Here is a 288,358-nt window from a genome sequence, read left to right as displayed (position 1 = left end):
TGTTAGCCTTCCCTAACCTCCTCCTCTTCCCTGCGGTTCCCCGTGCTCTCCTTCGGTCTAGCTTCATATCCTCTTCTAAAGAGGAACGCCCTCGGAGCGCAACTCCATTCCTGTCTGTGGCTTAAGGTTAAACGCGTGGCCCAGGGCTTTTAAGGGGGGGTCTAACATACACCCCCTCCCCAAGCAGATATTTTAGCCAATTAAAAAAAAAAGAATGGTCTTCTAGGAAAGTTTAATGTGCATTGTGGAAAGTTGGAGCAAATTTCACAGAAGGAGAAGGTCTTGAAAGCTCACATGCATCGCATCTCTGGATAATCCTTATGTTGGTCCAATTAAAGTTATCACAGCCTGCACTAGGAATCGATCAGCATCCATATTCTAGTTCAGAAGGCTCATAGGGGGATAATTTTGTGTCTGGATCACTGAGGCTGCTACAGAAAAAGTTCAAATCAACATCCAGGCATCTCTAACCAACTCAGATTTTCCAGGCTTGGATTACTTGGAATTTATTAAGAAAGAGAGCTTAGCATTCATTTAAAGCGAGCTCACATTTCCCCTGCAGCTCAAAATTGGTCCCTTTGCCAGGAACTGAGTGGGTAGGAAGATCTGTCATGATCTCAGTGAGTCTCCTAGCTATCTGATAAATTGTTCTGGATGATCATCTGGGATCCAGTGATCACCTGTTAGTGTGGATGACTTAGTTTTTGGGTACTTGCCAGGTTCCTATGACCTGGATTGGCCACTGTTGGAAACAGGATGCTGGGCTTGACGGACCCTTGGTCTGACCCAGTATGGCATTTTCTTATGTTCTTATGTTCTTATGTGGTTCAGTATCAGAGTGCAGGAGAGTGGCATCATGCAAACATTCAAGTCACAGCCATTCCTGTTCCAACTCAATGTGTAATCAGAAGTTAAAATATAAAAATAAGGGGGTAAAGATTTTTTTTTTTTTTTTTTACTGACCTAGGATCTAAGAAAACCTTGCTGGCATGTGGCATGGGTTTTTTTTCCCAGTTCTCACTGTGTATGTTGCTCCATGGGAAAGATGTGCATGCAGCTGTAAGGGCTATTTCCCTCCCTGTGCCGCTGACAATCAGATGACTGCAATGCTTGTGCAAAAAGGTTGCAGGAGAATTGACATGTGAGTCATCAAGCGGAAGTGACCAGGAGGAGGTGCACCTTGGTTTTACAGAGCTAGCCAAGTTCCTGTTAGTTTCCATGAATAAACACTGAAGAAACACTTCTAGCACAATCCGGAAGATGAACGTGGTTAGTGCGGTGGAGGAACCCGCTGTTTTGTTATTTAAAGAGTATAGATAGGTTTCTGACTGCTCCAGAGACAACGCACCCAATACAGCACGGGGAGCGACATCCAGGACCCTCTGGCACTCAGGCCACGCCCACGAGCAGCATTGCAGCAGGCCACGCCCCCCTATCAGCGGCAGAGGCTACGAAGAATCATCCTAAAGAAAGTCAGCTAAGTGTATACTTGCCACAAAGTCTAGCTAGACTGAAAGCTTTTTTTTTTTTCCACACCACAGAGAAAGAGAGTACAGAATCACTGCAGCAGCTGTCACAAGTAATTGTGCCAGAGTCATACGTGAAGAACACGCAGTACAAGAGCCTCAAAAGTCACAGGGACTGGAGAGTTCGCTGTAAAGAGACAGAGAAAGAATAAAGGGTTAAACAGACATACAGAGTCAAAAGACACAGAAAGGAAACGGCACAAAGCACTTGTTATCTGCTCACCTGCAGTTAGAGAGTTGATTTTGTCCTGCCTCACCTGCAAGATAGAATTGGGACAGAAAGATTCACTTTCTTCCCAGTAGCATTAATTACTAAATTCTTGATCTAGAAAGCAAAGCAGTTAATACTCAGCCCAGACTTATCTGATTGTTTTATGGTTCTTTTCATTTAAAACACTTGTCAACTAGGAATTGAAGGAAAACCAAGTTGTAACTGGGGAAAACTTACAGTACATTTATAATATTTTAAGTACTTGCTTCCCACTGCTTAAACTGGTGATAATAAATCTGGGTCATAGCTAAGAATTTGGAAACATTTTATCTGTGGAGATTCAAGTTTTATTCTACTTGGGTTCTGCCTTCTCTCTCTTCCCCTGGGAGACATGCTGGGTGGGTTTCCGGACCCCCTACTCCTAATATTGGGGGACCCGGTAAGAGGGTCACTACGAATTCACCCCGGAGAGGTGGGAGGGGTAGAAATAGAATGCATCAAAATGAAACGTTGAGTGAGTCGTAGTGACCTTGAACTGTAGCGTGACCTTTGGTCGTGCGGGCTTGGATCCCTGTATTTTAGCACTATACATCCACAGGGAGGCATGTCAAAGCAGCCAACACTTGGGACATGAGAAACGTATGTACTCTAGTTATCCAGAACTTAGATGCATCTGTAATGAAAACAAGTACAGTACTCACTGCAATTAAAATTGTACAGAAAAGTTTGATTTTGTTTTGTCACTCTTCTCAAATCACTCTCACTCAGATGTGGATTGATTCAGGTCCTGGAACAGGAAATGTTCTCTGAATGCAAAGAGTGGGGTTGATTCATTCAATGGGAACTATTCATTCAATGGAAAGTCCATGGTGAAGCAAGCAAACTGTCCGGTCCATTTCCAGGATATGTCGCCAAGACATGCAAATGGGATGGCTGAGCTCTTTCACGCACGGATCTGAAGAAAGAAAAAGAAGTCAACGTGGTGGAAGAAGTGACATGGCTGATGATGAGGTTTTGAGTGCAGATCATGGGCAGGGAAATCTTAATCTTATGGAGAACGTGAGCTGGGGATGGGAGTGGGGAATTGGCTAGCGTTGGATTGAGAATGGGAACTTGTAGGCTCATCTACTCGGAATGGTAGATAACCAAAGAGGAAGACAATAAAAATGGGCTTAGAGAAGGAGCAATATCCTGCAAGCACTCAAGCTTCTCCGGCCAGCAGCTGGGATATATCCTTAACACTACAGTGTGGACGGCAGACTGTTATTATGATATGACTGCTATTACTAGCAACGGTAACATGGAATAGACTTAGTTTTTGGGTACTTGCCAGGTACTTATGGCCTGGATTGGCCACTGTTGGAAACAGGATGCTGGGCTTGATGGACCCTTGGTCTGACCCAGTATGGCATGTTCTTATGAAACTGAAAATGAGTGCAAGAGATCTCATTTCTGACAGCTCCACTGCAGTCTAATGCCAGTTCCATATTTGCTCGCCTCCTCTTCAAGAAGTGGAAAGAAGACAAATACAAGTGATAGTATTATAGCTTTGGATTGAATTTATCTATTTATTTATTTATGTACGTCTGCTAATCTGCCTTTACCAAACTGGTCTCACAGAAGATCACAATCAAATTAGCATTAAATTCCAGTTCCAAGAGAATCGCAGTTTACAAATCACATGAAAACACAGGAGGTAAGGGAAACAGGCAAAATGGAGGGAGGGTGGGGTGGGGACAGTAGGAATAAGAGTGCGGGGGTCTTGAGTCCAAGCAGAGAGGAAATAACAGTGTTCGGGCTCAGTAGCCAGTGATAGAGGAAGCCTCTGTTGCGGGTCTTTGTCCAAGACCCTAAGGCGGAATCCAGGTGAAGGTTCGGCTTTTGCTCTCTCTCCCTCAAGGGAAGGTAACGCTTCTCAAGACTTAGGGGTAGCAATTTATTGTTCCATAGTTTGGGGTGCATGGCAGCCAAATATGCAGCATCTCCTAAGCCAGGGGAAGGGAAGCTGGACAGGCCATGGGGGAGGACCACAGCTCTCTTGTTGGAGTGTAGCTGAATGGGATTTGAGAAAGATAACTCTGGGGCCTGGTTTTTCATGCATTTAAAAAAAAAACAAAGCCATTAGCGTTTTGAATTGCGCAATGTTTTTGACTGGGAGCCAGCATAGTTGACATAGGATTGGTTTTTATACGGTCAGTTGCGTTGGCTCCTTCCAAGATTCTGGCCGCCGTACTTTGTAGGCGAGGGCTGCAAGGGAGATATCACTAACACAAGATTGTTTTTCAGAAAGTAGCACAGTGCTTAGGGAGCAGCTTTGAAAAAGGAGTCTAATGCACTCATTTTATTAGCTTTCGTCTATTAATAGATTATTCTTAGGCAGAGGGTCATCAGTAACTGTCAAATGACAAGAGCAATAATTACTAACATTGCCTTTTCTGAAGAGCTAGTGATTGCGGTTACATTTAGGTGACATCTCTGTAGGCTCTTACCCTCACTCTCTTGCTTTTTTACTTTCTTTGTCTCTGCTTTAGCTCCCTTTCTCTTCTTCCCGTAACCCCTTTTTTTTGGGGATGGTGATTCCCATAAGGCACACATCTAATTTATAATCTTCGGGGCTGCTCCATCCCTAGCTCGACTCCTGATCCCTGGGGGGGGGGATTCTTTTTCTGGGGGGAGACTCTCGTCTGTGGCCCAGACAGTGGTGCATGATCCTGTGTGTGGGCTTGTAGCTGTAGCATCCCCTGGAGGGAGATGCTGTGAAAGAACAGGCAAGACCAGGAACTGGCTGCTAAATAATAATTTACTGATTAGTTACGGCAAACTTAAAGTCCATCTTTGAATACGTGTCGTGTGCAGTTATAATTGATCCTTTGTTCAGTTAGGGTGTTTCACTCTGGGTAGGTGTCCTTTTCTTTCAGCAAACTGATCGAGCTTCCACTGGTGGTATAAAATGTGCACTAAAGCTCTTCCAGCAGCGTAACCAGGAATCCTAGATCACGGGTCCCCTTCTAGCATATTCAAAAATCCTACCTTAGGCTCCAGCGTCTTCCCGAGCACCCAGCCCAGTTTCCTGGTCCCATGTTGTTGGAGATCCCGATGGGGTCTCCAGGTTCTTAACTGATTCCTTGAGTTCTTCTGAAAGGTGACTCCTCGGTTTGAAAAGTCTGAGTGTGGGAACCTGCTGATCCAGCCAAGCTCCCAGGGAAGAGGGGTGGCCAAAAAACCTCCTCACAACAAAAGAGAAATGCTTTCTTCTATAAAACCTTCCTAGGTGCTTGCCACATTCATGGGGAGAATGGGCACCCCGGTCTTCAGCCCCTGCACTATGGGCATACCTGGGAACATTTGACTTCCAGTCACCCTAAGATTACCATGGATTAGCGGGAGGTTCAACTGCAAAGTGGGACTGAATGCTCACAAATTTGCTCTCATAAACACTCTTACATGATCACACTTACTTTCACTGCTCATTCTCTCACATTCTCACATGTCCATTTACACCTTTACTTCTGCCATTATCCCACCAACACACTCACTCCCTCACACACTCACGTCTCTCCCTCTTCCATCCACACATGCCCACTCACTTTCACACCCATGCTCACTTGCACTCAGCTCTCTCCTACTCACCTACATACACTCTCAGATCTCTTCTTCCTATACAAATACACACTCACTCACTCACTCTCACAGACATGCTCATTCATTCTCTCTCCCCCCCCCCCCCCCCTTTCAAAACACACTAGCAACAGCAGACTCTGACTTGGGCTCCTGGAGCAGCAGCAGCCTCTTCCTTCTCCTCCTGTGCTGCAGAAGTGGACACTGCCTGTTTCTTACTCCTCGGTTGATGCACGGGCAGGAAATCGCAATGTCGATTGAAGAGGCAAACAGGATGGGGCGGGCAAGTGGTTGGATACAGGAAACAGGCTGTGCAGGAGCAGGTGGTGTCACGAGGAAGCAAAGTTAAGAGTTAAAAAGGTCCGGAGATGGTGGAAATCAATGTCCAGTTCCTCCTTTTTCAGCTGTGCAAGACCAACGACATTCCTTTCTTCTTTCCGGGTCCAAGCAGATTGGTTTTGCTGCAGCACCCGGAGATTTCCGGTATTGGCCCAGAGACCCGGTAATTCTTTTAGAATTCCAGAGTCTCCGGGCCAAATCCGGAGAGTTCCCAGGTATGACTATGGGTTCAGCCTGCGAGGATGACCTTCCCTAAAGGAGCAGGGTGACGTGCAGTCCCTTCTGTGCTAGAGTTATCCCAGCCTTCACGCACCTCACACAGCCAAGCCCCTCACCGGTGCATGCCTCATCCAGGGGGCAAATGGGCTCACCGGTCTTCAGTCATGGACTGCACGTTCCAAAAGGATCCAGGCCGAAAAGATATCCTTCCTGCAACTAAATACCTAGACTCCACTGGAAGATCGTGCCCAGTGAATCCCCCTACAAAGGGGAAAACTGGTGAGGCAGGGAGGCCGCACTGGGGAGGGAAAATAAATCTACATCTTGCCTCTCTGGTGTCTGCTCTGCACTGACCCTAGCCACACCTTAAAGCCACAAAATGGCTGGTTATAAAGGGCATGAGCAAGCAATCCCGGCTCTCCTGAGTGGAAGGAGGAGGGCAAGAGGGGAGCAAGCTGCTTTTAGAAAAGGGAAATGGAGCTAAGGCATACAGTGACGGACTGGGGGGGGGGGGGGTCCGGTCACATTCTTATCTCTTTATCTCTCGGTCGCTTCGTGTATTTCTGTCTCCCTATGTAGATTCACACACACATGGATAGAGACGGATATTATGATGTTCACATATTTACTATTTTCAATAGCATAGAGTGGTTGGCTGCATTTTAGAAAGCTGAATAGTGACAACTCTTTTGAAAATAAAACTCTTATTCTCAAGTAAGATGGCAGCAGCAAAATGCCTCTTCCTCCTCTCTCACCCCTACCCAGAACAAAGGGAAAGGATCTGCTCAGGTTTCCGAGGAGAATTCATGTCCTAGCCAACCGTGGTCCCCCCCGGAGAGCTGGAGGGAGCCAAGTCACTTAGGAGAACATGGATTTCAGTCTGAGCCAGCTTACAGCTGGCTCTGAACCCCAAACCCAACTCCAAGCCCAGGAGCCAGGAACATGATTAAGTGCCTCCTTCTGCAGCAGAATCACCAGGGTCCAGATGCTGCTTATTAACAACAAGTTTAGCAAAGCGGAATGCATTATGGCAAAAACAGGAGAGGGTGCACTTTCAAGGGGGCGCCCAGCTGGAAAAGGCACACGCCCGCTCGCACCAAACAAGACGCCGCGTCTGACTAATGGATTATGTCACGCAGCTGCAAGCGTGCGCGCAACCTTGCGTGCTTTTCAAAAGACAGCGTAAGTTAGCCGCATTAGTGGCGGGTCTACAGTGCGTGGGCTTTCTTAAAAATTCAATCTGCGTGCATTGTTTCCAAACATGCCTCTAAAACACCCCACGGAGGTCTCTTTTCTATGCGGCCAAAAGTATAAGTGCCGTGAAAGCTTGTGCTTAAAATTGCTAAAACTCCACTTATCCTGATATGGTTGATCTGGGCAGGTTAACTCTAGTTTTTCCCACATCGGTGGCCCCTTCGTCTATGAAAATGTACCCTTAGATTTCTTTTCACCAAGGATTTTTTCTGATAGGCACAGAATGGGTGGGAAAAGCTCTTTAAAGAAGGGAAATCATATTTCAATTAATATGAAACTTTTATTCCACCTTTTTTGGTAAGGCCAGGACAAAGCAGATTACAAATAAAAGCAAAAATCGTACAAAAATTCCATAACACAGCTACAGCTGATGCAGGTAACAATAAAACATATTTCATGGCAAACCTACACATATAATCACTAAAATACCGCGCAGAACATAAGGTCCTCCAATGTCCCCTTATAGGAAAAATGAATGCCACAGATTAATCTCAGCACAAACCTATTTCCGGTTCTAAAAGTCCATGTATGTAAAAAAAACTGTTACAAAGCAAATTTCAGAATATTTGGAGTCAGCTGATCTTCTGGACCCTGCTCAGGCTGGTTTCAGACCAGGCTGCAGCACGGAAGCTGTCAGTTTCCTTAACAGATGATGCTTTTCTGCTGGTTGATAAAGGTGAAGGTGCATTGTTAGTCATGTTGGACCTTTCTTGTGCTTTTGATTTGGTAAATCATCAACTTCTTTAGGGACGTTGTGAAGCTTTGGGTATCTGTGGTTGGTAATTGAAAAGGTTACAACATGTTGTATCTGGGAGAAAGCAGTTGGTACATTTTCAGGGTAACTGCTCAGCCGCCGTTGAGGTGGGACGTGGAGTACCACAAGGATTGTCTATCTCCCCGATTTTGTTCAATATGTTTTTGAGCAAAATCGGTGAGATTATTAGAGATGCTGGTTTTCAACTGTACATATAAGCAGACAATATTCGGATCCTAGTTCCTCTGGGACCAAATGAGGAGGATTGTTTTAGGAAGTTGGAAATTTGTTTGGAGTTAGTAAAGAACTGGTTTACTGAAAGCAAGTTGGTAATTAATGTTAAGACGACAGAGATCTTGTTTTGGAGGTACAACAAATTAGATCTCCCTTTGAAGTTGATGGGAGAGAGATTTCTCCTAAGGAGGATGTTAGATCCCTTGGGGGTACAACTGGATTCTACTTTGAGTTTTGAAAAACATGCCTCACTTTTGGTAAGAAATAGCTATTTGAGAATCAAATTGCTTAGACAAATTAGACAGTTCCTGGATATTATGGTTTTGAGGTCAGTGGTTTTTGCTTTGGTGATGTCCTATATTGATTACCGTAATGCTCTTTTTTGGGGATTGCCTGCTAAAACTATTCGAAAATTGCAGATCATTCAGAATACGGCCGCTCGTATTTTGACAGGAAGTTCTAGAAGAACTCCTTCTGGGTCATTCTTATTGGATCTGCATTGGCTCCTATAAGTTTAAGAATTTGGCTCTGGCCTTTAAAACTCTAAAAGGATTAGGTTCACGGCAATTGAAAAATCGTCTCGGATGGTATGAGCCTAGCAGAAGCTTGAGGTCCTTCAAAGGGCATAACTAGAGAGTTCAAGAGGTTAAAATGTTTTGACATAAAATCTTTTTCAGGAATGATTCCCCAACTTTGGAATAATTTGCCTCCCAGTTTGAGTGAAGAGGGTGATCTGTTAAAATTTAGGAAAACTTTAAAAACTTGCTTGAGGAAAGAATTTGTCCAGCAGGGCTGAGGAAAAGAATTGTTTACTAGGGTTGACTGAGCCGACTTGTTTTTTCTCTTTATTTTGGAAAATGTATTTTTAAATTGTTTGAGCTTATGTTGTAAATCACTTAGGAAGATATAATCTGTTAGGCAATTAATAAAAGCTTCTAAATAAATAAATTAAAGGGGAGTAACCCTGCTCTGAAACTCAAATCAGAAGATGCGGAGCAAACCCAGACCAAGGCCGGGTTTTGAGATTCTTCCAACAGCTTAGACAATTAAGCTCTGTCCTCAGCATTTGTCTTCACAGCTGAGGTGACCTGCCAGTAAATGTTTTCTTGCTAGAACAAACCAATGTCTTCACTGCAAGGACCACCAGAGCTACCTTGACTTGCTCATAATTGATATCTAGAGCTGAGCGCCTAATGTCTCTGAAGGTTATACTCATGATCTTGGAAAATACTCGTACTCTTACCTGCAGCCAGTGCAACCAGGTCGCCGCCATACTTTGTAGGAAAGGACTTCAAGGGGAACATCACTAACAGAAGGCTGTTTTTCAGAAGTGGGCCCTGTCCTGCTAGGGATGTGCATTTGTTTCATACATTTCATATGTTTCCTATACAAGCATGTAATATGAAACATATTTATTTATTTATTATTTTTATATACCGACATTCGATCTCAATTGAGATATCACACTGGTTTACATTCAGGTACCATAGGTATTTCTCTATCCCCAGAGGGCTTACAATCTAAGTTTTTGTACCTGAGGCAATGGAGGGTAAAGTGACTTGCCCAAGGTCACAAGGAGCGACAGCAGGACTTGAACCCTGGTCTCCTGGTTCATAGCCCACTGCTCTAACCACTAGGCTATTTCTCCTCCCTTTAATATGAAATGAATGCACATCTGATTGGCATGTAATGGGAAAACGTATGAAACGAATTAAACGAATGAAACGAATGCACATCCCTACCGCCCTCTGTGACCCCTAGGACAACCTTAGGAGCTGCATTCTATCATATGATCCAAAGCTGCAAGCAGCTTTGTTTGATCACTGCAGATAAAATGTCATCAATCTGGGGCAGGTCTACTGATCTCCCTAATCATCCTCAGCTTTATATTAAAAATAAACAAGCTAGCTACACAACGTGTGCTGCATGCATATTGTTAAAAGCAATTAATAGAATTACAACTATTTTATTTTTCTTTTCTAAGAGCTAATAGAGCTCTCAGCAATTTCCTCTTTCTGCATTGGACTGCCCCCTGTATTGGGTTATGGTACCATGAGCCTGGATGAGAAAGGGTGGCTTGCCATTATTTTATTTCCCCTCTCACGACATTGACTGTCCTTGGCTGGGGGCCACGTACCACAGCTCCCTCTGGAAGTGTAATCATAGGTCCTGAAACCTGCCTGTAGATGTCACTGAAGAGCGATGGCTAAGACTTTCATGAAGTCTGATTCTGCAGCAATCGATGCCGCAGTTGGCCCACAAAACAGAGTCCCGATCTCGGGATTCCATCCCAGATCCTCCGCCAGTGAGCCACTGGGTCAGTCCTAAAAATATTTTAATCTCGGGGTGGATGGACAGTTAGGCCATTAGCAAAAGGACATTCTGCCATGGCTCAGCCTCACCCTCCACTGCTGCCAGGACAGAGGTCTGATTGGCACACTAACTTGTGCTTTTACTGGTCTGATTAATGAAGGTGATAAGGCAACACTACATCCCCCTGAGTGTAGGTACTGATGCTGGTGCTAGTGCTGGCGATGAAGTAATCAGAGCAGGGTGCGAGGTTATTAACGGTGTACCTCCGTATCACAGAAGAGAAAATAAATTGAGTCATGGATTGCGAAGTGGGCGGGACAGGAAGTAAGGGTAAAAGGGTGGTGGAGTACATGTGAGATATACTGAATCAGGGAATAATGTGGGGTAGTATTGTGTGTGTATGATAAAGTGATAGCGTCAAAGAACGAGAGCGGGTGAGGGGACAGGATTGTAGGGTGCAGTGTAAATAGGCACAGCGTGATGTACATAGTACAATGTGGCACAAGTTATACAGGACAGGATGACACTATGTAGTAGGCTGGTAGTGGCCTGAGCACGCAGTAAGGTAAGATGCAGGACTGGTGCCAGTGGAGATTGGGAGGTGACTGCCTACACGTGTGCATAACATACGTTTTGCACACCTACCTTCCGTTTGTGAGATCTGCGTGCACTGCCGAAATGAATTAAATGAATGGCACATCCCTACCAAAAACCTGCCCCTATTACAAGGAACTGCTTTACATGGTATTTGCATGCATGAATTTTGCAAATCCATGCAAAGCAGCTCATGGATACCTAATCCTATGTATTAAAATAATGCATCTGACATATTAATTTGTCAAGGCAATACAAAAACCACACAGTTGAATGAAAAGGTTAGAATATAGATAATCACTCAAACAGCATATGTAGCTTCTCAACTATCTAACAGGCCGAAACTGTACAGTGCGCTCCAGTGGACCTCCAGTGGAGCGTTCTGATAGCCCGCATTTGGCCGCGCGTTTTTTTTTTTACCCCTTATACAGTAAAGGGTAATAGTGCGTCAAAAACGCGTGGCCAACCCCCCCCCCAAAACTAATAGCGCCCGCGACATGCAAATGCATGTTGATGGCCCTATTAGTTATTCCCGTGCGATACAGAAAGTAAAATGTGCAGCCAAGCAGCACATTTTACTTTCAGAAATTAACGCCTGCCCAAAGGCTGGCATTAATTTCTGCCGGCACCAGGAAAGTGCACAGAAAAGCAGAAAAAACTGCTTTTCTGTACACCCTCCAACTTAATATCATAGCGATATTAAGTTGGAGGCCCCAAAAATTAAAAAAAATTAAAAATTAAAAAAAAAAAGTTAAATGTGCCCGCGGGTCGGAAGACGGATGCTCAATTTTGCCGGCGTCCGTTTTCCGAACCCGTGGCTGTCAGTGGGCTCGAGAACCGATGTTGGAAAAATTGAGCATCGGCTGTCAAACTCGCTTACAGCTGCCGCTCCTGTCAAAAAGGAGGCGCTAGGGACGCGCTAGTGTCCCTAGCACCTCTTTTTACCGCGGGCCCTCATTTAAATACTTGATCGCGCGCCCAGGAGTGTGGCCTGGGCGCACGTTGGGAGAGCGGGCGCTCGCCTCGGAGCACCGGCTCTCCCGCAGGATTTACTGTATTGGCCCGTAAGAGAGATAATTTATGTGAATCTGCTCAGTATAGTATATGGTTCTATGCCACAGTAGACCTACTAAAGTCACTGAAGCAATCACAGTGTTTCACCACCAAAAATACAAGCAGAATTTCTTAGAGATTTTTATGAATGCAAATAAAAACTTAGCTTAAAAGAGCCCATCATGGCTTCATCCAAGGCACTGCAGAAATATTCAGTTTAAATGTCCCGACGCTAGACACGTTTCAAAGAGACATTTTCATCAGTGGACAGAGTTATAATCTTCTTGCCACACTCTGCATGCCATCTGACAAACCGACAAGCACCATTTTGAAATTTCTCAGCCGTGGTATTTTACCTACACTTTTTTTTTTTTTTTTTTTAAATGTTAATCTACCGCATTAGCATTGGGATTTAAAGGGCAATGCAGCCCAACACGGCAGCCCCTTAAAAGATGTAAAACAGTTACTGGGGTCTTATTAGACCCTCGCCCATTCTGGGGTTCACCAATTGAAGTGCCCCCCCCAAGAAAAGGAAAATAATTTAAGCCAGTGGCGTGTGATGACAAACCCCCCCCCCCCCCCACCACCCACTTCCAGAAGTAATGACACCCCTCAAATAGTCACCCCATCTCCCCTTTCCATAAAAACAATAGGCCGATAAGGCTTCCTTTTAAAGCCCCCCCCCCCCCACCACCACCGCCAACTATTGATAAAAATAAATGGTGCCCCCTCCCCCAGGACCCTCCTCTCCCTCACCCAAGCCGGGTCAATGGTATTTTCCACAGGTCCCCAGACCCTGTAACTGTCATATGGCAGGGGCCAAGATCTGGTCGGCACCATTTTGGAAAATGATACTGACCGGGCCCGGGGCTACGGGGTGCCCCGGGACCTCAACTTATGCAGAATGGCAAATTTTAAGCTTTAGGAATAGGGGGGGGAGGGGGTCCTAAGGGCCCAGGGCAAGGGGGCCACTAGGCTACCAATGAATTTTATCAATAGTTGGGGTTGGGGGCCACTAGGCCACCAATGATTTTTAACAATAGTTGAGGTTGAGGGAGGGGCCTTAAACAGGGGCCCTACTGGCCTAGTGCTTTTATGGAAATGGGGGTAGGGGTCACTATTTGAGGGTGGTGTCATTAATTCTGGAGGGGGTGGTGGGTCATCATCGTGCACCAGTGGCCTAAATATTTTTTACTTTTTTTGGTGGGAGCTGCCTCTATTGGCGGCCCTGGGGTGGGTGGGGGAGATCTAATAATACCTCCTGTGACTGTTTTACTTCTTTTAGGGGGCTGCCATTTGGGGCCGCTTAGCCCTTCAAGGCGTTGGCGGCCCTGTGCGTTTGGGGCCACCATTGCGCTTGGCCATGGCACTGTCACGTTGTTTTGATTTGCGGACTTTTCCCATGAGACAAAACAACAAAGTGATATTCACTCGATATTTTGTCAAGGAGGAGCGAAATAACACCGCCCCACCACCCGATATCAGGCCCCTCCCACGATAAAATATAGCGGCTTAATGAATCCAGGCCTTAATTGGCTAAGAAGCATTTTAAGGCTTATCCAGATCAGTTGCGACTTTGCTGCTATATTTAGCCGGATAAATCTGAACTTGTCTGGACAAGTGCCACTACTTTTCCGAATAACTCGGAACTTCTCTAAATAAATGCTGATTTCAAGGTTTAGCTAGATAAATTGGAATTTATCTGGATAAATAACACGCAACTGCTACATTTGTGTATTTTTACATCTATATTTGCCAATATACTTGTAGAGATTTGCCTGCATTTATGCCTCGTAAGTCGGGTTTTATGCGTGTAAATTGGGAGCTTTTCTAAACTGCGCGCAGCAATGAAAATTGCCAGCTTTACCAATTAGTCTGTCAGTTTACCCAGTCCTTTTGCAGATCGTCAAGACCTTCCTGGATCGTCACCCAGTCCTTTTTCATTTTTAAGATGTTTACGACCACTTGCTCCAGATCCAGAGCAGGCGTAAATTTACCCACGTAAGCCGCCAAACTTACACACGCAAATTGCTGCTAAAATAGCAGTTTACACAGGTAAATGCTGGCCCCTCCCTGGAGTACTCCTAGCCCTCCACTCTCTTTGCATGCACAAATTTACTCACCGTACCCTTTCTTATGCGTGCATTTTGAGATTTTTAAAACAGCATTTATGCTTATTTACACACGTACACGCTGATTTTTGCACGCGCAGCTTCTGACAATTCATCTTACAATATATTGCAGTAAATCCACTTGTGAAAGGGCGAATGCATAGGTCAAGGTGGCCAGGTGGTCCTTCTCCAGTTATCGTATTTTACTGTTTGAGTAGCCTGAGGCGGGAAAGAAAGCTCTATCAGAAGGTCTGGATCGGATACTCTACTGAGACCATCATTCTTCTAATGTATTCTCTGGTGGATTTTCCTCCTCGGCTATTCTGCTATCGGTTGGGGTATCTCAAGGCTGGGTCCTGGGCCCTCTTCTCTTTCCTCACTATAGTTTTTCCCTCGGTGCTCCGATGACTCCCAGATCTTCCTCACTACTCCAGAAATTTCACCAAGCATGCAATCCCAAACCTCAGCCTGCCTGTCTGGCATCACTACCTGGATGTCTCACTGTAACACCCCTGTGTTTCTAAAAACACATCATTTTCCTTTTGCAGAAAAAAAAAATGAATCTAGGGGGTATGGTTTAAAAATAAATTACTGTATCTCTAAATCTTGTCCTCCTGCTGCATGACCTGTGTGGAGGAACTGAGATCTCTAGTGAGCAGAGATAAAGTCTAAAAGGGGAATCTGAAAAAAAAAGCCCTGCTGAGAGCCCTGCTGGTTCAGGAAGCTGCCTGGCCGGGAGTGCAGGAGTCTCCCCTGACTCAGCCTGTACACATTACAAGTGCCAGGCACACGTCTGAGAGCTCAGGTCTTTGCACGTCTTTTTCTGTTCTGTACTGCTGATTCCTGCTCTGTGTGAGCACGGGGACGGGACGTTCCCTCACCTCGGAGTTGTGATCTGCCTTCTGCAAATGAAGGAAAAGTCTTTGGTCACGCCGAGCGGCGTGGGAGCTATGTTTCCGGCAAGAGAGCAGGCTGCCGTGCCAAGTGACGCTCCCCAAGTTTTGAGGAAAATCCGAAGCTAAAAAAAAAAAAGTGTGCACCTGTGAGTGAAACCTGGTAATTGGAAGACACAGGTGTTACAGAAATTTGGCGCCCGACCGGACAGGGACCTGACAGGACCTTTGCAGGTTTTTGTGTGATTTGGACATTTTTGCTAAAATTCAGCGATCCTGTGTAGGAATCTGAGGAAGAAGGCCGGCATGCGCGTGCTCTGGACGCCGCAGAGTTTGCAGTGACATCAGGCGATGTGGCGTTCTGTATGGGGCAGTGACAGGGAGGACAGAGAGAGACCACAGATCTCCCATGTTCCAGGACACTTGCCCCGCAGGTGTGACAGCATTATCAGAGGCAGAGTCCGCAGCCCCTGGGGTTTTTCCCAATTCATCAGCAGGAGATGAGAAAAAGAAAGCGTGGCATCCGAGTAAGCTGGTGCTTACTCGGATGCCACGCTGGTGCTAAAGGCTTCTGGAGGATGGGTTAGCTATTTGGCTACGGTGCTCACTCGGCAGTATGGGAGGCCCCTCTCGGACTGGAACTTTGCGAGTGAAGATGGCCACCACCGCACATTGAGGAGCAAGAGCAGAGCGGGAGGGGAGAGAGGGAGCCGCCGAGGTTCGCCAGCCTGCAGCGGCAGGCGATGCGCCGGAGGTGGAGCGCCACAGGAGAGACCCCACCACCACCACCATTCGGGGAGGCATGCGGAGCGCCTGGGCGGAGCCTGCAGCAAGTTAGACCCCTGGTATCAGAGACTGTGAAGTCTGTACAGGGCCTGCTGGAAAGCCAGGGTGGGAGAGGAAGCAGAATGGGAACCAAAGGACTGCCCTCCTGCCTCCCTATAAGGAAGCTTGTGCAGCTGTGGAGAAGCCAACGGGCAATGCCGGCGGTCCCGCAGCTCATGATGTGCCAAGCCAATTTGTACAGGGAAGCGCTCCTGTCCATTCCCAAAGGCCAGAAGAAACACTAGCAGATCTATGCACCATGCCAGATAAAAGTGCTGTAGCCAAGCCACATCCAGGGCACTATAAGTGAATCAAAGCTTGTGATCTATTTAATGTTTGGGTAATTGCCAGGTTCTTGTGGCCTGGTTTGGCCTCTGTTGGAAACAGGATGCTGGGCTTGATGGACCCTTCGTCTGACCCAGCATGGCAATTTCTTATGTTCATCTGTTCTTATGAAGCTGGAGTCAACAGGAAGAAGTTTCTTCTCTCCTCCATGTCTGTTTGTTTGTGTTCTTATGCAGATAAAAAGCCAGAAGATAAGATTGAAGAAGCTGATAAGAAAAATGTGTTGCAAAGAAGGTATGGAGGCAAAGATAATAAGAGAACAGTAAGAGCTGTTCTTTAATGGAATGTAATTTATTTTAAAAATGTTCTATTTTATGATTAAACTTTTGAAAAAATGCCATTCCAGTGAAGAGTTATATATTTGCTATATGTTAAATGAGACGCCTTAATTCGCGATTTGGGTTTTATTGGATATATTTATGCTGATGGTTTCAGTTTGTTTATTCGTTAAGGAAAGATCCAGCATCATCATTGCGTAGCTTCCAAGAAGGGTTAAAAACGCTAATGAATTGGTTGGCAGATAACAAATTACTTTTAAATGAAGGTAAGACAGAATGGATGATTTTTACTAATATTGAGCTGGATAAACCCCTATGGTTGGAGGTAGGCAAGACTGTTGCGCCAAATCTTCAGTGATTCGTATTTAGGGGTTCAATTAGATGATAAATTATCCTTTGAAGTTCGTATTTCTTTGTTGGCACGGAAGGTGTTTTTGAAACTGAAGCAACTGAAGGGAATTAAGGGATGGGTGAGTTTTGGGGCATTTCAGATCATCATTCAGGCACTGGTGTCCCCAATATTTGATTCTTGTAATGGGATCCTGATTTGTGAACAGTGAAAAATATGCAGTGACGTCAAACAACGCAAAATATGGCAGCTAGACTGGTGTTTGGATACCCAAGAAGGGTTTGGGCCAGACCACTCATAAAGGAACTGCACTGGCTTCCTATCAATGAAAGGATAAAGCAAAATTGCTTACCTTGTAATAGGTGTTATCCCAGGACAGCAGGATGTAGTCCTCACATATGGGTGATGTCACTGGACGGAGCCCTATCACAGAAGACTTTCTGTCAAAGTTTCTAGAAACTTTTGACTGGCACTGTGAGGCCACTGAGCATGCCCAGCATGCTATGATATTCTCTGCCACAGGGGTCTCCCTTCAGTCTCGTTTTGTAGCAATAAGCGTTAGCAAAAATAAAATAATAAAACGTATCGGATCCAACTCCGCGGGGTGGCGGGTGGGTTCTGTGAGGACTACATCCTGCTGTCCTGGGATAACACCTATTACAAGGTAAGCAATTTTGCTTTATCCCAGGACAAGCAGGATGGTAGTCCTCACATATGGGTGATTAGCAAGCTTTAGGCTGAGGCATTTTGTAATGAACCAACACTGAAGTACTGTTGGAAAAATTTGAGTCAGCCTAAAATTACAGCAGGTTGGATGTAGAAGGAGTTGAGAATATACTAGAAACAAGTTCTTTAAGACAGATTGTCCGTAGGCTGAATCTTGTCGTCCTTCTTTGTCCAAACAGTAATGAGTTGCAAAGGTGTGAAGAGAACTCCATGTTGCAGCTTTACATATGTCAAGGATTGGCACTGAACAATAGTGTGCTACTGAGGTTGACATTGCTCTTACTGAATGTGCCTTTACTCGCCTTTGGAGAGGAAGGCCTGCTTTTTCATAGCAGAATGCTATACAATCTGCAAGCCAGTTGGAGATAGTTTGCTTGCCCACCGCTTTACCCGGTTTGTTTGTATCAAAAGAAACAAAGAGTTGAGTGGATTTTCTATGGACTGCAGTGCGATCTAGGTAATATGCAAGTGCACGATTACAGTCCAGAGTGTGCAAAGCTTACTCACCCTGGTGAGAATGAGGTCTTGGGAAAAATGTGGGCAAGACTATGGAATGATTCAAGTGGAATTCCATAACTACCTTGGGAAGGAAATTTGGGTGTGTACACAGTACCACTCGGTCATGTAGGAATTTTGTGTAGGGTGCGTACGTGACAAGTGCTTGTAACTCACTAATCCTTCTAGCAGATGTAATGGCTACTAGGAAGAGAGATTTCCATGTAAGAAATTTAATATTGCATGAGTCCATGGGTTCAAAAGGAGAACGCATGAGTCTTGTTAGGACTACATTAAGGACTTGTTAGAACTACTTGTTAGGACAGCATTAAGGTCCCATTCTGTGCCTGGTGACCAATACGGGGGATTAAGGTGAATTAAACCTCTCATAAATCTACTGACAAGGGGTTGCACTGATATCGGTGCATCCCTTATTGTATGATGGTAAGCTGAGATAAGAACATAAGAAAATGCCATACTGGGTCAGATCAAGGGTCCATCAAGCCCAGCATCCTGTTTCCAACAGTGGCCAATCCAGGCCATAAGAACCTGGCAAGTACCCAAACACTAAGTCTATTCCAAGTAACCATTGCTAATGGCAGTGGCTATTCTCTAAGTGAACTTAATAGCAGGTAATGGACTTCTCCTCCTAGAACTTATCCAATCATTTTTTAAACACAGCTATACTAACTGCACTAACCACATCCTCTGGCAACAAATTCCAGAGTTTAATTGTGCGTTGAGTAAAAAAGAACTTTCTCCGATTAGTTTTAAATGTGCCCCATGCTAACTTCATGGAGTGCCCCCTAGTCTTTCTACTATCCGAAAGAGTAAATAACCAATTCACATCTACCCGTTCTAGACCTCTCATGATTTTAAACACCTCTATCATATCCCCCCTCAGTCGTCTCTTCTCCAAGCTGAAAAGTCCTAACCTCTTTAGTCTTTCCTCATAGGGGAGCTGTTCCATTCCCCTTATCATTTTGGTAGCCCTTCTCTGTACCTTCTCCATCGCAATTAAATCTTTTTTGAGATGCGGCGACCAGAATTGTACACAGTATTCAAGGTGCGGTCTCACCATGGAGCGATACAGAGGCATTATGACATTTTCCGTTTTATTCACCATTCCCTTTCTAATAATTCCCAACATTCTGTTTGCTTTTTTGACTGCCGCAGCACACTGTACCGACGATTTCAATGTGTTATCCACTATGACACCTAGATCTCTTTCTTGGGTTGTAGCACCTAATATGGAACCCAACATTTATTTATTTATTTATTATTTATTTTTAGATTTTTATATACCGGTGTTCCTATATGAAATAAAGATCACATCGGTTTACATTGAAACAGAACATGAAAATTGCCAAAAGGCATTACATAGAACAAGGTTATGAAACTTGGAACAGTGTACAACATTGTGCAACTATAGCATGGGTTATTTTTCCCTATATGCATCACCTTGCACTTAGCCACATTAAATTTCATCTGCCATTTGGATGCCCAATTTTCCAGTCTCACAGGTCTTCCTGCAATTTATCACAATCTGCTTGTGATTTAACTACTCTGAACAATTTAGTGTCATCTGCAAATTTGATTATCTCACTCGTCGTATTTCTTTCCAGATCATTTATAAATATATTGAAAAGTAAGGGTCCCAATACAGATCCCTGAGGCACTCCACTGTCCACTCCCTTCCACTGAGAAAATTGCCCATTTAATCCTACTCTCTGTTTCCTGTCTTTCAGCCAGTTTGCAATCCATGAAAGGACATTGCCACCTATCCCATGACTTTTTACTTTTCCTAGAAGCCTCTCATGAGGAACTTTGTCAAACGCCTTTTGAAAATCCAAGTATACTATATCAACCGGTTCACCTTTATCCACATGTTTATTAACTCCTTCAAAAAAGTGAAGCAGATTTGTGAGGCAAGTCTTGCCCTGGGTAAAGCCATGCTGACTTTGTTCCATTAAACCATGTCTTTCTATATGTTCTGTGATTTTGATGTTTAGAACACTTTCCACTATTTTTCCTGGCACTGAAGTCAGGCTAACCGGTCTGTAGTTTCCCGGATCGCCCCTGGAGCCCTTTTTAAATATTGGGGTTACATTTGCTATCCTCCAGTCTTCAGGTACAATGGATGACTTTAATGATAAGTTACAAATTTTTACTAATAGGTCTGAAATTTCATTTTTTAGTTCCTTCAGAACTCTGGGGTGTATACCATCCGGTCCAGGTGATTTACTACTCTTCAGTTTGTCAATCAGGCCTACCACATCTTCTAGGTTCACCGTGATTTGATTCAGTCCATCTGAATCATTGCCCATGAAAACCTTCTCCATTATGGGTACTTCCCCAACATCCTCTTCAGTAAACACCGAAGCAAAGAAATCATTTAATCTTTCCGCAATGGCCTTATCTTCTCTAAGTGCCCCTTTAACCCCTCGATCATCTAACGGTCCAACTGACTCCCTCACAGGCTTTCTGCTTCGGATATATTTAAAAAAGTTTTTACTGTGAGTTTTTGCCTCTACAGCCAACTTCTTTTCAAATTCTCTCTTAGCCTGTCTTATCAATGTCTTACATTTAATTTGCCAATGTTTATGCTTTACCCTATTTTCTTCTGTTGGAACCTTCTTCTAATTTTTGAATGAAGATCTTTTGGCTAAAATAGCTTCTTTCACCTCCCCTTTTAACCATGCTGGTAATTGTTTTGCCTTCTTTCCACCTTTCTTAATGTGTGGAATACATCTGATGCAGAGTTTCAGAGTGTTCCTTAAGTTGAGCTACTTCATCTTGAACTCTTGTTCCAAAGAGGTTATCGACCACAAAAGGTAAATCTACCAGTTTCTCTTGGACATCAGGCCTGAGGTCTGAAGCCTTAAGCCAGGCCCAACGATGTGTACTGATAACAGATGCCGCTACTCGTGAAGAGGTTTCAAAACTGTCATAGGCAACATGGACCTCATGTTTGCCTGCTTCCAAACCTTTGTGGATAATATCATTAGCTGAGTCCTGATACAGTTGAGGCAGAGTCTTAGCTAATTGTTGCATCTGCTTCCAGAGGTTGCATTGATACTAGAGATGTGAATCGTGTCCTCGATCGTCTTAACGATCGATTTCGGCTGGGAGGGGGAGGGAATCGTATTGTTGCCGTTTGGGTGTGTAAACTATCGTGAAAAATCGTTAAAATCGTGAGCCGGCACACTAAACCCCCCTAAAACCCACCCCGACCCTTTAAATTAAATCCCCCACCCTCCCGAACCCCCCCCCCAATGCTTTAAATTACCTGGGGATCCGGCGGTGGTCCAGAACGGCGGTGGTCCGGAACGGTCCCCTCAATAGAATCGTGTTGTCTTCAGCCGGTGCCATTTTTCAAAATGGCCGCCGCAAAATGGCGGCGGCCATAGACAAAAACGATTCGACGGAGGAGGTCGTTCCGGACCCCCGCTGGACTTTTGGCAAGTCTTGTGGGGGTCAGGAGGCCCCCCCAAGCTGGCCAAAAGTTTCCTGGGAGTCCAGCGGGGTTCCGGGAGCGATTTCTTGCCGCGAATCGTTTTCGTACGGAAAATGGCGCCGGCAGGAGATCGACTGCAGGAGGTCGTTCAGCGGGGGTTCCGGACCGCCGCTGAACGACCTCCTGCACTCGATCTCCTGCCGGCGCCATTTTCCGTACGAAAACGATTTGCGGCAAGAAATCGCTCCCGGAATCCCGCTGGACTCCCAGGAAACTTTTGGCCAGCTTGGGGGGGCCTCCTGACCCCCACAAGACTTGCCAAAAGTCCAGCGGGGGTCCGGAACGACCTCCTCCGTCGAATCGTTTTTGTCTATGGCCGCCGCCATTTTGCGGCGGCCATTTTGAAAAATGGCGCCGGCTGAAGACAACACGATTCTATTGAGGGGGCCGTTCCGGACCGCCGCCGTTCTGGACCACCGCCGGATCCCCAGGTAATTTAAAGCATTGGGGGGGGGGGTTCGGGAGGGGGGGGGATTTAATTTAAAGGGTCGGGGGTGGGTTTTAGGGGGTTTTAGTGTGCCGGTTTTCCTGCCCTCCCCCTTCCCCCGATTTACGATTTTTTAACGATAAATCGGGGGAATTGGTATTGTATCGTGGCCCTAACGATTTTTTGACGATTTAAAATATATCGGACGATATTTTAAATCGTCAAAAAACGATTCACATCCCTAATTGATACTGCGTCATATAAAGCTCATATGACGCTATTCTGGAAGTAAGCATCAAGCCTTGAAAGACTTTCCTGCCCAAAGTGACTTGCCCAAGGTCACAAGTAGCGACTGCAGGACTCAAACTCTGGTCTCCTGGTTCGTAGCTCACTGCTCTAACCACTAGGCTATTCCTCCTCCCTAGGCTATTCCTCTTGGGAAGATAGAGACACCGACACATCTTCAGAGGACTTCATGTCTGAACCTTCCCCTCCTGAAGATAGAAAAAAGTCACCCCCAGAGGATTTGTCTTTTACTACTTTTGTAAAAGAAATGGCTGACACTATTCCATTTAAACTAGTGTCTGAAGAAGATACCAGACAACAGAACTTAGAGGTTCTTCAGTTTGTAGACGCTCCTCAGGAAGTTTTAGCTATTCCAATACATGAGGTTCTAGTGGAACTACAGCACAGATTATGGGAACACCCATGCTCAGTTCCACCAGTAAATAGAAGGATGAATACCACCCATCTGGTGCAACACACCCCCGGCTATCAGAGAGCCCAGCTTCCACATCAGTCTGTGGTGGTGGAATCTGCTCAGAAAAAATCAAAGAGAGTATGGCCTCATTCATCGACTCCACCAAATAAATCTGTCCAGTTCCTCCCTTATCGCTGGTGAAGTCAGAGCAGCTATAGGTGGTGGCAGAGAAGGTGTCATCGGTTCTTCCACAGGGCCCTGTGGTGGCTTGATGCCCGGCACCTTTGGATGTGGGGAACGCCTTGGAGTAGTAGGCCTCGATAGTCCCTGTAGACGAGACCTTTTTGGTGATGGTTCTCTTGGCAATAGCAAGGCCTCTGGCGTCGAAGCCCGTTGATGGCAATGACGATGTTTTTGTCGATGCTTAGTGGTTTTTTCAAGCACGGATGTTGATTTTACTGATGCCACAGATGGAGTCGGGGATAGTCGATCTCCAGAGCCTTCCATCACCGTTTACAAATAACTAATCATTTTGACGCTCAAGCCGGAGAGATTGGGTCGACGTCAATGTCGAAGGCATACGTTGAATATGGAAAAGATGTTCCATTTTTTCCTGTCGGGCCTTTCTGCCCTTGGTGGTCATCTCTGCACATTGAGGGCAGGAAGAAACATCATGCAATTGCCCAAGGCACAAAACACACTCAGCGTGCGGGTCAGTGATCGACATTGTGCGAGTGCAGTTCGGACATTTTTTGAAGCCCGTGGCCATAATTAAGGCCCAACAGCCGTCAATGGCCTTCTGACCCTATGTAGGGGATGAAATTTGAGAAAGATTTTCACTTTTTTTATACACAAGTTTGTGTGAAGAGATTCACACAGGGCTCCTATCCTGCGATGCTAACTGCAGCGTGGAAAAACAAAGACTGAAGGGAGACCCCTGTGGCTCGAGGGATCATGGCATGCTGGGCATGTTCAGTGGGCTCAGTCTGCCAGCCAAAATTTTCTAGAAACTTTGACAGAAAGTTTTCCGTGATAGGGCTCCGTCAGTGACGTCACCCTTATGTGAGGACTGGCATCCTGCTTGTCCTGGGATAAAATTTAAGATCACGACCCTAATGGATAAAGGTAAATTGTAAGGAGGGTGCAGACCATTTAAGCAGACAAGTGCAGAGATACACCCCAGGGCGTAATTTACGATTGGCACGGGGTACATTATTTAAGGTCCCTGGGGTTAAATTGATTAAGACAGGGACCTTCCGGAAGAGGATGTTCTCGGTGCATGGGCCAATGCTCGGGAATTCATTGCCTTTGGATATTGGGTTGGCGTGGAACTGCTTGTCATTTAGAAAGAAAGTGAAGGCACGGCTTTATCCAAATTTGTGATAGGAATAACTGGGTTGTTTAAAAAAATAGCTGCAATGAAGTAGTTTGAAATTGGGACGTTTTGTTATTTTTAATGTGATTTATTGTATATTATTTCTTTTTGCTGTACCCCGCTCCGACCAGATTTCTGTTTGTGTAGTATAGAAAGTCTGAGAAATAAATAAATAAATAAATAAATTGCTAACCCTAAGCATCATTAATTCATAGTTATTGGACACAAAAAAAATCTCCTTTTAAATGTGATTGAGAACCTCACATACACTGCGAATGCCAACTTTGGTAACTTTTTCAGATTGCCAAGTTCTCTTGAATAAGGAACTCTCCAGGTATTTAGGAGGGAAAGTAAATCATCTCATTTATATGTCCTTGTGGGAGACCCAAGTGACAATTCCCAGGCTGCAGGCACAAAAACACTCTGATTCCCAGCCTTTTCAAATGTAGATAAAATTTTATTCACATTCCCAGCACTTCAGGAATGGAATGACTGCCTACCTTGCAGTACATTCCCCATTCCCCGGGACTTGGGTCAGCATGGAGTAACAGGAGCTGCTTCTCCTGGAGACACGGGGCCTCCTGAACCCAGCTGGGCTTTACTCTCTTATACTGCCTCAATTGGTCCCGCCCTCAGGTCTCTTCCCTGCCCCAGCAGGCTCCCATCTACAGAGCTCTCTCTCTCTCTCTCTGTGGGGTTAAAGGTGGAACAGGCGTCTAGCCTGGGCCTACACATACATAAAGGGGGGAACCGGACGCACTCCATTACAGTCCTGCTTGTGATAAATGTTGTGAACAGCTTTCCCTTTCTGCCGGCCTTCTAGAGCCAGCTATGAGGTCTGGGCCATAGCTTGCCATGAGTGACCATGGCGTCCGATATTGAGTTCTGGACCATGCCACTGAGTCCAGTACAGAATTTAAGCTCTTTTGTTCACTGTGGAATTGTAAAATTGTCACAGTTTTACAAGTTTCATTTTTCTGTTGGATTTGCAATAACCATGCCTGGGTCATGGATTGCTGTGAGTGCCCATGGGGGTCAGCTAGATGTATCTAGGCCATGTCACTGAATCCTACACCGAAATGTTAAATCATTGATTGTTAATCATATTTCCTTTTCACATCATGCTGGTACTGGAGTTAATAGTATGTTTGAATGATGCCACTTAATTTCAAAATTTGATGTTTTCAGCATTGGAGCAATAATTGCTGAATGTGAAATTAGCTGCTAAGGGCAGATTAATCCTGCACTGGAAGCAATGCCATATTTCCTTTCTTGTGTGCTGCCTGCTCAAGAAATGGGAATTTCTTGCTGCAAAGTTGTGTCCTGTATTATTCATATGTGACACATGTCATGGGGTTAATGACTCGCCTTACGTGGTAGGAAGCAGTTTCTCAGGGGACAGTGTAACATCCATGTGGGGCCAATATACTAAAACCCCTGCTAAAATTGGAGTTAAAATGAAGCGCCGGTTTTACTGAATGCTTGCATTTAATTCAGGGGTCCCTGCGGGATGTAGCAAGCTAAAGGGATGCAAATCGAACAAGAGTGAAAAAAAAAGTGTATTTTACAAGAAGAGTAAAGGGGTAAATGCTTGAAGTTGGAAGGAGTGGGACCAAAATATTTTTTTCAAACCTGGCCTCTAAAGCTTTAATCACCGCCTGGAGCATTTGAGCCACAGCCGTACTCACAGCGGGAGCCTCCAGGTTCACAGCCCCGGTAGCCATCTTGCAAGGACGACTTTTCTTTTCCTCTGACCTTCTTGGGAGCTCTTGTACACATAGCTCAACAGACCATTGATTTGTACTGAGGAGAAGATCTTCTTGCTAATCACACCTTTTTAGGTTATTGTCAGTATAGGTATAATCCAGATGGATGTTGATAGCCCCCAGAGCAAAGCTTCCCTACATCTTGCCTCGCCCACAACGTCACGTGATCTCCTGGAATGGAATTTAAACACTGGAAGCTGCTCGGCTATTGTTCGTTCTGGTTAAGTATTTTATTTCTGTTTTATCATCATTCAATAAGCGACTGCTGTGATTCCTGGATCACACTCCTTCCAACTTCAAGTGCTTACCTCCATACTCTTGGTTTAATGCACTTTAAGTGGATTTTCAGGTTAACTCCTTGGCCCAAGGTGGAGTAAAAGTTAACTCACGTTTCTGATGGCCATGATATTCCATTGCTGTGCCCGTATGGACGTTTCTACTCTAGCTGTTTCTACCACACTGGGCACAGCAATAGAATATCTTTGGCCACCAGAAATGTGAGTTCACTCCACCTCAGATCAAAGAAGGAGTTACATTTCCAGCATAAGCTCTCTGGGGCTAGCACCTACAGCTGAACAAAACATAAGCTCTCTGGGACAGGCACCTTCAGCTGAATAGTATGAACTCTGGTGCTGTGCATCCCAACTCTGGCGTACTGTTCGGCTGTAGATGCCTTCCCCAGAGAGCTCACGCATTGTTAAGCTGTAGGTTCCAGCCCCAGAGAACTTACATTGGAAATGTAAGTCCTTCCTGGGTCTGAGATGGAGGACCACACTGGGCATATCAATAGCTAACACTGGCTACCAGAAATGTGAGTTTACCCCACCTCAGACCCAGGAGTTAAATTTCCAGCGCAAGGTTTTCTTTGTTTTCCTGAACAGCTGGACAGCACGCACACATGTAGTTTGCATTTTTGTTCTATGGTTGAGAGTGACTAATGACTTTTGGGTGGAAGGACCGAAGACTTTTGTACAACATCTATCTGTTCAGCTGTTGGTGCCCACCCAGAGATCCTATGCTTTCTTCATCTAGCTATAGGTGCCTTCCCCAGAGAGCTTATTATTTTATTTTACTTGTCATTCCTTGGCAAAATGGCCACGAATGAGAGAATGAGCCCACAAGTTGGGATGCGCAGCACCAATCTCACATACAATGTCATTTTGGCAAGGAATGGCAAGAAACATCAAAGCATGAGCTCTCTGGGGCAGGCACCTTCAGCTGAACAGAATGCACTCTGGCTCTGTGCAACCAACTTTGGCATCCTGTTCAGCTTTAGGTGCCCCATCTCCCAAGCGCTTATCTTTTGTTAAGCTAGCTGTAGGTGCCCGCCCCAGAGAGCTTATGCTTTGATGTTACTTGCCATTCTCTTGCAAAAGGGCCTTTGGAGTGGGCACTTACAGCCAGCTGAACCAATGTAAAGCTCCCTGGAATGGGTGTCTACAGTTAAAACAGTACGACAAAATGGTATGCACACTGCTGGTTCAGCAGTAGGTGCCTGTCCTGAGAGCTTAGGCTGGAAATTAAATTCCTGGGTCTGAGGTGGAGAAAACTCACATTTCCGGCGTCCAAAACTATTCGATTGTTGTGCCCGGTGTAAAAAAAAACAAACCTGCGCTAATGTTAGCACGGTTAGCACCCCTCATTACATCAGCCTCTGTGTTACTAAAAACGCATCATTTTCCTTTAGCAGAAAAAAAAATAATTTGGGGGATATGATTTAATTAAAAGTATGCTGCTGGGGGGGGCAAGATGGCCGCCGAGCCGTGAGTCTGCGAGAGACGCCAGAGGGGGAAAGCTGTCGGATATTTTCTTTAATTACTAATATCAATCTCCGCCTAGATGAGACCAAAAAGTATTTAATCTAGTGTCCACAAAAAACAATAAATCTCACCCTATATTTTTTTATTTATTGTAAACTAGCAACGCATTTTAAGAATAATCAAAAATAATTGAATGCGGGATAAGGTTAGTTTCATATATTTAGACGCATGCCTCCACGGCCTTGCCTCATAATTTACAATATAATCATTAACTTACCTCCCACCCACACTCTTTGTTTTGTAACATTTTTTATAATTTTTATTCAGTACTTTATTCAAATTAAATTTTTTGTAAAATGTGATGTACTCTTCGCCATTTCCCTAAGCTCGCCAAGTTTTATGTCCTTCAAGGTCTATAAAGTATCTTATTTCAAAAATAGGACTATTTCCTTATTCTTTGAAGCTTTCTAAATTTAAAGACTTTTAACCGCTTTAAAATCTTTACTTAAAGTAGAAACCTTAGTCTTGCGGCTTAGCGGATAGGGTCAAATACCTCTTCAAATCCAACAGAAAGATGTTTGTGAAAACGCCAAAATCGTACTTATCAATAAAGCTGGTTTCTTATTATATTCACAAGTGTCATTTCATAGTTATAAATCACAAAAACTTATCTCCCAACACCGCCGTGTTGCGAAAAGATGTCCTTTTCTTCATCAGGGGAGTGTGTTTCCGTTCTTTGATTCGCACTCCCAGGTACTAAGACTCTGGTCAATGGCGTACTTCTGTCAGTCAGTTCGCTTCTTTCTCGCCTCAGGTTAATCAGCGCTGATCAATGGCATTCTTCTTCTTTCCTCTCTCTCAGGCTGAATGGCTCTGAATAACGGCGTTTTTTCACCGGCTCTGTAAGAGCTTGCTTTTAAATTGCTCAGCAGATCGTATATCCGCCAATGGAAAGAGGAACGTCTTACATATTACGTCATACATAAATTTCTCTTTCACTATTGGTTTAAAGTTTATCTCTGTTCCCAGCGTGTTTCTATTCACTGAATGTTAGAGAAAAAAACCATTCTCCAGATGGTTAAAGTAAAGTCACCCACTCTATTTCCTCCTTTAGTCCACCCGGAACTACAGTGTTCAATTTAAATATCCAATGTTGTTCAATATAGTTTAGACTTCCTTTTGGATCTCCTCCTCATGGGTTACTGTCCACCATAGGGTAGTCCATGCAGATATATTAAGGAACACTGAAGATGGACCCTATGGGGGACAACATAGAGCATGCCAACATTGTGACATGTGTGCCACTACTATTGAGGGCAAGGAATGGGAAGATCCGATATCAGGACATTGCATAAAGAGGCGGAGGGACTCAGATTGCACTTCTAAAAATGTGGTTTATTTAATCCAATGTGCTTGTCCGAAAAACTATGTTGGTAGGACTTCAAGAACCATTAGGATGAGGTTGATTGAACACAGATCGAAATTGAACACCAAAACCTTGGAAGCTCCGATAGTAGACCATTGTGTCAGATATGAACATCGGTTTGATCAATTGAGATGGACTATTATTGATATGGTGGACAGTAACCCACGAAGAGGAGATCCAAAAGGAAGTCTAAACTATATTGAACAACATTGGATATTTAAATTGAACACTGTAGTTCCGGGTGGACTTAATGAGGAAATAGAGTGGGTGACTTTACTTTAACCATCTGGAGAATGGTTTTTTTCTCTAACATTCAGTGAACAGAAACGCGCTGGGAACAGAGATAAACTTTAAACCAATAGTGAAAGAGAAATTTATGTATGACGTAATATGTAAGACGTTCCTCTTTCCATTGGCGGATATACGATCTGCTGACCAATTTAAAAGCAAGCTCTTACAGAGCCGGTGAAAAAACGCCGTTATTCAGAGCCATTCAGCCTGAGAGAGAGGAAAGAAGAAGAATGCCATTGATCAGCGTTGATTAACCTGAGGCGAGAAAGAAGCGAACTGACTGACAGAAGTACGCCATTGACCAGAGTCTTAGTACCTGGGAGCGCGAATCAAAGAACGGAAACACACTCCCCTGATGAAGAAAAGGACATCTTTTCGCAGCACGGCGGTGTTGGGAGATAAGTTTTTGTAATTTATAACTATGAAATGACACTTGTGAATATAATAAGAAACCAGCTTTATTGATAAGTACGATTTTGGCATTTTCACAAACATCTTTCTGTCGGATTTGAAGAGGTATTTGACCCTATCCGCTAAGCCGCAAGACTAAGGTTTCTACTTTAAGTAAAGATTTTAAAGCGGTTAAAAGTCTTTAAAGGTAGAAAGCTTCAAAGAATAAGGAAATAGTCCTATTTTTGAAATAAGATACTTTATAGATATTGAAGGACATAAAACTTGGCGAGCTTAGGGAAATGGCGAAGAGTATTTATTTATTTATTTATTTATTTAAAGGCTTTTATATACCGGAGTTCATGTACTAGTACATACCACTTCGGTTTACACAGAACCAAGATTAGAAAATTACATCAAACAATTAAACAATTAAACAATTACATCATACAATTCGGTATAAATAACAAGGCTAACTTTGTAGGAACTTAGAACTTGAGGTAAAGGAGAGAATAGGACCAAGTGGTAACAGAGCAATGTAAATAGCTAAATAATAAATACAAATTCTTATAATAAATACAAATGCTTACAGATTACAGTCTTCATGATAAGAGTACATCACATTTTACAAAAAATTTAATTTGAATAAAGTACTGAATAAAAATTATAAAAAGTTTTACAGAACAAAGAGTGTGGGTGGGAGTAAGTTAATGATTATATTGTAAATTATGAGGCAAGGCTGTGGAGGCATGCGTCTAAATATATGAAACTTACCTTATCCCGCATTCAATTATTTTTGATTATTCTTAAAATGCGTTGCTAGTTTACAATAAATAAAAAAATATAGGGTGAGATTTATTGTTTTTTGTGGACACTAGATTGGATATTTTCTTTATTCATGTTGCTTACCTGAATATGCCACACACGAAAAGAAAGGGCCGACTGAGGGGCGATACTATTCGTTCGCCTTCAGAAGACCCGCAACAGCCGCAGATCTCTGGCTTCTTCGCGGGGGATACCACCTACAAACCCGGGAAGCTTGGTCGCTGGGGGGGAGCAGCTTCTGAGCATGAGCCGTTCCCCCCTGATCCTTGAGACTACTCTAAGCCCCGGATCACCGAGGAAACCAGATCACCCTGGAGGCATCGAGATACCTGGCCCTGCTTCGGTGGAAGCAGGAGCGGCCATGGTAGTGGCCTGGGAGAAAAATCTTGGTGTTCAGCGATTAGGAGCCATGAGTGCCAGCGTTCAACAGCAGCTGGGGTTGGTGAGCCCAGGAGAGGAAGGTGATTTGGCTTCTTCGCCGCTGGCTCCAGAGATTGTTCCCCTACCATCGTTTCCAGGTACGAGGGAGAGTTTGGGAACTGTGGAAGAAGAGGGGATGGAACGTCTGAGAATGCTCTCTCTTTCCCCGTTAACAGTTAAACCTGATGTAGTGACTCTTGAGGGGATTTGGACAATGTTAAGCCCACTGAGAGCTCTATAAAAATGCTTTCAGCAACAACTGTGGAGATAAAAAAATCAAGCGACTGCAAATAATAATTTGATATCTACTTATACAAAAAAAGACGATGAAGTGGAAAAAAGACTGTCATTAATTGAGAATAAGCAAGCTAAATTAATTGTATCTGAAGCTAACACTGCTACTAGGTTAGAGACAATAGAAAATGCTTTACGGGCACATAATCTCCGGATTTTGAATTTTCCTTTTACTAAGATTAATTTCTCCAATGGAGTTGTTTAAAAATTATATGTACCAGATTCTTAAAATACCAAAAAACGCTTTACCAGTAGTAGCAAAAGCATATTATTTGCAACAAAGATCACAAATTTCAGAACAAGAACAATCCTTGGATGTAACTAATCTGTTAGAAATGTCATCAGATGTACAGATAAATGTACGGAGATCAATGCTAGCTTCTTTTGCTTTCCTTTCTGAAAGAAATCACGTGATGCGCCTGTTTTTCAGCAATCGACAATCAAATTTTTATGGGAGTCCTATATGGATATTCCCTGACGTGGTTAAATCCACTCAGCTGCGCAGAGAAGAATTTCTCAGGCTTCGTCCTGAGGCATTAAAACTGGGAGGGTGTTTTGCTTTGAAATATCCCTGCTAGGCCTGCATCAGATACTTAAATGAAAATGATGTTTTTCTTGATCCTAAATAATTGAGATCATTCTTAGTAGCTCGGACCCCTGTTATAGCTCCCACAGTCCCGGTGTGAAATAATGTAATAGATGGTATAACTCGGCGAGTTTATCGGTGTGTTTGATTTGAATTTACTTGGTACGTTTTGCTCTAATCTGCCCCTAATTACTGAATAACCATATTTTCTTATAATTTAAATGTCATATAATATGATTATAATATATGTACTTTAAGCAATGATTACTGGGAATATATTGACATTGATTTTTCTGTATAAGAATGTTTTTTGTTCTTTGAAAATTTTCAAAATTGAAAATAAAGATTTGAAAAAAAAAAAAAAAGCATGCTGCTGTATCTCTTAAATCTTGTCCTCCTGCTGCATGTCCTGTGTGGAGGAACTGAGATCTCTAGGGAGCAGAGAAAAAGTCTAAAAGGGGAATCTGTGGGGGAAATAAGCCCTGCTGAGAGCCCTGCTGGTTCAGGCTATTCTGCTATCGGTTGGGGTATCTCAAGGCTGGGTCCTGGGCCCTCTTCTCTTTCCTCATTATAGTTTTTCCCTCGGTGCTCCGATGACTCCCAGATCTTCCTCACTACTCCAGAAATGCAATCCCAAACCTCAGCCTGCCTGTCTGGCATCACTACCTGGATGTCTCACTGTAACACCCCTGTGTTTCTAAAAACACATCATTTTCCTTTTGCAGAAAAAAAAAATGAATCTAGGGGGTATGGTTTAAAAATAAATTACTGTATCTCTAAATCTTGTCCTCCTGCTGCATGTCCTGTGTGGAGGAACTGAGATCTCTAGGGAGCAGAGAAAAAGTCTAAAAGGGGAATCTGTGGGGAAAAACCCTGCTGAGAGCCCTGCTGGTTCAGGCTATTCTGCTATCGGTTGGGGTATCTCAAGGCTGGGTCCTGGGCCCTCTTCTCTTTCCTCATTATAGTTTTTCCCTCGGTGCTCCGATGACTCCCAGATCTTCCTCACTACTCCAGAAATTTCACCAAGCATGCAATCCCAAACCTCAGCCTGCCTGTCTGGCATCACTACCTGGATGTCTCACTGTAACACCCCTGTGTTTCTAAAAACACATCATTTTCCTTTTGCAGAAAAAAAAAATGAATCTAGGGGGTATGGTTTAAAAATAAATTACTGTATCTCTAAATCTTGTCCTCCTGCTGCATGTCCTGTGTGGAGGAACTGAGATCTCTAGTGAGCAGAGATAAAATCTAAAAGGGGAATCTGAAAAAAAAGCCCTGCTGAGAGCCCTGCTGGTTCAGGAAGCTGCCTGGCCGGGAGTGCAGGAGTCTCCCCTGACTCAGCCTGTACACATTACAGGTGCCAGGCACACGTCTGCGAGCTCAGGAGGTCGTTGCACGGCTTTTTGTGTTCTGTACTGCTGATTCCTGATCTGTGTGTGCACGGGGACGGGACATTCCCTCACCTCGGAGTTGTGATCTGCCTTCTGCAAATGAAGGAAAAGTCTTGGGGGCAAGCCAATCGGCGGGGCGGGGGAGGGGGGGTTCTGTTTCTGAGCCGAAGGTAAATTTCAACTGCGCACCTGCGAGTGATTCAACATTAGGGGGTAGATATTCCAAAGCCATATAGACAGATATCTGAAAAGTTATCCGTCTAAATTTTTTAGCTGTGTTATTCAGCGACTCAGGGAAAAATATAGCCAGATAGCTCTTTACTCAGCTAGAATTTAGCGAGATATGTTGAGGGCATTCTTAGGGCGGGGGAGGAGAAGTTACCTGGCTAACTCTGCCCGGGCTCTAGGCAGGTCTAAAGTTAGCCGGACACTCCTATCCAGCTAACTTTTTAAAAATAGTCAGGTATAACTTAACCAGCCACTCAGCAGCTAAATATGGACCCCCCTGAAAGCTTTCCGAGACCCCGATGTTGCATCTCCACCACTTCTTGTCTTTTTCTCCCCAAATCTGCTTCCCCTCGTCCCTCTTTTCTGTCTCTGTGGATGGCACGCTTATCCTCCCGGTTCTCGTGGCCCCTAACCTTGGGTTCATCTTTGATGCCTCTCTTGTCTTCTCTGGGCACATCCAAAACACTGCCAAAGTCTGTGGTTTCTTCTGCTATAACACTGATAAAATCTGCCCCTTCCTTTCTGGGTTTATCTCCTCTCACATCACCTCCCACTTAGATTACTGCAACTTGCGCTTTGCAGGCCTCCTACTGAGTCATCTTTCCTCCCTGCACTCTATTCAAAACTTGCCTACATGACTTATCTTCCTTCGATATCACTGTTTAATTATTTAATTAATCATATATTCTGCATATTCCAGTACAAGACTGTTCATGGCAGATCACAGAATGTGCATTCATAATATAACTATCACAACAACAATATAAATCAGTAAAACTGTACACATTCAAGAGCATGAATGCCTAAAATGCTATTAGCCACAGGCTTGTCTAAAAAACTTTGGGCTGCTTCACATATTTGCGAGGCATCCTTGTGCAGGACCCGTGCTAATCCTCTCTGTCTCGTTTTCAGTCTCACTGCATGTTCTGCCAGAGCAAGCTATGCCCATGTAACCCCTCTTCCCAAGGCACCGCATTGCCTCCCCGTCCACTTTCCCCGTACAGTTCGAGTTTCTTTTCCTCGCCTACAAATACGGTCCCCTCTGCAGCTCCTCCTTCTCTAATGGTCCCTTTCCTCATGAACTCCATTCACAGAAGCAAGGTGCCAGCTCCCGACTCTGCGCATTCCACCTCGTTGTGTCCTCTGCCTGGAAGAGACTTCCTGCTTCAGGTACATCCCTCCCTGGCCCTGTTCCAGCCCAGTCTAAAAACTCAGCTTATGAGCCTGCTTTTAAATCCTTAACGCTTCTCGACAATAAATTCGCTTTCGGGCCGATACAGTAAAGGGCGCTCCAAGGAGTGCACTGTTAGCCCGCGTTTGGCCGTGCGTTTTCGACGCGCTATTTTTACCCCTTATACAGTAAGAGGTGATAGCACGTGGAAAACGCAAGGCCAACCCCCCCCCCCCCCCCCCCCGACCCCCGAAACTAATAGCGCCCTCAACATGCAAATGCATGTTCATAGGCCTATTAGTTATTCACGCGCGATACAGAAAGTAAAATGTGCAGCCAAGGCGCACATTTTACTTTCAGAAATTAACCCCTGCCAAAGGCAGAAGTTAATTTCGGCCGGCACAGGGAACGTTTACAGAAAAGCAGAAAAAACTGCTTTTCAGTACACCCTCCGACTTAATATCATAGCGATATTAAGTCTGAGGCCCCAAAATAAAAAAAAAAAAAAATCAAAAATCTGCCCGCGGCCCGCGGGTTGGAACACGGATGCTCAGTTTTGCCAGCATCCGTTTTCCGAACCCGTGGCTGTCAGCGGGTTCGAGAACCGACGCCGGTAAAATTGAGCGTCGGCTGTCAAACCCGCTGACAGCTGCCGCTTCTGTCAAAAAGGAGGCGCTAGGGACGCGCTAGTGTCCCTAGCGCCTCCTTTTACCGCAGGTCCTCATTTCCTTGCAGGCAGATACTGAATCGCGCGCCCATGAGAGTGGCCTGTGCGCGCATCGGGAGAGCGGGCGCTCGCCAGCTCTCCCGCACTTCTTTCTGTATCGGCCCGTTTGTCATGTAAGCTAGATTGTGAGCTCCATGGGGCAGGGACTGTCTTTTATCTGTGCCTGTATAGAGCCACGTACGTATGTCTAGTTGCGCTTTAAAAATGAGGAGGAGGAGGAAGAGGAGTAACATGCTTGACTGCCTCCTAGTAGCTGAAGCCAACATGTGAATGCTAGGCTGCCTACAGGGGGTTGGGAGGAGTTGGGTAATTGTCAGCAAGCTGCATCGTTGGAAAGTGTGCAGGTACCACTGAACACATTTCAAAGAGAAACTGCCTGAGGGTTTCCAAGGCTGGGGCTTTTCGGGAGAAACTGTGCACATATAATTGCAAATTCAGTTCCACGCATACAGTTCCCCACGTGCCCCCGAGAGCACCAACTTAAAAAGGGCTAAAGCTAACCACGCAGGCAACCGCTGTGATTATATTTCACTGTTCTGCGCAAGGAAACGTTGAGCCCTGGTAATGCTTGGTTAGCAGGGCTGTGTGACGTGTCTTTTCTTCTGTGGTTGGAGGTGGCTAATGACTTTTGGGTGGGGGAACCAAAGACTTTTGTGCAAAACCAATCTGTGAACTGTTTTCCAAATCCTACTTGATTAATGTTTTTATCTTTAAGTATCACTCATGACCACTTACCTCATGGGGCATTCCTGGGGTCCAGGACTGACCTGGCGGGAGTCCCCCCCTAGGACAGACTCCATTGGTCCTCAGGTCCTTGGCACCTGGTGCCTCTACCTGGGGAAGAAGTCAGTGAGATTTCCCTCCCTTCACCCCAGGAAACAAATGGGACTGTGAGCGAGTCTGGCAGTATGTACAAACATATACAGGTTTATTAGTCTATACAAGCCTATACATTTCTACATGACTATATACATTGCTAATAGGCTGTCAAGCAGCACACTTATCTACTCGTGGTTAGTAGTCTCAGGCCACGCAACTATATACATTTCTACAAGGTAGCAAGAACATTTAATAGTTGGCAATTTGGGGTTGTTAGCACCCACAGTATACCACCATTTAGAATAGAAGGGATCTCTTGAGTTCCCGTTTAACCAAGTGTTATTATTATCCTCACCCTTTTTTTTCCAAGTCTCACCCATGTGAAAAGATGCAACTGGGCTGGTGGGCAGTGTTGTCCTGGGGGGTCCAATATATCTAAACTACTGCCATCTCCTCAGTGCTGCTTCTGCTCCGCTGACAATTCCATGCCAATGCTGGGGTCCATGCCCTCCTGGGGACCTGACTGCCTCCCGGTCTGTCACTATGGTCCACATTGTCCTGGGAGATGACGCCACCTCCTTGAATGATACTAGGGTCCATGTCCTCCTGGGGAATCCAACTGCACCACTGGACATGCTGCTGGGGTCCCCTTCTTCCTGGGGGACCACTTGATCTGCCAATGGGGGTCCATGCCCTCCTGAGGACCTGACACCACCTCCCAATATGCTGCTGGGTCCACACCTTCCTGTAGGATTGCTAAAACTGCTACTGGGGTCCACACCCTCCTTGGGGACCAATTGATCTGCTGCTGGGGTCCCCTTGCTCAAGGGGGATCCAGGGTCACCTCCCAATATGCCACTGAGGTCCACACCCTCCTTGGGGACCGCTGTACCTCCAGATATGCCACTGTCTTTTGGTTCTTTTCCCTTGGTAGGAGGGCTTTTCCTGGCTTAGGTTTACAGCTCCACTAGGCACATGGCTTGTCTAGCGTTCAGTGATTCAGGCTCTCCACAGTCTCATCTTTTAGTGATGTTATCTCTGATAAACTCATGGCCAGTCATTCGCTGTTACCTAGCCTGGACGGGTCACTTTCTATCAGCCAAAAGGCCAAGGTCCAAGCAGGACTATGGAAAGAGAATATGTTCACACCCTTCCATCCTGCCTGGCTTTTTCTTCTGTTGTCTGAGAACTGGGTATCCAGTTAGTCAGGGTGAGAATCTGTTTGCTTCCAGTATATTTCTCTCATAAATTCTTCTCTCTTTCAGAATATTCTAAAGTCTGACTTTTCCAGTCATACTTCTGTAATTTAGGATTTTGTTATCCTTTGATTTAAAGTGTTATTTCACTGCAAGTTACCAGCATTAGTCCAGGGGGCTGTGAAATGCAAATTCCCCTACCTGGGTCTCTGACTCATCTATTTAATGGTCATTTAAGCACCTTCATAGTAAGGGGTCTGGCAACCTTTTCAATCTCATTCTGGGTTTCCTGGGCTGGTAGCTCATGTCGCATAGCTGCATTGTCCTCTTTGTTTTTTCTGCTGCAGTTCTCGTAAATGGTGTCATGCTCTTTAACCCCTCCCCCTCCCTTGTGAGAGGGGGGGGTTCACTCAGATTGTTTGTGTTTGGATACAAACCTGAAAGCACATTCCTTGCCTCCTGTTTCATTAAGTTCTTGGTGTGTCTTCACTCTCCCTCTTTTGTTAAGCCTAATGATGCCTGGTAACATTTCTATGAATGAATGGAGGGATTCCATGCCTGCCAGTTAGATTTGTGTCAGGTAAGTTCATGGCTTTTTGTGAATGAAGAGAGTAAACAAATCTCATTGGCTGGCAGTAATCAGCTGACTCAAGGTCCTTTGCCTAGAAGGAAGGTCCTTGTGCAGCTCTTTCAGGCTAGAGGTCCTGTGTTAGAGCTGCTCAAAGAAGTAAGAATTTTATGAGGGAAAGGATGGAGCTTTTAATTGGCTATCAAAAACCATGACGTGACTGTTGAAAATGATTTTTACAAACTGCAATCAGCGCTCCTTAATGAAAAATCCTTAGTTGTTCTTAATTAGCAAGAAAGCCAAGGTTGAAGGAAGCTTTACGCTTAATCCCAATGCTTTATATAATAAGCACTGGGATTAACAAATAACAGGAAATCAAGTGTTACCTAAACATACTGCAGAATCCTTTCTTGTTTGTAATTAAAACATTCATATGCTAAACAGAGCTGATAAAAAGTTCTTCCTTCTGCACTTATTGAATGCTGGATGGACTTGATCTCAATTGTTTTAACTTTGTCCAGGATTTGCTGGCAAGCTCGCTGGAGGATAAGTACCACACCTCTGTGCCACTCTGACATGTTCTCCCTTTTACATGTGAGTTGAGCAGTCTGACAACAGAGAAAGAGGACTCGGTTCAGCACAAGAAGATGCAGGGTAAAGATAAGCATTTGGCTGACCTTGAGACAGAAAGTCAGGGCCAAAACTGCATGGCTCAGACAATTTGAAATTGTTTTCCTATATATTTGTAAGGGATCCCTGGGTAACAACTGTGGAAGGACCTCCAAGTTTTGCTGCTGGGGGAAACCCACCACCTCAAATTGGGAGCAAAGTTTGGAGAAGTATACAAGACAAGTTATCAGTCGCTGCACCTCAAAGAGGAAGTATATGGTACAGGCAACGGCAAGGTCAGGCATGCAGAGGTCAGGAACCAGGGACACAACCACTCACAGAAGCTAGGAGCAGGAAACAAGGATGCAGCCCAGGAAGACAGAACCACGATAACAGCAGCAATAAGGAGCACAGCTAGAGGCAGGGAAGAAATATTCCAGCCAGTCTGGACTGGCTGCCATTGTCCAATCGGAGCCCAGCACAAGGGCCAGCTTCAGGGCAAATGGAGCTCTGGGTGAAAATTGTTGATGATGCCCCCTTCCTGTCCTCCAGATAGTCTATCCCTCTCCCCACTTCTCTCCTCCCTCCCCCCCCCCCCCCCCCAATTCAGGCATTTCCCCCTCTTTCTATCACTCCAGATATTATCTCGCTCTTCTCCCACTCTATTGAGGCATTCTCTCTCCTCCTCCCTCCCTCCAGACATTTAACTCCTTCTCCTTCCCTCCATCCATTCTCTCCCTTTACTCCCCTTTCTTCAGGCATTCTCTTTCCCCTCCCTCCAGGCATTCTCCCACCTTATCCCTCTCTCTCTCTCTCTCTCCATCTACTCTCCCTTCCTCCAAATATTCTTTCCTTCTCCCTCCTCCTTCCAGGCATTCTCTCTCCTCTTTCTCCTCCCTCCATCCATTCAACCCCTCCCTCCATCCCTTCAGGCAGTCTATTGCCACGTTCCTCTATCCCAGCTTTCTCCTCCATTCTCCCTCCCTCCCTCCAGGCTTTCTTTCCCCTCTCTCCTTCTGTCCTTCCATTCTTTTCCTCTTCCCCTCATATCTCCAGGCATTTTCTTCTTCCCCCTCTCTCCAGGCATTCTCCTCCCTCTCTCTCTAGGCATTCTATTTCCCTTCACTTTTCCTCCATACATTTTCTCGCTTTCTGTCTCTACTTCTATATAGGCATTGAAATAAAGGGCTTCTTCTGATCGTCCGATTCTCATTGTCTTTACTGTATCTACTTCTATATAGGCATTTTCTCTGTCCCTCTTGGTACTCTCTTGGTGATGATTTTACAAATCAGGTCTCCTCTAGCCTCTTCCTCCTCCTGAACATCGTCAGCATTGGTGACTTCTAGGTCTTCCTGGGCCCCTTCCTTCTCCTCAACATTGGCAGCAGCAGCTTCTTGAGACTCCCTGGACCCCTCCCTCCACCCTAATATTGATGGTGGTGGCTTCATGGGCTTTTCTTGGAACCTCTCCAATATTGGTGGTGCAAGCCTCTCCAGGTCCTTCCCACCTATCTCTCTGCCCATTTTCCCAATAATTCCTCCTTCTCCTCCTCCTGCTTGCACAGATAAATGTAACATGACTCCTCTCCTCCTGCTCCTCCTTGCTACTGGCCACTACTTTTGTCCCGCTGCTTACTCGTCCACGTCAGCCACTACTTTTCCTGCCCCGTTCCTGCTTCTCATCAGTTAGGGATTTAGGTTTTTGTGCCCCTAGGCATTAAGAACATAAGAACATAAGAAAATGCCATACTGGGTCAGACCAAGGGTCCATCAAGCCCAGCATCCTGTTTCCAACAGTGGCCAATCCAGGCCATAAGAACCTGGCAATTACCCAAAAACTAAGTCTATTCGTTTTTGGGTAATTGCCCAAAGGTGACAGCACCATTGTTGGTGCTGTCACCTTCTCCCACCCACCCCCCACCCCCCTTGCCAGAAGGTCAGACAAAAGGGAGAAAAAGCTCTAAGGTGCAGCCTTACAACTTTTTGCAGGATAATGAATGAGACAGTGCTAAACCAAGGTACAAATGATTATCAAACTGATAGGATGGATCAACTTGATGGAGGTGGTGCTCTATGTAGAGATAGCATAGCATCCAACAAGATAAAGATCCTGCAGGTGATAAAATGCATAATAGAATCTTTATGCGTGGAAATTCCATGTGTGATAGGCAAGAGTATAGCAGTGGGGATATACTATCGTCCACCTGGCCAAAATGAACAGACTATGAAATGCTAACAAAAAATTAGGATCACTTTCAAATTTAGCAGCATAGAAATAATGGAAAATTTCAACTATTCCAATATTGACTGGGTAAATGTCACATCAGGATGTGCTAAGGAGGTAAAGTTTCTAGATTAAATAAATGACTGCTTCGTGAAGCAGCTGGTCTGAAAACCGACAAGAAGGGGAGCCATTTTAGACCTAATTCTCAGTGGAATGCAGGATTTGGTATGAGAAGTAACTGTAGTGAGGCCGCTTATCAACAGTGATCATAATGTTATCAAATTTGACTTAATGACTGGAGGGAAGACATTATGTAAATTTACTGCTCTAGCATTTAACTTTCAAAGGAAAACTTTGATAAAATGATGAAAATAGAAAAAATGAATAAAAGGTGCAGCTACAAAGATTAAGGTCCAGATTTTAAATCTTACGCTACCCGGCGCGCACAAATGTACACCTGATTTTATAACGTGCGTGCGCTGCTGCGTGCATGTTATAAAATCCAGGGTCGGCGTGCACCTTGCACACGCCAAGCCCGAGGGGAGCCCCGATGGCTTTCCCCGTTCCCTCCAAGGCCACTCCGAAATTGGAGCGGCCTTGAAGGAACTTTTCTTTCGGTCCCCCCCACCTTCCCCTCCCTTCCCCTATCTAACCCACCCCCCAGCCCTACCTAAATCCCCCCTACCTTATTTTAGTTTTTATGCCTGCCTGTTGCAGGCGTATCTTGTGCGAGCCGGCTGCCTGCTGGTGCACAAACCTCCGGCACGGCCACTGTACCGGAGCACTCGGGACCGCCCCTGGACCGCCACCCCGCCCCTTTTTCGAAGCCCCAGGACATACGCGCGTCCCGGGGCTTGCGCGCGCCGCCAATCCTATGCAAAATAGGCTCGGCGCGTGCAGGGGTAGGTTTTCGGGGGGTTACGCGCATATATTACACGTGTAACCCTTTGAAAATCTACCCCTACGAGTTTACATCAGGCATGGACAATTTTTAAAAATACCATTTTGAATTCCCAGACCAAATGTATTCCATGCATTTGAAAATTGGAAAAAAGGCCAAATGACTGCCAGCGTAGTTAGAAAGTGAGGTGAAATAGGCTATTTTAGCCATACAAATTTCTTTCGGAAATTGGAACAAGGACCCAACTGAAGAAAATAGGGAAAAGCATTGATAAGAACATAAGAACATGCCATACTGAGTCAGACCAAGGGTCCATCAAGCCCAACATCCTGTTTCCAACAGAGGCCAATCCAGGCCATAAGAACCTGGCAAGTACCCAAAAACTATCCCATGTTACTGTTGCTAGTAATAGCAGTGGCTATTTTCTAAGTCAACTTAATTAATAGCAGGTAATAGACTTCTCCTCCAAGAACTTATCCAATCCTTTTTTAAACACAGTTACTCTAACTCCACTAACGACATCCCCTGGCAATATATTCCAGAGTTTAATTGTGCATTTCTCTGATTAGTTTTAAATGTGCCACATGCTAGCTTCATGGAGTGTCCCCTAGTCCTTCTATTATCCGAAAGAGTAACCAATTCACATTTACCCGTTCTAGTTTTCTCATGATTTTAAACACATCTATCATATCCCCCCTCAGCCGTCTCTTCTCCAAGCTGAAAAGTCCTAACCTCTTTAGTCTTTCCTCATAGGGGAGCTGTTCCATCCCCTTTATCATTTTGGTTGCCCTTCTCTGTACCTTCTCCATCGCAAGCATATCTTTTTTGAGATGCGGCGACCAGAATTGTACACAGTATTCAAGGTGCGGTCTCACCATGGAGCGATACAGAGGCATTATGACATTTTCCGTTTTATTCACCATTCCCTTTCTAATAATTCCCAACATTCTGTTTGCTTTTTTGACTGCCACAGCACACTGTACCGACGATTTCAATGCGTTATCCACTATGACATCTAGATTGCTCAAGGCAGGCGAAAAGAGAATTTGAAAAGAAGCTGGTCATAGAGGCAAAAACTCATAATAAAAACGTTTTTAAACCTAACCAAAGCAGGAAGCCTTTGAGAGAATCAGCAGGACTGTTAGATGATTGAGGGGTTAAAGGGGCACTTGAGAAAGATAAGGCCATAGTGAAAAGATTAAATTAAATTATTTGCTTCAGTGTTTACTGTAGAGGATTTGGGGAAAATACTCATGCAGAAAAGATATTTAATGGTGATGGTTTGGAAGACCTGAAACAAATCATAGTGAACCTGGATGATTAAAATTGTCTATGGTACTTGAAGATTAAAGGCTGGCCAATATGTCACCAATCTTTAAATGGGCTCTAGTGGTGATCTGGGAAACTATAGACCAGTGAGTCTGACTTCAGTGCTAAGAAAAATCCTAGAATCAATTCTAAAGAGCGAAGTCACAGAACATATAAATAGGCATGGTTTAGTGGAACACAGCCAGCATGATTTACACAAGGGAAGTCTTGCCTCACCAATCTGCTACATGTTTTGAAGGAGTTCAAGAATATATTGATATTGGTAAGCCAATGGATACAGTGTATTTGGAGAGACTCCTGAGAAAAATAGAAATTCATGGAAAAGGAGGCAAAGTCCTATTATAGATTGCAAATTGGTTAAATGATAGGAAAAAGAGAATAGAACTAAATGGTCAGTTTTATCAGTGAAGAAAGGTAAACAATGGAGTGCCTCAGGGATTTCTGTAAAAGAGTGAAGTGATCAAATTTGCAGATGACACAAAATTATTCGGAGTTACTTGTTAGATCACAAAATGATTATGAGAAATTACAGCAGGATCTTTTGAGACTGGGAGACTGGGCATCCAAATGGCAGATTAAATGTAATGTAGACTTGTGCAAAGTGATGCACACATAAGGAAAAGTAACCCACACTGTAGTTATACAATGTTAGGTTCTATGTTAGAAGTTATCACCCAAGAAAAGGATCCGAGCATCATTGTGGACAATACATTGAAATTCTCAGCTCAATGTGCACCGGTGGTCAAAAATACAAACAGAATGTTGGGATTTATTAAGAAAGGAATGGAGAATAAAATGGAAAATGTCATAATATCTCTATATTGCTCCATGGTGAGACCACCTCTCAAAAACCATGTAGTTGCACTGAGGAAGATACAGAGAAGGGAGATCAAATTGATAAAGAGGGATGGAATGGCTACCCTATGAAGAAAGGCTAAAGAGGTTAGGACTGTTCAGCATGGAGAACAGATGACTGAGGAGAGGTGGATTATAGAAGTCTATAAAATTATGAGTGGAATAGAATGGGTAAATGTGAATTTGTTATTTACTCTTTCAAAAAATACAAAGAGTAAGGGACATTTCATGAAGTTAGTAAGTAGCACTTTTAAAATAAATTGGAAGGAAAAAATGTTCACTCAAAGAACAATTAAGCTTTGGAATTCATTGCCAGAAGACGTGGTAAAGGCAGTTAGCATAGCTGGATTCAAAAAAAGATTTGGATAAATTCCTGGAGGAGAAATCCATAAAGCAGATAGACTCAGGGAAAGCTACTACTTATCCTTGGGCATTAGCAGCATGGGGTCTGTGACCCTTCCAGGTTCTTGCGACTTGGATTGGCCACTGCTGGAAACAGGATACTGTGCTTGATGGACTCTCAGCCTGATACAGAATGGCAATTCTTAATATCCTTCAGTTCTAATTCAAGCCTGACCAGCGCCTAGCAAAGCAGCGTGGTGGGGGTCTTCTTCAGCTGGGGTTTGCTTAGACTTTAATTACAAAAGTGTTTCACTCTGGTAAAAATTATTACGCAATGTCCAATTATTAAACAAAACAATCAGTTTTGCTATGACAGTAAAGCTTAAATCTTTTGCGAACATCCATAGCTTTTGTTTTCAATTTTGTATTATCAGTGGTACTGTTTTATTAGTTTTTCTCCATTATACGTTTTGTGTGCATTTCAAAATTATCTCCAGCCTCTTGTGTAACTTCAGCAGAAATTATAATTCCTGATTGGTCTTTCTTTTATTTAATTAATTGTAGATATATTCTCATTTTACTTAGTTTTACTTACTGACTGAAGCTATTTTTACTATAGAGTTCTTCTGTTTTTATTTCATATTGAATTTTTATTGTATATTATATCTACACATTTATTTTCTATGCTTTGTTAAATGTAATGATGTGATGGTCCTGGTTCCAAACACCGGTATAGAAAATCTTATAAATAAATAAATAAATAAATAAAAATAAATGTCATTATTTTATCATCATGAAATAAGGATTTTGAAGTACAGGGTTTATTTTTTTAATTTTCTTTCTTTTCCCCATTGATTCCTATGGCATTACTGTGTATACATGGTTCATACATGTTACAATAAAGGTGTGTTTGGGGACGGCAGTATAGGCAAGCACTTGCATGCATGGAGATGTAGTTCCTCAGAAAATCAGGAACTAGATCTCCATGCATGCCACGTGGCCATGGAGCTATATGGTCACCTTACCTATGTGGCCTCAAAAGTTTGCAAACAATATCTCTGTATGCTTTTCATATTTGTCCAATAAAAGGTTGTCACAGCCTATAAAGAAATCAGTTTTCTCTGAGACCAATATGGCTACTAGAAGCTAACGCTACCTTAAGAAAAAGAAAACACCATTACTCCAATTCTAACAATCGTGGCCAGCACACACTACCCACATACAGGAAGAAAAGACCAAATTTGGTTACATAGAAACATAGAAATGACGGCAGAAGAAGACCAAACGGCCCATCCAGTCTACCCAGAAAGCTTTCACACTTATTTTTCCTCATACTTATCTGTTGCGCTTGGCCCTTAGTAACCTTTTGGTTCCAATTTCCTTCCACCCCCGCCATTAATGTAGAGAGCAGTGCTGGAACTGCATCTAAGTGAAGTATCTAGCTTGATTGTTTAGGGGTAGTAACTGCCTCAACAAGCAAGCTACTCCCACGCTTATTTATTTACCCAGCCTATGCAATTCAGTCATTGATGGTTGTTGTCTGAATATACATCCACTTTTCTTCATTCCTCCCTGCCATTGAATCAGAGAGCTACACTGGATATGCATTGAAAGTGAAGTATCAGGCTTAATTGATTCGGGGTAGTAACCGCCGTAACAAGCAAGCTACACCCATGCTTATTTGTTTACCCATACTATGTAATTCAGTCCTTGTTGGTTGTTGTCTGAATATAAATCATCTTTTCTTCATTCCTCCCTGCCGTTGAAGCAGAGAGCTACGCTGGATATGCATTGAAAGTGAAGCATCAGGCGTATTTGGTTTGGGGTAGTAACCACCGTAACAAGCAAGCTACACCCATGCTTTTTTGTGAATGCAAATCCTTTTTTCCACATTTCCTCTTGTCATTGAAGCATAGAGCAATGTTGGTGTCACATTAACTGTGTGTATGTTTATTGAATAAGGGTATTATCTCCAGGTAGTAGCCGTCATTCCCGCAAGCCACCCTCTCTTCATTCACATCCTCTAGACTTTATGGATCCACAGTGTTTATCCCATGCCCCTTTGAAGTCCTTCACAGTTTTGGTCTTGACCATTTCCTCCAGAAATACTTCCTGACATTGGTTCTGAGTCTTCCTCCCTGGAGCTTCAAATTGTGACCCCTGGTTCTGCTGATTTTTTTCCAACGGAAAAGGTTTGTCGTTGTGTTTGGATCATTAAAACCCTTCAAGTATCTGAAAGTCTGTATCATATCACCTCTGCTTCTCCATTTCTCCAGGCTGTACATATTTAGATTCTTAAATCTCTCCTCATAAGTCATTTGATGAAGATCATCTTCTCTCATACGTAAATCTCCTCTTTATGAGACATAAACACCTACCAGAACATGGCAATTTGAAAGGAAGTGGGAAAAGTCTCATTTACCCTTAGACAAGGTCGCCTGTCAACATTTTAAATAACTATGGGTTTCGTTTTTTCTGCTATGCAGGCAATGTTCAATTAATTAATAATTATTCCTCAGGTGCAGACAGGCAAAATTACTTTTATCAATCAAGGCTTAGAAGGCATCAATCTTGGCTGTCAGAAAATGAGCTATCCATGAGCCCGAATAAGATTGAAGTGTTGTGGAGGAGGAATGTATGACACCATCGCTTAGATTGGATTATTGCAATAACTTGCTAAGAGGCCTCCCACCAAAATCAGTTTTGTAAGATTCAGCTTACCACAGAAGGAGAAACAGATGGCAGAAGAATGTGATATTCAATCGGGTATCAAAATGAGGTTAATTAAAGATTTGCTGGCAAAGAATAGAGGCTCTCTTGAGGGAGGAGACTACCAGGGAGGCAGAGGACTGCTAGAGAAGAAGAGGCTGGCCAGGAGAGATTGTGTTAGGCTGAAAGCTGCCACCACAGGTGGGGAATACCCCAGTAAGAGGATTGGAGAATCTGTTGCTAGGTTAGCTGGGGGAAAAGGGATAGCAGAGAAGGGTGTTTTGGGTTGCTGCATAGAGTTTATGCCAGCCTGTGTTTAAATGCCTGTTGTACATATCTAGCATGTCTCTGGTGCCTTATGGGCATGGAACTGTGTTGTCATTTGTGAAGGAATACATGTTAGAGGGACAATAAAGATGCTATTTGCTGTATGTGCTTGACCAGGCTGTTGTTTTCAGGTGATTCAGTAGGTGAGTGGAAGAGGTCATGGACGGGGGGCCCATACAGGTGGTATATGAATTTAATTTAAATTCTCTATCACAAAGCTAATTGAGAATTTGTAGCAATCAAACTTGCCGAATTCAGATGTAATACAAAGATATTTTAACATAATATTCTCACTTACTTAAGAAGCACAGTAATTAATTTATTCCTGTTTCCACTTATAGCAGATGTTCTACAACCTGCACATCTTTTCTGTACTTACAGCTAATAAAAAAAATAGATTTTGGCATGATAAAATAGTCGTGTCCACTATTAAAATAGATAATTATAGTCATTAGACAACTAGCATTTATCAGCGGGTAATTGCTGGAGAAAGTTAAGGGACTGTACAATAACTAATGAACAAGGTAAAATGTATCCACGTATGAGCAGTATTTATAGATCAGTGGTTCACAGTCACCAGAGCAAGGAAGAGCTTCTTACCCAGGGCTCGTTCTTTTGCTTATTTGGGGGGCAAATTTCAAATCCTACCAGGAGCTTGCAGGCCCACAGGAAAATCTGGGGCTGGTGGGGACCACAGATTAAAGGGGAAAACGTCTCCTTGGAGTTGGCATCTGCTTTAGAGCATGTGGGGGATTTTAGAATGAAACAATGCATGCACTTGCCCTCTGCAAAAGGAAGGGGACGTTTAGCTGGGCAACCGCTGAGTTACCCAGGCAGGTTCCTTTGAAAATTGTCCTCGTTTTGATCATACAGTCCTTCTGAAATAAAACCTCATGTTTTCAGTAATGTCCTATTTATTTGGGGTAAATATACTCTGTCCAAAAATGTGGAAAATGAAAGAAACTCAAATGCAAGAAACTCAAATGTGTATCATTTATACCAGTGTCTCAAATATATGAATAACAACTTCAAGCACTCAAACTAAATCTCATGAGCATTATTAATGCACCATCATTTTCGGGGCTAAAACATCACGTAGCTCATAAAGCAATTGCGGCGTGGCCATGCCCACACTGTTATGTTTTAACTTGGTTTGTGGGCCCTTGGGTCGTGGAGAAAGCTGACTCCACCCACAGGGAGGAGTCCTGTGGGGACTCTCCATGACAGGCAGGGTCTCAGCAGTGATGGACACCGGAGCTAGAGAATCTTTATTATACAGCAAAGAGAAACCCGAGGAGCGGGTTTGTAAACTCAGTCCTGGAATTAGAAGACCTGAGTTGGATTCTCCGGTAGTGGTCTGCAGAGCGGGGTGACCCGGGGAATCCTTACTTCTTGTTAGGCCTTGTACGTGGTAGCTCCAGTAGTGGTCCACAGCGCGGGGTAGGCCGGAGGCAGATGTAGGTAACTGGTACAAGACAGCGTGAATCTGGAAGTGGTCCGCAGAGCGGGGTAACCTGGAAAGTACTTGCTTCTGACATACCTTGTGTGTTGTAGCTCCGGTAGTGGTCCGCAGCACGGGGTTGGCCAGAGGTAGGTGTTGGTAACTGGCACAAGACAGCATGGATCCGGTAGTGGTCCGCAGAATGGGGTAACCCGAGGTTCCACACAGCAAGACAGACGAGGTAATGTAGAGTAGGTCTTATACTCACAATGCAATAGAGAATTCGTAGTAGCAGCAGCGGAGATCCGATGCAGGAGAACTCACTTAGCTGGTGAAGGTGAGACAGGCAGAAGAGGCTCTCCGAGGAGCGGATAGCCCTGAGTGCAGCAAGGCCCCCGAGGAGCGAGTACCTGAGTCACTCAGCCTGGAACGCAGGAACAGCGATGCGTGGCGCCTCAGCATAAAGGAATTAAGCAAGATGGAATCCTTGCTAACTCGTAGGTAGGAAAATCCGGTAGGTTTAAATACACGTAGGCAGTGACATCATGCGGAGGGGACGCCCCCGAGGTTCCTGCCATGACGTGCATAAGAAGGAGGCAGGCACGTCTCCTAGGTCACACCAGATTCAAGATGGCGACCGGGATCGCCCTCGCTGTCCTGGGAAAGCCAGGAGGGTCGGCGTGCAGAGGCAGAGGAGGCCATCTTAGCCAGAATCGAAGCTACTGGGCAAAATGAGGTGAGCAGCAAAGGTTGCAGCCGTCTGCGACAGACGGGCGTAACACACGCTTACATAATCATTGGTCCAATCTCCTTATTTCTTATAAATGTTTTTTGAATCTGCATATAAAAGTTTAGAAAAAGCTTTACTTATCGTTGTAATGTTCCTATGTTGCCAACACTGTCACTCGCTGACCCTGATACGCTTTGTGTTGAAACCGCGTTGTGGCTGTTTACTCTTTGGCCTCCATACAATGCCCGTAATTGTTATATTTCCTGATCATCTGCTTGCACATTGTTTGCTGGCCATCACATAAGAACATAAGAAATTGCCATGCTGGGTCAGACCAAGGGTCCATCAAGCCCAGCATCCTGTTTCCAACAGAAGCCAAACCAGGCCACAAGAACCTGGCAATTATCCAAACACCAAGAAGATCCCATGCTACCAATGCAATTAATAGCAGTGACTATTCCCTAAGTAAACTTGATTAATAGCAGTTAATGGACTTCTCCTCCAAGAACTTATCCAAAACTTTTGTGAACCCAGCTATATGCAAATGTATGTGAACCCAGCTATATGCAAATGTATGTAAATGTGAAAATGTGAGAAACGTTGCAGCAGGATTTTGCTACTCTTGCTACAGAATCTGTCCTTGGTCTGCTGCAGGAAACCGGGTGCTGTGACCAGAGATGTGCTGGATAATTTCACAGGCATCCCCTGTTAAAAAGGGAAACGGTAAACTTACACCCACACAGAATATTAGATAGAGAGCACACGCACGCATATGCACTCACCGACATTGTAGACAGCTCTGGGGATTGATGCTCTTCAGGCGGACAGGGGAGAGATCAGCTTGTGATCTGCTGGGTTTGGGGAGGGGGGAGGAGAGAAAATCCCTTATACCCACTGGACCCTAATTAAAGGACAAGTTTGCACAAGGGATGTGGACATGGCTAAGCACCTTTGGGTCTTGGGTTCTACAATAAAAAATGTGACACCTGCTCCAGGGCAGATCTTACATTTCAGATCTCAATGAGCGTTCACTCAGTAGCTTGCGGAGAAGAGCACAGCCAGCTGCTTACTGTGTACCTGCTAAAGCCTCGTTTGTAAAGCTGTGACGCTGTGAAGGATAAATGCAGAACCACCATTTACTCCAGCTCTATTGACGAGCCAGGAAAGGCAATGAGTTGACTACGTCCACGAGCCACAGTTATTTGCACAATGTCACAGCAGAATTTTGTCTTTCATTCCGGCTGACATGGTAAGGGTCATTTGGTTGACCTGCAGTGTCATCCAGCACTCTCCTTTGTATCTACGATCAGCAGAAGCCTATTGAAATCTCAAATGTTTTCTGTTTGTCACTGATTCCAGTATCTATTTCTGGACTCCTCCCTCTGGAACTCTTATCTAAAATAATTGTTTACTGTAAATACAGATGTCTATGCAGGCTTTTGACAGACTGCAGTAGGTTTGAAGTGCAATTAAGGTGTAATGTGAGTATTTTATTCTTAAGTGCTCTGTGGTATTACAGAGAAAATGAAAACATTAATAATTGACCACCAACAATCTTTCTTCCCACAGCAAATTGCCCAGAGTTGAGAAACTCTAAGGTGGCGCAACCTTTAGTAAGTCATTTATTTAATTATTAATGTATATACCTCCCATCGACATTTCTGGGTGGTTAAATTAAAATGAATATAAAAAAAAAAATGCATGCATCATTCTTGCCACTAAAGGCTAATGCAATGGTTGCTGAAACCCAGTGCCCAACGTACCGCCAGCTGGGAGTTTCTTGTTTCAGGGACATTGCTAGACCCGGGCACCCAAGGCCTATACCCTGCTTCTACTTGGCCAGTGTCTCTCATTAGCAAGCCTCGGGGGTCAGGCACAGAGTTCCAAAACTGCAGTCCAAAAACTGGAGCCGGTGACAGCGGGAGACGGCCAACAGAGACCCCCTGCGCCTCAATAATAAAGAGGTCATGGACGGGCAAAGAGCACAGGCTGGTACTGGTGGATGGGCAGGGGGAGGGGGGTGGGCTTGACCTGGTAAAAGGATATTTATTGTGTGAGAGGGATCAGATGTGCAGGAGGAGGATGGGAGGAAATAGGAGAAGGGGGGGGGATGGGCTCGGGTTCATGTGGCAGAGCTTCGAAGGCCTGGGCTCAGCCCAGGACCCTCCTTGACTGTCCCCCAGCTCTGCCCTTGGTGCACTGAGGCATGGCGTATTTTTTGGCGCCGTGGCGGGACATTACTTTCATCGAGCTGTTCCCTGCTGTTGTGGCCGTAAACATCTGGGGGTCGAGGACCCGAGCAAACAGGAGGGTGGTTTTTCAGGTCAGATGACAGAGAAGTAGTGGAGCGTCTGAATGGTTTGACAGCTGCAACTGAGGGAAAGATTGCAATATTCAGGGGACTGCGCATGGGCCGAGCCTGGAGAACAGCATGGCTGACTCTTTATCACGCTTTAATGGGTCACCCTTCGGCCCCCTTCTGAGGGGTGGCAACTTCGCCCTGTCCCCCAGAGATTTAGGGAATGATGTTAGACTCGTTATCTGACAGCACCAGGAAGCCCTACATCAGCGCATTGGCAGATTTCCAGGATTTTATGCACGAGTGTAACCCTTTCCCTTGGGGGCCATAAAAGAATTTATTCTCTGGAGCTGTCCTCTCGGGGCATATTCCCCCTCACTGCAGGCCCCAGGGGGTGGATTCTTTCTATGGGGTTGAAGGCAGTCCTTCCTGGTCCAAGCGATGGTGTGCTTCTCCTTGAGTGGGTGCAGCTCTGTGCAGACCTATTAGCTGCTGGGACAAACAGGCTGGACACGGACTAGGTGTTCGAATAAAATTTACTGATTACTTCCAAAAACTTCCAGGAATGTCCAAAAAAGATCTCAGATGATGGGCTCCTGTCCTCTTCTCAAATTCCTGGGGGAACATAAGAACATAAGAAACATAAGAAAATGCCATACTGGGTCAGACCAAGGGTCCATCAAGCCCAGCATCCTGTTTCCAACAGTGGCCAATCCAGGCCATAAGAACCTGGCAAGTACCCAAAAACTAAGTCTATTCCATGTAACCATTGCTAATGGCAGTGGCTATTCTCTAAGGGAACTTAATAGCAGGTAATGGACTTCTCCTCCAAGAACTTATCCAATCCTTTTTTAAACACAGCTATACTAACTGCACGAACCACATTCTCTGGCAACAAATTCCAGAGTTTAATTGTGCGTTGAGTAAAAAAGAACTTTCTCCGATTAGTTTTAAATGTGCCCCATGCTAACTTCATGGAGTGCCCCCTAGTCTTTCTACTATCCGAAAGAGTAAATAACCAATTCACATCTTGTCACTTTTCTCCTGGGTGTGCAAACTGCCCCAGTGTGTGAGGGGAGTCCTACTGGGGAAACCACAAGGCCCAGGCAAAGATCCCTACCCGAGTCCAACGCTCTGACATTTGCCCACAGCCTGGGTCCTGGGCCCTTTGGGGTGCAGATCATGTTGAGGGTCTCCAGGTTTGTTTGTTTTTTTTCTCCCCACATGTCCCAGCAGATTTGACTTCTCAGAGGGAAAAGCCTGACGCACACAGGAGCCATCTAAACAAGCCTAGCTCCCTGTGAGGAAGGGAGGATCAAAGTCCTCCTCACAACAAAAAGGGGAACAAAAATCCTTTCCTCTGGCTGGATGCTGCTGTCACTGATATTGCTCCTTCTCCAGCAATATATCCAGCCCTTGTCCTCAGGATCCAGGGAATAACCTTCACCATAAGGGTTCAAGGCGCCAATCCAGTCACCAAGTATTTAAAAATATTAATAAAGTCTATCTTCCAAAAAAAGGAGGCAGATCCTCTCAGGCCGTGAGTACACTAAGAAGGAATCTTCTCTAAATAGAAAGACACTAAAGTTAGGTGAGTAGGCAAAAACCAGCAGGGGTTATACAAACTCAGCTCCTTATGCCTCAAAATCTAAACCAAAATAACCACCACACTACTCCTACTCCCAGCCCTCCCCAAGTAGAACTGGGACCTCCAATCACAGCCAAGCCTCAAAGGAGGGGCTGAAATGGACCGAGGTCTCTCACTAAGCTGGAAAATCACTAGAGAGAGATCTAGGGCCATCTAGTGGACAACCAGGGGGTCATCACACAAAGAAGGCAGTGGCTGGGAACCCAAGAATGATGGCATCGCTGGGTCCTCTGTGTCCCCCCATTTGGTTGGGATATCCTTCTTCACAAAGGCATGGGCCATGAGAATCTTGCTTCTAGCTTTGTGGTACAGAGGATCATGAAGGGTTGGGCAAAAAAGCTGCGTGAGGATGCGAGACCACAGACTGCCAATCACCCATGAGTGTCTGATGGCAATGCTGCACAATTTACATAGTGTGAGCTTTGACCAATTCGAAGTTCAGCTGTTTAAATGTTCCTTCTCATTAGCATTTTTTTTGCGGTTACGCAAATAAGTAAACTGGTGTGACGCTCTTCCATAAATCCACCCGCATCAGTTTTACAGTTCGAGGATGTCGTGTTGGTGCATGGTCGCATTACCATTAATACACGCAGGTCAAAACCGGATCAAATAGCAAAGGGTTAAAGTCTTATTTTAAATGGATTGAGGAGGTACATCACCAGCCCGGTGTTACTTATCCCTAAGGCCCGACATCCCAGGCCCCCTGCTTGTGCATGCAAATACACAACCGCTGTCTTGCTTCCAAATTATCCAAGTGCTACAGATGAGCGTAAGAACCTCTGGTGTAGATGGCAAAGATAACTCCTCGCATTCTTCCACGATTGGGGCAGCCACCACTGCTGGAGCCTTGGGGCTACCATGTCAGGCAGGTGGGCATTACCAGATGTATGTGAGGCCAGAATCCTACTACCATGAGCTCCATAACTAACAGCTTATGCTTCTTTCAGGTACTAATCGTCCACTGCACTTTGTCTGGATCGTAGGACATTCCTACGTAGATTGGGCACATAAGAGAGCTCTAGTGAGACCACTAGGAGAACATTTGGAAATGGCAGCAGTATGGGAACGAAGCAGGACCAGTTGATGCCCCTTATGTGGCACTTACACAAGGAGCAACCTTCCCTGTGGGCCATAATTATCCACCTGGGAGGAAATTATATCACTTGCAGGCATGGTGATGCAGCAGAAGAACCGCATTCGATAACTGCATTCCCATCCCCTTTATCGCTTTGGGCAATTTTTAATTAAGAAATGATGTTAAATAAATCATTTTGGTCACCGTTCTCTATACCTTTTGTAATTCTGCTTCTGTAAGGGGGGTGCCAGAATCTGCCCCGTTCTAGCAGTGGTGCCCCTTACCTTTCTGGAAGCAATCTGCTTGCCAGGAGTCAGTGTCTGAGGTCTCCCTAGATCTCATCTCTTGGTGTGAAGTCAGTGTAGTGAACTATGTTAGTGAACCATACCCCTTCCCATCGGGAGGGGGTCTTTTGCGTTATCAAAAATTCCTTTGCACATGTGACACAGGGGAGTCAGCCTTAGCACAGGGGTCCCCTGAAGAAAGGATCAGCTCAGGAGCAGAGGAATGTGAGGATTGGGAGCATCAGAGAGACGTCGTCTGCTTGAGGAAGATCTATAAGAGTTTTTTGGCTGACAAAGAGTTCCCCGAGTGGTGATTGAGAACGGAAGAGGAGCTCACCATGTGCACTCTTCCACATGGGAGAGCTACCCAACCTCATGTTTACTCTTCACACAAAAGGTACATTCTGTATCGTCTCTGGTAGGGATCCAACAGGATCTCTAGTACATAAACAAACTGAGCACGCTTGGTATGGGCCTCACTGGATTAGAAACTGGTTAAGTGAGAGGTGACAAAAAGCAGTAGTTAATGGAGTTCACTCTGAAGAGGGGGGGGGGTGTTCTTAGTGGTGTGCCTAAACCCCTGGTCCAGGAGCACGCTGCACAGCGCCACAGGCTAGCACTATCCCCAAGAATTGCAAGTTAACGTTACTCCACCTCTGACCCAAGAGTCCAAGCCTAAAAGAAAAATGTGAGCTATGCAATGGGATACCCGAGTCAGAAAGAGACTGCCCCCCCCCCCCCCATCCGCCACCTAACTACCCACTGCCCCCAACCTGAAAGCACTTTACGACTGTCTGGTGCGTCTTTTCCTTTTTATGTACACAAATCCTGTTTGTTGTACACAGGTCATGTATTATGTGCAGAAATCATGTTTTATGCTGATGTAACATAATAATAATAATAAGGGCAGAAAAAGGCCAACTGGTCCATCCAGTCTGCCCAGCAAGCTTGTTGTGGTAGTCACTGTCGTTCCATGCAAGCCTTATGTTAAGGGTAGTAACATTTACAATCAAAACCAAGCAACTGTCAAAGCCATACCAGAATTACTGCTAGCAGCATTTTCACAGGGTGAGCGGCCTTCTTGATAATACACACAGTGCTGCTGCTTGAATGGGCTTTGCTTTTGAATTTGGCTGTAGGAGCAGTCCTGTGCTTTTTCCCTAATGTCTGTGTATCAGTATCCCAGGCCGTAAAAGTCAGGGCCCAGTGTTGGCCGTCGTCTGAATCCAATTCCCCTTCCCTCCCCCCGCCATCAAAGCAGAGAGGGATGTCGCAGTTGTCTCAAAATGATGAAAGCTTAATTGGTTAATAATGCGGCGTTCACATTTCTGCTCATCTGAGTGCCCGATTGCGTTAGCTTGCTTTTATTAATCCCGATGCATTTGAATGTCATTAGCTTACTGCATCAGGAGTTAACTTGTTTTTCAGCAGGGGTAAACAAGAGGCGCACTAAAACCGAAAGCACCTGTTTTACTTGTGTTTTACTACATCGGCCCCATAGACAGCACCTCCTCTCCTAGCTCAGAAAAAAAAAAAAAAATCCCAAATATTCTCCAAAGGGCTTCCTTTATAGCTGTGCTTCTGACACAACCAACCATTCTAGTTTTCAGGGTGAGTATGCATGAGATAGATTTGCACATTTAACCCTCCTCCTTTGTGGCGTGATGACCCTTCCCGCTATGGGTAGCTGAGGTGTAGTAATAATAAATAGGTTTTTAGTTGTTTCTAATGAGACGTCACTAGATGCTGTCACAAAGGGGAGGAATACTCTCCTTTCTGTCAGGGCACCTCACCAGGACTAAAGGGATTTACCCACCCGAAGAGTCCCTCAGCGCTAAAGGCAGAGTTTTTAGGAGACAAAAATCAAAAGGAATCACTGTTAAATTTTATATATTTTTTTCTTTTACTGTTATAAATTCAATTAAGTAATATTCCTCTCCCAACCATATTTCTTTTTCAGGGAATCGGAATTACAGAGCCAGCTCTATTAATTACACAAATTTTCATCAGATAAGTGCATATATTAATTTTGAAGCAGTCATAACATTTCATCTATGTTTCTTAACATGTGTTACTCTAAGAATTGAAACTCTGTGCAAATATTTATGGTTTTTTTTCGGGCAGCTGAGGTATAAAACCCTACTGCACTGATTCCAGAACAAGTGCATAGTGTATTGTTTTTTTTCTTTTTCTTTCTCTGTGTTCTCTTTTGTCTGCACTGTATTCTTCTTCTCTCGATCTGTGTTTTTTTTCTCTCTCTCTTTTTAATATCACTAAAGATGGTGTTGGTGTGTGCGCACCCTTAGATACACTGCTTCTTCTTTCTTTAATCTTCTTCTTACTACCTATCCCTTTACCAAATTAAAAAAAAAAGAATCTATCCCTTCACCGCCCAATCTTCCGCAGACTATTGTTTGACATGTTCCCTTGATGTTTTTCCTCGTCTGTTTGTTGGAAGCTGTTTCTCTAACTAGTTTTTTTTTTTTAAATAAAACAATAATTGATGTAACCCTTTCTATGGAGAAAGGACAATGGGGTGTTACAGCTGACTCTGTCCTCATTTACTCCCAAATTAGCACTGTTTGCATGAGTTAGCTGCCTTTTGTAGCAAAAAGGTCTGGGCAAGGTTGTTATTACGCATCTTATCTCGGCAACCTTTTACAGGTATTGCTGATACAAGCAGATACTTCACTCTTCTCTCGATAGTGACAAAGGTTCAGTCAGTGTTAATGTGCAGCTGGATGTTCTTGGGACTTTTTATCAATTATTATCACTCCAGCTCGTTATCACAGTCACACTCTCCCCATCTTGATGAAGCTGTCTCTAGTCTCTGCACCACAGCTCCAATAGTACTTTTAACTAAACTAGCTTTTACCTTCCCTTGCCAGGATCCAGTGCTCAAATGTACTCACACACACTCTATTCATGCACGCTCATCTTTATCTTTTACTGTTCTTTCCCTTTAAATTGCAATTTTCTTAGTTTCGGGGGGCCTATTGGAGGGGAGAGAGCACCGAGACAGCACCTCCAACCTGTTTTAACTATAACCCCTGCTCTGACCAAATTCTAAGCTGCCTATAGCTTTTCTATGTTCTTCAGATTCCTGTGCTGTGTGCATCACTTAAGCAGGCATTGGTCTGCATTTCCATTACTCTGGCTCTATCGTGCAAGGTGCTAGGAATTTTTCTATGTTTTAGTTTTTCTTAGTGAGGCTTAAATTTGAAATCATGTTTGTGCTTTAACTTATTTTAGTGGTATTATGCTGACCAGCTCACCAGCCGCCAGGGAAGCTGTTACTGTGTGCTCCCTGAACAAGGCTTTGGAATTTCCCTAGCAGCCTCTGCTTATGTTGGGAGTTCACTAAAGAAGACCCTGGAGAAGGACCATCGCTAGTTGACAAGACTGTGCATGGGGTAGGGTAGATGAAACTCCGTTTACAGAAGAGAATGTATGGGAAGAGCTAGGAAAATTGAAAGTGGACAAGAGCACAGGGTCAGAGGAGGTACATCCCAGGATACTGAGGAGGCTCAGAGATGTGCTGGCGGGTTCAATAGATCCCTGGAAATGGGAGAGGAGCTGTGAGATTGGAGAAGAGCGGTGGTGGTCCTGTTTCACAAGAGTGGGAGCAGAGAGGAGGCTGGAAACTACAGGCCGGTCGGTCAGCCTCACCTCGGTGGTGGGAAAATTAATGGAGACTCTGCTGAAGGAAAGGAGAGTGAACTATCTACAATCCAGTGGGTTGCTGGACCCGAGGCAGCACGGATTCACCAGGGATAGGTCCTGTCAGACAAATCTGATTGATTTTTTTGATTGGGTGACTACAGAATTGAATCAGGGAAGAACGCTCAATGTGATTTACTTGGATTTTAGTAAAACTTTGATACGGTCCCACATAGGAGACTTGTGAACAAGCTTGGGAGTGGGTGCCAAGGTAGTAGCATGGATTACAAACTGGTTGTCTGACAGGAGACAGCGTGTAATGGTAAATGGAACCTGCTCTGAAGAATGAATGGTGTTAAGTGGAGTGCCACAAGGATGGGTTTTGGGACTGGTTCTGTTCAATACTTTTGTGCGCGACCTGGCGGAAGGGATAGAAGATGATAATTGTTTATTTGCAGAGTGGGCACCCCTGAAGGAGTAGAGAGAATGAAAAGTGATATAAGAAAACTTGAAGAGTGGTCGAAGATTTGGCTGGGATTCAATGCCAAGAAGTGCAGAGTCATGCACCTGGGGTGCAGTAATCCAAAAGAGCTGTGTGTGATGGGCGGTGAAAGCCTAATGCGCACGGACTGGGAGAAGGACCTTGGTGTGATAGTGTCTGATAATCTGAAGGCAGCAAACAAAGTGACAAGGCGATAGCTAAAGCCAGAAGAATGCTGGGCTGCATAGAGAGAGGAATAACCAGTAAGAAAAAGGAGGTGGTGATGCCCTTGTACAGGTCCTTGGTGAGGCCTCACCTGGAGTACTGCGTTCAGTACTGGTGCCCATATCTCAAAAAGGATAAAGACAGGATGGAGGCAGTCCAAAGAAGAGCGACCAAAATGGTGAGAGGTCAGTATCAAAAGACTTATGAGGAGAGGCTGAAGGATCTGAATATTTATTCCCTGGAAGAGAGGAGGCGCAGGGGAGATATGATACAGACCTTCAGATACCTGAAAGGTTTTAATGATGCACAATTGTCAAACCTTTTCCATTGGAAAGAAGTCAATAGAACTAGAGGTTATGAAATAAAACTCCAGGGAGGAAGACTCAGAACCAATCTCAGGAAATATTTCTTCACAAAGAGGATGGTGAATACCCGGAAAGCCTTTCCAGAGGAGGTGGTGAAGACGAACACAGTGAAAGAATTCAAAGGGGCATGAGATAAACACTGGGGATCCCTAAGGCTGAAGGATAGAAATGGTTTGGGAGGTTTACTGCATTGCAATTGTAATTCACTTTACTTGTGGCTTTCCCACCCCCGACACACATTACAGTAGGCCCTAATGCCATATGGGTTCCAAGTGTCTTTTTTTTGCAGGGTTTTCTGTTAAGCACCATAACAGTAATGTAAATATAATATACATGTTGTATGTTGTATTTTTACCTCCATGTAAAAATCTGTTTTAACTGCATCATGTTTAGCTGTGCGTGAGGGAGGGGCGGGGGGGGGGGGGGGTCGCCCCGGGCTTCAGGTTTCACTTAGGGCAGTGGTTCTCAGTAGGGGTGTCAGGAAGCCATAGTGTGCTGCCAGGTCCTGGGTAATGTCGCGGGGCCAACAAGAGGCTGCCGTCTCCTCGCCAGCCTGGGTGGGAGTCGGCGGACCTCTCCTTCCTCGGGCCTGGCGGGAGGCTGCTCTCTCCTCCTGGCCCAGTGGGAGCCAGACGTCACCAACTGCTGCTCTTCTGAGCCCGGGGGGGGGGGGGGGGACGACCCCCTACTTTATCTTGCCCTGCTGGGCCTGGCAGTGATGCTGCTGGTGCTCTCCTCACCCTGTGGAGGAGCGGAGGGAGGGAGGGAGGGGGAGGAGATTGGGATGAGAGAGGGAGGTGTGGTGTGGTGGCTGCTGGGAACGAGAGGAGTCAGGGGTATCTGAGTAGGGAGAGGAGAGGGGGAGGAAAGGGGCAGGGAGAGTCGAGGAGGGGAACGAGGGCGCACAGGGAAGAGGAGGCGGGGAGGAGATGTCGGGAATGCTGGACAGGGATGATTAAAAGGGAATAATTGGGAGAGGTGAGGGATGATGGGACATAAGCCTGTTGTAAATTATTGTAGCCCCCTCACAATATAATCAGCTGCTCCATTAAGGTTTGGGGACTCGTTTTTTGGGGGGGGGTTTTTGTAATATCCGTGTGCCTTTAAGCCCTAGCTTGCTAGCTTAAGAGACCCCCTAGAAGTTCAAAATCATAGATCTACAGAAGTCAGTCTGCAGGAGGGGCGCTGGCAAGTGAACATCTCGCCAGGCGAGCTCGGGAAGCAGCGTGGAAACTTCCAGCAGCTCCCCCCCACTCCTAGGGCTGGGCCTCCTTAACGCTCCTGGGAGAGAAATGCACCGTCGGCATCTCTTCTCCTTCTTGGGCGTCCTTTCGCCTGCCACCCTCTAAAGGCTGAGGGTAGAAACGGTTTCCATGTGGGGGGGCAGAGCAAGGCGGAGCCCCCTTAGCTGTAACACCTATGGCCTCCGTATTTCTAGGGGGCCCTAATTACCTGACCGAGCTCAGTCAGCTCATGGAGGTAGGAAATCAGCCACTGCTGTCGCGGGCAAGCCTGAATATTCCTATGGCCCAGTGTAGATTGAGAACTGGATTTTGTTTTTTTTGTTGTTGTTGTTGTTTCTGGAACCGTTCTGACCGTGCACAAACTCCAACGCGCCCTTACCGCGCAGTTTCCCCCTGGACTGGGCTGGCGAATAGATAAAAGCACGTTTGGGACCGCAGAGTAGCCCGGACCTCCACCATTGCTCCCCTTCTTTCTACCCCAGGGGAGAGTTAACTCCCCAAACCGTCCGCAGAGAGGGCTGCTCGGCCGCTACCGGTTAGGGATTCGGCCCCAAGTCCAGGCCGAAACGTCTGATCGAGCGCTCAAGAACCCCCAAAAGTCCCTGTCCTGGGCTTCACCCCGGACGAGGGTCACGTTGCTTGCGCCTCCTGGAAGCCCCTCGTCCTGTGGATCCTTTGGATATACGACAAATGTTTAAGAAACGAGGAAAAGCCAACAAGTAAAAGTTTCACTTTGGAAAACTGTCTTTTTTTTTTTTTTTTTGGTTTGTTTGCTTTCCCATGGGGGATAATGAGAAACTGTGCACTGCCACACATTATTCACATTTTATAAAAGTTCTCAGAACTAAAAATATCTAAACAGATCCAGAAGTTCTCTCATTCTCCCGCAGAGCTCTGAGAATGCGCAGAACTAAAGTCACGAGAAAAGATAAAGTCTTTTCAGACGAGCTCTGTCGGATTCTCAGAAAAATAAGGGGAACCTACGTCGTGGTTTGCAAGGCAAAATAGTCCCTGGAAAGGTGACTGAGAAGACTGATGATGCCCTCCCCTCTGAACCCCCCCCCCTCCCCCATGCTGCTACTTGCCCGCATGGCTGTGCCCGAGACTCCCACCACCTATGCACTGCCAACATATCTCTGCCATGGCCTGCGCCATTACTGTCCAGTTTGTTTGAGTGCGCCTGCCACCAGAGTGGCTGTCGTGTCACGGCATCCGAGCTTCCTTATTCTATCACCGTTTGCTCCTCTCTTCTTTCCTTTCTCTTGGCATGTGGCATTCCCTCCTGCCACTCTCGGGCCTCCTGCTCACGCCGCACTGCGCCCATGGCGCTCCTGGCCATGCAGCCTCCTCCTGCCAACGCTCCCTCCAAAGCTGGCCCCCCCCCCCTCGCAATAATATTGGTGCGGTCCTGAGCACCGGAGACGATGCAGTCCGAACCGCGAGCCCCTGCAGCCTCTCGTTCTCCCTCGGTGTGGAGCCATCCACAAATACACACACTTCCGGGCAGCTGATGCGGCAGGAGCAGCCAGCAATACCCCCACCTCAATGCGCCACCACAGCTGGCCCAATGGCTCTCCTCCTGAGTCTTTCAGGGGCCTCTCGCTACCATGACACTGCCGTGCAGCCAATGCAACTTCACCTCTGGGCCTCTCTCCAGACTCAGCCTGCTCAGATGCAGCTACAGCTGAAAGGAATTTAAAAAGTTCTGGCTGCTACTGCTACAACCCTCCAGGCTGCCCAGGGAACCAGGCCTCTTAAAGGAGCAGTGCCTTCCCCACTGACCATCAGTGTAAGCACAAGAAAATGTTAACCTCTGCAATACTAGTCTTGACAAAACAGGAATCTGAGCAAAACGTCTAGTGGAGCACAAGGAGAGGAAAGGACACCTCAAAGATTACGTAGTTCTGATGCCGGTTCTGTCCAATGTCTTTGTGAGTGATATTGCAGAAACATGAGTAGGAAATGTTTGTCTTTTTGCTGATGACACTAAGACCTACAAACACGAGAACACCCCTGAGAAAGGAGACAGATTGAGACGTGATCTAAGAAAGCTCAAGAAGTGCTTGAGTACTTGTTAACTATGGTCCGGTGCCAAAAAAGTACAGAATCATGTAATTGGGAGGCAGAAATGCAATGGGAAAATGCATGATGAGGACTGAAGTACTGATGTGTGCCAAGCAGGGGCAAGAACTTGAGTGGTCATGTCTGATCATTTCAAGGCGGTGAGAGAATGCAGCATGGCGATGGCCAGAGCCGGTGGATGTGAGAATGCGTAGGAAGAGGGATAACTAGCAGAAGAAAAGGAGATGATAAGGCCATTGGTGAGACCTTGTCTGGAGTGCCGCGTCCAGTTCTGGAGTCCCGACTTCCGCAAGGTTACAGACAGAATGAAATGCAGTACGGAGAAGGGCTTCTGCACCAGAAACTACTTCGTGAGGCTTAAGGATGTAAATATAATGTAACCCCTGGTTTGGGGTTCTCACTGAGGAGTCGAAGGGCTCACACGTAGTCCAGGGGCCTATATGTCCTTCCTTTCCCCTTTCAATTCAGTTGTCCCCAGGTTTATTCCTCGGAGGGAGAGAAAACACTCTCCTAGGCCTTTGGTTATCAGAAACTTGGTTTAAATAAATATGCTAGACTCCAGAAATAGGTCTTAACATAATGGGAACTGATAGAGGATAGTTGAAATGGGATATTTTACTGTTTACAATTCCTTTTATCCTTTAATCCATTATGCAAACTTAAGCCTGGCAAATCTGTGACTCTGTAGTTCTGTTTCAAAGATTTCCTTAACTAGAGTCCCTCCCTGCCCAGGGGCAGTAGTGAGGCTTCCACCAAAAGGGCTGATGAAACTGGTAGACAGATGACCGAATTCAGTTCCCAATTTACCATCCTTTGGCTCAGGCGTCTTGAAATGATGACTGTACACTTTTCTGGTATCTCTCAGACCTTGGTACAGCGGGTACCAGCCACCCCTTTCTCCTCGACTATTTAGTGGATTATGTATTGTAGATCTTCCCCAATGGTGTGCCACTGCTCCCAATTACTCCTACTCCTTGTCTCCTCCCAAGCCCTGAATGCTAATCCAGTCCTCCTCCTTAACCTTTGGTGGGTGAATAAACGTCTTCGGGGGAGAGGTTCGAATGGAACCACCAAAATAAGACTGGTCAACTAGCACCCAACGTCCTTCATTGGATCCAAAAATAAGAACGAAAGCGCTCCTCCCCTAGTAGGAAAGCTAACTCAAAATGTCTACTCTTCCAGACAACTGAACCCTGAAAGGTAGAGCTAGACGTGATTCCTCTTTCCAGCAGGAATGAAAAATAAAATAGGAAAACGAAAGGGAACTGAAAGAAATGTTGCTTCTCCTTCTAGCCCCCCTTACTGTATACCTCTGAATTTTCTGGAAGCAGGAAGCAACCAATGCACAGCCCACATGGGGGATATGGAAAGTAATTGCTCGGCTTCCCTCTGCCTCCTGTGATGGAACGGTCTTCTAAGTAAAACTCAGAGGGGGGTCTACATCTATATATACCCTAGCGGAGAGGGGGAAACAATGGAGACATTCAAAGACCTGAAAGGTTTGAAATACACAAGAAGCAAAAGAGTTTTCAGGGGAGATGCTCTAAAGCAAGAGTTCACAGAATGGAGCTCCAAGACGGTACTTTCAGAAGTAACATCGGAACATATTTCTTCAGTAGAGGCATGGAATGGCCTTCCAGAGGAGGTGGTGAAGGCCTAAAAGCAACAGAATTCAAGGGAGCCTGAGATAAACACAGAGAGTTCCTTGTTGCAAAGAAGTGTCGAAAACAAAGGATCATCTGGGATCAACGGCATTACACCAGGAAGTACATTTGGCAGGCTGGATGGATCTTACGGGCCTTATCAGCCATCAAACATTTGATGTTTTCTGAGCACAAGAAATACAAAGAGATTGTAAGCAAAAGGTTCAAACCATGCGAGCAGAAAAAGAGAAGCAATAATCAAAAAGGACAATAAATAAGAAATCCCATTACTTATCAGGGCAAAAGAGCTGCAAGAATGTATAAAACTTCCAGCAGCTGAATTCGCTGGAATATTACCCACAAAAAGCTCCACGTGAACTCGTTGTGTAAAAAGAGTTACCAAGTACTGCCTGTCACCAACGAGGCTCTCTCTCCCACCCTGTTTGACGGATACCTTTTTCAGCATTCACTGAATAAATCTGCTGGCAGAAAGCATGCAGCCAAGGAGAGAGTATAAGCCTGGATCAGATACAGATTTTAACTCATCTCTTACAACACATCTGTCAATGAACGAGAGACACGGAAAAGGCAGGCTGGATAAAAGATTGCAGCCCTGGCCACAGGACAAAACTCATCACTCATCCTTGCCTGCCGCAGCTTTCGAGTGGTCTGGCAATCACGGGAAAGCTACTGTGAATGCTGCGGGAGTGTGGGTTCCATCCCGAAGATGCAGCTGGAATGACTACGGTAAGCTTTGCAGTCTGGCTTGATTCGTTCTGACCCTTGTACAGTGAGGCCACGCCCCCTGGCTGGGCTCCATCTCACTCTTTTCCTGCCTTGTTCGCATCCAGTGCAGATGAAAGAGAGGGAACCCTTGCTTAGACAGTGCTACGTGTCCTGCGCTACCGCCAGTTGCGAGCAACCCATCCTTCACAAAGTGCCATTTTATAACTTTTTGCAACAGGTAATTGTGCTCACTGACAGATCAGCCATCTGTTATTAAACCAGCTCTGCTTTCAGTCCCATGTTCTCCTGGCCTCACTCCAGGTCACTCATTGTTTCAATAATTGAATTTCTGGCCTTCCTCTTTTTTTTTTTTTTTTTTTTTTTTTAACAGTTGCTTTGGCAAGACCCAGACCAGATGAAACAGGAGGTGAGAAAGAGCCACCCAGGTCTGCTGACGATCTCACACTACCGCATTCCTAGTTTCGAATTTGAATCCGGGTGGAAGGAAGCAGAGGGTTACGGGGTGAATACGAATTAAGGGCGAAGGCAGGGCAGAGAACACACCAGATTGCATATAATAGGCATGGAAAATAGTGAGCAGCAGGGCAAACCCAGAGGCAAATGAATCCTCTCGGGTCTTGATTTAACCTGCTTGAGGACAGCAGTGTGTTATATGAACAAGGGTTAATCGAGGAAATGCATATGTCACCTTGAAGCTTTTATAGCTTTTATTACAACAGCTCTTTTTATTTTTATTTCCTTTCCAAAATTTGGACAATGTGCCATCTTCAAAACAAAACAGTAGAAGGGTAAATCACATTGTGATAAGGTTTGTGTTCTTCACATTGCAACGTTCCAGGTTAGCCCTCTGGCCTAACAGTCACCTTCACTCCTCTGGCCTTTCCTTTCAAACACAATCGGACCCTCATGCAAGTAGCAAGCAGCAATACAAACATGAAAATAAATAAGACGGTGCTTTCCTTTCAAATGAAACGGAAAATATCATCGACACGGTAAAACAATTTTTCTTTAATTTACAATAGCCCCCCCCTCGCCCCATACCGACTAAATCAGGCACCAAAGTTTGAGAAAAGCCCCTCCCTCTCTCTCCCTCTATTCACACACAAGCACCCGCAATGCAGTGGGAACAGCCAGCAAGAGGCCCGCCTCAACTTGCCACCACAACCGGTCCAATGGCTCTCCTCCTGCTGCTTTCCGGAGTCCTCTCCCTACCAGGACAATGCCACGTCACTCCTAAGCCTTCCTCCAGACTCGGCCTCCTCTGGCATTTTTCTACGTGATGCCAGCTGCCCCCTATCAGGTGGGTGCTATCGGCTTGGAAAAAATGGCAACTGCCAGATCCAGAGTCTAGGAGATGCTCCAGGCAGAGCGAGCTTGGCAAGGCCGGGAGGGGTGGAGGGGGGGGATAGAGTGGGGGGGCTAGGCTGGGGTGTCTGGCCTCCAGGGAGAGAATTTTGAAAAAGGGAAAGGGATTGCAGAGACTTGGCCTGCCTCCAGGGGTGGGGGAGTGGGACAAAGGGTGTTGAGAGACCCCCGTAGTATGTGCCTCGCTTGGGGGGCGGGGGGATGTTTATTTGGGGCATATCAGCTCCTTTCATTCATGGCACTGGGAGCATTTGGACGTGCTTTAGCATCCTAATGCTCCCGGAGTTAGTTAACTACAACTCATGTGCTACAGCTAACTTTGAATCAAATTACGTGGCTTGCGATTTCCGAGGCCAGCCACATTATTTGCTGTACATACATTAGGCTAGAATTCAGCTGGGGTCATTAGCATACTCCTGATGCCGAGGACAGAATATTTCAAATGCCATGTGTTGTAGAAACATAGAAATGAGGGCAGAAAAAGACCAATCGGCCCATCCAGTCTGCCCAGCAAGCTCCCACACTTATTTTCCCATACTTATCTGTTTCACCGGCCACCAAGTTCAGGGCCCTTGTTGGTAACTGTTTGATTCAAATTTCCTGTCACCCCCTGCCATTGATGCAGAGAGTAATGTTGGAGTTGCATCAAAGGTGAAGCATAAGGCTTAATGGTTAAGGGTAGTAACCGCTGGATCAAGCAAGTTACCCCGATGGTTGGTTACCCAGACTGCCTTGTTGGATGTTGTCTGAATGTAAAGCCTCTTTTCCACATTTCCCCCTGCCATTGAAGCAGAGAGCAGCACTGTCTATGCATTCAAAGTGATGTATCAGGCTTAATTGGTTTAGGGTAGTAACCGCCATAATAAGCAAGCTACCCCCATGCTTATTTGTTTACCCAGACTGTGTAGTTCAGTCCTTGTTGGTTGTTGTCTGAATGCAAATCCTCTTTTCCACATTTCCCCTTGCTGTTGAAGCAGAGAGCAATGTTGGAGTTGCATTAACCTTGTGAAGGCTTATTGAGTAAGGGTAGTAATCACCAGGTAGTAGCCTCCGTTCCAGCAAGCCACCCCCATGGCTCTTCTCTTCATTCCCATCCTCTAGCCTTTATGGATCCACAGTGCCCGTTTGAAATCCTTCACAGTTTTACTCTTTACCACTTCCTCCGGAAGGGAATTCCAGGCATCCACCACCCTCTCAGTGAAGAAATACTTCCTGACATTGGTTCTGAGTCTTCCTCCCTGGAGTTTCGAATCATGACCCCTTGTTCTATTTATTTATTTAGCTAATTTTTATATACCGACATTCATATTGATTTCATGTCGGTTTACAATACAATGCATTAAACATAAAATACAGCATTTGATAACATAATTCTTAAAACCAATTTAAAACAAAATAAGTAGACCATTAATCGATTAAAAAATAAAATAAAATGTTACCATGGAATCCAATAAAACAAATTGATGATACCAGACTAAGGGCCTCATTTTCTAAAGTATCGCAGGCCTGCGATACTTTAGAAAATCACGCTAATGGGGGGTGGGAAGTCGAAATGGGGCAGTCCTGCGCCAGCCGGCAGCGATCGCACAGCCGTGGTGCGATCGCTGCCGGTTTCACACTCAATAGCGCCACTGTGAAAGGTGGTGCTATTGGGCGCGAAATAGGATGCGAAAAGGCTCCTTACCTTTTCACTATCTGCGCCTTCTTTGCAGAGTCGGCCCCGGTGACACCCCGACTCCTCCTCTTCCGGGGCCGACTCCGCCCCCATATCGCTAGCGCACGCTTGTGCTGATAATGCAAGACGGCGCTGCTAGAGCAAGCGTGTGCTAGCGTTGGAAAATGAGGCCCTAATAATTAAAAATGAGATCCCTTTGAAGATACGGTTAGTAAAGGAAGAGAATCTGGACCTAGGGGTTAACGTGATTGGATAAAAGCCTGTTCAAATAACCAAGTCTTTAAAAGTTTCTTAAATCTGTGTATGTTTGACTCTGTCCGAATATCAAGGGGAAGCGAATTCCAAATTTTAGGTCCGGCCAGAGATAATGACCTTTCCCTGACTGAAATGGGCTATTTTTGGGCTTGGTATTGTTAACAGTGCTTTGCCTAGGGATCTTAGATTACGTGATGGAGTGTGGATGCAAAGAGATGCATTCAACCTTTCAGCGTTATTGCCATATACTGCTTTATGGATTAATGACAAACATTTGTATTGAATTCGCGACTGGACTGGTAACCAATGTAATTCTATCAAAACGGGGATAACATGATCATATTTTTTTGTATTAGACAGAAGCCATGCTGCTGCGTTTTGCAGTAATTGTAAAGGATGGACAGTTGAAATTGGTAGGCCTAAAAATAAGGCATTGCAGTAATCAAGTTTTGGTAGAATAAGTGCCTGTAAGACAGTGCGAAAATCATTGCCGTGAAGGAGTGGTTTCAAATTTTTTAGAATTTGTTCTACTGAATTTTTTCCCAACGGAAAAGGTTTGTCGCTGTCTTTGAATCATTAAAACATTTCAAGTATCTGAAAGTCTGTATCATATCACCCCTGCTCCTCCTCTCCTCTAGGGTGTAAATATTTAGGTTCTTCAATCTCTCCTCATAAGTAATTTGATGAAGACCTTCCACCTTTTTGGTCACCCTTCTCTGGACCGCCTCCATCTTGTCTCTGTCTCTTCGGAGATACGGTCTCCAGAACTGAGCACAGTACTCCAGGTGGGGCCTCACCAAGGACCTGTACAAGGGGATCATCACTTCCTTTCTCTTACTAGATATTCTTCTCTCTATGCAGCCCAGCATTCTTCTGGCTTTAGCTATCGCCTTGTCACATTGTTTCCCCGACTTTAGATCGTTAGACATTATCACCCTAAGGTCTCTCTCCTGCTCTGTGTACATCAGCCCTTCACCCCCCATCAAATACAGTTCTTTCGGATTTCCACACCCCATATGCATGACTCTGCATTTCATCTCAGCTGCCATATCTTCGACCATTCATCCAGCTTCTTTAAATCCTGTCTCATTCTCTCCACTCCTTCCGGCGTGTCCGTTATGTTGCAGATTTACTATAAGAACATAAGAACATGCCATACTGGGTCAGACCAAGGGTCCATCAAGCCCAGCATCCTGTTTCCAACAGTGGCCAATCCAGGTCATAAGAACCTGGCAAGTACCCAAAAACTAAGTCTATTCCATGTTACCGTTGCTAGTAATAGCGGTGGTTATTATCTAAGTCAACTTAATTAATAGCAGGTAATGGACTTCTCCTCCAAGAACTTATCCAATCCTTTTTTAAACACAGCTATACTAACTGCACTAACCACATCCTCTGGCAACAAATTCCAGAGTTTAATTGTGCGTGGAGTAAAAAAGAACTTTCTCCGATTAGTTTTAAATGTGCCACATGCTAACTTCATGGAGTGCCCCCTAGTCTTTCTATTATCCGAATGAGTAAGTAACCAATTCACATCTACCCATTCTAGACCTCTCATGATTTTAAAGACCTCTATCATATCCCCCCTCAGCCGTCTCTTCTCCAAGCTGAAAACTCCTAACCTCTTTAGTCTTTCCTCATAGGGGAGCTGTTCCATTCCCCTTATCATTTTGGTAGCCCTTCTCTGTACCTTCTCCATCGCAATTATATCTTTTTTGAGATGCGGCGACCAGAATTGGACACAGTATTCAAGGTGCGGTCTCACCATGGAGCGATACAGAGGCATTATGACATTTTCCGTTTTATTCACCATTCCCTTTCTAATAATTCCCAACATTCTGTTTGCTTTTTTGACTGCCACAGCACACTGAACCGACGATTTCAATGTGTTATCCACTATGACGCCTAGATGGCCTAATGCAGCGATAGAAGAGAGAGCGGTGTTAAGCTGAGTGCCACAAGTATCATCCACAAAAAGACAAACCTTACTTCTATCCCATCCCCAATGTCGCTCACAAAGATATTGAACAGGACCAGTCCCAACACCAATCCTTGTGGCACTCAGCTTAACACCGCTCTCTCTTCTATCGCTGCATTAGGCCATTTACCGTATGGTAAACACCTAAAGCAGCTTAGTAAATAGACCTCTTAAGGTTGCCACCAATTTCACTCACAATTGCTGATGTCACAAGCCCTTCAACTTAGGAGGCAAAATATTTTGAGGTCACGGTAGATGCAGCCCATGCAGAGATCTCCCCAAAATCAGGTGTCAGACGCATGCTGCCATCTAAGCAACGTGCCCTGTTCTCTAGAGAATAGAGAACAGGAAACGTCCTGTATTCTCCCACCCTGGAGCACAAACCATCCTCTACTCACATGGTCCTCAGACTCATGTCCCCAGCAGTTCCTCCAGCGCCCAATGGACATCTCAGAGACTAGAGAAGATGCCCTGTGAATGCCTACTTTCCTATCCGGCCTATAATAACTTGCTCCTAAAATGCATCTCTAAGGCCTTCCAAATCAGTGCAGAATTTAGCTGATATTACAGAAATCTTCCCACAGAGAAGCAAATCTCCTCCTCTTTGCTTGGGTATCTCTAGCAATAGTGTGAAAAAAAAAAAAAAAAAAGGAATATGCACATTTTCAAACTTTAACACTTTTTCCTTTTTTACAATATTTAAAAGCATCTCTTTGTCCTCTCTGCATGAAAAGAAACAATAAGCGTAGGGGGAGAAGGCAAAAACCTCACAGACTGAGACGTTTTATCAGGCAACACAGGAGAGACATTAACCACTTTAGATGGCATTTCAAAAATCCATTGCAAAAACCTTTACCAAAAATCCTACAAACCGCATCCCATCCTGATCAAGGATGGACTATCAGCTGCGTATTTCTCTCCGAGCCAGTGAATGGCTCCTCCAGGGCCTCAGGCAGCCTCTCAGAACCCAAAGGTCCTTCTCCCATAATTTACTGCTTCAGTCTGACGTCGCAAATTAACGTTATCTTTAATCACAGTGGCAGTCGTAGCTGCAGGTGATCTGCTTTCTCTGTAGCTGCTTTTTCCATCCTGCTTTGCACAAATGTACTCTCTTTTTCCCCCTTCTTCTCTCTTTGCTGTTAACATCCCTCCCCCCCACCCCCAGTTGGCCTACCTAGGAGGGCCCTAGGGTAACACTCTCCAGCCTGAGGGTCAAAGAGCTGCCTCCTCAGCATCCATTCTCTAGCTGGCAGGGACTGCCGCCATCTCTGCAGCCTCGTTCCTGCTCCATCCCCAGGGGCCTGAACACAAAACACCTCAGCAGCGCAGCTGGGCCCATCTGGCCCTGATAGATGGGGGGGGCATCTGAACCGGGATCCCCCACGCTGCAGAACACGGCACCGCATCCCGAGTCAAGGGGGTCGGCCACGCTCGCTTGTGATTGCAGTTATTTTAATACACTTTCCGTGTTTGCCGAGGCCACTCTGCTGCTGGTGGCTAGAAATGCAAAGCGATAGGCGTCACAAGATAATACGATCTCGGCTCTAAGAAACTGCAAAGAATCTGATTTCCCTCTCTCTTGGGTAAGTTTTGGAAACACAACAACAAGCTTTGAACTGTTTTCTATGTAAGAACAAGGGAAGCATTGTAAAAGACAAGTAAAGCATAACCTAGCGTATCCTAATGATAAGATAAGAGGGATCATTTCTATTAATGTGCCTGGTTTTATTTCATTTCGCAGTTGTGTGATGTCACAGCAGTGTTTTGCCTGACCTTACCTCACGGTTGTGTCATCACCAAGCGGCATTACCGGCCAGTTGCATTCAAGGGGACGCCATACGCCTGGGAGCCCACCATATACCACACTGCAATATCCTCCTGCATTACCATAGACAGGAAAGATAAGATAGAACACAAACGGGTAGATTTTATAAAATTACGCGAGTGCGTACTTTTGTTCGCGCACCAGGCGCAAAAGTACAAAAAAAAAAAATGTACAAAAGTACGCTGGATTTTATAAGATACGCGCGTATCTTATAAAATCCGGGGTTGGCGTGCGCAAGGGGGTGCACATTTGTGCAACTTGCGCGTGCCGCTGCCTGTTCCCTCCGAGGCCGCTCTGAAATCAGAGCGGCCTCGGAGGGAACTTTCTTTCCACCTCCCCGCACCTTCCCCTCCCTTCCCCTACCCAACCCACCCCCCCCCCCCCCCCTCCCCGGCCCTATCTAAAACCCCCCCTACCTTTGTTGGCAGATTTACGCTTGCTGAAAGCAGGCGTAAATCTGCGCATGCCAGCGGGCTGCTGGCGCCCCATCACCTGACCCGGGGGCTTGTACACCACTTTTTGAATCGTCATTCTGAAGTACTTGATGACATCATTCATATCCAGTACTCTCCACGCACAACAAGATCAGCTAGTAAAATACAGCTAGTGATTCCATCACTCCCTTTTGCTAAACTCTCGTCCACCAGAAACAGAGCCATTTCTATCATCGGCCCAAAACTATGGAACTCTTTACCTCAGTTCCTCGCCTCTCAAGAAAACCCAAAATCTTTTAAGAAAGAACTAAAAGCCTGGCTACTCTGCCAATCTCATACTGACAGCCTGCTCAACAATCTCAAAACTTAATCCCACAGCTTCCCATATTTTGTCATTTATTCCCCCTCTGTCTAATCATCCTGTTTCCTACAGATATCTAAGACTATCTTATCATTATACTTGATCTCTGTCTACTCAATGTACCTATCCTTTGGTACATCTTATCTGGTTTATACTCAATGTGCTTATCCTTTGGGATAGCTTGCCTTGTCCATATGTTTTACATGACTGTTCTCAGATTGTTAAATGCTGTTGTTTTTTTCAATGTCTTCAATAGTTTTATGTATCAGGTTGTTATGATTGTAAACCGGAGTGAAGGCTACTCTGCTCTACCTCGGTATATAAAAAATGCTAAATAAAAAAAAAATACTTAAAACAAAGTCTTTTGACTAAATAATCACACCGCAAATGACGAGTAGACCGGACGGCAAGTTGTTCTACTGCCGTTGTCAGGCTTGCTGATGCGGTTTCACTTTCATCAATATATGAATGTTTGTTATTAGTCACAGTACTGAAAAAATATTACACAGTGTCCTTTTCTTGTTTTTTGGTTTATTTAGACAGGATTGTGATTTTGGGGTTCTTTTTTTTTTTTTTTTTTTTTTGTGAGCTATATCGGAGACAGTGCATGCAAACATTTCTCCTGCACAGTCACTGTGGATAACCTGAAAACCAGACCATGTCTGTGGCTCTTGAGGAGCAGAGCTGGCCACCCCTGGTCTAAGCAGGAGGCTGATCTGAATAGCTTGGTTACGCCGCTTGCAGCTCTTGAGGGTCAGAGTTGAGAACCCCGGATGTAAACAGAATGTGTTCCTCATTCACTGACTGCCGCTATTGTCCTCCGATGCCCAAATAAAGCGAGCAGGAGGGGAGCACCCATGGAAAGGTACGACAGACATGGGAAAGCCTAGCAGGAGAACCTCTTGGACCTTCCCACGTTCATCCCCAGGCACGGCAACTGGAAGATCATTTCACTGGCGAGGAGCTTGAGAAGGCGTTTGTGTTCACCCTAGCTCCAAGTGTAAGGGCCAGCAAACACTGGCTCTGAGAAAGGGAGCGAGGGAGTACAGAGGCAGGAGGGGACCCGGGAAGGCCTGGGATACAAAACAGCCATGGCCCCTGCCTGACCCTTAACCCAGACCAGACACTGCTGAGCGATTGCTGGTTCCGTAATGCAAACCGCCGCCCCCTGTGGGGTGAAGACTGCTGTCCCGGCCCAGGTTGGTGCTAAAGACTGAGCGTAGTTGTGTAATGACCAGGGCGGCAAGCTCTAAGGGGTGCCGTGTAGTGCTTTCCTTCCAGCTAGGGGTCCACAACCCACCCAGCAATTTCTTGCAAGCTAGGAAGTGTTATGTTTTGGTATAGATGTGAACCCTGGGCCGGAGTGAGAGGTGTCACCGCCCACAGGGAGGAGCCCCGTGGGCCTCACCGCCGGTAGGCCTGGTCTCAGCAGCTAGGACACAGCTGTAGTATAGACTTTACTACGGGAGAAAGAGAGAGCATATCCCGTGGAGCGGGTACTGCAATCAAAGTACAGTTCGTAGCTGAGGGGTAACCCAGGAAGGTACCTCAGATGAGACAATCCGGTAGTGGCCCGCAGCGCGGGATACGCCGAGGATGACTGTACGAGGCAGATGGGGTAGAGGAGGTCTGAGGTCCTGGAGCCCAGAAGAACTTGAAGAAGAAATAGCAACCTTCCTGCAGCGCAGGGTAAGGTGTAGCGAATCCTGCTGGTGAGAATGCGGTAGTGGCCCGAGGCTCGGGGAGCACAGCAGAGAGGATCCCAGCGAGGCTTGGCAGAGATGAAGCAAGATGAACTCACAAGGCTTGGTTCCAGAAGGGCTAGGCAGGAAGGCCCCCCCCCCCCCCCCCCGAGGAGCGGATAGGCTACGAACGCGGAAGGGCCCTCCGAGGAGCGGGTACTCAGAGCGTTCCCCACCGAGTCAGGAACAGGAAGTCCAAGGAGAAGCGGATTCAGCAACGAGGAGAACTCCTTGCTAACTCGCCTGAGTGCAGGGCCAGTCAGCTTAAATACAGCGAGGCGGTGACGTCATGCGGAGGGGACGCCCCCGAGGTTCCCGCCATGACGTGTATGTACTGAAGATGGCCCGTGCATGCACACGCGCGCGCTAGGTGACTCCAGGAACAAGGTGGAGGCCGGCATCGCCCACGCCGTCCCCTGGACGCCAGAGAGGTTCGCTGGCGGAAGCCGCCACTCTTCCGAGAACTTACCAAGTAGCAAGAAAAGAGGTGAGCATGAGAGGTCGCAGCCGTCCGCGACCTGGCGCAACAGGAAGGGGGCGAGCAAAGGTAACTTAAGCAGAAGAAATGCAATGTACTCTGCTGTGTTAAACAACTGAACAATTCCTTTTATTAAAATTAAACATGACTTCTTTCTCAGTGTAAATAATCTTTTTCCTGTTTTACGTTTACTATTTCTTCTTTCTTTACACAGGCACCGGTATTTTTAATTCTAAGCAGAACTCTCAGATTAACACGGGCTGTCGGAGAAGTATTTTCCTCTATTTCCTTTAACCGTTAGGATAACTTTGAGACCCGGATTTTATCTTTGGAAACTGCTGTGTCCACCCTAGCCCCTCGGGTGTCCTCCTTTTAAGCTGTTGGGACTTTCTGTGTTAAAGAGAGCCGGGTGTTGCAAAGCCAGCTTGAGCGCTTGGAAAATTCTTTAAGATCAAAGTATTTAAGATTCTTGCATATTCTGATTACTTTACGATTGTTCAATAAATATATTTAGGAGGCTTTAGGCTGCCCGCGGGATAAGGAGACGGCCGTTTCAAAACTTTACTGTCTGCCTAGAGTTGAGGTGGGTGCCTACAGATGTTTCCAGATGTGGCTTCCAGTACACAGACTAGGAGGAAGCAGTTTCTCCAGTTGAAACAAAGTCTTACACCTGGGAGCTACATTTTATTTGAAGTTTCCTTGTAAATGTCTGATAGTTTACGGTAAGAAATATACATTTATTTTTTGTGGATCCTTTGCACTTGGAAACTTTTCTTGCTGGTAAGCAAGTGCAGTGGTTACCAGCAGAATATTATAAGGGCGGTGGTGTTGTTTGGAATCAAGAGTATATTTCTCTCTTATTTACTGTCTCTTTATTTACTTATTGAAGTATATCTTATAAATACTCCCCACTTCCATTTCTTTTTTAGAACTAATGTGGACTGTGCTGAGAAGTTGTTTTGTAATACTATCTATTTGATGTCTGTTATTATGTGATAAACTTGCTTTGCTCTATTTTTTAGTTTTGTTAATTAACAAAATTCAATAAAGAAAAAAAATAGCTGACTTTTTAAAATAACGCTTTACTTTAAGAGTTGAGCCTTTGTGTTCTTTTTATGTCTTTCAGGGTCGTGAAAGAAACTCCCTTTCAAGGCTCTTGTCTCCAATAAGTTTGTAATTAGTGGTGTGTTTTTTTTTTGGGGGGGGGGTTATTATTGTGTATCTTTTCTTTGGCTGTTTTTTTTCTTACTGTGTTCTCTCTCTTTCTCTGTGTTTGTGTCTCATTTCATTTTTATGTGCGCATTAAGCTTGAGGCTTCCTGACTCTGGAACTGCTGGAGGGTCAAACTGGATCTGTCGGACTCGGACGTCTTCTTTCTTGGGCCTTCTCCTTACTAGCCTGTACTGCAAGAAATCAAAAAAGTAAAAGACTGCCTCCCTATACCGAGATTCCTCCGCAGCGTTAGTGTGGCGAGTTTCCTCAGTGCCTTCCTCGGCGGCTTATTGAAACTGTTAGACTAACTATCTTAAAGATAATAATAATATCAATGCAACCTCAGTCTGTAAGGAAGGGCAGTGCAAGCACTCTAGCACCGCTCACCCAGCACTGGCTACCCTTGTAGCAAGTAGAGTTGTCCTTCTTCTGCTCCGGTGCCTCCATCCTGACTCTACAAACAGGCGATTCTTTGCTGCCCTTAGATAACGGTGCTGTATGAAAGCGAGGTTATTAAAATACCACGACTGACGTGGTATTTTAATGACTAGCTCTCATTGCATTAAGAAATATACACTATATGAGAGAGAGAGATACAATTTAATCACCACGTTACTAAAATGGGGCAAACAAACTCCAAAATGTTCATTCATATTCACTACATTTTGTAATAGTTATTTGGTATGTCTGATATGCATGCATGGATGAATGATAGATTCTTAATTGTGTTTTTATGAGTGTAGAGTGGCCCACATACCGGTGGGTATTGTATTAAGGGTTGATAATATTGCACTGTGTGACAATTTTTTGTACTTTGTATATTGTATTGCGAATATTGTAATTTGTTTACATATGTATTGCATTGAGGCACCTTGATATATTTTGTAATAAACATTTTGGAGTTTGTTTGCCCCATTTTAGTAATGTGGTGATTAAATTGTATCTCTCTCTCTCATATAGTGTACATTCATTGGTCCATTCATTTCGTGGGTATGCATGTATCTCACAAATGGATAGAAGTTACTGTATGTAACTACAGTTAAATTGATGCCAGCCCCACATGTTCATGCTATCTGAGCAGGGTTGGCTAAGGGTTTCATTAATCCATTTGTCCTTTCAGTCATTTCTGCTTCACTTACTATGTGTGAGATTTCCCTCAGGCAATCAGTTTTTTTCCCATCTTTCTTTTGCTAAATTATGCTGTTCTATCACTAAACTGCCCTAGCCTTACGCTTACCTTGACTGGGACCTGGTCTTCTAACACACACACACTATCACTTCCCATTCATTCTTTGTTTTGCGTTCATGGTTCCTTTCTTAAATTTAAAGTGTTTCATCACTTATTTAAGGCCTCAGGGTCAAGCGCCAAGGCAGTGCGTCTGCCCTCTTAGTGTTCAGCCGTCACTCTCCGCAGATTGTAAAACTGTCAGTAGCTTTACTAGTATCCCATGATCCTTGCTTATGATGACCACGTAGGGTCGGGCACTCTGTGGCTGCCTGAGGCTACTCCACTTACTGCAGCCCCTCCCGTCAGGCCTTCACCAGCCTGCCAGACCCGGGAAACCTTTGGGCACCCTATTTACATTAGCAACCCTGAGTTGCCCATAAAAGCTGATGTTTCTCGTAAAAAAAAGGTTAACCAGGCGATATGATCCCAAAGCTGTTCTTCTGTTGTTTTTTATTTTCCCGGGCAGCCCCTCTCAGATTCCAGACCTCTCTGATGGCATTGCTTACTTCCTTCTCGATACTGAAATTGGAAGCTTTCAGTCTCTGATAAGAAAAAAAGTTTGTATCCTGCAGGGCTTCCGTAGGCGTGAAGCCACCTCAGGCTTCACACACAAGTCTTTCATTCTGTCCTGGGTTACGCAAAGAAGATTTATTGATGTTGCATACTCTCAGAAAACTATTGATCTGAGGTTATTGTTAAACCAGCTCCCAGTGCTGTAACCCTGTTTACGTTATTGAATGCTAGGTCTCAGATTCCATTCCTTACCACGAGTGCTGATGGCTCTTCTGATATAGCTTTCTGCGGCGGTGACAGGATGACAGGATATCAGGCCCCTTGTTTACAGCTGAATACTTTTATTAATTAGATCTTTACTTAATCTGTAGCATTTTCTGGAGGAAAGTGTAATGAGAGAAACCACACTGTTGCTAAGTTATTGTAACTCTTCCAAGCATAGGTGTAACTTGGTGATGTGGCCATTACTACTCTTAACCAATAAGCCTGAAACCTTTGATTCAACTCCAACGTTGCTCTCTGCTTCAACAGCAAGAGGTAACAGGGAATTGGATTCAAAGAGCAACCAACAAGGGCCCTGACTTTGACGGTCTGGGAAACTGATAAGTATGGGGGTGACTTTTATGGTGCGGCAGAAACTACCATAAGTTTGCTGGGCAGACTGGATGGACCGTTGGTCCTTTTCTGCCATCATTTCTATGTTTCTACGAAAAAGAATCAGTGAACATTTGCTTTGGAACCTGTTCATGTAGTGAGAAGATAATATATGCAATAATTATTCCCCCTGAAGATGCCTGTTTCGTGTGAAACTAGGGTTCCTTGTTGGGGTGTTCATGAAGATGGGATATAAGTGAAGAAGATAGGCCATGTTTCAAAAAGATGGATTCTTTTTGAAGAATGGATATTTATGAAGATGAGATAAGAATGAAACAATAGGTTGTATTCTAAATATTTGGGCCTCTTTCATAGAGAAATAAGCATCTCCCTATTTGGATTAGGATAGATATTTTTTAATATTGTTGTCTTATATGTTAGGTTGAGGTTATACTTATGAATGTGTATGAATGGGGGTGTGCATGGTGGGTTCTTATGTATGGTGCTTTAAAATTGACGAAGAATGCACACTATGTTATTATGAGATGATTATATTTGTGATTTTCAGAAGACATTGGACAAGGTTCCTCATGAGAGGCTTCTAGGAAAAGTAAAAAGTCAAGGAATAGGTGGCGATATCCTTTCATGGATTACAATCTGGCTAAAAAACAGGAAACAGAGAGTAGGATTAAATGGACAATTTTCTCAGTGGAAGGGAGTGGGCAGTAGAGTGTCTCAGGGATCTGTAAAGGGACCCTTACTTTTCAATATATTTATAAATGATCTGGAAAGAAATACGATGAGTGAGGTAATCAAATTTACAGATGATACAAAATTGTTCAGAGTAGTTAAATCACAAGCAGATTGTGATAAATTGCAGGAAGACCTCGTGAGACTGGAAAATTGAGCATCGAAATGGCAGAAGAAATTTAATGTGGATAAGTGGAAGGTGATGCATATAGGGAAAAATAACCCATGCTATAGTTACACAATGTTAGGTTCCATATTAGGTGCTACCACCCAAGAAAGAGATCTAGGCGTCATAGTGGATAATACATTGAAATCATCGGTTCAGTGTGCTGCGGCAGTCAAAAAAGCAATCAGAATGTTGGGAATTATTAGAGAGGGAATGGTGAATAAAACGGAAAATGTTATACTGCCTTTGTATCACTCCATGGTGAGTCCACACCTTGAATACTGTGTACAATTCTGGTCGCCGCATCTCAAAAAAGATATAGTTGCGATGGAGAAGGTACAGAGAAGAGCAACCAAAATGATAAGGGGAATGGAACAGCTTCCCTATGAGGAAAGACTAAAGAGGTTAGGACTTTTCAGCTTGGAGAAGAGACAGCTGAGGCGGGATATGATAGAGGTGTTTAAAATCATGAGAGGTCTGGATTCCCTGCTCTTGGCAGTGGGATGTGTGGCTGTGGAACCCAGCTGGGCACCAGCCCCAACACAGCTTGCTTTTTTTTTTTTTTTTAGACTTAGCATGGATCAGAGCCAGAACCAACCTTTTAGACTGAAAGGAAAGAACTCCTCTTTGGTGTATGTTGACCAACCTGACTTCCTCCTGGGGAGCTTGGCAGTCTCGCTGCAGTAAGCTTGCCATTCATTGCACTAGCGCGCTCTCATGATGATTTCCTAGCCCAACGACTCTTATCTCATTATTTAACCCTTTCGGTTCTGTGCCTGCCTCCCAGGTAGTGAGTTTGACTCCTGCCACAGAGTGGTTAAGACACTACATACAAGCTTTTTCTGCTTACTTGCTCTGCTCTACAGTTAGAATTACTTAACCTATCTTCTTTTCTCTAACAGCCCAGTTTCACATTCCCTGTTATAATGTAATTTCTTGCTTTCACTGTTAACTGGTTTTCCCCTAGTTCTCTGTAAACCGGTACGATAAGACCTGGTCTTGAGTATCGGTATATTAAAAGAATTTAAATAAATAAATAAATAAATAAATAAATAAATAAATAATCTGCTATGCTGATGGGAGGAGCAATCAGATAGGAGTTAGAAATCTGTTCAGAACTGAGTTCTTGGAGTTAGCAATCTGTTATTGTTTGGGATAGTTGTGGGTGGATCCTAGGGCCGATGGCAGATGACCACGCCCCTGGGGGAAGATCCCGAGGGGGACCACCGGTCAGGCTCAGAGTTTGGAGACAGACACACACTAGTTCTTTTATTAAACAGTATATTGAACCACCAGAGATGGCAGTAGTGAGCTGGAAAGCCCGGCTGGACTGTAGTCCCTCAGATACTGGAACAGCGATCCCTGGAGGCTGAGCTGTAGAGAAACTGAGATATAGTGAGTAGGCAGGGTATGCAGATGGTAACACTCACAAAATGTCTCAATAAAGCCCAGGAGCTGCAATGTATAGGCCCTCGAGGAGCAAGTACCTGGTTCCAGGGAAAGCTCAGAGAGAACGATGGTAACTCACTGATATAGCTGATATAGTTGGTAGTGATGACTTCCAGGCAGAAGAGTATATGAAGCAAGTCTGGGAACAAGGGCCCTCAAGGAGCGAGTACCGGTTCCAGACTGTCACCTGAAAAACAAAGGAGAGAGCGAGGCCCCCGAGGAGCGGGTACCTCTGGTAAGTCCGAGGAGGCAGAGTTGCTTAGAAAGACAAAGCAAGTCCGTAGTCAATCTGATGTCAATCCTTGCTAACTCGATGTGTTAGCAAATTCTGAGACCTTAAATATCCGTGGCGGGTGACGTCATCTTCGGGGGACACCCCCGAGGTTCGCGCCACTGCCAGTACTTCAGTCAGGGCCACGCCGTGCATGCGCCCCTAGGCCTCCAGGAACCTGGCGGATAGCAGCATCAAGCTGGTTCGGGAATGCCCGAACACTTGCGGCAGAAGAACGCCGCGGCAGCCAATTTTCCTGCGGATGAAGAGGGAGGCTCCAAGGAGGTAAGGAGGGCAGAGAGAGGGCTTCGGACACCGACGGACACAACAGTACCCCCCTTCAAAGGGCAATTTCCTCTTCGGGTACCAGGCTTAGGTTTTGAATGATGCGTGAGGTGGAACTGACGACTCATCTCTTTGTCCAGGATATTGGTCTGAGACTCCCAAGAGTTTTCTTCGGGGCCGAAACTTTCCCATTTTAGAAGGTATTCAAAAGTCTTGCCTTTCTTACGAACATCCAGGACTTCTTCGACTTTGTATTCCTAGTCGTCTTCTGCATTGATGACAAGTAGATCTTGAATCTTGGAAGAAAATTCACTGAGTATAAGTTGTTATCAGCAGCGATGGATGAGCTGCTGGAGACGTCACTGAGATCTTCAGTGAAAGTAGTGAAATTGGGGAACGTCCAAAGCACACTTCAAAGGATGACACTGTAGTGGATCTTTCAACTTGATGAGGGGAATTTTCACGTCTTCCACTAGATGTCTGAGAATGAAGTTGCCTCCTGCCCCAGAGTCCACTAAGGCAGGAGTCTGAACCATGATCGGTCCGTAAGTCAAAGATACTGGGAGAGAGAGTGGAGGAGATGTCACGGTATGGCCTAAGAACGGTCCTCCTGCAGGACTTAGGCCCGTCCGTTTTCCGGATGAATGGAGCATGTGAAGACATTGTGGCCGGGCTGACCACAGTACATGCAAAGCCCACGCTTCTTCCGAAAACTTCTCTCTTTGGAGGTCAAGCGACCGTGACCCAGTTGCATAGGTTCATCTGTATCAGCAGCAGGGGTTACTGGAACCATCCGAGGTGTAGAGACAGCACTGGCCTGTTTCAACCTGGGTACCAACCTAGGCCGGAGTTCCTTCACCTTGTCCTGGAGTCGTAGATTAATCCGAGTAGCTAAGGCTATTAATTTGTCCAGCGAGTCTGGTGAGCGACCAGCTCGTCATAAGAACATAAGAACATAAGAAATTGCCATGCTGGGTCAGACCAAGGGTCCATCAAGTCCAGCATCCTGTTTCCAACAGAGGTCAAACCAGGCCAAAAGAACCTGGCAATTATCCAAACACTAAGAAGATCCCATGCTACTGATTCAATTAATAGCAGTGGCTATTCCCTAAGTAAACTTGATTAATAGCCGTTAATGGACTTCTCCTCCAATAACTTATCCAAACCTTTTTTGAACCCAGCTACATTAACTGCACTAACCACATCCTCCAGAGCTTTATTGTGCATTGAATGAAAAAGAATTTTCTCCGATTAGTCTTATATGTGCTACTTGCTAACTTCATGGAATGCCCCCTAGTCCTTCTATTATTCAAAAGTGTAAATAACCGAGTCACATCTACTTGTTCAAGACCTCTCATGATCTTAAAGACCTCTATCATATCCCCCCTCAGCCATCTCTTCTCTTTCAAACGGTTATCCAGGCCTCTGCAGAAGAGAGTCTTGAGACATTTGGGGTCCCAGCAAAGTTGCTGCAAATTCAGCCAATGATCTGCTGCCTTGCTTCAAATCCACTAAAGCAGGACCGGCTACAGACATTCGAGCAGGGTCATCAAAAACGGATTTAAACAAGTCCATAAATCTTTCTACGACCTGCAAAATCGAGTCCTTGCATTTCCACAAAGTGGATTCCCAAGACAGAGCCCTACCATCCAGGTATGAAAGGATGTAGGTAGTCTTGGAGAGCGCTGTAGAAAATAGAGACGGCTATAAGGCAAAGTGCATGCAACAGTGGTTCAAAAAGCCCCGGGTTTTCTGGATTTCTCCAGAAAAGCGGATTGGAGCCGCCAGTGGTACAGCAGTCTTCACAGTTACCTCCGGTGACTGACCTCCTTGGTTGGAGGTTGTGCCTTGAAACTTTGGTGTGTGTAGTTGATGAAACGCTGAAGTAATTTTCTCCAAAGCATCTTGCTGCTCCACAATACGTTGGGCCAGGCCCGGTATGGCCTGCAGAGCACTGAGTTGTGCCGGATCCATGGAGTTAGGCCAGGTCAATGCAGTCAAGCCAGTTCCATAGAGTTAGCTGGGTCCTGAAGTCAAGCCGGATCCATGGAGTTAGCAATCTGTTATAATCCGCTATGCTGATGGGAGGAGCAATCAGATAGGAGTTAGCAATCTGTTCAGAACTGAGTTGCTGGAGTTTCAATCTGTTATTGTTTGGGATAGTTGTGGGTGGATCCTAGGGCCGATGGCAGATGACCACGCCCCTGGGGAAAGATCCCGAGAGGGACCACCGGTCAGGCTCAGAGTTGGAGACAAACACACACCAGTTCTTTTATTAGACAGTATACTGAACCACCAGAGAGGGCAGTAGTGAGCAGGTAAGCCCGGCTGGGCTGTAGTCCCTCAGATACTGGAACAGCGATCCCTTGAGGCTGAGCTGAAGAGAGACTGAGATATAGTGAGTAGGCAGGGTATGCAGATGGTAACACTCACAAAATGTCTCAATAAAGCCCAGGAGCTGCAATGTATAGGCCCTCGAGGAGCGAGTACCTGGTTTCAGGGAAAGCTCAGAGAGAACGATGGTAACTCACTGATGTAGCTGATATAGTTGGCAGTGATGACTTCCAGGCAGAAGAGTATATGAAGCAAGTCTGGGAACAAGGGCCCTCAAGGAGCGAGTACCGGTTCCAGACTGTCACCTGAAAAACAAAGGAGAGAGCGAGGCCCCCGAGGAGCGGGTACCTCTGGTAAGTCCGAGGAGGCAGAGTTGCTTAGAAAGACAAAGCAAGTCCGTAGTCAATCTGATGTCAATCCTTGCTAACTCGATGTGTTAGCAAATACTGAGACCTTAAATATCCGTGGCGGGTGACGTCATCTTCGGGGGACGCCCCCGAGGTTCGTGCCACTGCCAGTACTTCAGTCAGGGCCACGCCGTGCATGCGCCCCTAGGCCTCCAGGAACATGGCGGATAGCAGCGTCAAGCCGTCCGGGAACGCCCGAAGACTTGCGGCAGAAGAACACCGCTGCAGCCAATCTTCCCGCGGACGAAGAGGGAGGCGGTAAGGAGGGCGGAGGGAGGGCGTCAGACACCGACAGACACAACAGGTCTAGAACGGGTAGATGTGAATCGGTTATTTACTCTTTCGGATAATAGACTAGGGGGCACTCCATGAAGTTAGCATGGGGCACATTTAAAACTAATCGGAGAAAGTTCTTTTTCACTCAACGCACAATTAAACTCTGGAATTTGTTGCCAGAGGATGTGGTTAGTGCAGTTAGTGTAGCTGGGTTTAAAAAAGGATTGGATAAGTTCTTGGAGGAGAAGTCCATTACCTGCTATTAATTAAGTTGACTTAGAAAATAGCCACTGCTATTACTAGCAACGGTAACATGGAATAGACTTAGGGGCGGATTTTAAGAGCCCTGCTCGCCTAAATCCGCCCAAATCCGGGCGGATTTAGGCGAGCAGGGTCCTGCGCGCCGGTGAGCCTATTTTACATAGGCCTACCGGCGCGCGCAGAGCCCCGGGACTCGCGTAAGTCCCGGGGTTTTCTGAGGGGGGCGTGTCGGGGGCGGGCCCAAACCGCGCAGCGTTTTCCGGGCGTGTCGGGAGCGATCCGGGGCGGCCCCGGGGGCGTGGCTACAGCCCGGGGCGGTCCGGGGCGTGGCCGCGGCCTCCGGACCCGCCCCCAGGTCGCGTCCCGGCGCGCTAGCGGCCCGCTGGCGCGCGGGGATTTACGTCTCCCTCCGGGAGGCGTAAATCCCCCGACAAAGGTAAGGGGGGGGTTAAGACAGGGCCGGGCGAGTGGGTTAGGTAGGGGAAGGTGAGGGGAGGGCAAAAGATAGTTCCCTCCGAGGCCGCTCCGATTTCGGAGCGGCCTCGGAGGGAATGGGGGTAGGCTGCGCGGCTCGGCGCGCGCCGGCTATACAGAATTGATAGCCTTGCGCGCGCCGATCCAGGATTTTAGCGGCTACGCGCGTATCTACTAAAATCCCGTGTACTTTTGCTTGCGCCTGATGCGCCAGCAAAAGTACGCCAAATCGCGCGGTTTGAAAATCTACCCCTTAGTTTTTGGGTACTTGCTAGGTTCTTATGGCCTGGATTGGCCACTGTTGGAAACAGGATGCTGATCTTGATGGACCCCTGGTCTGACCCAGTATGGCATGTTCTTATGTTCTTATGTATAGAGGTTTTAAATGTAAGAAATGTTTAGTCCTTTAGCTGTTTATAACGATTGAATTTATAACTAGTCAATGATTTGAAATATAGCAATAAGTGTGACGATATGAGAAGGATTTAGTTAAAAAGTAATGATGTTTTATTTGAGTCTCTCTTTGGTTTTATTATAGATTAATCTGAGAGACTGAATTTTTACCTTTAGTTCTATTTTGCCTTTTTAGTTCCTTGAGTCACAGCCTGTTGCTGTAACCAGAAGGCTACTCCTCCACTCTTAAATGTTTTCTATATTTGTTTGCATAGTTATCAGAATAGGGTGGGACACTGGAACTATATTGGATATTATTTTATCCATCAGCTGTTTTTAAACTTTTATTCTTTGCATTGCTATGCTTTTACTATTATAATTAATATTTTATATTTCTTGATTTTACTGTTTGTTTTATGAGGAATGGTGATGTTTCTGTTATACTCCAAAAAAAACAAAAACCAATTGTGGAAGTGATGTAATCAAATATAAATCAGTAACCACCACATATAAATATAAATATAAATCAGTAACCACCACACTAAAATGATAGACTGTGAGACCTTTACATCAAAGAGCTCAATAACAAGCTTATTGGTTATCATCACTGGCAAGACTCATTGGTTATAATCATGAAGGGCTTTTAAAATCTGCCCCTTTGGAGCAAAGTGCACAGAGCAGCAGTTACAACCCAAACAGCAAACTGCATGAAGGCGTCAAGAAGGCATGGGGTAACCTTCGTGAGCAGTGGTTTCAACCTAGTGCAGTGTACAATTGCATCAGGACAGCAAGGGGAAGCAGCAGTGGGATGGACTTTGCCGATGCTTGGGACAGATACGATAGGAAGGTTCAGAGTCTGGGCGGAAGGAAAAAGGCAGAAGTCGGTATTGGGTTGCATTTGGGAATTTTGTATGCACATCCATCAAAAGAGGAAGAATCTCAACAGGGCAGACTGGATGGGCTATTTTGGTCTTTATCTGCCATAACGTATGCTTTGTAGCCTGCCGAATAAGCGTATTATTATTTAATATATGGGAAGTGTCAGTGCGTACATGTGAATGGATGGGGATTTGCAGGAGGTTGGGTGATGCATGAAGTAAATGCGATCTATAAAATGACAAGCAATGAACGAACACAGAAGGTTGTAGGCCCTCTACCGACTTACATTCTAAGTGAGGATGATAGGACAGGACACAAAGAAAAAGAAACAGCAAATGGTGGTCAAATGTTGGAGGGACTGAGGGAAGCCAAGGTCGAGAGGATTAGCAAAAGGCATTTGGAGAATGTTAGGGTGGGGTTTGAAGATGGGGAGTTGGTAAGGACTTAGCAAATAGAGGGGGAGACAAAACTAGATATACGAGGGAAAATGTATTTGCAAAGTTTCAAATGATTGTCTCTCTGAGGGCTACAAATCCTTGTTTAGCTTATTAGCCCATAATATGAAACAGACAGCAGTATTAGCAGATAACTGTCAGGTTGGCTATTCATTGTATTTGATATTAAAATGAATTCTCTTCTAAACTTAAACAGTCTTATTTCATACCAGTGCAATCCCGTTCTAAGCAATAAAGCAAGCAAGAAACAAGGCAGTGCATAATACAATAAATAAGCACCAAGAATCTCCGTCACTTAGCACTTCACAACTTCAAGGACACAAGAAATCATGAACTATAAAAAAAAAAAAAAAAGTAATAAAAATAAGTGGAAAACACTGCAAGGCTGTTCAGTGCTAATATTTTCAAAATCACCCGGAAAAGCAAAATGTTGTCCTCACTGGTTTGACAAACTTCCTTGCTGTATGCAATCAGCGTGCAATTTGGTGACTATGTTGATATTTTTGCGTATTATTTTCTCTTATCGGCGATAACATGGATGAACCTAATGAGAGGCTTGTGCTGATCCTGTAATCCAAGTTGCACCAAGTCTTCACAGTAAAGAGGAGTTCAGCAGGGAGAGAGACTTATCTCAAGCTTGTACTCTTGTCTTCTTTCAGTAATAGCCTCAAACATACATTCAATCTTCTTTCATGGAAAAAAGCACCTGCTCGGATAAGCAGGTAGCAGCATTTTGCCCATGGCTGTGTCAGCGCTCACAAGGCTGTGCTCATTCCGTATAATTTAACAGAGCTCATATGCTTTCATGTCTTTTACTAAAGCTTTACCTGGGGGCACTGTCTCCAGATGGGTTTGTTTTCCATATACCTTGACAGGAATTAACCTCACTCACAAGCTGGGGGGGGGGGGGGGAGATATTGGGCATGTTCTCAGTCTCTCAAACTGACGGCTAGTGCTCTTCTTAAAACTTACACAATGCCAAAGAACTCAAAGGGTGTAGTACATATCGACAGCGTATCCAGGCCCGCCCGGAGGTCCTTCCTAATCAGGCCGGTGGCACCCAAATACAGCTGGGACAACCTCTGTACCTTTCTGCCACATTTTCTCCATCTGTCTTCAATGCCGCCCCTGTGCTTTTCTCTTTTACCACGGCGTCTGCTTTTCTTGCATTGAGCTTTTTATTGATTGGAGCAGAAATGTCCCAGGGGATCATTCATTCTCTGGAGTTCTGTCGGGGTCGTTACCCCCGGTCATTTTCTGTGCGGCAGGGTTAGTGCCTTGCACGCGCAGTGAGTCTGGGGCACTGTCCCAGCTTCCTAGGTGAAGACAGAAGCATTGCTGCTCAGAAGGATTATGGCCTCTTGATTCAGTGGTTCCCAACCCTGTCCTGGAGGCGCACTTGCTTTTCAGTCTATGCAAATCTATCTCGTGCATATTCATTACAGACAGCCTGGAAACCAGACTTGTTAGATGTGACCCCAGGCCAGGACTGAGAACCAGTGCCGTGAAGATTGTTTGGCTGTCTTTTTTTTTTTTTGCTTTAGCTTTTCTTTGTACATTTTTTTCAGATATTTTTCTTCTGTGCAAAAGAAATGAAATATCTGTGTATGAGCTGGAAACTAGAGGACGTGCTGGTTTTTTTTTCCAATATGTTTATTGAGCTTTCTGTATAAATCATCCAGACTTAAACAACTCCCCATGTCCCTATTTCCTGCCCCTTCCCCCTCCCTAGGTATTAAGGCGTGGCACGAGTCATCATTACCCCTTTGAAACACTGATAACCCCGACTCCTTTAGTAATAACAGAAAGCAATACTAAAATATAATAAACTGCTGCAACAGTAATGTAGACAGAGGATTAAACCGCATTTCATGTGATCAATAGTAGCATCAATGCAGATTCATTTTCACTTCATTAGATACGGTGACCAGAAAGTCTCCCCATATATGTTGTAGAAGATCTTGCACGTTTGTAGAAAGTTCGCAGATTTTCTCTCCAAAAGCTAAAGATCCCACATAGCAGTCTTCCAACACATGAACTCCGGGCCTTGATCACTTAGCTGCATTTTTCAAAATACATTTCAGCACTTGCAAACAGCCTTTAAATACTAACATTTTTGTACCTCTTCTAACGGAGCTCACATTCTCATTGGGACCTAGAATGCAGAAGGCTGCCAACCAAGGAAAAACACTGGAGATAATTCTTGTAAAAAATAGCAAAAGGATTGAACCTTTTTACAATCCCATAAACAATGTGTAAGAGATGCACCATCCTGTAAATGTTTTGGACACTTGTCAGATGCCACTATTTTTGCTTTAAATGCCTTTGATGGGCAAAATATTATTCTATTAAGTATTTTAAAATAGAGTTCCCTCAGTGCTACACATGGAGTGGACGTCTTCATTCGAATAAGACAGGCATATATATTGTCCTCTGTAATTTGACTCTGTAAATCCCTTGACCATATATCAGCTAAACTCTGAAGCACTGTGTATTGAGAGTTGTCATGCAAAAACTAATACATTACAGATACTGAAGCATGAGTTTTGGTTATTAATCCTAAAAAATGTTGAAAAGGGCCATTAGTAAATGGACCACATCAGAAACAATATACGGTAACTTTTTAATTGCGTGCAGGCAAAATTGTCCTTCTCTGTAAAATACAGATGCTCAATACAAAGAGACAATGGAAAAATGTTCTCCGTTCCCTGATTAATAAATTATTGTGTAGTACCTATTCCTTGTGTCTGCAAGTTGTTAAACACGTTATATATGTTCCCTGGCTCACATTTAGGAAAGCAATTTGATCTATTCCATGGTAGATTCAATATACCACTAACCAATCTCCAAAAGGTCAAACGACTTTAAACACTGTGCTGGAAGATCATCGCAATTAGCATGCAAAATATATCGCAGATGCACCGCGGCTGCAAACTTCTCCTCTGCTCCATGTGCGAAATTCTTGGGAGCTGCCACCAACCACTCTTTCAAAATCCCCAGAACCCAGGCTGTATTACAGAACTTAATATTCGAAAAGTCCAAGCCACCTTCTGATTTGGGAATCATTAGCCTAGCATTTGGTAACCTTGCTTGGCATTTCCTCCAAAAGAAATTAGAACATAACTTATTTATAATTTTAATATATATATATTTTTTTTTTAATAGTAGGAGAGGGACCATTTGCAAAATATATAATAGTTTTGGAATAAGTAGAGCTATTCAACTCGATAGGGACAAAGGAATCTACATCCAACTATTTAATTCTTTCCTAAACTCCATTATTAAAGGAGGAATATTATACTTACAGCAGTCTTGTGGGTTGCTATGAATTTTTATTCCTAAATACTTGGGAGTCCTATCTGCCCATTGTAATGGGAAGTCAAGCACTTCTGACTTGCTAAGACTTCGCTTTAAACCTAGAAAAACTACCACATGCTTTAATATTAGCTGTTACCACCGGCAAAGTTTGTCTGGCCTGTGCAGTCGCCATCATAATATCTTCAGCAAGCAGCATTAGCTTGCGTTCCCGATTGCCAGTTTTAACTCCTTTAGTTTCTTGTTCCTGCTTTAATTTAACATTTAAAGGTTCCATGGTTAAAATAAAGAGTAACAGAAGGACTTGCTGTTTTAGGCCTCTTTTTAATTTGCCTGTCTGGCTTTCATTGTTCTAACCTGGTGCGGCAGCGACAAGAAGCGCGACCTACCCTGATGTGGCACGATGCAGCTGCATGTCCCTCGGCTTCTGTTTGCATATCTTTGCTGCTGCACCACAGCTGAAAACAATGCGGGCCACAATCCTTTAATCTGCGTTGGGTACCATTTTAATCCATTCTTGTATATTTCTGAGCAATGGAGGAGTTAGAAAAATGACAGTACCTTATTTTTCATGCATGGTTCTTATGAATTTATAGCTTAGGACTTACTTTTTTTTTTTTTTTTTTTTTTTAAGGGTCAGCTTGCTGGAAAATACAGTAACAGCAGAACCGGGGCTATTTTGTGTTTAGCCTTTGGTTAGCAGATGGCTTCCAAGCCCCTTCCTCTTTACTGGGGTTCTTCAAATAGTGGTCAAGCAGGTGTAATGACCGGTCAGACCCCCGGGGAGTTTTACACCAGACAAGGTGGATCTCCCCTCTGTGCCTAGAAATGTCATCTTCTGAATTGGCTGCAGGGGCGGTGGCACTGGGGTTCATTTACTGCAGTCCAGCAACACTAGGTGATGGTGGCAAGGTGCCAATGTGCGTCCAAAAGCAACAAAAGAAAATGTTAATTAATAAAAGCCCATAGCCTCAGGTTCCACCGTGAAACTAACACAGCATTTGCCACACACGACAGCAGCAGTCCTTCCTTCTAAGGTTGCTCCCTGGGATCCCACTAATTCTCTCCCTTCAGAACAAACATGGACTCTTACTCATCCCCCTCTCAGTTGTATCAGATGGTGAGACCTCCAGTAGGATCAGAGTTTCTTACCTGCTGTCCTCCTAGCCATGGACTGGGCAGTATTTCTCCATGAAGTGAATTTCCCCAAGAGACTGCTTCTTCATGGTCGCTCACTGCAGGTCTCTCTCAGAGAAACTCCAGGCAGACTCTCTCTCTCTCTCTGCCCACTACAGGTGACCTGATGACCTTGAAGACAGAGAGGACACCAGGTACTTCAGTCAAAGGTCACTCCTAATTTGTGACTGGGCTATACCTGGCTACGGGAACAGTGCTTATTTATTTCTCGTTAGTTTACAGAGTTGCAATTGCCGAGCTCTGGTTGAAGCAAGAGCTGATTTGATGTAAAGACAGAATAACGATGTTTCTTCCCCATTGATGTACCGTGCTCCTGCCAATTAAAAAAAATGTGTTCTCTTGTTCTGTTTGGTAGCTGTTGGCAGCCCTTGGGACAGCCTTACTGAAGACTCAGACAGCTATGCTGGCGTGCAAAGCACAAATCAGGAGGATTGTAATGGTTACAGTCCATCGTGAACCAATCAAACTCAACCAGACCCAATGGCAGCCTCGGTCTGGGAGGTGGGGGTGGCACTGATGACTTGACCTTTGCCCACACATATAAGATGGACCCATTTACAATATTAATGCAAGTAATGGATGTAGGAGCAATCAAGGGCTTCTACATATACGTTTCGATTCAAAACCAGTTAAAAGCAAATAAGGCATCATGAAGCTCGGAGGTCCTGGAGAGCTGGAAGATGATAAACTGTTGCAAGTCCTGGTATGGATGACGATCTCAGCGAGCTGTCAGTTCACTAATGCTCATTATTAGAGTTTTCCCGTGGACATAGAAGCAAATGAAATTACATGGGAAATTCAAATGAAATCATCCATGCTGTCTGCTTTTGGAAGGACTAGAGCGAGCTCTGATCTACAGACATCGTTTTCTGATACATGCTGTTGTAAGTGATAGTTTTACCTGGAAGACGTTACTTCAAAACTCCTTTTTCATGTAAAATCTGTTATTAAAGATGCATAATTTTTAATTTGGGAAACGTGAGGGGAGGCACGAGGCTGTATGGCTTCTCATATCCTTGCACTGACCCTGCCACGAGGACTGGAGTTTATCTTCCACTGTTTATCCAAGGACATAAGTTCAAGGCTGTTATGGGAATCATTTGAAAACAATGGTTTTCACTTAAACTGGCCTTTCTGATTAACAATTTGTCTTAAAGCAATGGTCTCCGACTTTGGATTCAATTTGGATTTAAACTGAGTCTTTCCACCCCAATCTAGTTTTAAACACTAGATAAGAAATATTGACGTGCACTACCGTGGTGCCGACCAGAAAATCTTGCGAAAGAGACACTTGGAGCCCATATGATGTTTGGCCTATTGTAACGTGTGTCGGGTGTGGGCTTGGCACTCGGAAACCTATGAGTAAACTGAAATATAGTTATGATATAATGCATTTCCCATACCAGAACATTTTTCAAACAGCTGCAACTCTACTTAAAAGACAATGCTGCAAGTATTACACCAGGCCCTAAAACACCAATACACTTCCTATTCGGAAACCAGAACAAGCCAAGTTGCTATAGATTTCTGCACAGAAACTGCACGCCAGCAGAATCCCTCACCTAGGACACACAGACAGAGCCCAGACAGACCCTCACCAAGTACAGAATAAAGTGACCATAAAGTAGAAATAGAAATGTGCAGACAAAAAACTGAACTGGAAACGGCAAGAAGCCAGACCAAGCTGTGCAGCAATGAATAACAGAAACATCAGTTATGATCACAGGTCTCACATTATGCTGTCCAAAACCTTTTGAAACCTTTTTTTTTTTTTTTGTTCCTATAACAATCCAATACTTTTCTCTATAGTTTGGGGGTAAAACCAGGTCACCCTCTCTTTGTGGCACCTGTACATGCTCAACGAGGGACCATCGTAAATTATCAAAATCATGCCTCATAAATAAAGTTTCAGAGCTTTCATCCTAGTATCTCAAAAAAGAATAGAGACAGGATGGAGGCAATCCAGAGAAGGGCGACCAGAATGGTGTGAGGTCAGTATTGAAAGAGTTTTGAGGAGAGGCTGAAGGATCTAAATATGTAGACCCTGGAAGAGAGAAGGTGCAGGGGAGATACGATACAGGCCTTCAAATACCTGAAAGGTTTTAATGATGCATGAACTTCAAACCTTTTCCATTGGAAAGGAAACAGTAGAACTAGGGGCCACGAAATGAAACTCCGGGGGGGGGGATGATTCAGAGCCAACATCAGGAAATATTTCTTTACGGAGAGGGTGGTGGATGCCGGGAATGCCCTTCTGGAAGAGGTGGTGAGGACAAAAACAGTAAACAAATTCAAAAGGGCATGGGATAAACCCTGTGGATCCCTAAAGGCTAGAAGAAGGAAAAGAAGAAAAGGATGCATGGGGACAATTTGCAGATGCAGTGGTTGTTACCACCCTTAACAGAAGTCATGGGGAATCACTACCCTTAACCAATTAGCCGATGCTTTTGACGCAACTGCAACATCGCTCTCCGCTTCGGCGGAAGGAAATAGGGGAATTGGATTCAGACGACGGCCAACACTGGGTCCTGACCTTTACAGTCCAGGGTACTGATACACAGACATTAGGGAAAAGCACAGGACCACGTCTATGGCCAAGACCAAAAGCAAAGCCCATTCAAGCAGCAGCACTGTCTGAATGATCAGGAAGGTTGCTCATCCCATAAAATGGTTGCTAGCAGTAATTTTGTTATGGGTTTGACAGTTGCTCGGTTTTGATTGTTATTAATACCCTTAACATAAGGCTTGGGGGGTAACCTGCACAGAGGGGCAATTACTACCATGAGAAACATGCTGGGCAGGCTGGATGCACCATTAGTCTTTTTCCGCCCTCGTTGCTATGTTACCATGACTCTTAAAACTGGACTTCCCGTTAGTTTTTCAGGCTACACCGCTGTGTTTGCCTTTACAAGAGTTCAAGAAACGAGCACGTATATTAACGTAGCGTTTCCAAACCGGCACGCTAGTATGCCATAGCTGCACCTCTGGTGTGCTGCGGCAATCTGCAGTTTCTCTTTCCCCCTACAACAGCTGGCCTGCAGGATATCTTGCCGCCAGCAGGGGGAGTCAGAGAGTGGTGCTTATCTGCTGCTGCTGCTGCTGCTGCTTCTTGCTTTCTCCCCTGCCAGCTCTCCTCTCTTCTACAGTTGAAATTGCACTGGGCCCTGTGGGCTCACAAGCCCTGCTGGCCCCATGCAGGTCCCATTCTAGAGGGAAACAGGCAGAGGAGAAAGAAGCAGCACCAGGTACGTGCCTGCTGAATGGGGCAGCCAAATTTGCTAGAAAGCTGGAGGTGTTGTTGGGGGGGGGGGGGGGGGGGAGAGGGAAGAGAAGGTGATGGGATGGGGGACGGAGATAAGGAAGGAAAGAGAAAGTGCTGATGCCAAGGAGGGGAGAGGGTAGGAAAGGGAAGGTGATAGAAGAGGGGCTGGGGTAGAATGAGCGGGTAGGAGAGAGAAAGTGATGGAAATGATTTCAAGGGTTGGAGGGAAGAGAGTAGGAAGTTGATGATGCCAGGAGAGTGGAGGGAGAGAGCAGGGAGGGGAAGTTGATGGTGATGATGTGGGGGGGGGGGGGGGGAGGGAGTAGGGAGAGATAAGGGAATGGGAAGGTGATGATGAAAGAGGGAGGGGGAAGGGGATTATACCTGGGGGTGAGAAGAGAAAGGGGAAGAGAAGATGATGATGCAGGGGGAGAGGGACTGGAAGAGAGGGTGAGGATACCAGGGGTGGTGGGAGAAGGTGATGATGCAGGGGGAGAGGGGGAGAGGGACTGGAAGAGAGGGTGAGGACACCAGGGGTGGTGGGAGAAGGGAAGAGAAGGTGATGATGCAGGGGGAGAGGGACTGGAAGAGAGGGTGAGGACACCAGGGGTGGTGGGAGAAGGGAAGAGAAGGTGATGATGCAGGGGGAGAGGGACTGGAAGAGAGGGTGAGGACACCAGGGGTGGTGGGAGAAGGGAAGAGAAGGTGATGATGCAGGGGGAGAAGGGGAGAGGGACTGGAAGAGAGAGTGAGGACATCAGGGGTGGTGGGAGAAGGGGAGAGAAGGTGATGATGCTGGGGGAGAGGGGGAGAGGGACTGGAAGAGAGGGTGAGGACACCAGGGGTGGTGGGAGAAGGTGATGATGCCAAGGGTGGTGGAGAGAAGATGAGGATTGCAGTGGAGTGAAGGGAGAGGGGGGATAAGATGGAGATGATGGGAGGGTGAAGGGAAGGTGATGATGCCATGGATTGGGGGAGGAGAAGAAAGAAAAGAGAGAGAATGATGATACCAGGGAAATGGGATGTAGGGAAGGTGCCGATGTGTCATGATGAAGTGAACCCAATGCCAGGTGTGCCGTGACCCCAAAAAAGTTTGGGAACCACTGCATTTAGAGCACAGGTTCCCCCAGCATTGGTGGTTAAAGCAGCACATCACAGGGCTTTGAAATCTGAGAGAGAAGACTTGTTACAAGAAATTTGGAATTTGTTGCCAGAGGATGTGGTTAGTGCAGTTAGTGTAGCTGGGTTCAAAAAAGGTTTGGATAAGTTCTTGGAGAAGTCCATTAATGGCTATTAATCAAGTTTACTTAGGGAATAGCCACTGCTATTAATTGCATCAGTAGCATGGGATCTTCTTAGTGTTTGGGTATTTGCCAGGTTCTTGTGGCCTGGATTGGCCTCTGTTGGAAACAGGATGCTGGGCTTGATGGACCCTTGGTCTGACCCAGCATGGCAATTTCTTATGTTCTTATGTTCTTAAAGCAGTCAGGTGACGTGCGTATGCTTAGATACTCTTAACAAGTCATCTGCCAAAGCCCCTGGCGTATGTCAGCATTGGCATGTATTGGCTATAAAGCCAGCATTTAAAGAATTTCCTTTAATCGCTTACTCACACCCTAGTAACATCAAGGATTGCGTTATTAGCGCCTATATATTTAATAAATAGCGTTCACAATGCGTGCCAGAGTTGTGATATTTGTAGATTTACATTGGAGGGACACGTGAGCGAACATTCTGCTACTCCAAAACATTTTCATAATACATATTAAAGACTGCAATGCGTGCAATGTTATTTAAATTGCGAATTCACAATGAAAACCAGCGTTAAAAAAAAATCATTAACGATGGTTATTTTAAATTGAATGTCCTTAAAAGATTAAAACCTCTCCTATTCCCAAAAGATTTTAGAACAGTTCTGCAGGCACTTGTTTTTGACAGATTAGACTACTATAATTCATTATTTTTAGGCCTACCAGCAAATGTTACAAGACCATTGCAACTTCTGCAAAACTCAGCGGCTAGACTTTTGACAGGAACTAGAAGATCGGATCATATCTCGTCAATATTAAAAGACCTTCACTGGTTGCCTGTTAAATACAGAGCTCAGCATAAAATCCTATCCCTAATTCATAAAACACTCTACAGTGAAAAGATTGAATGGTTAACTTCATCATTACATTTTCATATCCCTTCAAGAATTACTAGATCAGCAGGTACAGAGATGCTACCAATTCCTTCCCCTAAGATTGCATATCTAAATAATGCGAGAGAAAGGACTATTTCTATTGCTGGACCCCAACTGTGGAACTCTCTACCACAAGAATTAAGATTGGAAGCAGATATTAAAATATTTTAAAAGAGCATTAAAACATGGCTTTTCACACAAGCCTTCCAAGAGTTGTTAACCTAATGATTTGAACCTACTAATTATATACCAAGGTACAGTATATTTATTTTATTATCTCTGCTCTTACTATACTGCTTCTCTAACCGTCTAAATTTAGGATTATTTAGTTTACTATTTTATTTTATTTATATTATGAAACTATGTATTTACTTCCTTTTCTCTTTGGAAATGCAAATATTTTTAAATGAATATTTGTTAGAGAATGTAAACCGATTTGATATGTTCTCATGAAACATCGGTATATAAAAATGATTAAATAAATTAATATTATGTTAGCCAATATCCCTGAGTGCAGTTATATATATATATATATCGGATGCACTACAAGATCTGTATCTGTGGCATGTATACGTGCCACAGAGAGGGGGTGATTTGGTTTCACCCCCAAATTATCGAGAACATTTGTTTGCGAGAACCTCGCAGCTGTGTAAGAATTGGCAAGGAAAAGGCACCCATCTTTAAATATTATTTATTTTTGAAGAATGCTTCTGATGATTTGCGATGGCCCATCACTGAGCATATACAGGTGCTGCCAAGAGGGGGTGATTTGGTTTCACTCCAGAACTATCGAGAACAGCCCTAGGGGATGAGGGATGCAGTAGAGGGGCTTGGTGTTCTTTAAATTTTTAACTAGATAGGATGGTTTATTCTGTTGCTGCATTTTGATTAGCGTCTTCATAGGTCATGCTGGGTTTGTAAATGGCAGCTTTCTCTGTTCAGGAAACCATCCCGCACATGCATAAGAACATAAGAAGTTGCCATGCTGGGTCAGAGCAAGGGTCCATCAAGCCCAGCATCCTGCTTCCAACAGTGGCCAATCCAGGCCATAAGAACCTGGCAACATCCCAAATATTAAATAGATCCCATGCCTCTAATGCCAATAATAGCAGTGGCTATTCCTTAAGTCAACTTGATTAATAGCAGTTTATAGACTTCTCCTCCAGGAACTTATCCAAACCTTTTTAAAACTCAGCTACACTAACTGCCTTAACCATATCCTTTGGCAAAGAATTCCAGAGCTTAACTGAGTGAAAAATAATTTTCTCTGATTTGTTTTAAATGTGCTACTTGATAACTTCATGGAGTGCCCCCAGACCTTATATTATTTGAAAGAGTAAATAACCGATTCACATTTACCTGTTCAAGTCCTTTCATGTTTTTATAGACTTCTATCATATTCCCCCTCAGCTGTCTCTTTAAGCTGAACAGCCTTTGCTCATAGGGGTGCCATTCCATCCCCTTTATCATTTTGATCGCCATTCTCTGTATCTTCTCCACTGCCCACAGCGCGCTGCTCCTCTTCGCCTGCCTGCCCGTGGGCAGGAGGCCTCAGCCCGCGGCAGGAACGCCGCCGCCGTGTTGGACTCCGCCCCATGGCTCTCCATAGGTGCACGCACGCGCCATCGGGAGAGCATTTAAAAGGCCCAGGGCAGGAACCCTGGGCCGGCCCTCTTGATGACATCATACTTGTAGGGCTCTTTAGCTCCTTCCCTGAGCCTCATTCAGTGAGTTAGCAAGGAGTTCCCTCTTGCTGAATTCCACTCCTTGGACTTCTGGTTCCAGCTTCTACGTTGGCATGAGATACTCTGGGTACCCGCTCCTCGGGGGCCCTATCTCGTCTCTGGTTATCCGCTCCTCAGAGGACCCTCTGCCTTGAACTGCTATCGGTTCTGCTCCCCGGAACCTCTCCTGGAACTACCTCCTGTGAGTACCTAATTCCACGAACTTCTACTGTCTAAGCCTCGTTCTGGGATTCGCTGCAGTGTACCCCGTGCTTCGGGCCACTTCCACTTCTTCTGGTATACCCTGCCTACAGGTTATTGCTGCACCTCGGATAGCTCTCTCATTTCCATCTCTGAGACTCATCCCTGGCGTACCCCGCTCTGCGGGCCACTACCGGATCTGAACATCTGAGACATCATTGTTGGGTATCTGATCCTTACTTTCTGCTATCTATAAAGACTCTATTCCACAGCTGTGTCTGACGTTGCTGAGACCACGCCTACCGGCGGTGAGGCTCACAGGGCTCCTCCCTGTGGGTGGAGACACCTCTCATCTCGGCCCAGGGGTTCACACTAGTACCAGACATAACACATGGGTTATTTTCCCCTATGTGCATCACCTTGTACTTATCCACATTAAATTTCATCTACCATTTGGTTGCCCAATCTTCCAGTCTCACAAGGTCCTCCTGTAATGTATCACAATCCGCTTGTGATTTAACTACTCTGAATAATTTTGTATCATCCGCAAATTTGATAACCTCTCTCGTCGTATTCCTTTCCAGATCATTTATAAATATATTGAAAAGCACCGGTCCAAGTACAGATCCCTGAGGCAATCCACTGATTACCCTTTTCCACCGAGAAACTTGACCATTTAATCCTATTCTCTGTTTTCTGTCTTTTAACCAGTTTGTAATCCACGAAAGGACATCGCCTCCTATCCCATGACTTTTTAGTTTTCCTAGAAGCCTCTCATGAGGAACTTTGTCAAATGCCTTTTGAAAATCCAAATCCTCTACATCTACCGGTTCACTGTGAAGGATTTCAAAGGGGCATGGGATAAACACTGTGGATCCCTAAAGGCTAGAGGATGGGAATAAATAAAAAAAAAACATGGGGGTAACCTGCATGGAGCGGCAGTTACTGCCTTGGGAAGCTTGCTGGGCAGACTAGATGGACCATTTTGGTCTTTTTCTGCCGTCATTACTATATTACCATGTGTTACCTTTATCCACGTGTTTATTAATCCCTTCACAAAAATGTAGCAGATTTGTGAGGCAAGACTTGCCTTGGGAAAATCCATGCTGACTGTGTTCCCTTAAAAATTGATTTAATATTAACGATTTAGGGCTAAAGTTAAAATTAGGCATAGGAGTAGGGTATCAGTTAAGTTTAATGCTATGGCTAGGAATAAGATTAGGATTAGGACTATGGTTAAAATTAAATGTAATGTTAGGGTTGGAGACAGGGTTAGGGTTAGGCCTGAGGACTAGCATGAGAGTTAAGGTTAGTGTTAGCCCAGGCAGCGTGTCCAGGACATATCTAAACCCCCTCTAAAGCTGTTTGGGAGCGTAAATAATGCTAGGAAACATTCCTGGAGATGTAGCCGTGCTGTACTGAGCAATTCTAAGAATCATGTCCGGTGCAATAACTTGAGAGTGGAAATTGGATGCGATGTTTCAGCTGCCTGGCTTGTTTAAGGGGGTTTTCAATAATGCATCAAGGATCTGAGCATAAAATAACCAGGCTGCAAAAACCACACAGTTTGCGAATGAATATGTTATTGCCTTGGGCAGGAATTGTTTCATCTCAGCTGCTTCACAGATGGGGGAGCCTCTCTGGAAGGCAAAGAAATGTGTACGCACGCAGACTCACACACACACACACACAGAATGTAACCCTCTAAAGCGTCAAGGGAGCTGTTCTTTTGCATTCCAGATCTCTGTGAAAGGTACATACTTTATCTCTAAGTACACAGCTGATGGAGGAAGCAGTTTAAAAGTTCCTCTAAGCTTCACAATAATGTTAGAGTCATTGCACTTGGGAATGGCAGCAGCCTCTGTCCAGGGAGGGGGTTTAGCAGCCTCTCGCGCTCGCTGTTCTGCCTATCCCTCGCCTTCAGCTAGCAGCAGCCTTCTACCTCCACCCTTCTAATGAGGACAATCCTCCACCCTTCTAATGAGGCCTTCTCTTTTCCAGCCTCTGCCAAAGTTTGCTTTTTCTTTTTTTTTTTGTACTGAGGACATCGATGGGATCAGGTGTTTCCTCCTGGACGGGGTCGTGCAGCGCTGGCGGCCAGGGCTAATCTCCCGTACGAGAAATGAGAGCCGAGATCAGAAGGGTTCCACCCCTCTCCATTTCCCAATGGCCGTATTTTTGGATTTATATAAAGCACTTAAAACGTCCGATGGGATGTGCATTTGCCAGAGCGGCGCGATGATCCGGGCGGACTTCCCAGGAGCCTGAAGCGATGCAGGCGGCCGGACTGCAGCGCACACAGTGGGTGCTGTAGACTGGACGCGGCACCGATTCGCACCCACCTGGGCTGGGCCATGGATGTGCAAGGCCTCTGAAGCTGCCGGCTTTCCAAAGAGCTGAATCTGTGCAAGGCCCAAGCCCATCTGCAGGGATGAACTGATGGCAAGGAAAAGCGCAAGCCACCCACGTTCCCTGCCAGCAACCAAGCGGCTCCAGGTGGCCGCTGAAAGCCCGAATAAAGAAGAGATGCAGGAGGGAAGCCATTGCCGGGGCAGGCGCACGCTGCTGAAACGGAGGAGCGTAAAGGGCAACCTGAACCTTCAGAAAAACGCGGCAAAACTGCCTGCAATCAGAAAGGGGGTTCTGAGGCAGGCTGTGCAGGGTTGGGAGTCAATTCACTCAGAAGGCAAATATCTGCTTTTATCCGAATATCTACAGCTACAATAGGGCATATTCGTCCGCCATCCGCTGTTCATAAAAACACTTCGAAACTTAACCGGCGGGGCCCACATAAAGATATATGGAGTATGCAGGAGGTGAAGCTTTACCTGCGGTCGCCATGATTTGTCTTAGCCCCGCCCCCATGCCCCGCCCAGAGAAGGTTTTTTATCCATCCATTCCCTGGGGAGGGGGGGCTGTATCCCAAATCTACCGACTCCAGCTCCCATGACCTCCCTGTCCTTCCGTGGAAAACCCCAGGAGTCTGCCCATGCTGCCTCAGGCCACCTTCACTCTTTTGACTTCATTTGACTCCACTGGAATAGGATTGGGGGGAGGGGGTGGGAAGTCTCAGTTAAGAGCTGGGGAGCTCTCCTGTTTGGAGGTGTTTGCTGGCTGCTTTTCAAGAGACGGTCCCACGAGGTCGGCGTGGGAGGGTCCACGTGTGGTGAGTGGGCGCGCTGAGATGCTGGCACGCTACGTGGGGATTGTCAAAGTATCGGTAATGCCCCCTTGACCACTTACCTCTTGGGGCATTCCTGGGTCCGGGGCTGACCTAGCGGGAGCCCCCCCTAGGGCAGACTCTATTGGTCCTCGCGTTCTTTGTGCCTGGTGCTTCTAACTGGGAGGAAGGTGTTAATGGGTGAGATTTCCCTTCCTTCACACCAGGAAAACAAATGGGACTGAGAACAAGGCTGGCATTCTGTACAAATATATGCAGGTTTATTAGTCTATACAAGCCTATACATTTCTACATGACTATGTACATTGCTAATAGGCTGTCAAGCAGCAGACTTATCTACTCGTGCTTAGCAGGCTCGGTCTACACAACTATATACCTTTCTACAAGGTAGCAAGAACATGTCATATTTGGCAATTTGGGGTTGTTGGTCCCCACTGTATACCACCATCTAGAATAGGAGGGATCTCTTGCTTTCCCGCTTAATCAAGTATTATTATTATCCTCCCCCTTATATCCCAAGTCTCATCGAGATGAAAAGATGCAACTGGGCTGATGAACACTGCTGGGCAGGGGCAGGAAGGGTCTGTTGTGTCTAAACTGCTACTACTTCCTCGGCTCCACTTCCACTCTGCTGACAGGTCTGTGCCCTCCTGAGGGACCCAACTCCACCTTTTGGTCCACGTCCTCCTAGGGGACCGAACTCTGCCTCTGCCACTGGGGTCTCTGTCCTCCTGGGAGACCCTAAATCACCTTCTGATCTGCTGCTGAGGTCTCTGTCCTCCTGGGGGATGTCTCCTCCTGATCCATCTCCACAGCCAAAAGGCTAAGACCCAGGCAGGACTATGGAACGAAAAAATGTACAAGCCCTTCCATCCTGCCTGGCCCTTTTTAATTTTGCTCTGAGAAATAAGTACCCAAGGGTTATGTCCCCCCTTGTTAGTCAGGATGAGAGTCAATTTGTCTGAGAGGAGTGTTTCTCAGTACATCTTTCTCAGGAATCCCTCTCTCAGACAGAATTCTGCAATGTAAGACTTTTTCAGTCAAACTCCTTTAACTTAGGATTGTGCCATCCTTTCAGGCCGATGCAATATCATGCGCGTCAAAACGTGCGTCCAAAGAGGACGCACGTTTTTTTTGAATGGGTGCACATCTACTTCTCCTGGGCACTCGATGCAATACGCAAATGAGCTGCCGCGTTAAAAGGGACGCTCAGTGGATAATTTCTGCATCCCTAGTGTTCTGCACCAGGCGCCCAGGAAACGCGGCTGTGCGCCCACAGCAGCTTGGCCAGAGCTCCCTCCCCACTCCCGGCAGGGCTGTTCCTGATTGGTCCTTTTCACTGACAAGTGTCAGTGAAAAGGGCCAATCCCCTTTCAGAAGGCTGTCCTGAAAGGGACCGGTCCTTTCACTGACGTGAGTTGCGCTATTTATCGCACATGTTAGAGGTATTTAATGCGCTCTCGGGCCCTAACGCATTCTGATGAACGACCTGGCAAGTGTGCAGGATGCACTTGGAGCGTACGTTTCTAACAGATGGGGTCCCAGAAATTCACAGGCTGTTGGGCACCCGAGTTACACTGCTTTGTAAAGCGGTGAGTTCACTTTGAAAATGACCTCCCGGCAAAACCGCGTGCGCGCACAATGATAGCTGCGTGCGGTTCCTCCCAGGGAATTTCTGGTTTGAAATAAAAGGCACATGCGAGGGTGCGCCAGCTCCTGCTCAGTCTTCACATCTGGAGCACCGCTCGCCGTGTGCGTAAACGTGGGTGCAGACAGTGAGCAGGCAGGGCGTTTTTAGGTCTGCTTCACTCGCACACGTTTCTAAAGAGTCATTACGGCCAGTAAAGCAGTAGTTTCTCCGCAAAAGCCCCTTTGAAAGTTACCCTCCCGGAGCGTCATTTTTAAAGCCTTCTCCTTGGGTCAAGCAGCTCTTTACCAGCAGACATGAGCATTTTTGGAAATCGCCCACCCTCTGTGTTTCATTGTAGCCCCCAATAAATCCTGCAGAAGTGCACTGTGGACAGAATCTAGTGTGCAGTAAATGCAGAAGGATGCAGCGTGCAGTGTGACACAAGCTAGTGTGCAGTGCCCAGAGAACGCAATTTCATGTGTGCTAAACGCTGTAACAGAGTGCGCTGTGCCTACCAAGGGCTTTTGTTTTTTCACAGAGGAAGGCAGCTTCCAATCGGGGGCTGGATTTGAAAAGAAGCTCAATTCAGATCAACGTGTGTGAGGGATTTTCTGGAATTTTTAAGTCCCTTGCGGTGGTGGAAGTTCAAATTTTGACCTTTTTACCCCCCCGAGTCATCATTTAAAGTTTACAAACCTTCCTGCGGTTTCACAGACTTTTATGATGCTTCTGAAGTGAAAGTTCAACACGTGACCTTTGCCCTAGGTGCCCTGCTTACCTCCTGAGTCACTAGCAAGTGAGGTTTGTTGACTTTCGGTCATTGTGATACGGAAGAGGACAAAACCACCCAAATCTCATCTCAGGCCCCACAAACAGCTGATCTGTTTACTGCTCCAGGCGGGAAGAAACAGAAGGCAAGGTGCTGGTGGAGAAGGGAGCGGAGCGGCTGTTTTCTCCTCTGCAGCGTCTGCTTCAGCCTCACCCCTCCTGGGACCTGGTTTCGACAGGCAGCACTGGGGGAGAACAGGAGAGGAGGGGCTGGAGCAGGCCCTGCCTGCCACCCCATGACTAAGGACCCAGCTGGGATCAGTATGCGAGAGGAGGGAGGGAGAGGAGGTAAATGCTGAAAGGGAGTTGAGATGAAGAGGTGGGATGTGCCGGTGTTGAGAGAGGGGTGGTGGTGTAAGAGGGGGAGAATGTTGGGAGGAGGTGAGGAAGGGCTGAATGTTTGAGGGGCGTTGGGAGAAGGAGTCAATGTTGGCGGAGATGAGGAGGGGGTGGCACAAAAGGGGTGAATGTCGGGAAGAAGAAGAGAGGGTTAAATGCTGCGGGGAAAATATGAGGAGGGGTAACTAATGCCGTGAACATGAAAGGAGGCGAGGGCGGTGGTTTGCTCCCCCACCTCCCTGAAATCAGCAATGGATACTTGAGCTTTCTGAACTGAAAGAGCGCCAGAGTTAGAGGGTTTATGTGTGAGGAGCACAAGGACAAAAGACCTGAGGAGATGGCTTCAAAGAGCAGGTGGAAATGGGGTGGGGAAAGAGCTGTGAGATAAAAAGCCAGAGGTGGTAATGGGGAGTGAAGAGAGACACAGATGGTGTTGGGGTAGGGGTGGAGCAGAGATGCTCATGGAGGTTTGAGGTCGAGAGAGAGCCAGCGGTAGTGAAGGAGGTGATGGGGAAGGTGTATGACAGAGAGCCAGAGATAATATTTGGGGGAAAGGGGATAGTAAGAAAGGGGATGATGGGGGGTGAGGGTGAATCAGAGAGAGGGGATGTGAGAAGCGTGAGAGGAAATAATTGAGGGTGAGGGAGTCAAACTGGAAGGGATGGGAGAACATGACTGGAGCTGAGTGAAATGAAATGTTTGAGAGGGGTGAGAAAGCCACCGTGGACCTCCTGAGGAGTGGTAAGAGAGAAGGGTGGCTGTTGGCAGAGAATGGGACCAGCCAACAGGAGACTGATGAGGGAGATGAAGCCCAGTGAGGGGAAGATCTGGAGGACTTCGAGGAGCAATAGAGGGAGAGATGGGGAAGTGAAGGGCTGGGATAAGGAGAAATGGAGGGTGAGAGGTGGCGAAGGGTAAATGAGGGAAGAGGGAGGAGATCCAGGCATGAGTGAATAGAGAGAGTGAAGTGATGATGATGTATGTAAGTGAGAGATGTAGAGGCAGAGAAGAGAGAAATGAAGGAAAATGAGATGAAAGGGATAGATGTTAGAGAAGGGATTGGAAGTGATGAAAAGTAAAATGGAAAGGGCTAAGGAGAGCCTGGAAAAGAAGTTAGGGGAAGACAGACAAGAGGAAATCAGCAAACGAGACCATGACCAACGCAAGCTTTCTCCCACCATCCCTCCCCACATAACAAAGGTTAAAGAAAGCATTTTATTCTCAGTTTAGTAACGGACTATGTGATGCGGTCATAGAGGAGTTGCGGGGCTCCTGGAGTAAACTGAATTCTCTGCATGGTGCGATCGCTTTCATCTGATCAATGTAAGAATTAACCAGAAATGCCAAAGGCTCCTGTTTTCAGATGTAAATAAGGTCTCTGATGTCTCATCTGATGCTGGGACCTCCATGGTTTCAAAAACTCGTGTACGATATTGGATCAGTGTACAGATTATCCGAAAATAAGTTTCAAAATCTGTCAGAAATCCCATGAATGCACTGTAAATTTCAGTGTTAAGTTATTGTGGGCCCGATATTGAGCACTGGCCGGTTAAGTAACAGCCAGATATGACTTATCCAGCTAAGTTATAAGGTATATATTCAGTGAAATGGCTACGAGGCTTAATATCTGCAGTCAAGGCATGACTTGGCTGGATAAGTTAAATCCGGCTAAGTTAGGCCAGCACCATCCAGATCCGCCCACCCACCAATTGATCAGCTAAAAGGTAGCTGGATAAGTGACTTAGCAGCCACTGATTTCCAGCGGGCTGCTAGATAGCTGGATTAGTCCTACTTGTCCAGCTGTTGGGCGCTGAATGCACTTTCAAAATCGGGCCCGGCATGCTCTACGTAAAATGTATTTTTTATTTTATGGAGAGTGGTGGTGGAGGGCTTAATAATTTTGTGAAAATAGGAGAGCCTCACTAAGAGGGAGAGCTGGTGAGAGCCCCTTGATAATTTATGTAATTTATGTAAAGTCTTTTATATACCGAAGAATAGCAGTCTGCCTTCTCTCCGGTTTACAGTATAACAACTTGATACAGGTAAATAAGAAACTAGCAGCACATCTCTGAGCGTGTAAAAACCAACCAGAATGGTCCATCCCCTTGACTTTCCCCAGTGCAGTTAGTCCTGAATTTTTTTAATTCTCCCTATAAAAGCAGAAGGATCTCAGTAACGGTAGTGTCCTGTGTCCAGTTCAGATCACGTTCAGCAGAAGCAGCTCAGCTGGATCCCAGGTCACACCTGCCTCTGGGTGCCACACTGCAGTCAGGGAGCCAAGAGGCAAAAAGCTTCCAGTTCCCGAGAAACAAGACTGTGGTATCATATAGTGCAATTTTGCAAAGGAAAAAGTAACTTCCAGGAAATATTTATAGGGCAAAAGAACTTTTCATTCGGGCCTTTGCAGCTACATCAAGAAAATGTCTTGCGTTTTATACAAATGTTTCTCGAGCTGGCCTTGGAGCACTCACTAGGCCAGGAATTCCCAAACCTGTCCTGGGGACTTCACAGCCAGTCGGATATCCACAATTTTATTTTTATTTAATTTTTATGTATTTAATTTTTATATTCCACTTTTCCACACATCAAAGTGGACTACATTCAGGTAATATGCATGAGATAAATTTGCATATACTGAGTCTCCATGGTATGCAGATTTCTCTCCTGCATATTCATGGTGGATATCCTGAAAACCCAGCTGGCTGTAGGGTTCCCAGGACATGTTTGGGAAGGGTTGCACTAGGCAGTCTGGTTCTCAGGATATCCACTTGATTAATCTTGCATAGGACGACCAAATCTTAATGCAGGAGCACTGAAAAGATTGAACTTCCAACTGTAAATACCAACGACATCCCCAACAATCTTGGCTCATCAACTAAATGCAATAATGATTCAATTCTAACATGTTGACCTTCATAATAGGCATCATCGTATAGTACTTATGACTTCAGTACTCTGCCTTATATATAATCATTGGTCAAAGGAAACTTTTTTTTCAAGCTTTTTTATGTTGCTATAACTGAAAGTCCAACACCATTTAAAATGTATATGTTGATATTATATCTATGCATTTGTGTAATTACACTTGTATTCTTGCACTTATTGTAAAGTCGTAGAAATCAATTCATGCCTGAATTGGCATTGGTAACCTTACCAACGCCCGACACGGGGCCGTGTTTCAGACTGCAGAAGTCCTTTGTCAAGGGCTAATACACGGCGTCAAAAAAAGACAACAATACTTTTTAGATATCATTTGAAAAGGATTTACACCTAAATGCAATACATGTTTTTCAGAGCAACAGCGGTTCTACTTACAATCAGGGCAGCATCATGGCGTTTTTTAGCGTTCTACTTCCGGTATTCCCCGGATCTTTGTTATATAGAAAAAAAGTTACCTACATCATTAGACACATGACCCAAAGAGTCACCTCCTTAAAATAAGGAATTCCAATCTATTGCGCAATTTAAACCAAGCTGGGCTACTGTATTCATACCAAAGATCCACTGTTGCTCTCCCAGTTTTAAAAGACTGTTGGGGTCACCTCCTCGTGGATTCATTGGAACTTGTTCCATTATACGCCAATGTAAATCTTGGAAAGCATGTTGTTTCTCCAAGCAGTGTGTGACCATCGGTGCTAATACTTTGCCTATAGTAATACAACTACAGGCAAAGTAACTAACTCGAATAGAGTGTTTAGTGCGACCAATGTAGTACAGTGTGCATGGGCAAACAATTAAATAAATCACTCTTTTTGAGGAACAGTCAGTATATTGGCGAGCAGTATGAGATGCCCCAAGAATCAGCCCATTGGGATCCAACAATGGCTTGCAAAAAGACCAATGATTATATATAAGGCAGAGTACTGAAGTCATAAGTACTATACGATGATGCCTATTATGAAGGTCAACATGTTAGAATGTAATCATTATTGTGTCTAGTTGATGAGCCAAGATTGTTGGGGATATTTGTTGGTATTTACAGTTGGGCGTTCTCACGATATCCACCATGAATATGCATGAGATAGATTTGCATACAGCAGAAGCAGTGCATCGAAATCTATCTCCATATTCATGGTGGATATCCAGAAAGCCAGGGGTGGGGGAGGGGGAGTTACGCCAGGACTGGCTTGAAGAACACTGTCTTGTACAGTCACGTGACGTGGGGTGAGGTTTCAGTTCATGTTTCAAAATATTACATGTTATTTGCTTATGTAGGGAGATGAAGGCTTCCTATATTTGCATTTATTTTACTTGCAGATGTAGCCCCCTCTTTGGGGACCTCCTGGAATACAGGGGCACACTGTTGTCCCTGGGGCCACTCTTCACCCACGCTCCCTTTCTCACCCACTCTCAATTCGCAGAATCCACAGCAGGCCCCAGGGGGCTGGGGTTCTTTCCGATGGGGGGGGGGGGGAGAATTCAACCTCCCTGGCCCTGAGCTCACAGGGGTGGTCTCTCTGCGCTTTCTCTCATGGCCGAACTCACCATTAGGACGTGCTTGCCTTAGGGCACCTCTGACTCTTAAAGTAAATTCTGAACCCTCTCCTGGGGCACTCCAAAAAGAAATTTGCTGTAACTAAAAATTACTTCAAGTCCAATTACCACAAAAATCAGCTCCAAAAAGTTCTTCTGTCAGCTGAGCCAGGGTCCCTGTTGGTGGCAAGCACTAGGAAAATGGTGGAAAGTGGGCTTCTAGTGTGGCCTGGGATCTCCGTCTCTCTTTCTCTGATGGTACAGAGGACCTCTGAGGTTAGAGAAGCCGCCCCCCCCCCCAATTTTATAATATGCGCCGAGCCCTAGGGGAGGCCCGATGGCTTTCCCCGTTCCCTCCGAAATTGGAGCGGCCTTGGAGGGAACTATTTTTTTGGTCCGTCCCCCCCCCCACCTTTCCCTCCCTTCCCCTATCTAACCCACCCCCCAGCCCTACCTAAATCCCCCCTACCTTATTACGTCGAGTTACGCCTGCCTCTGGCAAACGTGCTAGGCCCCGACACAGGCCACGCCCCCGGAACGCCGCCATGGCCCGGACATGCCCCCGGACCGCGGCCCCGCCCCTTTTTCGAAGCCCCGGGACATAGGCGCGCTGCCGAGCCTATGCAAAATAGGCTCGGCGCGTGCAGGGGTAGGTTTTCGGGGGTTACGCGCGAATCTTACGCACGGAACCCTTTAAAAATCTACCCCAAATGTTCTTCTCCATCTCAGGGGCAGGAACTGGTGGCCAAAATTCCTCCCAAAACAAAAAGAACCAAACTCTCCCCTTAAAGAAAACTCTCCTCTCTCTTTTTGTCTGACAGGACACTGCTGTCCCTCCTCTTATTGCAGGCAGGGAGTCACAGCCCCTTCTCCCGATCTCCTCTAGGCAGGAGGGACATCATCCTGAGGCAGGACCAGGGCTCCAAACCAAAAACAAAAACCTCTTCCCAAAATAACCTCCCATGGCAATCTTCTGCTGCCGCCAGAAGGTGGGATGCGTGGCCAGGAATCTGCCTCTCTCCCCGGGTACCAGGAAGTCACGTCCAGCAGCTCTCCTTCCTCTCGTGCTCCGCCTCCTTTTATGCACAGGACGCTCTGCCAACTCCTTCCTCCTGGCTAAAGGATAGGAAGAAGGGCCTGGGCCCAATAATGCTCCAGGCCATGTTGGTTCTGCTAATTATTGCCCCCGTCTCTGTGTTACCCTCCTCTATGGGTAAGATTGATGAGAAGAAGATGGTGCTAAACCAACTCATTACCTTCTTAGATGATTAACAATGTCTTTCACGCCCTTACTAGAGTGGTTTTCATGGTAGCCATGGCACTCGGACGCTTCTAATCACTCTCTCAGATTTTATCCTTTTATCAGATCATTGCGGTCTTCTTAGACGTCCTGGCTGCGTTTGACTCTGTTTCACGCTCTGTACTACTAACCAGGCGCATTGACTTTGGGACTGGAGGGAGAGCGGGCGACTGGTTTGCATCTTTTTTGAGGGGTCGCTCAAAGCAAGTGAGGGTTGACCCGGATTCATCAGACCGGTTATCATTGCAAGGGGCAAGGGGGGGTCCCTAAGGATCTTGTTTATCTGCCACTCTTTTTAATATCCCTCCTCTCTTTATGCACTGTGCTTCAGAACATGAATGGTGTTTTTCATTTATATGCTGATGATTTAGTTATGTTTTACCAAATCGGATGAGTTAGAAGATGATACACAAAGTACCACCAGTTCTATAAATGTGGTTATTTCATGGATGAATTAGAATGGTTTATTAGTGAATATTAAAAAGAATACAACTAAATTGATCTCATTTGCACGTGTGGCTAAAACCATCCAACTGGATGGAGGTGATACCATCAAGGCGGTGGAATCTGTCCCTGACTTAGGGGTATTCTTAGAGTCAGAATTCATAATGCCTTCCTATTTGCAATTAGTTGTGAGAAAAGGTGTTTTGTTTTGTTTTTTTTTAATTGAGGAAACCGTCAACTGAAATAGGTACTTACTAAGAATGGTTTTAGAACAGTCGTGCAAGCTTTTGTTTTATCGTGCGTGGACTATTGTAATGCCCTGTATGTAGGCCTTCCAAAGTGCTGCTTGAGGGCATTGCAAATATGAATGCATGCTGAGGCTCGGGTGATTGTGGCCTGTCCGTGGTCTGCCCACATAACCTCAGTGCTGAAGGAGCCACGTTGGCTCCCTACTGAATCTTCGAATTCAATTTAAAATCCTGACATTTGTGCATAAGGATTCTATATGGCCAATGTCCTTTGTGTTTAAGATATCTTGTTCATGAATATTGTCCCTGACGCAGTCTTCCTTCAGTGAATCGACAGCTGTGGACTATTCCTGGCGCAGAAGAGACGCCCTGAAAAGCCACGTCTTGCCGTGCTTGCTCTCGGTTCGCTCCTGCTCTGTGGAATTCTGTTCCATTCAGGATAGGCACAATTAGTGGCCACCAAGGTTTTAGGGAGAAATTGAAAATCTTTTTAAGTGATGTAATTTTATGATATTATTTTATTAACTGTAATGGCAATGATTTATGATTGTTGTAAACCACTTGGAACATGGTTTTGGAAGGAATGCGGTACATAAAAAATCTGTAAATAAATACATAAAATAGATCCTAACTTGGGGCTTAAGCTAGGGACAACGCAGGATAAGGACCGAGGGTGGGTCTCTACATCGGTAAGCAGGCTCTGCAAAGCCAAGAAGTTCTTTCTCTTTGTGGAATAGAGCAGAAACATAAAACACAGCAGGTACATAACAACAGTATCATAATGATGGGCATATAGATCCAAAGGCTGGGAAAGTATTATGCCCCGTAAACAGCCCTAAACCCAGACTGGTGCGCATACCAACAGTGGGAGGAGGCAGGGAGATCCTTGCAGTGGGGTCAGCAAGCCTGAGCTTGAGTTGCTGGGAGCGGGCAGCCTGGTGCGCTGGTGTGAACCCAAATTTCTCAGTGGATCCAGATCAGAAGAGGAACCAATTAGCTGGCGAGATTACCTCTCTGCTATGGGCAAGGCTCCCAAATTGTAGCAATATTTCTTAAAGAGTAATTAATACCTGAGGACTCTGGAGGCCGAGACAGACGGGAACATCGTTTGCTAAAAACCTTTGCGGCCGACGCCAGATGGGCTCAGGAGGAAGAGCCACTTATGGGATGGAACTGAATCCGCTGTAACTATTCTGAGTTGAAGGTCCTATTCCTTGCATTTTATGGGGGTTGACCTAGCTGTGACCAGGTTTATAGAGTTACCTGCTTGGATTGTACACCAGCGGCAAGCACTTGTTCAACAGTGGCTCAAATCTGTTTAGAATCTCAGCCAATTGTAATATCTGAGAATTAAGACTTTTTACATTGGACTTCACCTGCATCCTAGTTGTTTAAAGCTAAGCTTTCAGTGGCTACTTTGAATCTGCAGCTGAAACTTTTCAGCATCGTGGTGACAATTGATTGATGCAGAGACTGAACTGCTTTGTTGACTAAGGTGAAAATAATGAGCGCTTCTGGGAAACGAGCAGCCTGGTGTGGAAGTCAAGGTAGCTGCTAGTTTGCATGGCACTGCTCCCTTCCAGCAGTCATTATTATCAGAGTCTCCTGGATAGAGCATCAGTTTGTCAGCGTGTCATTCCTTGAACCAGCTTAGGGGAAAACACTACAGAGCTGCACTTACCCGTGTAGGGAACCCCTGTCTTTACAGCCACCTCAGACTAGGTATTCAGTTTTGGGCATGTGTGCTGCCTGCCAAAATCCCCTGAGTTAACGAGCCCTACCTGAAAGTGTCTCCCATCGATTTGAAAACCCTCACCTCCCCCTCCTCTGCAAGAGCCATTAACCCATCAATGGCTTCCCCAATGACCCGTCTGCAGCATCAGTAATCCTCCCCCCCCTCCCGTGAGCCCTCCCCCCCTTCCCTTGTAGCCTCAGTAACATCTCCCTGCCGCATCCATAATAACCACTGCCATCCCCAACGGCATTAGTAGCTCCCACCCCCTATGGGACTACCTATCACCCCCCTCACAGTGTCACCAGCCTAACCCCTATCCTCCAGGCATAGCCCCCCCCCCCCCCTCCAATTGTAGCATCATCTGGCAAACAGATTTCCTGTCAAGGCACCCCCCCCAGTAGCGGGAACATGCCCCCCCTACTCTCTGTCCCCTGCCTCGGTCCTCTGATGGGGCTGAAATGCCCAGAGCAGCATCACTCAGCAGCTGCAGCCGTCTCAGCAGAAGGACTCTGCCATCTTTCTCCTGACAGGGGACGCCCTCGTTCTGGAGGGCCAGGAGGGAGGCTGAGGTGTTGGGGGGGGGAGGGGAGGCTGGTTCCAGGTGGGGGTCCAGCTGCCTGAGGATGCCACAGGAGGAGCTATTGATTGATGCTATTGGGAGAAACACTGAGGGTGCCACGGAGTTACTGTAGTTGCAGGGGGGGCCGCTTACCCTTGTGGTGCGGAGGAGGGGGGAGCCCAGTCTCGAGGAAGGGATGAAATCCCCCTGTTAATCAGCCCTCTGACTTTGGTGGGTTTGCACAGGGGACTTCGTGGAAGCGAGCCTGGACGTTACACTTTTTTTGTGTTGACGTCCACGTCAGTACTGAGGCCACACTATTGAGTTGTAGGCAATGCTATAATCCTGCGCTTCCAGCATCGCCATCACGGCAGCGCTGGGAGTGCCGGGAGCGGGGAAGTGAGCACCTCTCTCAGCGGGGGTTGCAGAGATCTGGGGGGTGGGGGTGGGGATCGGGGTATGGGATGGAGATTGCAGGCGGGTGGTGAGGGAGAGGGAGTGGATCATCTGTTATTTGCAATAAACAGGAAAGTGTTGGGGGAGGGGGCTGTCCGGCCTCAAAGTGTTAGCCCTCACGTCTTTAATTTTTTTTTTTAACTTGGAAGGTTATTTGAAAGTGTTTTCTGGGGGGGGGGGTGGAGGGATGGAGGGATTAGGCCTAAAACTCTCAAGATTTTATTTTTGTGCTTTCATTTTGCTGCCACTTAACTGGACCGGTTAAGTAGCAAGGTCCAGCCACATGTGGCCAGATAACTCTAGGACTGCTCTGAGGCAAGCCCAACGTTATGTGGCTAGAAGTGAGCCAGATGTGGCTGAAAATCTGCTAAGTGAGCCAGAAAATGTAATCCTGCCCCGGTATCACCCTCAGAGCATCTCTCTTCCATCAGGCTAGATTTTAACCCAACAATGCCCCAGTATTGTGAGTTATCCGGCTAAATGCCTTTGAATAGTGACCCCCCCTTTGTGCCTCTGCAGCCTGTCAAGGTGGACAACCATCCGGTCCAGGCTCACCCCATTCACCTTCTTGAAGCAGGGTGGCTTTTGCTCACCACCGGACTACCTAAGGCCTGCCAAATCCAACTGCTGTCTGCTCATTAAAGATGCGCTTTTGTTGAAAGCTTAACGCAGTTTCCCCTTCTGTTTCACCTTGGTTTTTAATTCATTGCATAGCACTGGAAGTTCCTTTGTTTCTTTTTTTTTTAATTTGTCTGGTTCCTGCCCCATTAAAAAAAAAAACCCTTCACTTCCCTTTCCCTTCCCTGATGGCCCCCAGCCTCCCCTGGACCCTCTTACCCCGTGAGGCCAAAGCCCCTTTAAATATTCCCAGGCGAGGAGGAACCCCCCCCCCCCCCCCCCCCAGTCACTCGTGCCCCGCCGCTGCTGGCAGACCAAGGACGGTGCCATTTTGTAAAGAAGAAAGTTATAAAGGTGCTGGGCTGGGTCTGGCCGGCACCCTTCTGCACGGAAGGACACAATAATGGCATCAACCTTTGAAACAGCTGCAGCGGCCGGACAGGAGCGGCCGGGGACTGCTCTGCCCTGTGAAGATGTAAATGGAGCTCAAGGACTTCATGGAGTAAGAGGATACGTGAGAAGCTGGAGACCTAGGGGACGAGCCAGGGAGGCGGGGGATTTCTTTTGTTATGGCAGGCGGCCAGACAATTTTTTTTTATTTCAGTTGTTTTGTTTCTTTTTTATTTCATTTTTTGTTTGCTTTTTTGTTTCAAATAAATGAAAGAAACAAAATAAATACATAAATAAAAATTGAAAATCAGAACAAAACATAAAAAAAATGCCAGTGCACACCTCTAGTGCTCATGAAATCTCTAGCCATAGGCAAAAAGGCGGATTTCAGCTTTCTCCAGTACCAGTTCTACACTACTGGATCACAAAAGCCAGCCTCCGCCACCTGACCTGAACCTCAGATCTGCAGCAGCATTTCGTACCCTGAAGAAGCATTTGTGTCAGAAACACTGGGGAGCTAACGCTGAGGTCAGCTTGAGTTTCAGTGCTGCAATAAAACTATCAGGGTTTTATATTAATCTTGCACTGTTTAAAGGGCCTCAAATTCTGGATTCCTGGGAGAGAGAGAGAGTGTGTGTGTGAGTGTGTGAGAGAGTATGTGTGTGATAGAGTGTGTGTGAGTGTGTGTGTGTGTGTGAGAGAGAGTGTGTGTGTGAGAGAGAGAGTGTGTGTGTCTGTGAGAGAGTGTGTGTGTGCATGCGCACGCATGGATGTGCACACACACACACACGAATGCACACACAAACATACGTACATGCATTAACAGAGAAATTCCTAAATTACTGTGACACCCTTCTTAACCATCAAGCCAAATCCTCTATCTATGCAAAAATGAACCACATTACAGCCATTTACTAAACTCATATGATCATTAAATAAGTAGATTTTATTGTTTGTTCCAGTGCTCTGAAATCTCTGCCAGCTGTTCATCACAGGTGTGCAATACCTGGAAACAGCAAGGAGCGTCTCCGAGAGTGACATTACTCACTTACGCAGAATTAATAGGATCAGCCTGGGGCCGACAGAGAACTGACAGCTGTCTCGTGTGTTTCATCCCATGAGACTTTTTTTTTTGAGAGTTTTATGGCATCCATCGAAGAGCAAACGAGGAGTTAGGTTTACTTCCCAGTCTGCGGCCGCCCTGCTGGAACCTGGCCAGATCCACAGACACAGCGAGAATGGAGAATCGACCTTCCTTCCAGATCCTGAACCCTTCCTCGCCTTGTGCGCGAGGCCCTCTCAATCCAGTGAGCGGCTCCTGGTGTGGTCACCGTGGAAATTTTGCTTCGGCATTTTTGGTTTTCAGATACAAACAGTGTTGTCATGCTTCTGAAAATGCTTTCTCTCTTTCGCTCTGCGCACCATTGAATCCTGAGTCTATTACACCTTCTTATCTAGAATAGTTGCTTACCGTGTGAGAGGTAGCTTTCCTGCCCTTATTCTTCCCTGCCCAGCAGCTTTCTCCAGTTCCTGTGGGCCTCTGGCAAAAAATCAGATTCAGGTCTATCTGGGCTCTAGCACCATGAACCTTCATGGACAGGTACCTGGTGTCTTCCTTCCTTGCCTGGCTCCTCTCTCGCCACTCCTGCCTAGCCCAGCCCTTGCAACAACAGCCCCCCCCCCCCCCCCCCCCCCCTCACTGAGAGGCAGACCACAGTACCCCTGAGCCAGCCACTAAGCTTCGCTCCTGCCTGCAGGCTCCCCCCCCCCCCCCCCCCCTCCTGGAGACTGTGGACGTTGCCTCTTCAGCATCTCCAGGCCTGGCTAGCCCGAAGAGCAGGCACGGAGTCCGGGATTCAAAGCAACGCGCCACTCCGGGCCACCCTGATGACCCCCACCCCCTTATTAAGAGCACATTGTGTACTTCTGAATATAGCTACTCCTGTCCCCCTACTCGGCGAGTGGAGAAGTCCGTTTTCACCAGCGCACCTAAGTGCGGAGTTACGCATGTAGGGGGCCCATACTGAGTGAGCCAGGGAGTTATCTGGGTAAATGCACTTGGATATTGCAAAACGCATCCAGTTACGTATTTTGCTGAATATTCCCAGCTAAAGTCAAAGTTAATCCAGATCGAGTTATCCGGATCACAGCCCTGCAGTGTAACCAGACTTGTCCTCATAAATTTATCTGAATGGCGGTGCTCACCAGCTAAGGTTAAGCCCCGTTCCCAGAACGCCTCCACCCGAACAAAACTGAAACAAAGAGCAGGGGGAAATTTGTGAAACTAAACATTTGTGTGGGTAATTCTCCAAGATACCCAGACAAATCTTTGGGATATGAATCTTGTAATTTCAAGCACACTCGAAACCCCCTCAGTTATCCAACAGAAGACGCACACATAGGTTGACTTTGAAAATCAGGTTGTCATGCGGTTAAAATATACGCACAGCAGTTTTACCCGTCCCAAGTTGGGGCTGCTAAGCGCTGTACGTAAAATGCGTGAGTGCAAATCTTTTGAATGCGCATGATATGTATTCCTGAAACGCCCCTTTCTTATGTGTGCAAATATTGAAACTGCACTCATATTTTTAGATAGCCGAAAATTCACCTTGTGCTCATATGGCCAACTTGTATTCTTCAAGGGTCATTTTGTAACATCACCGGGTAACTTATGCAGCAGCTGTGCCCATAAGTTACACCAATTATCAAATCAAACTTATAAGCCTAAGTTCAGTTTGAAAATCATGCAAAAGGGCCTACACCAAGCTCTGCCTGCTGTTTGCAAGGCGTATCTTGTGCGCGTGTGATTTTGCATGCGTGTGTTTGAAAATCCAGAGTAGGCAGATAATTCCCACTTGTACCAACTCTGTCCCCTCCCTAGATCGCTTCTTTAAATTGCACATAAACGTATGCATAAAATGACACACGTAAACCCCAGGAAGTTTTAAATTAAAACATTTACTCGCATAAACTTGGGGTTTATGCCCGCAAATGGCTTTGAAATGTACCCCTTTAAATCCCAAGGAGTTAATTTTCCAAAGAGTTTCGCGTGTAAATATAAGCATACTACCATAGCAATTTTCAAAAGCAATTTCCTTACGTGAGCAAATCCTAGGGGCAATTCAATGGCACATTCTGTAGCAATTTTCAAAAGTAAAGTGCATTCACTCAGGTAAAACTCAGTTTCCCTCGAGGAAATGTTTTTTTCTAAATCAGGCCCTTAGTTTGTATGCCTAAATCCTGAGTAGACTTTCGAAACTGTAAACCCCTTTTTATGTTTCCCCAAGTTTAATAGTGGAAAATGGAGACCAAGATTTGGATTAACTTTGATTTGGAAGTAGCTCCCAAACGTTGAGGACATTTTTTCTTTAAAAAAACAAATGTGACCGTGCTATTATTTGTATGGCCTACAAATACATGAGAATGCCTCCCGGCTCACATTTACGCTTTCTCTGAACAACCAAAACTCTTGATGGCGTGCTTTATTCCCAGAGATTTTCGAGTCTCAGACCCACTTAGAGGGACAGGGTTGGGAATCACCAACACGACGAAACATCCTGAGATGGGAGAACTGTCTCTCTTAGTTCTTAAGGGGGATATAAATGAATATTGAAAGGGAGCAGGCTATGATTGCTTCCTTTCCCAGAAGACTGCATTCGCACCCCTGAACCGAATCGTGTTTTGCTCCCAGGCTGTCTCGGTCGAATTTGTATCGCTTGCTAGTGTATGTTTTTAACTTGGCTGTAATCCGCCCCGAGGCTGAATATCAAAAACTAACAAAAAAAAAGAACTTAATCCCTTGCTCTACTACCTGTCTTGTTAGAAACTTGTTACCGCCGGTAACATCAGGTCCAAGGATAGATGAAAGAAGAAGGGATTTATAATTATGCCATGGCAGCATTAGAAAACTTTTTGATTGCCCTCTGCTGGAGTTGCAAATCATTGGTTATGTAACTGCTGAGAACCTGCCCATAGGTAACTCCCCCCTCCAAGATACCTGTTTGAACTGCAGAAAATCGCTTCCTTTTCCCCACTACAGCTGGAGTGGAAGGTGGTGGCCTTCACCAGCCCAGTCCTGGCCCCCTTTTTTTTTTTTTTTAACCCTTCTGCCCAATAAACGCAGCTATGCAAGGGCAGTAGGGGATGAAAGTGCCCACCATGGGCTGATGGCGCTGTACAATTATCGCTCTACATAAAACTGTGCCGAACGGCAGAATGCGAACAGGCACGGCACCTCCCCGTCAGTTCCGAGCCCTCAGCGTAGAGAAAAGAGCCGAAGGTTTACAGCAAACATTTACTGTTTAGGTGCCAATGCCGGGCCGCATGACAGTTTGCCAGAAATCGAAAATGAACATGGTTGCAAATATTACCACTGCTCCTCTGAATGCCAACGGCCAGTTTAGAAACAAGAAAGCAAAACAAGGACCCGTGAACATTTGTTTCTTTGTTTTTTTAACCACAGGTACTAGTAATCAATGGCAGGGCATTGGAGGCAAGGAAAGGGATTCTACGTCTTGCAGGTATCGAGAGCACATGAAAAGTGTGAAGCAAGGGTCACAGGATAATTTACTACATGGGCAAAAACGTGAATGAAAGTGGATGAGTAGCTCAAATACTTATTAGGGAGGACACACTTACCGAGTAGGGGTACCAACTGGCTCCAGATTTTCAGGACAGGTGGATCCACTCCTGGTTTTACTCCCCCCCTCCCCCGCATGCTTTTCTTAGGGAATGCAATAGGGAAATCAGAATAAATCCCAGCATGCAATGGGGTAAATCCAGGACTGGATTAAGCTGTCCTGAAAATCTGGAGCCAGTTGGCAACCCTATTACCGAGGTGGGAGGGACAAACAGACACCCAGAGGTGATGAGTTTATAAGACCAGTTTCCCCTGCAGGAAACTAATCTTTTTAAAAAAAAAAAGAAAATGTCTAACATCATCCATTGCAAAGTTTGCACTGTACCTCACTTTGCTGTCAGCGGTGGGATAATTTGATCTCCTAACCCTTATTGCTCAGTTTAGCAGACGCACTTGCCCCATGCTCTCATGTCCCACACACTACTTTTGACTGCTTGAATGAGTCGGAGGGCTGGGCAAACGGTTCAGGCAATCCAAGCATGGATTGGATGGCCATCAGCAAATAAGTAACTTTCATGCAATGTCATTAATATCTGCAAGAAGGCACTTACTTCTAAAACTATGGCCATATCTGCCATGTATTTCTTCATTGTGGACACCCGTGACATTCTCCAGTGACACGCAAGTGCAATTGCCAACTGGCTCCAGCTTTTCAGGACAGGTTGATGCAGTCCTGGTTTTATCCTGTTGTATGCAGGGACTTATTCTGATTTCCCTTTTGCATTCCCTGAGAAAAAGCAAGACCAAAAGTACCTGCAAGCATGCAGGGGAGTAAAGCCAGGGCTGGATCAACCTCTCCTGAAAATCCAGTCGGCAACCCTACATGCGAGACCTTACTGGAGAAGTGAGATGCTCTCATGTGTGAGCTGAGGACATTAGATCACAATACACGATATCTTCAGCGCCTCCTGCAACCACCTAACGCAGGAAAGTCCACGTCTTTCTGAGAACTGCTGTCTGAGACCCCAGTCCTAGAGTATTAAAAAGTGGTCACCATTACTAGACATAGAAAGGTCTCCTCTGGGGAAAGCTGCTGACGGAACTGCAAAAATCTCAAAATATTTTTTCTCTTGTGTAGATAAGATCACCGGTCGTAGATAAGATCACCGGTCTCCCAACAGCCCGTGGCTCAGTCTTTATAAAGGGTAAGCAATGGCAGCGGCATGTCAAAAGGTAACACGCAGACCTATGTATCCAGAGGCCCTTGTTCTCTCCCTGTATTAACCTGGGGGGAAATCCATTTAACGTCTTCTGCCCAAGACCAGCCAATGAGCTTTGTAAGAAGGGATATTGGAACCATGTTGATTTTCTGGCAAAGTGCTCTGAATGCCAAGATTGGCACCTAAATAGTAAATAATATTGGTTGGAAATCTTTGGCTGTTCTTTGCTATAGCATAATCCACGTTTTGTGCAACATAAGAATACTTTCTTATGGTTTTAAAGGGGAAGGTATCATCCCTCTCAAAGCCAGCAAAGGGGGAACTGCCCCAGATGGAAGAAGAGTCTGCTACAAGGATTTCAGCACCTCCCAACCCTAGGGTGGCAACAGGAGGGAAACAAGTAGGAACAGCATGCTGCTGACTGACCCAACTGCCCCGAGTCACCCATCTCACTCAAACATATGCCCCAAGTTGTGACAGAGCCTATCGGACCTGGATCAACCTCATCACACAGCTTTGGACCGAGAGGTGGGACAATCATGGAAGGCAATCATCTTTAGCTGCGAGGAACTGCCGGTGATGGGACCTTGCAAATCTTTCCCCAGCCCAGTTAGATCTAGGTTCACCAATTAATTTGTGAGCCACAAAAGTCAATTTTTAAATGCTTCTAGAAATGTAGTGTAGCAATGTTGGTTACCTGGGCGCATCTATGTAGGCTCTCGGAATGTGATACTGACCATGGCAGTAACTGTGCACAGCTGCATGTACTCCTTCACGGACGGACAAGCAGATGAAAAACTGTTCATGCAACTGATAATTCTGTGTGCCAAGACAAACTCAAAGCCATGAGAAGGTTTCTAACTTAATTATTTTTTTCAGGACCATAAAAAAAGCATTGCACTATCCTGCTATCATATTGCTAAAATGTGAGGAAAATGTGGTGTAATCCTGTCTTCTGTGTTAAATATGCCTCTTTTTTTTGTTGTTTAGATTGAGTGGATTTTACTTTTATAAAGGCCACGAATTAAGAACTCAGCTTTCCCACAAAGCTCTGACAGCATACCAGGGTACTTATATACCAGCTTCTCACATTAAGAGTTGCTATCAAACCCGCATACCGTTTTTATAAATATATATGCATGCCTGTATATACACCTTAAATTGGTAACTCTTTCCCATGGTGCAGGCTAGACCAGATCCCAGGGCCAAATCTGAGCTGAACTAATAACCCGTCATTAGTATGCAACACCCCACTGCCCACTCAGTAGCTCCTGTAACAGGAAATTGCTTTTGCAATGATGTCTGACGTCCTACTGTGCACTTTTTGTCTTGAACATTACCATAAATAAAAGAGAGAGATGATTGCATTCCCTCAGCCGAGGTAAAATACTGAAGCCCCACCCCCCCAACCTCAGGCTTCTTACCCTTCTAAGGGTCGCTCTTTCTGCCCTCCAGGTCATAGAGACCCATGTGGGCCGTCCTGTCTGCCCAGCAAGGTGTTCAGGGTCGTAGCTTACCCCAGGTTATGTGCCTGCTGTGTGGTGCTACAAGCCCCTGGAGCAGAGGTCAAGGTCCATGGTCCTGAACCCCCTGCGTCCAAAGAGCAGCCTCGCCTCTCCTATCCCTGAGCTGACTGCCGCCCTGTGCTTTTATCAGACTGAGCTTCCCCCCCCCCACCCTGCCCCTTTCATCCCACTCCTGGATGGCAGCGCCGAGGTCTGGGAAGGACGCATGGGACGGAAAAGTAAAAGTGCTCTGTAGCTGCTGAGGAAAAAAACAGAAGAACTTGCAAAGAGTCAAAACCAGTCGGTAAGGAGGCAAGGAGCATCAATTTAAAAAAAAAAAGTTATGCCTTCTGGGTACAGAGCAACATGGACATTACAACTACTTTTTTTTTTTTTTTTTTTTAACTATTCTTTTTACCTAGAGGTTTCCTCCCATTGTTTAACCCTCATCCTCACCCCGCTAGTACAGTGGGGTATGGCCACAGACCCTGCCTCCCTTTGGGACCCGGTGCGAGAGACCCGTGGGTGCCAAACGAGAAGTGGGGGAGGGGCGACATGCAGTCCTTTGGGGTCAGCGGGTGAGTCTAAGGCCGGGATGACGACCGCCAGTCCTGGGGTGCCACAAAGAGGCCAGGTTTTCAGGATCTCTCTACAAGCAGCATGCATGAGAGAGATTTGCATGCACTGCACCTCTACCATGTGCAAATCTAATCTCATGCATATTTTTTTTTTTGTGGATACCCTGAAAACCCGGTCCGTTTGGGACTCTCCGGGATTGAAGTTCGCCATCCCTGGCCTAGGGGCATAGGAGCCCAAAAGGAGAGAGGCCACTGAAAGCAACCCTTGCCCAGGCCACTGTTTTGTCCAGGGATTGCCCTGGTTGCCATGGGAAGGGATCCATAGCCCCTGCTGGGTACGAAGAAAGCTCTGAAAACATCCCACTAAAAAACAGCAATAATGCCCCTCTCAATTAACCATTTTACTGTGGCCCTCTTTTCAAAATTCTTTCTGCCTCTGCCCCTGACTGCATGTTTGGCTGTGAATAAAAGCCGTCTGGCTGGTGCAGTTTACCTCTGACATGGGGGGACATCACGGGCACTGTGAACCACTCAGATCTGGAGATAGGGGAGGTCATCTTGCTATCATGGATCCTCCTAGGTGTTCACGGACATTGAGGTAAGGGGACACAATGAATTCCAAAAAGGGCTTAGAGATTGTTGGCTGGAACAGGGGTGGGGACTGCTGCTTCCCGTGTGTCCCGCACTTCTGAATGACTGCACAGCGCACGGAGGGCGAAGCTTTTATTTAAGCAGCACTGAATGGACTTACTCAGGCATGAAAGAAGAAAGCACAAGACCGGAGAATCCTCGGAGCGGGTAATTTCCTCGCCATAGAGCTGCTCCTTAAAAGAAAACTGGACTTACCTTGTAGCAGTCAGCAAGCAACACGGGGTGGGTGGGGTGTTAGGCATCGGCTCCAGGCTGCAGGTTACGCTTTACATTAGTTACCCTAAAGGTTTTCGAGCAGGGCCCATCTATTGGTGCCGGGCAGGGCCGTGCACTGGCCTGTGGAAGACCCGGCTAGCCAGGGCCGGGGATGCTCACAACAGCCGCACTTAGTGGCCGGACTCAGTGTTGCACACAACTGGCTCCTGAGGGAAAGCTCCAGGCTGTGGCCCATGCTCAAAGAACCCCTACCCCCACCCCCTCCTGTCAATGAATGCTCGTGGCACAGGAGCCCAACCCAGGCTGGTTCTGATAAGAGCCGGAGGAAGCTGCCAGGCTAAATAGAATTTTTTTTTTTTTTTTTTAAAGTGTCCCTAGTTTTTCCTCACCCCATCTTAGGAAGTTCAGCACAGAGGCCTTCACACACGAGTCACGAACCAACACAAACGCTAGAGCACCCGATGCCATTAGCAGTGCCCCTGCCATGGTCAACCAACTGGAGTCAAAAGGGCGTGGCATCATCCTTGGCACTCTTTGTCGTAACAGCTGTGTGTGCCACCCCCATCGCCCACCCCGATGGCAATACCAAAGCAATAGCTGAAAAGTAACTTTCAGTCACAGACCAACAGATTTATGCCGGCATTAGCTACGAAGGGCAAGAGTGGACTGACAGGGTGGACGTGTGCTCTGGAAAGCTTAGGCCCCGGTCAATCTGTTTGTCTAGAAAAGGTGCCTCTGTGTCTCCTTTGCTACTGCAGACTAGCAAGGTTACTCCTCTGGAAGAACGGGCAGTTATAGATTCCTCAAGTAACAAGACCCAGCAAAGGCTTAGATTGGAAATGTTTGACCTATCAAGTGACCCCTCATCCACGCATAATATAGTTTTGTCTTCCCTCGGCCTGTCAGATGAGTCAATTTAGGCCCTCCCCCTGCGGTTGTTGTGTTCCAGCTCCAGGAGTCCAAACTGAACCCTTCAGAAACTTCAAAAGCCTGCCCGCTGTGTACCTCTTATGAATCCGCTTCCCATACATCCCATTTGTAAGGCACTCTTATGGAGCTCAATGGGGGGCTGAGGATGGAACCATACTCAGCGCCTGTGTAAAACCTGATCTTTAATCTTCTTCTAATTTTATCTGCTCAGATAAATGACGACTATTTAGCTTGATTCCAAGCAATTCAATATGGTGGAACACAGCACGATAATCCCCTTAGGAATTCTACGAATGACCCATTTCACTGAACTGATCCAGATGTGCTGCTTAATGGCTTCTTTAAAAAAAAAAAACAAATCCATCATGAAAACAAAAAAAAAAAAAAAATCTAGAACATACACATTTTGGCACATAACAGCATCAATCCTGCAAGCCAGGACATTTCATTACCTTTCCTGAGATGGTCACGAACTCCCAGTAAATGCACCCCTTACGGAAAGTTTGATTAATACCGAAAACAGGACCCCCCCTTAGTGTGGGACTTGGAACTGGAAACTGATAATTCACAACTTCATTCGCACTGAAAATGAACTGGGCTACTTATTCTCACACACACACACTCACACGCACGCACGCGCACACGCTCGTACCTTTGTGTCATGCACAGAGCAAACCAGGTCCCCCAAGAGCTGACACCCTTAAAAACAGGACAACCGTTTGTGTGCGAAAAAGCCCTCCCTGCCTCTGAAAACTGAAATCACTCAGCCTGCCACTGCAATCCTTTAACACCCAGGAGAATTTACTCATGAAAGTCCCCTCTGAAAGCAGGGCAGGAGTCATCGCCCGTCTGCAGAAGTTCCTCTTTGCCAGGGAGGGAAAGGGAGAAAGCAGAGATCGCCCAGGACCCGTGCCAGTGCAACAGGAATGCGACCGAGCGGGGGCCTTAAAATTCCTCATCTCTCATTAGCTTCCCTCTTTCCTTCCTTGACGCGGTGGTAGAGAGGCTTTTGCTGGCTCCTCACAATGCTCTTTTTTTTTCAGCTTGGCGCAAATTTGTTTTTTTGTGACCCTGTTGTGAACAACGTTACATAGAAAAATACCGTGGCAACTCTTACACCTCTACGCTCCAGGGTGTCCACACGCACGAGGATTTCTGCATAAAAAAAGTAGCACATGGTGAACCTGATTAGGTGCAAGGTACCTGACTGTTTAAAAAAAAAAAAAAACAAACATTTATAAAGGGGAACACGGCACCGGGGAGAGGAGGGGAGTGAGGGGCAGCAGAGATCTGCAAATGTAGCCAGAGGGTTAGATGATATTTGCTGGTTTTCCATCCCAAAGGATTTGCCCCCTAAATTCCACGTGTGTGCAAAATGGTCTCCAGCGTGTTTTGTACTTCCTACCAAGAGTCTTTTCCCCTGCTTTCTACCTCCCCCTCACATAGACACAGACACTTCCTCACAGTCGCATAAGGACAAATCCCCTTCCCATCAAGAGCGGTCTGAGGCCGCAGGAGCGGAGTTGTCTAATTATCAGGATTGGTAAAACCGGTGCCGCGCTTCCGCGGGATTTGCTGAGACCCGGCCCACATCGGGAGCAGCTCTGGGATCTACTCAGGCCCGCCCGGTGCAGACTCGGGCCTCCTGCATGGCTTGCCTCCAAAAGTTTAGGCCAAGGAGGCCTCCACCAGTGACCGCGCCACCTCCTTCAGAGCGTTTCCGCCGTCCATCCCCCGAACTTTCAGCAAACATTGGTTTAGAGTTCATGTTTAAGCAGAGAGCTGGCTGAGGTATAGAAGTTGGAAGTCTTTTTTAGTGGATCCTACCCTAATAAAAGTGGGGTTTATTTATATATTGCATCAAAATCCATTAAATAGACAAAAGGAAGCATTTCGCTTTGCGGTGGTGTCTCGACAGCTTTAGTACTGGGGTTTGTGGGGTGGGGGAGAAGTAACTGATTGGTACTGGGAGCCCCCCACCTTGGTCATCCTAATAAAAATAAATAGCCTGCAGTGATGTGCGGTTATTGCACAGCAGCAGATTTATAATGGCGGAAATAATTAACTCCATACAAAGGCTAGAGGATGCCCTCCCCCCCCCCAAATCCTTTGCATTTGAGCTCCCTTCCAGCCTAAGGCCTACCCATCACCCAGGGTGTCACCGCCTCCCACGGAGGGAAAGGGACAATCCTGGTGGGTAAAACAGCCTACAGTGGCACCCACGATCCAAGGGGAGCGTAGCAAGCACCTTCCAAAGCCCACTTCTGCTGGGGAGAGGGGACCCTCGCAACAAAGCTTCCATTTCTATGTTTTAAATTTTACAATAGCTCGGAGGTAGTTTTGTTATTTATTGTTATTTATTTATTTTAAATACTCTGGAATGTTTCCGGCGTCTGAGGTGCTGCAGGAAGCCCCTCTCGTGTGCAGGAGCCCGTTCGCACTCCACCTGGACAGATCACCTTCAGGACCATTTGTCCGTATGCAAACCGTGGTCGCCCTGTTAGGAGGAGAACTTCCCTTTAAAAAGGAGGACATGGGGGCAGGCCCTGCAGCAACAGATCAGGCTGCTGTGCCGTGGGGACCGACAAGAAGAGCCCTCCTGCCTGACGGACAACCTCGGGGGGGGGGGGGGGGGGGGGGGACTGCGAGCAGCTTCAAATGCTTTCATGTGCTCACTTACGGTTCCCAGCTTTCCGGCCTGGGGTTTAGTTCTTCCTGATGTTTAAGGCTAAGGTTTCTCCAGGAAAGGCAGGCTACAGTCCCTCTCTCTTCCTGCTTAGGGTAATGCAGTTTCGGGTGCTTTAAATCTGTCGCAAGAGGAGCAGCCCCCACTAGGAGCTGTGCAGCTGCCCTCGCATTCCCTGGGGCCTGCGGGCTCTGGAGCACACAGGCCGAGAGGGGGGGCACACTCAGACTATTCACGATTAGTGAATAGTCTGAGTGTTAATGGTTTTCCACCCTCCCAATCCTAAATAAGCATTTGTCAGTGTAGAGATACGGATTTTAAAAAACGTACATTCTCCCAGACACATGCAACATGTCCACTTGCTCTCCAGCCTAGCACCGACCTTTTGCACTTTTGAAACTGTCCAGGAAAGGTATGAAGGAAACATCTTATAGACAAGCAGATTTATTGAGGCATGAGCTTTGCAGGGGGGGGGGGGGGGGGGGGGGGGGGGAGAGCCCGTTTTCTCAGATGCATCCTGCTCTCCAAAGCTTTTTGCCTCAATACGTGGGTTTTGTCCATAAGGTGCCACCGGCCTCTGGTTCCCATCTGAACATAATAAACTTGCATCCTTATACAGCCCAAGGCTGAGCTACAAGCGTAAGAGAACAAAAAAAACAAAAACAAACCCTCCCCCCCCAAAAAAAAAAACCCACACACACACACTCACACATACACAGGATGGCAGAAAAAAAATTTGCAGTTCCAGATTGCTTTAAAAAAAAACAAAAAAAAACCTGCAAACACCCCCCCCCCCCCCCCAACACACACACACCCGTTTGCATTATGCTGGAAACCCAGCAATAATTCAAATGTCAAAATCAATACAAAAGGAATCATCTTATAGGTAACCTTGTTGTATGCTTTTAAAAGGACCTTATTCAATAAAGATTAGTTGCCATAGGCACAGAAAAAGACGTTTTTGACTGGCGCCCTTCAGGTTTCTCTCTCTCTCTCTCTCTCTCTCTGCGCTCAGTTAGCGCCCAGCACCTTATAGCGATTTGGATGCCTGCTGGAGGGGAGCGCCGGGTTACTCCTCCTGAGCCATGTTCTCAATTGCCACAGTGCTAAAGTGAAAAATGCTCCCCCTCCCCCCTCCCCATGGGGAATCCCTTTGTAGTCACTGGGGGGGGAGAGAGGAGAAAAAGATTTACCCCTTTTTTTTGGGGGGGGGAGGGCAACACAAAACTGGGAGGAAGGCCAGACGGGCTGCAATGAGGAAACCAAAGCCCGGGATTCTTTAGTAGCAAAATATATATTTTTGTGGTTCTCTGGTCCGTCCGTCCCCCGGGGGGGGGGCAGGGGGCGCTCACACGGCGCGCTTGCGGTCCCCCCGGCAGAGGATCTTCTGGAAGGAGCGCCGGAAGTCGTGGTTGAAGATGGTGTAGATGACCGGGTTCAGGGAGCTGTTGCAGTAGCCGAACCAGAAGAAGAACTTGAAGAGGGCGTCGGGCACGGCGCAGCAGACGGCCATCAGGGTGTAGGTGAAGAAGAAGGGGAACCAGCAGACCACGAAGACGCCGATCACCACGGCCAGCACGAAGGTGAAGCGCTTCTCGCGGTTCTGCCGGCCCCGCCAGCGCGAGCCCTTGCCGCAGGCCGCCGGCGGCTCCTCCCCGCGCCGGCGCGGCAGGCCGTCGCCCGGCTTGATCTGGCTCAGCTTGGTCTTGGCCTTGGCCCGCGCGGGCCGCCCGCCCGCCCTGGCGGCCCCCGCCTTCTCCTCGGCGCGCTCCGACGACGAGGACTCCTCCAGGTCCACGCCGTTGGCCTCGGGCGGGCGGCCCGGCGCCGGCGGCCCCGCCGGCGCGGGCTGGCCGTTGGGGCGCGGCTCGGGCTCGCCCTGGCTCCGCTGGCTGGGGGGCACGCGGGTGCGCCGCTTGGCGATCTGGTAGATGCGCACGTAGACCAGGATCATGATGAGGCAGGGGGCGAAGAAGGAGCCGATGCAGGAGGAGACGACGTACCACTTCTCCTCGTTGATCTTGCACTGCGGCTCCCGCGGCCCGCCGCCCTCCTTCTCGATGGAGATGAGGGGCGGGAAGGAGATGACGGCCGAGATGACCCAGACGATGAAGATGATGCACTTGATGCGGCGCGGGGTGCGCTTGAGGTTGTACTCGATGGCCTGCGTGATGGACCAGTAGCGGTCCAGGCTGATGGCGCAGAGGTGGACGATGGAGGAGGTGCAGAAGAGCACGTCCAGGGCCAGGTAGATCTCGCACCAGACCTTGCCGAAGTACCAGTAGCCCATGAGCTCGTTGGCCAGGGAGAAGGGGATGACCAGCGTGGCCACCAGGATGTCGGCGGAGGCCAGGGAGACCAGGAAGAGGTTCTGGGGGGCCTTGAGGGCCCGGCTGGTCAGCACGGCGATGATGACCAGCACGTTGCCGAAGACGGTGAAGAGCATGAGGAGCCCCACCAGGGTGATGAGGGCCAGGGTGGTCTGCAGGGAGTAGGGGAGCCCCCCCCGCGCCCCGGTGCCATTGAGGGTCCCGTTGTGGCAGTCCTGCGGGCACTCCATGGACGAGAAGCCCCCCCTGTCCGCTAACGGGTTCTCCAGGTTGAACATGAAATGAGGAGGTCCAGCGCCCTGGGGTGGCCTTGGCAAGCTCGGCTCCGGATTAACATCTAAACCCCAACCGCCCCCCCTCCGCGTTGGATGGCCGAGGCGGATCGGGCTCACTCCGGTCGGCAGTGTCCGGTGCCCTATGCCCTTCAGTCCTGGGCGGCCCCCCTCCTACTTGCTTGCCATGGGCTACCCGGGTTCAGCTCCGGCGGGCTCCGTTAGGTGTGGCCGAGGCGAGCATGGTAAGGGGGGGGGGGGGCTCCTCCCGATCCTGCCCCGGGTGGGCGGCGGGGGGGGGGGTCTTCAGGGGGGGACTTCTCGTGCCGCTAAAGTCTGGCGATAAAGCTGCTCCTCTTACCTTGCCAGACGATCCAGCAGTCCCGGAGCCGTCATGGTGGGGGTGGGGGGGGGGGTGGCCCCCTCGCCGCCGCCGCCCACCCCTGGGGTTGCGAAGCTCGTCCGGCGGGGGGCAGCGGAAAATCCCAGAGCCGGGGCTGGAAGGCGAGGGAGCGGCAGAGCCCTTGGTGGTGTCACTTGGAGGAGGAGGAGGAGGAAGGGTCAGGGGGGGGGGCTCCTTCCCCCCACCTTCTCTGGGACAAACTTGGGCGATCTCCCGCCGCGGTTCGGAAGCCTTGACTGCTGGTGGTGGTGGTGGTGGGTGGGGAGCGGTGGTGCCTGTGGTGGTGGGGGGCGCTTGGTTTCTCGTGCACTGTGGAAGGCGGAGCGCGGGCTCCTGCCCTGCCTCGCCCGCCGCCGCGATCGCCCGTGCAGGAGGAGGAGGAGGAGCCGCCGATCGGCGCCGGAGAGCCGCAGCCACTGGCCGGGGCTCCTTCTCTGTGGCCTCGTTTTATAGCCCCGGGATCCAGCCCGACGTTGCCGAGCAGCCGGCGTCAGCCCCCACGTGGGAAAGAGCCTCCCCCCCCCCGCCCCAGCCCCTCCCCACCCACCGGGAGCTCTTCCCCAGCCCTTCCTGTTACCTCTCCAGCAGGAGCGGGGGGGGGGGGGGGGTGATCGGGGCACGGAGAAGCCCTCCCCCCCCTCCCCTATGCCCATGGGCTGGGGCGGGGGAGACCGGAGCCGGGCGCTGAGCCGTGGGGGAGGAGCGGAGCCGTCCCGCCTCGGTGCCGCGGACAGGTGAGGGACTTTTGCTTTATTTTGCCAAGGTGTGATGGGGGTGGGGGAGGTCCGCCGGTCCCCTACCCCCGCCTCTCCCCACGGGAGGGGGGCACCGAGCTGGGCATCGGGGGCAGCCCTGGCATGGAGCGGAGCAGGGAGTCTTGGCGGCGATTGCCCGTGGCTTTAAGCTTTTTCCGCTGGCCGCGGTAAAAGCATAGCCCCGGCAGGGGGGTCGGGGGCCACAGCCGGGCCGGAGACTGAGCAGCCGTGCAAAGGGGAAAAGTGCCGGATGCGGAATAGTTCGCTTCCTAGCCGGGAGGGGGGGTACCATCCCCGGTCACTCCTGGCCCTGTGCAGGAACGGGAGCACCGCCGGTCAGGAGCCGGGGCGGAAGGGGCTGCAGGCGGAGGCGCGTCCTGATCTCCAACCGGCAAAGCGAGGGGGGGGAGCGAGAACAGCGAGCCGGGACCCAACTTCAGACCGGGACCTGGCATGGGAGAGTCGCGGCTCGGACCCGACCCGCTCCGGTTCCCTGCTATTCGGGCGGATAAGTCGGTTCCGGTTTTACTGCCTCGCGGCAGGTGAGCGCTCAGCGGCGGTGGCGAGGGCGCAGCGACACCTGCTGGTCACGGGGGACGACGACACTGCAGGGCCGCCCAGCTCGCTCCGATCCGCCCGGTGCCTTCCTCGCTCTCGGCTGGCGACGCTTTGCACAAGCTGCAATATAATCTATCCGGGCGCCGTTAGACTTATTACCTTCCACTTTCATAAATAAAGACGATGTTTATGAAGCACGCGTTTCAAAGCCTTGGAATGAAAAGATGCTTTAAGCATTCAAAAACACATATTTCTCATCGGTTGGATGGAAGGCTGTGAGCTTTGTGGCTCTTACTGTGCTACATGCAACACATATAGCCCTGCCCATAGGGAAATAGTGATGGCTTATTGAAGTAATCGGGAGAGAGTCCATTCACATCAGGTAACACGATCTAAATACTAATAATATGCCCGGGTGCTTTCCGGAGAGAGCTGGCAAAAAATCCCAAAATCCTCAATATGAATCAATAATAACAATAAATTAAAAAAAAAAAAAAAAAAAACCTCCAGACAGGCTTTCCATGCCCTAGTATCTATCAACCACCCAGGAGGATGCTTCCACTGTCGCCAGGGGGGGTCATGTTGGTCCCTTTCCCTAAATGGATGGTAACTGTTCAGGTCCTCCCTAGTAGGCGTTAGGTCCTTCAGGGTTAGTTTCCAGCATGAAAACCTCTCTTCTCTGTTGGGTTGGAAACCTACCCATTCCCCATCCTAGAGGTAGAGAGGAGGAGAGGTACAGAAGTAATAACAGGAGCCATGGATGGGTGCTTAGATATTTTATGTAATACACCCTGAGTCAAGATAGAATAATGACCGGGATTTTACTTCTCTCCAACTAGATATTGAGCCAGCTGAGGAGTAAGATGGTAATCACACCACAAATAAGTTGTGGCAGGTAAGTTGGTTTATTATGATATTAAAATGTTAAAAACCACATTAAAATCACTTTTAAATCTTTAAAACCATAGTTTTTCTATTAAAATCCATTAAATACTTTTGAAAGCTAATAAATAGCATTACAAATCCCTTTAAGAACTTCAAAAACACAAACATTTCTGTTTCCTTTCTTTAGGTTACTCCAGAGCCCTTTGTAATAAATGAAAGCTTTAATGTGGCTCTTTGGCCCGTTTATCCGTTCTCCCCCTAAGAGTGTCCATTGTTTCCATACCCTTTGGGGGTCATTTTCAAAGGAGTTACGCATGTAAATGTGACATACTATCGTAGCAATTTTCAAAAGCTATTTACTCGAGTAAAGTGCACTTACTTGAGTAAATCCTATGGACAATTCAATGGCATATATTGTAGCAATTTTGAAAAGCCCACTTACTTGAGTAAAGTGTATTTACTCGAGCAAAAACCAGTTTTGCTCGAGTAAATGCTTTTGAAAATCTGGCCCTTTGGTTTTTCAGGTTTCGGATATTCAGGTCTTCATCTTTTAGGGTGACTTACACCAGAACTCTTCCAGGAAAAACTGATTTATTAGCGTTGTTCATTTTAGTTCCCAGTCTCAGGATGCTTACGGAGCCGCTCGGCCCCTCTCAGCAATCCGTCCCTGCCAACTGGAATTTCTTTGCTCTCAAATGGGTGAAGGTATCACCTTTTTATATTAATCTTAGGGTCTCACGAAGCCTCAGCTTCATCAATCAACAATCCACACACTCTTGAACCGTTTCCGCCTGGTGCAGCCCTAATATTAATTCTCCTGTGACGCAGCTCTTTCCTCATTTTAAAATCTTCCTCTTGCCTTGAGTGGATTGGATTAGTGGGAGGGAATAATTACTCACGATTTCTCTGTCTCTCACACACACAAACTTTCATATAACTGGCTCAGATCCCTTGGCAGTGACGCTCAGCTCCATCTCTCCTGTAGCCCTATCACAAACTGTCAAGCTCAATGTGCAGCGCAATCTTTTTTTTTTTTTTTTGTCTTTTTCAGCCACAGAGGCAGAAACAAACATTCAGTCCCCTGTGTTTGTTTATTTATGTATTCATTTAATTTTATTTTCCACTTTTTTTGACACTTCAAAGCACCAGTGAGAATAATTATATCATGTTTTTTTGCACCGCTATTCACACTCGCTTCAGGCAGTCTTTTAGCCTGACCCAGGAATGGATTTGCTGAATCTAAATATGCTAGATATACCAGGACTTTTATACTTAATATAATAATCATAAAAAAAGAATCAAAACTGGAGCCTGTCTTAAATCATAAACATGCCAGTTCAAAACATATTTCATAAATCAAAAAATACCTTCTAAATTGGTAAATTGGTATTTAATAAAACCTTTATTTAATAAACGTATATACCAGATAAATAGTAGAACACAATAAAAGTGGTTCACAACACAGTCTTCATAATCCAAAATAAAACCAATAATAGTACATTAGACAATGTACACAATAATCTATAAAATCAAATGAAAGAAGTAAAATTAAATACAGTGAATAAAGTAGTCTGAAACGTGTGTGACTGAATTAAACCCAAAAAAGAAAAATCACATCACTTTCAGAAACGAGAATGTTTTAATTTGCTTATGAAATTTCAAAAGGTTTAACCTTGCTCTGATAAACACTGGCATTGCATTCCAGATCTAAGGAGTTTCCTATGAGAAAGCACAGCTCTTCAAAACACACCTAAAAACCTGGCTTTTCCGGCTAGCCTTCCCCCAATGATCATACCCCCACCACCCTACCACTCTTCCTTGTTAGCCCTGCCCCTGTTATCGTTTTATCCGACCCCCTGTCCCTTGGTAGCATGCTGCTCAATTTCACCACGTGTCATTTTAAGGCTAACCGATCCCTTTAAGTTGCGTTAGAAGAGTTTGCATATCAACGTTCATTCTTTTTATATTCCCATATTGGATCTTGTTGCTAAACTTCAAGTTTATTTCGTTGCATTGTTAAAGATATGTTTCACTGTAAGAAATAAGTACCCCTCCCGCGTATTTCCTTTTCGTTATCTGTAAATTGATGTGATATCATTGATCTAATGTCGGTATATAAAAATGTCTAAATAAATATGAGAAGGTCCAAGCTGCATACCACTTCAGCCACAATTTCAGAACTCATACTGCGGAGAAAAGACAGACCTGTAATGACCTTTGCTCCCTTCCTGGCCTATACCACAGAAGTTTATGTATATATATATATATATATATATTTGTATATTTAAACATCTCACATTCCATGAATGCAAAATGTTCAGCTCAGATTACAATTTATACATTCATAAAATAGACATGTCATAAACAATAAAACAATACATAAAACATAAATAAAATTAAATATAATAAATGCATGCTATACTATTATAAGAGCTCCTCTTAACAGACATCATTCTCTACCAGAAAATGCCTCCATAAATAGATATGCATTTACCAATTTCTGAAAATTTAGATAAGCCTGTTCCTGTCAAAGGCACAATGGTAATAAATTCCAAAGTAATGGTGACATCTCTGAAAATTCTCTTAACCCAGTTCTGTGAGGTCGATAATTCTGCAACGAGGGAGCTTGTGATGAAGACTGAGAGGTTGAACGAAGGGAGCAAGCAGGTGCATATAATATCTTTTCTGACAAACAACATGAATCCATATATAAAGTCTTATGAATAATGGCATAACCATTTACATGTAATCCTTTGAGCTACTGCTAAGCAATGAAGCCTTTTTCATAAAATCCTGAAGGCTTACCCGCCCACAGTCACCCAAAAATGGTTCTCACCGTAGCATTCTGCACTAATTGTAGTACCTCATCTAAAGTGGCTGGTAAACCTAAAAATACAGAACTACAATAGTCAAAATGACTAAGAATCACACCTGTACTACAAGTCTACAATCTCTGCTGATAACACTCACCCCAATGGCCTAAGCAGTTTAAGCTTATAAAAAAGCTAGCCTGGCCATGTTATTAAGATGAACCTTCGATGACAGTGAGTTATCTAGTATTACTCTTAGGTTCCGTGCCTCAAATGTCAATTGCCACACATGACCAGCTTAGCAAATATTGGATGGGAGTTCATTGTGGGCCCTACCAATCCAAAGAATGGATGGCTTTTCGCAATTTAAAATCAATGCATTTTGCTTCATCCATTGCTGGACTGTCGCCATGCAATTCTTAAAACGTTCTGAAGGAGCTCCTCCAGGAACTGTACATAGATTGTGTTACTTTTACGTTATAATTAGCTATCTGTGAACCACATAACAGCATAACAATAGACAATTCCTGGATGTGCGTTACTGAATGGAACAACAAAATTGGTTCTTGGTCCACCTTCCTCTGTGCCCACAAAAGCAAAGACACTTTTTTGCAGACATCCAGAAAGAAATGTTGCGCATATTTTGATAGCGAAGGAGGAGAATATCCAGTGGAATATCTTGTTCTCCAGCTATTGTTCTAAAATTAGCCAAATGAGGTCATTTGGGGAAAGATGACCAGAGAGCGAAGGATCCGCCTTCTTAGCGGGTGGACTCGAGACGTTTTTTTTTTCTCTGGGCCACGTGTGCCCGATTTCATGCGCAGCTCCGGTGGACCTTCAGCTATTTTAGTAGCCTGGTCTGTAAGAGGGAATAAATAGATGCTGGCCCTGATGAAAGTGTCAGAGAGACGGCAGCCGCGGGCACACCCATCCATAATGAGCAGCAGTGGAGCAATCGGCGATAGCAGCCTCTTTCCAGAAGGGAGGAACGCGAGCCAACATAAACTTAGTGCTCCCACTCATAGCAAGATCCTCCCCTTCAGGTAAACCAGACAACATACAGGGCCCAAAGCTTATTGTGCTGTTTTGGTCATTTCACTTGCCGATCAACCTGATTTTATAATGCCATATGGCCCAAAAAACCCCAACAAAAAAAATCTCATTTATGGGATGCCATGCCTACTTTTCAAAGGGAGGGAGGCTGATGAGATAATCTTGTGTCTCTCTGTTCCCCCACTTTCTCTTATCCTCCTCAAATTGTCGGAGTGTGCCAGGGAGTCCATGTGGATTCTGGAAGGTAGGCTCTGTTAGCTCCGGCTGGAACTTCTTGCTTTATATCCTAGGGCAGAACTTGGAGTTAAAAAATAGATTTAATCAAATATAGAGGTTGGTTCTTGCACCTTTCTTTCTAGAAACACCCCCTCCCCCCTATGCTACAAAACTCAAAAGGCAACAGGATGCATTCACTTGCAAATGCGGGTTTGTAGCATGTTCTCTTCAACCCACACAAAATAAAAAGTTTAAAAAGGAATGTCTGGACAAAATTATCCAGCAGCCTGGGTTTGGTGTGACAGAGTGCTACTGAACGCTTGCGGTAAAATTTTCGGACGGTCATGTTCAAAGGCATTTCCGTCGGCAGAACAGTGTTCTACTTGCAGACAAGGCCTTTTGCAAAGATGCTCATCTGCTGTGCCAGTAGACATATATATGCTTCTTGCCTGGTCGCACGTATGTTCATCCGGACTAAGTCAAGGTCTTCCATTTTCAAACCTGTGTATTTTCCCCACAGGTTGTCTGCACATCTAATAGGGGGTGTACTTGTATGCGGGTAGATTTGATAAGTTTTATGTGCTTTTAAGTCGACTTCCAACGCTGGTGCAACTGCCATGTTTTTGCTGCATGATTTAGCTGGGCTTCTATAAAATTACATGCTTCACATGCAAATCAAAGATAAATACTGTACTGGATCCTTGCTGCACGAACACTCTCCAGCAGCCTTCCTTTGAACATAAGAAATTGCCGTGCTAGGTCAGACCAAGGGTCCATCAAGCCCAGCATCCTGTTTCCAACAGAGGCCAAACCAGGCCATAAGAACCTGGCAATTACCCAAACACCAAGAAGATCCCATGCTACTGATGCAATTAATAGCAGAGGCTGTTCCCTAAGTAAACTTGATTAATAGCAGTTAATGGACTTCTCCTCCAAGAACTTCTCCAAACCTTTTTTGAACCCAGCTACACTAACTGCACTAACCACATCCTCTTGCAACAAATTCCAGAGCTTTATTCTGCGTTGAATGAAAAAGAATTTTCTCCAATTAGTCTTAAATGTGCTACTTGCTAACTTCATGGAATGCCCCTTAGTCCTTCTATTATTCGAAAGTGTAAATAACTGATTCACATCTACTCGTTCAAGACCTCTCATGATCTTAAACACCTCTATTCTCGCCTCAGCCATCTCTTCTCCAAGCTGAACAGCCCTAACCTCTTCAGCTTTTTCTCATAGGGGAGCTCTTCCATTCCCTTTATCATTTTGGTTGCCCTTCTCTGTACCTTCTCCATCACAACTATATCTTTTTTTTAGATGTGGTGACCAGAATTCAAGGTCCGGTTCACCATGGAGCGATACAGAGGCATTATGACATTTTCCGTTTTATTAACCATTCCCTTCCTAATAATTCCTAACATTGTTTGCTTTTTTGACTGCTGCAGCACACTGAACCGACGATTTAAATGTATTATCTACTATGATGCCTAGATCTTTTTCCTTAGTGGTAGCTCCTAATATAGATCATGACATGGTGTAACTACATGTGTTATTTTTCCCTATATGCAACACCTTGCACTTGTCCACATTCAATTTAATCTGCCATTTGGATGCCCAATCTTCCAGTCTTGCAAGATCCTCCTGTAATGTATCAAAATCCGCTTGTGATTTAACTACTCTGAATAATTTTGTATCATCCGCAAATTTGATAACCTCACTCGTCGTATTCCTTTCCAGATCATTTATATATATACGAGGATAAGTCAGTAAGTAAGTCACAAATCTCTCTACTAAGGTAATAAAACATATATCTGTAATGTTGTCATATTCCATAGATGGCAGCATCTTAGAAGTGCTTATGTACATAAATAGTTATTTAAACTGTGCATGCGCAGGGGCTGTGTACACAAGGAAAATGGCTGCCGTGTTGACAGATTGTACAGTCGAAGAACAACGTGCTATTGTCTGATTTTTATGAGCTAGGGGCTTAGTGGCAAAAGACATTCATAAAGAAATGTATCCAGTATATGGAGAGAAATGTCTCTCGCGTAAAGCAATTTATAACTGGACCGATAAATTTGCACAAGGACGTGCCAACGTGAATGATGAAACCAGACCTGGTCGACCTGTAGAGATTGCGACGGAGGCAACTGTGAAGCAGGTTGAAGAGATGGTTCACGCTAACCGGAGGATAACAATTGACGAAGTTGCCAAAGAAATTGGGTGTTCTCACGGATTAGCATATTCCTTAGTGCACGATGCACTGAACTTTCGCAAAGTCTGTGCAAGATGGGTTCCCAAACAGCTGACCGAAGACAATAAGAACAACCGGATGGGTGTCTGTTTGGAAAATCTCTGCCGTTATGCAAACGAAGGTGAATCAATGATGGCACGTATTGTTATTGGTGACGAGTCATGGGTGCACCACTATCAACCAGAAGCGAAACGCGATTCCATGCAGTGGAAGCATCCACTACCACCGACACAGAGAAAGTTCAAGCTTGTGCCTTCTGCAGGAAAGGTGATGTTGACTGTGTTTTGGGACCGAGATGGGATACTCTTAACCAGTTTTCAGAAGCGTGGTGAATCTGTTAATTCGGCTTCCTACTGTGCTACTCTATTAAAGCTTAAAGGAGCTATTCATAGAAAACGCCCAGATCTGGAAAAAAAGAGGAGTGCTGATTCTTCACGATAATGCCAGACCACACACTTCGAATGAGACTCGTCAGACAATTGTGAACCTGCACTGGGAAATTCTTGAACATCCACCATACAGTCCGGATTTGGCACCCAGTGATTTTCACTTGTTTGGCAAACTGAAAAGCCATCTCTGTGGTAAACATTTCACCAGCGATGAAGAAGTGGAACAAGAGGTGAAGCGCTGGTTACGATGCCAGCCAAAAGACTTTTACGCAGAAGGTTTTGACGGACTTTTCAAACGCTGGGACAAATGTATAAATGTTCGTGGCGATTACATTGAAAAGTAGTTGTTTTTTCCAGAAAAACAGACTATATTCTGTATATTTCACAGTAAATAATTCATCTTTTGCATTTAAATAAATTTAATGAATATTAATCCCATGTATGTTTGTGACTTACTTACTGACTTACCCTCGTATATTGAAAAGCACCGGTCCAAGTACAGATCCCCGAGGCACTCCACTGTTTACCCTTTTCCACTGAGAAAACTGACCATTTAATCCTACTCTCTTAACCAGTCTTTTAATCAGTTTGTAATCCACGAAAGGACATCGACTCCTATCCCGTGACTTTTTAGTTTTGTTAGAAGCCTCTCATGAGGGACTTTGTCAAACGCCTTCTGAAAATCCAAATACACTACATCTACCGGTTCATCTTTATCCACATGTTTATTAACCCCTTCAAAAAAATGAAGCAGATTTGTTAGGCAAGACTTCCCTTGGTAAATCCATGTTGACTGTGTCCCATTAAATCATGCCTTTCTATATGGTCTACGATTTTGATCTTGAGAATAGTTTCCACTATTTTTCCCGGCACTGAAGTTAGGCTCACTGGTCTATAGTTACCCGGATCGCCCCTGGAGCCTTTTTTAAATATTGAGGTTACATTGGCCACCCTCCAGTCTTCAGGTTTTAATGATAGGTTACAAATTTTAACTAATAGATCAGAAATTTCATTTTTTAGTTCCTTCAGAACCCTAGGATGCATACCATCCAGTCCAGGTGATTTGCTACTCTTTTTAGTTTGTCAATCTGGCCTACTACATCTTCCAGGTTCACAGTGATTTGGTTTAGTTCGTCTGACTCTTCACCCCTGAAAAACATCTCCAGAACTGGTATCTCCCCAACATCCTCATTAGTAAACAAGGAAGCAAAGAATTCATTTAGTCTTTCTGCAGTGGCCTTATCTTCCCTAAGAGCCCCTTTAACCCCCTCGGTAATCTAATGGTCCAACCGACTCTCTCACAGGTTTCTTGCTTCGGATATATTTTAAAAAGTTTTTATTATGAGTTTTTGCCTCTATGGCCAACTTCATTTCAAATTCTCTCTTCGCCTGTCTTTTCAATGTTTTACACTTAACTTGACAATGCTTATGTTTTATCCTATTTTCTTCAGATGGATCCTTCTTCCAATTTTTGAAGGATTTTTTTTGGCTAAAATAGCCTTTCACCTCACCTTTTAACCATGCCGGTAATCGTTTTGCCTTCCTTCCACCTTTAATGTGTGGAATACATATGGACTGTGCCTCTAGGATTGTATTTTTAAACAATGTCCATGCCTGTTCAGGAACCAGGAATGCAGGAGAATCACCAGGAGGCAACGAAGTTCACGACCAGCGTGGAGACCTGATACAAAGGCGACTATGAGGAGCCGAGCCCGGCCTCAAGTACCGGAGCTTTGGCGACGTCATCATCCGGGGCCGCGGCCAAGTTCCCGCCGCGGGCCCTTCATAAGTGACAGTGATGCGCGCGCCTATGGAGGGGCACGGCGCTGAATGGCGGCGTCTCTCCGCGGGCCACACGGAGAGGCCCGACACGGAGCACAGAAGCCTGGAGCAGAAGCTGGAGCCCCGGGGGTGGCCCAAGGGCGGAGCCGGCGGCCCAGAGACGTGGAACTAGACGCCGGATTTGGCAAAGAGAGGTGAGGGGGCCAGGCCATGGGTCTGCCGCTGCCGGCACACGCAACACTCTCCTGCTATATCTGTAGACCGTTTATCCTGCTTTTCTTAGAAAATTTAGAACTACCAAGCCCATAAAGGCAAACAGGTAAGCACTGCCTCACCTTGCTCAGGTAACACAGGGACGGCTGGTAGCCCTCTTCTAGTTGTGTTAAATTCTCTGCACAGCATTGACGGCAGGTCCAGAGCAGATGAAGCTTGCGTCTAGCCATGGGCAACAGGAGGTCGAGCCTCGCCAGGTTCTTGATCCGGCCGGCCGTATCTTTCTTGCTCTGCTGCATGTACTCTTCGTGCTGACGCGGAGCGTTAGCTGTGATCGCGGCCAGCGGCGGTGTTCCTGTCTGGACCTCTTCCGATTGGCGCGTGTTCTGCCCCTCCCTGAACTGTAAAACCCCCCCCAGGCTCTGATAAAACAAGCGTCTTACTGAAGATTACCTCTTGTCTTTTTGAAATACAAATTTAAAAAAATGTTTATTGCAATGCTGCTGTTTATTTTGATTCACATATTTGAATGGAAGAAGGATAAGACGTAAAAATGTATGATCCAGACTTGAGATAGGTGTTTGCCAATGTATAACCACATATCTGTTTGCCATATGTTTTTTTTCTTCAATACAAATAAAGAGTAATCTCAGTAAGACAAAAGTGCGCTCAGCTGATGGTGTAGTTACTGCCTATCAAGACACATGTCAGCTTATTGTCATCTCACAGTTTTGCCACACCTTCGCCCTCTGGGTCTTAACTCAACACATAACAGCAGGTTTTATATTGTAGCTACAGTACCTGAATGTAATCTGCTTTGAAGCGCCTGAAAGGCTGAATATAAAACAAATAATAAAAAAAAAAAAAAAAATACACAAAGATGATCTAATTCTAGACTTGAAACAGCTCATGAGGTAAAAAGCTTTTGTTCACCTCGAGTTTCTTCTGTCTTTTGAAATGCTCCAGAGGAGCTTTCCCTTCTGGTTTATAATTTTTACATTGGTCTAGTAAAAAAAAAAAAGCAAGCATTCTGTTTCATCTTTGATGCTTTGCAGCCTCTAATATCGTTCATTGGATGCACATGAAAACAGAAAATATGACAGCAGTTAAAGAATGCAGGAGCGTTCCCGCCTGCCTTTCCCGATACAGTGCCAGATGGCCTAACCAGACCCGTCCCTGATCCAAGCTTCCTTTGTGTTTATCCCATGCTTTCTTGAATTCTGTTATTGTTTTGGCCTCATCGCCTCCAAAAGACATTGCTTCATGCGTCCTCCCACCCTATCTGTGAAGAAATCTTTTCTAATGTTACTCCCCTAGTCCACCGCCTTCCAACCTGATATCCTGACCACCTGTTACAGGACTTTCTTTCCACAGGAAAAACGCTTCCTGCCTGTGATTTACACCTTTGTGGTATCTAATGAAATAAGCTCTGTCAGATTTCCCTCGCCCTGGCCTCCTCTGGGATCCACATGCTTAGGTCCGCGGGTCTGCTTTCATAGAGGTAGATCTTTAAAAAGTACGCCGGATTTTATAAGATACGCACGTATCTTATAAAATCCGGGGTCGGCGCACGCAAGGCTGCGCAAAATCAGCAGCCTGCGCGCGCCGAGCCATGCAGCCTGCCTCCGTTCCCTCCGCGTCCCCCTCCCTTCCCCTCCCTTCCCCCTCCCCACCTTTGTTGGGCAAGTTACGCCTGCTTGAAGCAGGCGTAACTTGCGCGCGCCGCCTCGCATCCCCCAGCACAGGCCGCAGTGCCGGGGGACTCAGGACCGCCCTCCCGGCCCGGCCCCGAACCGTCACCACGCCCCCCGGACCACCCCCTGACCCCGGACCGCCCCCTCCTGCCCCTTTTACGAAGCCCCGGGACTTACACGCGTCCCGGGGCTTTGCGCGTGCCGGCGGCCTATGCAAAAATAGGCGCGCCGGCGCGCAGGGCTTTTAAAATCTAGCCCTTAGGGTTTATGGGCCAGAATCGGCCCTGCTTTTGTACCCCTTTCTCTGATCCTTCTTCACACACAACATCCAGAGCTGCCTAAGATGCTCCAGATGGGATCTCACCAATGGCCTTTAAGCTTTTGAGACCACCTAGGTCCTCTCTCCTCTGATGGCCATCACGGACCTTTGATTAATTAGCACTGCAAGCGGTTTGGAAGCGCGTGCTTACAGTGGACGGGCAAGGATAACGGAGCAGTCACAACAGGGAGACGCAATGGCGCACGTGGCAGGTGCTGGACGGAGCCGTGGCTCCGGGCTCGGGCCAAGGGCTGGCGCTGGGATGTCCAGGTTAGGTAAGCGGGAGTTTTTGATAATATGGGGGGAGGGAACCCCCAGCCGACGTTGTGGGACAGTTACTGATAAAGCAGAGTGGCTGGAAACTGCTAAAAAAAGAAAACAGAGCTTCAGGTTAGGGGCGATGGGGGAAACTGAGGCAAGCCCAACTATTGAGGTGAAGTTCTTGGCAAACTTTCCCTGCAATTTCAGATCTTAGGGCTTGCTTTGCTTTTCACCTGCCAGTTCCCGTTAACTTTTCGCGATGCACAATGCACGCCCCCGTCCTCCGAAGCAGCAGGAGAGAAAGACGATGGAATAAGGGGGGGGGGGGGGGGGAGCTCCAAGCTTGCAGCCCTGCAGGGAAGTCTTCTGGCTCCACAGTTGACCTTGAGGCGCTTGGTTTTCTTGGGGATTGAGAAGGAAGAACTCGATACCCAAAGTCATAAAATCAGAAGGAGGATTTTATTTATTTAATTTTATTTTATTTTTTTTTTATCAAGGGGGGGGCCCCAGCAGTTTCCTCCTGCTCCTTCGGGCTTCCGGCTCAATCAGAACCGGTGCCGGGATCCAGCACCGTGCAATACCCGGGGAAATTCTTCTCGTGTTATACCCCCCCCCGCACTGCAGTGACAGACCGCGGCTCCCTCCAGGACATGGTAGCCTGGACTCAGAGCCCGGCGCGGCCGCCATCACGGCGAGAGAGATCGCGTGACGACATCACCGCCTAGGGAGCCCGGACACCCTTCCACCGGCACCGCCTGGAGGTTGAGGCCCTTCGAGGAGCCAACGGAGAAGCCTGAAGCCTTCAGCAGAGAGGGGAAAAAATTATGGGGAAAGTAATGATGAGAATAACCAGTGGTGCCAGGGATGGGGGCTTTGCATGGTCCAGGTCTGAACAGCAAATGCTCAAGCATCTCTGCCATCAGTCCTCTGTTCTCCGTCTCCAAAGAAGGACAACGAGGAGAGGATTTAAATTAGATTTAAAGAACTTCCTGCCAGTGAGGACAGTCGAGCTCCGATTCAAACTAGCTAGGAGGTGGCCTAATTGCTATCACCGAAGGTACAGTGGATCCTACCTGTAGGCAGGGCTGTCATACGGAGAGCTCCCCCCTTGCCGGCTCCCGAGGTTAAATACGTTTGTATTGCACCATCATTTGCATCTTGTGATTCCAGATGTGAAACAGCAGCCTTCAGACTCGGGGGAAACTGAACCGCGGCCGATCTCCGTGTAAAATAAGCGCATCTTCCGCGTTCTCCGTCTCACGTTTCCGTGTCTTGAAAAGCGGGACTATATGGGATCAGAGTGAAAGATGCCTCCCCCCCCCACCACCACCCCCATCTCTTTGTGGGTTAAGAGATCCCGGGGGGGAGGGGGGGAGGGGTTACCCTTTGCAGGTCAGGGTACAGCAGACACCGCTGGGAAAACTGGCCAGCTGTGGTGCCAGCACAATTTACTCACCAAGGACGTGTTCCCAAAGCAAGAATCCTATCTCTACTGTAACTGCCTGTTGAGTAATGCTTATTAAACAGAACAATTACAGAGCAGAGTGGCAGCGCTATTGATTAGAGCGAGCCTGCAAACACTGGGAGAGGGAGGCAGGCCTTGGGTTGTATTAGTACAACACCTCAGAGTTCAATAATCCCCCGCTCTGAATGCATTTCCACTGGAATTGCACAAGTAATCATGCATGGATGATAGACGCAATCTCCAGATCTTTCTTGCAGCAGTCTGAGGACAATGAAGAGAGGAAGAACAAACAGGCAAAAAAAAAAAAAAGATTTCTAAAGCCTGAGAAGCCACGGGGCACTGAGTAATAAATCAAACAGCAGGTAAGGTAAATGCTCAGTCATCAGGCGTAGTTTTTAATCAGACGTCCCAGTCCAGTTCTGGGGCCAGCCGGCATCGTCCGGGTCTGTGCAGAGCAGGGCCAGAGCCCAGCTCCGGGCAGCGGCACACGGCGCTGCCCTCCCCCGTGCACGTGATAGCAAACCACGGGCTGCGCCGAGGCTTCGTCATTGGGTGCTACACCGGGGAGACCGGCTGGCTGCGCGGTAGGAACTCCCCTCTGAGCGCCCCTGCCCCCATCACGCATGGCAGCCACTACTGTACGCGTCCTGGTAAATGGCGTCCTTTTGTGCGTTCAGATTCTGCCCCGAGGAAGAGAGCATTGGCTCTGGCCACTTAAGTCAGGACACGCAGTTTTAGCCAATAAAAAGGGATCACCTATAAATATTGGTTAATCTTTGTTTCTGTGCATTCCAGGGCAGCCAAGCTACTTTATCCAAGATGGGGTTAATTTGACATTTCAGACATGGACTTTTTTTTTTTGTTTGTTTTTTTGTGCACTTGGTTCTTTGCAACACATTTTTTCTTTTGCATGCAAAATGTGTTTAAAACTACAGGCAGTTGATAAAGCACGTGGCTATCTTAGCAGGTGATTTAAAGTCGAGGGCTCCTTCTGAAGCTCTGGGACTCTCTTTTTATTGCTTGGGGGGGGGGGAGGGGTGTCCTTCTGGAGCCATACGAACGAATAAAGCGAGGGGAAGGCCGTCAGTTGTTCTTAACCCAGCAGCTTTCTCTGACAAGAACACAACCGGGACTAGCTCTAGAGGGTTTTCCCGTTAAACCCCCAGTGGCAGCCAGTTGGTAAAGAAGGGGGTAAGGGCGTCAATGTAGGGCAAGGATCAGAGCACAGAGCTTTGAACCTAACGACCACCACCCCTCTTCGCTGTAGCACCCATTGCAGTTAATTATCCTGTAAACCATCCGGGGCAGAGGCCTTGTAACCGCGGGGCTTAGCTCTCGCCAGGTACATCAATGGTACGATGCACCTACAGTTGCCAAATCATTGCATGCGACTTAAGTTAATTCGCCCAGGGCAAACGGGAGGTCGGGGGGCAAATACTTTGGCCACAGAGCCTACTGCCAAGAAGGCTCCAGCTGCTGGAAAACAGAAATTCTAAAAGGAAATGCACAAATTGCAGCTTTTATTAGTCTTTCTCTGATCTGACCCTTGAAAGGCAGAAAATGCCAGCTCCCTTTGGAGCTCACGCTTTACTGGCCAGGATAAATGTTTCATTTTCCATCCATAATTGTCAAATCGCGTGATGAAAGTCAATGGGGTTTTTTTTTGTTGTTGTTGTTTATAAATTGCTCAACTGGGTGTTGCTGTCACCAGTCCATTTAATTGTACATTGAGCAAATAGTGGCAGATAGATCCATGGGGTAATTTGCTAAGATTTTTTTTTTTTCCCACAATTGAAAGGACTTAGAAAAATCCTCCGTGGTTACAGTCTTGTATGAAAGGATTCCAAGATGGCTTCTACGCGCTACTTCCCCCCAAAAATGAACGACTCTCGACTGTCTTCTCTGTCCTAGCTATTTCTTTCACTGGTCACGTTGTGTCCTTTTAAGAGAATATTTTTTTAGAGAGACTTGCAGAGACCCCCAAAAAATAAAATTGTCTATATAGGCAGAACATTTTAGAACAGGAATTATTCCCCTAGTAGAGAGAAATATACCAGGAATTTGAAAGCAGAATCTGAGATGTGGTCTTCTCTTTCAACCATCATTTATCAAGTGGCCTACGTTTGGTTTAAAAGAGCAAAGCTTAAGAGAATCTCCTTGCCGCCGATCCTGATTGCTAGGAGAAGCTGGAGCTGAAAGGGCAGAGTTGGAATGGGGCTCCAGCGGTGAATTACAGATGTGGGAGAGGAGCAGATGCCTGCATTCACCCACCAGTGACATCTGCATGTCCTTTACTCAAACACCAGAAACCCTGCAATACCAGGGAACAGCAGCCTGGGACCTAGGGGAAAACAAAACTCGAAAGTGACTTGCTAGTGTGCTTCCTTTTTATGGCAGGAGCCAAGGGAATGCTAGCAAGAGATTACTAACCTCTGGCACCAACCTAGCAAAAGGCATGAAATACCAGCTACAAACAGGCAATGCGCATCCATAACCCCTTGTGTAATAAGGGGATCAGCACATCCAAAATGCGTGTCCAAACCAGCACGTAGCTGATGGCGCTCATCACATGTCAACGCACGTTGATGAGGCCATTAGCCAATACCCCTTATGTAAAAAAATAAATGTGTGCCTGATGCGCACATTTTAACCCTCAAAAATTAACACCAGCCCCGCAGCTGGCATTAAGTCTTGAGAAGTCCCAAAAGTTTAACAGAAAATACTGCTTTCTGTGGCTCCTCCGACTTAATATTGTGGCGTTATTAAATTTACGAGCGTCCATTTTCCTAACCCACACAGGGCCCCTCTTCTCCTGGGCACCTGATGCTGAGGAGGTGCCAGGGACGCGTAATTTCCCCTAGCGCCTCCTTTTTAACGCAGCGGCTCATTCGCCTACTGCATCGCGCACCAGGGAGAGGTGGATGGGCGCGTGGTAGGAAAGCGGGCGCTCAATCGGGAGCGCCCATTTTCAAGGGGAAACCTTTTTTTGGAGGGGGCGGGGGTGATTCTGGAACTGAGACAAAGGAGGTGATGAATTTCCTCTCCCTCTTGTGGACTTCATAAAACACAGAATCCTAGTGTTACGTTGTCATTATGGATATTATGAGAGGGAGGTGAAGTCCTAGAGTAACCTGGACTGGCCATTGTCAGAGACAGGATACTGGGCTTGATGGACCTTTTGGTTGACCCAGCATGGAACTTTTTAAGTCTGTATTTCACTTGTTAACACATTATAGAGGGTAAAATTATAGCTTTCTACTACACCCAATTTCCACTTGTCCAGTCAACTTCTTGTGTCTCCAGTTTTTCCTTTTCTGGTGACCTTATCCTTCAGCTCCCTCCCTTTTCCATTTTTTTTAAATCTAGGGCCACACTTTCTGAGGGAGCCATGAAAAATACATGCTGAGGAGGTAAGGAACACAGGGAAGAATACCTGGTGAAGCTGAGGGACCCGAAGAAAGAAATCAGGAAAGCTAAAGGTCAAGCAGAAGAAAGGATTGCCAAAGAGGTAAAGAGAAGTGACAAAACACTTTTCAGATACATCAAAGAAAGCAAGCCCAAGGTGGTATAGTAAAACTGGAAGGTGACAAGGAGCAAAGTGTAGAGACAGACGAAGAAATGGCAGAAATATTAAATATTTCAGTTTGGTGTTCACTAAAGAAGAGCCTGGAGAAGGACTGTTGCTGGTTGAGAAGACTGTAGAGGGGGATGGGCTAGACACAACTCCTTTTACTGAAGAGAATGTATGGGAAGAGCTAGGAAAATTGAAAGTGGACAGGGCTATGGGGCCTGATGAGGTTCATCCCAGAATACTGAGGGAGCTCAGAGATGTTCTGGTGGGTCCAATGAAAGACCTATTCAATAGATCCCTGGAAACGGGAGAGGTGCCGAGTGATTGGAGAAGAGCGGTGGTGGTCCCGCTTCACAAGAATGGTAGCAGAGAGGAGGTTGGAAACTGCAAGTCGGTTAGCCTCACCTTGGTGGTAGGAAAATTAATGGAGAATCTGCTGAAAGAAAGAATAGTGAACTATCTACAATCCAGTAAATTGCTGGATCCAAAGCAACATGGATTCAGCAGGGGAAGGTCCTGTCAGATAAATCTGATCGATTTACTTGGATTGGTGACTAGAGAAACTCGATCAAGGAAAAGCTCTCAAAGTGATTTACTTGGATTTCAGCAAAGCTTTTGATACGGTACAGTATAGACTTGAGAATGCAGTGGGAGAGTGGATTACAAACTGTTGACTGACAGGAGATAGTGGGTAATGGTAAATGGAACTTATTCTGAAGAGAAAATGGTGTTATATATAGTACCACAAGGATTGGGACCGGCTCTTTTCAGTATCTTTGTGAGCAACATTGCAGAAGGAATAGAAGATAAAGTTTGCCTGTTTCCGGATGATACTAAGATCTGCAACAGAGTGGACATGTCTGAAAGTGTATAGAGAATGAAAAGTGATTTAAGAAAACTTGAAGAATGGTTAAAGATTTGGCAGCTGGGACTCAATGCCAAGAAGTACAGAGTCATGCATCGGGGATGCGGGAATCCAAAAGAGCTCTATGTGATGGGGAGTGAAAGATTGATATGCATGTACCAAGAGAGGGTTCTTGGGATGATAGTGGCTGGCAATCTGAAGGCGGCAAAGCAATGTGACAAGGCAATAGCTAAAGCCAGAAGAATGCTGGGCTGCATAGAGAGAGTAAGAAAAAGGAGGTGATAATTCCCTTGTACAGGTCCTTAGTGAGGCTTCACCTGGAGTATTGTGTTCATTTCTGGTGCCTGTATCTCAAAAGGGATAGAGACATGATGGAGGCGGTCCAGAGAAGGGCGACCAAAATGGCGTGGGGTCAGTATCAGAAGACCTATGAGGAGAAGCTGAAGGATCTAAATATGTATATCCTGGAAGAGTGGAGGTGCAGGGGAGATATGATACAGACCTTCAGGTACCTGAAATGTTTTAAATGACGCACAAACTTCAAACCTTTTCCATTGGAAAGAAATCAGTAGGATTAAGGGCCACAAAATGAAACTCAGGGGGATGACTCAGAACCAATGTAAGGAAATATTTCTTCACGGAAAGGGTGTTGGAGTCTGGAATGCCCTTCCAGAGGAGGTGGCATGGGATAAAGACTGTGGATCCTTCAAGGCTACAGGATGGAAACGAAGAATAAAGTGAATGGGGACAATTTGCTGGTGCGGCAGTTACTACTCTTAACCGATAAGCCTTGATGCTTTTGACGTCACCTTCCACTTTGACAGCAGGGGGGGGGGGGGGAATTGGATTCAGATAATAACTGAGAACCCCCAACTTTTATGGTCTGGGGTACAAATACGCAGATATAAGTGAAAAAGCACAGGACTGCTTCTGAGGTCAAGTCCATAAGCAAAACACGATAGTACTCTAAATTTTCAAGAAGGCTCATCGAATAACTGCACGGTGTGGTATTTGGTACCCTTAAGAAACACATGGGTAACTTGCATGGGGCGGTAGATACTACCATAAGAAAATTGCTGGGCAGACTGGATGGACCAGTTGGTTCTTTTCTGCCGTCATTGCTATGTTACAGCGAGGCCAGGAAGGGAACTAGGATTTGTTATGGGGGATGGGAGAGAATGGATTGAGAGCAAAACGAGAGTGCAGGTGCTCTCTCCCTCCTGGCATCATCTTTCATTCTTCCTTCTCCTTCCCTCCATCCCACGACCCTCTCCTTCATTTTATAATAGGAGAATGTGAATGCCAGACAGGTACCAAGGTATAATGCAGACTTTGTGCTGATATTATGAACACCTCCTCCATTCTGCTGGCTTACTGACCAAAGGGCGGTTACCATTTTTACACCCCACCCTTTAAGTAATAGTTTAATGAGGAGAGAAACCATCGAGCCTCACCGAGATGCGAGTGCAAGCTTTAGTGAACTAGCAAACTTCCAATTTAAATCAAAGTGAAATATTACAAATTGAAATAAATATCATAAATTGAATTGTCTTTTAGTCAAAATGGTTGGGACCAGGTTTGGGCAAGTGACTTGAGATGTTCCCACCAGGCTACTGCATTTCTCCCAGATGGGGGTTTTTTTTTTGTGTGCACCTAGGCTTGGAGAGGGCTAGATCTAGAGCGGGCTTCCCAAAGTGCGCGTTGGGACCCCAGATGGCATCACAAAACATTCAGCTGGAGTCAATAATGCAATCGAATGGCATCAGTCTTTCGGCAGCCACATTTTAGTAGTGGAAATCGTTAAGGGGGTCTGTGAGCCAGCAGGCACTCACAGGCCCTGCCGTGGTCTTGCCCTCGCACGAGTTTCCGTGGTAACAGGAGGCCCTGCACCAGGAGGGACTGGAGCTGCTGCGGGGCCTGTGTGCCTGCCAGTAGCAGCAGCGCGCAGAAGAAAAGTCACCGAGAAGCCTTGTGAGCCAGAGCAAGCTCCCAGGCCTCACAGTGAGCCTGCTCTGGCTCACAGGCTTCTCGGCGACTTTTCTTACCAGTGCTGCTGCTGCTTGCAGATCCCCATCAGGCTTAGGACCAGTCCAGAGGGGACAGGGAGGGCCGAGTGCTAAGCCAGAAACCCAGAGCTTGCATCCTCAGGCATTTTAACCAGAGGGCAGGCGTGGCAGGAGGTGGCCGATGCATTTGGCAGGTCACCCCCACCAAGCAACACAGGAAGCGGCAGCAGCTTCAGAAGTGGCCGTGCCCATAGCCCTCAATTTTGTGTTCAAGGGCAAACGCTTTCCCAGGAAATTGTCCTACGTCAACCTTACTCGATGCCTTTGGAAAATTTAATCCAAGAAGCGTTTCTTGGCCCTGCTCTGCTTAATCTTGGAGCCTTGTGTAGCACATGATTTGGGGGGGGGGGGGGGGAGGGGAGGGGCACCTGTTCCTTTCCTTGGAATAAGAAACTGATTAATGCAAGTTTAGAAGTTTTACCACCTCTCAGGCACCGCCCTCACAAAACAAGAAGGGGAAGGCTGCAGCCGTGGGATTTGGGGAAAAACAGCTGCGGTTAGTGGGGAGGGGGTGTAGCTAGGGGCAGGTACGGGGGGGTTGTGCTAGGAGGCTGAATTAGTGGAGAACTTGTGCATAGAAGGTGTTTTTGAGGGCTGTGGTTGCCAGGGAATGTTTGGTAAGTGCAGGATTGTGTGACTATGGGATGGGTGTAGTGTGGCTGGTGGATAACTGGCGCGTACAGGACTGCGTGTGCATAGATGGGGAATATGTGAGGGGATGTGCTTGGACAGGGGGTGGATCGTGTATGGCAGGGTTGTTAGTTTAAGGGCGTTGAGGAGAGTGTTTTTTGTGAGTAGGGCTCTGTGCTCGGAAGGGGAGGGTGGTGGCAGTGGTGTGACAATGAAGTTGGGGTAGGTGTATGAGTGCATGTGGGGGGGGGGGGGGAAGTGCAATTTGAGAAGCTGAATCTGCTGAGGGGGTGTTGGGGGGGGGGGGTACGTGGAAGGATGGGGATGGCTTTGAAGATGCCTTTTGCTGCCACCCTTCGTCAGCTGTTTTACTCCCTTGGTGTCTGCCTCTGGGGCTTTGTGCCCCAGCACTGCAAGTGCGAAAGGGGCAGGGAGGCTTTTGGGATGCAGCAATGATCAACATTCAACAACTCCAGCACCTCCCCAAAGAAAGAAACGGGCTTTTTTTTGTTTGTTTTCTGAAAATACCAACCCACCGTTTCTGGGTCTCACACACGTCCGAGGTATTCACATTCTCTTTCGGCATGCCAAATTTGGTGACTTTCTGTCCCTTTTCTGGAAAGTTATTGGGCCTACAGGAAGCTAAATGGACATCGATCCCTTCTATATAACTCTGTCCAACATTCTGTGTATTGGAAAGCATAAAAAGCAATAAAGGGAAGGCCTTATGGTCCAGTGGCAGCACCGTGGGAGACTCGAGTCCTGACGTAACGCCAGGCGGGAAGCGCTCAAGAAGCGGCATTTGTTTCCTCTGGAGGGCGAGCGAGTAATGCACAGCGACACCTGCTGGTCGGCAACCAGATAGCGGAGCTCTGCCCTGCGTCCGAGCAGACATCTGCGGTACCTGGCCAAGCTGGGAGCAAAGATGGCTCTGTAGCTCCTGGTCCGTGTCCCCCCCTACCCCCCCAGCACAAGAAGCAGTCCATGTGACAGGCAGCAGGGTGGCTGCAGGCACAACCAGGGCTAAGTCCAGTTGGGACGTGAAAAAGGTCCGGCAGGAAATAGCACAAGGGGCCACAGACAGCACAGACTTTCCAATCCTCTGAATGTTGGGTTTTTTTTTTTCTCAGTGCACATCTGTGTCCCAAAATATGTAAATTAATCAACAGCCATAAAATGACTTGGCATTGGTCTCTGACCACATCCCCATATAACTATTATTTAATCCCCAAATGCAGAGTGAAGTCAGACCGAAGAAACCCCGTACCTATTCTAGCTTTTGCTGTGACTCTTTCAGGTCCTGATACATAGCAGATCTTTTATTTATGCTTGCTCCAAGTTTGCTCTTTTCCCCCCCTCTCTCAAATCTCTCTCTCTTGTTCCTTAGTTGCACTTTGCCTGCTCCTGGTCTTTCCTTTATTTCCCCTTTTCTTTTCTATTCATAAGCAAAAGCTGCTTAAAAACGGAGCTCACTGGAGTAGGAGCCACCGTTCCAATTCTTGCAGGGGCACTAGGATTGCTGCTCCTGGTGGGGTTGGGTACAATGAATCCACACCCCCCCCCCCCCCCCCCGATAGCATCAACCCGCTCTGGTGCTTTGACGAAAATAACGTGCATGAAGCAGAAGTTCGCAGGGGTGGGTAGGTGTGTTCTTAGCGCCAGGGCCAAGCCTCAGAAGATGTTTATTTTTTATCATTCTGGTCCAGTGGAATAAAACAGAAGGTTTCAGAGTAAACAAGGTGAAAACCTGTACTGCAGGTTCAGACCAGGGCCTTCCCTCGCAACCAGTTTATTAAGCAACGGCAGCTGATCTATTAAGAGCTGGGGCCTGCAGCGACTGGGGCCCAGGTCGGTGTAGCTATAGCAATGTCCAGATACACACGCGTGTGCTGGTCCCCAGTGTTTCACATGTGCATGCATCTCCGTCAGCTCCCACGTGTGGTCCCATCAGTGAAAGTAAGAGCCCTCTCCAGGTACACACACACACCCCTAGTAGGGCTCCTCGGCTCGGGCAGCCTGTTGGCGCTCGCTCGTGCATCTTAAAAGAGGGTGCGGGGAGGAAATCTGCTGTAGCTCTACGGGAAGAAACAGAATAGTAAGAATGGCACAAGCTGAGATTTACGATGTTGATACAAGGCTTTTGGATAATTTATCATTGCAATAAACACACACTCCATCCAGTGGTTTGAGGGTTTGTTACACAGCAATTATCCTACAGATAATATTGCTAAACAGCTGGAGGAAAGCCATGAGAAAACACAGGCCTCTTTATAAGGGATGTTCTAGCCACAGTAAATGTTAGAGAGATTGACTGCATTAATATTTCTTATTTCTCCATCTAGTGGCAGAAGCCAAATGGGCCAAGGCTGGAGTTGTATTAAGGAAAGAGGGGTTGGATTTGTGCTTAAAAACCGAAGCCAGCCACCAAAGCTGCTGCTTTTCCAGATCCCGTTCTTCCTCCAGCAAGGAGCACACATCACAATGTCATTTACATTCCAATTCTTTTTATTTCTATAATGTTTAATTAAAACGTTTGCCTACTGCAGTGTCGACGCAGAAAAGCCTGCACGGCTAAGAAAGTAGCTGCTGAGGTGGGCAGCAGAAGGCCGAGTTTGCCAGGGCGTTTTGCACACCCCCTCCCCAAGCACCACGAGAGATCTTAAATCCAGTTTAGGAGGATAAATGGCACCGCCGCCTCCTGCCTACTTGGCTTGTGTGACCGCAGAAGCGATGCTGGGTCAGGCTTGTTGGGCAGCAGGAGCGCCAGCCAACCAGGGAGTGCGGGATGCAGAAAGCCAGGAGAGAAACGGTGCAGCGTTCAGCCAAGAAAATGGCACAGAATCCAAGGTGGTGTTGGGATGGCCCAGCTCTTGGCACTCGATAACGGGTAGAGAGAGAAGAGGGAAAGCAAAGAGGGAAGGACAGAAAAACATGGCCATGCACAGCTTTCTGGTGCTTTTCAATGTGTTCCCTAATGAAAACAAGAACCGGAGGGGGAGGGGGGGGGGAATTATGTGCAATGCCATGCCAGACCTCTCGCTCCACCGTTGGACTCAAGATTATCATAGATTCAGGCGCAGGGCAGCCACCTCAGGTAAAAATGAGCAGGGGTGATCCTCAGTCCTTTGTCCTTGTTGTGGATTGGTGGGAAGGAAGCAGGAGGGCCCGAGCAGGGTCCCTCTGGTGTCTCCTTCTCCTTTCCCCATCTTTCAGCATCTGCTTCCTGACTCAAATTTGCTTCCAGCCAGAACGAAAAGCAGCTTACTCTACAGTCCATGCATGGGTTTGACAAGTTGTTTGGTTTTAATTGCGAATATTGCTGCCCTTAGGATAAGGCCTGGGGGTAAAGGTACAGAGCAGCAGTTACTACCTTTAACAGAAACATGGGGGTAACCTGCAAGGAGCGGCAGTTACTACCCTATGAAACTTGCTGGAGAGATTGGATGGACCATTTGGTCTTTTTCTGCCCTCAACCAAAATCCACATCTGTCATGAGTGCTCATGGCCTGAAAACATGGTGTGCATAGCACATCAACCACAAAAGGTTAGGAGGGGGCTGGATACTCATACAGCCATTTCTTAAGTCTTCTCCTTCAGAATGGAGGGTGGAAAACAGTTAAAGGTGCCTGAGATCAGAGTTGCGGTTGAGTGCATGCCCTGAATTAAAACTCAAGGTGTACTTTTGAGACATTCCCAGCAGCCTTTGCTTTTATCCCTTTCAGGTAACAGACATGTCTCTGAATCATTTAGGCACACGTGCTGTCCCAGGGAACAGCAGAAAAGAGGTTTATGATAAAAGCAGTACTGCTTGCACACCTGCAAAGATCACGCAGCAGGCCTGAAGGAAATGCTTAGGGCAATAGGAATCGGTGGAAGAGAGCCGCTGCCCGAGCCCAGCAAGCAGGAAACCCCTCGGGGGATTGTACATATGCACAAAAGTAAACAATCTAGTCCCACATTTTTTATTTTTTTTTACTCCACACAGCTGTTGCTTTGTTCAGCTGAACCCCAAGCTGTGTTCATTGTTATCATGAATCAGGCAGTCAGCAAGTAAAATGGCACAGCTGAAGTTTAATAAGCCGTTTTTACTTTCAGTAAAAGAGAGTATGTAAGAAATCATTTGATGGGTAAAAATCCACATTAGTCTAGAGGCTGCCCTTGCAGTGGTAATGCACAGTGTTGCTCTTACTTTATAGATAATGATAGTTTTCACTTCAAATCTTCTCCTTGCTTAGTAAAGTAATAGAAAAATAAAAGTGGCCTTCACTGTTTCTCTTTCCGCTGATGATACGCTTGCTGGCTTTCAATCTGCCTTCTACAACAGACACAATCAATATAGCACATGCAAGGATAGGGCAGAGCAGCTGCTGCTTTCCGTTGTGGTTCTTCTTTACCCTTCTGAACTTGAGGCAGGGCCTTCACCAGTTAGCAGCTGAAGAAGTCTACCAGCCACCCTTAAAGGATCTGCAGCGGTGTAATTATTGTGTCATCCTTTTTCTGGTGGGAGTAGATCTGCCTTCCAGCATCCTCCCACTATAGCGTTGAAGGACACAGTTGCAGCCAAAATTCTTAGGCCTATGTTAATTTTCTCACATTTTGATTACTAAACCTTTCTGGCAAGGCCTTCCTGCCTCTCAAAAGTCATTTTACCCATACATACAAAATGGCACAGCTTCTATTCTCATCCATGATACAAGATAGGGGACAGTCTCATTAATGAAGGCTTTTGGTTGCTCCTGTTAGAAACTTGTTCAAAATTACTTTACAACTATTGCTACTTAACATTGCTATAGTGCTACCCCGCATACACACCAGTGTAGTGTTAGACAAAATAGAGGCAGGTTCCCACTCGTTGAAGCTTAGAATCTACTCATTTGGTTTGAGATTGCTTTAAAGACGACAACCATGGTAATCTTATTACTATTAGACACGCGAGAACAAAAGTTGACATTGTAAATCAGACCAAAAGGTCCATCAAGCCCAGGATGCTGTCGCCGCTGGTGGCCAATTCAAGGCCTGAGGACAGGGCCCCATCCCTATCTCTAAATCCTTCCTGGTCATTGTGGGGTGGATTGTATGCTTTTGGGTTTATTAAACCATAGTGTAGTGCCAGACTATGATTATGGTACAGGACTAGAATAACTATGTAAGAAAACAAAACCTCAAGTGTCCGTCCACAACAACCATCATTCATTTTTTCCAACACTAAAACTACAACTGGGAAATTGTGCCATGCAAAGGTTTTCCTATAGAGATGCTTCATTCTCTTGGTGTGCCCCCCCCAACTCTCTTGCCAGATTTTAAAACAATTTATTGCCCGCACTTTACACACTTCAAGGCAGCGTATAAGGTAAATCAAATCATAAGCTATCCAACACAACCAAACAAAGCTACCACGGTGCAACAAGAAGCAATTTGCAAGTTCATTGTCACGGCCTCCAAGGCTTGCTTTAGAATAGCCTCAATCCTCCTATCCTAAGCATCATTCAGTGCCGCACCTCCCTCGACCGGGCTGGTGGTACATTTCATGACACAACACACCAAGGCATCCACCCTAGGGAAATGCAACTGTTCTCAGGCCTGTGGATCCAAGAGGTATAAACCCACCAAGACACGCCCCCCCTTTCAAAGACACCTCTGGCACACTCCATTCCAGCTCAATCATCTTCGGGATTTCATCCAGGATGGGAAAGAAAAAAAAAAAAAAGCCTTGCACAGGGCAACCAAAATAGGGACGCAGAAGAAGGATCCTAAGGAGTCCGGCCCAGTCATTGCGAGGGTCTTTCAAGGTCTGAGAGATCAAACCCAGCAACTCATTTCTCTGAAAGAAACAGAGAAGAGTTCCAGGTAGCACTAAATCTGGGGGAATGTCCCCTTCCTCACCAGGACAGCCACCTTCATCATCATGATCCACCTGCATTAGAGCTGTGCCACAGCGCTTGAAGGTGGAGACAGGCAGAGGAGCAAGTGGAGCTACCGTAGTAGGTACTACAGATTCAGAAGACTGGCCCTGTAGACACATATGCAATCCCTGGAAGAATTTTACCTAGGAAAAAAGGATAATGGGTCCATTCCAGGATCCATAGGCTCGAACCTGAGGTCCTGAGAGCTAACAGTCCCTGATGTCATGCTGTAAGTGCGTAGATAAAAGCTCACGCCTAGATTACCCATGTGCGCCCACGCACACGAGCCTAGGCCGCTCGTCCAACTGGACGCCCAAATTGGACACCCAGTACCGATGCCTAAGCTGGCACTCAAGAAGCACGTCCAGAAGGAAGAACGCCCAAACTGGATGCATAGATGAGAACAGATGCACAGGTGGGTGCCGATGACCTGCAGTAAAAACCACACCAAACTACCCCACAGCCTACCACATGCCAAAATGGGAGAAACAAGGGAGCAGGGCCTAGCCAAACAGCTGCTCAACCCGCTGAGCCTGCATTATCTCCTCACAGAACTCGCCAGAGATGTGAGCAGGAGAGCCGAACGCCAAGGAAACAGACCCTTCTCCTGCTTTTTTTCTTTTCAGTTTTTTTTGTTTTAAAGTAAAAATGTCTGATGTCAGCCCTTCCTGGCTGAGAGCAGAAACTGGTCCGAGCTACAGGGGGAGAGGGATAAAGCTTTCACCGCTGAGCTTCTCTCGATCTGCAACCACTGATTTGAATTTAGGACCACACCAGTCAAGGCTACTGGACTGAAAGCACGCTGAGGGAGGGACTGCCTGGTATCTTAAGAGGCAAGCAGTGCTACATAGAAATTTCGTCTTTCCGATATCTTCTTTTTTTTTTTTCCTCACAGGCAATCCACTATCTGCTGGAGATGGAGAATACTGGCAAGCTGATGTTGGGGTAGCACTATGTGGTTGACACATCAGCTTTTGCTCTGTCTTCATTTGCTGACAAATGTACATAGCCCACTCATTGGGACTGACCTGCCTGACTGCTGAGGAACACATTTTGCTGGGTGTTGTATCTGAAATTTTTCTTGGTCTGGCTTGGTATTAACTGAACCCATAATTTTTCTACTTCTTGAGCAGAATTTGAACAGTACTGATTGCATTTACAAATCTTTGGCTATCTTTTTATATCCTTTTCCTGATTTATAAAGTTGAACTACTTTTACTCACAGAAGCTTTGACAGTTCTTTTGCTTTCCCCAGTCTTCAAGTAATCATCAAAGTCAATGCAGCCTTGGATGATATGCATAAGGATTGCTCAAGAGTTAAGAAATTCATTGACTATTTATACACAGACACTAGTTACCATCAAACAAGGCCTAGGTGTGGATACCTACCCTTCATTGCTATCTCAACCGGTGTGTGTCAACTTGAATGTATATTATCAGCCTAAACATTCAAAGGTATGTAAACTTTTGAAATGGACCATTTAATTATTTCCTTTATTGCCATGGTTTGTTGATTGTGCTATTCTGAGATACATAAAATAGTTTGAAACATTAAAAACAACAGTCATGTATTTTGTTTGATCACTCATGTTTTCTTACCCCGATCAGACAGTATAACGAAGTCAGACACTTTGACCTGTGTGATCCCCTTCTCTTCAATGTCTTCCACAAAACCATAATTTTGGAAAATTGGCATATTTTACGTTGTCATGAAGTATTTACACAGATGCCTTTATGCACCTACACTCGCGGAGCCAATTTAAAGGATCAATTGGTCTATACAGACTCTTCCCCACGGTTGTCAATTACTGAGGAGGGTTCGCATCGCGCTTGTGGACAATGCTCGGTATGCCATATTATGATGAATGTCACTGTTCTACACCTTGCTTCAATTCATTTTACGTTGACTCTTAGATCCATTACTACCTGTAATTCTTCGGGAGTCATATATATGGTCCAATGCCCTTGTGAAAAGGTCTACGTGGGCAAGACAAAACGACCTTTAAAAACACGTCTGATAGAGCATCGCTCCTGTTTAACACATGCTCGAATAACTGCACCAATGGTGAGTCATTGTCTTGATTCTACACATACGTTTGATCAACTACGGGTTTGTGTTTTGGAATCAATAAGCCCGTCTTGGCGAGGAGGTGATTATGATCGCCGTCTCCTCCAGTCAGAACAACGCTGGATACACCGTTTGGACACTTTACAGCCCAAAGGGTTAAATGCAAGTTCAGACTTACAGGTGTTTCTTTAAATTCAGTCCACAATGACGTCAGACTCTCTGTGAATTTCGATTCAGCACGTAATGACATCATTGAGCTTTCATTGGTTACGTAAGGGCTAAGTGGCCCTATAACAGTGGTGAAGAAATCAGGGATAGCGTTCTGTCCATTTTGAAATCAAGGGTGAGACCAGTGCGTCCAGAGTAAGGATACGATTACCTGCTCCGTGTTAAGATAAGTATAAGAGAAACTCTTTAGTCTTATATTCTTTTGTCTTTTCATTCAGTGATAATATTGAAGCTATGGATACAGAAGTGCAGTAAAGAGACCTTGCGGTCCTTATATTTAAACACTTTTTCATGAAGACGCAACATTAGCTGTTCTTTCAGAGACAGAACCTGTGAAAAATTGTGTTTAAACCTGGCTCCTGATGAAGCTGTTCTTACAGCGAAACTTCAGCCGCAGTTGAGCCGTTCTCAAAGACATTCATTGATATTCACCGTCGTCTTTTAGAAGTGTTTGCATCAGTTTGAAACTTTATTTGCTTAAACACAATGATGAAATGTAGCTATACAAGTGACTGCAAATGATTGAGAAGACCGGGCGCTCACCATAAAAATTCTTGGTCCGACGCCGACTGGCTTGCTGATGCAGTTCACTTTCACAATAATAATTAAGCAGTTTTATTGTCTTCAGATTACAAAAACAGTAAAAATTCATAATATAAGTTAAAAATTAAAAATTAAAAAATAAAAAATAGACAATGAAACAACAAATGCTATAAAATTATTTCATTGGAGCATTTTTTCAAATTACAATAATATTTCCATCTTTTTCTACGACTAGCGTATTTCTTAAAATGCTGCACATCTTACAAATTCTGCCAAGGGTATGTAAACTTATTAGCACAATTGTGCAAGTCAGTGGTAGCCATACTTTTTTTTTTACATGCTCTCCTTCACCTGTACATGGAGCTTCTCTGGCCTAGCCTTGGAAGATAACTGGAGCTCTTCTGCATTATGTACAATATGGCAAACACAACCTATCATGGCCAGAATCATCTTGCAAATCTTTCTGAAAAGGTCCTCTGGCTCCTTCAGAATATATTAATTTGCAAGGGTCCATCTTCTCTACCTTTTATCTTGTGTCTATGGCGAAAATGCTTAGTACATCTGTCCCAGAATGGATTAGCTCAGGAGTAAGCAAAATACAGTCTGGAATAAATAAATATGACCTACCTCCATGTGTAACTACTAGCAGACAGCAGCTGGCAGGCAGTCAGTCAGTGTGCGTGGTGCTGTGCACCTACATGTGCCCACTTACTGGCTGCTTCTACTACCAGGCTCTGCCAGCACCAATGCCTAGGAGCACCTCTGGCAGTTTCCTCCCTGCTTCAGGAGAGATGAGTGGGAAAAAGGACAGGATGGAGTAGAGACGAGGAAGACGTGGAATACCGCAGAAAGGCTGGTACAGGGGAAAGGTGTGAGAAGGCAATCAAGACCTGTGTAAAGGAAAGCAGGAGATGAATATTGGTGTGTAGTTTGACTTTTTCTATAAGCGTGGTTAGGCAGCAGCTTTGAACCAGGGAGACCAGGGTTCAAATCCCACTGCCACTCCTTGTGGCCTTGGGCAAGTCACTTGACCCCTCTGTTGCCTCAGCCCTTTGGAAACAGAGAAATAACTACAGCTCCTGAATAAATACATTTTTTCCTCACGGCTTATTCTGAGATGAGGCGCTTTATAATTTGAAGTAATAATTAGTGTCAGTCAGCCAGCCAGCCGCCATTGCTCACCAAAGCTTTTAAAGTGGCCCTTCAGCCCTGGTTTAGATGTACACGTTCCAGTGTACTCAGAACATAAGGGGGGGCGACGATGGATGCCCCCTATTGCTTTCTCAAAGCCTTTGAGCAGACTACACTGCATCTGCTGCCACGTCCTATTCCAGTGACCTGTCAAGCAGACGCGGCCCTTTCTACCCAGGTGCTTGGCACTTGTCAAAGACAAAACCCTCCAGGCTGCATCATCATTAAGTGAAGGGCTTCACCTTGGCTAAGTGTCAGGAACACAGAAGACTTTAATCCTATTTCCTCCACAAATGTGTGCAATTTATACAACTCTGATTGGGTACAATAATTACTGTCATGCCAAAACTTATGTACAAATTCTTTTATGAAATCACTGTACATCAACTTATTTTGCAGTAGGACGGACATCTTTGAAATATGAATAATCACTGAAGATGGCGTTTCCCAGCCACATTTACAAAGAAAACAGATTAATTTTAAGGTGCAACTGTGGTAAATCAGGAAGGGATTCACCTTGCTAGGACACAGCTTTATAAAACTTAAAAACTTTCAAAGGACTCGGGCAGCTTATTTACAAATATACTATTTATAATGAATGCATTGATACAGAATGACTTATATAAAAAAAGACAAGGCAATCTTTTTATACAGACATAACATTACAATAATTCAGATTAAAAGTACATTTCTGGTTAAGATTGGTTACTTTTTTTTTTTTTTTTTTACTGTAACTTTTCATCCACAAATCAAAAGTGTGGCATAGTTATTCCACTTCAAAATTCCTGCAAAGACCTGGTTAAAAACCTAACACACAAGAATTGAAACATGATTCTCATCTCAGCTATATTTTTTTTTTTTTAAACAATAATCCACCCCTGCCCCCCCCCCCCAAAAAAAAGAAGATACTGTGTGTAGTTACAACTTCAGCTCACAGTTATCCCATGCCTCAAAGAGTTGTGCTGTGCAAATTACTGTGACCTGTACATCTAATTAAAAGCAATGACACCTGACATGCAGATTTAAGAGAGAACCGTGATATAGTATTGACTATACAAACACAGGCTGCTGCCGCCACATTCACTCAATCCCACTGGACACATTTGCTCTTTTTGCTATGGTAAGAGATTTTAGCATTCATCTCTAATACAGAAGAAGCAAAGGAAGGTCTGCAATGAAAGATTGTAAGGAATGTGGGTTTTAAGAGGATGCAATTGGTTTACCTGCTAACCAGCTGGACAGTATTTTACCCTCAAGGACAGAGAAGGAGGGGTGGGAAGACACGTGGACACTATAATAAATCTGAACATGCCACTATCTGCAGAAGGATAAGACATCACAGAAAATCTAACACCCAAACCAGTAAGGTACCCAGTATCAGTCTAGAGAAAAGTCCAACAGATACTGGACCTTTCCCCATTCTGTGCTTACGGGACAAGGCCCATTGAACTGAAGAATTTCCAGTAATGTTTGACATGATGAAAAGATATTTATACAATTTTATAACACAGGGAAAAATCACAAGGACTTCTAATGGATATTTTACAGGGTGCGGCAATGTCACATGACTTTCCTGTGAGCAAGTTAGCAAAGTTTGGCATCCAACACGCAAAATCGACCAAAGCCTTTCAAATCATAGCAAAGGGCATTGCAAGGAAAAGATTATCTAAGTAAAACACTAAAGTGTGCACCCAATCTGGAGATTCAATAACTCGCTTTGTTCAAGATATCCACAGACGAGAAGGAAAGATCTCTCCAGACCCCGGTGTTTTGTCTGTATGTGTGTTAGAAAGTTACACAAATTTATTCTGGCTGAATACCTATCTTGATCAGGTCAGCCAGTTCCCAGTTATCAAATGCATAAAGTGAAATGGTCATTTCCCCTTCCGGGCGTGCTCGGGAGTAATGTGTGGCTCATGATACTGTATCTCGTACGTGGGCACACCCAAAGTGCCATGGCTTAGCTGAACAGAAGATTGTGATTCCAGTGGCAGCATTAGGCAGACCAGTACAGAAATGCTAAATAGTTTGGTCTATTAAATAAAAAAAAAGATACAGAAGGACTTTTTCCCCTCCCAATTGTGCTTCAACATATATTCTAGGATTCAAGTCTCTCTCACACAGCCTAAATTTAAAGAGCGTTTACCCAGGAGGTATATGCACAATGCTTCACATGCAAATTAAAGATAAATACTGTACTGGATCCTTGCTGCAAGAACACTCTCCAGCAACTTTCCTTTGAATTTGTGCTATACGCAAGAAAAGCCTAGGATATTTTTACATTTTCACTATCCACACTTTATTCAAAACTGAAATGCAATTATGCCTGAAAGATTAGGGAGATGGGGCTTCCTATGAACACAGAATGAGAGAAAATTCCACACGAATTAGAGAGTCTACAGTATTTTGATTTGTTAAAAAGATTTCTGTACCTAAGAACATGCCATACTGGGTCAGACCATGGATCCATCAAGCCCAGCATCCTGTTTCCAACAGTGGCTAATCCAGGCTGTAAGAACCTCGCAAGTACCCAAAAAACTAAGTCTATTCCATGTTACTGTTGCAAGTAATAGCAGTGGCTATTTTCAAAGTCAACTTAATTAAGAGCAGGTAATGGACTTCTCCTCCAAGAACTTATCCAATCCATTTTAAATCCAGCTACACTAACTGCACTAATCACATCCCCTGGCAAAAAATTCCAGAGTTTAATTGTGCGTTGCGTGAAAAAGAACTTTCTCCGATTAGTCTTAAATGTGCTACTTGCTAACTTCATGGAATGCCCCCTAGTCCTTCTATTATTCGAAAGTGTAAATAACCGATTCACATCTACTCGTTCAAGACCTCTCATGATCTTAAAGACCTCTATCATATCCCCCCTCAGCTGTCTCTTCTCCAAGCTGAACAGCCTTAACCTCTTCAGCCTTTCCTCATAGGGGTGATGTTCCATCCCCTTTATTATTTTGGTTGCCCTTAACTGTACCTTCTCCATCACAATTATATCTTTTTTGAGATGCGGCAACCAGAATTGTACACAGTATTCAAGGGGCGGTCTCACCATGGAGCGATAGAGGCATGACGACATTTTCAGTTTTATTCACCATTCCCTTCCTAATAATTCCCAACATTCTGTTTGCTTTTTTGACTGCTGCAGCACACTGAGCTGACGATTTCAATGTGTTATCCACTATGAAGCCTAGATCTCTTTCTTGGGTGGTAGCTCCTAATATGGAACCTAACATTGTGTAACTATAGCATGGGTTATTTTTCCCTATATGCATCACCTTGCACTTGTCCACATTAAATTTCATCTATCATTTGGATGCCCAATTTTCCAGTCTCACAAGGTCCTCCTGCAATTCATCACAATTCGCTTGTGATTTAACTACTCTGAATAATTTTGTATCATCTGCAAATTTGATCTCACTCGTCGTATTTCTTTCCAGATCATTTATAAATATATTGAAAAGTAAGGGTCCCAATACAGATCCCTGAGGCACTCCACTGCCCACTCCCTCCACTGAGAAAATTATCCATTTAATCCTACTCTGTTTCCTGTCTTTTAGCCAGTTTGTAATCCACGAAAGGACATCGCCACCTATCCCATGACATTTTACTTTTCCTAGAAGCCTCTCATGAGGAACTTTGTCAAATGCCTTCTGAAAATCCAAAGACACCGCATCTACTGGTTCACCTTTATCCACATGTTTATTAACTCCTTAAAAAAGTGAAGCAGATTTGTGAGGCAAGACTTGTTTGGGTAAAGCCATGCTGACTTTGTTCCATTAAACCATGTCTTTCTATATGCTCTGTGATTCTGATATTTAGAACACTTTCCACTATTTTTCCCGGCACTAAAGTCAGGCTAACTAGTCTATATTTTCCCAGATAACCCCTGGATCCTTTTTTAAATATTGGGGTTACAGTGGCCACCCTCCAGTCTTCAGGTACAATGGATGATTTTAATGATAGGCTACAAATTTATACTAATAGACCTGAAACTTCATTTTTGAATTCCTTCAGAACTCAAAAATGTACCTAAGACATTACAGTGATTTTGAAAGCCTTTTCCTGTCTCAAAGGAGAGACAATACCTCAGGAAACCGTTTTTTAGGCAGAGGCAGTGGATACCACCGGCCCCCACGATCCAGAGGGGGCGACTGGATGGACGATCAGAATTACAGGAGACAGACCCGGTCACAAACACAACAGAATCTTTGATTTTAAATTTATCTTCAGTTGTTCTCTCTCCCACACAGAGAGAAATCCTAGAAAAGGGACTGACATTCATACCGTCACCTAAAGCAGACTTGTTTCAACTAGAAGTCGCTTTATTCAAGTTTATTCGTAAACTGTACATTAGACATTTTTTCACTGATCAACCTAGTGGACCAGATTTGTCCATTCTCAAAAACAAATCGACCTGGCTTCCACCGGGTCCAGTTGATCCAGTTATTTACACCTTTTACCAAAGTGCTCTACAAGACCTTCGCCAAAAGTTTACCACTTCTCGATCATTTTCAAACATTACCAAATCGGAAAAACTTTTGCTCTGAAGGAATTGCAATCAAATTATCAATTGATCATTAAGCCTGCAGACAAAGGGGGCAAGATAGTCCTTATGGATAGGACGCAATATGTCACTGAGAGAGCGCCAGCTACAAGATCAGCGGTTCTATCAACCTCTTTCCACAGACCCCTCTGCCAGTCTTTCGACACTTATCGCCAATACCATAAAAGGCGGCACAGATAAAGGCTTTCTAACCACACAAGAAGCTTCATTTTTATGTAAGAAACATCCGATTGTTCCTGTTTTTTATACGCTTCCTAAAATTCACAAACATATCACCAAGCCGCCAGGATGTCCAATAGTCTCCAGCAGGAATTCACTGTTAGAACCTCTTTCTAAATTCTTAGATCATTTTTTAGCCCTCTATGTGAAGTTACAACCATCATACATAAGAGACTCACAAGAAATGATTCAATTTTTGGATAGTTTTCATTCTGACACTTCAACTATTTTTTTGATTACCTTGGATGTAGAAGCATTATACACCAGTATACCGCAAGATGAGATGATGAAGATTGCTTTTGAGTTCTTTGAAGACAGACCACGTCCTTCACGAATTCCCTCTTTTTTTTGGCCTCCCTGCTCGAGATAGCTTTAACAAAAAACTTTTTTGCTTTCGAAGGATCTTTTTTCTAACAGATCCGTGGGACAGCCATGGGGGCTACCATGGCCCTGGATCTAGCTAATTTGTATATGGCACGATTTGAAGATCAACATATCTATGACAACAACCCCTTTTCACAACATATCCTGGTGTGGAAGCGCTATATAGATGACATCCTGTTTTGGACTGATATTACTGAGACGTTCCAACAATTTCTCTCATGGCTGAACGGCTGTAACATACATCTACATTTTACAACAAATATTCAAAAAACAGAAATCCATTTTTTAGATATCAAAATCATCAAAACTTCAGCTGGTTTTGAGACCACTTTATACGCAAACCTGTTTCTAGCAATACCTTCCTGCACTTTACTAGTGCACACCCGCGCTCTTTAAAGGAAAATCTTCCAGTAAGTCAATTTTTTCGTTTAAGACGGTTATGTACCACCTTTTCAGAATACCACAAGCAAGCCACAGCACTCAGTAAACGTTTCCAGGCAAGAGGATATCCTGCCAGATGTATTAAACGAGCGTATACCACAGCTAAGTTCACTCATCATGCCTGGGTGTTTTTACCAAACCAGCCGGAACGCACAGATACACTCACTTGCATACTCCCATTCTCCTAGATGACACATACAGCAAAACAGATTATTCTACAACATTGGCAGATTTTACAACTTCACAAAGAATTCCAGGCTATACCAAGATTCGTGTTTTCCAGAGGAGCCAACCTCCAGGATCAATTAGTCCATTCAGATTCCTCTAGCTCCTACCGATTGGATACTATAGGATCATATGCGCCTTGTGGCACCTGCACAGTGTGCCCAGTTATGATATCCACTCTATTTTTCTAGACATGATTGGACCTTCCTTTTGAGAAACACCACAGGCTGTTGTTCAACTGGGGTGATATACATTATCCAGTGCCCCTGCAATTTGTGGTACATTAGCAAAACCAAGCAGGCTTTGAAGACCCGTCTCATTGAACATCGGTCCTGTATTAGCATTGGCCAACTTACAGCACCTTTAACTGCTCATTGTATGGATGCCGCTCATACTTTCAATGATCTAAAAGTTTGCGTTCTACAGCAGTTCCACCAACACTGGCGGGGAGGTGACTTTGATACTAAGATACATCGACTCAGGACTATCCATCCTGAAGGACTCAACACAGCTTTGGAATTAAATGTCTTCTTGTAATCTTCCGGATTAGGTTGGTTATTACTATGGTCACTAGACGCTACTGTCATAACATCAATACCTCGAAGAGGCCATTTTTTCCAATCAGGTCCGCAGTTACTATAGTTACCAGACGCCAACGTCATGACGTCAATAAATTGAAAAACCGCGGGCTATTTAATTCTACAACCAGTTCACGGCGGTCTCCGTCCCTCACCACTGGAACCTCTATTGAGACTTTGTGACCGCAAGAATAAGGTTGGCGAACGCCGGAATAAGCAATTTTTCTCGCTGCTGTTATATTAAATTTTCTGTTCGTCGTTTATTTTAGAATTCTCCTGCGTTTATAAGGATTCTACTTGATTCCTGAAGAAGCAACAGTGAGTTGCGAAACACCGGCCGCTGTCGGGTCCCTTTAATAAATTGCTTACGAGGGTACAGAAGGACAATTTTCAGCAGCCTCTTTTGATAAATATTGATAACTGTTCTATATACAAGAACCGCTCAAAAAACCACAAATGACGAGAAGTCCGGACGGCTTTGCCTAAGGCACAGCACACTGTCAAGCTTGCCGATGCGGTTCCTCCTATACATATAAAATACTGCTGGCGATGGCCTTGATTAGATTTGTCTTTGATTTGGTCCTTTGATATATTTGTTCTACTGAACTGACAGGACTATCACCTGCTCTTTGTTGCTTTATTCTCTTACACTCACCATAAATAAGCACAGTAGGGCAACTCCATTCCCTCCTACAGGAGATAGGAACAAAGTTCCTTAAATCTCACAGCTTTCTGACTGCACACCAGTTGCATTACATAGCTCCAAGTTTTCAGCTTGTTTGTGGTCGTTTGTGGGGTGCATTCTACTCAGGAGATTGTCTAGTGTCACAGGAGCCCCAGCTCCAGGTTAGTGATCAGGGCTATCTGGGTTGTTCTCCCTCTATAGCTTTCAGCATGGCAAAACACAAGTAAACTGCTCATAAGAGGCTGACACCAATTACACAGCCATGCAAAAATTACAGGAAGAGCGCTCCATTCAAGTAGGAGCCAGAAATAAGTACGGAGCAGAGTTTATGAGCAAGACGCTGGTGCTCCTCCTTTGGCACCAAATCCAGTGCTAATTCCAAGGGGATGGGCCAACTCGGGGCAGTATCTGAGCCTTTTCTTAAAGCTACAGATACTGGCAACCCCCTCCCCATGGCAAAATCTACTGAGCTCATCTTTCAGAAAAGCCTATTGCCCAGACCTCATCTCCAAGAGATTAATAGATGAGTTTGAGAACTCCATCCTCTGACCTATCTGACCCTTCAGATTCAGAGAAAGGTAGATCACACAAAAAAACCCCCCAAAAAACAATTGAGAAGCATGATGGGTCACAGACCACAGAATTCAGTACCTATCTGGAGACCTCCAAAAAAAAAAAAAAAAAAAAAAAGTGAAGCAGCATCCTGCACACTCATAAGGCCTCAGCAGAGAGAGAGAGAGAGGGGACAGAGCTGTCCCCCATTCTCCTTTGATGGATCATATGACCATACAAGCAAATGTTCACCCTGAAGGATGGGGCATTACAGCCAGGGCTATGGAAAAAGTAATTACGCGAAGAAAGAGCTGAAAGTTAGAACGATGAACTCTGCAGAATATACCATCTCTGAGACCTTGGCTCCCTTCTATTAGATTTCCCTGGCAAGCTGAAAATGGCAAAGAGGGATTTTGCTCTTAACAGTCTACCAACTGACAGGAGCAATATGACAATCTGCTATTTTATCTGTGTATCTTTCTCGAGCAATATTTCTAGAGATTCTAGAAAGGGGCAACAGATCAGGTTAGGTTAGGGCCTTCACTCATCCACATCTCTTTTATATCAGCTAACTTCTTGTTAACCTGCCCTGTGATCAGATGGGGTTTCTCCATTAGGCCATGTAATTGCACCATAAAAGTTTTGATAATTTTTTTTTTATTTAATTAAAATATTTAAAAACTGAACCGAGATGAGAGGACTCACTAGGCGGTCACTCTTCAACATCTCAGCTCAGCTGTGAGGTGTGAAAGCTTTTAGGCTGCCTGAGGCATAGTGGCCACAGAGCTATAATGGATACAATGGTATCCACCACAGCTTTGCAAAGTGTTGAGCAGGCACACAACATCAACCTGACCACCCAGCATGAGTAAATGCTCAGCTATAAAGAAATAAAACTTACAGCTAAAGAAATCTAACTGAGCTTCTATAGCCAGAAAGCAGGGAACAGCAGGGCCTCCTTTTGGGGGATCAGTAGAGCTGATGCTTCTAGACCAGAAGATTGTTTCTTCACACAGTGAGGCTCCCATATTTACACCTAGGGGTAGATTTTCAAAGGGATACACGCGTACCCCCCGAAAACCTACCCCAAACCCCCCCTGCGCGCGCCGAGCCTATTTTGCATAGGCTCGGCGGCGCGCACATGCCCAGGGACGCGCGAAAGTCCCGGGGCTTGCATGGAGGGGCGTGTCGGGGGCGTGTCGGGAGTGACGCGGCTTTTCGGGGGTGTGGTTCCGGCCCGGGGGCATGACAGTGGCCCCTGGACCAGAACATGGAGCACGGCAGCCGGCCCGGCGCGTGCAAAGTTACGCCTGCTTCAAGCAGGTGTAACTTTCGTGATAGAGGTAGATAGGGCTTGGGGGGGGGGGGTTAGGTAGGGGAAGGGAGGGGAAGGTGGGGGGAGGGCGAAGGAACGGAGGCAGGCTGCGCGGCTCGGCGTGTGCAGGCTGCCGATTTTGGGCAGCCTTGCGCGCGCCGACCCCGGATTTTAATGGCTACGCGCGTATCTATTGAAATCCCGCGTACTTTTGTTCGTGCCTGGTGCACGAACAAAAGTACGCGTGTGTGCAGATTTATAAAATCTGCCCCCTAGTTCACTTACATTACTGTCTGCATCCTCAAAACAACACAGAAACCAAGAAATATTCTTTGGATGTGAAGAGCTCTAAGGGTAATTTTGGCATGGATGTGATTTTCAGGAAGTTGGAACAATTGTTTGTCTTACACAAAGCAGTAAAAGTAAAAAAAAGTGGCTTAAAAAATGTCCACTGCTAGACTGATGCCCATTTGTAGAGATGTATTAAAGCCTCCAAAAATGCAGTTCAGCAAGGTTCATTCCAGAGATCAGAAGCTTGGTGTGCAACACACATTTGGAAAGTGCTACGACAGACAATGATCGTGCAGTCCTCAGGAGAAAGGTGCTTCAAGGTGAGGTGAATCCCTTCCCTTTAAGACACGGGTGACTTTCTAATATCTCCTGCACCAGCCTGGACTATCCCACACATCAGGTATGTGAATACATGCTTTGTATGCTTTACAGGGTATCAGTTTCAAGTAAAAGTAAAATAAGAGAAATGCAATTTGTAAGACAAGATCAAGAAATTAACATGGTTTCAATCTGGCCACAGGGAAAGCAACAGATAATTCTGTGTGTGTGCTTTACTTTAATGAGTCACTGCTGGTAAAGTAGTCGTACTGTCGGGAATGATGATCTGGCTCATGTCATGCTTTCAAACTACCCCCAACCCCCCACATTTCAAAGCACTGATTTCATCTCTGCCTGAGGTGGAGTATTATTATGCCCCAGACCTCTGTAAGAGTTGAAAGGAATGGATGGGACAAACCTCTTAACTGCAGGACAACAGCACTGGAGGAAGCAAAATCTACAACCCTACAGGTGACAATATTCTTACTTGCAGCTTCCTGTCTGTGTTAGGTACAGACAAATCTTAGCAAGAGGTGTACCTGGTGACTTTAACGTAGCCGATACAGTAGCTAGCAATTTTTCTATGATCAATTCTTACAGCATTGTGGAGATTTTCCTCACGAATCAGAGGACTGAGCATTACCTGCAGTAGGACCTCACATCTGAGAATAAGAATGTGTTTTAAACAAGAAGCTCTACCTAAAGAGATATCATTAGCACTTACATTCTTCAAACATTTATCTAATTAGTAATTACTCCTGTTCCTTTTTACAATGAATTCACCAGAAAATTTTGTAAATATAAAATATGAACCCCAGAGGCCCACGCTAATTGAAACATTGCTGAAGGACTAACCTCAAGTCCAAGAAGTCAACGATTTCCACCATCCAAATATTACTTCTGAAATCATATTCTGCCTGGAGAAATGCTTTTGTGTTACTGGTTCAGTCTTTCAACTACTTTACAACCTGTCAACCCCTTCTTGTAACTCTCATCCAGTAATTCTTCTGCAGGAAGCATCTTCCCATTTAAAAAATTAAGGCATTTTCTGCTTGAATCATGCACTTTTGGTAAACTGACTTGAACGCCACAGCAAAGCGTTCCTCCCTATTCTTTTCACCTCGGGCAACGTAGGCCGCAAAGGTTAAAACCTGGTGAGGTTCTCACTCATGCGTGACAGGAGATGGAGAATTTTGTTTCTGTACTCAGCCTGGAGGACTGGGGAATCTGACATGATGTCATTCGTGGTCCTACTCAATGATATGACATCCTCTACACTTGAAAGCTTGATGATAAAAGGCAAGGGATAACTAATTAATGTTGCACTGCCTTGTAAAAAAAAAAAAAAAAAAAAGTCTTCACACCCTTGGACATTTTTCTCCATTTTGCCGTCTACAAAATACAAATCAAAATGCATTAAAGTAGGAGTTTGTTTCACTCATCTACACAATATACTCTACACAGAACAATTACAGAAATAGTCCAAAAGTAATTAAGTATAAAAAAACAAAGTCTTGATTGCATACCTTCACACTGTTTACCATTAGCTCTGCTTCAAACATTGCCATTAAGAAGGCCGGTAATAAGTTAAAAAGAGCCCAACAGTATCCAATCACAGTAGCTGATCAAACTGGAATACTCCTGGATGAAGACTCAAGCTGTTTGTGCTGTCTGAAGAGAACGTAAAGCAGCTGCCAAAAGAACTCTGGCATGTTATTCAGAGGAACGGATTGGGGGAGAAGGGTGTAAAAATATCCCTTGGGGCATTGTCAGCTTCATCAATGTAAAGCGGAAACAGTTTGGCATCACCAAGACACTGCTGCGATCAGGCCATCCCTCCAAAGTCAGTACCCGGACACTGCTGCAGAAAGCCACTGAGAGACGTCCGATTACTTTAAAAGAGCTCCAGAGATCTCTGGCTGAGACTGGGGAAAATGTTGACTGTTCAACAGTTTCGAGATTACTCCACAAACATGGATTGTATGGGAGTGTGGCAAGAAAGACGCCACTGTTGAAGAAAAGCCATTTAATGTGCTGCATAGCATTAGCAAAGAAACACTTTGGGGACACTGCACACATTTGAGAGGTTTTGTGAACTGATGAGACCAAAGTGAAACTGTTTGGTCTCAATACCAAGAGACATGCGTGACGTAAAACACCGCCTCATTGTGCTAATATCATCCCTAGAGTACAGCATGGTGGTGGCAATGTTACAGGGATGCTTTACAGCAGCAGGAACAGAGGCAAACCACAGGCACATCCCTGGAGGAAAACCTGTTCCAGTCTCTCATGGTCCTGGAACTGGGGAAAAGATTCACTTCTCAGCAGGACAATGATCCTAAGGACAAAGCAAAAGCAACCATGGAGCGGCTCGGCAAGAAGAAAGTGAATGTCCTTGAGTGGCTCAGTCAAAGCTCTGAATCCAATACAAAATCTGTAGCATCACCTCAAATGCCTTAAATGTCCTGCAAGAAACTAACGTTTTGATACAGTATTTAATCTTGGTCAACAGTAGTTCTATTGTGCTGGCTAGCAGTTTAGTCAGTAGTTGTTGATCAAGAAAAAAAAGTTAGTCTTAAGGTAAACCTTTTTATTTGCCAGTGATTTTCTGCTGCTATTCTAACCTGTGATATATCATTTCTTATTGTAAAGCTGCAACTGTCCTCTGTTTATATGCTGCTATTCTAATTAGCTGTAAACCGCTTTGAGTGAAGTTTGCATTCAAAAAGAGAGGTAAGAATCAGAGTAACAAACATAGTAAAGATGGCAAAAAAAAAAAAAAATATCAAATGGTCCATCCAATCTGCTCAGCAAGTTTCTTATGGTAGCAACTGCCGCTCCATGCAAGTTACCCCCATGTTTCCGTTAAGGGTAGCAATTGCTGCTCCGTGCAGGTTACCCCCAAGCCTTATGTTAAAGGTAGTAATAAACAATCAAATACACCCCACACTTTTCAATGCCAAAACAATTTTGAGATTTTTTAAAATCTTCTTATATTTCTTTTACTTCAATTGTTTTAGAATGATTATTTGTTTTGCATTTACTTGAGGTAAAAATCTTCAAGACTCGCTTGAACTTGCAAGGTTGAAGGACAGCCCCTCACAAGAGGATCAGTATAGGGGGCGTACAAAATGCGATAGATGCGGATATTGTATCAATATGATGGGGGCTACCTCTTTCATGAATCCAGGAGAATGTGTGTTGAAACATGCAAATCATGAGAGTTCATGTATTGTATAAGTGCTTCTGTGTCCATGCAGTTTAATTTATGAGAGAAAAAGGACCTGCAAATTTAAAACCCGTTTGGCTGAACACAAAAGTTGCTTGATGGATCAAAGGTTGGAAGCTCCACTGGTTCAACACTGCAAAGGTCACACCTTTGAAGAAATTCGAGGTGGTGTGCTAGAGAGATTGTCCAAATTCATCCCCGGGGAGGAGGCTGGGGTCTCTGTCTTTTGCAATGAGAGCAGTAATGGATTTTTTAGTTGGGTTCAGTATCCCCCTTTGGGTTAAGTGCATCTATTGAATGGCATCATTTTAAATAAAGTTGTGAATTAAATGTGGGTGGAGACTTTCTGTGGGCATTGAACATTAGCGAAAGGCGACAACTGGCTCTGGGGATCCAGAGCACGCGGATTGGTTAAAATACAAGCTGGAGAGGTCTTAGACTTTTGTTCTTTTCAGACTTTTGAGTGTCCAGAAGGGAAGCAAAGGGAATGCCCTGAAGCAGCACTTCAAATCGCAAAACATGGCCATGTCGGCATTGTTTGTTCATCAGAAGCCTTCAAAAGATAAGTACTGATGCCCGACCGTTATTTGATCAGATAAAATTGCGATTTGAAGATTTTGGGATATAAAAGTAAAAAAAAGTGAAGCTGACATTGGTTCAAAGCGATGGTTAAATGGATACATAAATGTTTTTTTTTTCCCCAGGATGGCTTCTGCACTGCAAGAAACTGTCAGTCAGACTTTCTGAAGATGTGCTCTGAGGTTTTCCCCCCTTTTTTTTCCATTGCTTATAATAGAGGCTGGGCTATATTATTAGCTTTTGAAATACGGATTGAACAACTGAAGTAAAAAAAATTAGAGATTAAAAAATAAATCTCAAAAAACATTTTTTGGCATCGAAAAGTGTGGGGTGTATTTGATTGTTAGTTTGTGTGTGATTTTAGGGTAGCAATAATAAAAATCAAAACCAAGCAACTGTCAAACCCATAGACTGCAGGCCACAGAATATCCTAGGCCAACCTGAAAGAGCCTGAATTCTTCTACCAAGAAGAATGGGCAAAAACTGCACCATCCTGCTGTATAAGTTGGTTGATGCTTGTGCTAAATCACTCGTGGCAGTTACTGCTGCAAAAGGAGCTTCCCACCAAGCACTGAGGCAAGGGGTGTGAAGACTTACACAATCAAGATTGGTTTTAGGCTTTTTGGTTTTTTTTTTAATTAATTTTGGAATATCTCTATAATTGTCCTTTCATGATGAGAGTGTAGAGCATGTTGTATAGATCAGTGAAATAAACGCCTACCTTAATATATTCTGATTTGCATTTCTTAATAGAAAATGAAAAATGTACAAGGGTGTGAAGATATTTATTAATTTATTTATTTATTTTACAAGGCACTGTAAGTGTCCTGTCTTCTGAAATCCCTTCCTTTCCAAAGGAGGATGGGCTTCTGGGTTTCCTTTTGACAAATACATAAATATATTCTTTATTCAGGAAGTTTGTTGTTTTTTTTTGTTTTGTTTTTTTTAGCAGCTACATAACCAAACATGTCCTCTATATGTGAAGTTTCAGCAAAATATCATTTATACAACGAATCACTACTGTAAAACCACTTCCAAAATTAAATTCTGAATAAAAGATAAAAAGGCACAGACTTGTCATCTGATTTATTCATAGCACAGTTCTGTTCCCAGGCTGAAGTCCTGTCTGTCTGTGGATGATACTAAGATCTGCAACAGAGTGGACTTGCTGGATGGAGTAGAGAGAATGAGATGGGATTTAAGGAAGCTGGAAGAGTGGTTGAAGATATGGCAGCTGGGATTCAATGCCAAGAAGTACAGAGACCTGCATCTGGGCTGCGGCAATCCAAAAGAGCTCTATGTGATGGGGAGTGAAGGGCTGATGTGCACAGACAAGAAAGGAACCCAGCAGTGATAGTGTCTAGCAATGTGAAGATGGCGAAGCAGTGTGACAAGGCGATAGCTAAAGCCAGAAGAATGCTGGGCTGCACAGAGGAATAAAAGGAGGTGATAATCCCCTTGCACAGGTCCTTGGGGAGGCCTCACCTGGAGTACTGCGCTCAGTTCTGGCGACCATATCTCCGAAGGGACAGAGACAGGGTGGAGGGGGTCCAGAGAAGGGCGACCAAAATGGTGGCGGGGGGGGGTGTCTATCAAATAACTTAGGAGAAATGTTCTTTAATGCTGAGATGGAGGTTAAAGCCAGATATTAAAAGAAGGAAGGCAGTGCTGAACCGAAGGCTGGGAAACAAGTGCTTCCAGCTAGGAGAAATGAAAGGGGAATTAGTCCAGCAGCAAAGTGAGAAGAAACTGGGCCTGTACACAGATGGTCTGCGGCAGAAAGATGCAGACAAACCAACAAAGGAAGAAAGCACGGCATTTTAGCCAACCGTAAACCAGGTAAGGACTGCAGCATTTTAAAAGCAACGTTAATTCATGGTACCAGAATTAGCAGCAATCGTTATGCTAACATTCATCAAACTTGTATTATTTACTGCAAGAGCTCCTGGAATTGCAACTTCCCAAAACCAAATTTGCTTTTCACTGAAACTATCAACTTCTTCCTCTGAATACTTGGCCTGTGCTAGTAAAAGATCTCCGGCTCAGTGCCGACATGTGATGGGATGAGAAGCTGGGGATGCAGACTAAAAGAAATCAAACCTTTTCACCAGCTTCAGAACCAAATGACCGTTAATGTGTGTAATGGGGCTGGGAGGGGGAATATAAACAAACCGCTCCATACCCACAGGCACACCTACCACCCAACTCATCTCAGACATTTCTTGTGCAGGGATGATCTAGAAAGCAATGGCACTCAGACACGCAGAATGCAGCGCAAAGACCTGATCTGCACATCTGGCTGTGAATGAATCCACAAAGCTGCGATAAGTGCAGCCACACAAGGAAGGGAACGTGCGTTTCCAGACAAAACGCAGATATCTACAGAGTTATACGACAGGGAAAAGGCCTGAAAAGGGGTTTGGCTTTCGATACCTACTCCTTGCTTGTCTTTACTGCGATAACACGCAAATCCCACCATGCACTGCGAGAAACATTCCCAAGATGGCACCCGAGCAGATGCCTTTGCTCAGTAGCCAGCCCATGTGGCAAAGTCTCTGATGATATCCTAAAGGCTCTAACTTAGAACTACGTTCAGCAGGCTGTAGTCACAAAATATATACACAGGCTTGTTCGGTTGCAAGTCTTCACCAGCAGCACGAAAATCAATTAAACAGAGCAAATCAAAACCCACGTTTAAAAAATTCCAGTGATTTACTCTAACTGTAAACAATATAAAAACACCAATTGTTTAAATCTTTTCAAAAATAAGTTAAAAGAAAATCCGGCCTAAGCGCACTGGACACTAAAGGGCTTTGAGGACGGAGTTGTAAAATGGAGAAAAGATGAATCAACTAAAGGGACAGATGTACTAAGCATTTCCTGCCCAGAAACCTTTAGTACATCTATCCCAAAGCCATCTAAACTTCTAAAGACCGAACGTTGATCACACAATCCCTTATTTCCTATAGCTGTGATTACTGTTGAATTTGCTGGCAACTGATTGCACTTTAACTGGCATTTCCAGCTTACTTGCTGACCGACTGTCCATCCATCGAACGCAGCAAAACAAATTTAGGAAAGCATGGGTTTTTTTACAGAATAAAAATAACCTAAATGGCTACGATTCCTCTGTTAGCCGTCTCACTAAATGCAGTTTGTGTTTTGTACAGTGTTTGGGACATTAGACCATGGCACGATAGGGGCCCTGCATTTTCAAGAACTGAATGATGAAGGAAGGTCCTCCGGCAACAATCTGAGGCGGGAGGTGACTGAGCGGACAGTTCTCAATACTCATGATTGAAAGTTTGCTGCAGAGCGCCAACTCAAAGGGCAGGCTGTGTAAGTTGGGGTTGTCATTCAAATACAGCTCTTCTAGATTCTCCAGTGTACCTACATAAACATGGATGAAGAAAGAGAGAGAGACATTACGTACAATTAGTAAGGAGTGCATCCTGCTTGCATAGAAAGTATTTACAGTCTTCATAATGTAATTTTGCAAACTTTTCACACTAGTTGTGCGTAAAAAGTTTGTAAAATTTTGCACTGATAAAGTCAAAACTATTGGTGATCAATTTTTGCCTTCTTCTAGTATTCTGAACACTAGACTTGCGTTTTGCTCTGAACCGGCTAAATGGAAGGATTTCTGCCTGTGTCTTCAGTGGAAGTCACCCCAGATTGTTGGAAAAACGAACTCTGCATCCTGTGCGTTAAATCTCTGTTCTACCTTGCTGCTTAAAGGCTATTAGTCTTTTCTTACAAATATGGTTATCTCGCTCTTCAATCTGGTTTTCTTCCACTCTCTCTGTAGCAGGCATCTATTCGCCCCTTACTAAAAGAAAAACAAAATTTAGATTTATCTGCTTTAGCTAAAATCAACCAATTTCATCACTTTCTCTTGTTTCAAAGGTGATGGAGACTGCAGTTTTTCAGTAACTGATTTCACAGAGGATCACTTTTCTCGACCTGGATTTTTGTCAAAAAACATAGTGCAGACATTTTGTTATTGTCCTGTGCAGGTACGATATGGGGTGGCTTTGATTCTGGCACTCAATATACCATGATACTACTCAATATCTCCGCTGCATTTGACTTGGTGAACCAGGATCTGTCTTTCTCTCTCATCTCATGGAAACAGGCGCTAAGTGAAACTGTACTAACTTAGTTCAGGTCCCATTTAACTGACCGATCACAAAAAAGTAAGTATGGGCTGTTTTAATTCAGACTAGTATGCATTTGGCAGAGATTTGCCTTTTCCGATACATACGTCATTATGTAAATGTCTTGTAATTCTTTGAAGTTAACTATAAATTATATGCTGCTGATATATAATTCTTTCTTCCCATGAAGTTACTACTCAATGTTGACAAAATCGAGCTGCTTATTCTATCATGGCAGGTCCTTGTGGATAGGCCCTCTGTACCTATTAAAAGAACAATTCACGACTTAGGAATTATTTTGGAGTCATCCATGCATGATCACATTAGATCAGAGTCAAATCTGCTTTCTTAAAATTAAGGATGCTTCACAGACTTAAGCTGTTATTAGAGCCGAATGCCTTTCGTGCTTGACGAACCTTGGTATTTCCATTGCTGGACTACTGTATTTCTCTTTTCACTGGCTCAGCCAATAACTCCCTCAGGGGCCTTACAGATCCTTCAGAATTCTACTGGCCGTGGTCTGACTGGAGTAAGCTCACCTGTTCTTCACTCTCTACATTGGCTCCCACTCTTTTGCCATGCGAGATACAAGCTGGTTTACTTGATAGGTACGGTAATTAATAATCCTGAAAATCCTTGGCTCTTCTGGTATTGTGTGGGTCGATCAACCTACAAGTCCTTTGTCCTCAGCTAACAAAGGCCTGTTAGAACTTCCCTCTCTGATGCTTGCTCACTTAGCTGAGCCTAGGAAGCCTGCCTTTTCACTAGCAGGTCCACATATATACATGCATATATACAGTCTTAGACTGTATATATGTCTTTTACGGAAGATATCGGACTTGCTTCAAGAAAGTTCTGAAGAAACCTGTTTAAGGAAGCTTTGAACATACAGATAGCCCCCGAGGCTCCTGCTTGCCTCTTTTCTGTCAGGATGTTTACATATTAAGCAGCTCTCGCACATGTTCACTATGTACATATAAGTGCTTAGTTTTTGTTTTATTTTGTAGCCCACTTTGAACATTTTTTTTTTTATTTTGAGAATTTATATGCTGCCAATCCAGTGCTCTTGGTGGCTTACAATTATGAAAAAGAAACAAAAAAAGACAAACAAATCATAGAAAAGAAAATACAGCTCCAAAGCAGAAAAGAATGTGGGTTTTAGGGGTTGTTTTGTTAATAAGTAGAATATGGTGAAACAGAATACAAGGAATTAGAGAGAAGCAGCTTAAAGATTTTTCAAAACAAACTGAATGTTTAAATTTTGTGGCACTTGCTACTGCAGGGTGGTGATCTTGGTGCCTTCTTTGCTGGCTGAGGCCTCAGAGGTAAAGTCTCCAAGGCTTAACCCTTTCAGAGCAGCAGTGGCAATCATTCTTCCCTTTCCATAGGGTCTGAAGTGCATCCCTGCACAGGACAGGAACCCAGGCCTCCCTTTTTCACACTCACGACAGTTGCAACATTAAATGAGATGCAATGAGAAATTAAGAGGCTCTCTTACCAATTTCCTCTGGCAGGTGAGTGAGGAGATTCTCCCCCAGTCCAAGATGTGTCAGGTTGGTAAGGTGCCCGATCCCTCTTGGCAGGGTGCTTAGCTGATTATTAGTCAGGACTAATTTCTGCGTGACAAAAAAGTTACACACAAAAGAAAAATTACAAAAGTTAACCAACAGCAAATGAAAGGGGTCATTCTCCCAGTTCATGAAATGTGGTGACCTGTAGAGAATCAGAATCTCAATACCAGAAAGCAAACAGACGGCGGAGGAAGATGCTCTTCCCACCCCCCTTCAGGGAGAAGTGGAGTAACACTGCTAGGGCACCAGAGAATAGCCCTGTACGAGAACGAATAAAGTAAAAGGGATGATCTAAAACTGACCTCTGTAGTCAGGTACCTGCCAATAGCCAAGAGCCTTTAAGTCTGGATAGCATGGGGAAGCACTTTTGTGATTCTTAGTTTTCTCACTAATGTCACTGAAGTGTCAGCACGTTATGCTCTGTGAGGTCAATATTAGCCTGCCGGTGTTAGGTAACGTTATCGGGATAACTTTATCCAGATATTCAGCAGAACATGTCCAGATAAAGATACCCAGGTAATTTCAAGACGGCTCATTTTCCAACCGGACTTAGCTGGCTAACTTTAGGCAGGCAGCCCCGAGTACCAGCGCTCACCAACTAAAAATATAACCGTACCCCGAAATGCCTCTCACTGTCACTTTTATCCAACTAAACTCTGTGCAGAAATGATACACGAAGACAAAATCTAGCTGGACTGATGGGAGAAAAATTCAAATCTCGGGTTTTGTAGGGGGTAACTCAAAAGATTACTTAGCCAAACCCTTTGAATATCAACCTGTCTGTGTTTAGTAAGCCGGAACTTCATAAGGACCACTACTTAAAGCAGACATGTTCAGCAAACACAGGTCTGTTTGTTTCTGCTAATGCTTTCTACTCACACCTGCAGAACCTTTTGTTGTGCACTGAAATATTTAGAATAGATTTCTATTGTTTCCAATGACGTGCCTATAAAGTACTTGCTTTTGAGACATTTCTGGAATAAAAATAAATGCTTCTTCTCATTCACCTTCCTGGTTTAGCTCTAACATTTCTTTTGGCTGAATGCACTAGAGGCTGGCACTATGCATATGCCAAAGGGTGCTCATCACTAACGCTCTCACCGTACGTGAAGGTATGCCAGGTTCCTCCTGCTTCCTTCTCAAACAAAACCAGCTTCTATTGGGCAATCATGCCAGAAGCCTTCGTTCACAAGTTCCTGGGGTACTTCTCATTTGTTTTACAACCTCACCCAGCCCAGATTTGGCAGAAAGAGTCTCTAGCCAGGAGTCACAGACTGTGATTCTCTCTGGTACCTCATGGGACTGTGAATACTGCCTCCGTAGCCTTCCACATGACCGTGCACGGCCCTGCACTGCTGTTTTAAGTTGTGATATTTCATGTGGTGCACCAGCAGTATACACGCACACGTTACTGCCAAGTAACACTGCAAGCTTGTTCATGCTGCAGATGCTTCGCGTCAGGTATGCCCTGCGGATTCAGAGCTCCTGGCTCAAGGTCTAAAAGATTTTACGAGTCTGAAAACTGAGAACAGACATCGAAGATTAACAAAGAGAAAGCCTTACCTGTAGATCCTTAAGATATGCAATTTCATTTGGCAGAGATTCAAGTTTATTCTCCTCCAGATCCAGCTCTCTTAATTTCCTCAGGTTTCCAATGCCGTGCGGAAGTTTCTTCAGGAGATTGTTTGACAATATGAGAACCTGGAGGAGAAATATCAATGCGTCAATGTAACGCAGCAGGGGTGGATTCTAGACCAGAGGTATTCATCAGGGTCCTTTCAAGGGCCAGATCAGGGTAAGCAGAATATGTAAATGAACCACGCTCTCAGACTAAGCGTATGCAAATACAGCTGAGGAATATTCATTGTGGATGCCCTGAAAAGCAGACACCCCCCCCCCCCCCGTCTGCAGCCCCTGAGAACTGGAAGTGAATATCAGGATTACGAGATGAATTGCTCAAAACATCAACTTTCCTGTTTTTTGGCTCTACTGCCTCCTCCTTTAGCTTTATTTCTAGGTCTTCCTTCTGTTTCGTTTTAGGAAATTGTTGCTTTAGTAAATGGTTTTATTATGACCCCAGCTCCTTTTATAAAGTCTCCCTGCCCAGTTCGCTCTCCAGCGTGGCTTATGCTGTAGTTCTGCTGAACGCGGGTTTCTGATTCAGCTGGATCTCCTTACACGGGCGCAGGAGGTAAGCAGAGGAGCATTAAGAAAATCTTTAAATAGGAATACCTCCAAAATAAATGTCAGAAGGGAGAATCTTAACAGACTGCTTCACTCATTTCTTAGAATGGCTGCTTAAGGCCACTGCAGTTCTGCATTTGTAATGGACAAAAGTTTCCCACAGGACATCTCTGTGTGTCTGCTATACAGCAGTAGTAAAAACAAGAAATTGCTATTCTGGGTCAGACCAAGGATGCATCAAGCCCAGCATCCTGTTTCCAACAGTGGCCAATCCATGCTACAAGTACCTGGCAATTACCCAAACACTAAGAAGATCCCATGCTACCGATGCCAATAATAGCAGTGGCTATTCCCCAAGTCAAATTGATCAATAGCAGTTAATGGATTTCTCTTCCAAAAATGTATCCAAACCTTTTTTTAAACCCAGCTACATTAACTACTCTAACCACATCCTCTGGCAACAAATTCCAGAGCTTAATTGGGTGTTGAGTGAAAAACTTTTCTCTGATTAGTTTTAAATGTGCCACATGCTAACTTCATGGAGTGGCCCCTAGTCCTTCCATTATCCAAAAGAGTAAATAACAGATTCTCATCTACCCGTTCTAGACCTCTCCTGATTTTAAAGACCTCTATCATATCCCCCCTCAGCCGTCTCTTCTGAAAGCAGTGAAAAGGAGCGCTAGAGGGGAAGAGCTGTTGTGGGACTGTGAAACCAGGTAGAGGATTTCCCTATGTTCAGTTCTCACCACATGCAAGAGGCAGGCAGTTTAGGAATATCTGCATTAATCATTATAACAGAATAGGTCTCATGGTTGGAAGGCTGATGTCCAGGGGCAGTTCTATAATGAGGCAAGGTGAGGCAGTAAGATTGCCCCCCCCCCTGAAACCTTCCTGCCACAGCTGCCTCACCCTTCATGCAGGCAAACTCTGGCAGCAGGACTGGCCACATAGTGAAGTGACATGCTGGCAGGGTTTCCACTCCCTGCCAGCAAAAGAAAGGTCCTGCGGCAGTGCCAGCGCAGGTGAAAGTGTGCAGCATGGTGGAGAAGAGAGTAGAACAGCACAGAGTCCTGGGGATAGAGGTGGAGTCTTGTCTGTCTGTGTCTCTGTGTCTAAGAGTGCCTGTATATATGTGTATGAGAGAAGTTAAAGTTTGTGCACCCTCCAATCTCCGGAGAACTAGATATGTAAAGTTCCCAGGTATGGAGAGTGGGAGGTTTTTTTTTTTATCCTTTTAATTATTGAATATTTTGAAATATTTTATTAGTATTTGATAATGTTAAACATTTTTATACGTGTTTTTAATTGGCTGAATTTCTCAGCAGATTTGACATTTTTATTGGTATGTTTAATGTTTTATATTTCTGGGTTGTTTGCGCATTACTTACAAAGTTTGGCTTCTTGGGATTTCCAGTTCAGTTTTTGTCTGCACATTTCAATTTATATTTTATGATCTCTTTATTCTGTATTTGGTGAAAGTCTGTCTTCTGCTTGTGTGACTGAGGCCTTAGGTATTCTGCTAGCGTGTAGTTTCTGTGCAGGGATTTACATCAACCTGGCTTTAATCTGTTTTCCTAATAGGAGGGTTATAGGTGTTTAGGGCCTGATGTAATATTTGCAGTATAGCTTTTCCATAGGTTGAGTGGTGGCAGTTGTGATATGGAGGGCTTCCTATACTGGAATTGTAGTTCAGTTTATTCCTGGCTTTCTGTGGGCCCAGTGCACTTTACCATAGGCCTAATACCGCATGGGATCCAGTAAACTGCCTTGATTAATATGAGAAAGCTAGTTTAGTAAGTCTATTAAACTATTATGGAAAATGGGGGTTTTTTTGCAGTGTGTGTCTATAATAATATATATGCTGCTGTAAGTGATTTTTATTTCAGAAGTTTGTACTTTGAGAGTCTATTTTCCATATGTAATCTGCCTTTTTCAGTTGGGGAAACTTAATACATTTTAAAATGGAAAAGAATGCATAAGTTTTAATTATGTGGGGTGGGGAGGGGAGGGAAGGGGGAATGAAAGGCTGTAAGGTTTGTCTAGGGCATCTAATACCCTTGTATCAGTCCTAAGAGAGAGTATGTCACTCACACACACAGACTCCCACCATTCACCAACCTCTCACACCCCCAGGGGGCAGATCCTGGAGAAGGTTGGGAGGCAGGCAATAGGGAATGGGGGAGTCCTATTTCTAGAGCCAGGGGGGGGGGGGGGAGTAGGATGGCCATAGGGCACCCTGTCCCATTAAACATTTCTACGGCATCCCCTAGTGCGGACGCCGAAAACTGAGAACTAAAAAACAACAGGCCCAAAAACAGTGAATAGATCAGGGGGCTGCAAAGAAGGGAAGCCAGGGTTCAAATCCTCTTGCCATTCCTTGTGATCTGGGGCAAGTCACTTCACCCTCCATTGCCTTCCCCCTGCCCTCACTGATTTCACCTGCACCGGAGCATTGGGGGGGGGGGGGGGTAACCATTTCATCCTTCGCCTCAGGCAGCAGATTGCCTTGAGCTGCCCCTGCCGATGTCATACGGCTTTCCACAGAATGCGCGTACAATTCTACATCTCTCTGGGTGAAGAATTCTTCCTGCAGCTGTGCGAAATCTTCACTTTCCTAGCGTGTAGCAGATGGACTCAGGACCAATGGGTATAGTGTACTCCTGCTAGCAGTTGGAGACGGATCAGATTTCAATCTGACGTCAGCCCCTAGTACATATACCCCTGCAGGAAGTGCAGCTCTTCAGTATTTTCCGTCTCCATAGCAGTTAGGCACTATGCACGCTAGCAGTGTTAGAGTAATTTTACCAAAGAAAACCAAATTAAGAAGAAAATCTTACCTCTACAGATGAGTCCCGCTCTCCTGCGGTGACACCCGTTGGGTCTCTCCCCCAGTTGAGATTCCCCGAGGTGATTTCCGTGATCCCTCGGAGGTAAGCCTCGGCGGCCAACCCTCAGCGGGGACCTAGCCCCGGACATCGGGTGAGGCTGAGAGGCAGCGGGTGCAACCTCGAGCGTGGCGGTGAAGGTATTTTCCCTCTCCCCCCCGCAGCCGGAGACCGCCCGGAATTAAACCGGGAAGCGCCGAGACAAGGTAAGGTAGAAATCTATTTAAAAGTCTCCGGTCTCCGAAGCTCGAGGAGACGCACACGTCGCCAGCCAGGACAAGTGCCATCGGGTTGATTGGCCCTAGCAGGGCTAGACCCCGGTCAGATCAGAGGGCCCTCCCATGTGGATACCTTCCGAGGTGGTCACCATATTGTCTGTGTGGTCGCAGTCACCATTTTGGCTCTGTTTGCCGCCCTGTCCGCCGTGACGAGCCGTGCGCACAAATACCTTGTGCGCACGTCGCACGCACAAGTACCGGGCGCAAAAGCGACGCGCTTAGCCACGCGCTTACTGTCCCGAGCGCATAATTTCGACCTGTACACACAAACCTACACGTGCAACTTCGACACACACCGGAGCGCACAACTTTATTTTCCGGTGGTGCAAAAGCCATGGCACCACCGGAAAATAAACTCAAAGCTCAGGGCCTTTGCCCAGCAAGCCATATTAGAGCTGCACAACATGAGGAGGCCACGACCCTGTGTATACAGTGCGAAGAGGCCCTAGGGGACCCAACTCATGGCCCTCCCCAGCCAGTACCGGACCCCAGCCTCTCGAGCAGTACGCCGGACCTAGCATTACACAGCGGGACCCCCCTCAAACAGGGCTCCCCAGGGACATGGTGCCCCCTAGTCTAGACCCAGCATCTATCTCCTGGGTGGAATTCTTCTAAGGTCTGCATACCTTCGTCCACATGCAACCGGGGCCTCTTATAATGCGGCCTCAGGCTCCACCAGAGGACCTCAACATGCCAGGACCCTCTATGCCCAGGGAAGTGATCCCACCACCCAGAAGCCCCACCTTCGGGGACACGGACATCTCAGATGAGGAGTCAGAACCCCTGGAGGAAGGGGGGGGGAACTCCCTTCGGGGACAGAACCCCATCGAACCATGAAACGCTTCTTCACCAAGGACGAGCTTCCAGACCTGGTCATACACAGCTTAAAAGAGTTTGCCATCCCGGGCACAAGCGCCTCGGGGGAACCTAAGATGAACCCACTTTTGGAGGGACTCAGTCAGACCTCCCGCCATTTCCCACTATTACAAGCCATCCAGCAACTAATTGACCTGGAATGGGATGCCCCAGAAACCACGTTCAAAGGGGGCCGGGTTCTGGCAGCCATGTACCCTCTGGACCCAGGCACCAAAGATCTCCTGGCATGTCCGAAAGTGGATGCCATGGTCTGCGTGATCTAAGCGCACTACTATCCCGGTGGAGGGAGGAGCAGCACTCAAGGATGCTCAAGACAGACGTCTGGAATCTGTCCTCAAACAGTCCTTTGATGTCTCCGCTATGTCTTTACAGATCGCGGCCTGCTGTACAATGGTGACACGCGCCTGCTTAGCACAGAACAGGAACACTCCTGGGGAAGCCCTGGAACCAGCTGTATCATTCCTTGCGGACACCGCTTCGGATCTGGTACGCACAGCAGCTAGAGGAGTCTTATCCGCCATGGCAGCCAGAAAACAAATCTGGCTCCGAAACTGGTCAGCCGACGCATCCTCCAAAACAAGACTCACAAGGATGCCTTTCAAGGGAACACTCCTGTTCGGAAGCGAACTAGAGAAACTAGCCAACAAATGGGGCAAGTCCCCACTGCCGCGGCTACCGAAGGACAGGAATAAGAGAAACCAGCGCTCCTTCCCCCGGACCTCCAGGGGCAGAGGATCACAGCGCTTCAACCCATATAGAAGCTCATATCAAGCGGCCCGCCCCACAGGCCGGAGCCAGTCCTTTCGGAACAAGCACAATAAAAGGGGAGCCAGCTCGGGCCCAGGCCCCAGCCGCACCCCACAATGAAAATCAGCCAACCCATCCAAAGGAAGAAGCCATAGGGGGCAGACTTTCCCTATTCTACCAAAGATGGGTCGTGATAACTTCGGACAAGTGGGTCCTATCCATCATTCGAGAGGGATATTACCTAGATTTCCACCACCTCCCTCTGGACAAGTTTGTGGAATCTCCCTGCCACAACCCTTCCAAGAGAATGGCGGTGGAATCTACACTGACCAGATTACTAGCCTTAAAGGCTATAACACCGGTGCCTCCACAACAAATAAATACTGGCCATTATTCTATTTTATCATTCCCAAGAAGGAAGGAACGTTCAAGACCTATTCTGGACCTCAAGGCGGTCAACCGTCACCTAAAGATTCCTCACTTCCGCATGGAAACCCTACGCTCGGTAATAAGGGCGATACAACTGGATCTGTCGGAAGCCTACCTACACATTCCGATCCATCAAGAGCATCAGCATTTTCTACGCTTCTTGATCCTGGACCGTCACTACCAGTTCCGGGCACTACCTTTCGGGTTAGCCACTGCATCCCAGACATTCACCAAGATCATAGTGGTGGTGGCCGCAACACTGAGGAAGGAATCCGCGTGCACCCTTATCTAGACGATTGGCTGATCAGAGCGAAATCCCCAGAGGAAAGCCACCAGACAACCAGAGTCAAAACTCTACTGGAGAGCCTCAGGTGGGTGGTCAACACAAACAAGAGCCTGCAGTCTTCCCAATCTCTAGAATACCTGGGAGTCCGGTTCAACACCCAACAAAACAAGGTCATCTTGACACAGACAAGGAGATCAAAACAGATGACCCAGTTACGAACCCTGTTGAGCGAACTTCGCCCCACAGCTTGGGATTACCTACAAGTCCTTGGCCTCATGGCATCCACACTGGAAGTAGTGCAATGGGCACGAGCTCACATGAGACCCCTACAACGCTCACTACTATCACGATGGAATCCACTGTCCCAGAACTACACCATACAGCTTCAGCTCCCGGACAGAGTTCGGGCCCAACTATGATGGTGGCTACAAGAAGCCCATCTGAGCCAGGGAATGAGACTATCCTCCCCAACCTGGATCCTACTCACCACGGATGCCAGCCTACAAGGATGGGGAGCACACTGCCAGGAGCTAACCGCCCAAGGGCAATGGAATAAAGAAGAGTCGGGATAGAATATCAATCGCCTAGAAGCCCGGGCAGTCAGACTAGCCAGCCTAAGGTTCATTCTACTAGAGCCCAGGCAGTGTCCTGGGCGGAAACCAAGATGCTGTCACCTGCCAAGATCTGCAGGGCGGCGACATGGTCCTCCATCCACACCTTCTTCAGGTTTTACCGCCTGCATGTTCAGGCTCAGGAGGACACAGTATTTGCAAGGGCAGTACTAAGTGGGTCACAGGCAGCCTCCCACCCGGTTTGGGAGTAGCTTTTATACATCCCATTGGTCCTGAGTCCATCTGCTACATGCTAGGAAATGGAGACATTACCTACCTGATAATTTCGTTTTCCTTAGTGTAGACAGATGGACTCAGCATCCTACCCACGGCTGCGGTTACTCATGGAATTCTCGGGGGACATCCCCGGGAGCGAGTGATTCACGGGTAAGCCATGCTTTCCTTCATCTAGGACACCCTCCCTACCAGATGTCGACATTTCTCGGTTGAGGGCACTAGCGGTCTCCAGCTATAGCCAATTCATCCAGTTCAAATTAATCAAGTTATAAAGTTTAATCAAGTTATTCAGTCATACATATATCCACAATGCTTTTTGAGGAGAATACTGAAGAGCTGCACAGGGGTATATGTACTAGGGCTGACATCAGATTGAAATCTGATCTGTCTCCAACTACTATCAGGAATACACTATACCCATTGGTCCTGAGTCCATCTCTCTACACTAAGGAAAACGAAATTATCAGGTAGGTGATTTCTCCATTTGTATTTCACTCATTACCTTCTCAGAAAAAAAAAAAATTACTGCAGGATGTGTCTAGCCATGCATTGCTAGGAAGCTAAGTTTCTGTGGATCTCTCACACTAAAAAGAAAGGGAAATACAGGAGCTTGGGAAAGAGCATTGGTAAACTCTGCTCTGCCTTGGTCAATTGTCTTCCTGGGTCAAACGAAGTTGTTTGACTGTGATGGTCCATCTACTGCTAAACTAGATACCAAACCCAGGTTTCCAGGCAATCTTGAGTTCATGGTCTTTAGCCAACTGGGCCTGGGAGTAATGTGGAAAGGTTACAGTAAAGTGTCCTGAAAACTCAAGAGTTGACGATTAGAGAACTTTTTCATGCTATGGAGGAGGTCACCAATTCCATTAAATGCACGATGCCAAAGACATAGGTGTAGCAGAGCTGTTCACCTAAGCCAGGAGTGGGGAACCACTGGTCCTCAAGGGCTGCTAACTGGTTGGGTTTCAGGATATCCCTAATAAATTTGCACAAGATAGATTTGCCTGCAATTGAAAGTATGCTTACTAATTTCTCTTGTACATATTCACTAGGGATATCCTAAAAATCTGACCAGTCTGAAATCCTCAAAGACTGGAGTTTCCCCATACCTGAGCTAAGCTTTGAACCCTCGCTGCCTATGTTTATTTAGCACAACATTTGCTCAAAAGTGCAAAGCAACTTCTTTTCTCTGCAAAGCTATAAGTCAGTGACTGTGCAATGTCACTAGTTCCTCACTTGCAGGCCTTCCTTTTTACTCACCTCCAGGGAAATCAGCCCCGACACATCCTCTGGAATTTTTGAGAGCTGATTTGTAGCCAAATTCAATTCCACCATACTGATCCAAGTCCCAAAATCCAAGGGCAGCGAAGTTAGCTGATTGTCCTGTAATTACAAGCCCAAACGTTTGTGATTGAGATCGCAAAAATACAAAATGTTCAGGAATGTCAGCCTTGAAGTCACTGTCAGTAGTGATAAGACAGAAGGGAGTGGAACCAGTGAAAAGGCAAAATGAGATCTTTACATATGTGCAACATACACTTCTGGAGGCCTCGTGAGCCAGCATAAAAATGGAAAGCCGTCAGCACGAAGTATGAAAGCCCACTGCATTATTTGAATGATCAGCCAGCAGTACAAACTCCACAGCAATACCTGACCATTGACTGGACATGCTTTCCACTTACTAGCTAACATCTGGATGCTCCTTAGACAAATGTGGTGAGCACTGTGTTTTCCTCGGCTGGAGATCCCAGAGTCCTGAAGAACTCTCAAGCACTGTTTAAGAAGCCCCCAATGAAGCTGTCAGGCACAACTCCAACACCCAGACCTTCTTTGAAGAAGCTCAGAATAAAGACAATGGGGCCAATTTTCAAAGGATTTAGCTGCCTAATTTTGGGAGTCAAGCTTCTATATTGGCACTTTGGAAATAAATAGGAAGCCTAAATTTAGAAGCCTAGTGAAACTGAAGACCTAAATTTAGGCAACCAATCAGAGTAAGTTTTCTAGATTTATAAACTGACTTTCCCTAAAGTGGGAGCTATGGTTCTGCAGTTAGGACAGGGAACCATCAATTTTCAGCATTAGGCACCTAACTTAGGGGGTCATTTATCAAAGTGCTATATGGTGTTTTTGCATGCGTTAAGGCATTTTCGCATGCAAAAAACGCCTGCGATGCAAATGAGAAACAGGGGAGGATATTGGAGCGGGACTCACAGTTTTGCGAAGCCATAAACACACAGCTTTAACGCAAATTTTAACTACACCTTTTTCATTTGCGTAAAACTGTGCGATAGGGCTTAATCACGTGCGTTTTTAAGCTCCTGGAGAGCCAGCCTAGATAGCACGGCCCTCCTACCACCATGGGGGGGGGGGGGGGGGGGGGGGAGAGAGAGAGCGCGCGAGAGTGAGACTCTAGCCATAATGCCCTCACACTAAATAGGTATTTATATCTCTATGAAAGGCTCTCTCAGGAGGGCCCTGATAGGCTCCTGGAGCCAGCCTAGCTTTACTAAACATGGTTCGTTCCCCCCCCCAGTGGTTGTATGTAAGAAATACAACAATTCTGGCACATATCGCTAAGTGTGAAAAAGTTATCGCAATTTGTGCTAAGATTGCACTAATACCTATGCAAAGAACTAACTGCCTATTACCATAAAACACACCCCTTTTCCTATCGCATGCGATATTTTTAGTGCATTTGATAAATCCAGGCCTTAGACATCTACCTCTAGGAAAATGAATAGCAGCACTAAATTTAGACTCCCAGAAGAATTTTCTACTGAAGAAAAAAAAAAACCCAAAAAAAACCGTAGGACCCTAAGGGCTAAATTTTCTAATGGCACAGGCCTCTGTGAATCACGCGGTACCGGGGGGGCGGGCTTTCGCAAACCAATAGCGCCACCTTGAAAGGTGGTGCTATTGGGCGCATTACCTTTTCACCGTCAGCGACGTCCGCCCTGGTGCCGCCCCGACTCCTCCCCTTCCGGTGTCGATGCCGCCCAGAACCCGCCCCGATATAGGTATCAGCATGCGAAAAGGGACTTTTCACGTGTGATCCTGTTAGAAAAATGACCCAAGTTTGGCTGAAAATAGAAGCCTAACTTAGGTACCTAAATTTAGGAATGTCAGCTTTTTTTTTTTTTTTGTTTAATTTTATTTTTAATTGAATTTTACAATATATAACACAAGAATCTCTTGTGCCAGAAATGTGTGAAAAAAATGTCAATCGTACAATGATATAGTATTATATCAAGATAATGAAAAAACCAAAGAGAAAAAAAAAAAAGAATATTCACACCTTTTTCACAATCTTAGTGGAAACAAGGGAAGATCAAGAAAGAAAAAAAAAAAAGAGCAAATTAACACTGGTCTGCTTCTCTTTTCTTTATTACAAACACCATCTTCTCTCAAGCCTACTGCTAAAGAGCTAACCCAGGCGTGTGAATCCAGGAGTAATCTCAGCTGAGAAGGTTAGACGTAAATATAATTAAAGTTAAGGTACTTTACAAAGATCTCTCAATATAAACTGTGCTCCTAAGGACAAAACCGCAGACCGCATAGCAAGAAGTTTCTTCCTGCGTTCTTGGGTTCCTCTAGTAATATCAGGAAATATCCATAACCTTAATTTATCCCTTTTTGATCATGATCGGTTAATGTGTCCTTTTGTAAGAAATAGTATTTGGTTCTAAGGTTACATTGTTATGGTTTTTATTTTTTATTTTATTTTTATTTTATTCTTTGTACATTGTTTTATTGTATCGCCCACCTGAGTTATTTGTAAACCGGCATGATGTGCTGCACGAATGTCGGTAAATAAAAGTTAATTAATTAATTAATTAATTAATAAATAACCTTTGGCCATAGAAGGGCAGTAACCTATTACGAAAGAAATACTTTAAAACTACATTTCTATCATTTATTTGTTTTTTATATATTTATTTATTTTATTTATTTAAAACTTTTCTATACCGTCGTTTAGTAGTACACCATCACAACGGTTTTCAGTTAGGCACAAATATGTGGTTTCTCAATTATCCATAGGGTGCCATTATTATACGGTTACATGGTTCAATAATATACTCTAAATGGGGAATGGGTGTGGTTACCATTTATGATTAACTGTCTTTCTAATTTAATACTTAATTGTGAGAAAATAATAAAAAAAATAAGCAATTTTGCTTTTTCTTGGTGACTTCCTGCTTTGTGTATGTGTTGTTATTCCGCTACCTCACTGTGAAATGCTTTTTTGAAGAGCCATGTTTTTAAGCCTTTTTTTTTTTTAAAGAGTTTTAAGTCTTTCATTAGTCTTAATTCCAGTGGTAATGTGTTCCATAATAATGGTCCTGCCAAAGATATATACACAGACGTTCAAAATATGTATCACATTGGTTTACAATAAAACATAAAACAATTAAGTAAAAAATTCAAAAAAGCAAAAAGGTGACTAACAGAGCTCCCCTTTTTGAAACAATAACTTCCTGAGATGATTGAAGAAAAATTGGCTAGATTTAAGGACGCATCTTGCGCTTGATCTTCACTGATTCCCATTGCCTGTTGTAGCAAATAGTATGCTTTAGTAATTACTGGCGTAATCTCGGGGGGAATCTTGAGAAATATAGTTCTTGAAAAGATCCAATGGTGAATGAATAAGCTTAACAAGAAAATTAAGAACTCTCAAATTTGAACTTCTCAAAACATTCTCATCAATGTTCTCTAGCTTCTTGGACTGAATCAGGTCCGACTCAACCAGACCATGTTGAATCTTCTCAACTGTAGAAATTCCAGAGTCCAATGCTTCAATTTTACACCCATGTAAAACAACTGATTTATCAATTCACAGTAACTGCTGTTTAGTATCCAGGGAAACTTTAGTTAGTGAGGAAACAGAGGCTTCTAAAGAAACTAAAGCATTCCAGACAGCGTCCAAAGTAATAAGAGCTGGCTTATTTAAAGTTACCTTAAGAACTGAGCATATCCTGGAATCCAAACCACCTTCACTCAGAAAGTTGTTATTTTACAAAGAGTCTTCCTTCAACTGCCCCCAATGGACGTCTGCCTCAGAGGAATTTCAGGTGAAATTCCTTGAACGGAAGTAGGAGACTCCTCCACTTAACTCCTCCGATGAGACCTCTGATGTATGCGCTAAAACTGCCGTGATAGTCTTCGATGGTTAGATACACAGAATACAAGAGACGGAGGAGTGAAAGTTTGGAGGGTAAACATATGTGATAAGTGATAAAAGGAGAAGCTGAGGTTGGAGGCGGTGCTCACAGCAGGGTTGCAGAAACCGCCTTGGCGTTTGAAAAAGCAAGATTTAAAGTAAAAGAACAACAGAGGAGTTGAAGATTATTTGGAAGATTAAAATAGAGCGGCTTTGTCTATGAGGAAAGTGGCTTCGGTGTTTAAACAAGACCAATGACTCATCTATATACCATTAAGCAACAAGTGGACAAGGAATAAGTGAAGAAGAGGTTCCTGATCTATGATTAGATTCATTTATTGAGCGTAACGGATTAATAAAATTCCCCTGAAGAAGCAGTCAGGCGAAACTAGGGCCCTGTCGGGAGTGATTAAGTATAGGCTAGATAGAGTAAGATTAGGTTTCATTTGGATGAACATTGGGGTTCATTATAATTACATATCTTAAAAAATTGGGAGTGAGGAAGTCTAGGAGAGACAGATCAAGATTAGGCTTCATTTGAATGAACATCTTGAAAAGTTTCATAGATTCCAATGAATGGGATTTAACATTCAAAACAGAGTTTATTGTTGCTGAACACGAGATTGATTGGGGGTTTAAAATTTCAAACAGAGTGTATGCCACATATAGAATTGATAAGATGAGATAATCACATGAATGAGATTAGTCTAATATGTGTTTAGTATAGGAAAATTGTTAAATTAGAAATTATAATCTAGTCTCAGTATTGTGCAAGAAAGTGTTTTGTACAGGTTTTACGAGTGAAGATGTTAGTGTGATTGAGTGTGGATGAGTATGAGTGATATAATGCGTTTTAATTGGGTATTTAAAAGATATTGATGATAGTTTTGTAACCACATAATCATTGGATGGTAAATGCAATTTGTTGTGTATTAATGAAGTATTTGTAAAAGAATACAAATTATTTACAACATTAAGATAATATAAAAATAGTGGTATGTGCTTGTATCCCACTCTGAAAGGAGTGTTTTGTTTTTACTATTAATGGTAAGCACTGAATAAATAATGATATTGCCTGAATTTTGGGTTTTTAGATATATCTATATTTTATTATTATTATTTTTTATTTTGGAGATAATTTGGTTTGAATATTTCTTGAAAATGTTTTTTCATATTTGTAATGAATTTTCTAATGCTTTTGTATTGATAAGATAATAAAGAATATTTATATATTTTCTAAATTGGTATAAGTGTATTAACCTCTTGTATGTTGATAGGGTAAAGTCACTGTACGACAAAGGAGTTAAGCATATCTTACTGTTTTACCTGCATAGAGGAATAAGCAGTAAGGAAAAAGGAGGTGTTAATGCCCTTGTAAAGGTCTTTGGCTAGGCCTCACTTTTAGTACAGAGTTCTGTTTTGGAACCCGTATTTCAAGAAAGACAGAGACAGGATGGAGGCAGTCTAGAGAAGAGCAACCAAAATGGTGTGGAACCAGTATCGGAAGACTTATGAGGAGAGGCTGAAGGATCTAAATATGTACACCCTGGAAGAGAGGAGGTGCAGGAATGATAAAACCTTTCAGCTACCTGAAGGCTGTAATATAATGATGCTTGAACTTTAAACCTTTTCCGTTGGGAAAAAAAAAGAAATCAGTAGAACTAGGGGTCACAAAATGAATATTCAGGGGGGTGACACCAGAAAATATTTCTTCAGGAGAGGGTGCTGAATGTCTGGAATACCCTTTTCCAGAGGAGGTGGTGAAGACGAAAACAGTCAAAGAATTCAGAATGGCCTGGGATAAACACTGTGGATCCCTAAAGACTAGAGGATGGAAATGAAGAAAAGGATGCATGGGAGTAACTGGCTGGTGTGATGGTTACTACCCTTATATCTAATAACCCTTGATGCAACCGCAACATTGCTCTCTGCTTCAACGGCAGGAGGAAAAAAAAAAAAGAGGTATTGGACAACAACTAATGAGGGCCCAGACTTTTCAGTCTGGGGATCCAATAAGCATGGGGGTAATCTGCACAAAGCAGCAATTACTACCCTTAAACAATAAGCCTTGATGCTTTTGACCCAACTACATCATCACTCTCTGCTTTGACGGCAGTGGGGGGTGGAAGAGGAATTGGATTCAGACGATAACCAACATGGGCCCAGACTTTTACAGTCTGGGGTACTGAAAAAACACAGGACTGCTTCTAAGGCCAAGTGCATAAGCAAAACACATTAGGACTGTCTGAATTTTCAGGAAGGCTCATCACCCAGTTAAAATATTGTCAGCAGTACATTTTTTATGCATTATCATAAGGCTTGGGAGTAACTGCACAGAGCAGCAGTTGCTAGCCTTAAGAGAACCATGGGGTAACTTGCACGATGCAGCAGATACTACCATAAGCAGCTTGCTAGGCAGGCTGGATAGGCCATTTTGGTCCTTTTCTGCCCTCATTACTATGTTACTTAGAGGGTCATAAGGCTTTCAAGTGTAGGTTTTGTGTTTCAGGCTCTGTATTGTTTTACTAACCCTTCTCTGAACCATGTCTATCTTTGCATTTGCAGACCACCTTATGTGAATAAATGCCCCAAAGCCGTTCATAGCCTTAAAAAACAAAACAAAACAAAAAAAAAAAAAAAAACACACCACACAATTCAATAAAATATCACTATATATGTATAAAAAAATGAACATAAAACCCAGTCCCAAACCCTATCATCACTAAAAGCGGGTTAAAAATATAATATAGCACATTACATAAATATAATATTTCACAATACAAAATTAGCACGAGACCCCTATTCAAGGTGGGTTCTCGCTTGTGACCTATTAAAAAAGGGTAATATTACCTCTCTCTTTTCCTGCTGCCGATACCTTTACTTATGCAACTGAACATACTGTTAGCTTTACTGAAGTGTTTTCAAACCAGTGATCCACAACATAAGTTCAGGTGTAACACGAAATACTTCTTTCTTGCCGATTCAGCTTTTCCAAAACTCCCTTGCATGTCTGATTTCTGATGTCTTCCCTTGGGATCATACCACTCCAGTCCTAGCCGGCATCCACTGGCTTCTGATAGAGTGCAGAGTTTGATATAAAAATTCTCACTCATTTTTAAGCACATTTCATAAATTTTGCTCCTCCTGATATTCAAGTGCTAGTTCGAAAATATTCTTGTTCACGGCAGCTATGATGATCAACAAAAAAAAAAACCAAAACTGTTGTACCATCTCTTAAGACGGTCCACTTACAAGAACCCAGAGATCGGATATTTCACATGGCAGGTCCTAGATTTTCGAATATGCTCTCAGAGGCCATTAGATTGGAACCTGATTTTACTCTATCCAGGAAGTTCCTGAAAGCTTTTTTTTTTTTTAACCTTGCCTTTTCTACTTAATGTTTTATCTGTCAGATTGTTTTAAGCTGGTCTTTTCTCCCGTTTTGTTTCTTTTGTGTTTATTTTATTGTACAGCTGTATGTATGTTCTGATTATTGTGTATGTGAATTCTTACCCTCCGAGACTGGTGGCCCAGCGGGCTATAAAAGGCGCTAGTACATACATTAATGGATTAGAGCATTCAGTAGGGAGAAGAGTTGCTTCAGGCAAGAGTTACTGCTATTGCCGGCAGCTGCAAAACCTTGATTTTTTTTCTTCCTCCCTACACACGTGGCCTGCAGGATCTCCTCCAGCCAGCAGTGCTTACCTGCTGCTGCTTCCTCCTCTGCCAGGGTCCCGAGTGGTACTGATCACAGAAGGAAGCAGTGGCAGCAGGTAAGCCCTGCTCTCGCGCCTTATCCTGCAGACTGAAGAATACCAGTAGGGGAGGGATGAGAAAGAGGGACAGGTGATCATCTCAAGGGGCGGGGAAAAGAAGGACTGCTGGAGGGGTGGGAGGAAGAAAGCAGAAAGAGCCAGATGAGAAATAAAAGGAATGTCTCAGAGAGATGGAAAGGAAAGGAATTATGCCAGAGGGATGATGGGGGAGTTGATGATGCACCACGAGGAAGCGAGCCCTGTGCCAGGCGTACCACAACATTAAATTGCATGGCTGGCAGCCTTCAGCCTGTCTGAGATCATTACTCCCAGGCCTCCTTCCCGAGTAACAGTAGCTCCTAAATGCCAGAATTCGGTGAGAAATGTAAGAGCACACTCTGCTCGGAACCTGAGATTCACAAATGGTTTGGTAAACGTTACTTTCCATGTGATTTTGGACTAATTTCCGAGTCTGTATTGCTTCCATTTAAAGCTGGTGGACTTTTTTTTTTCTTTTAGCACAAACAAGCAAATCTACTGCGTGGGAGAAATAATTATGCTCAAAAACTGACCACATTACCATGTGGAGAAGCCAGCAAAACAGCATTCCTGGGAACACCAGTGGGTGTAAGCAAAGAGGAAAAAAAAATTATTAACCATAAAATGTCAAAACAACTGATTACCAGATAAAATAAGCAAATATAAGAAGGAGCGACTATTTCATTTAAGTAGAGTTTTGATCTAAAACCACAGCTCATTAACAAGAGGTAGAATAAAACATGCAACCAAACAAGGAGCAAGTAGAAAGGCAGGTCTTTCTTGCACTTTATAAAATATCTGTTTTCATAGCTGGAATCTTTTGTCCTCTTGATGGCATATGATACCTCAATTCCTTTAAATGTCCTTTTCATTCACTGCTTATAAAATGCTCCGACACACTAGTTCTAAATCTCGTCATTTAATCCCCATCTTCTCAGACCTAACTCAACTATCTCCAGTAACATTCAAACTCTCAATTCAATCATCAACGGTTATGCTGCTGTTTTTTAAGCATCCAATATCCTGCACATTAAAATGCAACGGGGAACATGAGAATTTCCTTCAAGCTCATCTGTCTTTGGTTGAGGTCTTAAGATAGTTGTTGAAGCTCGTTCTAGTCATACACATTCCAAGACATCTCCTGATTTCCTTAATACTGTACTGCCCTTTCATCACACAACTCAATTAAACTTGTGCATTGTCAACCTCTAGGCTAGCGATTTCCAAATCAGGTACACCCTGATTTTCAGAATATGCATACGACATATTTCCAAATATATTTCTATGCAAATACACGTCAAGCATATTCATCGTGGATATCTTGAAAACTAAACTGGCTGAAAGTACCTCATGGACAGGCTTTGGAATCATTGTTCTATTCTTTGGACAGGTCATAGCTCTTCTAGTAATCTTCCTTTGGAAATGATTATCCTCTCCGATTTGGGCACATTTTCATATTAATTCAGTTCTTCCATTCACCTATCTAGTTTTCAGCATTTTCATATGAGTTATTGTGAAAGTTATCAGGAAAGGTTTGTCTTTCTGCATGTCACAGCAAACTCTGCAAGAGGGAAGATGCTTAGGAACATGTGGAAAGATCTAGCAAAGCTTGAGGAAGGGTCTAGACTAGCAGCTAAGATTTAATGCTAAAAAAAAAAAAATGCAGTCATGCATTTGAGCTTGAAAAAAAAAAAACCAAAAACCCCAAGGAAGTGATACAGTCTAGGAAGTGAAATTCAAGAAACAAGAGCAGGATCTGGGGGTGATTGTATCTGATGATCTTAAGATGGCCAAACAGGTGGATACAGTGACAGTAAAAGCCAGAAAGATGCTTGGGTGCACAGAGAGGAATGGTGAGCAGAAAAAGAGAGGAGATATTGCCTTTGTGTAATTCCCTGAAGAAAGCTCATTTGGAATGCTGGGTGCAATTCTAGAGAGCACAACTTCAAAAGGATATAAACAGAATGGAGTTGGTCCAGAGGTGGATGCATAGAACAGCCACAGAGTTGAGGTGGTGGAGGTAAAGACAGTCCCTGAATTCGAGAAAGCATGGGACAAGTACAGGGGATCTCCGAGGGGGTGAGAGGGACCGTAGCGTCGATCAGTTGTGTGGATGGGCAGACTAGATAGTCTGTATGATTTTTCTGCCATCACGGTTCTATATTTCTCAAAGACTATGCAGTCCTTCAATACTTCCTCCAAGGAGAATCAAATCAACTGTATACTAGAGAAGTACTGACAAACGTTTACTAGTTTTCTCAGATTCTTCAAACCCCTCTAAGGGCTCTTCTTGTGATTTTTCAGCACAGAGATAGGAAAGGGACACACAATGTACTTTTGGCAACACTGTAGTCCAAACTCAGCCAACCGGCCACTTGCTCCCCTAAATAATTCTTGCCCAAAAACAGTGGTTTGCATAGTTCCACAATATGCTGCAAAACACACCAACTTAATCAATCAATACTGACAATGTCTTCCTGGGTTACGGGCATATGTTTAATGAAAGTCAGTGAAGCACAGGTAAAAGGTACAATGACTTCTCCTTAGTCGTGTCAACATAAGCTATCAACCAAGCTGAAGTGCTCAGCCATTTATACAGTTTTCCACAGGTTCTGTAAGTATTTTTTCAGCATAGCATGCACTAGGAACTCCCAGGAGTCTGTGGTCATTCACAAATATGGCACAAAATATTGTTCATTTAAAAAAAAAAAAAAAAATTAACTGTTGCTATTAATAGGGGGAACAGTGTTCTTACTACAATCCATGCTTAAGCATATTTTTATTTATTTATTTTTATTTCGTGATTTTTTTATATACTGCGGCACGTTAATAACATCACCTCGGTTTACAATAAACAATAAATCAGCAACAGACATTCAGGTGTACATAAAAAATATCAATTAAGAATAAATTAAGAACCATATCATCCTTTGGTCAGCTATCTTAAGTTGGTTTAACCAAACCTCTACAGCTGAGCAGTGCCTAAGGATACTATGAAAGCACAATGTGTACCCCTACCTGGTAGTAGTCAATTCTCCACATATAAATACAAACAGATCGCTTTTTGAGCATTCATTGCACTGGAGTTGGCAATACAGGCAGAAAGGCACCAGCCAACCATGCTTACATAATGAAAACAGTAACGGCAAGCTGGTCAAAGCAAAGATTTAGTAGCAGTGAACCAGGCGGTGAATCTGGGCATAGCCACACCAGATGCCATGGTTGGCTGCAGCACAGTGTGATACTGTTAACTTTCTTGGTGCAGAACCTGCTTTTCAACATTATTTAGCACCTGCATGAGAACACCTTTCTCTTAGCATTTTTGGAAAAACAGATTTCTGTATGACATTTTAATAGTAGCAAATGAATCGAAGGAGGCAAATATAAGTCCAACACTGTTAAGCATTGCACAACAAAAGCTAAACTCAGCAAAAAATTTGAGTGAAGATAGCATGCAAAGATTTGCAAAAGCTGAAAAACCTGTTCCGCAACATGCTTTTGACTGAAATCAATTTACCTTTTCCACAACAAATACCAAACAATTCCTGCAGTGATTTTTTTTTTTGACTCTTTAATCTCCTGCAAAGTTTCAATGTCTTGACGTCATCTTGGTTATACAGTGCAGTATTGTTGAAACGTTTGCTACAGTATAGTCCCAGGACTAAAAGCTTCAAAAATAATCTTTCCAGGTTGGATGGTGAGTGCGAGTTTAACGTCCTCTGCTGCACAACAAGACAAAGTGCAAGGACCTTGTGGGGTTTATGTTAAGAAGCTGTTCGATTAGTGAGATGAAGAGACTTTAAAAGCTCACACTTTGTTTAAACAAGGCATTGGCAAACTTTAGATTTCTATTCTGCTTTGCGAGGCTGGTTGGCATCTTCAGAGCAGATTACAATGCCATGATACAGCGATCAGCGTGAGAGTACAGTAAGATTACAGGTAGTTATTACATTATTATATAGCCCAAGACAGGGATTCAGTACGGAACAATGACCTAGAAGGGTCGAGGTGTAACGTACACAGTCATTAAATGTACGGGGTCCATGAGTGCCCTTAGGATTTTCTGGATGCTGCAGTCTTGTCGGTGTCTGCGTGGCTGGGCTGTTGGGAGCTGGCAATGACAGGTTTGTTAGGCTGAGTATTTTGCTGGCCAAAGAACCATGTCGAAAAGAGATATAGTGATTGATGCCCTGTAAAGTATGGGGAGCAGAGTGTGCCACAGGTCTGGCGCCGCTCCTCTGAAGGGTCTAGATCTCGGGGTTTTCAGTGAAGGAGTGGGCAGATGTTGCTTTTGGGCTGATGGTAATATTTTGGGTGTGGTTGAACTCCCTCAGTTTCTCTCTCCCTTTCCCATGTCAGACTCAAGCCTCCAGTCACCAGTACAGACAGGGAGGGAAAAGCAAGCCGTATCTCCATTGCTATACCAGCACTTACATATGAATCTCTTTTTTTTTTTTTTTTTTTTTTTTAATAGAAATTTACTTTTAAATAAAAATACACATGTTAAAGTAAAATGCATACCAGCACATTATTCAGCTTGTGGGGCCATATATTTGTATATGTTATGGACAAATGCTGCAACAAAGGCAAATTTAGCCATGGTTATTCTCCTTGGGTGTATGTTGAAAAATATACTTTCAGTTTTATCTGGGCAGGTGCAAGTGCATTATTTTTTTTTTATTGCATTTACAAGTTAGCCCATAATTTGTCTCAATGTATTTTATTTCTACTTCCGAGCTTCTTTTAAAATGGCAACACTGTCTGGTTTTAAATCTCTTCATTTCAGAAGTCACTGCTCGGTTATTTGTGCCACCAGTGTCTTTGCTTGACCGGTGTTTACATTCGAGACTGGAGAAAAGATCATGATCTGAACTGCAAACCAAACCCTCACCCATCACCCTTCAGGTATTTTTGATTGAGGACAGATCAGATGAAACTGATGTGATAAAAATCACAGTATAATTAGCTAAGTCCAGCTGCAATGTTATCCCTTCTCTACATTAAATGAGGATAAGCACTGCACCAGCCTGATTAACTTAGATTCGGGAAACAGTGAGAATATCTACAATAGAGGAGACGTCCATAAACCACGGCCATTGCCTCAGAAATTTATTTAAATTTAGAATGAGAAAGGAAGAACTTAATTCATTCAGGAATCAAAATCACTAATCTACATTATTTGGCCGGAGTCCTCTTTTCCCAGCCCAGTCTGAACCTGCCCCAATCTCGTTCACTGCCGTTTAGGATGGGCAGAGAAGGGCAGGGACGTCAGACTCGGGCGTTATCAAGGGTTTTGTCCCCACTCAAATCCCACTCCCTCACTGCTCTCGATACCCCATGGAGTCATTTTGTAAAGGAGTTTATAATTAACATCTCTTACCTTCATGTTCAGCTTACTTAACACTTTAGCTCTGGAGAAAATTCCAAAAGGGATTTTATTGATCCGGTTGTGTTCCATGTTGAGAGAGTAGATTGTGGAGAACTGCGACGGGCCACCCACAGGATAGGACTGGAAGCAGTTCCTTGCCAGGGTTAAGCTGGTCAGGTTCGCAAGGCTGGACAGTAATCCCTGCAGAGAGATCAAAGCCTTTTAGGGGGAAGCAAAAATCCAAGTTATCACCTGCATCAGATGCTCTCTTTAGTTTGGTTAAATATGAATGGTCGTATCTCTGTGCAAGAAGAAAACTAATATGCAAAAAAACTGATGATTCAAGGACGAGAAATGAAATGTGAATTCTAGGAAAACAAGAGGGTTCAGATCTTGTAGCATTCATGGAAAAACTGCTACCAGAACTGTTAGGTATCAAGTCTGCTAAACCGTTCCAGCCAGAGAACACAGAGTGCCATCATTTAGACCTCAAAAATGAAAAACATGAGTAAAACTAAGGCACAGAAGAGTCAAGAATTTCTTACCTCTCATGAATCTTTGAAGAAAATGAAGGCAAGATTTGGTTTATTTTACCAGGCCAGAATGAGGGGCACAGTATAATCTTAAAAACCGTGAGGTTGATATTCCAAAGGTTTTAACCATGCAGCTTCTGAGTTACTGAAACCCAGGGTTTTACATTTCCAGCTCCAACCCAAGTCAGTCAATACTCTGGTAAAATTTAGCCAGATTAAAAAACAAAACAAAAAGCAAGCCGGAAGGGCAGGGCTCAACTTTAAGTGGGTGGCGCCAATAGCGAGCACTATCCATGTGGACCCCGTCCTGAAGTTGTGTGGGTAACTTCAGCCCATATGTATTTAGTGGCAGACCTACCTGGCTAGGCTCCGCTGAACATCTCAGCTAACCTATCCCACTCACACATGGACCTCTACACTAATGACTTATCTGATGGTGGCATGGCGATAAATTCAGGAACAAAACGCCTGGGCTGGTTAAGTGAAACAAATGCACTCTGGCTTTAATTCAGAAAGAGTAATGAACCTTGCACAAAGCTGCACTGGAGACTGCTGTATTGCTTCTCTTGGAAGAGTGGCTGATTGTTGATACTTTTATCTAGAGTAGGGATATGTAGAGTTTTTTCTGTGCACGCTAACAAGAAAGCAAAAAATCCCCAGAAAGTAGGGGGAAAAAATGCAAAAAAAAACAAAACCCCCACACTTTTTTGGCTGCAAATCCCTATCATAGGGTATTTTACTGCTACTTAACATTTGTATAGCACTACCAGGTGTACTCAGCATTGTACAGATTCATAAAGTCCCTGCTGCAAACAATTTCTAGTTATCACTTAAGTATTACACTAAAACGTGTTTAATGTGTGAGAGTTAAGATCGGGACTAGGTGGGTCTTTAGGCGAGACTCGAACATAGCCAGAGATGGAGCAAGATGCACCAATTCAGGAAGGCAGCTCCATACTGCAAGACAAAGTGTGGAGTCTGTAGCTAGCAATGGAGAAGTGCACAGATAGCAGCAGCTTGCCCAACGGAGGTTAAGAGGAAGGATGGAGAGGGAGCCAAGGAGAAGTGGCGTGGAGCTGCAGAGTGAATGAACGCACGGTGAGAAAACGTGGTTTGAACTGAATGTGGAAGCATATACGGGGCAGATGGTGCACTGTAAGAGGAGAAGCAATATGATTACGACGGCGCTGGAGGAAGGTAAGTCACACGACTGAATGCTGGATAGACAGTAGCAGAGAGAGACGTTTCAGCACCATACTTGTAAGAAGGCTACAGTAGTGGAAATGGAAGGTGACAAGAGAGAGTGAATAAGGGTTTTGCCAGCATGTTCAGATTTTTGGTGATATTACACAGAAACAAAACGACATGTTTTAGCATTGTTCTGAATGAGAGCAGAGGCGTCAGAGATGACCCAAAGGTGGTGGGCCAAGGGGACAGGAAGGATGAAAGCGTTAGCCACAGACATAGAAACATGGAAGGGGGAAGTCTGGGTTTTCCCAAAGCTGCCAGGTTCAGTTTGTTAAACAATGATACTGGTCCTTTAAGAGCAACACAGAAGTATTAAGTCATGACTACTTGCACCATCCATATACTGTATTGCACCAGGCATGCGTGGCTACGTTTAAAGCTCACAATTTACAGGAAGTCATCACTACCTGGATTTAACCACACAATTGCAGCACTGTCTTCCTTTTGTTCAGATGGCATCCTGCTGTTATGCAAGGCAAAAACTATTTACAGCTGTGAAGTAAGGTAATAGGAATTGTGATACCTTATAAGCCATGCTGTTTGCATAAGACTATATTTGAATATCGTCACAATGGATCTTTGAGAATTTGTCATCACGGACATCTGTCCTATTCCTGTGAAGGCTGAACAAGCTACAGCTATAAGATGTTGTAGTTACTGTTGCCGTCCAAGTGTTTGGGATAAGTCTGTGTAGTGTATTCGGGCCTGCCGCGGCCTCAGGAACAGCTCAGGAACACAAGGAGACTGGAGCAACTTAATTCTGGTGCAAGTATTTATTTACAGAACTTCAAAGATACAGAAACCAAAAATGGCAGCTCACCTTAAGTCAGGCACAACAGTCAGGTAAACATTCGTCTGGGTGTATCGTGAGGTCCTACCAGCTTCCTGGGGCCTCCCCCAGCTTTCTAGACCTAGGCTCTTATGGTATGGTGAAGGGAACCTCCCTTCACCCAGAATCCCTTGAGGCGTTCTGCCCTAAGGATCACTGGTTTAAAACCCTGAGCCAGGCTTCTAAAGGTAGAATGAGGGAGTTGTTCATACACTCCATCATGGTCTGCCTTCACTTTTGTTTCACTTCTTTTCTCTTTCAACTTATTCTTTTAGAAAGCAATGTATACAGTGCCTTACAAAAAAAGTCTTCACACCCTTGTACATTTTTCACCCTCTGCCGTCTAAAAAAAATACAAAATCAAAAATACATTAGAGTAGGAGTTTGCTGCACTGATCTACATAATATAATCTACACTGTCATCGTGAAAGATTTATTATAAAGAGTCCAAAAGTAACAGTCAGTCTGAACATTGCTACATATATCTAGTAGTGCTTAAAAAATGATAAATAGTAGTACTAGTTAGAAAAATAAATTAAACTCTTGAAGCATTTACATTTGCAAAAGAAAGATTACAGTTTATTAGGGAAATTACAGAATTTGATTTGTAGCCCGCAAGCTGGTTACAGTCTTTTAAAAAAAACACATTATACAGAAAACGATAAACGGGTCATCTGTTAACCAATTACCTAAAAGCAAAACACCTCCCACTCTACCCCGGAGATTCAATAATTGAAAATACTGATGGCATGTTATTGTCTAAGTCAGACGTGTCATATGAATCAAATTTCGTACAAGTATAGTTGGTAAGTTTCTAGATGAAGACAAAAGAAAAGCAAGTTTGCTAACCATAAATGGTAGAATGAATTAGCCATTATATGTGGATGACATCATCCGGCAGCACTGAATGGGCTCATCTCTCCAAGCTCATAGAGCTTTGAGCTCTATTGAGTAAGTATGGGAGTTCTCACACAAGCATTGCTTCATGAGCCTCTCAGTTTCAACAGTCAATGGCAGAGCTAAATCTAGCTAGGTAGTCAACTCTCCAGGGAGGACGAAAGGGATTCCATGGCTAATTCTATAGAACAAACCATTTGTGGTAAACAAACTTGCTTTTTCCATCAGTGAGCAGGCTGAATACACCATTACATGTAGGGAGCCCAAGCTGAGGGCTGTGGCAGAGCATTTACATAATATGCAACCTAGACCTCACTATGAACAGTAGACTACAGCAAGAACAGATTGCACAAAACTGCTTGTCCAAATTTGCTGTCCGGTCTTGAGAGGTCATCAAAACAGTAATGGGTCGTTAACATGTGGTCCAATGACCACGTTGCAGCTTTGCAGATATTTTCGATAGGCACGTCTTGAAGATGAGTGACAGGAGAAGCCATAGCTCTCACTAATCAACTTTAACTGAGTCTGTAGCTCGTAACCTTGCTAAGGTGTAGCAGTGGTGACTGCAGTCTGCTAACCAGTTGGATAGAATGTGCTTGGTGATCGCTACTCTCACAGGAGATGAAGAGCTAAATGGTTTGTTGATGAGGTGGAGTTCAACACTTGTAAAATGCTGAGGCCTGTTTGCGGTGCAGAGTATGAAGAGCTTTTTCGCCTTCATGCACTTGGGGCCTTGCAAAGAAAGTAGGTAATACTATTGATTGATTAATAAGAAAAGCCAAGAATTTTTGGTAGAAATTTGGGGTGGGTGCAAAGAACCACCCTGTTGTGGAAGAATTGCATATACGAAGGGTAGTGGATGAGGGCTTGGAGTTCACCAACTCACCTAGCAGTGGTGACTGCAAATGAAGAAAATTTACTTCCAAATCAAATACTTCAAAAAGTGCGATCTAAAAGTTCAAAAGGAAGACTTCATTAGCACAGGAATATCCTTTGGAGGAACGAGTCTATGCAAGTCCCAATGAATTTGAGTCACTGAGTGGGCTCCAGGTTTAACTTATCGAAACTGATAAGAAATCCTAAACTCTGCAGAAAGTGAATCATTGCATCAAGGGTGCAAAGGACTTCCTCCTGTGAATGTGCTGTGATTAGCCAATCATTGAGGTACAGAAGACCTGTATTCCCTATTGATGCAGATGTGCTGCCACCATAGTGAGCCACTTCGTGAAACCCCTTGGTGCTGAAGAGAGGTCAAAACGGGAATACTCTGTATTGATAATGAGAAGAATCCACTTGGAATCAAAGGTAGTGCCAACGTGAAGGATGAATCAGGATCTGGGCATAGGCATCATTGAGATCCCAAGAGACAGCCATTCATTGTCCTGAATATACGGGAGAATTGTGCTGAGGGAATTAGTCTTAAATTTCTCTCAGAACATGTTCTTGTTAAGAAGCCTCAAGCCCAGGATGGGCCACAATCTCCCTGTCTTCTTGGGAATGAGGAAATATCAGAAATAAAAACTTTGCATGGGGATCAGTTCCACCACCTGTTGCTAGAGAAGTTGTTATACTTCCAGATGGATCTGGGTAGAGAAGTTAATAGTGCGGAAGAATTGAGGACCGGAAGAAACACAACTGGCACCTGTACTGCACAATTTGGAAAATCCAGGAATCCTTGGTTATTTGATGCCATTTTTTTTTTTAATTTTATTATTGGAGAAGTTACATACCTGATAATTTTGTTTTCCTTAGTGTAGACAGATGGACTCAGGACCAGTAGGTTTATGTTCCCTGCCAGCAGACAGACAAAGCAAGCTGACGTCACAGTATATATAGTCCTGCAGTGACTCCAGCCTGCCAGTATTCTCTTCAAAAGCAACTGTGGACGGACAGACTAGCAAAAAACTTGATTAAAAACATGATTAAAAACAGGTAACCAGAACTGTACTCAACCAACAAGAAACACTGAGCTCACGTAAGATTCTAGGTACTCCAAGCTAGGGACTGGATGAACACTTACCAGTAATCCCTGGAAACCCAGAGCCCCACAGGAGGACTTATTGACACTCATGAGGCAGCCGAGGGCAGGAAGCAGAGAGTGTCTACACTAAGGGAAACGAAATTATCAGATAAGAAATTTCTCCATTTCCTAGCATGTAGACAGATGGACTCAGGACCAGTGGGATGTACCAAAGCTGCTACTCAATAGGGTGGGAGGTTGCTCGCGGTCCAGTCAACACCGCATATGCAAAGGCTGCATCCTCCTGGGCCTGTACATCTAGACGATAAAACCTGGAAAGTGTGTGTAAGGAGGACCACATCACAGCTCAGCATATATCGACAGGAGACAACTAACCTCTGCTCATGATGCTGCCTGAGCCTTAGTGGAATGAGCCCTATCCTCAGTAGGTAACGGCTTTTCAGCATCCACATACGCAACCATGACCTCCTCCTTAATTCAGCAAGCTATGGTAGCCCGCGAAGCTGAAGCACCCTGCTGACTCCTGCCATGCAGAACAAACAGGTGATCCATCTTTCAAAAAAGGTTCAGAAACCTCCAGATACTGCACGACAAGTCTCTTGACATCCAAAGAGCACAAGAGGCAATACTCCTCCAAATCCCTGATCTTATCCAGGGACGGCAAGGAGATGGACTGATTCAAATGAAATTCCGAGACTACCTTGGGCAAGAAGGATGGAACAGTACACGCAGCTGTATTGCTCCCATAGTCACCCGGAGGAACGGCTCCTGACAAGACAAGGCCTGCAGCTCAGAAATTAGACATGCTGAATATATAGCCACAGGAACACAGTCAAGATCAACAACTGCAAGGAAAGGCTATGCAGCGGTCAGAACACAGGGCCCGCCAAAAATTCCAGCACCAAGTTAAAACCCCACAAGGGAACCGGTAACTTCAAGGGAGGCTTAAGATGCTTCACTCCCTTCAAAAAAACAGATCACATGAGGACGAGACGACAATGAACCACCATTCACCTGGCCCCTGAAACAGGTAAGAAGTGCAACCTGCACTTTCAAGGAATTAAGGGTCAAGTCTTTATTCAACCCATTCTGCAAAACATCCAGAATGAGTGGGATCTTAACTGAACGAGGAAGACCACCACATTCCTCACACCAGGCCTCAAAAACTCTCCAAATCAGTTCATAAGCCAAGGAAGTGGAGAACTTGAGAGCATGGAGCAAGGTGACAATCACTGCAGAAGAATAACCACGCTTCAACAGGCGAGCCCTCTCAAGGGCCAAACCGTAAGACAGAACAGAGTCTGATCCTGCTGTATGAGATCCATGTGTGGCAAAAGGCAAAGGGAGGGTTCTACCAGGAGTACTAGTATACCATGGACACCTGGGCTAGTCTGGTGCCACCAGGAGTACTAGCCGCCTGTGGCCTTTGATCTTGCAAGTTACCCTACCCAGCAAGAGCTATGGAAGAAAGGCAGAAAGCAACCTGTCTTCCGTTCGAACCTGTACATCTCTCCTGCGACTAAATCGAGAAACCTTCGCATTATGAGAAGTCACCAGCAGGTCTAGAAACAGAAGGCCCCAGTGATCCACAAACAGGTGAAATGCCTCGGCTGACAACACCCACTCTCCTGGGTAGATGCTCCCTGCTTAGAAAGTCTGCTCTTACATTGTCTTTTCCTGCAGTGTGAGAGGCAGAGATCACTTCTTGGAAGGAAGAAGACCTCATTGGCTCTTGGTTCCTCCCTGGCAATTGATGTAGGCCAGCATCATCACGTTGTCCAACATCACACGAACTGCTTGATCCAGCAGCCTGTGGCTGAACTACAAGCATGCCAGCTGTACCACCCGGGCATCCAGGTGATTGATGCAGCAGCGGGATTCTTCAGCTATCCAATGCCCTTGGGCCGTTAAACGCCAGACAGCGAGCCCCCCCAACCATGGAGACTAGCGTCTGTCGTGAGTACTAACCAGATCAGGGAGGACAAGGGAACTCCCTTCCTCAGATGATCCTCTTGCAACCACCACTGGAAGCGGGAGTAGATTTCCATTGGCAAGTGGAGCTGAACTACAAAGTCCTGAGACTGAGGGTTCCAACGAGACAGCAGAGAGCACTAAAGAAGACACATATGCGCCCTCACCCATAGCACCATTTCCAGTGTTGCTGCAATCAAGCTGAGCACCTATAGGTAGTACCACACCATCGGAAGTATGGTGTTCACCAACTGACGCACTTGAAACATTTCTGAATCCAAACTTCTAGTAGGAAAACTCTGTCCTGCCCTGTATCGAACCAGACCCCAGATACTCCAACTGGGATGGCTGAAGATTGCTCTTGGTCAGGTTCACCACCCAACCGAGCTCCTGCAATAGGCAGCTTTCTTCCTGAGACTTGGCTCGAATCAGCCAGTCGTCCAAAGACAGGTGCACCAGGATCCCTTCTCTTCACAAGTCCACTGCTATGACTACCATAACCTTGGAAAAAGCTCTGGGAGTGGTGACTAGACCAAAGGGCAGCGCCCGAAAGTGATAATGGTGCCCTAACATTGCAAAGCGTAGAAAGCGTTGGTGTTTCAATCGGATGAGAATATGAAGGTAAGACTCCAACAGATCTAGTCGAACCAATTCCCATAGAGAGATGCACGTCCACCATCTTCTGGAGATGGAGAATACTGGCAGGCTGGGGTGACTGCAGGACTATATATACTCTGACGTCAACTTGCTCCATCTCCTGCTGGCAGGGGAGCATAAACCCACTGGTCCTGAGTCCATCTGTTTACACGCTAGGAAATTATTTATTTAGATTCTGCCAACACCATGGCCCTAGGTGATTCACAATAAAATATACATTGTCAATGGTCAAAACAATAATTTAAACATACGAAAACAAAGAAAAAGAACAAACCCTTTTTTGCCCTTCCATCACACTTAACATAGTACTCAGCATTTTGATACCTTCAGGATAAAGAAAAAGTTGATTTTATCCCACTACTAGAAGAAGAATCAAGGAAGAGATTGCGCGACAGGATAAAAAATTAGACTCTGGCTTGGGTTGGGATCGCTGAGCAGTTTTTGTCTGGCAGTGTTCTTTGTCTAGGTCTGGCTGGAAGTTGCTGCTGTCACTGGGACAGAAGGGGAGATAGCCAGTACTGTTGAAAAGGCTGGGAAAGTCATCTGTGAAATTATGGCCATTAGTAAGTTTAGTAAGGACATCATGATGTGGAGGGTTGTTCAGGTACCATCAAATGACTGTACCACCACGTTCTGGCCGACCATTTCCCTGAGCTTCTTTGTGGGCATTGTAAAAAGGAGTAGCCAGAACCAGAAGGATGCTAAGGTGCATAGAGAGGCATAACCAGCAGGACAAAAAAATAATAGCTAATACCTCTGTCCAGATTGCTGGCAAGACCTTACCTAGAATACCATATCCAGTTCTGGAGCCCATACCTCAGCGAGGATACAGACAAGGTGGAGGTGGTGCAGGATCAACAGCAAAAGCCATGTGAGATAAGATTTAAGGATCTATATCTATATCTCTAGACTAGAGAAAAAGAGAAAGGGGAATAAGATATAGATATTCAAATACCTCAAAGGTATAAATCAGGCACAGGAAGCAAACCTCTCTTAGAAAAAGAAATGCTCTAAAACAAGAGGTCACAGTATGAAGCTCCTTGGGATATTTGTTCATGAAAAGAAGTAGATGAATGGAACATCTCAGTGGAAGATTAAAAAAAAAAAAACCACCCAGTAACAGAATTCAAGAAAGTACTGGATGAAGCCGAGGATCCCTAGGTACAAAGAAAAATGAGGGGAAATCAGAAGTCTGGCATTGCATGAAACTGGGCATACTAGAAAGGTTTAATAGCTTTCAACTACTGTCATGTTCTCGGTTTCCGTGTTTCAGCAGGCGGCAATATTCTCTACATGGCACAGGCTGGTGAGGCAAAACAGAATACAGCTCTTATGAAACAAAAAGGACTCTCTGGCTTGCCGTCTCCCTCTTCCTTCCATCATGGCCCAAAACCATCTTCATTGCTGCAAATGGACATAGAGAGGAAGAGGACAAAGAAATGTCTAACCACCACCTTGGAGTCAGTTTAAAATAATGGGAAAACATAAGTCTTTTCTTCTAAAACAGAATGGGACACCAATGGCTGTCCTCTTCCTCCTCCTCCATCATGGCAAATCAGAAATTTGCTACAAGGAGAAGAGGCACTGCTGCTTTAAAGAATGGCGACCAGCATTGACTGCCCATGGAAACAGAACACACACTGCGTGATCCACGTCAAGGTGAGTGGAAACATATGGAATGGGTCGTTCTAGATATGGATGGGCCATGTGGCAGACCAGAGAGCTGCCTGGAAGTGGACGCTTGACATTTGTACAGATGGCTATTCTGTGGTCTTTCAGCCTCACAACCGGAAGAGGGGTGGTGGGTTCTTGACTGTCTACAAGAATTGCTACTCGATACCAGTTGAACATCTCAGTGGAGTTCGTCCTATGAGATGCTGGTTTTATTTTTCAGTGTCCAATGCATTCCGAAAGTAATCAGACCCTTCACTTTTTCCACATTTTGTTGTTATAGCCTTATCCACTTGTCTGATAGTCACTCTTATCTGTGCCCTTCTCCTCTACTGCCAATTCCAGACTCTGTGCCTTCTATCTGGCTGCGCCATGTGCTTGGAATAGTCTTCCTGATCTGGTGCTTCAGGCTCCCTCTCTCGCCATGTTTAAATCCCATCTAAAGACCCACCTTTTTGAAATTGCTTTTAAATCTTATGCCCGATTGTCTGCTTTTAGTCGTTAAATAACTTTTCTTTTTAACCAGTCTTGCTTTATGAAATACCCCCAAGTCTCTTGTCCTGTACGCTTGTCTTATTAGACGGTAAGCTCTATCAAGCAGGGACTGTCTTTTTGTGTGTTTGTACAGGACTGTGTATGCTGTGTAGCACTATAGAAATGTTAAGAAGTAGTAGTAAAATGGATATACATTTTTCCCTCCTCAATCTACACACAATACCCCATTATGACAAAAAGAAATCAGGTTTATAGAAATCTGCAAATTAATTTAAAAAAAACAAAACCCTGAAATATCTCACTTTACTATACAGGCTGAGTGAATGCAGCATTGATGGGTTGGTTTTTGAATGGTTCTCATCTTACCTTCGGTCATCAAGCTGTTCTAGCTAGCAGCCTCTAAAGATTGGTGCCCTACAGGGCTTGGCAGTACCTGCCACTTATATCTACATGGCCCCTCTTTGTAAATTGCTAGCCGGGCTCCATTTGGAAATACTGTCTTGATGCCAATGACAAACAATTTTTTATTCCAGTGTCATTGACACTGTCTGAAACATTCGAATTGCTTTCCATTATTTTACTAACAGTGAAATGATGGTTAAGTCAGAATATGCTTGTATTACATTTAAAAAAACAAAACAAGATAATAGTGTTGCAACTATCAGATAGGTTGCCTGTGTCATAGTCACAAGTGTTGCAGAACATAACGATTCCTATTGCTGAACAGGGCTAGGGTTTGGGTGTGACTCCGGATTCCAACCTGCAGATGTTGGCACAGATATTTTAAACTGCGATTGTTACAACTGTTAAGACCGCTGCTTAGCGGACAAGATTTTTGATCTGTGTGCAGGCCCTGATGTTGACATTAGATTAATGTAATTGTTTCTGGGCCTTCCCAAGAATGCCTTATGTATACTCCAGGTCCTATAAAACTCTGCAGCTTGATTACATTTCCGGAGTGAGTAAGGAATACATCTCTCTCCCATGTTAAAAGAACTATACTAGCTCCCGACTGTGCAATGGATTGAATTTAACATTGCACTTCTTATTCACAAGATGTTACAAACTGATTCCGTGTGTTGGATTAACCAAATTTACAATCCCATGCAGCTTCTGCGTTCATCTTCACGAGGACTCCTGGAAGTGCCATCAATCTGTTTAGTTCGGCTCATGGAGTCACGCAAATAGTGCTTTCAGTTGCCGGGCTGGTTCTATGGAACGCCTTGCCATTTGCGCGTCGCACTATGGAGTGTACAAAGACATTTAAGGAGGTCATTGAAGACCTTTTTATTTCATCGGGCATTTGATGACTGCGACCTTGCTAGAGCTCATCACTGCTAACTGCCTGTACCAAGACTCTGGTCTTGTACTGGGCTTGTTGATGAGCTGTGACCTTGTTTTGTTTTAGTTGTTTGAATGTTCTGTAAATATTTTTATGATTGTTTAATGATGAAGATGCTTAGAGTGGTATGATAGGTGGCATATACATTTAAAAAATAAAGAAACTGAATGGCAACACACTATTAAATTAGCTGTCATTAATAAAACAAGGTAGTTAAAACCATGCAGAATCAGATTTTGTAAGGCTTTTCAGATTTTCACCGATCTAGTACCAGTGAATTTTAATGGAATAAATTCTAGGGCTATGATTGGCCTCCACACAAAAGTTAGAACCTGATTGGTCTATCTTAAGGAAAATCATCCGGCCTCCCGACAGATGGATTAAACCATCACATAAGCACTTGTCTTGAACTAAAAGTCCTACAAAATTTGCACAGAGTACTTTGTGTATGATTTGTTAGTAAATGTTGCTTTAGCTTTTTGGATCCTGTGTATTACATTTGCCTCTCTAGGGCCATCCTCTGCTCCAGTTTTTCAAATCCAATTCAGCACGTCGGCATTAATAGATAAGAAAGGGTTGAGAAAGGGACCACAGAACCATCATTCATATTCAGTGTTCAATGCCAAACCTCATGCCCGAATGACAGACTATTTATTTAACATTTTTATACACAGACATTTGTTGGGAACATCACATCGGTTTCCAGAGAACAAATAATGCAGCATATCAGAGCTTTACAGCTTTACAACTGAGGGGGGAAGCGCATTAAAATTAAAATTAAACAGAGAGAACTATAACAGGCAAGCTTCAAGTCTGTGGAACGAGCAGTAATCAGTCACGAATCTCACATATGTCAGGCATCAAGAAAACGGAGGCGAGAGGGGAGGGTGAAGGTAAGGGAGTATCTGGCCGAGGAAGAGATATACCAAGGAAGAGCTAGAGCTATATTCGAGTGATGAGGGTATTTACAAGATAGGATGTGGGGTTAAGTGATGCTACTGTAAGCCTGCGTAAACAGCCATGTTTTGAGGTTTTGTTTGAATTTAGCAGAATCTCTCAAATAACTCCCATTCCCAGCAACATATCAGGACCTCAAGCTGCAGGGAGCTAGCTAGTAGCTATCACCAGAGTAGTGCTGTTACTACAGAGGACTGTGAGCGCTACCTCTACCCCAGTGCAAAAAGCAGCCTTGTAACTTTGCCTCCTGCATGGAGGTATAGTGCTGGCACTGACCCAATGCAATCATTTAATGATCAAATCACAGGAACAAGGTAATTAAGAGGTCAATATTCAAAATGGTTGGGCTGGCTAAGTTCAAGACTTAACTGAATCCCATCTCCCACCCAAGCCCACCTAAAGTTTAAAAAAAAGAAAAAGAAATTGTGAACCTATAGCCCAAGGAGCTCCCTAACCCTGAATTCCGAAAATAAATATGGCCCCAGAATCCCCTCCTAATCCTAACATCAGGCAGAACTCTCCTGTCCCACCTGGCACCCCCCAAATTTCCCACAGCCGCCATAGCTCCCTTTGGCACCCAGTGGTGTCGTCATAGGATTGTTCTGACAGTAACACCAGACAGACATCGCTAGGAGAGCTATGACTGGAACCAGACATCGCTAGGAGAGCTACTCCAGGGAGCTGGCTTGGGGTGGGGACTCAGAGAGGGCCCAGAGGCCAATTCTTCTTTCAGAAATCACTCGGGGGTCTGCGAGTCTTCCAACCCAAGACTTTGTAAACATCCTGTGAGGGATTTGGTGGGAAGGGGTTTCAAACCCAACACCCAGAGTTGGTATCAGTCATTTAGTGAGGTGAAGTGGCAGAGGATTGGGCCAGCAGGCTTGCAAGGAATTTTATTTTAAATTATTCAATTTGGGTTTAAGCCACTTAACTGGTTATATTTTCAACATAGCCATTTAGGTTTAAAAGTTATCCGGGCAACTTGTCCTGCTGAACATCCACTTTAGCTGGACAATTCCTCTGCTCACTGCTTTTCTGAATACGGACCTCTAAATGCTCAAAAAGCAAGACCACTGAAACTACTTGCCCATTTTCCAGCGGAAGTTGGCATTTGTGGGATAAACCATTCAAAAAAATAATGTTCAAAATGTGTTCTAGTAGAGCAACTTTTAATGCAAAGATCCATTATCGAAAAGTTATTAATGCAAGAAAAAAATGTATCTCCACGCCCCGATCCGTTATCCAAAAAGAGTTCTATAATCTGATTACTGAAACACTCCCATCATACAAAATTATTTTTAAATCAGAAACCACGCATTATCCAGAAAATCCATTATCTGGAATGGCCTCACTCCAGATCATCCCAAATAAATGAATTTCAGTGCAATAGAAAATATTTCAGAGGTAACCAAACACACAGATTAAGAGTTTATATCATTTTTCTTTTCTCGAAATACAGATTTTAAGAAGTATTTACTGCATATAAATACTGATAATAAATCTTAGAATGATAGCTAGGGTTAAAGCAGATTATACCTTCTTCTGGTATGGTTACAGACCAGCTATAATCAAATGGATAACAAACATGCAGATAGTGAGCAATGAGAAATCCACTTACTTGATCATTTCCTTTTCTTTAGGACAGTCAGATGAATCCAGAACAAGTGGGTTATGCACCTCTACCAGCAGATGGACACAGAGCAAACTGACGTCACAGTACATATACCCCTGCAGTGACATCAGCCTGCCAGTAAATTTAGTCAAAAGCAACTGTGGACAGACTAGAAAAATTCTTGATTAAAAAACAAGTAACCATTTCAATAGTCAACAGGCAATACTGAGCTCATACAAGAATGTTCTAGGGACTGGACAAACACTCACCAGTAACCCCTGGAACACAGTCTCAAAAGAGGACCATAATGCAATCATCTAGCAGCCATGGGATGGAAGCTGGATTCATATGATTGACCTAAAGAAAAGGAAATTATCAGGTAAGTAGTAATTTCTCATTTCTTGGCGTCCAGTCAGATGAATCCAGAACAAGTAGGATGTACCCAAGCTACTACCAATAGGTTGGGAGGCTAAATGAGGTTCAGTCAAAACCGCACATGCAAAGGCCGCATCCCCTTGGGCTTGCACATCCAGATAATAATTCCTGGAAGAGGTGTGTAATGACGACCACGTCTCAGTTCAGCAAATATCGACAGGGGACAACAATCTAACTTTTGCCCAGGATGGTGCCTGAGCCCTACTGGAATGAGTCCAAACCTAATGAGGTAACAGCTTCCCAGCATCAACGTATGCAGCCGTGACTACCTCCTTAATCCAGTGAACTATTGTAGCCCGCGAGGTTAGCTCTCCCTGACTGGTACCGCCGTGAAGGACAAGCAGGCAATCCGACTTACACAAAGGATTAATAACCTCCAGATACCTGACAATGTATCTCAACATCCAAAGGTCGCAACAGACTATACTCTTCTACATCTCTCTCTTGGACCAGAGACGGGAGGGAGATGGACTGATTCAAGTAAAACTCAGTGACCATTTTCGGTAAAGGAAGGAACAAAACACAGCTGTACCGCTCCTGGAGTCACCTGAAGGAATGGCTCACAGAAAGACAAGGTTTGGAGTTTGGAAACCCTACGCACAGAGCAAATTGCCACAAGGAACACTCTTTTCAAGGTCAGTAACCTCAAGGACAAGGTACACAGTGATCTAAATGAAAGGAGTGAGCCATCTTTGTCCACAAGAGAGGACAAAGATGGCTCACTCCTTTCAGAAAACTGGCCATATCAGGATGAGCCGACAAGGATCCACCATTTACCTGACCCTTGAAACAGGCAAGAGCCACTACTTGCACCTTCAAGGAACTGAGAGCCAAGCCTCTATTAGAGCCATTCTGCAAAAATTCCAAAATGAGTGGAATCTTGATTAAGAAAGGAAGAGTACCTCTATTCTCACACCAGGTCTCAATCTCCCAACCCACACATATGCCAAGGAAGTGGAGAATGTTCTAGCTCTCAGTAAGGTGGACATACTGCCGCAGCAAACGAGCCCTTTCAAGGGCAATACCGCAAGACAAAATTGAGTTGGCTCTTCGTGAAGGACAGGTCCCTGCCACAACAAGGTCCTGTGCACCAGAAGTTGAAGAGGTGAATCCATCAGGAGCTTCTGCAGATCTGCATACCATGGTCTCCTGGGCCAGTTTGAAGCCTCCAAGAGCAACATTCCTCTCTAGTGCACAATTCTCCAAACCAATCTGCCCAACAAGGACCATGGAGGAAAGGCATACAGTAACTTGTCTTCTGGTCACTCCTGCACTAGGGCATCGATCCCCATTGACTTCAGGATCTCTCCTGCAGCTGAAGAATCCTGGAACTTTCGCACTGGTGTGAAGTCGCTAGGAGATCTATGAAAAGACGACCCCAGCAGTCCAGAATAAGCGAAATACCTTGTCTGACAGTGCCCACTCTCCTGGATCCAGACTCTCCCTGCTGAGAAAGTCTGCCCTTACGTTCTCTTCCTTATATGTGTAAGGCTGAGATCTGGAGATGTACTTCCTCCCATTCCATAAGTTGATCTATTTCCAGGTACACTTGCTGGCTCTTGGTACCTCCCTGCCGATTGATGTAAGCCATAGTCGTTGGGTTATCTGACATTATTCGGACTGATTGACCTTGCTGCCTGTCACCGAACCATAAACATGCCAACCGGACCATCTTGGCTTCCAGCCGATTGATGTTCCAGAGTCTTCTGCATTCCAGCGTCCTTTCGCTGTCAACTCCTGACAGTGAGCTCTGCACCCAAGGAGACTTGTGACAGTTATCAGTACTAGCCAATACAATGGGGCTAGGGAGACTCCCCTCCTTAGATGATCCGCCTGCAGTTGGGAAGATACCTCCATCGGCAAATGGAGCTGAATCGGTCCTGAGACTGTGTTCCACAGAAACAGCAGGTAGCGCTGCAGAGGACGCATATGCACCCTTGCTCATGGTAACTCTTCCAGGGTTGCCGCCATTAAGCCAAGTACCCGTAGGTAAGACCATTCGGTTGGGTGCAGAGTGTTCATCAACAGACAGGGCTGCACCAGCAACTTCTGAATTCGAGCTTCAGGCAGGAAAAACTTGCCCAGCTTAATGTTGAACCGAACCCAGAAGTATTCCAACGACTGAGCAGGCTGAAGACTGCTCTTGCCCAGGTTCATCACCCAGTTGAGCTTCTGCAACATGGAAATCACCTTGCGAGTCACCAGGCAGCTCTCATCCAGCAACTTAGTGCGAATCAGCCAGTAGTCCACATATAGGTGTACTAGGATTCCATCCTGTCTCAACTCTGCCACAACCACTACCATTACCTTGGAAAAGGTTCTGGGAACAGTGGCCATACCAAAGGGCAACTCCCGAAACTGAAAGTGGCATGGGAATGTGGAGATACGCCTCAGACAAATCCAGAAAGGTCAGAAATTCCCCAAACTCCACGGCTATTATCACCGAGCGCAATGTTTCCATGTGAAAATGCTTCATTCGCAGATGACAGTTGACATCAGAGGTCCAGGATGGGACAAAAAGAGTCCTTCTTTGTCACAACGAAATAAATGGATCACCACCTCGTACTTTCTTGAGACATGGACACTGGGTCCACAGCCCTCAGACTGAGGAGCCTTGTCAATGTATCCTCCACTGCCTGCTTCCTCTGCAGGAAGTGGCAGGGAGACTCCGTGAACACATCCCGAAGAACCCTGCAAAAATCCATTGCAAATCCTTTGCGTATCACCTCCAGGACCCACTGATCCGATGTGATCTTGACCCACCTCTGTTAAAAGAGAGAGGGGCATCCCCTTATCTCCTGTTCCCAGGGTGGGTCAGCAAACCTTCACTGGGAGGCTCAGGAGGTTCCACTACCCAAGCCTACGCCTCTTCTGGGTTGTCAGGGCAAAAGGGCTGAGCCCTACAGCAGGTTCCAGTCCTCTGAAAGGTTGCTCCTCTATAGCGTTGAAAACGCTTGGATCCTCTAGCACAACCTCTCATGTTAAAAGGATCACTGAGCCTGCTTATTTTCCAGCAAATGAGGAACTGGAGAATCACTCCACTTGCTGGCCAGTTTCTCCAACTTGCTGCCAAACAAAAGCAAGCCGTTAAAGGGCAATTTGGTGAGGTTAGCCTTAGAGGTCGCATCAGCCAACCAATTTCTCAACCATAGCAGACACCTGGCCATTATCATTGAACCCACCCCTCTGGCTGAAGTGTGGACCAAATCTCAGCCCACATCTGCCAAAAAGGCAGCAGCTAGTTCCATACTTGCTCTGGAGTTTACCCCAGAGTCATCAACCTCCCAGGAGAGAAGCAAACAAGAGTGAGCCACCAAGGAACAACAAGAAGCAATCGGCAAGGTCATTGCCACTGCTTCAAATGCTTGCTTAAGAATAGTCTCAATCTTTTTATCATAAGCATCCTTCAAGGCTGCTCCTCTTTCCACGGGTATAGCGATCCACTTGGAGTCTGCATACATAAGTGCATCTACCTTCGGAATATGTAAGCGCTCTCTTACCACTGGATCTAGAGGGTACAAGCCTTCCAAAACCTGACCCCCTTTGAAATTAGCCTTTTCCATCATGGGGAAAAAAACGATATTTTACGCAAGGAAACCAAAATGGGATTTCTCTTTGGCTCAGATACGGAATCTGCCCCAGGAACTCCAAGCATTTTCAAGGTCTATATAATTCTAATCTGGGGGAAATTTCACCATCCTCAAGAGAGTCAAGATCGGAGTCATCATCCATGCCATCCCGATCTCTCTCCAGTGGTCCCGCTGCTGTTCTAGGAGTACTCCGGCGCTTAACTGAAGGTACAGGCAAGGATCCTACCTGGACCTCTGCTCTGAGAGTATTGGACAGGGCTGAGGACTGTGCCTGAAGAAAGGCTTGCAACATCTGGAAAAAGTCTACCAATGAAAAAGTGGAAGGATCCAGACCAGGAGGTACCAGAGGTGAACTCGCTGAGCTACCTTCCTCTGCTGAGGAACTAGACAGGGTAGTTCCAAAATCAGGTACCCCACACCCAAGTCATCTTTACCCAGACCCACATCAAGCTGGGAAAGACCAGGCTTAGTGAAATCAGAGAAAGACAACTCTCCATGAGCCTCCAAACAGAGCTGGTACAAATTAGTGGGCACTCCTGGCTGAGACACCCGAATATGACAAGCAGTGCAAAGAGAAAGATGCTTAGGCTTCTTAGGTACAGGCGCCATTATGGACGACAGTGCGCTACTGATAGCCGGAGGAATAAGACTAGCTGGGGTTTGTTTGTTTTTTTTTGGGGGGGGGGGGGGGGGGGGTGTTATATGTGCATTCAACCTAGGCACCCAAAAATTATGCATCCAACACTTAGGCATCACATACCTAGGCGCCTATGTAGGCACCCCAAAATCTTAAGCGCACAGTACTACTTGTGCACAGAGGAAAGCGAGCGGCTACTATGGCGTCGCTTAACATGGACACAGAATAAAAGGCCAGAATGTGTGTCCAAAAACTGGACACACAACCTGGGTGCACAGATAGACACACACGCCAGACCGACAATCCTATAGAAGGCAGCCTTAGAAAGCGTGCAAAATCCCGTTGCGACCTGCCACGCTGCAAAAAGCCTCGAAATGAGGTGTAGCTTAAGGAGACAGCTCAATCTGCTAGGCTGCCCAGGTTCCTTGTCCTCCCACAGAGAGGGACGTATATCAGACCGGCGTGCCAAGCACGGAGACCAGGAGAAGGAGGAAGCCCTACACAACAAAAGCCTCCTTCTAGGTCTCTCTATAATTTTTTTTTTTTTTAAAGCTTACCAGAGCTCAGCTTTACCTGGCTGAGTACAGTCACAGTGTCCGGCTGCGAGAGGAAAGGGTATGTACAGTCACCGCCATGCTCGGCTTCCTGGACGGAACAGCCTTTCAGCTACTCAAGCAGCTAAGTCCACGCCGGCTGAAAACACCCACCGGAACAAGGCACTCGTCTGAGGGACCACAGAAATCACCTCAGGAATTCTCAACTGTGGGAGGGACCATTTGGTATCACCGCAGGAGAGTGGGACGAATTATTTCCTTACAGATGAAGCAATCCCCAGCGGGGAGATGCACATCCACCATCTACTGGAGTTGGAGAATGCTGGCGGGCTGAGGTCACAAGATAGAGATATATCTAGAGTCGTCAGTTTGTTCCGTCTCCATTTGCTGGTGGGGGTGCATAATCCACTTGTTCTGGATTCATCTGACAGGACGCTAAGAAAAGAGTTTATAGCTGCAACAGAAACAGCCCTTTGCCAGAGGAGTCTTTATAGCCATAGAAGGTGCGGCCAAACTGAAGACTTGAGAAGACCAAAGGGGCCTAAGAGGAGGAAACCAAATGGAACGTACAGAAGTGTAAGAGACACTCAATACTGTTTAACCGTTTGCGCCTCTTACCTCCGGTAAAGTGGAAATGTTGTTGTTCTCCAAATTCAGCTCGTCTAGCTCACCGCATTTTGCTAAGGACTTGGGTATCGCCGACAATCTGTTGTACCTCAGCCCAAGGCGACTCAGACTGGAGAGGTTTCCTGCCATGAAATAAAAACGGCTCTTACAAAAAGAAAGAGAGAGAAACCCCAACTGGCTGTGAAGTCCCCAGGATGTTTGGGAAGCTCTGGCCCATCGAGGTTTCAGAAGAGATTTAAAAGGGCAGCTTTGTACGCGGCCCCTGAAAGAAAATCCAGAATTTCCTGAGAAATGACAAGTTTTTTTTATTTCAAAGTATTTCAACCTGGCAGATTTACTTTAACTCCTAGTGACTTCGCTGGCAGGGCTACCATTCAGACTCCCCCAGAGGTCACAGTACCCCTGGCCCCCAGTGCTTCCTCCTCTCATCTGCAATTCTCTCTGACCCCTACTAAAAAAGACGCTTCCCTCAGGACAAACTGGTTTTCATCATGCGCAACCCTTCCCCCCCCCCCCCCCCCCCCGAGCTTCCTTCAGCCTCTTCCCTGTTCACCACGGCTCAGTAGCAGGGGGCTACCCGGGCTGCAGCAGATCTCTGCCCTGCTCACACCAAGGCCTTAAAGCCGCTCATGTTTAGGATTTTTTTTTTTTTAGGTCAGACTTCAAAATGAATGAAAGACACTCACAAATATAAGTGGTTCAAAAAAATAACCTACTTTGAGGTCCTAAAAATACATCCTAACATGTGCAAGCAGCCTGCCACTAAAGAGTTAAACAGCACAAACAGAGCCATGCGGGTGGTAGAACCAGCAACATACAACTCCATTGCTTTTCTTGTCGTTGTTTTGAAGGGGTGGGCATTTAAGGCATTAGTTCCTCTTTTTCTCAAAAGAAACCAGTGCCTTCCTTCACATTTACCCAGGCTTTATTCCACCCCCTCGCCCCAATATACCCAGTCTGTTTATGGAAGAGACTGTTTTTTTTGTAACGGTCCCTTCCACAACCCTCTATCATGTGACTATAAATCCAGCCACCAGGGGTCGCCCTTAAATGACCACAGCCACCTCCCCCCACCCAAGGGTTGTGAACGCTGCCTCCGCAGCAGGCCCAATCTAGTAATCAGATCAGGGATCCTGCTCATAGAAGGGCACAACCCTGCTGAACCAACTCAAACATTTCTAGGAGAGCAGCTAGCCAGCCTCTCTCTGTTCGGAAAGAGATTGGGTCACTTCCTGTTTACACTTCAGACATCAGTGATGCGAAAAAAAAAAATTACACCACAACAAAATTTCTGATAAGATACAAGCACTTTAGTAGACAAAACAAAAAAAAAAAAAAAATGTAGTGATGCTTTTCCAAATAACCTAACGCCCAGGAATTCTAATTTAAAAATCCATGAACACAGAGATGAGAAGAGAAACTCTGAAATCAATCTTGCACCACGCCCACGAAGCTGCCTCTAATGAGACCAACATGGGCGTCACGCCAACAAACATGGGTGTAATGCCAGGGGCGCACACAGACACGGAGGAACCTGGCAAGGGATTCACAAGTCTGGCCCGCATGAGAGTCCAACTCTGCCCGCCTCACTGTCAGATCACAACACAGGAAGCTGCTGGAAAAATCCCCGAGCTTCAACACGTTGCGCTAACACGAACAATCTCTTTCTCCCAAGGAATTCTAACAGAGCTTCCTGCCAGCCACGGAGTTAGTACCTGAATCTCCGGGATCATCGAGGACGTTTCTGGCGCTAACAGAAGGTGCTACACAGACTCATCCACTAAGGTACTAAGGAAGGCCTAAAGTGGCTTCTACTCCTGGTCAGCTACAGCTAGTTGTTTCTAAGTACTATAGTGCTATAAGGTAGCACTATGCACTGTTTAGGATAACAGTAACACACATATTAACCCAGATTACGTAAACTCCTTTCTGGGGGTCCTCATGAAGGCATACAAGATTGCAAACTGTTGCATACGACTATCTATACAGTGGCAAAAAAAAAAAATTCATACAATGGTGGCTGGAAAGTTAAAAATATAGAAGGTATTACAAGGCAGCATTTGCAAACTGCCAGCAAAATTTCATTTTTACCTTAGCCATTCAAATAAAATAGTAATTTTACATTTTCACAACTTCTGATTATAAAACATAAGTTTGATAAAGCTATGATGGAGGGGGGAGCAGAATAAATTACCTCCAGCAGGCAATTTACCAACACATTCAGATTTTGTAAACATCACGATATAAATCCCACAAAACTAGGGAAACAGTCTTGACATTCGTATTCCATAAAATCAGGCAGAGCGTTAACAATCCCGCCCCAGGTCCAGGTATTCTTCATGGATTTACGGTTTGGTTAATTCCAGGGATCATCATATAATGTACACAGAGTAATTATTGTCATCATTTCTGGCTTTATGTAGCCTAAGCATGACCAGATTTACTCTCCTGCCGCTTTCTACTGATCCTTCTTGCCACAGGATTAGTGACAAACATGAGACAATAAACCCAGACAGAGGAACAGATGACAGCAGACTTCTAACCACTGCATAAAGCGACTGCCCTCAAAGATTAGTCACAGGGCATTTCTGAATCCTTCAGAGCAATTACTTCTACAATTAAGCCCCAACAATACATCAGACTGACTGCTTATGTGGCAGCCTTCATCTGGGAGGTCCCAGTGCTCTTCACGCTCCCTCCCAACAGTGCTGGAACTAGCTTTTTTGCTGCCCTGTGAGAACAGTTAAAGTGACCCTCCGAAAGCCCTAAAACACTAATACCTCATTCTCCATCACACATGCAGAACATAAACAGACCCTGACCAAATATAGAATAGAGCAACCATAAAGTAGAAATACAAATGTGCAGACAAAAACTGAACTGGAAAGTGTAAAAAGCCAGATTGACACTCTATGCAGTGCAACAATGAAAAAACAGAACCATCACCATTCCTCAAACAATAACAATCAAGAAATAAATACATAATCATAATACTAAAAACAATATTTCAAAAAAAGCTGATGAATAGAAGACCAAATAATTAAAAAAACTCATACAAGTATTTTTTTTTTTTTTTAAATGTCCCAACACCAACAAAATTTGAAAAAAGAAGAAACAAACACCTGAAAAATAAAACTAAAAAGGATTTTAAAAATTCACACTCTCCATAACCAGGAACTTTGATTTCCAGTCACCCTGAGATTGTCATGGATTAGTGGGAGAGGGATGCACAAATTTTCTCCCCTCTCTCTCAAATATACACACATACACTCCCCTCTCAGACAAACCCACAGGCGTCTCCAGATCTTCTTTGGATGGGATCTACCGGCAGCATCAGGCCCTCATTTCAGCTGCTAGCAGGTTGGAATCTACCTGCAGCATCCATTCTTCCTATCTCACACACACACACACACACACAGGCTCTCACTCTCACATGCCGACACACACACACAGGCTCTCACTCTCACATGCCGACACACACACACACACAGGCTCTCACTCTCACATGCCGACACACACACACAGGCTCTCACTCTCACATGCCGACACACACACACACACAGGCTCTCGCTCTCACATGCCGACACACACACACGCGCTCTCACTCACATGCCGACACACACACACACAGGCTCTCACATGCCGACACACACACACACAGGCTCTCACATGCCGACACATACACACACAGGCTCTTACATGCCGACACACACACACAGGCTCTCACTCTTACATGCCGACACACACACACAGGCTCTCACTCTTACATGCCGACACACACACACACACAGGCTCTCACTCTTACATGCCGTCACACACACACAGACACACACACAGGCTCTCACTCTTACATGCCGTCACACACACAGGCTCTCACTCTTACATGCCGTCACACACACAGGCTCTCACTCTTACATGCCGTCACACACACAGGCTCTCACTCTTACATGCCGTCACACACACAGACACACACACAGGCTCTCACTCTTACATGCCGTCACACACACAGACACACACACAGGCTCTCACTCTTACATGCCGTCACACACACAGACACACACACACACAGACTCTCACTCTTACATGCCGTCACACAGACACAAGCAAATATAATTGATAACAATGGGCAATAAGTGCACAATTGTGCAGTTCCTGGAATTATGGGATGAAGTCACCACAGTAAACCATTTGTGATGCCATTTGTTGTGTACTGGCCTTGGAGAAGGGCATCATGTTATATAGATACTGGGGGATAGTTTAGCTTTTTATTTTTGTGTATTCACGCTAGTATAAAGCTCCTCTTTATAAATTGAGTAAATCACTGAATTTAGCCAGAACTTCGGTAGCACCGACTCCCAAACCTCCCAATCTGGAAGCTTGTGGGCATTAGATGTAATTCCAAACATTTCTTTTTTCTTATTTTTAAACACTACCCTGCAGTAGGCAGCATAAAGCTGAAACCACATTGGCAGTGTTTACTTAAACAGCGTTTGTTTTATCCTGCCATCTGTTCAATGTGAGTTTAATTACTTGGGACAAAATGCTCAGCTCAGCCCTGTGCGAGTTTCTGGAACTACCACAACCGAAGGAGGGACAGATCGTTTCAGTGGATTAACTGCCCTCTCCTCTCCTGAACAGCTCCTTATTCTAGAGAGATATATTCAAGTTCTGCTCGTATGGGAGGGGGCATCCTGCCAAGATCCAGACTGAACACCACCACTGCCTCTGCATTTGTAGCCTCTTTGATTCCCTGCAACTCCGTGGTGCTGAGCACTGGTGGCAAGTATAAAAGGAGACAAGACTGAAGCCATGCAAGTTGCCCAGTGCAAACCCAGCATCTCCTGCTGCAGACGCTTCCCAGACCAGGAACAGACACATGGCTACCTCTCTCTTCTGAGGAACCTCACACCTGCCGTGTTATGAAACCAAGACATTCGGCTCAACAGTTAAGGAGAAAGTGTCTCTTACCTATGGATTCTGGGAGGTCCAGAAGCTCGTTGTGCTGCAGGTCCAGGTTGGTGATCTGGGTACAATTTCCTATCTCTTTTGGAAGGTGTTCAAGCTGATTGTGGGCTACGTCCAGCGTTATGAGGTTACACAGGTCACCTGGAAGGGGAGTGGGGAGGAGGTTCAGACAGACAGACAATAATATAACTGGGATTTGTAAAGTACCAAATAGGATTGCCAGCTGTCCAGTTCTGGACTGGAGAGCCAGGTTTTCAGGCATTCTGTACAGGGTCCAGTCAGAAGAACTGACCGGACACTAAATGTCTGGTTTTGCAGGAGGTTCTTCCTTTTTCTCACAGCCTCTTAGTTATAGAAAGCGAAAGGCAGGTCGGAGCCTATTTGAGGAGAGCTGTGCTGTATCCCTGCCTCCTTTCTCATGCTGTGATTGCACAGTATAGGGAGAGGAGGTGGTGCACCGCACAGCCCTCAGCTCCCAGTGGCTCTGCCGATACATAGATACACTGTTTAGGCAGGATCTAAAACCATGCAAATGAGGGGATACCATTCAGTCCCCCACCCTCGTCCTCAAGTGTCCAGTCCTGGTCTATGGAAAAGTTGGCAACCCTAATACCAATGTTAATGAGCAACACGAATATAACAACCCACACAATGAGTGATACAAGGGTGCACACAGCCAAGTAACACATTTTGCAACCAAAACACCACTCTGAAATGCTTTAGCATGTACACACCATCAGGCCGATTCAGTAAAGTCCGCGGGAGAGCGGGCGACTCCCGGCGCGCGCACCAGCCACTCGCCGGTGCACGCGATTCAGTATTTAAATTAGGCCCGGCGGTAAAAACGGGCAAAAGGAGGCACTAGGGATACTAGCGCGTCCCTAGCGCCTCCTTTTTGACAGAAGCGGCGGCTGTCAGCGGGTTTGACAGCCGACGCTCAATTTTGCCGGCGTCTGTTCTCGAGCCCGCTGACAACCACGGGCTCAGAAACCGGACGCCAGCAAAATTGAGCGTCCGGTTTTCGACCCGACAGCCGCTGGCCGACTTCCATTTTTTTTTTTTTTTAAACTTTTTTTTTACTCTTCGGGACCTCAGACTTAATATCGCCATGATATTAAGTCTGAGGGTGCACAGAGAAGCAGTTTTTACTGCTTTTCTGTGCACTTTCCTGGTGCCAGAAGAAATTAGCGCCTACCTTTGGGTAGGCGCTAATTTCTTAGAGTGAAATGTGCAGCTTGGCTGCACATTTTACTTTCTGAATCGCGCGTGAATACCTAATAGGGCCCTCAACATGCATTTGCATGTTGAGGGCCCTATTAGGTTCGGCGGGTTGGACGCGCGTTTTCCGCCCCTTACTGAATAAGGGGTAAGGGAAAACGCGCGTCCAAGGACAGGTTAACAGTGCGCTCCAACGGAGCGCACTGTACTGTATCGGCCTGCATGTACTTAACATATGTAAATAGCTTAGATTGGTTCAGCTAGGACCACACAAGCCAGCTAGGATTTGGAAAGAATACTGAACTGGATTTATTCCTGATCCACTCAGCAACTGCCAAAGAGCTGCAGAGAAGATTCACATTTGTTATGTTCATCACAGCAAACCACGTGCTATACAAAAATGTTTAAATTAAGAAAGCAAACTCTAGGAATCACCATGCAACTAGGGAAAGGGGAAAAATACCCTCAAGCTTTTTTTTTTTTTTTTTTTAATACAGAAGTGTAAAGTTGTAGAGAGCACTGCCGTAAGCGGAACAAGACACAGCAAATATTTGCTCTGAAAAACATTCTTTATTCCAAGATTGTGCCCTTAGCCCCAGATGTGCTAGACATTTTTCCTATGGACACAGGACGGATCAGACCCAAGCTTTAAAAGGCGAGAAGATTGTGGGGAAGCACAGGTACAAGTTATAAACAATCTCCACTTATTCTGCACCTGCCTGTATGTGAGCTTATTGTGTAGGTTTTTGTTTGAAACCACTTAGAACTGGAATCTACTATAACTGGTAAAACACTCAACTTGTAATAAATACATAAAATAAATAATAATGCCCTTGCGATGGCTTGGCCTGGTGATGTCTGTCTGTCGCTGGAAGCAGAAGGGTGCATGTGCTCAGTCCTTCACAGAGAGGAAGGATGCGGAGGGTCTACTGCCGCACAGCGCACGGGTAAAGCACTCATGCATGCACCAGCTTCCTCCTGTTCAGCGCAACAAACAGCGGCGCCAGGGTATGTCCAGAAGGGCTGCTGACAGCACTGGCCTATACATCATGTGCACAAACCGGCCCGCTCAAATTTGTCTGTGTCAGGGTACTCACATTAATACGTAATGTATTTTTGATAAATTGGGTTCCTCATTACACTATATATTGTACGATAAGGAATCTGGAAGTACCTCATCCTCAAAACACTGACAGGAATCACGGAGGAGCAATGGGGAATATTTCCCTGGGGGCTCTCTGCTCTATCCAAAGATTACATACAGTTCCCACTCCCGTCTCAAAGAGATCCACGGCCACGCACACCCAGCTGTTCTACTCAGCCTTATCCACTTATAACACCACAGCCCATAGCGCGCACACACACACACACACACACACCCCTCAGCTACTTTACACCAGGCTCTCTGAACACACCCAAATGCCCCTCTCTCTCACCTACTGATAACGAACTCCACTCCGAGCCAGGCATCCACAGCTGGCCCTTTCACCACCGCACACGCGTGTGCAGACACAAACCTGGCCCGAGTCTCACAGCCACCAAACACCACAGTCAGACACACAGCACGTCTCCCACACAGCTGCACTCTGTTCCCTCCTGCACCCCCAGCTTTCCTGCCACGCTCCTCTCCCTGGCCACTCATCCACCCCTCTTTCCAAAACACTGCCGCCCAGCCCTTCACACCCCCAGCCTCCGCTACCCTGTAAATCCTAACTACCCACACCACCTCACCCCTGCCATGCAAACTCGGGTGCACACACACACACACACATATCGCTCTCTGCCATAGGGATGCCCACAAAACACTTGCCTGTCAGCTTCCAAGAACCAAACATATACAATAAACGATGCCTTCCTGGTCAGCTACATCTCCCTCCCCTATGCCAGAGATGCCCACACAGAAATTCAGGTCCTGATGTTCATTAGTCCTCACATATTCCAAAGCAGCGCACCCACCTCCACACTGTCATTCAATTAGCCGTCACCAGTTCTTTTAAAATATCACTAACTAATGAACCTACATGGGCAGGAACGAGGAGTATTTTTAAACTCCCCCCTTCTGCATGGCTTTTGTTTTCAGATGCCTTGCCCTTTAAAGCCAAGGGCTCCCAAACCCCTGTCCCATTGATCCCACAGCTGGGTCGGGTTTGCAGGATTCGGTCATGGCGTGACCGCGGCGACCGCTGCAGATAGAGACTGAGGCGTACACGCGGGGCTGCCTGCCCGCAACCCACACCCAGGAACCCTTCATCCACCGAGAGCTGAAGCGGCAGTGGAGAGAGAGAGTCAAGGGCATTTGCAGTTTTGGAGAAAGTCAGAAAAGCCTTCTCAGCATCTCGTTTTCAACGATCCACCCTAGGTAAGGTAAGGTGAGGCTGGAAAAAGAGGTTGCTGAGATCATGTCAAGGCTGGACTTTTAAGGACGAGTCTGTTGCCTTCTTTAGGACGTTTGGTAGGTGTCCAAACACAGGCTTGAAATGAGCAAGCAGCCTGGACTTGTTTTTTAACATAATCCTTGTGTGCAGTTAACTGCCCAGGAGGGGTAGGGGGTCCTCATGGCAGGTTGACGCTTTGAGGTTGTAGAACAGGAAGGTCAATATCCTTTTGGCCAGGAGAGCAACGTGGCGAGTCTGTGGGAGGGAGTACGCTGGTTCACTTCCAGTGTGCCTGCTTCTTTCAGGATGATTTTGTTAGAGGAAGTTTGCTGAGCTGCTGCAGCACGATTGTGCGGCTAATGCTGGGAAGCTGGGCGACGGGCATTGCTCCCAATCGAGAGGATTTTTTTTTTTTTTTTTTTGCTCAGTCTATTGTTTTTCCTCGGCCTCAGTAATAGCACTGCAGTAGCACGTCTGGTGTTGTCTGCAGATGTCTGGGAGGTCAGACTGCAACGCTGCCTTGTGCCATTCTCACCGAGGAACTGACCACAGCACGGGCTTTGGGTTCAGGCAGACTTTCAGCGGGTAATAGTAATGCTCTTGGCTCTAACTCTGGTCTTTCTTCCAGGCGTCAACTAATATTGTGACTGCGGTGGGATGTGTTTATGTTTATTTGTACCTGATAAAAAGATTTAAGCAGTTTACAAAAAACAAAACACACCACATACATAATTTCATAAACATATGAAAGACGGATGAAACATTCATTCCACAATACATAAAAGATAACTGCAGCTAAGTCCAGCACAGGGATCGGCTTTTCCAAACTTGTCCCTCTCCCCATTATTCTTGAATATGCAATGCTCTCAACCCCAGTATCACCGAATTATCAAATATCTGAGCGAACATCCAGGATTTTACCAGCTTCCTGAGCTTCAGGTGATTGGTCTCCTTCTTACTATCAAGTGCTAAAGAACTCCAGAGCGAGGGAGCCCGATAACGATAAGATGTTTCCCTTGTACGCTCCAGTCTCAACCCTGCTGGGGAAGGTAGTCGCAGCAGCTCTTCTTTGGAAGAAGAGCAAGGAGTTCTCAGACTTAGGCCGGCACCAATCGATCTGCCAGGTAAGGTGGTAGGCCCAGAGCTAGGGGGCACTCCGGACCGCCCCTAGACTAAATCAGGGAATCTTCTCTTAAGTAAGAGGGCGGGGGAGGACTAAATCTGCTGCAGCCACACCGGGACACCCTCATCCCCACCGCAGCCTCGCCGGGATGGGAGATTCTGGTGCTGCCTACCTCATCCTTCCCCAAATCAGACTCTGGAAACTCTGTCTCCTATTTTGAGAAAAAAGAATAACTGATATTCAGACTAAGTCTTCCACGGAGTGCTGTAACACATTCATGCCTGGCTCTTTGGACTCACTAGAGAATCTGAAAATCACCTGTAATAACTTTTAAGAACATAAGAAATTGCCATACTGGGTCAGACCAAGGGTCCATCAAGCCCAGCATCCTGTTTCCAACAGTGGCCAATCCAGGCCATAAGACCCTGGCAAGTACCCAAAAACTAAGAAGATCCCATGCTACTGATGCAATTAATAGCTGTGGCTATTCCCCAAGTAAACGTGATTAATAGCAGTTAATGGACTTCTCCTCCAGGAACTTATCCAAACCTTTTTTGAACCCAGCTACACTAACTGCACTAACCACATCCGCTGGCAACAAATTCCAGAATTTTATTGTGCGTTGAGTGAAAAAGAATTTTCTCCGATTTGTCTTAAATGTGCTACTTGCTAACTTCATGGAATGCCCCCTAGTCCTTCTATTATTCGAAAGTGTAAATAACCGAGTCACATCTACTCGTTGAAGACCTCTCATGATCTTAAAGACCTCTATCATATCCCCCCTCAGCTGTCTCTTCTCCAAGCTGAACAGCCCTAACTTCTTCAGCCTTTCCTCAAAGGGGAGCTGTTCCATCCCTTTTATCATTTTGGATGCCCTTCTCTGTACCTTCTCCATCGCAATTATTTTTTTTTAGATGCGGCGACCAGAATTGTACACAGTATTCAAGGTGCGGTCTCACTATGGAGTGATGTAGCAGTGACGACAAAGAGAATCGGATAAAAGCAAGCCCTTTATTAAACCGCCCGACTCTGGCCGAGTTTCGCTCCTTTGCACAGAGCTGCCTCAGGGGCAACTAAAAATGAGCATATAAATAATTAATACACATATATATGAAAAAAATGCATACATACATAAAAATAGACATATTGATTTGATTTATGTTATAAAATCATCGTGTTATAAATAACATAAAAACAAATTAAAAACATATATGTGTTAAGACTTATGGATACAATAACTTAAAAAACAACATGCATATATGTAAACATAAAATTCTTATGAGCTGATTATAGTATATGGAGGAGTGAAAAAGTGAAACAATGGAAAAAATGCAAAGGTGGTGACCTTGTGTCATATGTAGCATATAGAAAGATGAATACCATGGAGTCAATAATGGTTCAAAAATGAACATATTCTGTGAAATTTCAATAATAAGATCATAATATATTAAATGCTTACTTCATTCAAACAGGACTTGGAATAGTCTATGTGGAAATTATCGTATTGATTGTCCTAAATGTACAAAAACAAACAAATCAAATGAAAGAATACAAAAATAAAAACAAATACAAAAATCAATAAAACTAATGAGAAAATGTCAAATGATATAAAACAAAAAATGGAAATAATTATCTGAAGAATAATGAAAAACAAAAATGAAAAATGATTATTGGTATGACTGAGTCTACCTACAGCGAGAATGATTTCACTCCAAAACAAATCGACTTTCACTTGTCCACATAGCTGTGCTATGCGGTGTCAACATTGAAAACAGATGAATTCGATGTATGTTCACTGTGATGAAAAAAAGATATGCAATAATAGTTATTTGTATAAATGGCTTCATACTATTCTGTAAGTACCGAATTCACTCTGGATCGGCGTTTAAAAACGGAGCACTCGCTTTAACCACAGCTGTTTAAGCACAGTCAGTAAACTTGAATAAGCCGTTCATATCTCTTTGTCATTTTCATTAAGATCACTAAATAAAAATATATATAAGTCATTTATACAAATAACTATTATTGCATATCTTTTTTTCATCACAGTGAACATACATCGAATTCATCTGTTTTCAATGTTGACACCGCATAGCACAGCTATGTGGACAAGTGAAAGTCGATTTGTTTTGGAGTGAAATCATTCTCGCTGTAGGTAGACTCTCTCAGTCATACCAATAATCATTTTTCATTTTTTATTTTTGTTTTTCATTATTCTTCAGATAATTATTTCCATTTTTTGTTTTATATCATTTGACATTTTCTCATTAGTTTTATTGATTTTTGTATTTGTTTTTATTTTTGTATTCTTTCATTTGATTTGTTTGTTTTTGTACATTTAGGACAATCAATACGATAATTTCCACATAGACTATTCCAAGTCCTGTTTGAATGAAGTAAGCATTTAATATATTATGACCTTATTATTGAAATTTCACAGAATATGTTCATTTTTGAACCATTATTGACTCCATGGTATTCATCTTTCTATATGCTACATATGACACAAGGTCACCACCTTTGCATTTTTTCCATTGTTTCACTTTTTCACTCCTCCATATACTATAATCAGCTCATAAGAATTTTATGTTTACATATATGCATATTGTTTTTTAAGTTATTGTATCCATAAGTCTTAACACATATATATGTTTTTAATTTGTTTTTATGTTATTTATAACACGATGATTTTATAACATAAATCAAATCAATATATGTCTATTTTTATGTATGTATGCATTTTTTTCATATATATGTGTATTAATTATTTATATGCTCATTTTTAGTTGCCCCTGAGGCAGCTCTGTGCAAAGGAGCGAAACTCGGCCAGAGTCGGGCGGTTTAATAAAGGGCTTGCTTTTATCCGATTCTCTTTGTCGTCACTGCTACACAGCTCGCTGGATCGGCTTCCGATTTGTTTTTTGGGTCCGTCACTATGGAGTGATACAGAGGCATTATGACATTTTCCGTTTTATTAACCATTCCCTTCCTAATAATTCCTAACATTGTTTGCTTTTTTGACTGCTGCAGCACACTGAGCTGACGATTTTAAAGTATTATCCACTATTATGCCTAGATCTTTTTCCTGGTTGGTAGCTCCTAATAAGGAACCTAACATCGTGTAACTATAGCAAGGGTTATTTTTCCCTATATGCAACACCTTGCACTTGTCCACATTCAATTTCATCTGCCATTTGGATGCCCAATCTTCCAGTCTTGCAAGGTTCTCCTGTAATGTATCAAAATCCACTTGTGATTTAACTACTCTGAATAATTTTGTATCATCCGCAAATTTGATAACCTCACTCGTCTTATTCCTTTCCTGATCATTTATATATATATATTGAAACGCACCGGTCCAAGTACAGATCCCTGAGGCACTCCACTGTTTACCCTTTTCCACTGAGAAAATTGACCATTTAATCCTACTCTCTGTTTCCTATCTTTTAACCAGTTTGTAATCCACGAAAGGACATTGCCTCCTATCCCATGACTTTTTAGTTTTCTTAGAAGCCTCTCATGAGGGACTTTGTCAAACGCCTTCTGAAAATCCAAATACTCTACATCTTCCGGTTCACTTTTATCCACGTTTATTAACCCTGTCAAAAAAAATGAAGCAGATTTGTTAGGCAAGACTTCCCTTGGGTAAATCCATGTTGACGGCGTTCCATTAAACCATGTCTTTCTATATACTCTACAATTTTGATCTTGAGAATAGTTTCCACTATTTTTCCCAGCATTGATGTCAGGCTCACTGGTCTATATAGTTACCAGGATCATCCCTGGAGCCTTTTTTAAATATTGGGGTTACATTGGCCACCCTCCAGTCTTCGGGTACAATGGATGATTTTAATGATAGGTTACAAATTTTAACTAATAGATCAGAAATTTCATTTTTTAGTTCCTTCAGTACCCTAGGATGCATACCATCCGGTCCAGGTGATTTGCTACTCTTTAGTTTTTCAATCTGGCCTACTACATCTTCCAGGTTCACAGTGATTTCGTTCAGTTCGTCTGACTCATCACCCCTGAAAACCATCTCCGGAACTGGTATCTCCCCAACATCCTCATTAGTAAACATGGAAGCAAAGAATTTGTTTACTCTCTTTAGTTTGGTCCTCTTTGTGCCTTTTTAATCTCAGATAGATATCTATCCAAGGCAATCTTAAAATTTATTTTCTTATTTTGAGTGGATTTCTGCTTCTACCATTTAGTTAAAGTGTCTGACTTGCCTCTTTAAAATTCTAAGACCAGGATAAAACCAGGATTGAAATGTTTCTGGTCTACAGTGTTTAACTTTGAGCGGTGATATTTGTTAAAGACTGTGGATAACATAATATTGCATAAATCTACCTCCGCGACTAATGATAAGTCAACAGAACCAGGAAATTGGGAAATGGTTTTGGTCAAAGTTTCTAAAATAATTTGAGCACGATTCCTAAGACAGTGCTTTCTCTGACCTATTAATCAATGATGTAAGCTTATTGAGGGTAAATTTAATCAAATAATGATCAGTCCACAAAAAAGCAGAGGTAACAGACACAGAGTCAGGGTTAATCAAGGATCGTTCAGATACACAAATCAAGTCCAATATATAACCTGCTCTGTGAGTTGGCATTTTGACCAACTGAGACAAGACAAAGCTCTGCCATCATGGTTAGAAAGCTAATGGCAGCTGCCCTAGTTGGCTTCTCTTCATGTGTATTAAAATCACCTAACATTATCAGGTCATCGGCTGTTATGGCATAACTGGTCATTAATTCCTTGGCCTCCACCAGTGGTCTATAAATCAGAAGAAAATGCTCTAGTTTTCTCTTATGTCATACAATTTTCAATTGCTTTTTCTCAGAGACATAGCTAAAGGAGAGGTAAATCCTATGTCTTCACCAAGCATGTCCCCCAGGCTACTCATTTTTCTATGCATGTAGGGAGTTGCATTCAATCCATCATCAATCCATTAAAATTAAGGAAGTTAACTGGGTAATCTCTCACTGCTTGAAGCACTGTTCCTACAAGTAGATTTATTGAATGATACTAAATTGCTGAATCTTCAGCATGTATAGATCTAGTATTTAAAAGGATCTTCTGCCTGGGCACCTATTACTGGGCCTGACCTGGGTGCGTAAGTGAAATAATTATCACTTTTTAGGAAAATAACCTCTCTGATTAAACTCATGAACAGAAAAAGATCCCCATATCACCCTTTCCTCATATTAAAAGAGATTCTGTTCCCTATTTCCATATTAACTCCCTAAGGGCCTGATTTTCAAAAGCATTTACACACTTAAATTGGGTTTTACAAATGTAAATGCACTTTACCCATGTAATGGGCTTTTGAAAATTGCTACAGTATATGCCATTGAATTGTCCATAGGATTTACCCACATAAGTGCACTTAACACAGGTAAATGACTTGAAAATTGCTACAATGTTACATTTACACGTGCAACTCCTTTTGAAAATTACCTAAGTCTACTAAAAAACCCTATTCATAGATTTGCCACCATAAATATATAAACAAGCGAAGTCAAGTCTTGTTCATTAAAGAGCCTGGGCTCCTTTGAGGGCTCACTAAGGGGTGGATCCTCCAAAGGCTTCATCACCTTAGTCAGCGAACCCGCTGCCCTGGTCTGGGCTGGCTTTTGGCTCTCCAGCTCAGAAGTGCTATCACAGTGAACAGGACTAAGACACCCAGATCCCAAGGTCTACAAGGATACAGGCTGAAGGGTCTGCAGAAGAACCCTGCTTATCAGGCAGTGCTGGTAAGAGTCCCAAAGTTTAATCCTTACAGTCACAGGCAATGCAGATTGCTAAGCAAGCAACCCACAGCTTAGCTCAGTGGAGAATTTGAGTGATAACAGCTTGTAACTGGCTTTTGAGCCCCCAGCAGCCCCATGTCAGGCTAGGTGGAAGGAGCCATTTGCTTCCTGCCAGCTCCCTAAAGAAAGTGAAACGCAAAGGTAAACAAAACTGTACAGCAATAATAGGCTCCCAAGGTTATGTAGGAGGGATTTAAACTGATCAATTTGCTGGTTGGACTAAATTTGTAACTCTGGCCTCTTTTTTTTTTACCAAGGGAACAGTAAGTGTAGGTCAAATTCCACCATGATGGTCTGACCAGGAGTTGTATCGTCTACACATTTTCATGGATAGTTCTTGTGGGGATATTGCAGAAATCATACATGTGGCCTGTCATGTGAGCTGGTCTATCAGTTAGTTGGGTTAATCCAAGGGAATCCATACAGTTTATGGAGAACAACTTCGGTTACCACATGGATGTTGAAATCACTTGAGATGAGGGTCCAGGAGGATTCAAAGAAACTCTGAGATGACCATCAGAAGATCCTGCAAAGCATCATCTGTGCCTGATGGGGGACAACAGGAAAATCTCCCATTTTGGATGGGTATTGGCTGCAACAGCAAAGATTCTATTCCTTGCAGAATTTTATCACATTTTTCATTGATATTTAAGGAGTACTGCCACGATTATTTGAAGGGTGGTACAGCAAATAATATTGTCACGGTTTCGCTAACTATACAGTCTCCCCATGCCAAGGTTCAGCTGCACAACCTTCCTTCCACCAGGAGTCCCTCAAGCTCACAGCTCTGCCAGTTACCTCCTCACTGGTCACACCACGCATCAGCCCTGCTTAACCCAGCCTACTCAATGCCTCAGTGCCTCTTCATTAGGTCACCTCAGCTCTCTGACCTGGCCACTCTTACTTTGTTATCCTGTCTTACAGCCTACCTGGACCTCCTGACTTGCCTTGTGGCCTATCTGGGCCTCTTTACCTTACAGCCTTCTCTGCCAGCTTTCTACCCTGTTGGGTCTTCCTGTTTATTGTTACCTGTTTTGCCTAATCCAGTCCTTGTCCAGTCCTGTCTTGCACCCTCTAGCCCAGTTCTTTGTTTGCCAGACCTTGCCCTTGTCCCTGGTTCAGCCCTGCCTATCCTCAGTACCTTGTACCAGCTCTCTGTCAGTCCCTGGTTCCTTCCCTAGTCTGTACTCAGCCAGTACTTGTATCCACAGTCTGTACCTGCACCATGAGGTTCTGCCGGAGACAAGTCCTACCAGCCCCCAGAACCCAAGGGCTCAACCTGCAGGGGAAGGGGTTAGTCTAGCCCTGCAGTCCTTCTCCAGGGGTGCTCCCTAACCCTGACAGAATGAAGAGGCCAAGGCCGGAATATCTTTTCATTGTTATGTTGGTCCTGCCTGCTAAACTTAGAATCCTTCACGCTATCTAGAATGCATGCATGTCATTTCTTTAATTTTCAATTGTGGGAGTGTTCAAAGTGTTAGTCTATAAACCCTATGGCTGCAGCTACTGGGCTGCACCTCAGCCAGATACAAACTACAGCTCCCCCTTCCTGACGATATGACTGCACTGCAGACACCAGCTTATTGGGAGGACAAATGCCCAGCCAAAAACATTCTCTATTTCCAGACTATATAGGATGTGGTTCCCTTAATCCCACCTGGTAGAAATGTAAATGCCTCTAACAGAACCTGTCCAATTTGCTCTGCAACCAAACCAGCTCCCTTGAAAGCCATGGCTAATGCAGCCACAATGTGCTTTAAACAGATTTAAACTCTGTACCTGTAAGGGCAAATCCTGCTCCAGCTGTAGCACAGAAAGCTATTCCCGATATAGCTCTGTACTAGGTTTGCCCTTGTTGTCAGACTTTGAACTCTCCAACCTTTCCTGAATGTGTTCATTTTCATGTGCTTAACCCTGCCAAGTGGAGGTGGAAAAAAGGTTTATATGCAAACCCTCACTGCATTGAGACCTGTTCTAATTGTGGGGTTTTAAAAATGCCTTCCCAGCTACCAACACCAGGGATATGCAATTGCTCTTCCCGAATTAGGCAATGCCAACGATATTGCCTAATTTGAAATGGTTCTGGAGAACCGAAAAACGATTTAATTTTTTTCCGAAATTTCAGAAAAAGTTAATTTCCGAGTTAGCACGCCCTAACCTGAAAATCGAGGCCCTTAAAAAAAAAATAAAAATAAAAACAAACAAACCCTGAACCACAGGAAAAATGAAATTCCCGCGGGGGGGGGGGGGGGGGGCACAAAATGAAGCCTAGTCTTGGTTCTTTTCCCCGTATCTTTCTTGGTTGGCTTTGTGTTGCTTTTTTGCAGATTTGTATAGCTTGGTTTTAATCGTTTCCCTTTATTTTGTTATTTGCATTAATACCATTGTAGCTCAATTTTATAGTTTTTTTTATTGTATTCTGCCATTAAGTTTTTCTTGGATGAGACTATAAATTCCATTTAAATAAATAACATTTAGTTTTTATTTAAAATATTTCCCACTCTAGCCACCATTCTAGGCAGGTTGCAGTATAACATTCATATAAAACCCAAATATGGCAACACTGACAAGTCACCTGACAGACAACATAGCCTATCCAGCAGAAAAATGCACAATTCAGCAACTCACAACCACCAAATTAAACCGAGACACAATGCAATCTAATGGTAATACAGGTTTACAGCGGGCCTTGCTCAGAAAAAGGTCAATTGCAGTTAAGGTTTTCCAAAGGCCTGGGTAAATAGCAGTGGGGTAGATCTTAAAAGCCCTGCGCTGGCAGCCTATTTTGCATAGGCTGCCGGCGCGCACAAAGCCCCAGGATGCGCCTAAGTCCCAGGGCTTCGTAAAAAGGGGTGGGAGGGGGCGGTCCAGGAAGGCGGTCCTGAGTCCCCCGGGTGCGGCCTGTGCCGGGGGATGCTGAGGCGGCGCGCGCAAGTTACGCCTGCCTCAAGCAGGCGTAACTTGCACAACAAAGGTAGGGGGGATTTAGGTAGGGCTAGGGGGTGGGGGTAGATAGGGGAAGGGAGGGAAAGGTGGGAGGACACTGAAGTAAAGTTCCCTCTGAGGCCGCTCCGATTTCGGAGCGGCCTCAGAGGGAACGGAGGCAGGCAGCGCGGCTCGGCACGCACAGGCTGCCGATTTTGCGCAGCCTTGCGCGCGCCGACCCCGGATTTTATAAGATACGCGCAGCTACACGCGTATCTTATAAAATCCGGCTTACTTTTTAAAGATCTACCTCAGCGCTTTCAGCTTTTGCCTGAGAGTCCCTTTACGCAGAGAGTCTACCCTATGGTCATCAGGTAAAGCATTCCAGATTGTTGGACCAGCCACAGCACATCCCCTCTCTCTTTTCACAAAAGCCGAACCTGCAAAAGTTCTGGTCGGAACATTGCAGCAGATGAGGCAGAAAATAAATCTTTAAAGCAGAAGAAATGCAATGTGGTCTTTTAGCATTTAGAGCGCTATGAATTAAGACTAAGATCTTAAACTTAATGCACCATATAACTGGTAGCCAATGCAGAGAAGACAATATAGGAGCGACTGCAAGACATTCAGAGTGGAAGCTGATAGACAGATACAAACAACACTGCGATAGTCCAACCCAGTGATTATTGTTGCTTACAAAAGAAAAAAAAAAACAACAACTTTGAAACTTTTCTTGAAGATTTTCAATCTCTAACAACTGTAATTTGTAAAATGAGCTTTTCACTGACGCTTTCTCTTGTGGTTGAAGAGACTGAAAAATGGAACATAATGCCCAGATTTCATTTTCTTTGGCAGTGTAAGATAATACCTGAATTTAAAAAAAAAAAAAAGCAGCAAATAAATTACAAAACAGAAAAAAGTGGCTCTAAAATGATAAATAAATTGAAAAAGTATCATGAACACAAAGTCAGTGCCATCACGTTTGTTTTAATTATATACCCAAAAGGAAGTTAGAGAGCAAAGCTTCACAGATGTCATCTCTATGAAATTATTTCTTATTCTCTAATTCATGAAAAATGTACATGTATGTGAAATAAAATTATGCTTCCCAAATGACTCAAAATGTGGTTGTGTATAGAAGAAAACTCAAAACAACTATAGTCAAACAAAAAATCCTTGCAAAAGATAAACAGCAATAAATAATCCTCTGATCTGCTTCTTAAAAATCAAAATAATCCAGAATTTTTGTGTTTCTCATGGGTGAGAAAACTCCACAAAACAGGCCTGGTGACGGAAAAGGCTTTGTCAGCTATCCTACAACAGATTTGCAAAAAGACAGAACTGCAAGAAGCATTTTCCCAGATGAATTGTAAGTTTCTTGGAGCTTTTATTAGACAAGTATCTCCAAAAACAGAATGAACAAATAAATGAACACAATGGATGGTTGATAACAGATGGGAGCAAAATCTCTTTTGGGTACAGAGGACCATACCTTAATACGTATGGCCTTGTGAACCCAATGTCAAGATCTTAAACTGAACGTGGGTGCCAAGAGGTAACCGGTGTCAATTCTGGATTGATTTCTCAGGTCTTTGAGGCTGAATTTTGATTTTCTTCTTTTCTCATCTGTAGGACTGTCCTGCTGTAGTTGGTTTTAGGAAGAATGTAGTTTACTTTTTATTTTTTAATAATTTGATTGTTATTCCCACAGGAATTCTTAACTTCATTAGAATCTTCAGGCCTAATCCAGTTAATCAGTGAACCAACCCATAAGGCAGGTTACTACTCGCACAATGCAACTATAAAAATTTGACAGCCCACAGGAGAATTATACAGATCTTCCAAATCTCCTGGACTGCCCACCATCTAGTACTTTTTGATAAACACCCAACCCTAGTAGAGAAACAATCATGAAATGACAACTAAATGTGTCTGCCCAACAGCTCACCTTGACTCAAAATCTTCCTGCTCTCCTCGCAATATACAAACAAGAACATTCCATCTACAACTACCCTTGATGTCAAGTGATGTACCAAATTCAGAAAGATTGCACCATGGAACACCATCACAAAACAAAACTCCAAATCAACCTCATGGGTCGTACAGTTGCTGATGGATATAAAAAGAATAGGAAGAAAAAACGAACAGAAACTGAAATCTCAGTCTGGCAGGAACGAATGCAAGAGACATCAGACAGCTTACTGCAAGGCAGTTACAGTTGCCAAAAGAACTTACTACAGCAGACAACCAACCAAGCAGAAAACTCACTGAACACTATCCAGACCTTTGAACTCTTGGACTCCTCCAACCCTGTAACTGATTACCAAACAATAAAAGCCCACTATGATGAGCTAGCTGCATTTTTTTTTATTTTAATAGATAAGACTGCGGATGTCTGGACTGAAATGGAAAAAGTACCATTGATAGAACCTGAACCAAGCTCTTCACAAGAAAATCTGACCATATCACCACTTTCCCAGACCACCTTTTGCCCACTATTCAGCAGATGACATCAATTCCCTGCTCACCGCATTCAGACAGACTACCTGCTCAGAAGACCCCTGTGCCTCCTGGCTAACAGAGCACTAATTATTGCTCCACATCCTAGCAGAAGCCCACCTCCAACTGCCCCTAAAAAAAAAGCAATTATAAGACTCATGCTGAAGACAAGCCTGGTCACAAATGATCTGAACTACCACCAACCTGGCTCAAATATTCTTTGAGAAGTAAAATCACTGAAAAAGCGGTACTACTCCAATTAACCAATCATATGCTCACTTCACATGCCCTAGATCCATACATCAGGTTGTAGACTCCATTACAGCAACAAAACCATACTATTAAACCTGGCTGATGAACTCCAAACTCTGTCTGGACCAGGCAAACTCAGCCTTCTTCATATTCTAAACCAGCATTCACCAGGTTCTCATCTTTTCTCCAAGACCGCACGCAAACTATCTTCATCAGAGCAGCTTTCTCCAAACTCCACTTACTTACTGGTGGAGTGCAAAGCTCCTCCATCTCACCCGCTCTCTTCAATATCTACTTAGCCCCCTTAGGCAAACTAATCAGAAACAAACAGTCACATCACCCATTTTTGCTATGCTGATAACATCCAACTACTAATCCTAATTGGCATAAATCAGAATCAAATCACTTCAACCAAACTGTATAGAAAACTGCAAACTGGCTATATAAGAACGAACTCAAGCAAAATGCCAAGAGAGAGATGTTATGGATTGGGGAAAAAGGACCCCATTCATCCTCTCCCAAAAATGAGCAATTCTCACTCTCGGCTCTCAGGTTTAGGAGCCCAGATTTCATTCTAGACTCCAAACTGACCACCAAGGTCCAGGGCCCATATGGCAACCAAAGCAGCTTTATTTATTTATTTTGAACTTTTATATACCGGTGTTCGTGTAAAAAATACAAAAATCACACCGGTTTACAATGAAACTGATTGTCGCATGAGAGCATTACATAGAACAGAGATTACAAAAAACTGAGGTACAGGAGACTAAATATTAGTATTTAAATACAACCTGATATATATACATTAATTCGTTAACTACATAAAACATAACAACTAAGTATCAGTGGGAGAATAAGAGCAGGTGTGTAAAATAAAGATATAAGGAACAGAACATTGCACATTAAACTGAAGTCCAGATCGGACTGAGATGATTATACTTGTGGAAAAATACTTACGGGATAAGCTCAGAGAAATTTCCATTCTGGGTTGGATCAAGGGTGAGATGAAGAAAGAGGGAAGTAATTAAGGGCATAGACCTGTCTTTCGTGACACGAGCGAGTGTCATATTTAAGTAAATGCTTGGCTGAAAAGCCACGTTTTGAGTTTTGTTTTTTTAAATGTCAATGGGCATGGTTCTTGGCGGAGGTCGTTCCATTGTGGGGGACCTGCTGTTGATAAGGCAGGTTTCCTTAGCGAATTTTAAGCTGGAGGGGCGTACAAGGTGCCTTTATATGCTCTTCTAACAGGTCTGGAGGATGTGTAGGGACGGAGTTGTATGCTTAGATCCGGGGGGGGGGGGGGGAGAGATTGTGCATAGTTTTGTGAATTATCGTGAGGGCTTTGTAGAGGATTCTGAATTTGATGGGCAGCCAATGGAGGTTCTGAAGGATGGGAGTGATGAGTTCTCTATTGTTGGTGTTAGTTAGGATCCTAGCAGCAGAGTTCGTAACTTATTTGGGCCACAGTTGTTTCATGCTTGGACTACTGCACTACTATATATAGAAACCCCCACATCCAAAACTGTCACCCTCAACTTAAAATACTGCTGCCCGCATGATAATCAATGCATATACATTTGACCAAATTCTCTCACAGTCCTGAAAAGCTAATACTGGCTGCCTACACTTAACACACCAACTTCAAGATCCTGATCCTGGCCTACAAATCCCTCATAGATCTGATCCCTACCTACTTCTGCAGCTCCTACACTCCCTAAAAACCATTCCACTATGCTGTATCAAGCCTACCTCATGACACCATCCCCAAGAACTAAGCGCCTCACAGCAATCAAGAAAAGAAGCTGCACAGCTCTGCACTGACCCATCTGGAACTTCCCACCTCCCTACATCAGGTCTTCCCCAGATCTCTTCACATTTCGGAAAATAGTGAAAACCTGGCTGTTCAAAGCAGCATTTGGCAATAGCCAATCCCAAACTCGTTACAACCACAAACAGAACTAACATGTTATATTAAGTCTACTGAAAATCCTCTTTGACCCTCACTCCAGTTAGCTATCTACTCATTGGGATGAATGTGTGCTTCAGCCCTTCCCCCAACTCTACCAAATGTGACAAAATACCCATTCTTGAGCACGGTTGCGTGAAAGCCCAATGCGCTGCTGACACTGCCTTGGTTTACTGTATCCAAACTTTGGATTCTCATTGTAACTGTATCCGATTATTGATTTGTTGTAGCTCACTTTGAAGTCTTTGTGGAAAAGCATGCCCGTAATATGGGTAGCCAGGACAGGTGCTTCTGCCCACGCCCGACCCTTTACAACCAATAAATACACATAACACGTTGGGATCAACAGGCCGCAGCTTTTATTCACAAACATCCCGGAGCCCGAGCCAGCTCACTGTAACAATCAATTCCCCCTTCCCCGCCCATCAGCCAAGGACCAGCAAGACGGGCAATCAGAGGCTATCCCAGCCTGTATTGCAGTCACATCACGAACATGCCCCCCGCGACTCCCGCCGCTGAGCAAGGGACCGACCACGTCGACCACCGCCCAAGCAAGGAGTCGCACCAACAACTGCACCCAGTTGTTCAGTTAGGAACCACTGAGCTGACACCTGTCAAGTCAGACACTTTAACAATGGCATACTCCCCCAATCGGCTCGGGCTACCTGCTCAAACCCCCCCCCAGCTGCAAAGCCAAACCGTAACAGAAACCAAAACATAGGGCCGGGCGGGCATCGACGTCCAGGCGCACGGCAGATAAGCAGCAAATGCCTGCCGAATAACAGAATCCGCCCACAACTCCTCCCACTCCTGACTGCCCCGGCTACAGGGGAACCAATCGGCTCCTTAGGAATCCCGAGGTTTGAAAATAAACCTCCTCACACCCCCCCTCCCTTGCCTACACTCCTGCAGCACGAGCCCAGATACAGGCAACCGCAGCTTCCCCCAACTGTAACACCCCGGCTTTGTCAGGGAAAGGCCTGGCACCATATTACGTTGGCCAGTCGGGTACAAGACCCACCTGACCTTGCAAAACACATGTATGATTCATATGGACAGGATGCCAGATAAAATGGAACATACACCTCTTAAATAAATAAAGTATATGCAAAACAAAATTATACTAATGAAAATGTTCAAACCATACACAATTAAAACACAGTCCATTCAATGTCAACATTCATTTTAAATGGCTGTACTGCATTAAGTTTATAAATGTGAAAACGATTGCCACCCCACAATGTATTCAATACTCTACCAATGGCGCATCCAGCTTTTAAAATTTTTGATACACCTACGGTGTTCGCACATACAGGTCCTCAATGGATGTGTTTTTTTCCCATATACAAAAGAGAACAAGCATACTTGAGCAAGTAGATGACATATGAGGAATTCCAATGTGTCAACGGATGCAATTTAATATGTTTAGTTAATAAGTGCACTAGCTGACCACTCAGATTGGGCACATACTGAATTATCGCACAGGGATAATGACCTTTAAGAGTATTATTAGTCTGACTTTTCATCTGCACAGAAGGTAAGATTACATGAACAGCACTATCACAGATATTACAGCCCTGTGTAAAGCAAAACATAAATCACGTAGCACATGCCAACATCTTTGAAAGATTTCTTTTTTTTCCACCAAAGCAGTGAAAACAAAGGCTGCAAATGAGGCAAATCTGCAGATTCCTTTGGCTTACACACTAACACTAAATTTCTATTAGAAAAATCAAGCTCTTTTAAGAAGGATGTTTGAGGGTACAAAATGTGCGGACGCTTCTTTCTTAAATTTAACTAGATCTGAAAGATTAGCTTTGGGCACTTCAAAAATAAGGCCAGCTTTATATAGTGATTAGTATGTTGCTGAAATTAAAAGGAAATTTTTCCATGCATGCAGATTTTCTCTTTCTGGATATTACTATTTCTAAATTCACAATTGTATTTATTTAATCATTTTTCCCTTTTTTGAAAAACCACTGATAACACTTTTTTTTAAAGTTTGACAGCGGTCATCCTAGGGCTTTAAAGGAGAATTTACCTATTGATCAGTTTTTATGGGTGTCGCCTTTGTTTTACTAATGAAGAATTTAAGACAAGATCAACAGATGAACCATTACTTTTAAGAACAAAAATATTCTTTTTGCAAAGCAAAAGGAAAATCAATAGTACCAGGAGATAACCATGTGGATTTTGGAAAAAAAACTATAGAATCAATGTCACTTGAAGGATGTGTTGAACAAACATAAAACCATTTCATGCATAATGTCCGTGTGAATTAAAAAATTGATATTTGTTTTAAACTGATCAAAAGAAACAGTAGGGATAAGAGGCATGCCCTTGTCCAATATTCATCGCATCATCAGCGAGTACTTCAGGAGACAAATTAATCACCAGGATAATAAATCCAGGTTCTGTAGCAAATAAAGAGCAAGTCGGAATCAGGCTATTTCTTAAATGAACAATATTTTAATGTTACCTTAAAAAAAAAAAAAAGGTTGCAGCAACGGAATTATGAGAAATAGCTCGTCTGTGCCTTCTCCCTCATCTACTTAATCAGCACTTAAGTGACAGTGGCAGAGAAGAATGTAGTCAACTCTTCAAGAGGATGCGAGTGTGTAAATACAGTACATTTACTCTTCAGAAGACCTTCACGTACCTAGATAGTATAAATAATGCACACAAGGCAAACCGTTATTGCTGGATCGGAAGTTTGAAGAACGTGGTAGACCCAGGCGTCTCGCTATATGGAAGCGTTTTATTTCTTTGATTTGATTTCCTGTTTATCCTGTCAAGGCTGAAGGTGGGTTACAAACATACAAATAGGGATCCCACCACGGAAAGAGCGAGGACTGAGCAGTCTCCCAAAGGTGGCAGAAAATAAGGTAAATGAATTAGAGGAAGAGATGGACAGGGACTCCTGACAGATGGGGGGAAGTCGGGGTAAAGCCAGACACAGAGTATGGGCTGTGGAATTGCTGACCAGATAGGCCTAGATGTCTTTATCTGCTGTTTAGATTTTGTTTTTTGGGTGGGTTTTTTTTTGACTGTATGAGGAAGTTGGTGCTCTTCCTGCTTTCAGCTGCTGCTGTTCGTTGACGAGCAATACAAAACGTCACCAGAATCCCTCACGGAGACTGCTGGGTGCGTCCCTAACAGCTTCTAGGGTTGGGGTCCTGTCCCACAGGGACACAAGGTCTCTGAGTGGACCACCTTCTTGCTCTGTGTATTATGCACCTGAAGGGAAATCTGTGGTAGCCAAGCCTTGTGTGGCATTATCAGGGAGCAGAGTCTTAATCACAAACTTTCTGGCCCTCTTAGCCTTGCAGTTTGTGTACTGGCTATGTTGTTTGTTCTTGTTTTTACAAGAACTAAGGTACAAGACCCACACCATGTGTTCTGAAAAGTCAGGGGTGGCTCTTGAACCTCAGTTTGAGACGCACTGATATTAAGCCACATATTGTGCATGTGAGGGAATGAAATAACTGAATCCCAAAATAAGCAGCTCCGTCCTTATTTCAAAAGCATTAGCCAGTAGCCGATTCCTTGGGGCAGAAATCGGTTGGCACAGGCTGGCTCGTTTCAGGACAGAGGTGCTTTCAATTCAAGAGAACAGCAAGCACGCTGCAAAAGTAATAAGATTGCTCTGTAAGATTTTCCAGGCCCAAGGTCTTTTAAAGTTGTATCATGAATGTACGTCAGAGCTGCAACTGGCGTGTACTGCTCTAAAGCAAATCGTTTTTAACAAACAGCTTGACATCCCGATACACAATTTAGGTACTCGGTCCTCGTGCATGTCCATCTTGGACATCATTACTTGTGCTACTGCAATCTAGGGTCCCATGGGGGGGGGGGGAAGAAAACTATCAAGGTGACGAATTTTGACTCAATCTCCACTTGGCAGTTTGTAAATACGAGGAAGATTACACTGTAATCCCCTCCGTCTTTCTAGGCATTGCACAGACTTTATGTTTGCCTTGTGGCATGGTACGGATTTGACCAAAAAAAAAACAAAAACACCCCCCCCCCATGAACTACTTCTGATCACGTCCATAGCAGAAACAAAAAAAATGCAACAATCACTAAAATCATCAACCAGAAGGAGCTTCCTCCGGCCCCGAGACCCTATCAGGATACCCTCCACCCCCACCCGAGACCCAGACGTGCCAACTCCCTCTTCCGATACCTGAATACAAGCTGACAGCTCCTCCTCCTCCTCCACGGCAGCACAAAGCAAGTTACATTTAGGTGCAAGAGGCATTTTCTCTGTCGCTAATTTTGTACGCGAGATAATGGGGAGTGAAGTGACTTGCACCGAGGTTATGAGGAGCATCAGTGGGATTTGAACCTTCCCTGGTTCTCAGCCTGCGGATCTAACCCCTAGTAACAGTAACACAGCAATGAATGCAGAAATGGTTCGTCCCGGCCGGGGCTCTTGGTAGTGACTGCCACATTGTGCAGGTTACTGCCACGCGCTGTTAAGCGGAATAGCTACTGTACTGTGTAGGTTACGCCCCATGCAGACGTGTTGACTACTTTTCTTTTTCTTCCTCCTCCTTCAGCGACTCTCCTCCGAAATTCCTCTTTGTAATGAACTCAAGAAGAGCTCCCTGCTGCCACTCTTCTGTGGGCAGAGCCTCTTCGGAGTTTGAACTTCTCCCGAGTCATGTCCACTCCTCCACAGATTTTGGGCAACTCCCAAAAGAGCAGGAAACCCAGGACAGGTTTCCTCTCAAAAGGCATCTTTCCAAGAGCCTAGCTTAGAGCCCCTCATTCCTGCTCCAAGCCCTTTCTACCTCTCGTAGAGGCCCAGACGCACCGACCTTCAGAAGAGGGAGCCAGACACCTCTGGACTCCTTCAATTTAAATCGCTCACCTAAACTTTAGACGCTTCCCGATGGAAGACCTCTAACCCTCCTCTCTGACCTCACTGCTGTGTGCCGGCAGGGACACATTAATCACTAGCGAGGGGCATTTTTAGGACCCACTTCAAAAGACAAAACATTTTGGGAAATATAAAAAAAAAAAAAAGTCCATCAATACAACACAATACATTCATTACCAAAACACAGAAAAAAAAAAAAAAGACAGTGGGCTAAACCGCTAGCCAGTCAGACGCATTTTTCCATTCCCTCTGGCAAAAGCTTAGATTGCAGCTTGTTTGACCATACAAGGCACTGTCTGTAATGCCGAGTACATGGATAGTGCTGTATTACCAGCTACTGATACCCTGAGGTGAGATTTCACTTCTGTAGCCCTGTCATCTTTTTTGGTACAGCAAACGTCTTTCACACTGTGCAAAGGAGAAAAGAAAGTGAGGTAGGAATGTGAACACTGGGTGAAGCTTTGTGGTTAGTGTGGAATTTCCAGCAAGCGCCAAATACATTAGGTTTGCCGCTGCTTAAGAGTATGCGCCAGACAGCCAATAGATTAAATCTTGAGTGTTTATGTTGTGACTTATCCTTAAAGGCTGGAAGGGATATCACCTGATTCAGGTGAAAGAGACAAGGAGGAGGGGGACTGGTTGAATGGCGACAGAATCTAATGTAACATCCAGGTGACGTCCCTGCAAGACAGAGTTTGTATCTCCAGGAGACATCTAGCCAAAAAAAAACAAAAAACCAGCCACTAGAAAGACCATCTTTAAGAGAGATCTCTTAGATATACTAGTCTTATTTGTTCAAAAAGGGGACCCTCTTAGGACCCCCAAGAACCAGATTAAGGTCCCATTGCAGGGCCACTGGCCTAACAAGGAGTCTAATACACACTTAGCCCCTCTAACAAAAATGGCCACTGTCTGAATATGTGGCCATCTGCATCTCTTAATTGTCCCTCAAACTAGATACAGCTGTTACCTCCACCTTCAGGGAGCCAAGAAATAACCCTCTTTCTATACCTTTCTGGATTAAATCTAAAACGCACACAATCTCTGCTTTCCCAAGGCGATCTTGAAAATGCAACAGAAATTCTTAAACAGGTGCCAGATGCAGATAGAGGTTAGGGAAGTAGATGGGTTTTGTGTTTTTAGCATGGTCATAAAGACCAAAGGGGGAGGAGCCCTTTCAAGGGCCAGGCCATAAGATGAAATGGACGCAGAGACTACCGACAACAGCAACACCACCTCCCTCTCCCCCTTTATAGCTGGACGTCAAAGAAAGAAAAGTGCCCCCTCCATCTGTGGAGGGAAAATCTCTTAAGTAAGGACTGGTAGAGCAGGAAGATAAGGACGTGACCTTTATTTACATGCACTACTTAAATCGTGGCATGGTGCACGTATTAATATATCTAGTTAGGTCAGAAAGCCACAAATTGTGTTTAAATGGTCATGAATCCGAAAGTCTAAATTTTCCTAGAAGAAAAAATGGGAGGTATCCACAGTCTGACCTCACTGTCAAAGCAGACTTCACTATTTAACAAACTGAAATACCAGAGGATCCTTTCAGCAAGAAGGATCTGTGCTTTAAAATACCTTCCCCTAACTTTACAGTGATGTCACCCCGTCAAAGCCTTCCCGCCCCTGCTCCTTGGGGTGAACTTGAGCTGAAGAGGTTCTGGGAGGGGCTTTTCTTTCAGAGCGCTCCCCACGAAGAGTCTGCCCCATCCCAGTTCAAAGCAGACGGTCATCATCTCTAGTCCCGTGCAAGAGAAGAATCAGAGGGGCGTTCCTACCGGCACCGTCCCTTAAATCTAAAAGCCTCCAAGAATCCTTACCTCCGAGGAGGTACTAATTCAGGCGTTCGTAAGAGGTTTGAAGAGAAGCACAAGCAGCACTTTTCCCACTAAGAGAAGGGAGCAGTGCAGCATGGAAAATTATGCCGACGGAACAACTTCTACCAATACACTACAGATTGTCAATAACCAGGATATTGCTTATTTTCAGAGTGCTTTTCAACATTCCTTCTCTTTATACCCTTTAAGAAATGCCAGTAAAAATCTGGCTGCCAAGACATGCAAGTCAGAGATAGCTAAAGGGCCATCTGACAGTAAAGCACACTGCGATCCAGTGGAAGCCAAATATCAGATAAGCCAATTTAGCATCGAGGCAGGCTTTCAGCTTTCTCTGTACAAGAAGCCACAGCAGGGCGTGTGAACATGGTCCCAGTGACTGCAACCACCTAAGTGTTCGTGTCGGACACCACTAGCCAGGCTTCTGAAAGCACCAGTAAGGCTTAAGATGTCATATACCTGTGTGACTGCAGTTACATGGCTTCAGACTATCTCCTCTACTGACCGCTGAGAAAGTGGGTTTCTCAAAGTTGACTAATTGTAGCCATTTGTCCAATTAGCTATTTTAGAAGCAGGCTTAATTTTGTGTGCTTAGCCTTGAGGAGTGGACTTGGCCACCAGGGCTCCCAGGTCACATAAGAAATTGCCATGCTGGGTCAGACCAAGGGTCCATCAAGCCCAGCATCCTGTTTCCAACAGTGGCCAATCCTGGTTACAAGTTCCCCAAAACTAAGTATATCCCATGCTACCGATGCCAGTAATAGCAGTGGCTATTTAAGTCAAGATGCCGCTATTTCTGTTAAGATCAGGGCATTCGCTAGCTGTCTGTGTAGGTGGCAGAGAGCTATAAATGATGATGCCACTTATGTTTTCAGCCTATAAAGCTACACATGGTGGTGCTAACTAACACATTTACAGCCTATATTCAGTGATCTAAGGTGCCTTCATACACATCCCCCAAGCAGCTCGATGCCAAAACCTTTCCTTAACGGGGTAGGAAACCCAACCAGAATTTAATTACCCTACTTCCCAATTCATGTCACAGCGCTGGTTTATAGAGCATTTACCAATAACCTGGATTCCTGAAGAAGAGTTTATGCCTTTCATGTGTGTTTAGTTTTAAAGCAAATGGAGAAGTAAGAAAAGCAGGCTCGATCAGCCGTTTCCGACAAGCCAGGTGCTCCGGGAGAACGACTTCTTCTCTACTGATCCCGCACGTCCCCTCTTTGGGGAAATGGAGTTGGGCAGGGATTCTGTCGGATTAGTTTTAGTATTTTATAAATTGAATGCATTAGGGACGACGTTGCCTTTGCATTTCTTACTGTTTTATATGTGCGCTGATATTACTTCTTGACTCTTTGTAAGATGCTGTGTGGGCTGTCCTTTGGTGGAATGGAAAAGGTGGATATGAGAGCATCACAAAAATACATCACCAGTGTCTGATGTTTGATAAGTGTTCTGCTGACCTCGTGCGACTGGCCCTGCCATGCTTTAAGAACAGAGCATAAGAAATTGCCATGCCGGGTCAGTACAAGGGTCCATCAAGCCCAGCATCCTGTTTCCAACAGAGGCCAATCCAGGCCACAAGAACTGGAAATTACCCAATGGCCTGCAACAAACATACTTTCTGGAACAATCTGTGCGTCAACTGTGATCCACACAAATCCGCCATCTCTTGGTGAGGGGGGGGCGTCTAATACTTTTGTAAGGCACTGTATGTGCTAGTTCCTAATAAGACTCTCTCTCCCTCCTCATTACCACCTTAATTTTAATAGCACTTCTCCAACTCCCCCTCCTCACTATCCATCAATCATAGCCCTTCCGGGTCCTCCCATCTGCTAGCCTTGGATTTCTCCCTCCTCCTTCCCAATCCCCTCATCTCTCCTCCTCTCACACCTTCCTACCCTCGCCATCTGCCTTTGAAGGACAGGGCCGGGCCTGCAACCTGCTAGACAATACGAGAGCTGCCACAAAGAGTTCAAGAGACCGACCAGCAGCACAGAAACGCAGAGACAGCGCATGCTCTCGGTCCCCACTCCTTCTCCTCCATAAGGATAGAGCGCACATACCTTCACTACATCCTTGGGCTGCCAGTCACGGGCTCTGGACCTGTACACGTCTCCTCCTTAAGAGGAAGCAGCCCAGGAATAAGCGCCAAAACGAAATACCTACACGCACCAGCAGCTTCCTCCATCTAAACCAACATCTCTGCTGCTTCTTCTCTTCACCTCTTTGCAGGGGTGAGCAAACTGGGTCCCCTGAAATGGGGATACATTGGCTGCCCAGTCAAGGAAGGAAAAAAAAAATGGCAATGCTGGTGAGTCTTGGTGCCATGGGGGCACGGCAAGCTCAGGAGGGAAGGCGCTGCCAGAATGAGGCAACGCTGCCAGCATTGCGTCTTTCAGTGGGCTGTGGAGAGGGGGGAGCAGCCACCCTCAGGCCTCCTGCTGCTGCCGGGTCCTTACTTAGGGAGAGAGATCAGAGCTGATGCCGGCTGGGGGAATGAGGAGGTGAGGAAGGGAGAATAAAAGGCAAAAGTTTAAAAAACAAAAATTTAGCAAACTAAGAAAAATAAAAAAAAAAAAAAAGAGAGAAGAGGAAAATCAGTGATGAGAGTTAAAAAAAAAAAAAAAAAAAAGCAAAATGTGCATTTGGCAGAGTGGAATGGAGTTTCTCAGCTTCTAACACATTTTGACTGGCACCTAAGTTTTTAAAAACAATTTTCCAGCCTTTACCTTTGAGGTATGGGGTTTGTCTGTCTGGTGAGCTTTGGTAATCCATCCTGGGGGTCCCCCAACCATGTGTATGAATGGAACGGCTCAAAAACGTTTGCTCCCCCCTGCTTTAATGAAAGCCGGCTTTTTAAAAAGGCTCTGTCCGACTGATTGTAGAACCCCCCATCACATCGGAATGTCAGGCAGCACAGACGGACAGACATATCAAGCAGGAGATACGGACTGTTTATTATGGGATCACTGATTTTATGTTTAGGTATGTCAAACAACCATGCATGTTTTTACTGGAACTTGCCTCTCCCCTAGATGCTGCTGATCTTGCTTTTATCTGGTCTGAACTGTCTTGGCCTGGTTTTTAATCGCTTGTATTGGATTCAACTTGTAAAGCAATCCAATATATAAAGCCTTACTTGCATCCAATCGCAATCTGCATCGAAGTGGCTGCCCAGCCATGAAATGCAGGAGAAAGATCCAAAGTTAAATAAACTGGAATCGAGTGATTAGAGGGCAGAGACAGGTGATCCAGACTCAAGAAGGTACATAGCAAAAAAAGCTGAGATCTGATTAGCAAAGCCCCTTAATACAAAAGGACTAAAAAGAATATAAGGACTTATCCGATAAATTATAAAAGTTACAATCAAAGCTCAGTAGCATCCACAACCTCCTTCCTTGTATGATTCTCATGCACCAGACCTTTCAATCCCACTTTAAAACAAATGCTGCTCTTTCTATAAATGGGGAAAATCAAATAATCCTAAGTGAAAAACAGCAATTGAAAAAAAGATGAACCTTGGAGTCACCTGCACCCATTACAGCCCCCCAGTAAAACCCTTCAGGAGGGCAGAAAGAAAGTGAAACAGGACATCTGCTTTCTGGGAGCTCACAGCAGGCACAGGTTACTGCTTCTTCCTGTCTACCACCCATGTAAAAAAAACCAAGGGATCTTCACCAACGCATTCAGAATGCAAGAAAGAGACCCAAAAAAAAAAAAAACATGCAACCAAGAGACTATCAAACAGGCCATGAAACTCATAATATTTTACACTGTATATATTTTATATACTTGTATATAATTAACTTCTTCTATCTCTCTTATTTCTCCACCCCAGTTCAATAGCCCTTGTTAATTGTAACTGCATCGCTTCATCACATTTATGTTCATTGTTGTATTCATTGCACCCCTGTTTTTATGTAAACCGACATGATGTGAACGCTTCATGAATGCCGGTATAAAAAAAACCTTAAATAAATAAATAAATAAAATAATAATGAAAATCCAGGACTTACTGGATTCCTGACTGGTTGTAGTAATTACTACTGGACATACGCAGTGCTGCACAGACACACGAGACGTCGCTACTCTGGGCAGCTTACAATCTTTTCAAAGACAAACATGCAAGAATCTACCGCAGTGCTTCTCAACCCAATCCTCAGGGTATTACCTAGCCAGTCAGGTTTTCAGGATATCCACAAGGAAGTCACATACCATGGAAGCAGTGCATGCAAATCTCTCATATGCTTATTTCATTGTGAATATCCTGAAAACCTAGAAACAATGGCAGAAAAGGACCAAATGATCCAGCCAGTCTGCCCAGCAAGCTTAGGCCAGTATCTGCTGCACTGTGCAGGTCACCCCGTTGAGAAGCACCGGTCTACTGGAAACGTATTTATCGCAGAGAAGTGTTTAGGATGCAATCTGCTTTGAAATGCCAGAAAAGCAGAATATAAATCAAATAAGTTAATTAAAAGAATACAAGAATTCTATTTATTTGATTTATATTCTGCCTTTCAGGCACTTCAAAGCAGATTACATTCAGGAACTGAGTTAAGCATATAATTTTGTATTATATATAAGGCCATTAGAGCTTTATTCTTTAATAAACCTAATTATGGGACTTAAAGGGGCTACTATTCAAAGCTAAAGATCTATGTAAGTTAGCTGGATAAGACTTTTCCATCCCAGTTACATGGCTAAACTGCTGAAAAGTGTTCAACAGGCATGGGCATTGTTTAAAAATACAATCCTAGAGGCGCAGTCCATACGCGTCAACTGGGAAATCAGCAGGTCCCTTCCCCTGGTATTCCCACTCATGTCAGACTCCCTGGTTTTCTCAGGCGGGTAGCAATAAATAAATAGTGCGTTGTCTTACCAATTTCAGCAGGAAGCTGTTTGATTTTGTTCTCCCGAATACTGAGCATGGTGAGCTTGGACAAGTTCTTGATTTCCTTCTCGACAGCCGTTATGCGGTTAAAGCGTAGATAGAGGGTGGTGAGAGACGCGAGCCTGTACACCACCGAAGGGATCTCTCGAAGCTTGTTGTGCCGCAGGTCGAGCATGCGCAGTTTCTTCAAGCCGTCGAGAGAGTCCGGTAAACTGGTGAGCGAGTTCTCGCTCAGGGCCAGCGTCATCAAGCTCAGCAGACATCCCACCTCCGCAGGCAGGGACTGCAGCTTGTTGCTGTACAAATAAAGTTCGGCTAACTGGGTCAGTTCTTTGACGGAGGCCGGAAGCACGTGCAGGGACCTCTTGGACAAGTCCAGGCGCGTGGAATTCTCTTCTCGACATTTATTCAGCTCCTTGACCACCTCGGCATTGCTGGATTTTTTGCGGGCCCCCGGGGCGGGGTTAGGACGTTTTATTGTGTTATCCACTGAGAAGGCCACCCCTGGCTGGGCGGCGCTGGCCTCTTTCTTGCCCTCTTTGGCATCCTTGCCTTTGCCCTTGGGCTCCTTTTCTTTGCCGTCTTTCCCAAGTCCTCCCGAGGCCTTGGCCTCCTTCTCCCTCTCCTTCACGGACGGGCCCTTTAAGTCCTTCTCTTTCCCTACACTACCACTCATGGCGACTTCTGCCTTTGAGAGCACCTCATGAACTCTTTTTCTCTTCCCGACAAACCCCCCCCAAAATTTAAGGTTCACAGTGTAGACCATAAATCTCAAACCCTGGGGCTGGAAAGAGCAGCGCGCGTGGAGGGACGTCCGTCTGCTACATACTGGGTCTGAAGGCAGGAGAGATCCAGTCCAGAGAGGGCAACATCCATCAGTCAGAGGGTTTGCAATCAATTTTCTGTTACAAAAGAGAAAAAGCAGATGTGAGAAGTTGTGTACAAGAACTCTGCAGCACCAACACTGGGATTAGAGAAAAAGCAAACATGGACATCAATTCACTTTTCATACCCAACATGCTGATCGGGTCACTTCATCTCTCTGTGCTCACATTTAGTTTATAATATTTTAAGACGGCAATATTATAACCACATGAATTATCCTGTCAGGTAATGTTAAATGTAATCTTATCTCATCTCAAGTCCTTACACATGGGATTCCCCCCTCCATAGCTGCCAGAGTCAGAAGACATGCCTTTTTCCCATGCCATACCACGTGGAGCTATAAAAGGGAGGCATGGGCCTCAACCGTTGCCAGTAACCTATCAAAGCAAAGTGGCCGATACCCTACCCTTAATGCAGAATGATCAGCCATAAACATCAATTACAAAATAAAGGAGCAGGAGGGAGAGAGGAAGAATGAAAAAAAGAGAAAGAGGTCACATAACCTTTCCTAGGCACTCAGTTAGGCTATATTCCCTTTCCTTTTTTGTTTTAAGAAAAGGATATATAGAACTATATTTTCTACAGGGTGATGTGGGTTGAAGAGGAGAACGAGGTAGACAAGATAGCTGAAATCTGTGCTAGCTTTGTTTTGGCAGCATGGTACTCCTGGACAGGTTTTCCACTAGTCTAGCAGGACTCAAAGAAAGGAAATCATCAAGTATGATTAAATTTAAATGTCACCTTCCTTATCTTCCTGCTAGGCCAGTTGTTACACACAGGAAATACCTAAGGTAACTTCGGACAGAAGAAAGACAATGCTGCTCCAAGCACACCCTCTCTAAATGCTGTGTCCACCTTAGCTTATACATCCAGTCTGTAATATTTAGTAAAGGAATGCAAGGATGACCATGTGACTTCCCTACAAATGTCTTCTGGGGCTACCAGTCTCTCTGCCCAGTATGCCACCTGTGCCCTGGTGGAATGCACATGCAGGATGGCCAGTGCCTGTTTACCCTGGAGTAGGTAGGCTAAAGAAATTGCCTCCTTAACCCATCTGGCTATTGTAGCCTTGGAGACTGCTTCTCCCTTCAACGGGCCTCCATGGAAAACAAACAAACAATCTATCATCAGTTTTCCTGAAGGGGATCGTAACCTTTAGATATCTTAAGAGTGTTTTTGAAGGGGTTAAGAAACATGTGGATAAAGGTGAACCAGTGGATGTAGTGTATTTGGGTTTTCAGAAGGCGCTTGACAAAGTCATGGGATAGGAGGCGATGTCCTTTCGTGGATTACAAACTGGTTTAAAGACAGGAAACAGAGAGTGGGATTAAATGGCCAATTTTCTCAGTGGAAAAGGGTAAACAGTGGAGTGCCTCAGGGATCTGTACTTGGACTGGTGCTTTTCAATTTATTTATAAATGATCTGGAAAGGAATACGATGAGTGAGGTTATCAAATTTGCAAATGAATCAAAATTATTCAGAGTAGTTAAATCACAAGCAGATTGTGAAACTGCAAGAGGATCTTATTTATTTAGGACTTTTATATACCGATATTCTTGTAACAAGTTACAAATCACTTCAGTTTACATTATAACAAAAAAACCTTTGCAAGAGAATGCATTACATTAAAACAAGGATGAGCAAACTTGGATCAAGTAACATGGTTTAAACATGGGGATTAACTGGAAGAGGTCGACTGCATAAAGAACAGAAAGCTAGAGATGTAGTTCTAGTGGCGAGCAGCTTAACTGACTGAGGTATAAAAGAGTTTACTGTTCGTCTGAGCAAGAGAAGGCTTGGGTGAACAGCCAGGTTTTGAGTCTTTTTTAAAAGTAATTGTGCATCTTTCGATCCGGAGATCTGGCGTGAGAGAGTTCCATTGAGTTGGTCCAGATGTGGAACGCGCTCTCTTTCTTACTGATGTTTTGATGAGGGGGGCATGGAGGGTGTCTCTATACGCTGATCTCACCGGTCTAGAGGGTATTCGTGGTCGAAGTGGGATCTTGAGTTCCAGTGGTGTGATGTTGTGAATGGCTTTGTGAATGATTGTTAGAGTTTTGTATAAAATCCTGAATTTGATTGGGAGCCAGTGGAGATTCCGCAGGATGGGAGTAATATGGTCTCTTCTGTTGGTCTTGGTCAGAATTCTTGCCGTTACGTTCTGTGGCATCTGTAAAGGTTTGATTGTGTTGGAAGGGAGGCCGAGGAGGAATGAATTGCAGTAATCGATTTTTGAAAAAATGATTGCCTGGAGAACTGTGTGGAAGTCCTGGAAGTGGAGGAAGGGTCTCATTCGTTTTAAGACTTGAAGTTTAAAGAAGCAATCCTTTGAGGTGTTATTGATGAAACTTTTGAGGTTCAGATTGTTATCCATGATGACTCCTAGGTTTCTGACTTGAGGGGAGAAAACTGGTTGAATTGAGGGGTGTGTGTTGGTCTCTAGGTCATTTCCGCCTTGGGTGACAAGGAGAAGCTCTTTCTTGTTAGTATTCAGAATCAAATTGAGGCTTGTAAGAAGGTTGTTTATGGATTGAAGGCAGGTGTTCCAGAAATCCAGTGCTTTATCTAGTGAGTCGGTAATCGGTATGAGAATTTGGACGTCATCTGCGTATAAGTAATGAGTTAGATTTAGTTTGGAAAGGAGCTGGCAAAGCGGGAGCAAGTATATGTTGAAAAGAGTTGGCGATAATGAGGATCCTTGTGGGACTCCCAAGGTAGAGCTGATAGGGTGTGACTCTTTATTGTTGATTTTAACCTTATAGAATCTGTTTTGAAGGAACGATCTGAACCAGCTGAGGGCGGTACCTTTGATGCAGATGTCAGATAGTCTATCTAAGAGTATTGAGTGGTTCACTGTTTCAAATGCCGCTGATAGGTCGAGAAGAATTAGAAGACATGGTTGTTTTTTGTCGAGATTTAGAAGGATGGAGTCTGTTAAGGAAATTAGGAGGGATTCTGTATTATGGGATTTGCGGAAGTCGAACTGTGACGGATAGAGGATTTTGTTGTAGTCCAAGAATTCCGAGAGTTGTTTATTTACTATTCTTTCCAAGATTTTGGAGATGAACGGAAGGTTTGCTTTAGGGCGGAAATTGGCTGGGTTGTCTGGAGATAGATTTGGTTTTTTCAGAAGAGGTTTTAGAATAGCAAGTTTAAAGGGGTCAGGGACTTGGCCTTGTGATAGGGAGCAGTTAATCTCTGCAATAGGTTTCGCGATAGCTGGTTTGATCTTCTTCAGAACGTTTTCGACCTCTAAGGAGGAGGTAGGCTCGAAGGTTTCCATGTTTGAAGTCAGGTTTATAGAGGTTGTGATGAGGGGTGTAGGAGTAAGGTCTTTCTTATCCTTAAGCGGCGCGATAAGGTTTGAGATTTTTTCCTTGAAGAATGTAGCTAGTTCCGTGGCTTTGTTTGCCGCTTGCTCATCTGGAATGGTTGTGGGGGATGGTTTGGTGAGGGACGAGACAAGAGAAAATAGAGCTCTTGGGTCGAAAATGAAGTGGTGTATTTTCTGTAAAAAAGAAATCCTTCTTTGTGCGGAGGATGGAGATCCTGTATTGGTGCATAAGAGATTTGAATGCTGTCAGGTTTATTGGTGACGGGTTTTTTCGCCATACGAGTTCTCTGCGTCTGAGTTCTCGCTTGATGTTTTTTAGATCAGGGGTGTACCAAGGTTTTCTGTTGTCTTTGTTTGCTTGTTGGACTTTAGTGGTTAAAGGGCAGGTTAGGTCTGCTATTTTTTTTTAGTGATTTTGGACCAAGAGGATGCGGCCGAGTCTGCATCCGAGAGGTCGAGCTGGTCTATCTCTGACGATAGGTGAGCGCTAATGATGTCCGAATGGAAGATTAAATATAATTTGCCATTTGGATACCCAATGTGGAAAAGTGCAAGGTGTTGCATTCAGGGAAAAATAACATCGTGTAACTACAGCATGGGTTAGGTTCCATATTAGGAGCTACCACCCAGGAAAAAGATCTAGGCATCATTGAAAATCATCAGCTCAGTGTACTGCAGCAGTCAAAAGCAGCAAACAAGGTTAGGAATTATTAGGAAGGGAATGGTGAATAAAACTGAAAATGTCATAATGCCTCTGTGTCGCTCCATGGTGAGACCGCACCTTGAGTACTGCGTACAATTCTGGTCACCGATTCTCAAAAAAAGATATAGTTACACAGGAGAAAATACAGAGAAGGGCGACCAAAATGATAAAGGGGATGGAACAGCTCCCCTAGGAGGAAAGGCTAAAGAGATTAGGGCTGTTCAGCTTGGAGAAGAGATAGCTGAAGGGGGATATGATAGAGGTCTTTAAAATCATGAGGTCTAGAACAGGTAGATGTGAATTGGTTATTTACTCTTTCGGATAATATAAGGACTTGTGGGCAGTCCATGAAGTTAGCAAGAAGCACATTTAAAACTAATTGGAGAAAATTATTTCACTCAGTGCAAAAGTAAGCTCTGGAATTTGTTGCCAGAGGATGTGGTTAGTGCAGTTAGTGTAACTGGTTTAAGAAAGGTTTGGAGAAGTCCATTAACTGTTACTAATCAAGCTGACTTAGGGAATAGCCTCTGTTATTATTGGCATCAGTAGCATGGGATCTACTTAGTGTTTGGGTACTTGCAAGCCTGGTTTGGCCTCTGTTGGAAACAGGATGCTGGGCTTGATGGACTTTTGGCCTGACTCAGTATGGCAATTTCTTATGTTCTTAAGGGTCTCTGCATACTAGGGCTTGTATCTCCAAGATATGTCTAGCTGAGCAAATGGCCACAAAGGCAGCCATTTTTAAGCCAAGATCTTTTAGAGATGACAGCCTTATTGGCTCAAAGGGAGGATCTGCTAAGGCCCTAAGAACCAGATTAAGGTTCCATGAGCCTAAAGGGGAATCAGAGATGTTTAGCCTGCTTCCTCAGAGAGAATATGTCCAGATATGTGGCGACTTACAAGTCCTTAATCCGCCTTCTGTTGCAGCCTGCACTTTCAGGGAGCTAAGAGACAAACTTTTGTCAAGTACTTTTTGGATAAAATCCAGAATGCATGCTATATCTACTCTCCAACAGGGAGACGGTACAAGTTTGACAGAAAATCTTGAATAAGCACCAGAAGTGGTTATAAACCTTTAACATGGCCAAAATTATTATGGGGGAATAGCACACTTGCTCTTTAAAGGGCTAGACCATAAAAGAGAATGGAGACAGGTCTTCCACTGGAATTAGACCTTGCCATAAGCCATCACATACTCTGGGGAGATGTTTCGAGATTCCCACGAGTAGCTTTATCAGGTTTGCACACCATGATCTCTCGGCCACTCCAGTGTGATCAGAATTGCTAGGGAAGTATGATCTTCCACTTTAAGTGTCCTGCCTATCAAGAGCCAAAGTAAGACAAAGGAGTATGTCGTTCAGCCAAAGCCTTATCGGGTTCCTTCCTTTGGCTGAAGATCTTATCTGTATTGATATTTCTTCATCAAGTCCATTGCAGGTGGCCCTCATTTGACAATACAGTTTCTGCCTCCATACTATGATATGAAATGCTTCCTGGTCAAGTTCCCATTCTCCAGAATCTAGCCTGTTTGTCCTGAGAAAGTCAGCTTGAACATTCTCAATTTCTGCAGTGTAAAATACGGATAGGAGACTTAGATTTGGTTCTGCCCATCTGAATAGAAGGCCCACTTCTGCTGCTAGTACCTGACTGCGAGTGCTTTCTTGTTTCTTTATATATGCTACTGCCATGGCATTGTCTGATAGGATCCTGACCACCTGTCCTTTGATTTATTTATTTATTTAACATTTTTCTATACCGATCTTCATGAAAAGGATTCATATCAAACCGGTTTACATGGAACTAGGGGTCTAATTAAATGAAAAACCAATAATAATTATATAATTAGGTAATCAAATAACAAGTAGGTCAAAGCAAGTAAAGTTACATCTAACAAGGAGATAGAACTTGGGAGGCTAGAGTAGCCAGGAAGTAGAAATACAGCGGCAAAACTATAAGTTAAATACTTGTGAAGTATACTGGGCCTGGTGAGAGCGTCTCGTCAGTAGGGCAGAGTCCGGATTGACCTTGTAGATTTTAGGGGAAGGCTTGTAGAAATAGCCAAGTCTTAAGTTTTCTTCAGAAGGTAGGAAGGCAGGGTTCCGGTCTAAGGTCTATCAGTAGATTGTTCCAAATGACGGGGCCTGCAGTGGAGAATGCACGTTCTTTGGTTGAAGTTAGGCGGGTGGATTTAGTTGGTGGGACTTGTAGGGTACCTTTATAAGCTTCTCTGATGGGTCTTGCTGATGAGTAGAGTTTGAGAGGGATATGAAGGTCTAGTGGGAGTTGATTGTGGATGGTTTTGTGGATTATGGTGATTGTTTTGTGTAGGATTCTGTATTTTATTGGCAGCCAGTGAAGGTTTCGGAGTATGGGGGTGATATGTGCACGTCGGTTGGTGTTGGTTAAGATTCTGGCTGCTGCGTTCTGGAGCATCTGTAGAGGTTTGGTGGTGGAGATGGGGAGCCCCAGAAGTAAGGCGTTACAGTAGTCCGTTTTAGAGAAAAGCGTTGACTGGAGGACCGTTCTGAAGTCCTGGAAGTGGAGCAAGGGTTTGAGTCTTTTCAGTACTTGAAGCTTATGGAAACCGTCTCTAGTGATATTGCTGATTGATTTCTTTAAATTCAGATGATTATCTATGATTACTCCTAAGTCCCTTGCTTGAGTGATCTGGTTGTTGGGGAGTGGTTGATTAGCACTGATCGAGTTGGTGGTTATTAGTAGGATCTCTGTTTTGGCTGCATTAAGAACCAGGTTCAGGCTAGTGAGGAGGTTGTTAATGGACTTGAGGCAATTTTCCCAGAAGGTAAGCGTTTTTGGGAGGGGTTCTTTGATGGGGATCAATATCTGAACGTCATCTGCATAAAGGTAGTGTATTAAATTAAGGCTAGTGAGCAGCAAGTAGATATTGAAGAGGGTAGGAGATAGTGAAGATCTTTGTGGGACGCCTAGCGTAGATTTGACATTTGGGGATTCTTTATTATTGATTTTAACCTTGAAACTTCTGTTGTTGAGGAAAGAGTTGAACCATCTGAGTGCAAGTCCAGTTATTCCGATGTCTGAGAGGCGGTTTAGAAGGATGGTGTGGTTCACGGTATCGAAAGCCGCAGAGATGTCTAGGAGGATAAGTAGGTGAGAAAGCCCTTTGTCTAGGCCCATAAGGATGTGATCAGATAGGGAGATAAGGAGGGTTTCTGTGTTGGATGATTTACGGAAGCCGTACTGGGAAGGGTATAGGATTTTATGTTCCTCCAGGAAGTCTGAGAGTTGGGTGTTCACTACTCTTTCTGTAAGTTTCACTAGGAAAGGGAGGTTAGATATAGGTCTGAAATTAGATAGTTCTTTTGTGTCCAGGTTGGGTTTCTTCAAGAGTGGTTTGAGGGAAGCCGATTTTAGCTCATCCGGGTAGATTCCTTGGGTTAGGGAGCAATTAATGATGTTAGTCAGAGCTCTGGAGATAGTGCCTGGGATGAAGAGCAGCAGTTTAGTTGGGATGTGATCCGTGGGGTGGCTGGATGGTTTCAGTTTCTTGAGGATGGATTCAATCTCCAGAGGGGTTGTGGGCTCGAAGGAGTCGAGTTTGGTTCCAATGTAAGGTGTAGTGTTGTAGTTTAGGGCCGGGGGTGTTGAGTTGGTAGGGAGAAGTGCAAGAGTGTTTGTAATTTTATCCTGAAAGAAGAGTGCTAGCTCATTTGCTTTGGATTGAGCCTGTTCATCTGGGATGGTAGGGGCTGAGGGTTTAGTAAGTTGAGATACATAGGAGAACAGGGCCCTGGCATCATATTTTATATCGTGGATTCTGCTGGCATAAAATTCTTTTTTTGTCTGTAAAATAGAGATCTTGTAGAGATGGAGGGAGCGTTTGTAATCGGATATCGTAGTGGTGTTGGGATTCTTACGCCATATGCCTTCTTTGTGTCTAAGGTCTTGTTTCATCTGTTTGAGTTCTGGAGAGAACCAGGGTTGTTTCCTTTTTTGTGTCCAATTGATGATTTTTGTCGTTTTGGGGCATAGTTTATTGGCTATTGACTCTGTGATATTGTGCCAGGATAGGAGGGCTGAGCTGGGGTTGGAGATATCCAGGTTGGGGAGTTCTTTGGATAGATATTAACTAAGAGTGTCGGAGGCACATGGTTTCCGGAAGTGGATGGTAGAGTGAGGTTGAAGCTGAAAGGGGTTTGCTTGCGTGGTGAGGGTAGCTGATATCAAGGAATGGTCTGACCAGGAGACGGGAGTGCAGTCTGGGAAGTTATTGTATGATAGGTTTGAGTTTATGAAGATGAGGTCGAGCGTGTGTCCTGCTTTATGGGTGGGTTTATTAATCATTTGTTCAAAGCCCATCGCCCTGAGTGTGGTGAGGAAGGTTTCACAGTTGGGAGAGAGCGGCGAGGTGTCCACATGTAGATTGAAGTCTCCTAGTATCATGGCTGGAGAGTCTGTGTTGATGTGTTTGGCAATGGTTTCTATGAGGGGGGAGGCATCAGAGTCTAGTATTCCTGGTGGAGCGTATACTAGAAGAATTTGAATATGTTTTGACTTAAACAGACCAAGTTCCAGTTTTTTTGAGGAGGTCTTGATTGGTTGCTGGTTGAGCTTGAGTTCTTTTTTGGAGACTAGGAGCAGCCCTCCTCCTCTTATTTTGTGTCTTGGGATTGAGAAAAAGTCGTATAGGTGCATCGGAAGTTGGTTTAACAGGGGAGTGTCGGAACTTTTTAACCATGTTTCTGTGATGGCACAGACATCTGGTTTGGAATCCAGCAGATAATCATTGAGGATGTGGGTTTTTTTTGGAAGGGATTGCGAGTTGAAGAGGGTTAGAGTGAATACAGTGAGTCCTAATAGCTGGGTGAGGGGAGAAATCATGATAGGGATGAGTGATCTCTTGGTGTGGTTCTGAGTTCGTTGTAGAAATCTTGAGTGGTGATGAATGATAGGGATGGGGTATGTTTGCATGGTGCTTTCTCTGATAGTGAAGCAAAAGAATGGTTGTTGTGTGTATGAGCTGTATATAGTGGCCTTTAAGTTTCTTGTTTGAGTCTGTCTTAGAAGTGATTGTAGGTGGTTGGATGAGTGTGTTTGGGAATTGATTGAAGGTAGGGAGATGTTTGAGAGAGATGATGATGAGATGAGAGAGATGAATGAGTCAATCTGTGGTTGATTGGAGATGGGCGACGAATGAGTTTTGTCTGAGGTTGATTGGTGTCAGAGCTTGAGTGGTGAGGAGTCTGTGGTGAGACCCTGGGATCAAGTTGGGTGTTGGGGGCTTGCCCTTATGATGAAGCGAGGATTGCACATATAGATGGCTGGTTGAGAAGTTGATTTTAAGTAGGTCTGGCTGTTGTTGACAAATGAGGTGCCTGTATGTGCTGGTCACAGCTGGGAGGATGCTAGATGAATGTTGGAGGTGGGTTGGTGATGGTAGATGCTGATGAGTGCAGGATGTCGAGTGCTGGATGAATGCTGTTCGAGGTTGGACGGATGAAGGATGGAAGCTGAGGAATGCAGGGTGGAGGTTCGGAAGAATTGTGTAGGGGGTGGTGGCAGGTGGGATGGTCTCTGTCCTAGAGGCTCACAAAGGGGCACACTAAGGGGCAGGCCCCTTAGGTTGCGCCCCTTTGGGCGCGCGCCGCCGCCAGCGTCTCTGCAAATTTAAAGGTCCTCAGTCGGCTCCTGATAGGCCGGCTGAGGTAGTGGGGGCGCGGCAGAAAACTCACCGCTGGTTCCTGCCTTTAGCGTCGCCTCGTGAGATTTTCTTATTTTTTCTTTTTTAATTCTCTGAGCACTCCCTCCGCGCGGCTCACCCTCGGGGGTGAGCGGGCTCTTGCCCCGAATGGGCGGCACCGACCGCGCGAGCCCCGGAGGAGATTAATAGCAGGAAAAAAAAGGTAGTGTGTCTGATAGCCCTCGTTTCCAATTTATTTATTAATAATGTCACTTCTGACTTTGCCCACTGGCCCTGTGCCATCTGAACTTTGCAAATGTGCTCCCCAGCTTACTGTACTGGCATCCATGGTTATGGTGATTCAGGACGGATGGTCAGACCACTATCCTGGGTAAGAGGTTCGCGGGACCAGCACAACAGGAGAAATTGTTGCAAGCAATGCATAGAATCTCTGGCCCATAAGGCCCAAAAGATGAAGGTAGTCCTAAATTTTGGGTGTTTTAGCTCAGAACTGCTGTTCCTACACTATCAGCTTGACCATTCTCTTTGTGGTACAGGTAACTCTTCCCTTTGCTGTACTAAAGAGGGTCTCTAGAAATTCTAGGGATTTGGTAGGGTGCAAAATGCTTGACACAGTTTACCACCTAGCCTAGTTGTTCCATTAACTGCAGAACTGTATTTGAGGCTTGCTGGCTTTCCTAGAAAGACTTGGCTCTGATAAGCCAATTGATCAGGTGGGGTACTATCAGAATTACCCCGTTTGCAGAGTGCAGCCACCACCACCATCACTTTGGTGAAAGTCCATGGGGCAGTCGCAAGACCAAAAAGATGATCTTGGAACTGGAAAGGTTCGCCCAAGACAAGAATTGCAAAAGACTTTGGTGGGTATCTCATATCCAAATAAGCAAATAGCCTTCCGTTAGATCCAGGGATACTAGGCACCTCCCTTTCTTACCAACATAATAACAGAGCAGTCTCAATTTTAAAATGGGGTACCCTGAGACATTTGTGATGACTTATCTAGAACTGGGTGAAAGGAACCATTCTTCTTTGGGACAAAAAAAAATAGATTGAATATATACCTTGTTCCCATCCCCCTGAAGGAATCGTGACTACTACATGCAAATTTTGTAACTTTGTTAATGTGGTTTTTATTGCCTCTCTCTTGGCCAAAGAACAACAGGGAGAGGCCATAACACCTCAGGAACTGGTGACAACAGTTCTAGGGATTATCCCTTTTGGAAGATGTCTAAGACTCAGTCGTCTTAAGTAATGTGGATCCATTAGGTGTAGAAGTGCTGGAGGTGTCCCCACACCAGTATTATCATGGGACAGACCCACCAAATGTCACTGGTGTGGACACCTGGAGCTGCAGCTATGGCAGAGTCCCTATTGCTCCTTGAAAGGAATGGAAATTTCCTTTGATGGACTGCTGGGGAATGTATTTTCTTGGTTAAAACTTTTGGGAATCCCAGAAGCATAAGAACATAAGAAATTGCCATGCTGGGTCAGACCAAGAGTCCATCAAGCCCAGCATCCTGTTTCCAACAGTGGCCAAACCAGGCCACTAGAACCTGACAATTACCCAAACACTAAGAAGATCCCATGCTACTGATGCAATTAATAGCAGTGGCTATTCCCTAAGTAAAATTGATTAATAGCCGTTAATGGACTTCTCATCCAAGAACTTATCCAAACCTTTTTTGAACCCAGCTACACTAACCACATCCTCTGGTAACAAATTCCAGAGCTTTATTGTGCGTTGAGTGAAAAAGAATTTTCTCCGATTAGTCTTAAATGTGCTACTTGCTAACTTCATGGAATGCCCCCTAGTCCTTCTATTATTCGAAAGTGTAAATAACTGAGTCACATCTACTCGTTCAAGACTTGCCAGGTTCTTATGGACTGGATTGGCCACTGTTGGAGACAGGATGCTGGGCTTGATGGACCCTTGGTCTGACCCAATATGGCATGTTCTTATATAGTTGCGAATGTACAGAGAAGGGCAACCAAAATGATAAAGGGGATGGAACAGCTCCCCTATGAGGAAAGGCTGAAGAGGTTAGGGCTGTTCAGCTTGGAGAAGAGACAGCTGAGGGGAGATATGATAGAGGTCTTTAAGATCAAGAAAGGTCTTGAATGAGTAGATGTGAATCGGTTATTTACACTTTTGAATAATAGAAGGACTAGGGGGCATTCCATAATGTTAGCAAGTAGCACATTTAAGGCTAATTGGAGAATATTCTTTTTCACTCAACGCAGAATAAAGCTCTGGAATTTGTTGCCAGAGGATGTGGTTAGTGCAGTTAGTGTAGCTGGGTTCAAAAAAGTTTGGATAAGTTCTTGGAGGAGAAATCCATTAACTGCTATTAATCAAGTTTACTTAGGGAATAGCCACTGCTATTAATTGCATCAGTAGCATGGGATCTTCTTAGTGTTTGGGTAATTGCCAGGTTCTTATGGCCTGGATTGGCCACTGTTGGAAACAGGATACTGGGCTTGATGGATCCTTGGTCTGACCCAGCATGGCAATTTTATGTTCTTAAGGCAAAGGAAGGCTATTTAAACAAATAAAGAAAATCTCTAAATGCTTGCAGCTAGCAGTTTCAGCTGTCAAACATTGTTAAGAAGTGGTCGTTACAGTATCTTCTGTGGGTGTGGCCAAGCAGCTCAATTTTGGTTTCATCAGTCCAAAGCACTTTGCTCCATAATATTTCAGGTGGATCAAGGTTTCTACCATACCGAACAGTTCCACCCGTAACCGGCTTTGAATTCCCCAGCTGGAGAAGCATATCATAAATAAACAGGGATCATGACCTTGCCGATGATGTTGTGTATAATTTAAACAATGACTTTTGTGACGAGGTCGCCGAAACAGTTTCCTTCTGAAAACTCGACCATTGTTGGGTTAGCGACACTGTGCTATGCACCTGTGGACAGCTTCACCCCTTCAGCAAATCATTTTCAGCCACCTGTGGGGGCTGTTTCGCAGCCCTGACCAGTTTTCAGGCAGCTCCAGAGATTCTTCTCGATCTGCAAGATACTTCAACAATTCTCTTTAACTTTCATTTCTCGGGGTTTCTGACAGTTGAAACTGGAGCTGGAAGGGTTTGGAGATTTTTTTTTTGTTTTTTTAATAGCCTTCCCCCCCTGCTTTGTAAGAGTGAATTACCTTCATTTTTAAATGCTCAGACAGCTGCTGCTTAGATGAGCTCATAGTTGTTGAAAAGTAGAGAACAATAATAAAATTCACAGCCAGAGAGGTTAGAAGAGTCAGAGTATGTATGTTATATTGTAACTCACATTAGAGCGTTTGCTGGTAAGCAAAGAAACAAATGCAATAAATAAATTAGTATTATCTATTTGGGTTTCTGATTTTACATTTTAACCAACAAATCCTGATGAAACACCCAATGTGTACACCGGTGTTTATTAGACAAAGACCAGAAACCCCCACTTCCCCTAGTACTCTCTCACCCCTCCTTTGCCTACCCTGGATCCTCTGGCTTTGCTTTGTGCCTTTCCAAGCTAAGGGACTCCTCATCTGCACAAATGTATACATCTGAGTCAATGACAGTACCTGAGCTGTGAAACACCAACTTCTGGTACCCGCAGAGCTGGGAAACAGACACCTGAAACCAGAAGCCCTGATTTTAAATAGGACTCCTTTGCTCTTCCCCTCCGTTCTGTAGTGCGATACTGTTCCCATGAGATGGGTGCTTTTCATTCTATAACTGCTACTTCATTCCTCTCGGCTACGTCTAATACCGTCAGAGCGCACACACACACTGCGTTCGTGGCTTGGGGAAGCCAACGTGCCAAGCAAGATCCAGAAGACCACTCTACCAAAATGTTGTATAATTGATTTATAAAGAAGATAATTAGCTTGAAAAACACAACAGTTTACGATTATGTATGCTTGCAATTAGTCAACTAATCTTGTAAAGGAAACCAGGCAAATTGTTTTTTGTTTTGTTTTTTTACTACTGTTTGTATGTCTCGTCTTTCCTAAGAGGAGTCTGATGGGCCTTGCTTTGGGAATATTTGTAATCCCTACTTTTCTCCTCCTCCATTGAAAGCTTTCACCGTATATTTAAGATTTAAAAAGTAACCAATAAAAATGGCCAATAAAGTCAATAAAAATGTTATAATGCATTTTTCATGGACAGATGTGTGGTCCACAGAGCTTAGACCTCTTAGCATTATAAAATTCCTGTCTATAATTAATTCCGATTGAATAAGCCACATTGATAACAAGTCTATGCAGGCAGATTTCTCCTCTTTATTTTCTTGTTTTATTTTGCTTGATGTTTTAATACTTTGTCTTAAATTTCCCTCTTGGTTTTTAAATAAAATGTATTTATTTATTTTTAATTGCCAGTTGATTTGGTGGAGCATGACATCAACATCATGAGCCAGTGTTTGGTGGAGCAAGCTACACGACTCTTCTTCCTTTTGAGGAACTGATTTTCTTATCCTGCTTGCCCAGGTCCATTTGCAATACCGAGGGAATGTCTATACATACAGGGTAACTTTCCTTGCCAGCGAGCTTCTGCTTTTCCCAAATACTTTCATAGCCTCGTTGGTCCACTTCTATAGAGCATGCATAGCATCTACATCACCGATAATTCAATAACGTTATTTTCCAATATATGCTCTTCCTTCCAGTTTACGTAATTTTTTTGTCTTCCATAGAGTTTCTGTCCAGTTTTATAACATCTTACTGATAACGTATGATGCGTTTCTTTGTTGCTTTTTAGTGTTGGTTACATACTGATAATAAACTGTGATGCTAAGATGTATCTGACAGACAAAGGCACTGCATCATTTTAAACTCCTATTTGAAAATTTCGGGCTTGGCGACTGTGTTCTAATCTAGTAACTGTTTTAGTGCTACAATATATAAAAATCTTTTTGCATACATTTTTACGTAGCAACATAGCAAACGATGGCAGATAAAGACCACAATGGCCCATCCAGTATGCCCAGCAAAGTGTGTAGGATTGTAACTACCACTCCCAGCCAAAGAAGCACAAAAATCAGACTGCCCCAGCCCTACTGCCATCATGAATTAACTGATCAAACTTTGATGAATGAAAACATAGTGAAACTGTATGTTTACTGTAAAACATGCCCAGATAGCTCCTTTGAATACTCCCTTGCCGCTCCATGCAGAAACGTTTCACCAGAAGTTACCATAGGTTACCCCGGTTCTTTATTTCCATCTTCTTGCCATAGGGATCATCTGTACAGTTATCCCATCCCCTTTTTGAATTCCGTTGCTGTTCTTGTCCTCACCACCTCCTTCCAGGAGGGGATTCCAGGCCTCCATCACCCTTTCCATGAAAACAATAATTTCCTGACGTTATTCCCCGAGTCTACTCCTTCATATCATGACCCCTAGTTCTACAGCTTCCTTTCCATTGGAAGAGGTTTGAATCTTGTCCATTACTATACCTTTCAGGTATTTCAAAGTCTGTATCATATCCCCCATCTTTCCTCTCTTCTAAAGAATAAATATTTAGGTCCTTCAGTTTCATCTCATGTGTCTCTTAGTGCAGACCTCATGCCATTTTGGTTGTCTCTCTCTGGTCCACTTCTAATTGGTCTCTATTCTTTCTGAGATTTCAGTAGTTAAGTTTTTTCCAATATTAATCACATCTTATACAATGTATTACCCTTACACATTTAATGTGAAAATAATGCAGTACAAAGTAAGAGAAACAAATATGCATTTGCTGGCTGGTCGTTGATGCTACTCTATACAAAGTACAATGTTTCTACGCTTTTTACATTAAGGAAGCAAAGCCCTGAAGTGAAGCTGCTGGACTCGAGAGTCACCTCTGCATATAAGTGACACGATTTAGACATTTGCGTTCCTACGCCCACTCTCCACAAATGTAAAACTTTGGTTCTTGAAAGAATGATTTTATTTTACTCGTCAACCATAAGGTGCTTTTACTTTTTCCCTAAATACAGTCGTTTGTGCCTGAAACAGGACCACACTGGGACGTCCTCCATAGGGTTTCTGTTCACAAGACTTAATGTAACTTGTGAACCAGTTCACGTCTGCTCTATGTTTTTTGATGGCCGACTGCTTTTCATTATTCCTTTTCTATACAGATACACACATACATTGCCCTTTAGAAATGTAAGTTTTGTAGCAATAAAAGGATTTGGATTTTTCTGGTGACCCCTCACAATTAATTGTCATACTTTGTCTGGGGCCTCAACAGCATTTCATTTCTTCCAAGCTATTATTCCATATTTTCCCTCCCTATATTTAGTGCAGTGGGATGCGCCTTCTTTCTTCTGCCACAACTTTCATTGACCAACCCTCAAAATTCATAAGAAAATCTGAATTGCAGGCCCCTCAATTCCACTGCCTTCACTTCTTTTATGATGTGCTGCTCTGCTGAACAGAGCCGGCAGGAAGACTGTACTGGACCAGGGACCAAAAAAAAAGAAGGGGAGATTTTAACAGAAAACCAGCAAGAGGCTTAGTGAATCAGGTGTTAAGACAACTACCCCTCTGAATATTTTACATTAGCAGCTCCTCTTTATAACAAAACCCCCTTTTCAGTGGTCCTTTTTGGCTGGAATCACTTGTGTCTCAAAAGATGCTTATCTAGAAAACCTGTCCAATTCTTTGATTCACAGGCTCCAATCCCAGCCACGGCAATTCAACCCATAATCCTTCCGTGGCAGCTAAAATGAGTACCAATGCTTGAGTAGTAACAGACGCATGCCAGGTCTATAGCTATGTGGGCAAGAAAAACAGAGCAGACTCAATGGGCCAGTTGCTCTTTTTCTGTCACCATCTATTACACTGCTATGTTATGCATAATACTTTTTTTCAATACAAAATTCACTTCAGCATCGCACTCCAAAAATTGTTCTTGTCCAATATGTGTTATGGCATTCAAGCTCTGCTTTAAAAAAAACAAAACAAGAAAACAACCCAAGAATAATCCTGCTTATGATTGTGATAATGACTAACCAATTTAGAGCGTGATCACTGCCTTTCCAGTGCATGGCGCTACCATTATGTTAGCTATGTTGTAGGAGTTGTGCTGGTACGTCAGAAAGCTACATGCATTGTACGTTCCAATATCTTTCAATTCAGCAACCCTTGAGAGTTATAAGAAAACCTGCCTTGCACCTCCATTCCCTACGTCCTCCCCCCCCCCCCAAGACTTTCACTTATTCTACAGGGCACTACTCTGAACAGAAGTCAGCAAAAAGGCTGTACTAGACCTGGGACTGCAAGCCTGCAGGAGTAGGTGGCAGGTCTGCCGCAAGGAGTGCGAGCCTAAACCCCCTTCATAAATCTCACAACTGGTAAAGCCTTCCTGCCAGCTCTGTTCAGCAAAGCAATGTCCTGCACATTTCACAAATATCATTGGCAATTTGCTTACAAGTAGTATTCTTCATCACCACCACCATGATGGCATATTTAGGGCTCATTTTGCTGGCCTTGGAAGTCAAAGCAAATTATAGATTAGGATTATTTTATGGTATCATAGTGGATGTCACAAGTTGGCACTACAGGAGCAAAGACTGGAAATGGGTTACAGCTAGAAGACAGACTACAGTGGAATACAGAATAGTTGCAGCAATTTAGAAACAGTAAGGCAGTACAGCATAGTTGGTTACATACAATACAACTATTAGTTGTAATTAGCATAATATAGTATAGTGGCTAAGTAACAGGTAATAAATAGAGCTCCAATTCGGTTACCTAAAGATTAACTACAGCATTCCTTCAGGTTGTGGTGGTTAATGGGTTTGTATTAGTGGTGGACAGAGATTTCTATACAAAGTTAGCAAGGTCTTTGTCTCTTCTTGGAGCCAAATACTGCTTCAGAAAAAAAAACATGTTTTCACCAGCCTTCTTAAGGACAACATGTCAGGACAAATCTAATGGGGGGGGGGGGGACAGTAGAAAGTTTCATAGGATTGCAACTACTGTTCCCTCTAAGCTGTGTGGATGCACACAGGTAATGAATCCCATGCACACAGTAAAACACAGCACACACAAGAAATCCCAATATTTGCATTATACTGACTCAAGTGCACAAATCTGAACTTTGCTTATAAAAAATTGCACAATAAAAACATTTTTGTGCATATAGTCTTTCAAAAATTTGAGGGAACATTTGTTGGCACCAGTCCTATGGATATTCTTTTCCTTGTGTTAACAAGGTGCATTATTAGAAAAGGTCACTATTAGTAAGTCCATGGCAAAATGTAACAGGTGAGTGGATTGTTATGTATGGGGTTAAAGGATCTGCTGAAATAATGTGGTGCTAGGCCATTGAGTGCTTTAATGGTGAGGATTAGGAGTTTGAATTTGGTATGATACGGTAGTATGTTTGTTGCATTAACTCACTCACAGTTCCAGCCCTGCTAAAAACCTTCCTGCCAGCTGTAATTCTAAGTTTTATACCACCATTCCAATCATGTGTTCATGATGGTGCACAATAGCAAAATATATACAATAAAGTCCATAATCTTTAAATTCCTCTGTTTCCCTAGGCCTAAATTAATCTACTATGCATAAAAACATGAATCTAAAAACAGAGTACATCTTTTCAGAAACTCTGTGCACTACACCTCCCATTTCAGGACTATCACACCAGCATCGGAATTACCAAAAGATAATGATGCACAGGAGTTTTAGAGCCCATGGGTCCCCTCTTTCAGATGAAATACTTTTCGCCCTATATGGATTACCACTTTATTAACTTTTGCTCGGTATTCTACAACACAAAAGCATTCCCAAAGGATGTGGATGGTTGCGGCATTAGCAAGATGCACCCACGGCAGCAGCGTTTCCTACAAGCAAAGTCCATTGGCAGGTGGACGCGATCCCCTGCTATCCTATGGCCAGCGATCAGTTTTCCGAATTAACCATTCCTTTCATCTCGAGACTGCACCCGCGTTCCGCCCACCCCACCCCCAAAAAAGGATGGGAGACTCTCATCGGCCGTACCCTCATGATGGGAACTTTCGACCTCACCAGGCTCAAAGAGGAGGGGAACGTCCTGCGCCTCCCAAATATCAGGCACCGAATAAATCCCTCTCCGTCTCCGGTAGAAAGTGCATTCCAGACGGCGAGCGCTTCCACCCGTACAAAGCAGACGGAGCCTTCACGGCCGCCTCTCAATGGAGCCCCTCGGCCAAAGACCAAAGCAACTGCCCCGACGCGCCCAAACCCTCCCGCCCCGTATAAATAAAGATGCGCTCACCTCACCCTGTCCGGACGTCCTGGTGTCCAGGCCTGACGCGGCCCCGCCCCCTTGACGTCATCGCGCTCCCCCGCCGGCGTGAAGTCATCGTCATGCTCCGCCCCTGCCTTTAGTCGCCTCGCCCAGTGATGCCAAGTTGGGCAATTCCCCCTCCCCCCCACACACACACACACCGTTATGCGGGAAAAAGATTTTTGTACGGATTGGGCTAGTTTTGGGCTGGGCGGCTGAGTGTTAGCAGCTGTCTATGTTGCCGGTGCCCTTTTGCCTTGCCTCCAGCAGCCCAGCCAGCTGTCGCAGAATGATGACTCACAAGCAGCAGCAGCAGCAGCAGCAGCCAATCAGAGGTGACAGGAACAGCAGAGCAGATGCAGAAAGGTCGCTGCACAAGACGGCAGGAAGAGGAAGGTTCATGCAGTTGCAGAGAGCTTTGTCAGCACAGCTTCTTTGTGGTGCTCTCAGCTTTTGAAAAAAAACGGAGCTTTCACCTCTGAACCTGCTGAAGTTTTCTTCATCTGAGCTCTGAAGCCGAAGCTGCTAACCTCCCCACTTTACCCTGCTGAAGCCTCCTAATCCAGCTGCTGCCTGAGAAGGAAAAATAGAGAACTGGAAATCCCTGCAAGCCTCAGATCTGTGGAAGGAGAGAGGAGGAATTTTGCTCTGAGACCCTCAGAAATCAGCCCATCCTCCTCCTGTCCTAGTCATCTTTCTCAGCAGCTGACCAGGAACAGGGAAATCTCCAGCCTGAATTCATCCCAGCAACTACAGAAGTCAGTGTTCCCTACAAGCTCCAGATCTGCAAATAAGGGAAGAGCAGAAAGAAATTGCAGAGTTTACCAGCCCCCACTCCAAGGGCAGAGAGGAATAAACAGCTTTTTTATCTGCCTAGGGAACAGCCTTGTTTTGCACCAGCTAAAAGGGCTGTCTCTAAAAGCACTGCTGAAGCAGCTAGGGGTGGTTGTTTGGGGGGTTTTTTTGTTGGTTTTCTTTTTTTGCGAGCATGCTTCTCTCTTTCTCCCAATCCTCTTCTCATATTTATACCACTTTCTTTTTATAGCACAAAGCTTCTTGGAGCTCCACCAAAGGAGCAGGAGGTATGGTAAGTCCTGCAGGCCTGAGAGGCAACTGTAATGGGCAGGTAACTAATGGGGGCAGGGAATCAGTTGATATTAACGGTTAATACTGTATTATATCTTCCGCTCCCACCCTAGACTCTAACTTCCTGCTCCTTCTTCTCCTTTTCTCTAACCTTCAAGTTCAGATGGTTTAAACACCCCCTTTCAGATGCAGAATTTCCATTAAGCTGCATTTTTGTTTAATTATTGTGGAAGCGGGAGTCATTTCCAAAAGGATGTCCTCCATCTTAACCAGGGTGGAACTAGGCTGCTGGCACTAACCTTTAAAAAGGAGATAGAGCTGCTTTAAAATTAGAACAAAGGGGAAAGCTGACAGTCACTCAGCAATGCATGGTTCAGAGGAAGATATCTTCTTCAAAGTATACTGATGAAACAGGAGAGTTAGGGCATCCCAACAGAGAGGTCACAATAAAATCAAAAGTAGTCCATGTGCCTATAAGAGCCACCTGACTTAAAAGATTATAAATTATCCCTGTCAACTGCTAAGCAGTTTGTTAATACTACCAAAAAAAACCCCAAAACCATACTTTGACATGTCTGTAAGCCAATGCCAGAAGTCTGAGAAGTAAAATGGGAGAGTTAGAGTGTATAGCAGTGAATGATGAGAGACTTAATTGGCATCTCAGAGATCTGGTGGAAAAAGGATAACCAGTGAGACAGTGCTATACCAAGATACAAATTATACCACAATGATAGGGTGGATCAACTTGGGAGCTGGAGGGCACTTTATATCCAGGATGGCTTAGAGGAGAGCTTTCCAAAGTGTGTGTCGGGACACATTAGTGTGTCGCCTGTAGTGTGGAGGTGTGTCGCCCAGTCCACAGGGCCGGCGGAAGCAGGGAACTATAGCAGGAAGATCGGTGGGCAGTGGTGGAGCTTACATCACCACGGCCCGAAGAAAAGGGTCACATTCACTCCTCCTCCTTCCTGCCTGTGCAGCCCTGGAAGAAAAACGTTGCCGGAGCCGCGTGGGCAGGAAGGAGGAGGAGCATCTGCTGCGTACAGAAGAAGAGCAGCATTAATGGGCCGTTGCGGATCCCACGTCGCGACTGCCCGAGAAGAGGAGGAAACCCGATAGCAGGGCCGCTGCGGATCCCACGTCGCGGCAGCCCGAGAAGAGGAGGAAACCCAATAGCAGGGCCGCTGCAGATCCCATGTCACGGCCAGGGAAGATCAGGGCCTCTGAAGAGCCCATCCTTCGGCAACCCGTGCAGAGGGACAGCATGTGCCAGTGAGAGCCTGTGCTTGAGCAAGAGAGCATGTAGGAGTGAGAGAGCCTGTGTGTGTGAGAGTGAGACAGTATGTATGTATGTATGAGAGAGAGGCATGTGAGAGCTGTGGATGTGTGAGATTGCATGTGAGTGAGAGCCTGTGTGTGTGAGAATGTGTGAGAGAGCATGTGAGAATGAGAACCTGATTGTGTGTTTGAGGGAAGACAGATGGAGAGAAAAGAAATAGAAAAAAAGACCCTGTAAAAGGAATTGGCAAAAAAACAAGAAAGGAAAGGTGGAAAAAAAAGCCTGTGACCAACCGATTAGAAAACTAAGATCAGACAGCAAAGGTAAAAAAAAAAATTACTTTTTAGTGATTGGCACATGTAATCTTTGGGAATGTGCAAGAGTAGCACTTTCTCTATGCGGATCTCACAATGTACGAGATCAGCATGGAGAAAGTGGAAGCCTGCAAATATTTATTATGAGATAGGTTGTGTTGTGAAACATTTTATTTATGTATATATTTAAGGAAACATACATAAATTGTTGAAATACATTTTGTTCATTTAACCTTTAACTTCTGGTTTGCTGGTAGACTGAATTACTGTGTCACGAAATTATGTTTGTCTAAAAAGTGTGTCACCAACATGAAAAGTTTGGAAAGCTCTGGCTTAGAGTCTAACAGGATAAAGATCCTGTAAGACTAAATGCACAGTAGAATCTTTATGGGTAGAAATCCCATGTGTGTTGGGGAAGACTATAGTGAAAGGAGTATACTACTGTCCACCTGGACAAAATGGTCAGACAGATGATGAAATGCTAAGAGAGATCAGGGAAGCTAACCAATTTGGCAGTGCAATAATAATGGGACATTTCAATTACCTCAAAACCAATACGTTGCAAGCTACAACCTTTCTCTTTTTTTCTTGTGCAATCATTTATTTATTTCATATCTGTGGGACGATCATAACACCCACGGTTTGTAGGCAGTAAGTCTGAGTCTAAACCGCAATGGGTCACATTTAATCATCGGTCCATTCAAGTCCTCTTTTTATTATTATTTACCAATAAATTTTCCTTTGTATTTTCTTATTTTTTTCTCTATATTGTAAAATAAATGTGGAACGATACTTCCCTTACTTGCTGATAGCGCTGCCACGCTTTGAAGATCAGACTGTTCAGGAGGATTTTATCCTTGAAGATGGCATTACCATACTTTGGGTCCAGGAGTTACTTGTGCAGTCCAGTCTGACGTACGTTTCGCAAAAGCTGCTTCAGGGACTTTTATTGAATCTATTTTTCCTGAACTTTCAACTGAGAAGTTTAAATTCCATCACGTCCACACGGTACTAAATACCGACAGAACGCCGACAAGTGGACGCGATGGAATTTAAACTTCTCAGTTGAAAGTTCAGGAAAAATAGCTTTTGCGAAACGTACGTCGGATTGGACTGCACAAGTAACTCCTGGACCCGAAGTATGGTAACGCCATCTTCAAGGATAAAATCCTCCTGAACAGTTTGATCTTCAAAGCGCGGCAGCGCTATCGGCAAGTAAGGGAAGTATCGTTCCACATTTATTTTACAATATAGAGAACAAAAAGAAAAAAATAAAATACAAAGGAAAATTTATTGGTTAATAAAAATAGGACTTGAATGGACCGATGATTAAATGTGACCCGTTGCGGTTTAGACTCAGGCTTACTGCCTGCAAACCATGGGTGTTATGAGGGTCCCACAGATATGAAATAAATAAATGATTGCACAAGAAAAAAGAGAAAGGTTGTAGCTTGCAACGTATTGGTTTTGAGATAGTGTGGCTCGTTGCACACTGATAATTAACTGTTAATATTATTGTGATATTCAATTACCCCAATATTGACCAGATAAATGTAAAATCAGGACATGCTAGAGAGATAATGTACCTGGATGGAATAAATAACTGTTTCATTGAGCAATTGGTTCAGGAACCAAAGAGAGAGGGAACAGTTTTAGGTCTAATTCTTAGTGGAATGCAAGATTTGGTGAGAGAGTTAAAAGTGGTGAGGCCACTTGGCAATAGTGATCATATCATGATCCAATTTGAATTAATGATTGGAAGGGGCCAATAAGTTAATCTACAACTCTAGCACTTTAGGCGATATTGTAAATGGGGTAAATAAAGTTTAAATACCTGCCTGATTGTTTCTGGGGCCACGGGAGCCTGGGGAACTCCTGGCAGCCAAAGCGAGCCAGAAGTGCTGCAATGAGTTGTTTTTTTTTAAAAAGATAAATGCTGCTTAGTGAGGCTGGTGCCACACTGCAGCAGCAGCACTGGGAATGCTGCCTCTGCCAGCTTAAGCCAGCAGTGTCAGGGCAATCAAAGCAGGCCAAGGGGTCCTCACATACTTGGGACAGTGATGTTGGTGAGAGGCTGCCTACACAGTGCCTGTAGGAAAATTAATGTTTAAAAGTTGATTAAAACCTGTCAAACTGGGGTTTGATGGTTGTGGTCACCAGGTGAAAGCATATAAATATGGATTTAAACTTTTGGTCTGGGGAAAAATGTTTATTGTGTAAGTTAAAAATAAATATAATTCGCTGTAAAATGTTAAAATAGCTAATATGGTCATGAAAAGACACAAGACTACTGCTATATTTATTTAGAAATTAACCTGAAAGTTTGATGTGATTTTGAACTGTGCACATGGAGTTTTCTTATTGAATTCATTTTCCAGCTCTCAGTCAGAGAAAAAAAAAAGAAAACTATTTGCCATCCCATAGATAATGCCATGGTAACAATAGCCCACCCCAGGGTCTATGCAAGGCAGCTGGGTGATTAGGTCTGCATAATAATACCAAGTTGAGGTATTTTAAGAAGATTTAAGAAGTTATTTGCCTTAAAATAATGTTTTGAACATACTTTTTTATTTTTTATTTATTTGTGTTTTTCTATACCGGCATTCACGGAAGTTCGTATCATGTCGGTTTACATAAAACAAGGGGTGAGCAATACATTATAACGTACATAGCTAAAACGTAAGAGTATACATTACAAAAGTATAACAAGTGCATAGAAGAAAAAGTTACAATAAAACAGGGGTTATTCTAACTGGGATTAGAGTTAGAGGAGAGATAAAAAGTTTAACAAGAAGTAAAACCTTGTAGTGATTGGTTGGTATTGTCTGTTTCAGTTTAATAGAAGATGCTCAGTGTTGCTGCATTTGATACTTAAAATTCTTTTGAAAGCTGTGGTCGTTAGTCAAGGTGTTTTTAAAAGGTTTCTTGGTGGAGAAGAAGGTCTTTTAAAGTAGATGAGAACTATTTCTTGAGAGACTTCAGAGGAGTAAGGATCTCTTCTTAGGATTTTTATTTTTTCAGAATGCATGTGGAGGCCAGAGAGAGACTGTGTTAGAAGCTGCAGAGGAAATGCACCTGGAGCCTGAGGCAGGGAAAGCTGTGTGCCTGGAGGCTGCAGGGAGAGCTACTGTGCTGGAAATCTGAAGCAGGGCTGTGAGTTGCAGTCTGAGGCAGAGAAAGCCCTGCGCAGTTTGAGAGAGGGCTGTGTGCTGTAGGCTGCCGGCAGAGCTGTTGTGACGGTGTGTGAAAATGGTGCTTATTCCTGAGGTAAGAAATTAGTTAAAATTAAAGATAACTTCCTATAGCTGGTCCACGGTGTTTATTGCCAGCTTTGATAGAAAAGTGGATGATTGGTCTGATTCTGAGCTGATTTAATTGAAGTACATACTACCTCAGAAAGAGAAAAATTTTCATTAAGTCCTACAGACTTCAGATTGTGTACACTCCACCTGTAGATAAAGGTGCTGCAGTGTTTTTAATCACAGGACCTATAAATAAAGGCATATCTGTTTTTCCTTAGAGGAAAAAAAAAATCTTTGACATAACTTGGAATAGAGAAGTCCTACAACTTGTTTCTGTCTTTATTGGCAAATAAGTGTTGAACGTGAGAGAGAGTGATTGAATATTTTCTTTACTTTGTGAGTTCTCTCAAAGCAAGCATCCTTGGACAGGGTTGAAATAATTATTTTTTTGATTTCTGTTAGCAAGAACTCCAGTGTCATTTATACACACACACGCTAGCAACATTTATAGACTCTGGAAGATTGGCAGTGTGAAGCAGTCAGTCTTTATTATTGATTTGCTTTGCGATTGTGTAGTAGGTGAACCATTGCATTCTGAGACTTTGTGGACAAAAGTGGTAGATCAGGTCCAGTCTGCACCATCAAGCAGCGTGCGCTGTTCCTCGATCACAAGCCACTAAAGCTTCACATCAATCCTGGATCAGCGCTCTCTACCCAGCATTCACAAACAGTGCTCTCAAAAATTATAAGTGTGTACCAACGAACTGTGATACAATTTTAGTAAATTGCACTAATGCAACACATGGATAGACGAGGCCACCGTCGTTGAGTTAAAACAGGTTAAAGATAAAAGTTGTTAATACTTACCTGGAGATTTCCAGAATTTCCTAAAGAGCTTGTAATAAGTTAACACAATCAGATTTATTGAATTAAAGTTGAAATTCGACATTTGTTCTCAGTAAGAAGTAATCTTTGTACAGGAACCGGTTTCTGTTCTAAACTGTGTCAAGAATTAGAGTGAGAGTCACATATAAACATTTGTTTTTTGTGCACCAAAGTAAATTATTTCTTATTGAAATTATTCACATTATTGAAAGGTTTGTTTGTTTCTAGAAGTGAAGAACCTAGAAAATTATCAATTTGCCAGCAAAATAAAATCCTTTAATTATAAAAGTGCTTCCAAAATCATTTTTCAATTTTGATTTATTTTCTGGTGAAGACAATGTGGGTGTGAAAACCATCTCCGTAACATCTTTAAAAGCGGAAACCATCTGGCTAGCCATGTGACGGTGCCCGAGATAATTTGGTGCTCAAGGGTGTTTACAATATTGTTTAACATTAATTTAATTTCATTGTGTAAACATCTGGCGGGTTTGGAGCTTTTTTTTAATTTATGCTGTTGACATCCAATTTTTGGTTCTAATACAGGGTACGATTGCCTCTGCGATCGATTTATTTGAAAATCTAGCTGGAGGCAATCCAAAGATGGATACCTCACAGTCATTTGGTACTGAATCTCTCTAAGCTGGAAATTCTGTTATTGTCTCAAACACATGCTCCTGTAAACCTTGAGATTTCCTTTTAAGGGTCACCCAATAAAAATCTCTTAATCTGTGAGAGATTTAGGGGTTAGTGTCTGTTCAAATCAAACAACGTATTTGATCTGGATTCTATAAAACCCGATTGTTGAAGAGGCTTAAACCAATGATGGAGCCCCCAGATTTTAGTCTTGTGGATCAGTCGCTCCTTCTGTCATATCTGTGTTACTGCAATTCTCTCTTGCTGGGTCTTCTGACTTGACACTGTGTCAATTGCAGTTCTTACTGAACCCAGCAGCTCGCTTGTTATCAGGAAGAAGGAGGTTTGATCACATTTACTCCGGTCCTGGCTAAACTGCTTCCTGTATCACCGAGAATCGAACATAAACTCCTCATGGTTATTCATAAATTAGTCAATCAGGCAGTCTTAAGTATATTCTGTCGCGATCTCTATGATCGCAAAATAAGGGGCTGCTTGAAATTCCTTTGGTTAAAACGACACATGTAGGGGAAATTAGAGTTCGCGTTCTTTCAATTGGTGGGCCCGAGTCATTGCCAGAATCATTGAGAAGCGAATTATCTGCTTCCACATTTAAGAAATGCTTAAAGACCTGGTTGTTTCAGAGATACTTTGGAATTGTAACATCATAGGCAGGAGTGTTGGGTGGAAATGTCATTAAATTCTGATTATGCAGAGGAATTTGGAATGGTACTTCGAGATGTTTGTCTTTTGTGTTTTTTGTCATATTGTATGCTTGTATTTTAAGTTTGTAAACTGCAATGATACTTTGTGACTATGTGCTATGAAAGTGATTTGTATGTATAAATAAATAGCACTAAACTTTCAAAAGGAAGACTTTGATAAAATAAGGAAAACAGAAAAAAACTGAAAGGTGCAGCCATAAAGGTTGAGTGTACAATAAGCATGGACATTGATGAAAATTACCATCTTAGAAGTGCAGTCCAGCTGTATTCCATGCATTAAGAAAGGTGGAACATCTGCTGGCTTACTTAAAAGGCAAAGTGAAATAGAGTATTTTAGCCAAAAAGAACTTCCTTCAAAAATTAGGATTCATCTGAAGAAATAGGAAAAAGCATAAGCATTGTCAAGTTAAATGTAAAATATTGATAAGGCAGGCTAAGAGAGAATTTGAAATGAAGCTGGCCGTAGAGGTAAAAAATCATAATAAAAACTTTTTAAAATATATCTGAAGTAGGAAGCCTGCAAGGGAGTCAGCTGGACCATTAGATGACCGAATGGTTAAAGGGGCACTAGGGAAGATAAGGTCATTGCAGAAAGACTAAATAAATGCTTTGGTGTTTACTATTGAAGATGTTGAGATACCCACTCCACAGTCAGATTTCACCGTCACAATCACAGTCAGTGATTTGAACTGAACCAAATCACCGTGAACCTGGAAGATGTCGTAGACCAGATTGACAAACTGAAGAGTAGTAAATCACCTGGACCGGATGGTATACACCCCAGGGTTCTGAAAGAACTCAAAATTAAATTTCAGGTCTATTATTATTAATTTATCTATCATTAAAATCATCCATTGTACGTAAAGACTGGAAGGTGGGGAATCTAACCCTCATATAAAATAATAGAAAAAATCATCAACAAGCAACTCACAGACTTCCTAGATGAGAATCAACTACTTCACCCATCGCAGTATGGATTCCGCAAGTACTATAGCACAGAAACCCTCCTACTATCTCTCTGATACTATTCTAAAACCCCTAGACACTGGTCACTCTTACATACTAGCGCTACTTGACATTTCTTCTGCATTTGATACTGTTAACCACAATACTCTTATC

The 288,358-nt window shown here is 44.7% G+C and overlaps 2 protein-coding genes, 1 long non-coding RNA gene and 1 other non-coding gene across 6 annotated transcripts; 1 reads left to right on the top strand and 3 right to left on the bottom strand.

Moving 5' to 3' along the window:
- Positions 1–34,367: 34,367 nt before the first annotated feature.
- Positions 34,368–34,473, bottom strand: LOC115096297. The gene has a single exon (XR_003858028.1). It is a non-coding gene; the product is annotated as a U6 spliceosomal RNA (small nuclear RNA).
- Positions 34,474–128,619: 94,146 nt separating this feature from the next.
- ADRA2A (adrenoceptor alpha 2A) lies at positions 128,620–131,226 on the bottom strand. Its single transcript, XM_029610372.1, has one exon. The coding sequence runs from the start codon at positions 130,350–130,352 to the stop codon at positions 129,093–129,095; it is 1,260 nt and encodes a 419-aa protein (XP_029466232.1). The 5' UTR covers positions 130,353–131,226; the 3' UTR covers positions 128,620–129,092.
- Positions 131,227–158,267: 27,041 nt separating this feature from the next.
- LOC115095979 lies at positions 158,268–161,540 on the top strand. The gene is made up of 4 exons (XR_003857928.1): positions 158,268–159,495; positions 159,691–159,890; positions 160,350–160,500; positions 160,950–161,540. It is a non-coding gene; the product is annotated as an uncharacterized LOC115095979 (long non-coding RNA).
- Positions 161,541–177,333: 15,793 nt separating this feature from the next.
- On the bottom strand, positions 177,334–279,107 carry LOC115095977 (leucine-rich repeat protein SHOC-2-like). Of its 3 annotated transcripts, none has more exons than XM_029610370.1 (9): positions 279,067–279,107; positions 259,222–260,135; positions 229,437–229,574; positions 224,460–224,590; positions 204,445–204,633; positions 191,373–191,495; positions 183,143–183,280; positions 181,507–181,624; positions 177,334–179,241 (listed from the first exon to the last, which is right to left on the bottom strand). In XM_029610370.1, the coding sequence occupies exons 2-9, from the start codon at positions 259,997–259,999 to the stop codon at positions 179,033–179,035; spliced, it is 1,824 nt and encodes a 607-aa protein (XP_029466230.1). In that variant the 5' UTR covers positions 260,000–260,135; positions 279,067–279,107; the 3' UTR covers positions 177,334–179,032. The 3 variants fall into 3 exon arrangements, with proteins under 3 accessions (XP_029466230.1, XP_029466228.1, XP_029466229.1); XM_029610368.1 differs by lacking the exon at positions 279,067–279,107 and adding an exon at positions 278,811–279,015 and having other exon boundaries at positions 177,335–179,241; XM_029610369.1 differs by lacking the exon at positions 279,067–279,107 and adding an exon at positions 278,838–279,015 and having other exon boundaries at positions 177,335–179,241.
- Positions 279,108–288,358: the final 9,251 nt, after the last annotated feature.

Source organism: Rhinatrema bivittatum, chromosome 7, assembly GCF_901001135.1.
Source record: "Rhinatrema bivittatum chromosome 7, aRhiBiv1.1, whole genome shotgun sequence".
Lineage (NCBI taxonomy): Eukaryota > Metazoa > Chordata > Amphibia > Gymnophiona > Rhinatrematidae > Rhinatrema > Rhinatrema bivittatum.
This window is presented reverse-complemented; position numbering and strand designations above follow the sequence as displayed.

What these genes read in the sequence shown, in the direction of transcription:
- LOC115095977 (XM_029610370.1), bottom strand. Translation starts at nt 259,999, where the DNA reads ATGGTCTACACTGTGAACCTTAAATTTTGGGGGGGGTTTGTCGGGAAG. An exon ending in GGACCTCCCAGAATCCATAG is followed by an intron (nt 224,591 to 229,436) that starts GTAAGAGACACT and finishes ATTTCATGGCAG; the next exon opens with GAAACCTCTCCAGTCTGAGT. An exon ending in CGGGGCTGATTTCCCTGGAG is followed by an intron (nt 183,281 to 191,372) that starts GTGAGTAAAAAG and finishes TTTCTCCTCCAG; the next exon opens with GTTCTCATATTGTCAAACAA.
- ADRA2A (XM_029610372.1), bottom strand. Translation starts at nt 130,352, where the DNA reads ATGTTCAACCTGGAGAACCCGTTAGCGGACAGGGGGGGCTTCTCGTCC.